Raw genomic sequence first — 272,926 nt, 5'->3', positions numbered from 1 at the left:
ACACACACACACACACCAGCCTCTAGCAAGTTCACAGGAGGTGGAGACAATTGAAGAAAAAACCACATAGAAACCTGAAGCAAGGAGATACACTTTGACGTTAAACATGGATGAAGTGTCTCAGGAGTTGATCATGACGTCTAGGTTCCCCACAGCCTCTCTCTTCCTTCCCCACCTCTGCCTCGCTCCACAGCCCCCAGGGATATCCTCGGCACACAGGGAGAAGAGCAGGCCCTGCAGGTGGCCGGACACAGAGGCCCACATTCTCGCTTCCTCAGCATTGTCTTCAGGACAGGAATCACCTCCTCAGTATGGCGTTCAAGCCCTTATGACCTGACTTTCTTGTGTGCTTCCCTGCACATGTATCCAACAAGCCAACCCAGACCCCCGTCATTCCCATACTCTGGATTTCTCACCTCCACGCCTTGCTCATGCTGGTTCCTCCTCTCAGAAAGCCCCCCAAGCTCTCTTCTCTTTCCCTTCTCTCATCTCTACTCAGCCAGCCTTATCTGTCCATCTGGTTCAGTGTAACCCCTCACCTCCTTTGTACTCCCCTCCCACTCACCACATTTCAAAGCCATGCCTTCCAACCAAGCCCTGATTCCACCTGTGGGGAGTCTAGGAGACATTTCATGCTTAGCGGCTGAGATTCATTTAAGATTGGCTCACTGTCCAAAAACCAGGAGTTCTCGGATTTCAGTGTGAATAAATTCACCTGGGAAGGCATTAAAAATGCAGGCTGCAGAACCATAATCCCAGTGAGTCTGGTTCTGTAAATCTGAATAGGGCCGCAAAGCCTGGATTTTAAACAGATACCTCATTATACACACAAGACGGTCTAGGGAAAACACTTTGAGAAATATTACTGGGTAGTTAACTTACAACAAATCCCCCCAAAATTATACATTTATTTCATTGTCTGAATGCCCACTGGATGCTTGTCCTCAGCAACTGGGGGAGTGAAAAAGAATTAAGGATCAGATCTTGCCCTGAGAGTGTAGCAAAGAGTTAAAAGAGAAACATAAATTACCAAAGAAAACCAAAGCACAAGACAGAAAGTAGCAAATGCCATCAAGTATGGAGATCATGAGCCACAGAAATTCAGAGGAGAGAAAGCAACCAAACAGAAGACAGAGGGTAAGGGAAGGTGAGCATCCTGAATGATCAGCAAGACAAGGTTTTGAGAAAGAGATTCTGGTCATTAAAGTCAAACTCTCTAAAGAGTAGGGGGAATTAGGCTGACAATGGCCTTCGGACTTGGTGAGTAGGAAGCCAAGCAGATCTTAAAGAGCGGAGGGTGAAAATCAGACCGCAAATTCCTAGAGTGAGTGAGTGGGTGGAAGCAGAGGAAGACCACGGAAAAGGGAGCAGAGCAGAGAGCTAAGAATGATTTTCCAAAGGCTGAGAAGGGCTTCCTCTTTTCCTGTAGGCCATGCCTTAGCATTTGTGAGGTGAGCTATGGAGAACCAGTGGGCATGGCCCTGACTACCAGGGTGAGACCCCAGGTTAAGGCAGAGTAGCCCTCATAGGAATGGAGGAAGAGCTCCTACACCAGTGATGAGGAGAGATGCCCACTCTGGGCAGGTTTCAGGATCTATTTATTCCTGGTAAAGAGCTTTCCCCTTATGTTCCTAAAGACGCAACTTGGGTGTGTTTGGGCTGGGGTGGGTAGGGAGGTGATCCTATCCCCTGCTCTCTGGAATACAGACAGAATGGCTGGAGTTCAAGCAGCCATCTTGAGCTTTGAGATGAAAGCCATGTACTAGGGATGGCAGAGCAAAGCAGAGCAAGATTAGAGTTCTTGGGGCCCACAAGACTTTTTGAGACCAGTCTAACTGAGATGACTATCTCCAGACTTTTGGGTGAAATAAACTTCTTTAAGTAAGTCTCTGTTATGTCAGGTTTTCTATGATTTGCAACTAAGCATAACCCTAAGACAAATAAGAATAATGATTTTTAACTTTAAAAAATTCATAGACCTCCATTATAACAGTTATCATGTGTGCTTAGCTGTTCAGTCATGTCTGACTCTTTGCCACCCCATGGCCTGTAGCCCACCAGGCTCCTCTGTCCATGGGACTTTTCAGGCAAGAATACTGGAGGGGGTTGCCTTTTCTTCCTCCAGGGAATCTTCCTGACCCAAGGATTGAAGCTGCATCTCCTGTGTCCCCTGCATTGCAGGTGGATTCTTTACCCACGGAGCCATCGGGGAAGCCCATAAGAGTTATACCTTTTATTTTTGACTGTAAAAAATACCAAAGGACATAGAGCATCTGTGAATTCAGTAAGGCATTTAAATTCAGATACTTTAATTTCACCTTTCATAAGGCATCTATGTACCTTTGAAAAATAATATTTTTGACAAATGACATGGTTTATTCAGCCTGCAAATAATGTTTAGCATCCATGTGAATTTGCTGACCTTCTGAGGTTCCCCTCAAAGAATCTACAGCCCCAGGTTGGGGATCCACTGTCCTTAAACAAGACAGGGAAGCTTGAAGGCTAAGGATTAAGTTACCACATGTACAACAGGGGACAAAGAAAGGGCACTCCAGGCAGAGGGGAACAGCTTATGCAGAGGCATGGAGATGATACTATTAGATCCCACTAGATTATACACTCTCATAGACTACTCTTAAACCTTGGTCTTCTTCATAATAACCAACCAAATACCTTGCATTGGTTAAATGACTAAATCCATGTAAGAATATATGAATCAAAGAAAGTTATCAGCGAGTTCTTGTGAGGTCTAGAGTGACTGTAATCTACAAGACACCCTAAAGTTGAAAAAAAAAAAAGAGTAACAGCAATTATGTACACCATCCCAACTTAAATGTTAAATAAGCTAGACCATATAGTGAGGACCAGGGCTCTTCAGAATGGTAATAAACTAAGACCTTTGGTCACATGACTGAAATACAAGATTTCATTTTATACTCTACTAATTTTTGCACCAAAATAGACAGAAGAACCTACACTGACAGTTTAGATCAGAGCTCCTCACTTTTAATGTTTGACTAAATAGTACTGCATTTAAAGGCTACAGCTTAAGCTACCTCCTAAAGATATATTTACCTGGATGACGTTTTTCTAGTTTGTGTTTATTTTACTTTTGTTGTTCAAACAACTGAAAAGTCTATTACCTACTCTGCAGGAAAATGCAAAGCCTATAGAGAGGGCGTTTATGCTTTTCTTTCCCTTCCTCCTCAAGAAACTGGAAAGACAAGCATGTGACAAATCACAAAGGTTCATAAAAGAATAATTTGGCCTTTGTCACAATCAGAAAGTTGACTCACTACACATAAGCTTACATAAAGTTCAGAAAGTGACCCCTCAGACCCACAGGAAGGAAACTGAATGAAGGAGTCAGAAGGATGTTCAGGGCTTCAGTAGGTAAGAAGCAAACTTAACACAAAGACAAGGTATCTTCACAAGTTAAGAGGGATTTGTAGGGTTTCTGGCCCTATATGTTTTGTTTAACAACAACAAAATAATCATGAAATAAAAACATCACCATAAATGTTCTCTTCTCCAGCACTATCAGAGCACAGAATAAAAAACTAATAATTATAGGATGCTATAGTTACTTGACAGAGAAGACAATGGCCCCCCACTCCAGTACTCTTGCCTGGAAAATCCCATGGACGGAGGAGCCTGGTGGGCTACAGTCCATGGGGTCGGTAAGAGTCAGACACGACTGAGCGACTTCACTTTCACTTTTCACTTTCATGCACTGGAGAAGGAAATGGCAACCCACTCCAGTGTTCTTGCCTGGAGAAAGAATCCCAGGGACGGGGGAGCCTGGTGGGCTGCCGTCTATGGGTCACACAGAGTCAGACACGACTGAAGCGACTTAGCAGCAGCAGCGCAGCATAGTTACTTGAAAGGTCACAGGAATCCTCCAGATAAATTTCTTGGGAAGAGAATAAAATAGAAACAGCTAATAAGAGAGGTAAATATTAAGTACACACCTTAAAGTTGTCTCATGCTTTATTTCCATACACATACTTTCATTTGAAATTCAGTTTCTGCAAACATCAGAGTAATTTTTACTTCTCTTATCTATCAGATAGATTTTAATTTCTCAAATATTTCCTAAACAACTGTTATACAAAGCACTATGCTAGGCACTCTAGAGAACATAAAAAAGAAAATCTAAACTCCTAACAAACCAAGTTGCCTGAACTGTGGCAGGCCAGGAGGAGAGACTTGCTGAACAAATAAATAGAATGAAAGGTTTTTCCCAGAATGCCCTTTTCCTACCTATCCATGTGGCAATATCCTACCTATTCTTTGAGGCCCATTTCAATATTGCTTCCTAGTGAACCTGTCCAGGGAATGGACTGCCCTCCCATCTGTGTTCCTGTTACATTCCATACAAATCCATATGAGGACACTCATCACATTACGGTTTATATATCTGCCCATCCCCACTGGACTGGGGCATCTTGAGGGACCATGATTTACTTATCTTTGATTTCCTGATATCTAGGATAGTGCCTGGCACACAGTAGGGGTTCAGTTAATGTCTGAATTGATTGAATAAGTCAGTTGTTTACAGACTAATAGAGAAGACAATGTATACACTTAAGCAAACAGCTACATTCTATCATCATAAAGGAGCAGCTCAGAGGAAAGTGTGTGTGTGTGTGCACATGTGCCCAGACCTGTGCACACTGAAACTCACTCTGCTCCAGGCACTGTGTGCTAGGCTTAGAGGGAAGAGTCATCAAGGACAGTCTGCTGCTGCTGCTGCTGCTACTGCTGCTGAGTCGCTTCAGTCGTGTCCGACTCTGTGCGACCCCATACACGGCAGCCTACCAGGCTCCCCGGTCCCTGGGATTCTCCAGGCAAGAACACTGGAGTGGGTTGCCATTTCCTTCTCCAATGCATGAAAGTGAAAAGTGAAAGTGAAGCCGCTCAGTCGTGTCCGACTCTTCGCAACCCCATGGACTACAGCCTACCAGGCTCCTCCGTCCATGGGTTTTCCAGGCAAGAGTACTGGAGTGGGGTGCCATTGTCTTCTCCGAAGGACAGTCTAGGAAGTGCAATTCTGAAGGGAAGCACCAATATCCAGAACAAGTCAGCACCTATAAGTACAGACAACCTGATTCCTAGAGGGTAGAGTCTTACCCAGCATCACACAACTAACACCATAGCGAAGCTTAGACCTCATTTCAGTGTTTCTCCCATCAGCTCATTCTGTGGTGTGCACATTCTTGCACTCTCTCTCCCCTCATAGAACCAGTCAACAGCCCTTCAATGACCCCATGATCACAATGCCACAAGAGTCAAAGGTAGCTCCTATTGTAATATCATCTAATTCAGGCCTGTGACAGGGATAAACGGACATCCTGCCAGACTTGGATTTCACAGGAGATTTGAAGTCTCTCTGGGAACTCTGCTCCTGGCTGAACAGTAATCCACAATCTGTCTACACAGGGCATCTCACAGCCAGTCTTACTCTGGCACTTTCTGTACCTGGATGAGAGACAGGAAGCAACAAACAGCAAAGCTTTTACCTGAGGTCTCTGGCAGCTACAAGTTCCACAAACACTAGCCAGCCCTGTTAACTCCATCTAAAGCAGTTTAACCAGTCTCTGCCAAAAAGTTATGCTGCCCATGAAAAGCAGAAAAATTCAGCAAAAACAGCCCAGATGGTCCAAACTGAAGTGGTAGGTTAAATGCTACCTTCTTAAGGGGTACCTCTGTGTAATGTGAGGTATTATTACCATGCATGGTTGAAAGTAGCATTAGTCACCTTTGCCAAGGAATAGCTTTGATGTCAGAGATAAAACTGTCAAAAAAGCAACAGGGAGCCCAAAGGTTAGAAGTTGCAGTCTTTCATTTGAGGAGACAAAAAACAAATAGTTTATTGCAAACTAGATTACATGGGGTATTCAAGAATGTGTGTCCTTGCTAATTTAAAATTTTAAAAAAAGGTTTAGGTACAAAGATGTTCAACATGTTATCACTTGTGCATGCTCTGCCTCTTTAGTCATGTTCAGCTCTGTGCGACCCTATAAACTGCCCATGGGATTCTCCAGGTAAGAATGCTGGAGGCGGTTGCCATTTCCTCCTCAGGGATCTTCCCAACACAGGGACTGAACCCTCATCTCTTAGGTCTCCTGCACGGACAGACAGGTTCTTTACCACCAGCGCCTCCTGGGAGGCAATGTGCTGGTAGGCATTTTAAAAATGCAAACAACCTCGGTGGCCAAATACAAGGGTTCAGGGTCTTCCCAGGTGATCCAGTGGTTAAGAATCCACCTTCCAATGCAGGGGACCGGGGTTCAATCCCTGGTCACGGATCTAAGATCCCACATGCCACCGGACAACTAAGCCCATGCACTGCAACTAGAGAAAGTGCACGCGGCGCAACAAAGACCCAGAGTGCACCCCCCCAAAAAAGTTAGAGGCTAGGTAAATTATAGTATATTCATATGACAGAGGTGATACCATCTTACGCTGAAGATCCAAGGCCTGTTCAAACGGATCCATACAAGCATACAAGCCATTAAAACTCATGTCTCACTTATGATTCCATTTATATAAAATATCCAGAACAGATAAGTCTGTAGAGAGAGAATGCAGACTGGTTGGTTGCTAGAGGCTGGAGGAAATGGGGACAAACTGCTTAATGGTAAGGAATTTTACTTCAGAGGATGGAAATATTTTGAAACTAGATAGTACAACATTGTGAACATACTAAATACTACTGAATTCCCCACTTTAAAATAGTTAATTTTCTATCACATAAGCTTCATAAAAACAAATTATTTTTAAAAATCATGTCTCAAAGCAAAACATCATGTCATAACATACATTCATGGGATATTTTTAAGCCAAAAGGGAAAAGAAAGGGTGTCTGTATATGCATGACCCCAATCTGTGGTGTGAGATAATGTGTGTATATGCTTGAGAAAAGAAAGACTGGTAGTGCATACAGGCAAACAGTCACAAAGAGTGGTTCTCTGGATGGAAAAATAATTAGTGCAATTTCTATTTTTCCCCTCTGTGCTTGTCCTCTGTATTTTCCAGATTTTCTGCAATCAAATATGCATTGTTTCTATAACAATAAAAAGAAATAACTATCCTGCAAGATGTATAGACTTACATATGAAGAGTGTAGACATCAATAAATATTTCTAAATGTCTCCCCAAATCTAGAAGGAACAGTAAGAACTTAAGTGTCATTATCTTGGAGTGGCAGGAACAGGGTAACATTTTCTTATTTGCTAAATCCTTAATCACGCAGCAGAAATAACCAGAGAAAAAAACAGTGAAAAGAAAAAGAATCATGAAGTCTCTCACCCAGAAGAACAAGCAGCGTCCACTGAAGAAAGGACGCGTCAAGGCTGGGGGATGGAGGGAAGCGGATGGGGCCCCCAAACCCCTGCCTGAGCCGAGAGGCTCCCTGTCTTTATACGCAGTGACCTGCCGCCAGGCGTGGCAGCCTTCCTTTCCTGCTTTCAGCCTGGCTTCCCTTCCACCACTGTCGGATGCCTTTCCAGTCCCTCTCCATCCAGTGAAAACTGATGGAATTATTCATAAGCATGACAACTGGAAAGAACATTCGAAGCCCATCTAGTTTGTGCCAGATTACCTCAGGAAACCGAAGAAAACACGTTTGTAAATGTTTAATAAAATTCAGAGAGCCAAGATAACGTGCCTACATGCTTGGGCTATCTTTTTTCCAGGCTCAGCACCCTACAAGGGTGATATCTGAGAGAGATGCCAGGCCAGTAGTTAAATCAAGTTTGAAAAACTGGACCCAGTGGGCCCATAAGTAAGAACATCAGGGCTGAATACCTGGGGTGGTAACAGACCAAAGTAATGAATCTGAACTGGTTCAGTGAAACCGCAGCAGCATTTAAACTACCTGGACTAGAAAGGCTCCTGCAACAAAAGGCCTACTCAATTGAAATCTAATCTGTGTTAATTAACGCCCCCAAGAATGAAAACACTTCTTATCAGTGTGCGGTTCCTGGCTCTGGCTCTCCCATAAAACGTGGCTCCTGGTTGGAGGGAAGCTTGGAAGCCAGAGAGGCAGGAACCTCCACACGGGGCTCACCCAGGCCAAGCCCAGGGGGAGGAGCCCAGGTGACCCAGTGCATTTTTAGAGCTAAAACCTACTGCCCGCAAGAGACCAATCGATGACAAGAAGATGAGTGTCCTGGTTCCTGAGCACCCCATGTCCCAGGCTAATACTCTCTTGCCCAGATCAAGCACGTACACACGCCCTCTCCCCCAACATCCATCCCCCCGCATGGCTCTACTGACCCACAACCCCTGCTGTAAACTGACTCCTCTGTCCACCTTGGGCCACACGTCCTTTCAGTACCCATGGGACCTTCACTCCTGGATGCTGAGTATGGTTTCCCTTCTGTCCAGAATGCAGCCACTGGCAGCCCCTCTAACCCCACTCCTGCAGCCATCACAGCCTCAAGCCCTAGGAGAAAGCTCGCACAACCACCAAGGAGCACCCAGAGCAGAAGGCATTTGCACCCAGGGCCTGAGCTGAGCAGCAAAGAGAGGAAAGAGAGGAGAATCCACTGCAGATCTAGATTCCACACACTAGCCCTCCTTTGCCTGTTTACTGAAGTGTTTGCTGAAACCTGGGAGCCAGGCACCAGGAGCAAGATGATCAGCCAGTCCCTGGAGAGGGGGATGAACAGGAGGAGGCAAGGAGAGGGGAACATGCACACCCCCACTGCAGAAACAAGTGCTGCAGGAGCCCACAAGAGGGGGCAGAGCATCCCTGGGCATTGCAGGAAGGTTCCTCGGCCTCTAGGACTAACCCATGTGAAGCCTGATGCAGTCCAGGTGAGCAGTAGGTGCTAACTACAATCAGGCAATCACAGGGTCCAGAGGAGAAAGCGTTCCCGCAGCCCAGGTGGTACTCCACTCACAGGCCCCGGCTCAGCCACAGGAGAGGTGCTAAATAATAAATAACAACGACTGCATAATAGCTGCACCCCGAGGCTGAGGCCTCCGATGCTCCAGGGGACTTCACCCCCAACACACAGACGGGGACACTGAGGCTCATAGAGGGTGCCCAGGCCAGGAAAGGAGCTCTCACTCCAGCCATCTGTCAACTCCTTGAACCCAACCTTGTCCTCAAACTTCGGCTTCCTTGTACCCCATCAGTCCCTGCCACCCAGGTCTCAGTCTGTCCTGCCCGGAACAGACCCAGCCAGCGCCCCTCTCTACACCCCTGCAGGAAGCTCACTGCCAGCTATGCCTTTGTGGGGAGACGGGTCTCAGGCTGAAGAGTCTGACTTTTTGAATCATATTCCTCCCTGCTTCCTGACTACAGCTTTTTCCAAACCCCAAACACAAAGCCATCAAGTTTTAGAAAAATCAGGTCACCCAGCAAAGTTTTTCCTCAGCAAGGTCTCCAAACCACCCACGGCCCAGGCTGGTTTCCAACACTCACCAGGATGCCCGAGGCTCCTCAAGAGATGACAGAATCTCAGAAGCTCAGCCAGACAAGGCTGCGGGGAGGACCCCAGCTCCTTCAGATGACCCTGATGCCAGGCTCCGCAGCTCACGGGAGGACGAGTCTCAGAGGCAGAAGAGCACCTGCTTCTCACACCTGTCCTGGCCCCTCAAAAGCTCTGACCCTGCCTCGGCTTCCAAGCCAGCAGCCAAAAGTGCCATCCAGGGAGTTTATAGTTACAGATATAGGCAACCGGAGAAGTGGCCCAGAAAAGAGGCCCTAAGCCCTGCACCCACCCCGGCGACACCCAAAGGGGGCATCCTAGCTGTTAGTCTCCCCAGGGCAGGATCTGCAGGACACCCAGGGGAGGCGAGAGGACCCTCCACCCCCACCTCTGTCCCCACTATCTTTCCCAGAAAAGGCATGTGCTGTTTCAACCTTGGCCCTCAGACCTACCCTGGCATCTTCGAAGCCAGAGCCAAGCTTTTTGCAAAGCCACGAGCGTGGACGGTCATGGCAACCCCACCGCACCCTCCTGGAAGAGGGTGGTCACAGATTTTTAAAATTAGATGGTCCTGGAAATCAAACTGAGGTTCTGCCATGAATTAGCTATTTAACTTGGGCAAGTCATTCACCTCCCTGAGCCTCAGCTTTCTGACCTGTAAATGGGAGCAGTAGTACCTAACTGTCACCAGGACTGTTGTGAGAGACTATGAGTAAAGCACGTGACATAGGGCCTGGTACATAGTAGGCGTCTGATAAATATGTCTGTGGTGGGCTCAACCCAATGTAAACTCCAGAAAGCAGGAGCCTGCATGCCTCAGTCAGGCTGACATCACCCTACGCCAGCAGCGGAGCAAACAGGGGAGAGTGGGGCAACTTGTATTCTGTCCTTTTTCCCGAAACAGGAGGCTGTGGCAGGAGCAGCAAAGCCCCGAGTCCTGACCCTGTGTCCCAGGTGAGGAGGCGGCCCTGTGGCTCTGACACAAATGATGACTTACACGTGGCAAGGTGCACAGGCCCTGGAGACAGACTGCATGGGTTCAAACCCCATCTTTACCTCTTGCTGGCTGTGTGGTCCTTAGCCTAAGATTTCTCATCGAACTGGACGTGATCATAGTAGTCACCTCATGGGGTTGGTGAGGTTGTCTGCATAAAGATCCCTGGAGACAGGTCTGAAATACAGTAAGTGCCCAATATCTTTCACCGTTTATTATTGTTATTGTCTCCACGTACATACTCACTTCCTAAAACAACTCTAAGGCCTGCAAACTCAAGTTCTCCCTGTGGGAGCAGGCACCTCGATATGGCCCTTGAACCTGTTTTCCTACGAATGTCTTATGCACCAGGTCTGCCCAGTGCCCAGGACCAACAAAAAATCAAGTGCCCAAGATGTGGCACTTGGCCGCTGGAGCCGTGGGAACAAGGTGGCACCAAGGATGTTTCTGAGTTAAAGGCAGCCGCTTCCCCTCCAGAAGAACCAAAGGCTAAAGGGACATTCTGGGAGGGGGCTAATGAGGAGCAGGGGCAGCCCCTGTGACGCGGGGGCAGTTGCCAAGGCCCCTCTTTGTTTCCACATCCCCACCTGCAGAACAGGCAGCCTCCACCGCCCACCCCAGGGACCATGCATCATGAGAGACAAGGCCTTGTACATGGTCCAGTCCTCTGGGTGACGTTGTCCCCATGCACTGCAGAGCTGGGATGGGGGTGGCAAAAATAGAAAAGCAGAGAGCCAAGCACCTGATCAAGCAGTCATATTTGGTATTTTCCAGATTTCAGCATCTTTTATTTTAAGAGGTACGTGTTCCAGTTTGGTTGAGGTATCTTCAGATTCCATGTACCTTGCTTAATTTAGGACATTGTTTTTCTTTCTTGAGGGGTGGGGTAGTTGTTAAATACAGCTTTTCTCAGCCACCCCTGGGTTCTAAGCCCTAAATTTAACTCCAAAGAAACCTGTCTGTCCTACTTCATGATTCCAGCCCACAGAGAAAAACCATTACCTGCTTCTGAAAATCTGAGAGCTCTGACAATGGAACACCCAGTAAGGTGTGTCCTGGATCGCAGGGTGCTGGGCTATGGCACCGGAGCTTCATCAGGTGACTGGGGATAGGGCAAAGAAGGGGGACAAATGGCCCCGCTTCATGGCCTAAATCTTGATGACCATTCCCCTGGGGGCTGGAGATCTATCTGTACAGCTAGACAGAATGGCCAGGGCACAGCCACAGGTGTCCCATTCGAGCAGGTGTCCCATAAGGCCGGGCACAGGGGCTCACAGAGAAAGGGACAGCCTGGCATCTGATGAGCAGTTGTAACACATTTAGACAAGGGAATTAACTGCCTGTCTCTCTCCTTTCCTTGCTTCCTCTTAAAGTTTTTTTTTTTTTTTTCGTATTATATTTACAGTGTTGCATAACCATCACCATTATTTATTCCTGAAACATTTTCATCACCCCAGTCAAAATTGTTATAATCTTTTGTTAGCAATAACCTCCCATTACCCCTCCACTAACTCCTGGTAACCTCTCAGCTTTCTGCTTCTGTGTATTTGTATGTATCTATCCTAGGTACCGGAGAAGGCAATGGCACCCCACTCCAGTACTCTTGCCTGGAAAATCCATGGATGGAGGAGCCTGGTAGGCTGCAGTCCATGGGGTCACTAAGAGTCGGACACGACTGAGCGACTTCACTTTCACTTTTCACTTTCATGCATTGGAGAAGGAAATGGCAACCTACTCCAGTGTTCTTGCCTGGAGAATCCCAGGGACGGGGGAGCCTGGTGGGCTGCCATCTATGGGGTCGCACAGAGTCAGACTGAAGCAACTTAGTAGTAGTAGTATCCTAGGTACCCTGTATAAGTGGAATCATACAATATTTGTCCATTTGTGTCTCAACAAATGGACAGCAGCATGATGTGTCTGGCAGCATGATGTCTTCGAGGACCTCCCAAATTGTAGCATGTATCAGAATTTCATTTCTTCTTATGGCTGAATTATATTCCTGTGTGTGTGTGTGTGTGTGTGTGTGTGTGTATATCACATTTTATTAATCCAGTCATTGGTTTAGACAGATACTTGGGTTACTTCTATCTTTTGGTTACTGTAAATAATGCTGCAATGAACACTAGTGTACGAATATCTATTTAAATCCCTGCTTTCAATTCATGTGGGTATATGCTTCCCTGGTTCTACCTGCCAACACAGGAGATATAGATGTATCACCAACTTCACCTATCTTAACCTTGACTTTCTCATCTATAAAATGGCAACATAATACTATCATCAATTTCATAAGGTGTCTATGGGGAGTCAGTGAGACAGCTGACATAAAGCACTGTACAATGCCTGCCTGGCATATATAATGGGTCTTCTAATAAAACAAGTAAGAATGAGGACACACAAGAGGCAAAAGAAAGAGCCTGGAGCTGGACGAGTGAGGACAAAGAGGGAGAGGGCGGAGGCAGCACCTGTGTGTGTGTGCCTGTGTGTGCATAGCTTTACGCAACCACCCCACGCACTCCACAAACATCCATCGAGCTACCACTGGGTCGGGCTCCTTGAGGGAGATAGGAACGAGCCAGGCAGAGTCCACTCTCTGAGCTCGTTTCTGTGGGCCACGCTGTTAACCACAAGCCCACCAGGGCACCAGAGAGAGAAAGCAGGGCACAGGGACAGCCGGAGTCACTAGCCAGGGTGTGACTGTAAAATCAGAAGCTTGAGCTAGGGAGGGCCTGCGATCCAGGGCCTCTAACAAAAGGTACCATCTCCTGTGGTAACACACACCACTCAGAATCCAAGAGGAGCCTTTGTTTCAGCTTCCCTAAATTTTCCATTCAGAGATTTTTTCTTAAACCTCTTCTCTTTTCCAAAGCAAACTCCTCAGAAGGACTTTGTCATCTGAGACACTGGACTCCCTTCTTTATCTTTTGGGTCAGCCCCACCCCTGTTCAGCCATGAGGATTTTATCACAGTGGTGTGCCTGGAGCATCTGCCCACATGGTGATTCCCTTTCCTGCCCAGCTACGTTCCCTAGGTTATCCTACCAGAGGCAGAGTTGTCCCAGCTCGGAGGCTTTACACGGTGGTGAGATGGCCTCCTGGTTCATCTACTGATGGGCAGCACAGTAGATTACTTTTCAGGGACAGGGAGCCTGGCATCAGGGCCTCCTGGAAAGGTCACCAATGATAAGAAGGCCATTGAAACCCTCCCAGTCTGCACAAAACCACTTATTCCGACCAAAACACCGAGATCATTCCAGGACATGCATGTTCTCGATGTCTTATTTTTTTTAATTCCCAACCTTGTTTTTTAAATCAGCTGTTAAACTTCAGCTCAACAACTCACCAGGTACATTATTAACTGCAAACCTTTCTATGGCTTTGTTAGTTAAAGTTTAGAAAAGAACATTCCTATTAAAATCTAATTTCTCCAGCAACCCCCAGGAATAGCCTGGAGCACATTTCATCAGGGCAGATCTCAACTAGCACCCCTGCTTCCTCCCACGGATTTCCCCAGGCTGGCTTCTATTCTCCTATAGCAGAGATAAGGGAAAATCTGGACAATTCAAATGGACCCTTGGCTGGGTACCAGAAGTCTGGACAGTGCTGATCAAGGACAAGCACTGGAGACATTGATGCTATGACTCTATCCAGCTGGGGAAGGGGGAGAGAGAAACAGCTCTACTTAATGCCAGGCAGCCCTCCACGCCCGGGGCCCACTCTTCACAATCCATACTGTGAACACAAGGCCCCTCCTGCCAGGAGAGGGGTGGCCAGCTTGCTATCACCTCTGCTCCGGCTCCTCCACTAGATCCCCTTCTCCAATGTACAGATGTTCTCCAAACTAGGCTATTCGGCTGTGACAGGCCAGGAGCCCAGAGTGAGATCCAGACAAGCACGTGTCTTGTGCCCTCCAGATCCCAGTAAACTAGGCATCTGCATTAGACACACAGACTCGCCACTGCCAGCCTGCTGCCTCAGTGCCTCCCCCTCAGCAGTCAATCACAGCATCGGACTCTAGATCATTCTTTGGACCAATTGCGCAGGAAGTGGGGCTCATCTAAATAGGAAGACATTGTTCCCTGTCTAAAACTAACCTAGTCCCAACCTCCCTTGGGGTAAAATGGGGGCTCAGGGCATGCAGGAAAAGGGGAAAGAAGTGATGCAGATAAGGAAGGAGAGAAAGAAAGGGAGAGGGAAAGACAGGCCAAGACAGAGAACAAGCAGACAGAATCCCATTCAGGCCAAGCCAAAATAACCAGTCCAGTGGGAATCTGGTGCAGGCAGAGGAAACGGAACTACTGGGCTCGGCCCAGAGGAATCCACCTGGATGTCAAAAGACAAGCCACCAAAGTATTGAGTGGTCTGACAATCCCACCCTGAGGGGAGCAGGCCTCAGGCACCCCTAACGCTCATCAGCAGACAGATTTGCCTCCTTGTCCTCCTGGACAACCACTGGGGAAGCTGCTCCCAGACTCAGATCTGGACACAAAGACACACAAACTCAGCACACGTGAGGCTCCATCAGGCCCACTGGGCCACATGGGAAAGGCCAGTCTCTGGTCTCATTCCTGCCCAACTCACAGGCGAGCCAGAGCCTAGATCAGGCCTCCTCCCACGTCATCTGTGGTCTCAGGGCCTTCCCAGGCAAGCACCCCTCCAGCCCCCACCATGCCCTCTGCTCCCCAGGGCTCCTCTGAGGCTGCCGTCCAGCTCTGCTTCTGCCAGTCCATCCGGATTGGGGTGGTTCACCCTGTGCTGCTTCGGATGACACACTGCCAGAACCACTGCACGCCCACCCATCCTCTGTCAAGGGCCGCTTTGTGTTTCTCGCTAGCAAGGGAAGAAAACTGTTTTTGCAGCTGAGCAACACAGTTTGGAGTTTTCAATAGAGCAATAGAGGCCAAAAGCCACCCGGCACACCCATGCCACCCCCTAGCTACCAAGAATGCCCACATGCAGAGGCTGGCATGCTGGACCTGTAAGCCCAACAAGGCTCAGAGGGACTTCCAGTCCCCTGCTGGCCACCCCTACAGCCCCGCAGACCTCTCAGGAACCTGCTACCGCCTGACAGCCTCTGGAAACAGACCTACCACTGTCTGCAGAATGCCTTCCCTACTCACCATGACAAGAAGTGATTGACATCTAACCGAGATCCTTCCTCTGTTGCTGTTGTTCAGTTGCTCAGTCCTATCTGACTCTGCGACCCCATGGACTACAGCACGGGAGGCTTCTCTGTCCCTCACCATCTCCCAGAGTTTGCCCAACTTCACGTCCATTGCATCGTGATGCGATCCAACCATCTCATCCTCTGTCGTCCCCTTCTCCTCCTGCCTTAAATCTTTAAATCTCTTCCCCTCCCCCAATCCCACCCCACCCCACCAAATATCTACACTTGACTGTAAAGAGCACTGAGCTGGGAGGGAGACCACTGTGACCCATGACGGAACTGGGGTTAAAAGATCTTAACAGGCTGATCCTCCTGCCTTAAATGAGTTGGCTCTTCACATCAGGTGGCCAAAGTCTTGCTTCGGCATTATTCCACCCAAATGAATATTCAGGGCTGATTTCTTTTAGGATTGACAGGCTTGAACTTCTTGCAGTGCAAGGGACTCTCAAGACTCTCCTCCAGCACCACAGTTCGAAAGCATCTGTTCTTTGGCATTCAGTCTTCTTTCCTTCCTACTTCAACTTAAGTTCATTTGGAGGTCTCAGTAGAAAAGCAGATGCCTGATGCCCCTTCTGGTGACCTCTGACACACTATGAACCGGCAAGACTGACTGTATGGGCCAGGCAAAGGAAACTCTAGAGGTCTGGGGCAGACAGGAGAAGGCAGGAGAAGATTCTGGCCCTTTTGATGCAAGTAATTGCCTAGTGCTATCTCATTCCCTCATCTCTTCCCCTCCCCCCGCCCCACCCCACCCCCCCCCACCCCACCCCCCACCCCACCAAATGTCCGTCACTTGACAGAGCACTGAGCTGGGAGCGAGACCACTGTGACCCATAACAGGCTGATGCTCTGGGCCATATACAGCCATAGGAAATCTACAAGGATAAGCTTCAAGACCTAATATTGAGTCCAAAATCTCCCAGCAGCGGTAGCACAAGAGGGGAGAGACAAGCAGAGCAGTAATCTTTGATGACCCAGTAATATGATTACATAGTAAAAAGGAAACTATTTTGACTTCAGGCTACATTAATAGAAGTATAGTGTCAAGCAAAAGAAAGATGATAATCCTACTCTCCTCTGAACTGGCCAGACACCAGCTGGCACCCAGTTCGACTCTACATACCACAGAACAATAGGCTTGCATTGCTGACACGCACCCCTTCATTAGGGAAAGCCATACCTCCCCATCCTGCTGTGTTATAACAGTCAACCAGCATGCACCACTCCCAGGGGGGCGCCCCTGATCCAAGCAGGGACAACCAGAATCTTCTCTAAGAAGTGATCTATAGACCCTGAAAGAGGGACTCTCTCTCTGACAAGGGAGTTAGCAGAATTGAAAGGAGAGAGAACAAAGCTATCAAAATGCCCTTTGAGCACTGGGGTCCAACAATGCCTCGGCCAGGTCAGATCTACCCTTGAAGTTTCCGATTATTGGAGCCAATATATTTCCTTGTCTGTTTAAGCTGGTTTGAGTTGGGTTTCTGTCACTTCCAACCGGAAGAGCTGACTAACACACACACGATGAAGTGGAATATGCCCAGAGAGCCATCAAAGACAGTAGGCTAGTGGAAAATCAATGTTGTGAAGTGACTGTCCTCCAATTAAAATAAATAAATAAATTGAAAAAAAAAGAACAAGGACAATTTGGAAAAGGGAAAGCTTAGAGCCACATAGGGGCCTCTTCAAATACCAAAAGGAAGAAGACTTGCTCTCCTGGGCCAGAGGGCAGACCCAAAACATCGGCTGAAGTTATGGAAAGTAGAATTTCTAGGAAGTCTGATTAATACAATAAACTGAGAAATCTGAACTTGTTTCCTACTTTATTCCTTCAGTCTCACTGAATTAAAGCAGTTCCCTTTATCATTCCAAAGTAGTTTCTTATCTTGAGCAAACCGCAACTTTTAAAAACCTCAACTTCCAATGTGTACAATGGGGATAATAGTGCCTCCCAGACCAGCTTCAGGGTGCTACTTTAGGGATCAAAGGAGAAAATGTAAATGAAGAGTGCATTACCAGAGGCAGATATCCCAGGACCCACAAACGACCCTTCTAAGAATTTATCCTGAGGACACAATCAGATGTTTGTAAAGACAAGGGTATTTATAGCAGTTATTAACAATAAAGAGAAAAATAGGTAACCACCTAGTGTCCAACAATTCAGAATCACTCGTAAAAGCTAGACACTGGACAGCACTGGAAATCATCAATCACTGACAGGGAGAAGGGTCCGCAACAGATTAGTGAAAGCAGGAATGAAAACCATAGGTACAACATGATCCCAAGTTCACAAAATTTATAATATTTCTGCAATGAGAAGAGAGGAAGAAAAAATAGTAACAATCATTATCCCTCAGGAATTAGAAATATACTTTTCCTTCTCTGGGCATTTCTTTACCTTCCTAATTGTATAATAAACATGTATTTCTGATTTTGTTGTTGTTGTTGAAGTATAGTTGATTTACAATATTGTGTTAGTTTCAGTTATAGGTAAAGTGATTCAGTTAAACATATATATATTATACATATATTCTTTTTTCTCAATTATTTTCCATTATAGGTTATTATAAAATATTGAATCATTTACTATATAGTAAATCCTTGTTTATCTAAATATATATTCTTTTTAAACCCAGGGAAAAGTTATATAAGCTTTAAAGTACTTTACTAACTGTAAAGAACTATAGAATAAAGTAACAGGATTGTCAAACAGGTCTCTCTGCTTCACTTGTCTTTCTTGCTCTAAACATAGCAATCAATGCTTGATTACAGAATATCCTACTCTCTGTTTTTTAAATAATAGAAGCATCTGATGATGATGACAAACACACTGGATTCTTATAAAAGACCCAGATCCAGAATTCTGTGTGGCCTTCAGGCAAGTCAGTTTCCTATCCAGGAACATGAGGTGGGTGACGTTACTGGTTTGTGTGCACATGGATTGAAACATTCACTGACAGCCTCCAGACGCCAGCCTGTTTCATAATTTTCTTTTTATCTATGCAGGCACAGGGAATACTTTCCATATCACTGGTTAATATTTTATAGCACCATTTTAAATAGATGCATGGCAGTTCACTGTATGGCAGTACAGCTAACATGACCAAGGGGTAGTAAGTTTTTTCTTGGTTTGCTTTCTGAACTAGAAAGAGTTATCTCCTCACTAACCCTTTGAGCTTAGGTGTTCCAAGTGTCAGAGTGTGGTGTACACTCAATAAACGTAAGCCATTATTACCACCACAGCTACTGTTACTGCTGCCACTCAGGTTCCAGTCAGAAATGCAAGTTCTGTCAAATATCTTAGGCTGTTGAAAATGTTTCTCTGGAAACCAGGGAAAAAATGCTGTTATGGCTACATTTTAAAATTGCCTCCTTCTTGTTTTCCAAACACTCTGATGAATGGATAGTAACATACCAAAACACATGTGCTGTTACTCAGCAGCTAATTTTCATAAATGCTTGAAAAACTAGAAAACTTCTGGCCAGTAACCATACACTGTGCTATAAAATGGTTTCCCAAAGAGGCATAAACCCAAGGTCTTTAGCAAATCTACAGACCCAGATGGTTCTACCAAAAAAAAAAAAAAAGCAAACTGATAGTCAAAAGAAAGAGGTTTCAACTCTGACTCACTTCTTTGGATCAAAGACCCTCTTGGAACCTCCGTTTCCACAACTATAATATAGGAATAAGACTGTCTGGGCCATCTGCCCTAAGCTGGTTGGGAGGACTGGGTGACCCCATGTCTAAAGGCACCCCATGACCTAAAAGGCACCAGGGATGTGCAGAGAATATCACGGTCTTCCTCCGATACCTCCAGACACTTAGCAGGCCCCAATCTGCTCTCTTCCAGTCCTCATCAGCCCCTCTGACCCCCTGGGTGGCTGAGGGCTTCAGTCACATGAAGCCGTCAACTGCAAGGTTTAAACTAGCAACCATCCCCACACAAGGTAAAGAGGAGATGTGGGGGCCAGAATTCTAGTGAAAGGGTCACCAGCTTGCAGACTCAGCAGAGACCATGGCAGGAAGCCCTCCGATCAGCCACCTTCGTGTCAGCCTCATGCTCGTGGGCAGCAGCATGGAGGCAAAGGGAGAAGTTACTCTTTGTGCCTCCCCTTGGTGCCCTGCCCTGCGCCGAATCCTGGGGTAAGAGAACCAGCGTAGGTGTCCATGGTCTCACCACATGGCTCTCAACCCTGGCTGTATATTAAAACCACTGGGGGCTTACAGAGAACAACGCCAGGGACCCAGCCTCAGAAACTAATTTGTGTATTTATTTTATAACCAGCTACCACAAGGAATGACACTCCCTTATAGAAAACAACACCCCCAAAGTCTCATACATTTACTAGTTGGTAAATCACAATGCCACTATATAAGGAAATACTCAGTGCAGTTCAGTTCAGTTGCCCAGTCATGTCTCTTTGCGACACCATGGACTGCAGCACGCCAGGCTTCCCTGTCCATTACCAAGTCCCGGAGCTTATTCAAACTCATGTCCATCGAGTTGGTGATGCCATCCAACCATCTCATCCTCTGTCGTCCCCTTCTCCTCCTGCCTTCAATCTTTCCCAGCATCAGGGTCTTTTCCAATGAGTCAGTTCTTCACATCAGGTGGCCAAAGTATTGGAGTTTCAGCTTCAGTATCACTCCTTCCAAAGAATATTCAGGACTGATTTTCTTTAGGATGGACTGGTTGGATCTCCTTGCAGTCCAAGGGACTCTCAAGAGTCTTCTCCAACACCACAGTTCAAAAACATCAAAAGGAAATACTGCTAAGGCTCTTCAGTCGTGTCCGACTCTGTGCGACCTCTTAGACGGCAGCCCACCAGGCTCCCCCATCCCTGGGATTCTCCAGGCAAGAACACTGGAGTGGGTTGCCATTTCCTTCTCCAATGCATGAAAGTGAAAAGTGAAAGTGAAGTCGCTCAGTTGTGTCCAACTCTTCGAGACCTCATGGACTGCAGCCCACCAGGCTCCTCTGTCCATGGGATTTTCCAGGCAAGAGTACTGGAGTGGGTTTCCATTGCCTTCTCCTACATAGCCATTAAAACTGATGAGGTAAATGTTAATTAATGATATAGAACATATCATTAAGTAAAAAATGCAAAATAGTTTATAGTATTATCTCAGTTTTCTTAAAACACACACACATATACATAGACTGCTGCTGCTAAATCGTTTCAGTCATGTCCGACTCTGTGTGACCCCATAGACGGCTGCCCACCAGACACATATAGATAAATAACAAAATGATTATCTTTAGGTGACAGGTTTACAAGAAATTTTTATTCTCTTCCTGTTGCTCAAATGCATTGTCTAAACTTCCACAAATGAACAATGGATAACTTTATAACACAAAAAGTAATTTTTTAAATACTTGGAGTAAAGCTCCAATTTTGCCACCATTAAAGCTTCTAATTAAAACTGTGTCCTTCTCCCACTAGCAAAATATGTCAGGTGGGTCTCCATTCACAGGTGAACACAGCTGCTTGTAGGCCGGCCCACCCCACCTCAGGCAGGGGCCGCTCTGCCACCTGCCTCCCTGGGCCCTGGGGTCATTCCTAGCTGGGGCGGGACACAGGTACTTAAGAAGGACCTGAGGCTGCAACCACACCGGGGTCTGTTTGGCCAGAGCCCCAAGGCTCAAGGGAAAGCCTCTGGAATTCTGGCAAGGTATTGGGCCTTCTGAAGTGAATGGCATCTTGGCCTCTACCACCGAGGCCTTCAGAAATAAGCCCTGGAAATGAGCTACTGAACCGTGGCAAATGGGGAAAATCTGAGCCCAGCCGAAGCCTCTGAACTTCTGATCTGGGGCTTCACTGGCCCACAGAGGAAGGGAGGCTGTTTCCCTGGAGCTTGCCCTGTTTGAAATATTTTTCTTGTTCCACTTCGAATGTTCATCCTTTCCTCTTTTTCTTCTCCACCTCCTCTTCCCACCCAAGGGCAGAAAGCAGCCTGGAAAGACTGGCTCAGCCAGAGAAGGGCCAACATGGTTTGGGCAGGAATGCTGGGAAGAAGGACGGACAGGAATGTGCTGTTCAGCTCCAAGGAATTCCCCCAATTTCTGGGAGGCCCCATTGCTCAACTCACCTCTAAGAAAGAAGAGCTGAAGGCTAAAACCCCATCCCTCTGGGCAAGCTCTGGCCAGAATCTTTCTCTATAAGATCTCATTTCTGCAGTGAGAACCAGTGTTTTCATGCTAGTGGAACAACCAGGCCAAAGGGCAAACTGTTTTCTTAGAGTAGCTCAGGGGTTTTTTTCCCTATCATTTTTTTTTTCTCACATGACATATACTTTCAAAGTCAGACCCAAGGAGTGGATCAGGTCTGTTTTGCTCACTACCATATGCCTAGCTTAAGTGACATGGTAGACATTTAATAAATAATTGTTGAATTAATGCACACACTCATGCCAAGCTGAGCACCTGGCAAGGTGTGGCCACACACCCTCCCACCCCCTGGACCAGAGTGCACACAGCTATCTGTTTCCTTCTACTGTTGGGACCATCACACACCCATGTCAAAGCAGATCTGACAGCCCCAGTCGACCCCAGCTGGGGACCCCTACTCCTCCACCACTGCTCTTGCTGGCAGGTAAACATTCTAGAGAGACAGGCAGCTCCTCCTCCCTGCCTCCATCACCCCACATTTCACAGCAGGGCTAGGTGCATCGCCCTAGAACCTCAAGAGCCTTCAGTGGCTCCCTATCACCCAAAGGATCAGGCAATGCTCCTCAGTCCAGCATCTAAGCCTTCCAACCCACCACGCCCCGTGCTTCCCAACCAAGCTCCCACCGACTCCTCACCTCCAAGAAACCTCCACTTCAGCTCAGACCTATCATCTTCACACCATTGCTCACCCCTGCCGCTCTCTCCCCGCCCACTCAGTCCTGCGGCTGCTCCTTTTCAGACTTCCTCCACCTCTTGTTTTCTGTGCTCCTATTTAACCTTCACCACCCCTTGCTGCCTTACAAATAGCTGTGAAAAGCAGAGAAGTGAAAAGCAAAGGAGAAAAGGATAGATATAAGCATCTGAATGCAGAGTTCCAAAGAACAGCAAGAAGAGATAAGAAAGCTTTCCTCAGCGATCAATGCAAAGAAATAGAGGAAAAGAACAGAATGGGAAAGACTAGTGATATCTTCAAGACAATTAAGAGATACCAAGGGAACATTTCATGCAAAGATGGGCTCAATAAAGGACAGAAATCGTATGGACCTAACAGAAGCAGAAGACATTAAGAAGAGGTGGAAAGAATACACAGAAGAACTGTACAGAAAAGATCTTCACGACCCAGATAATCATGATGGTGTGATCACTCACCTAGAGCCAGACATCCTGGAATGTGAAGTCAAGTGGGCCTTAGAAAGTATCACTACAAACAAAGCTAGTGGAGGGGATGGAATTCCAGTTGAGCTGTTTCAAATCCTGAAAGATGATGCTGTGAAAGTGCTGCACTCAATATGCCAGCAAATTTGGAAAACTCAGCAGTGGCCACAGAACTGGAAAAGGTCAGTTTTCATTCCAATCCCAAAGAAAGGCAATGCCAAAGAATGCTCAAACTACCGCACAATTGTACTCATCTCACATGCTAGTAGCTAGTAAAGTAATACTCAAAATTCTCCAAGCCAGGCTTCAGCAATACGTGAACTGTGAACTTCCAGATGTTCGAGCTGGTTTTAGAAAAGGCTGAGGAACCAGAGATCAAATTGCCAACATTTGCTAGATCATGGAAAAAGCAAGAGAGTTCCAGAAAAACATCTATTTCTGCTTTATTGACTATGCCGAAGCCTTTGCCTGTGTGGATCACAATAAACTGTGGAAAATTCTGAAAGAGATGGGAATACCAGACCACCTGACCTGCCTCTTGAGAAACCTATAAGCAGGTAAGGAAGCAACAGTTAGAACTGGACATGGAACAACAGACTGGTTCCAAATAGGAAAAGGAGTATGTCAAGGCTGTATATTGTCACCCTGCTTATTTAACTTATATGCAGAGTATATCATGAGAAACACTGGGCTGGAAGAAGCACAAGCTGGAATCAAGATTGCCAGGAGAAATATCAATAACCTCAGATATGCAGATGACACCACCCTTATGGCAGAAAGTGAAGAGGAACTAAAAAGCCTCTTGATGAAAGTGAAAGGGGAGAGTGAAAAAGTTGGCTTAAAGCTCAACATTCAGAAAACTAAGATCATGGGCATCCAGTCCCATCACTTCATGGCAAATAGATGAGGAAACAGTGGAAACAGTGTCAGACTTTATTTATTTGGGCTCCAAAATGACTGCAGATGGTGACTGCAGCCATGAAATTAAAAGACGCTTACTCCTTAGAAGGAAAGTTATGACCAACCTAGATAGCATATTGAAAAGCAGAGACATTACTTTGCCAACAAAGGTCCATTTAGTCAAGGCTATGGTTTTTCCAGTGGTCATGTATGGATGTGAGAGTTGGACTGTGAAGAAAGCTGAGCGCTGAAGAACTGATGCTTTTGAACTGTGGTGTTGGAGAAGACTCTTGAGAGTCTCTTGGACTGCAAGGAGATCCAACCAATCCATTCTAAAGGAGATCATTCCTGGGTGTTCTTTGGAAGGACTGATGCTAAAGCTGAAACTCCAATACTTTGGCCACCTCATGCGAAGAGTTGTCTCATTGGAAAAAGAGTCTGATGCTGGGAGGGATTGGGGGCAGGAGGTGAAGGGGATGACAGAGGATGCAATGGACATGAGTCTGTGTGAACTCCGGGAGTTGGTGATGGACAGGGAGGCCTGGCGTGCTGCAATTCACAGGGTCGCAAAGAGTCGGACACAACTGAGCGACTGAACTGAACTGAAGGCAAAGCACAGGGGGTCAAGGGCAGATAGACCTGTGGTCAAATCCTGGTTCTGTCAGTTCCTAGCTGGGCAATCTCAGCAAGTTACTCAACTTCTCTGAGCCCTGGTAGCCTTGTCTGCAAAATGAGGGAGAATATTTCCTGGATGAAACAAGGTAACATAATGTGCTAGCGCCCAGTAGATGTAATGTAAAATTTTCCCCTCCCCCTCTGCCACCACCAACAAAAACACACTGGCTCAGATGTTCTGCATGAAAACCGGTTGGACAGCAGGCACACCTCATTCCCCCCTCACCTCCAGTAGGCTCCGGAAGACAGAGGAAACAAAGCCTGAATTTACTCCCACAACCCCCACCCCCGCCCCAATAAAGCAGGGAGGTCTCTGGAAGAGGTCTTTGTTAACACAACTTTAGTTTTAAAGCTTCTTTATGGGCCAGATACTGTTTCTGTTTGTAACAGAGAAGGAGAATCAGCCTACAGCTTAATATCACTTAATGGTGATAACAGGCCCTTTGTTTATATCCCTCAATTAAATTCTGAGTAATTAGCCGCCACCTACTCCTGTTGCTTGAGAGAAACAAGCATGGTCCTTATTCACAGAGACCCAGACAGAAAACAGTTATCAAGTAACATAAGACAGAAAGTCACACACAGGGAAAAAAAGCAAACCCAACCTTGACAGGCATTCAAGTCATGGAGAAAAATGGCAAAAGGGTAGCAAGCTGAATGCTGTGCATATGTTCTTACATTCTTCCATTTGGATATATGTTATGTATCTGCTGTTTCAGAAAAAAAGACCTGCAGCCTCATTTTGGGATTGCATGGCTCCATAATTTAGTTATCTGGTTCCCAGCTGATGGACAGATTGCTTTCAGTCTCCTAGTGTTTCATACAAGGTTGCAATGAATATCCTGGAACATGAACCTCTGCAGTTCTGTCTTCTTACCCTGGAAGGATAGAGCCATAATATGAACTCTTTGCTGGGTGTCTGTACTTTTGATTATCTCGTTAAAAAAAACTATCCTATGTGCATATAGAGGGTTTTAACCTTTCCCAGAACATATAAACATGCACACGTGTACACACACAAACCTTGGTGTCTTCCTCTGTGCCCTGTTCAGGTCTGCATCATTTCTCACTTAGACCATCCCAGGAGTCCCGTAGCAGGTCTCCCTGCCATTGGCTAAGACTCCCCCAACCCATGGACTCCAGAAGGAGACTTGTAAACTACTGACCAAATTCTGCGCTCCACTGCCTCAAGTCACTCTGCCCCCAGGCCAGTACCTTCAGGGCAAAGCTGAGCTCACCTCCAGCCTGGTCCACAGGGTGGCCTCTCCTCCACATGCCCACAGCCACACCTCCACCCCTCAGCACCTTTCTAAAATGCCAAGGTATGTCTGCCTCTACCTGGTGACCCTGCCTTGTACCCCTACCTTTCTTATCTCTGCTTCACTCAAGTGTTACCTGGGAAGCCTCCCCTGACTTCCCAAGAGTTACGTACCAATATACCTTCTGTTGTGATTCTAGCAAAGCACTGGCCTGATTACCATGTTCTTGAAGTCCAACCACTCGCACATCCTTCCACCTTCACCTCCATCTCTGGGCTCCAGGAGGAAAGAGACTATATTCTATCCATCCTTAGATGCCTGGCTCTGGGACATAGGAGCTCTAGCAAAGGCTGGTTGGTTAAATGAATAAACACAAAAACATGTGATCTTTAATTCCTGACAACAATTCTACATGGTTATTCCCATTTTCAATTCAGTTCAGTTCAGTTCAGTCCAGTCGCTCAGTCGTGTCCGACTCTTTGCAACCTCATGAATTGTAGCACGCCAGGCCTCCCTGTTCATTACCAACTCCCGGAGTGTACCCAAACTCATGTCCATCGAGTTGGTGATGCCATCCAGCCATCTCATCCTCTGTTGTCCCCTTCTCCTCCTGCCCCCAATCCCTCCCAGCATCAGGGTCTTTTCCAGTGAGTCAACTCTTCGAATCAGGTGGCCAAAGTATTGGAGCTTCAGCTTTAACATCAGTCCTTCCAATGAACACCCAGGACTGATCTCCTTTAGGATGGACTGGTTGGATCTCCTTGCAGTCCAAGGGACTCTCAAGAGTCTTCTCCAACACCACAGTTCCCATTTTAGAGACAGGAAATTGGAGGCCCAACATGGCTCAAGGTCACAAGATCAGATGACAGAACTGGGATAAAGCCCCAGCTCCCCTGACTACTGAGTCCAACAGAGAACTGAGGGGACACAAACCATGCATTGCCATAGCTCCCTGAAACTAAATCTTCCATTCTTTTCTCTTTCTAAGGCCTTATCATTTTCATTGTTTTCAATGAGAGGTACTCACAAAATACTCAGTCTCTGAGAACTTGGCCCTAATAAATTTATCAAGATGGAAAAAAAATTCATTCTCCCTTTCTTGACCAGAGACTGGTTATGTAGATAATCTCAAATCAGAGCAATTTTTTTGCCTACAGATGATTCTCATTTGGATATCAAGTATCCCATTCACGGGCAGGCAAGTCTATCCATAAGCAGGTTGTATACATGGGGTCTCCGCATCGTGTGAGGCTACCTTGTAAAGTACCCATCTGCCACCACAAGGAGAGGCCACATCAACAAGCTTAGTCAGTGGCTGGAAAGCAAGGGGTCCTGCCGGGGACAGCCTGGAGCAAGGCGGGAAGTGCTGGGCACGGCAAGGAACCCATGCTGAAACCTCCCTGACCCACTGTACCTCTTCCACTCCTGTCACCCCAAAAGAAATCAGTCCAGTGTGGAGCCTAGAAACAGAAAGACTCCAAACAGAAAAACACAGCCTGGGTCCTCGGGGTACGGTAGTTAGGGAATTCCCAAACTCTCCCCTGTGCGCTCTATTCCCCAGGCCCAGAGCTACCACTCACAGGGTGTTTTCTGGTGGAAGGCAGTACAAGTACAAAGGCAGGGAGGATAAAATCAGTGCAACGGCAGGGAAGAAAATTGTCCTCTGGGAGAAGTCCCTGTAACTTTGGCTTGGTATAGGTGGGTAGGCGGGAAAAGACAAGCAAGACAGAGCCAGCTGATGAAGGGTCTTACAGACTTTGGACTTAATCTAAATGAGCAGAGGTGCACCCAGTGCCCAGGACTTAACACACAGTAGGTTTTCAACACATAAAATTTCCTTTCTCCTGTGCAGAAAGATCAATGGGAACTCACTTAGGTTTTCTAAGCCAAGGAGTGACAAAATCAAATTTGCATTTTAGAAAGAATGTTGCTCTGTTCATCTTGTAGTCTCAGATGAAGTCTTGAAGGGTAAATGAAATATTAATGATGATCAGGACATAACATTAAAATGACATAATAACAAATACATTTTGGGGGTGTTCATTATATGCCAGGAATTACCTTTAGCATTTTATATATGTCAAATTCTTTTAATTATCATGGCAAGCCTATGGGTTAGACACTAGTCTTATCCCCATTTTGCAAATGGGGAATCTGAGGCACCAAGTGGGAAATGTTACCACTAGGATTCCAACCCAGCTGGCCTGACTTTATAGCCAGTCCTCCTAAGTCCCAGGCAGCCCTGTCTGAAGGCAAGATGAGCTCTTTAGACATAGCACCTGTGATGACACTCCAGCTGGCTTACAGGGACTTCTCCAGCCACCTCCAGCCCCTCACCCCACACTCCCCTCTCACCATCACCAAGTCAGCCAAGTGCAAACCACATCCCAGGCCGAAAACACCATTTTCCCCCAAGAGGCTGGTAATATTAGAGGGGGGAAAAGGAGCTGCGATAAGTTGGCTCTTGGGCAGCAAAGGGAAAATGAAGGAATGAGGAGGAGTGGGCCACCAGATCCCCTAGATTTCAGGGTAGAAAGTGTTCAATTAAAATGTATTCTGCCCCAGCTCAGCAGCAGCGACGCAACAGAGCCCCCATTGTTCCCGTCTAAGCTGCTGCTGCCCACGGCCCAGCACGCAGCAACGGAACAGGCTGTCGTCATGGAGCCGGAATGCGGGGTCCTGGCCCTCAGACAGCACCAGAAACGCCGTTCTGTTTACCCACGTCGCCCCTATTTAAAACCAAAACAAAAAGCCCCACTCCACCCTCGGCCCTTCAGCATCCAAGGCCCTGGGGAAGGACAGACGGTGGTAGGAGGACACTCCATATGCCGGCAGTGCGAGGCGTGTCTGCCAGAAGGTTCCTAGTGAGCCGGCCAGGCTGGGAGAAACAAGCCTCCCCCAGGAAGCTCGGAAAGTACCTTTGGGAATATATAAAAATCAGACACAAACAGCTATCGGCGTGGGGCATAAACAGCCCTGTGAGGGCCCCAGGCCCCTTCAAAAAATCCTTATGCCCAAAGAATCTGGAATGTTTGGCCAAGGGCTCAGAGTCCAGGCGTTACTCATGTAGGCCCCCTGCATAAAGAGAAACCCTGCAGGGCAGAGACGGGGCTGTGTGTCCAGCCAGCTCTGGGGCAGAGGCAAGCTGAGGCCGGCCGCAGGCCATGGTTACCGTGTCGAGCCTCCACCCCAACCAGGGAAGGGGTGCTCAGAGGCCAGGGCCTGGAGCCAGGCTCACCCAGTGCACTGAGCTCAGAAACATGGTATAAAGGGTGACTGGCACAGTCAAGGTGCTGACTTACCCCTGCTCTGCTCAACAGAGGTCCCAAGGACAGGTTTAATCAGTAACTCCAGAACAGAGCAAGAAGGAGAGTTTGAGGTGCTCAGAAGTCTATTCACCAGTTCTAGGAGAATGTGAAACCTGTGCTACCTAGGCCCCCCAACAAACCCATTTTTAAAACCCATTCTCCTAGGCAGCCCTCTGACCTCAGGTTCATGACCCTTGGCAGGTCACAGGTGTTCCTTCATGCTTTGGCTTACCTTTCCAGCTCCACCTCTCTTACGGTTCCCCCTACACACACACACACATACACGCACACACCACACACACACACCACCCCCACCCACTATTCCTGTGAACCTAGAGTTCCTGGACTCTACATATTATTAGAAGACACTGTCTTACCTTTTGCCTCAAGGCTTTTCTCCCCTTCATCTGGCTGACTCCTCACCCCGAGGACCCCACCCCCGCATCCTGTACTCTACAAACCTCTCCTTGACCTTCCCAGCTAGCTGATCACTCTGAGTAACAAAGCAAGAACTACAGAGAGCCTCCTGGGACACTAGTCAACTTTTTCCTAACTGGGAGGGCTAGGGGATAAAAGGGGTGGGAGAAAACAGAACTAACTCCCTGTACTTCAGAATTAAAAGCAATGAGGGAAGTCAGAGCCTACAAGATTTCAACTCAACCTAGAAGGAAACTTTCTAACAATGAAGATGTGACAGTTACAGGAGGGGCTGCCTTGTTAGGGAGCAAGCTCTCCTGTTAGCCAAAGGAACTCATCAGAAGCAATTTGATCAGCACTACTGCTAAAGGGGTCTATGTATGGATGAGTGGATAAACTACATCAGAGACCACATCAGGGTGCCAAGACTTTTCCATAAAGGTCTGAGATTTTGGGGGTGGAGACAGGGAGGAGAGACACTTATGAATGAATGAAAGCCCCTACGAGATAGGTGTTCTCACTAACCCCTTATTACATATGTGGAAACAGAAGCTCAGAAAAGTTGACTCACTTGTCTAAGGTCAAACAGATAGTAAGGGACAATATGAGATTAAAGACCAGTCCTGTCTGAAGGAAACCTAAATATCTATCAACAGATGTGTGGATAAGAAGATGTGGTGTATGTATATATATACACACAATGGAACACTACTCAGCCATATAAAAGAATTAAATAATTTCATTCACAGCAATATGGGTGAACCTAGAGGTTAACATACTAAAATCAAACAGAGAAAGACATACCATATGATATCACTTATATGTGGAATCTAAATTATAATACCATGAACTCACCTATGAAACAGAAACAGACTCACAGACATACAGAACAAACAGAACAGACAAGACTTGTAGTTGCCAGGGGGAGAAAGAGTTGGGGAGGGATGGAGTGGGAGCTTGGGATTAGCAGATGCACACTATTAAATATAGGATAGATAAACAACAAGGTCTTACTGTATAACACAGGGAACTACACTTAATATCCTGTGATAAATCATGGTGAAAAAGAATATGAACAAGAATCCACATACAACTCAATCACTCTGCTGTATACCAGAAACTAACACATTATAAATCAATGATACTTCAATAAGATAAAACTTTTTTAGAAGTCCTATCTGACATCCTCCTAACTCTGTGGTGGCATCTTCTTTGACCAAAAGAAGAGTCTGGGCATCCTACACCACAAATATCCTGGGTCTACATGTTCCTTAGTCTAGTCTGAGCTTCTCAGCGCAGATGCCTCTGCCCACTCACAGGTTCACAGGCTAACGTGGAGAGAGAGAAACCTTAGTGTAAACTAAGGTGAAAGGCGGCAGGAAAAGATGCTTGGGTGTAAGTTCCACGAGCACAGACAATTTTGCTTCATTCACGGCTGTGCCCCGCAGCCTTCACAACACTGCAGGCCCATAGCAGCTTCTCACGACATACTTGTTGAATAAATGAATGAAAGCACCAATAAAAGGATGTCACAAAGCCTTAGTGAAAGGGGGTCAGGGGAGGTTTCCTACGAGAATGTCCTAAGGATGCATTAGGAACTGCAACAGCAAAGGCACAGAAGGAAGAAAGTGCTAGAAGCACTATGGTGTGGTTGGGTTGTGTTCAAGCCAAAGTGATTGCTGTGATCGGATAGGATGCAGACCACATAGAGAGAACCCCCAAGTTGAGAACCCCTTGGAAGACCCTGATCTGAAGGCATGATATAGTATGAGGTCTTTGGGCCCCTGGGGAGAGAACAGGGCAACCAGTCGGACCAAGTACACTAGCCTGAGTTCAAGTTGGTTCACGGCAGGGCCCTCAGGAGGCACAGGAGCAAGGCACTGTGCAGGAACCTGCACCAACCACAGGTGTCAGACCATGCTGGGGAGGCAGGCGGCCAAAATGAGCCACAAAACATAGTCAGTGAGAGAAGGGCAGCCCAGGAATGCTGCAAAACTGCTTGGGGAGATGGGAGCAGGACCATGTCATACCTTGTACACAATCACCACACCAGGGACCCTGTGACTGGCCAGGAGCAAGGAGGAAGTCAGAGCAGAAAAACCAGAAAAAAAGCCCACCATCTATTTCACTTTCACTTTGAACACGGAACTTGGAAGAAGACGCCCAGGCCCAGGAGTGGAGAAACCTGGCTGGAGTCCCAGTTACCACCAATGACCTGAGTGACCTTGAGCAGGTGATCCTGCCCCGGGGCTCAGCTTCCCCACCCATAGCCCCAGTCCAACCAGCCCCTAACAGCCAGGCTCCAATCAAGTAGGTAGCGGCTCTGCATAGTACTTTATAAAGCACCTACTGTGTGCTTTTCCTTGTTCCAAAGGGGAGGCAGGAAAAGGACAGGCCCTGACTCTGCCCCCCAGGGAAGGTTTTAACCAGGGACCCAAATAGGCAGGGCAGGAATCCAGGGAGAGCATTCTCGGGACATTCTCCAGCCAGTCTGACTGCCCAGCCCAGTCCAGGGAGGGATGAGGAAGTAGAGAGCTGTTTTACCATCCATCAGATTAATTGCCCCAAATGGGAAATTTACAGCCCTCCTACAGCTTCCTGTGTATCCCATAATCCCCCATGGCCCTAATCTCCTGAGAAAGAATGTGTGCGCTGTAATCTTTCCAACCCACTGTTCTCAGGGGCAATGCCTTATAAAACCTCAGTTCCTGCCAGTAGTGGTCATTCCCAACCAAAAGCCCTTTAGCTGGGGGCTGGCCAAGGCCTGACTCCACCCACCAGGAGCCAGCGCAGCTGACCTTGGCCTAAGACATGGGTCTCAGCAAGAAGACCTGCCCAACCAGCCCCTTTGGTAAATACAACTCAGCTCTCTCCTCTTTTACCTTAAGAGGAATAGCCTGCTGAGAGGCAGAACCAGAAAAAATGGAATCTCTGCCCCATGCCGACTCACGCATGGGGCAAGGTGAAAACCTGGGCGAGGTGTCAGGCGTTGGCTCTAATGTCAGCTCACCCTAAACCTGCCAGTAAAGCCTCTTCCCATGTGGGCCTCACCTTCCCCTGAGAAATGAAGGGAATGTAAGACAGCCTCCCCCAAATTTCTCACACTGCCCCTCCCTGACCCACGTTCTGTCAAACTGGAGTCAACCTGCTTCCTTCAACCACCAGACAGCTCTGCGCTCTACTGCCAGGAACAGAAGAGTCCTCCAGCTGGGGGGCAACACCCCACCCAATAAAGACTCCCTGCCCATCCCAGCATCCGAGTCTCTCCCTCATGTCATCTGTGCCTCACACACGCCCTTGACTCCCCCAGGCCTTTGCCACCTTCCCCGCATAATGAAATCTTTGTCTAGGTCCTACTCAAAATGTCACTTCCTCCATGAAGGGTTCCTGGATCCCTCTCTTCTCAACACCTGTCCCAGTCTCTCCTTCTGATTCTTTACTCATGGGCCCTTGAAGGCAGAGGACTCTTCTGCTTATCACTAGTGATGGGAAATTCACTTTGTCACAAAACATTTCAGAGGACTGTGCACAAACCTGGAGCCAGTTCTCCAAAACACTGGCACCTAACAGGCCCTCTACCACCACTGGGCGAAGTTTCCTAGTCACAGGACGCCCAAGCCCCTTGAAGTTGATTATGCTCCTAGTGGTCAGAGCTGCACCCGTAACCAACCAGAATTTGAACCCTCTCTCCTTGACAAAGCATTTTGTCACTTACTACCTGACGAAAGGCCAACAGGTGAGGGGCTGACATGACCCTCTTTACAGAGAGAACAAATGCACTGTCCAAGGTCACACAGTTGTAGGGGGCCGAGCCAAGGCTCAAACCTCGGTCTTCTAATTGCGATTCTAACCCTGTCTTTGCTCTACCAGCCCTGGAGGTACCTGTAACCCTGGAGTCTGCTGAGGAGACCTGGGTTTGGGAAAGAGAAAACCTAAACCCTTCCCTTCTGTACCACCTCCCAGGACCCACACCTAGAACAGCAGAGACACAGCCACAGTCAGGGGCTCTGGAGCAGAGGAATGATAGACAGCATTCACTCCATACTCTCCACTGCTTCCATCCATGCTTGATTACCTCTGGTGACAATATCTCACTATGTCCCGAGATATGTTAGAAGGTTCTGTTAAAAACCTGGAGCCAAGCCTTTCTTTCTGTAGCTTTCCCAGAGAATAAGACTCCTCTACATGACAGTCCTTCAAATATGTGCAGCCAGCCCTCATTTCCCTGGGGGCCCCCTCTTGCTCACATGAAACACTGCAGATGCTCCTGGTTCCTGCTGATGTTCTTCAGGATACAAGGTTTCCTGTGCCCATCACAGCCACCCCCTCGGAAAGGCTTCACCTAGGCACATCCCTCTTATAAGGGTGATCCCAAAAGGGACCCCAATACTCCATGTGTGATCTCCCCTGAGCAGAAAAGCACCACCTGCTCCCATGTCATAAGCGCCACACATCCATCCATGCAGGCTATAACAAAATGAGCATTTTGGCTGGTCACATCATCCTTTGACTCCTATGGAGTCCACGGTCACTCAACCCCTCTGCCCAGTGCTATACCTTCCAGAGGGCCCTGGCCGTGCTGGGTCATGGATGAAACTCATTTTCATCATCTGGATACAACAGAAAGTGCAGGAACTTTGGAGGGAGACCTGGGCTGGAATCCTGATCTGGCCACTTATTTATCTAGTGACCCAGACAACTTACTCACCCTCTCCAAATTTCTACAAAATGGGAGGACATTTTTACCTCGACAAGCTGATCTTAGGAATAAATAAGATAAGGTATGGAACCACCTAGCCCAGAATGAGAGCTTGCCCAAGGTCAAGTATCTGACAGGGTTGGGGGAAGAGTCAAAGCTTTGTGGCCTGAGGCATCACACTCCAGCCTCGCCCTGTTTTCTTTGTCCCACAGCCTCTCCATGCTAAATATCATCTTTGGTCTGTCTGTCTCCCTGTACTGGATGGTAAATTCCTTGACAACATCTTTGTCTTTGTAGCCACAGAATCTGGCATGGTGCCACCTGGTAAAGAGTAGAAGCTAATGAATGCTGATAAACGAATTAGAAGAAATTAATTAAGCTGATGTCTAGAAGACAGGCCCCAATCCCATCACCAGGGACTAGGTAGTAAGAAGGATTCATTTCATAAGGGCTTTGAGGTTCTGAATCATGCCAGCACTACCCAGCCCCGCTAGAACAGGGAAGCCCATTTCACAGCCCCATTCTCTCCTCGGGTTCCTCCCCTACCTATGATGTAATCAAGGTCTGCCTTCCCCAGTCACGAAATCTCCAAGACTGGTGAGGTCCTGGAGCCAGGCTGAGCTGAATGTACTTACATGAGCATTTTGGGGGATGGTCCCTGAGATGCATAGGTCCTATGTGGGGGAAGTTGGTGCCAGGGTTTCTCCACCCCCAGATCACCAGGTCTTTATTAAAACTATCTTCTTCCTATTCTCAAGTAATTAGTAATGGGGAGGGGTGGGGAAAATCTGTTCGTATTCAACAGGCTATCTCAAAACCATCCAAGCCACACTTGAGAGAGACCACTTCTATCTCTCCATCTGTGTTACTGCTTGACGCCACACGGCCCCTGCGACCCAAATACTGACAATTCTCTACAGCCTGCTGTGAGTTCCCTTTTAGAGCCTTGTCTAGTTATTTCCAAGGCTCTAGGGTCAGTGAGAGCCTTGATTACATCACCTCTGAGCATTAATTTCCCCATCACATCACAGGGGCACAATCATCAACCTCAAGGTGAGAGTATGGTTAAGAGTGAAATAAGCATTTCTGCCATGTGCATCACACTACAGATGTTTGTTCACTCAGCCTTGGCTTCTTTCCTTCCAGTCTATTATTTCCTGGGCCCTGAATCACACTGTTGTCCCAGACATGGCTCAGCTCCAGTTCTGCAGAGAGAACCTCAAGAGATGGACGCCATCTCCTCCAGCCACTTCAAGTATTTGCTTGGCTTTGAGAACTCAATGGGTATGCGAATACCACTGGTGGTTAGCTGGGAAGCCCACCCATTTTAATCCCCTGTGGCCAATGTGGACAGGCATGATAGAAAATGTCCATTTTCAGGTAATTCTTCACAAGGGATGACTAGAAGCCAACAGAGAAATGGAGGGACACCATGCCATCCCCACACTAGAAAGGAGATGCTAGGGACGCCCGAGGCCGAGCACCCAAGGCCCAGGCTTCCTGGGGCCAAGCAGGGAGACGGCACTTAGTAGCTGATGGGCTTCTCAGGTCGAGTACCAAGGAAAGACTATCACAGAGTTCACTGAACTGTTGAATAAATTCATTCAACAATTATTTTCTTTCACCACACTCACAGAAAAAGGAACCATGTGAAGCGATGCATGTGTTAACTAGCTTGATTGTGGTGACCATTTCACAATGTGTATATATATCAAAACATCAAGTAGTACATCTTCAGTCAGTCAGTTCAGTCGCTCAGTCGTGTCTGACTCTTTGCGACCCCATGAATCACAGCACGCCAGGCCTCCCTGTCCATCACCAACTCCCGGAGTTCACTCAAACTCACGTCCATCGAGTTGGTGATGCCATCCAGCCATCTCATCCTCTGTTGACCCCTTCACCTGCCCCCAATCCCACCTTGCATCAGACTCTTTTCCAATGAGTCAACTCTTCGCATGAGATGGCCAAAGTACTGGAGTTTCAGCTTTAGCATCAGTCCTTCCAATGAACACCCAGGACTGATCTCCTTCAGAATGGACTGGTTGGATCTCTTTGCAGTCCAAGGGACTCTCAAGAGTCTTCTCCAATAAAAAATAAATAAATATTAAAAAAATTAAAAAAAAAAAGAGTCTTCTCCAACATCACAGTTCAAAAGCATCAGTTCTTCGGCACTCAGCTTTCTTCACAGTCCAACTCTCACATCCATACATGACCACTGGAAAAACCATAGCCTTGACTAAATGGACCTTTGTTGGCAAAGTAATGTCTCTGCTTTTGAATATGCTATCTAAGTTGGTTATAACTTTCCTTCCAAGGAGTAAGCTTCTTTTAATTTCATGGCTGCAGTCACCATCTGCAGTCATTTTGGAGCCCCCCCCAAAAAATAAAGCCTGACACTGTTTCCACTGTTTCCCCATCTATTTGCCATGAAGGGATGGGACCAGATGCCATGATCTTAATTTTCTGAATGTTGAGCTTTAAGCCAACTTTTTCACTCTCCTCTTTCACTTTCATCAAGAGGCTTTTTAGTTCCTCTTCACTTTCTGCCATAAGGGTGGTGTCATCTGCATATCTGAGGTTATTGATATTTCTCCCGGCAATCCTGATTCCAGCTTGTGCTTCTCCCAGCCCAGCGTTTCTCATGATGTACTCTGCATAGAAGTTAAATAAGCAGGGTGACAATATACAGCCTTGACGTACTCCTTTTCCTATTTGGAACCAGTCTGTTGTTCCATGTCCAGTTCTAACTGTTGCTTCCTAACCTGCAGACAGGTTTCTCAAGAGGCAGGTCAGGTGGTCTGGTATTCCCATCTCTTTCAGAATTTTCCACAGTTTATTGTGATCTACAGAGTCAAAGGCTTTGGCATAGTCAATAAAGCAGAAGTAGATGTTTTTCTGGAACTCTCTTGCTTTTTCGATGATCCAGTGGATGTTGGCAATTTGATCTCTGGTTCCTCTGCCTTTTCTAAAACCAGCTTGAACATCTGGAAGATCACGGTTCATGTATTGCTGAAGCCTGGCTTGGAGAATTTTGAGCATTACTTTACTAGTGTGTGAGATGAGTGCAATTATGTGCTAGTTTGAACATTCTTTGGCATTAATATATATAATTGTTATTTGTCAGTCATATCTTGTGCATACATGCTAAGTTGCTTCAGTTGTGTCCAACTCTTTGCGACCCCAAGGACTGTAGCCCGCCAGGCTCCTCTGTCCATGGGATTTTCCAGGCCAGAATACCGGAGCAGGTTGCCATTTCCTTTTCCAGGGAATCTTCCCAACCCAGGGATCAAACCTGTGTCTCTTATGTCTCCTGCATTGGGAGGCAGGTTCTTCACCACTAGCACCACCTGGGAAGCCCCCAATCATACCTCAAACAAGATAAAAAACATTTTCTGAACACCTACTTGATCCAACCACTATTCTAGGCACTAGAGGTACAACCTTGAACAAAGTAGGCACTATTCTGTGTCATCACGGACATTAAATTCTAGTGGGAGACAACAAATTAAAACTGTAATATACCCGTATCGTGTTGACAATTTTTTTTTTTTTTTAATTAAAGTAGGGTTAAGGAAATAGATTGTGCTGGAGGAGAGGACTCAAGACAGGCCACCATGAAGGGTGACACCTGACAAGACCTGAAGAGAATACAGGAGAAGTGGGCCATGGGGATGTATGAAGGAAAACACTCCTGAAAGAGGGACCAGTGAGTGTGAAGGCCCTGTGGCTGGCTGCGCTCTCATGTTTAAGGAACAGCAGGGCTGGAGCACAGCATCAGGGAGAACAGAAGGAAGTGAGGTGACACAAGAGGGAGGAGCCCGCAGCACAGGGCCTCCTACTGTGAGGGCTGTGGAGTCCCTGTGTGAGATGGGAGCCCTTAGGTGGTTTCAGCTGATCCAACTTCCACTGAAGAACAATCTCTGGCTAGGAGATGGCAACCCACTCCAATGTTTTTGCCTGGAGAACTCCATAGACCGAGGAGCCTGGCAGGCTACAGACTACGGGGTCGCAGATACAACTGAGCAACTAAGCACAGCACACTGTAGCAGGGGACGGGGAGAGAGACACAGGGACCAGCTGGAGGGCAACGCGACAGTCCAGGCAACAGATGACAGTGGTGAGAGCCAGGATGGTAAGAGGCCTGGGAATGGTCTGATTCTTGACATATTTCAAAGTAGAGCCATTCCGTTTTTAAAAGTTCCCTGGAAATGTGTCTACTGCCAAGTAGTCCTGGGTTTTACCAGCTGCTTGTACTGGGAAGACCAAAAGACAAACTGAATTTGGTCTACTGAGCCCCAGCCTGGGCAACAAGTATGGAAAGTGCATCAGTGCAGGGCTTCAGGCAGGAAGCCGCGTGACCCTGTGTGAGTGCCACGGGAGCTGGGGACGCTGTCACCTGGCCAGGAGGGGCCTCTCCCGGCAGGACTCACCACTACTCCCACCTCCCTTCAGACTCCACCCCATCCACCCCCAGCCTCTGAAGGTCTGGGTGACTCAAATGCAAACTGCTCCTGGCTTTTCAAGGTGGAAGGAGAAGTCAAGGAAGCCCAGTAAGGCACTTGGGGTCTGGGTCCAAGATCAGCTCCTACCACCACCCCCCAACCCCACCCCACCTCCGCTATGTGACTCTGAGTAAATCATTTACCTCTGGATCTTAGTTCCACATGCATAAATGAGAATCATAATACACTACCCTGTCAGGGGCGGGTGGGGGTCGTTCTTGTGAGGTTTCAGTGAATTATAGGTACCATGCTCTGCAAAAGCTGGCTTAGAATCATAACACACCAGCCATTCCAGCTGTATAACCTTGGACTTAGAGCCTCCCTGGTCCTCTGTGTTCTCATCTATAAAATGGAGGAAAATGACATCATTTAGGGCTACTGTGAGGATCAAAGCAAATAATCCATAAAAAGTGTTGATCACAGAAAAGCATCTCAGTGACTGTCAACCAGCTGTGAGGCACTCCTACAGGCTCAGCGTTCCCAGCAATTTTAAATGTGGCCTCAGGCTCTAGTTCACCAGAAAGAGTCAGCACCCTGGGTCACCTGCGGAGGCGAGGCTCGTGGTCTCTCAGCTCTGAAGGTTCTCCCTGCGGACGACGCCGGCCTCCCAGGGCCATTCGGGTGAGGGGCCAGTGAGCACACAGTAGGTGCTCAGCAAGTGGTCTCCCTGGGGCACCCTCCTGACTCAGGATCGCAGACCCAAAAAACACCGCCCGGGGCCACGGAGAGATGGTTTCAGCTCACATTCCTGCAAACAGCAGCTCCACACAGTTTCCATCACACCCACAGTCTCTGTTAAAGTTTAAAAGTCCTATGCAAGGACCTTCAGCACGTAAATTACTAGGCACGGAAATAAGTCCTGAAGGCCTCAGAGAAATCAGGATGGACCGACGAAGAAAGAGGCAAAGAAAAGTAAAAGCCTTCTCCATTTTTCCTCTTTTCTACTCTCTCTGGGCTGGATTTAGGAAGCTGGGGGGAAGAGGAACCAGGGAGTCTAAGGGTGTTACTGTCTGTCAGATAATTGAGTCTATGAGGAATTATGATACACTGTGGGCCACAAAAGCCTAAATGTAAAGAGTTTTTCCTCCAAGTCTTCTTCACTTGGAGTTACTAAATGCACAGGTTCCATTAACCTGAATCCATTCACCCATTTTTCACCCCCATATTTCTCTTACTCTCAGTTCCTATACCCTCAACCAGCAGCACACAGGCCTGGAAACAAACTTTCTCTGTCAGAGGGGTGGGGCCAGATCCCCAGCGACAGGACTTCTGCACAAGGCCCAGGGCTGAGGAGGGACAAGATAAGGAAGGTAAGGCCACCCTTGGCAACTGCCCCTTGGAAGGCCCTGGCATGTGAACGAAGGTGAGAGTAGTTCTCGCACTTCCAGGGGCTTGGGTTTTAACTAGGTCACCCCTTGGACACTCACACCACCTCTCACTCTTTATCTCCATCTCCTTCTATTTTAAGGCAGGAGCGCTGCCAGGCAGTGGTGTGGGTTTCCCAGCCTCTCCTCCTCTGGAGGCCAAGCCCTCATCTGCCAGGTGATGGCTGGGATGTCTCACAGGCTTCATCACGCTTCCTCCAGCCTCACCTCTTTGGACTCCTGAGCTGGAGTCTGGGAGAACGACCAGCACACCCAGGATATCCCACCTTCCTCCCCCACAACCATGGGGGTGGGGGGAGGCCTTCCACCCCTTCTTAAGCCCAGATCCATGCCACCCTCAGGATGAAGCCCCAACTCCTCACAGCAGCCGCCTTCCTCTCTTGATGTCCTTGAACATGTCATGCTCTTAGCTAGCTCTGCCCACTCTGTTTTCTCTTCCCTGAACATCCAAACTCTGTTATCACCTAGAAATTCCCTGCTTGTTCTTCAAGGTCCAGCTCAGGCTCCCCCATTCCCGCAGCAAGCCTTCCCTGGCCACCCTTCTCTGTGCCTCTCCAGTCCACATGCTTCCCTTACCCAGTCACTTGTAGACTCTCCTCCAGGTGTTGATACATCTGTGTCCCCACCAGAGAACAGGCTTTCAGGCTCCCTGAGGACACCAGTGGCGCTCTGATTCCTCAACTAATGCCTACGATCTTCTGGTATACCAGATACCTGCTGAGAGCCAGTGATACAGCTAGTGAGTACAACAGACAAAATGCCTACCCACATGGAGCCCATATTCTAGCGATAATAATAGCCAACACTCCAGAGTACTTCATACATTCAAGACTATTCTGACTAATCTTAATTCATTTAATCCCCACCACAATTACTAGTATCCCCATTTTACAGAGGAAGAAACTGAGGCTCCATATTAGATAATTTGCTCAGGATACACAGGCTAGTAAATGGGAGGGCTGGGGTTCAAATCCAGGCAGTCTTGTGCTGGACTAAGCTCCCAATCACTGGGCCTTTCTGCCTCTCAAGGCTGTTTTCTCTTTTCTGCTTTACCCATGTTGATATCCCCAGCCTCCAGGCCAGGGCTTGGCACACTGAGAGCTCAGTAAAGGTCTGCTAAATGAAAGGATCTCCTTGAACAGTGGAAGCTGGCTCCCCTGCTGGAGGCACCCGCTCCTCCTCCAGTCCTCACTCAATCCAGCAAATAAGACTCCTCAGCCTTCCCTGACACGTCCACCACTGAACTGCTTTCCCCTGGATGCTCCTCTCCATGTCGTTCCCACACCACTCAGCTGACACTTCATCACACACCACGTGACCATCCTATAGCCTGAATCTGTGTGGACATCTTACTTTGCCAGCTCCCTGAGCTCCCTGATATCCCCCAGAATACAAACAGTATGGTGCCAGGCACACAGCACAAATAGACACAGAAATGCTAAACTGAATCTTGCCTCCCCTCTCCATTTCTTCATTATCACTGAAGCTATTTTTCCCTTTCCCCAGGGGAAGCAAGCCACAGTCTGGTCAGAAACAATCTCCACTGCAACTATATCCATACTGCCTAAATCCATAAGCCAAAGTCATAATTAGGGTGTAGCTTTCCCAGGTAGCTCAGTGGTAAAGAATCATCTGCCTGCCAAGCAAGAGATGTGGGTTCAATCCCTGGGTTGGGAAGATCCCCTGGAGAAGTATTCTTGCCTGAGAAATCCCATGGACAGAGGAGCCTGACAGGTTCATGGGATTGCAAAAGAGTCAGACACAATTTAGCAACTAAACAACAACAAATGGTTAAAATCAGCAAGTAGAGTTGGCCATTTTTAACTGCTTGGGCAAAATGCACATTCAATGCCCTCTATTAGAAAATGCCTGTAACTGAGAATCTGAGCCAGGCAGTATCCACAGGTACCATCTGTGTGGATCAGAAGACAAGAGTCCTTGCAGGATGTAAGTCAAGGAATCACTCAAATGCACTTGGACCAGCACAGCCATTGCAGAAAAAAAGACAATTCCTTGGAAATACTTGCTAAAATTTATCGAAATATACAGTGTTCTGGGGTCTGAGTAATAACATGTATTATTCTCAAGTGACCAGTGCAAAACTCCCAGGAGGCAGATGCCAGCATCGCCCCATTTTATTTAGAGGTTAAATAAAATGACGGGGCCACAAAGCTGCGCTGCCTGGGCGGTCACCCACAACCCCAGGGCTGCCCTATCTGAAGTCCGGAGGGGAACAGCTGAACCGTGTGTGAGAGCTGAGCCCAGATGGAAGCACTCGACACTCAGGGAGGGGGTCCCTCCGCTGACCCCACTTGCTCCCCAGGCAGATACAGCCAAGGCCAGGAGGGGAATGGGCCTGGGCCACAACCAGCTCCAGAAAGGTTCGGAGGGCTGGGGGTGGGGTGCAGTATCAGTCTGCAGGAAAGAGCCGAATTACCAGGCCATCACACAAGCACTCACGGGTTGTGGATCGAGCAGAACCCACACAGATTCCCCTGCTCCTCTGCTTCTGAAGTGAAGTGAAAGTCACTCAGTTGTGTCTGACTCTTTGCAACCCCAGGGACTATACAGTCTGTGGAATTCTCCAGGCCAGAATCCTGGAGTGGGGAGCCTTTCCCTTCTCCAGTGGATCTTCCTGACCCAAGAATTGAACCGGGGTCTCCTGCATTGCAGGCGGATTCTTTACCAACTGGGAAGAGTCAAGGACATTTCTGCTCGCTCCCCCAGGTGGCCAGGGCTTCCATCACCACCTCCCTCATGAAACCCTGAGGCAACTATGGAAAAAGGAAAGCCAGTCACCTCCCTGCTTCAGTCCACAGGCTGTCTCCATTTCCTCCCACCAGGAATGTCCTAGGACAGGGACCCAAGCAATAACCCACAGGCTGCAGGAAAGAACTAGATATGAGGCTTTCACTCTCCTCCAAAGGCCAAACCTTTTCACAATGAAGAGGAGTTGACTTTCAAAATCTTCTTTCCACCTTGGGTGGGACTAGGGGAGGGAAGTGTCCACCCCTAAAAGAAGGCAAGTCCGAAGCAAAGGCTTTTGGTTTAAAGGATCTGTTTCCTCTCCCAGACCCAACCCACTGTGGAGCACAGTGGAGACAGGCCAAACAGATACAAAAGGATGGTGAGGACCCCAGTGAAGAACAGCTGGGGCTGATCCCAGCCCTGTCACCTAACACCCGTGCTGTGCGTTCTGAACCCGCCTTGTCTATAAAATGAGGATAGAAATAGGACCTGCCTCATAGGGCTGGTACGAGGACTATGAGCTCGTGTCTGTTAAGTCCCTAGAGCAGTGCACATTGTCATTCAGTTGCTCAGTTGTGTCCAACTCTTTGCGACCCCATGGACTGCAGCACGCCAGGTTTCCCTGTCCTTCACCATCTCCCAGAGTTTGCTCAAACTCATGTCCATGGAGTCGGTGATGCCATCCAGCACACACAGTGTGCACTAGATAAACATTTATAAAACAAAAAGTAAGTAAGAACTCAACAAAAGCAACTGGCTTCTCAGTGTGACAGTCCTCCTGTCCCAGCATTCAGCTTACTGTACCCCCAAACCAAGAAAAATCCAACAAAGGCCTGAAAGAAAAAAATTCTCAAACCTTTCCATGAACTCAAGGAGGCAATCCTGCATCAACCAGGTCTTCCCTGCCCCAGGGAGCAGCTTCAAAGAGCCCAGCAAGAACATTGCACGACACAATTGTTGCATCTGAAATCACTGTGCTCCTCATTTCAAAATACATGGGGTTTTTGAAATAAAAAGAGTGTGCTTTGGGTTTTAATTTAAATATCCACCTGTTCAGAGACTAGGAAGCCCTCCCCCAAAGTCCTCCTCCAAAGAATTACTATCCCCCCAGCCCGAGTTTTAGAAACCATATAGTACCAAACCCACCAACACATGCATGCATTTTCAGGTGAAGAGGGCTGGAGAGAGTCGAAGCAGAGGCCAATGGAGCTCTCCCCAGCTCCCACCTACACACCAGCGCTAAAAAAGAAATGTAATTATTCAAAGCCTCAGCAAGCGGATGTAATTTCAGGTACTGCCAATTCTGTTTAGAAAAGGATTAATAGGTACAGTGATTACAGATATTTAGCTTCCCAGCATTCATGTGTCTATTTTTTAAAACTCTCCAGGTTAGAATGTGTTGAGAAAAGAAACCTTTCCAAATGCTTTCATGGGCAGGGGAGGGAATCATTTGCCCTCCCTGGGACCCTGACTTTGCATCCCTCCTCACCCCTTTAGTTTACAACCCCAATTTACCCCTAATTCCAGTCAACCCTCTCTCCTTGTGTGCCTGCCAGCGTCGAGAGAGTCAAGCCAAACGTCAAGTCTACAAAGCCACTCTGATTTGGTTGAACACTGACTCAGTGCCTGACACTGTCCCCAGGGAGTTGGTGAGCCATTCACGGGGCTGAGTCACAGTCCTGCCCCCGCCCCATCTTCCCCAAGACCAGCTCAGGAAAGACTGTAACGCCAGACTCCTCTAGGACTCATCAAAACAACTGTCTGCCGGGACACATTTCTTCTCCCACACAGAGGAAGCATCCTCATTTCTCAACTTAACTGCAGCCTGCTTGCCTGCTCTGGCTGGCAATGTCAATCACTCACAACCACCCATCCGCCACTCTGCCCGTCTCCTCCTCCCTCAGGAGGATCTCTGAGTGATCATAGGGTTCTGAGATGTAGAATGGCTAGCCCGTCCACCAGGTAGACACAGTTCCCACTCAATGGTCACCCCAAAAGACCAGCCACCCCGCCATTGCTGCCAACAGCCACCAGCAGCAGCATCTGAGCAGTGGGGAGGAGCGAGAACTCCCAAACTCCAGAGGAAACCAGAGGCCCCAGGGAGCCTGGCCCTCCAGGATCTAAGCAAGGTCACAGGCTGGGCATTATGGAGAGCTGTATCCACTGACTCGCTCAAGGCCTTTTTCATAGCTCCATCGAATGAATCCTGATGGATGTCCTCTCTAAATGAAAAGGCTCACAAGGCCTACAGGCCCATTATGTGCCAAACAGCACGCTAGGAAGCTCAGCTAGGCCATCACGTTTCATTTGCAAGTAACACTCGGAAGGAACGGAGTGCTCCCATCATTGCACAGATGGGGAAGCTGAAGCTCTGAGATGTTTTCATTTCCAGGGTCTATAAGCATCCACAGAGCTTATAATGACACAGATTCCCAGTCCACTCCCTAGAAGTTATGCCTCAGCTTCTACTTTGGGTCGACCCTCCCTGCTCCCTCATCAAGTGCTCTAATACAGATACCAGGGTTACTGCTTCTGAAACAAAGAGTTTAGATGCCCAACCAGGCAGTGCAAACACTAATGCCAATACCTGGGAGCCCTCTCCGTGGCGGTGGTGGCGGATGGGGAGGAAATCAAAACTGTCCATTTGGAAAATGTGTCAAACAAGAAACCCGTTCATCTTCTCTCAGGTTGGACACAGCCACACTGAGCTTTGAGGAATTATTTCTTTGATATTTAGCAACAGCCATTAAAATGCCCTTTCTTTTACAGATAAGAAAGCACAATTCTCCCTCCTGTTAGCCTGATCTCAGGAGATTTTCCCCAAGGGGACAAGATCTATCTGCTGATTGCGCTGATTCATACCACAGGAGGAGGCTCCCTTTACGGGAGGAGCAAGAATGCTAGTTACACAGCATGCACGATCTGCCAGACACCATCTAAGACAGCAGGACCGGCATCTTCCCCATTTTACAGAGGAACAGACATCTGAAGACACAGAGAGCTTTAGGTGACCTGCTCACGCGGGCAGTAGCGCCAAGACTACAACCCAGGCACTCGGATCCCAGAATTTGCGTTCTGTAACTCCCCCACAGCACCACTCCTCAGATACAGAAGTTGGGGGAATCCCAAGGCAAAACCCCCAATTGTCACAATTATGTCACTCTCCTAAAGCCCAGCTACTGGTGAAAGGTGGTATCCAGGCCCAGTTCCTACTAACCTCAGTGCCAGCCTCCTAGGGGCGCAGACAGGCACACACACACCCTCAGCCCCAGCCCCTTCACCTTCCCTCCAAGGGCCTCTCCAGCCTCAGGCTGCCCTCTGCTCTGCTCCACAGTGGTCTGGCCTTCCCACTCGCCCTCTGACGCTCCTGAGGGCTCCCTTCGCAGGCTGCCAGCCTCGTCACCAGTGTCCCTCTCCTCTCCTGGACTGGGCGGTGCTGGGGGGCGGAGACAGGGACCTTCACCTCTCTCCACATCACCCAGTGTGGAGACTGGCGTGCAGTGGATGTTCGTCAGTCTAGATGAATCCTGGGTCAAAAGCCAGCCAGCCTCTGGTTAAATGCTCTTCCAGGAAGGTGCTCTCTGTGGACATGCTCTGAACTCGGTTTGGAGAGGACAGGCTTATTGCAGAGGTTACTATATTAACGTACAACATTGCTCTGCTTCCACGCCTCCGGGGAAGGAGAGTCTCATCTTTTATTTCATCCAAGGGGTGAGAACACAGGAGCCATGCAACCAGGGGCCCAGGCATAAGGCTGAAATGGGATCTCTGCCCGCTCCATACCCCTAGCACGCTGCCCATCTTCCCACCTTCTCCCCACCCCCATCCCGCACTGCAGTGTTCCAGGGAAGCACAGGAGGTGGCCAGCAGCCCCTGGAAGAGCCTGTATCTAACTTCCAGCTGTCAGACCTCACAAGGCTGAGGGCTCTGCCTTGGCAGGAAAAGCCCCTGCAAAACCCTGAGAACCCTGGCTGTGACGTTGGAAATGCTCTTCTGGCAGAAGCTGAAAGAGACAGCCGGGCTCTAAGCAGGCTTAAGAGGCTCATCAGCCCCTAAGCTTCGATCAGCTGACATCTGCAGGGAGGTCAGGGGACCTACTCCCCCAGAGGACCAGGGACCCATCCAACCGCCCTGCCCGGGAACTATCTACCCAGCCCATCACTCTTGTATCCTGCGGGGGACTTTCCGAGGGAGGCCCAAGGAGACTTCTGCCTCAGGGTCCTCAAGGAAGCGAAGGTACAGGGGACGAGTTTTGGGGAACGGCCTGAAAAGAGAGAATTTGGGACGGAGGGAGAGGTGATGGGAGCCAGAAGACACCTCGAACCTTGGTAGAAACAGTACACATATTTGTAGCCAAAAGGACCCTGGTTCAAGTCCCAGCTCCCCAACCAACGCTCTGGCTTTGAAAAGATCTTTTAACCCTTTTCCCACCGTGTGCCTCAGACGCTTGTCTGATCTGTAAAATGAGGACAATAAAATAATAAAAATACCTGCTTCTAAAAGGAATGTGTTTTCAACAATCAAGCACCATGGAGATGATTACTGTCGACGTATGTGGCCCAGGCAGCACCAGTCAATGCCTGTCCTTCAGCAGTCAGAGCTGATAACCAGGCGGCCGCCCAGATTAAGGATCAGACATCTGTGCAGCCCTCTAAATGCCCAGGAGGGAGACAAACCAGGAGCCGTCTTCACACCTCATTACCCAGGGCTCTTGGTCCCCGGGTCCCTACAGCCTGGACGAGGTACCCGTGGCCTCGGGACAGCATAGCTGTTGTTGGACAAGGTTATGTAGTGTTTTTTTTTTTTAATTAACTTTTTATTTGGAAAAATCTCAAACCTACTGAAAATTTGCAAGTCTAGTACAAAGAATGTCCATATACCCCTCACCCTGACTTACCCGCTGTTAACATTTTGCCCCATCTGCTCTCAATAGTGTATTCTACTCCCCTGAATACACAGATGCATATTTTTTGTCAAACACGTTAAAGCAAATACTTTAAGAACATCTTTTTTCCTTACTTTCAAGTTGTATTTTATTGTAAGCAAGTAATTTTTAAAAGAAATTTGCTTCATGAATGGAACACTTCACGAATTTGTGTGTCATCCTTGTGCAGGGGCCATGCTAACCTTCTCCGTATCATTTTAATTTTGGTATATGTGCTGCCGAAGCAACCACATCTTTTTAGTAACCATGATGGTTATACAGTTTTTATTAGTCTAAACCAATTCCTGAGCTGAGTCCTATCATTGGTTTCCAAGCCAGGCAATCCCAGTTCAAGGGCAACAGACTCCAGCAGTAGCAGCTGAATATGATTAGGACTCAGAAATCACATATGTCTCTACCTCACCTGATAGCTGAGTGGAAACCTGGAAGAGAAGCTCACATCTATTGGCACTTACTAAACCCCTTTTATCAATTACTTTACATACTTCTCACATTTATCTCCATTTTACTGGCAAGGAAATGGGGCTTACAGGGAGTAGTAACCTTCCAGGGTTAGGGAGCTGTACATGGAGGACCTGGAATCTGACGACTCAGATTCTAGAGCCCACACACTAAGTCACTGCCTCCTTACACAGGCTACCACCACCTAATAACCACCACGCATTTTTCTGCACGATAAAGTTGCCCACCTGTGCTCTGCTTCAAGAAAAGTTTGATGCTTGATATAAACCAATGCAATACTGTAAAACAAATATCCTTCAGTTAAAAATAAATAAATAAAAAGAAAAACCGACCCTGATGCCAGGCCAGCATCCCAGTGACTGTGAGGAGACCGGATTCAAGAGAGGAAGGTGTCCTGGCACAACTCAATCCAGCCAAAAGAGGACCTGAAGTCCCAAGAGCTTCTGATGTCTTTATGGAGGCCGGCAGGAACAAGTTCATGTTTAGGAAAACACAAAGCCATACGCCAAACACGATGCATCCTGACAAGGAGCTGATCTTAATGGAAGACGAGGGAGGGGATTGTTTTAATAACTTAAATTGAAGATCAAGTCTATTTGAGTTTCTGGACAGAGTCATTTTGAGGATGTTATCCACCACCCGGCCTCCCAGGAGAGGTGGCCTTCACCCTTCTGTCATTGCGCCTCCCAGGTGGCACCAGTGGTAAAGAACCTGCCTGCCAGTGAAGGAGACATAAAAGATATTCAGTCCGTGGGTCAGGAAGATCCCTTGGAAGAAGGAATGGCAACCCACTCCAGTATTCTTGCCTGGAGAATCCCATGGACAGAGGAGCCTGACGAGCTGGTCCGTAGAGTCACAAAGAGTCGAACACGACTGAAGCAACTTAGCAGGCACGCTTCTGACATTAGAGCTGTGGTTGAAGGTCTGAGAAGCCCTGGGCTGAGACAATATGCCCACCAGCTTCTAAGAACCCTGAAAAGGCTGAGTTAATACAGCACCTGACTTTAGGAACTCACTGTATCCCTCTGAGCTCACATCTCTGCACTTAAAAATGCCATCATTGTGAGCCTCCAACCTGATAATATTCATGAAGCACTCCATAAGCATAAATCATTAACCCAAAACACTTCTCAGTGTTTTGGAAATAAATGTTTTGATACTCATTTAAAAACAACAGACAGACAAAACCATATTTTCCCATGTTTTTTCCTCTGCCAATATTTACTTAAGACACCTTGCCAGTTCGGAGAGATGTTGTTCTTTTACATGGAGCAAAAAGACTCAAACCCATGCTCTTTTCTGAAGACACAGAAAACCAGAGTAAGCACCTCACTAAATCACCAAACAGTTCACATCATGAACTGCTTTCTTAAATAAGCTCCTTTTCCCAAAGTCCTCCATTTAGGAAGCCCAAAATTTACTCCCATAAATATCAAGAGAGTGAGATATACACCCACCCTCTTCACACACACACTGCACCGCAAATCATCCACCCGTCCTTTCTCTGAAAATAAGAGCCTTAAAAAGCCACTTGCCACCATTTGTTTTAAAGAGGTTTTGCCAGATCTTTTCTGGGTTGGTTTTGAGACCGTGGCACAAATCACGGCTCTTAATCCTTCCCCAGCTCTCTACACAACAACGCTCTTGTTCCTTTCACACAGAACCTAACATTTCAATCTATGAGCCAGTTTTCACCCTTGATAAAGCAACCAGGAAATGAAACATAAAGTGTGGGATTACGCCAAGGCTTGCAAGCTGGAAGAACCTTTTCTTAACCTTCAACAAGAGGTTTCAGAATTTCCCTTCTAAATAGATGTAAGCTGCTAATTTCCCAGTCATTCTTTGTGGAACTGTTGCTTTCTGGTTTGAAATAAAGAATTGCTGGGATTGCTGTTCCCAGCAATACCTCAATGAGAAAGATGACAAATACCTGAATGAATAGGCTGGCATGGTACAAGACAAATTTCACCACCATGAAGTTCAACATTTGTCTGGGGAGGAATACGTGGCAGACAGGACAGATTTCTTCCTAGGGGTGCCCTGGAAGACTCTCCTTGGCTGATGGCTTAATTACACTTCAAGAGGGCAGTTTCCTGGGCCATCCTGTATTCACAGGCTTCTATACCTAGTGCCTATAGCCAACTGGGGTCCCCACCTGGATGTCCTGTCATCCCTGGTTCAACCTTCACTCCCCAATTCCTCCTCTCTCCCTTTAATTTCAGACTGTGTGTGTAGAATAAAATCACACACTCTAGATATTCAGCATTATTCTAGAGGAGTAATCCTTCTGAAGGAGGCCTGAAGCCTTGGTTCACGCCTGGTGTCCACTCCCTGCCTCCATGCGATGGGTTCTTTACCTGTCCACTCCCAGCCGCCTCAGAACACACAGCTGGGCCCAGCACTGCTACTCCTCACTCCTGTCCAGGGGCTCTGAGCACCAGCACCTTTGCCCTGTGGTATCTAGGAGTGGGGCATGATGGTGGCAATTCAGCCTGTGAGGTCAAAGACCTAATGTCTGCACTGAAAACTTTATATTCCACAATACAGAGAGGAACCACAAGATTTACACCAAGAATTTAAATTTTTTATTTTTCTAAACTTAGAATGGCATTAAATATCAATAGCAAGTAGAAATGCCATGACAAGTGGAGGGAAAGCCTGCAGAAGCAAAGAAAGGATCTTTATACTTTAATACCTTTAATGGCACTTTTTTGCATGGCTTTTAAAACACTCTGATTTTGCACAGGGTACTGTGAATCAGGTTTCCAGTCCTGTCCTGGGATCTGCTGCAGTCCTAAGGGCTGGGAGGAGAAACTGGCCTTAATCCAATGGGCACCCACAAGGAGAATGGCACCTACACAGGACAGCTCTGGAAGGCTCGAAAGCTAAAACTGAGGGCCTTCAAGCTAGAAGAGACCTTGTGGAATCATCCGTTTCCCACCAGGACCCTGAAGCCAAGTTACAGCAGACACTAAAGCATGGTAACCAGGGAGGATGGGAGGCCTGGTCCAAAGACCAACAGACATCTCGCTCCCCAGACACACGGCATGAGGTTATAAGGTGAAGAAGCCAAAGGACGCCAGGTTCCCGCACTGAGTGCTGTTCGTGACAGCAAGCAACAACATCCAAGAAGCCTGAGGTCCAGGCATCAGCCTTGACACGTGTGGTTTCCAACAGCTTTGTTCCTTCAACTTGCCCAGTTTCCCCTACAACCCAAACCTACTTCAATAAATACCAATGCCTACTCTGCCCAGTGCTGTGCTGGGCACGAAAGTCTCAGAGGAGCCAGGACCCCTCCTCTGTGCCATTCATCCTGCTTGTCAACTTAAGATCTATTCAAAGGCTGCTGTAAGGAGAACCCAACTTACAGGGTTCCATGAAACCCTGAAGACCAGCCCACTATAATACTCTAGCTCCCAAAGCCTCTTCTAGAACTTTTCCCTCATGGGTTTCATGTTTGAAAAGGGTGTGTCTGTCAAACTGTTTTCACTAAGTAATAGTTAATGGGGAATTCCCTGGTGGACCAGTGGTTAGGACTCCGCACTGCCACTGCAGGGCACATGGGTTCCATCTCTGGTTGGGGAACTAAGATTCCCAATAGCCAGATAGTGCAGAAAAAAAACAAAATTAATGTCTTCCATTTCTTACTCATCAGAGACATGCACCACCACCACCAGTCAGCACAGGATACCAAGGGCTGCTGCCCATTCAAGGCACCTCAGTCCCCAGTAAAACAAAGAAAGGGTGTGGCCACGTGAGCCCTGGGCAGCCTGACTCAGAGTGATGACACATGACACAAGGCTGCTTCAAGTATCAACAGGAGCTCTCACTGGTGATCTGGGGTAGAAGCCACCACCACCACCATGGTGACTATAAAGACCTCCCAGCTCTAACACTTTAGCCAAGTAACTGCACTTTCATGAACGTGAATTTCATCATCCGTAAAACAGGATAATCCATGATTTGCTGCTTCTAGGGCCTGTTAGAAGGATCAGTAAGAAAAGGTACTGGATGGGGCTTCCCTGGTGGCTCAGTGGTAAAGAATCTGCCTGCCAATACAAGAGACACAGGTTCAATCCCTGGTCCAGGAAGATCCCACATGCCACGCAGCAACTGAAACCATGTGCCACAACTAACTGAGCCTGTGCTCTAGAGTCTGCAAGGCGCAGCTACTGAAACCCAGATGCCCTAGAGCCCGTGCTCTGCAACAAGAGAAGCCACCACAATGAAAAGCCCCTGGTCCCTGAAACTAGAGAAAAGACCACTCTGCAGCACCAACGAAGACCCAGCATAGCCAAAAATAAATAAATAACATTTCAAAAGAGAAAAGGTACCGAAGAACGTCAACTGCCCTTTTCCGCCTGAATACCCAGGATTATACAACATTCCTCGCTGGTAAAATGGAACTAGTAACAGTTCCTACTTCATTAAGTTGTTGTGAGAATTAAATCAGATAGTAGTTACAAAAACAGTTTCTGGGATTTTTCAAGGACTCAAAAAGATGAAGCTATTACATAATTGCTGGAGAAGGAAATGGCATCCCACTCCAGGATTCTTGCCTAGAGAATTCTGTGGACAGAGGAGCCTGGTGGGCTAATGTCCATAGGGTCACACAGAGTTGGCCACGACTGAAGCGACTTAGCATGCATGCATGCATTGGAGGAGGAAACAGCAACCCACTCCAGTATTCTTGCCCAGAGAATCCCAGGGACGGAGGAGCCTGGTGGGCTGCCGTCTATGGGGTCACATAGAGTTGGACACGACTGAAGTGACTTAGCAGCAGCAACATTACATAATTGCTACTACTACCATTTCTATTGCTACTAATGACACTACTATCCCAATTACGATCATAACTTGGTCTCCGGCTAAGAGAAAGTAAAGAAGCATTGGATTACAGGAAGTCTTCCTAGGGAATACCAGCATCATGGAGTCTAGAACCGGGAGAACCAGGAGTAGAGTCCTTGTTTCTGTCCCAAGTTAACCCCAAAACGAACCAAAAGTGCAGAAATCAAACTAAAATCCACCTGCCTTAGCTCAAGGTTTTCTGCTTCAAGAAATTTTTCTCTGGGAAGTATTCAAACATCTGCCAAATCTACTGATGCATCCTAAAAAATTCACATGACTCTCTAGTCTGAGGATCCAGTAGGGAAAACACAAGCAGCTGCACAAGTGCTTCGTCCCTCTAACTGAGCCCTATTGGAAGAGGATCCATAAAAAAGACACCACTCAGAAATGCTCATAGCAAATCCAAGAAATCCACTGAAAGGATATTTTTATGCGGGGAAAAGGAGAGCAGTAACTCGCAAGCCCTTAAGTCTCTCAAGAAATTGTCAGGGGAGGTGGGAAATATAATCGGCCGCCATAGGGTCTCAGCTTCCCCACATAAATCACCTTTGAGCGCAGGGACACTTTCACATACTGCTTTCCCCTAGGCCTGGGAGGACTCAGTCAAGGCCCTAGGAGTTAGACAGCCAGGCAGGGAGTCAGGGTTTGCTGTAAGATGATCACCAGGGACTTGATACCAGTTACTGGAGAAGAGTTAGCCAAAGAATAGAAGGTTGGGAGGCTGTGACTATAGAGTCCTACACACTCTTCAAGTTCCCCAGCCCAAGACTTTGCCTAATACCTCATGGAAAAGACAGAACCTATCAGACAGGAATACCTACCTCTCCTCTCACTGACCCTATCAACCTCCTTATATCAGCTCTGGCACTCAGCCCCTTCCTTTCTGCAAATGGCTGAAAGGCCTGGTTCCTGTCTGAGACCAACGAGACTGAAGTCCTGGATGCCTTCCCTCCCACTATCACTGAAACACTGCTCCAGTAACTGTCCCATCTCTTTCTTGCATCATCTACTTCTCCATCTCTACGGGATCCTTCCCATCCAAACAAAACATGCTCTATAATCTCCCTCTACAACAATGCACCCCCCAAATGCACATCCTCTCCACTTCTCAGTTCCTCAACTCCACTTGGCATCAAAACCACCTGAACGATTCACCTATACTTACTATTTCCTCACCCCAGGTATTCTTTTCTGCTTATTTCACTCAGGATTTGTCCTTTAGACTTGTGGGACCCCTCATTCTCCTGGGCTTTCTCCTACCTTTTCAGTCCTTCTCTTTTGCCGATTTCTAAATGTTACTCTCTCCCAAGACTTAGGTGATCTTTTCTCTAAACTCTTTTTCTGAGTGATTCCATCTAATCTAGGCCTTGAATAACGTTATGATGCCCAAATGTATATCTCCAGTCCTCTCCCTCTCCCGGGCCCAGATTCACACATGTGACTAACTGATATAGTCACATCAAAATGTAACATGGCAAAACAAGATCTCATGCTCTCCCCCACCCCTCAAACCTGCTCCCAGCCTTCCTATCTCAGGGACATGAGCACCATCCACTCAGGTGCTCAAGCCCTTGGGAGTCATCCCTTGTCTTTCTCTCACAGACTGCAACCCAAACACCAAGACTACTTCTCTCCACCTCCAGTGACCACCCTCAGTCAGGCCTTCATTAACTCCTGCCAGGACTACAGCAATAGCCTCCCACCGCTGTCCCTGCACTTGGCCACCTACAGCCCACACCAGAGCAGGCAGAGCGATCATTCTGAAAATGTCTGGCTGTCCAGCGGCTGCCTGGACCCAGGTTCCACCCCTGGTTGGGGAGCTAAGATCCTGCAGCCTCTTCTCCTGTCACTTCCTCCCTTACTGCACCACACTCCAGCCACACTTCCTAGGTCGGGAAGATCCCCTGAAGAAGGAAATGGCAACCCACTCCAGTAGTCTTGCCTGGAGAATCCCATGGAGGGAGGAGCCTGGTAGGCTATAGTCCACAGGGTCGCAAAGAGTCGGACACGACTGAGCTACTTCACTTCCTTCACTTCCTTCCAGCCACACTGGCCTTTCTGCTCCTTGAACTTGAAGCTGTTTTGTGCCTTAAAGCCCTTTCACCGGCAGTTTCTCTCTTCTAGAAATGTTTTACCAGCTCATCAACACAAAGATGGCTCTTTCTGGTCACTGAAATTATACCTTAAATGTCACCTATTCAGAACTCCTACACTAACCTCCAATCTAACCAAACCGCCCAGTTTCTTACCACATCATCTTAGTCTAATTTTCTGCATGCTAGTTACCATTATCTGACATTACTCTTGTCTGTCTTTTTACTTATTTTTCTGCTTTCTCCCCTCCCCTACTCAATTGCAAACTCCCTGAGTACGCGACCAGTGTCTGCCTCATTCACTTTCCTGGTCGCAATGCCTAGAACAATGTGTGGTACACAGGAGAAATCTCATAACATCCATAAATGCAGTTGTGAGCCAGAGAAGGCCACTGACCAAGAAGTTTGAGGCCCCAGTAAGAAACAGAATATTTCCTGCCATATCAGGAAACAAGGATGTCACAGTCATCAGTGACTGCAGCCCTAAGGAAACTCAGGAAGGAGAATACCTGCCATCTAGCAGCCCTCAGACTACAACCACTCCCTACCATAAGCCCTTGAGGAAAGGAAGCTCAGGATGTGAAAACCAGGATCCTAGCTGAGGTGCCTAGGAAAAAAATGATTTCATTGAGTCCAGACTCTTGTATCTTCCCATATACAGAAGACACTAAATTCCTTAACTTGGGATATATGGTTTTCTTCAATTAACAATAATCTTTTGATGTTCAGACAACCTGCCCTTTGTTGCAAAACTGGCTCCTCCCCTCACCTCCTGAGCAGTTCTCTCAGGGTTACTTGACCTGCTGCCTCCCAGGCTTAAGACCTAAAAATTTCCACCGAATAAACCATAACTCTCAACTTTTAGGTTGTGACTATTTTTCAAGTTGACACCAGCCAGCTCCCCAACTTCTCTCTCAAACACAAATGTTAGGTAGAACAGCAAAACAGCTATTGGTCGTTACGAAAAATCTCATCCAACAGAATTTCAACCACCTACCAGAGCCCAAAAACGGAGAGGGAGGCTCTGGGATATTTTAGACCATTCGAGTTTCAAATATATTGCTCCACTACTGACTAGCAATGTTTCAGTTGGTGAAGAAAGGAATTCTGACTCACAGTCGTCCCTTAACATACACCCGCGTCCATCCTTTGGCTAGTTTATTCATTCCGTGAGCAAACATTTACCGAGTACCTACTCCGTGCCAGGCACTGGGGCAAAGGATCAAAAGCAATTTCTGATCTCCGGTGAGCAGGCAGGAGGCTGCAAAAAAACACTGCAACCCAGGTCCACACTCAAGAGTGAGAAAGTAAAGACTATACTGTGTTAGCGTCGGAAGGGCTCCTGAACTCCCTGGGCCTCGATTTCATTCCCCTAGGTCTAGGGGACCTGTCGACTGGGGCTCCCGAGCTTTTGCGGGAAAGCTGATTGACTACCAAAGACAGGAGTGAAAGTCCTGGTAGAACGCTAGCTGAAGATACACAGTCTTCGAGGAAAGTAATTGGCCGACCGTTCCCCTCCCCACTCTCTCTCTCCTCCGCAGGCCCCTGCTTTGGAGCTGTGCGGAGTGCGGTTCCGACTCTCCACCAATCACACGAGAGATCGCGCCCCCGAAGATAAAATCCCCCCAGACGAGACACAGACCGTCTCTCTTCCTCCCTCCCGAACCCCAGCTGCTGGACCCGGATCAGAACTCCTACTTCTGCTCTCTCCAACCCCGGCGCGCGCCAGGTTCCTTGCAGCCGGAGACCCCAGTGAGGGGGTGTGTCCATCCCATCGCAACAGCGTCCGAATCACGCCCAGTCGCGGTGTCCAGGGCGCAGTTTGAAGCCCCCAGCGCCCGCATCGGGCCCTACTCCGGAATCCCCCTGTGTAGATACGGCCTCCACCCTGCCTCCCCACTGGAGCCCGCCACACAAACCAGGCACAAAAAAAACCTCACACGAGTACGGCTCAGTGCGCGCCAACCCGCCGGGACCCGCACGGGGGCAGGGAGCGGGGGTGCGTCGGAAACCTGATCGGACCCTCGAGGCACAGGTGCGGGCGCGGGGCCCCCAACACTCACTCGATGAAGTAGCTGGCGCCCTCCTCCGTAAAGCCCTCCTCCCAGCCACGGGGCAGGTCTGCGGAAACGCGAGAAAAGTCCGATCAAACTTGGGCCACCCAAGCGCACGCCCCCCCCCAAGTGCCCCCACTCCTCCCGCCCCGCGCCCACCTGAGCGGATCATGTGGCCGGAGTTGACGGGCTCCCCAGTGCGCGGGTGCAGCCAGGTCGTGTAGCGGAGCTGATCACTGCGGGGAGAGAGAGGTGCACCTGTTAGCGCCGCCGCCGCTCCGGGGGCGCCCGCCCGGCCCGCACCCCCACCCGCCCGCGCCCCGGCCCGCGCCCTGGCTTTCCCGCGCCGCACTTGATGAAGAAGACGCGGCCGTCCCGGCACACGCCGTAGGACCAGTGCTCAGGTAAAGTGTCCCGCCCGACCGTCGCCGCCGCCATGTTCGCCGCGCGCGGAGCCGCCGCGGGGAGAGGAGGAGGGGGCGGGGGCGGGGGCAGCGCGGGCGGCGGCCGGGCGGGCTCGGCCTGCGCGGGCCCGGGCTGCGCCCCCGGGCGATCCATTGAGGCGCTGGTTCTTAGCGGCGCGGGCGCGCGGCCAGTGCCGGGGCTCGCCGGGTCCCGGCACCGCGGCGGGACCTCGCCGCCGCACCCGCCCTCCGCTGCGCGGTAGCCGCGGCCTTTGTCCCCGCGCCTTCCCCGCCCCCAGCCCGCCGCGTGCCCCTTGGCCCCTGAGGCCGCAGCAGGGCGGGGGCCGCCTTCGGGGCGAGGCGGGCAAACTCCTGAGACGGGCAACTCCCCGAATGCCCCAGTGAAGCCCACCGGACCCCCGCGACACAACTCTCCAGGAACTGTACTTCTTGTCTAAACCTCAACAGGTTACTCCCATATTCCGAGCCCCGGTTTCTTCCATTGTAAAAAGTTAGCAGTAAAGACCACATGGTTTAGGACGGTAGATCAAATAGCAGTGGTGTGAAGTGCTTAAATGGACCCTGGCACCTATATGTGCTCTGCTAATCCCAGGTCAGGCATGATTTCATTTTCCCAAGTTTGCAGCAGGCAGATGAAACAGGAGGGTACGGGTCTTCCTTCCCCAGACACACCAAACACAGAACCCTGAAGATGCGGAGATTACGGGTCTCTACCTTCAATTCTTGTCAAATGATAGGTGCTGAAAGCCATGCTTGTTCTCATCCATCTTTAGAAGCACAGACCCCACCCACCCCCCAGGCAGGGCCTCGATGCCTTCTCCTGTTCAGGTCTTTGCTCTCATCTCATGAGGGTTCTCTCCCCTGACCTGTCTAAAGGAGACCCTTTCCCTCCCCTTACTGTCTACTCCTTTACTTCTGTGCCCTTAGTTGACATTCTTATTTGTTTATTGCCTTTTTGTTGTATATTATCGAACACACCCACCAGTAAAATGTCAGCTGGATAAGAGCAGGTGCTTGTTCTGTCTCACTCACTGCCATATCCCCAGTTCCTGGAATAGTGCCTGACTGATGTATACAATAAATGCAGGTTGAGTGCATGAAACACACTCCATCCTGACTGCCCTACACACTGAGAGTGGACAGAGAGGAAGATGGGCTCTGGGAAGGCTGTAATTGGTGGTATGAAACTCATCTAAAAGTGAAACTGTAGGCTAGATTCAGAAAGGAGCCCCACTAATAAGGACCTTGGTCGTGCTAGTGGTAAAGAACTTGCCTGCCAGTGCAGGTGACATGAGAGACACTGGTTCGATCCCTGAGTCAGGAAGATCCTCTGGAGGAGAGCATAGCAACCCACTGCAGTATTCTTCCCTGGAGAATCCCACAGACAGAGGAGCCTGGAGGGCTACGGTCCATGGGGTTGCAAAGAGTTGGACACAACTGAAGTGACTCAGCAGGCAATAAAAACCTACATTATAGCACAGGGAACTCTACTCAACACTCTGTAATGACCTATATGGGAAAAGAATCTAAAAGAATGTATATATGTATAACTAACTCACTTTGCTATACAGTAGAAGCTAACACAACATTGTAAATCAACTGTACTCTAATAAAAATTATTATTATTTTTTTTTAAAGAGGGAATTCCCTGGTGGTCCAGTGGTTAGGACTCCATGCTTTCACTGCTGCAGGCTCAAATTTGATCCCTGGTCAGGGAACTAAGATCCTACAAGCCACGCACAGTGACGGAAAAGAGAGAAAGAAAGGCATCTCAGGTAGGTGGAATTCAGCTGGACCCTGAAGGACTGGTCAGATTTGACTGAGAAGAGAGCGCAGCTGAGAGGAGGGATGGGAGAGCAAACATAGGATTGTGGGAGGGGTATGAGATATGAGAAAACCATAAAGGTACCCTTCCTTGGGAGCAGGCAGTAGTGTTGGAGACGGAGGCCCATATGAGATAAAAAGAGGCAGTTGTGTGATAGCGGAGGACGTTGAACACCTGTCTTAGGGCCTCCTGCCTTGAAGGAGACTCAAGCAAATCACAAGGGGGAAAGCAGTGTCTTTGTTGTTAAACATTAATTTAAAAGAATGCATTAAATGGCCAAAGAACATGAACACTCAGTTCACAGAAAATACTTTTAAACAAATGAAAAAATATTCAACCACCTCATAGGAGAGGTAAAATGCAGGTTTAAAATAAGGTAAGATTATTTAGTATCAGACTGACAAAAGTGCACATTGTAAAGAAAGACATTCTTGTTTATTGTTGGTGGGACTATAAAATGGTTGTCTTTTTGAAGGCAATTTGGCAACAGCTATTCTAATTTAAATGCATTTTTTTAAATGCATGTATCTTTGCCCTAGCAATTCCACTACTAGAAATTTATCCTACGTTAATGCTCACACAAGGGCATAAAGACATGTGTAATAGCATATTCACTGGAATAGAGTATTCAATAGTTACAAAACCCAAAAACAACCTAAGTGTCTATCCCCCCAAAAATAGGTTTGTATGGTAACAGATGTTAACTAGATATATTGTAGTGATGTTTTACAATATATACAAATATTGAATCATTATGCTGTACACCTGGAACTAATACAATGTTGTATGTCAATTACACCCCAGTTTTTTAAGTGGGTTGAATTATGCCATACTCCTAAAATAGGATGCTATACAGCTATTTAAAAGAATGAGATAGATCTCTATGTACTGGTACAGAATAGTCTCTGAGATATTAAGTGAAATGCAAAATGCAGAACTGTGTATGTGATATGCTACTATTAACATATAGGGTACATCATGGCTGATTATTTGTCTCCCACCTTCAACAACAATATGGCATCCATCCACAGAAAGGGGTGCTTTTATGGGAGCTGTGGGACCCAGCATCATATGCCAAGGGACCCAAGAGGAGTCTTTCCTACATATAGTTCAGTCAATAATATCTTGATCCCAGCTGTGGACCCTTGAGGGGCCTATGAACCAACTGTAGCCCCTCTCAGACAGTCCAGGAGTCATGGAAAACACTGTCTTAGAAAATCACTCACAGACAAGAGGGTCTTCATGGAAGTTCAGGTTTGGTGTGAAGTTCTAAAACACCACTGGAGCAAAAAAATACAAATTTGGATGCATTGAAAAGGGCAGTTAGTAAAAACTAGAGAAGGGAGATGGTCTTTCAAATGCAAAGACTGCAACTCAAAACTTCAAGGAACATGAAAAATCAGTGAAACATGATACCACCAACGAATCACAATAATCCTCTAGTGACCAATGTCAAAAACAGAGAGATATGCAATTTACCCAATAAATAATTCTAAATATCTCTGTTTTAAGGAAACTCAATGAGCTACAAGAAAACTCAGAAGGACAGTTCAGTGAAATCAGGAAAACAATACATGAACAAAATGAGAAGTTTAACCAGATAGAAATAAGAAAAATAACTTAGGTAATCACTTTATAGTCTAATAGCAATCGAATTATAATGCTGTACCAGAAACTTTAAAAAAAAAAAGAAAAAACCACAAAGAAATTCTATAGCTAAAGAATACAATGAAATTTAAAAAAAAATTTAAACAGAGAACATCAACTGCAGAATGGATCAAATACAGGAAAGAATCTGTGAGCTAGGAAATAGGAATTTTCTTAGAAGAACTGAAAAAAAGAAAAATAGGAATTTTGAAATTATCTAGTCAGAGGAGAACAACAACAAAAAGAATGAGAAAGAGTAAAGAAAGCCCACTTCATCTATGGGGTACTATCAGAAGAAATAATTTGTGAATTATTGTAGCTCCAGAGGGAGACAGGGGCAGAAAGCTTTAAAAAAAAAAGGTGGGGGGGAGGGAAATTCCCTGGCAGTCCAGTGGTTAAGACTTAGTCTTGCAATGCAGGGGGTGCAGGTTCAATCCCTGGTCTGGAAGCTAAGATCCTATATATCTGGTGTCCAAAAACCCAAAACATTAAAAAAGAAAAAAGAAGAAACAATATTGTAACAAATTCAACAAAGATTTTAAAAATGGTCCACATCAAAAAAAAAAAAATTGAAAATTTTAAAAAACAATGACTGGTGGAAATTCCCTGGAGGTCCAGTGATTAGGGCTCTACACTCTTAACTGCCGAGGGCTCAGGTCTGATCCCTGGTCAGGAAACTAAGATCCCACAAGCTGTGCAGCTGGGCCAAAAAATAAAACATATTTAACAAATTAAGTCAGAAAGAGAAAGACAAATACCATATGATATCACTTATATGTGGAACCTAAAATACAACACAAATGAACATATTTACAAAACAGAAACAGACTCATAGACATAGAGGATAGACGTAGTTTCCCGGAGAGGGGTAGAAGAAAGGATTGGGAATCTGGGATTAGTAGGTGCAAACTATTATGTATTATGTATAGAATTGATAAACAACAAGGTCCTTCTATATGGTATAAGGAGCTATAGTCAATATCCTGTGATAAACCATAATGGAAAAGAATGTGAAAAAGTGTATGTATATATATTTGTGTATATATGAGTGAGTCACTTTGTTATACAGCTGAAGTCAATACAACATTGTAAATCAAATAAATCAACTACAATAAAATTTAAAAAATCAGTGCAATTGTATGTACTAACAACAAAATGTCTGAGAAAGAAATAAAACACTTCTAGTCACAGTAACATCAAAAGCAATAAAATACATAGGAATAAATTTAACCAGTGTTGTGAAAGATCTGTGCACTGGAAACTATAAGATTTTGACAAAAGAAAACGGAAAACACAAATAAATGGACAGATATCCTGGTCATGGATCAGAAGAATTAATACTGTTAAAATGTCCACAGTACTCAAAATATAGATTCAATGCAATCCCTATCAAAATTCCAATAGCATTTTTTCACAGAAACAGGAAAAAAATCCAAAAATTCATATGGTACCACAAAAGACCCTGAGTAGCTGAAGTAATCCTGTGAAAGAAGAACAAAGCTGGATGGATCACACATTCTGATTTCAAACTATCCTACAAAGCTACAGTGATCAAAACAGTATAGCACTGCCATTAAAATGACACAAAAAACAATGGAACAGAATTGAGAGCCCAGAAATAAACCCTCACATAAACTGTCAACTAATATTTGACAAGGGAGTCAAGAAGACTCAGTGAGTAAAGGACAGTCTCTTCAGTAAATGGGAAACCTGGATAGTCACCCCAGAAGAAAGAAATTGGACCCCTGTCATAAACCACTCACACAAAAGAACTCAAATGGATTAAAGACCTGAAATCATAAAACTAGAAGAGAACATAAGAAAGAAGCTCCTTGACACTGGATTTGGCAATGATTTTTTAGATGACACCAAATGCATATGCAACAAAAGCAAAAATAAACCAGAATACATCAAACTAAAAGCTTCTGCAAAGAAACAATTTCGTGAAAAGGCAACCTACAGAATGGAAGAAAATATTTGCAAATCATATATCTGATAGAAGGTTAATATCCAAAATATGTAAGGAGCTCCTACAACTCGATAGCCAAAAGAAATTAAAAATAGGCAGAAGAACTGAGTAGACATTTTCCGAAGAAGATATGGGCCTCCCTGGTGGCTCAGGCTGTAAAGAATCTGCCTGCAATGCAGAAGACCCAGGTTCGATCCCTGAGTTGGGAAGATCCCCTGGAGAAAGGAATGGCTACCAACTACAGTATTCTTGCTTGGAGAATTCCATGGACAAAGAAGATACACAAGTGGCCGAGATGGTCAACATCACTAATTATCAGGGAAATGTAAATCAACACCACAATGACATAACACTTCACATCTGTTAGGATGGCTAGCATCAAGAAAACAAGAAATAACAAGTGTTGGTAAGGATGTGGACAAAAGGAAACTTTTGTGCACTGGTGGGAATTTAAATTTGTAGTCACTATGGAAAACAGTATGGTGATTCCTTAGAACTATCTTATGATCCACCAATCCCACTTCTGGTATATACTCGAAGGAAATGAATTCAGGATCTCAAAGAGATACCTGCACTCTGATGTTCCTTGTAGTATTATTCACAATAATCAAGATATGCAAACAACTCAAACTGTCCATCTGTGGATGAATGAATAAAAGTTGTGAGATGTATATATTTTAAAATTTTAGTCATGAAAAAGAAGGAAATTCTGCCATTTGTGACAACATGGTTAGATCTTGAAGGTATTATGTAAGTGAAATGTCATACAGAGAAAAACAAATGTGGCATAATATCACTTATATATAGAATCTAAAAAAGCCAAACTCATAGAAACAGTAGAATGGTGGTTGCAAGGGGCTGGAAGGTGGGGGAATTGGGGAGATGTTGGTCAAAGGATACAATTAATTCAGTTATTATGTTAAGATGAATTAGTTCTGGGGATCTAATATACAGCAAGGTGATTAGAATTAACAGTACTGGATTATATACTTGAAAGTTGCTAAGAGACTAGAGTTTAAATATTATCACCACAAAAAAGAATTGGTAAATATGAAAGGTGATGGAGGTATTAACCAACTGAACTGTGGTAATCATTTCACAATATGTAAGTGTATCAGATCAGCACATTGTACTTGTTAAACTTCAGTTCAGTTCAGTTCAGTTGCTCAGTTGTGTCTGACTCTTTGCAACCCCATGAATTGCAGCATGCCAGGCCTCCCTGTCCATCACCAACTCCCAGAGTTCACTCAAACTCACATCCATCGAGTCGGTGATGCCATCCAGCCATCTCATCCTGTGTCATCCCCTTCTCCTCCTGCCCCCAATCCCTCCCAGCATCAGAGTCTTTTCCAATGAGTCAACTCTTTGCATGAGGTGGCCAAAGGACTGGAGTTTCAGCTTTAGCATCATTCCTTCCAAAGAATACCCAGGAATGATCTCCTTTAGAATGGACTGGTTGGATCTCCTTGCAGTCCATGGGACTCTCAAGAGTCTTCTCCAACACCACAGTTCAAAAGCATCAATTCTTCAGTGCTCAGCTTTCTTCACAGTCCAACTCTCACATCCATCCAGGACCACTGGAAAAACCATAGCCTTGACTAGACAGACCTTTGTTGGCAAAGTAATGTCTCTGCTTTTGAATATACTGTCTAGGTTGGTCATAACTTTCCTTCCAAGGAGTAAGCGTCTTTTAATTTCATGCTGCAATCATCATCTGCAGTGATTTTGGAGCCCAAAAAATAAAGTCTGACACTGTTTCCACTCTTTCCCCATCTATTTACTTGTTAAACTTACACAATGTTATAAAACTGGAATATATATATATGTATATATACATATATATAAGTTACAGTCCTTAGATGAAAACACAAGAAAAAGATTAAAGTGATTGTTTTAGTGACAGCAATAGGAAGAGATTTACTTTTTCCTGTGTTCCTTTTTGATTTTTTTACCAATTAAAACCTATTTATAGGGACTTCCCTGATGGTCCAGAGGTTAAGACTCAATGCTTCTACAGGTTCAATCCCTGGTCAAGGAATTAAGATCCCACAAACCATGTAGCCAAAAATAAATAAATAGCTTTTAAAAAATAAAGAAAGAAAACCTATATGTAGAATTGGCAGTGAGCCAACCCTGAAGTGGCTGAGGCCTGCTCGTGGAGTCTTGTTGGAGATAAACAGCCAAATTCCTTCCAATGACTACCTAGTGGTTTTCCTGCATTGATTCCTCCTCGTGAGAGAGTATACCACACAGACTACAATGAGTTGCTCCAATTTCTGCCCCAAATGGTCACACTGAAAAAGCCCCCTGGGCTCAGTTGGGATTTCGCGTCTGAGTAGGAAGGGCCTCTCAGCAAGACATTTTCATCTCCAAGGTGATTCTTGACTCTGATGCACACTGAGCAGGACTTCAGGAAGGGGACCAAGTTCTAGCTGTGAATGATGTGGATTTCCAGAATGCTGAGCACAGCAAGGCTACTGAGATCCTGAAGACAGCTGGCAAAGCCAGCATGCACGTCTGCTTTTTTTTTGTACAATTATCATCATCAGAAAGAAGGGACTGTGCACTAGAGCGTTGCAGCCCACAGCCCTCCACATGAATCTACTATGACAGACTGGCTAGGCCCCTGCACAAACACTGGGGAAACTGTACTCTTAGCTCCTCCCTGACCCAGTGGAGTGAGGGAGATGGGGAGACAGACCATGCACTGAGTCACCCAGCCAACTGCATTGCCCAAACTGGGCTGCACTTTCAGTTGCCTAGTTTTCTAGGTGACCTTCACTCCCTGAAAGGAGAAAGATGATTATGTCCAGGTACAGCATAGCCTGTGGAGAATTCTGCTAGAAAAGGCAGTTGACATATATTGAATACTATGTGTTAAGCCTGGCATGCTGCAGTTCATTGGGGTCATAAAGAGACACAGCTTAGCAACTGAACAACAAATGTAATAGGCACTTACATATGTCATATTTTCATTAGATTATAGAAATCAGTAAAAAAAAAAGAATCTTGGGGGCCTTCCCATCCTATATGACTAGTTTCATACTCTTTGTAAACTCAAGTGGGACCCTGCTTTTTCTCCCTTACTCCCCCAAAAAGTAAAATGCATTGTTGAGAGGGGAAAATATATCTGTATATTTATGGATAAAATCATGCAATTCACCAAGAGATCCAATAAGAGATCCAATGGAATTATGTATGTATACATAACTCAATAAATATCAGAAGATGTATTTGAGAAACCATCACTCATTTTAAAAATTATGTTAGAATCTAAATGAAAAATAGTGACAATATCAAATGCTGGTGAGTGTGCAGAGAAACTGTCTATCTCAAATTGCTAGTGGGAATGTGAAATGGTATAGCCATCCTGGAAGACAGTTTGGCAGTTTCTCAAAAAACTTTACATTCACTTACCGTATGTTCCAGCATTCTCACTCCTGAATATCCCAGAAAAAATGAAACATGTCCACATGAAACCTTGTATGTGATTGTTCATAGCAACTTTTGGTAATAGCCCCAAACTGGAGAGTCCCTTGGACTGCAAGGAGATCAAACCAGTCAATCCTAAAGGAAATCAATCCTGAATATTCATTGGAAGGACTGATGCTGAAGCTGAAGCTCCAATACTTTGGCCACCTGATGCGAAGAGCTAACTCATTGGAAAAGACCCTGATGCTGGGAAAGATTCAAGGCAGGAGAAAGGGACGACAGAGGACAAGATGATTCGATAGCATCACTGACTCAATGGACATGAGTTTGAACAAGCCCTGGAAGAGGGTGAAGGACAGGGAAGCCTGGCATGCGGCAGTCCAGGCAGTCGCAAAGAGTTGGACCCGACTGGGTGACTGAACAACAAACCAAACTGGAAACAGACAAATTATCCTGTAGTAGTTGAATTGTTTTAAAAACTGTGGTACATCTATACCGTGGAATACACTTAGTAAAAAGCAGGAACAAACTGTTGATACATGATGATTTGAATAGATCTCAAGGCATTATTGTGAGTGAAAAAAAAAGCCAATCTGAAAAGATCACATTGTCTGATCCCATGAGGTGAGGTAAGGTGAAGTCACTCAGTCATGTCTGACTCTTTGCGACCCTGTGGACTATAACCTACTAGGTTTCTCTGTCCATGGGATTCTCCAGGCAAGAATACTGGAGTGGATTGCCATTTCCTTCTCCAGGGATCTTCCCGACCCAGGGAACGAACCCGGGTCTCCTGCATTGAAGGCAGACGCTTTAACCTCTGAGCCACCATCGAAGCCCATAACATTCTCAAATTTTTAAACTTACAGAGATGGAGAACTGATGAGTGGTTGCCAGAGGTGAAGGATGGTGACAGGAAGGGGACAGATGTGGATAAAGGAGTGGCATGAAGGAGATCTTTGTAGTGACGAAATGGTTTGTATCTTGATTGCAATGGTGGTGACACAAATCGATAAAATGACAACAGCAAGTTCCCACTGGCTATGTATTTTGGGGCTCTGTGACAGTCTAGAAGGGTGGGATGTGGAGAGAGAAGGAAGGGAGGTTCGGCAGGGAGAGGATATGGGTAACTATGGCTGATTCTTGATGTATGACAGAAAACCACAAAATTCCATAAAGCAAATATCCTTCAATTTAAAAAGTAAGTGGCAATAAAGTAAAATGACAGAATGAAATCGTCTGTATTCTATAGACTATAGAATAATGCACACATTATTGTCCAATGTGCCAACGTGGATTTTCTAATTTTGATATTGTCCCACAGTTACATAAGACGTAAACATTGGTAAACTTGGATGGAGGGTAAATACAGACTTCTTTACTGTCTTTGCAAACTTCTGTTTGCAATCTATAATTATCTCAAAACAAAAAATTTAAGAAATGTGTTAGAAAATTACAAATAACCAAATGTTTCTTTTGAGAGTATTTCTCTCAGACTCACACATTTTTTTTTTCTTTTTGGCCACACTGTGTGGCCCAGGGGATCTTAGTTCCCCAGCCACCAGTGGAAGTATAGAGGCCTAAGCACTGGACCACCAGGGACCACTGTGTATGTATGAGTCCTGGCATACACATTCTTTAACAATGAAACATTTAAAGATATTCTCATTAAAATAAACATTTTTTAAAAAAGAACAAGCATACCTATAGTGATGCTATTATTAATGTTGTTTTAAAAGTTCTTGCCAATATAGTCAGACCTGAAACAGAAATAAAAGATTTAAGTATTGGGAAGGAAATAAAATTATCTTCATTTGCAGGCAATAGGGCATAATGTCTTAAGACATGGAGAACCTCAAACACTTAAAATTACTAAGGAACTCAGGTCCAAGCTAATATCACAAAATTAATAGTTTAATAAGCAGTTGAACTCTTTCCCCCATTATAATAGTAACAAAAATATGAACAATTTAGAAATGAAAGAAAATATATATGCAAAAGAAAAAATATATGCAAAACATATCTGTAAAGATATGTAAATATAAAACCTATATTTACCTATCCATAAAACCTATATGATGAAAACCACAAAGCTTTACTGATAGTGTTATAACAACTTTGTTTTAGATTTAAACTTGTAAGTGTAAAAACAACAATAAAAGCAATACATGTATTCTAATTGTTGTTATAAGATTTAGAAATTCTAGCAATTACTAGTAACATAATCCAATAAATTATTAGGAAAAATGATTATATATTCTAGCTCCGTACTACCTCAAACAATAGCCATTGGCCACTTGAATTGTAGCTAGCCTGCATTGTCTCAATTGATATGTGCTCTGAAGAATAAAATAGGGACTTCCCTGGTAGTCCAGTGGCTAAGAAGACTCCATGCTGCCAGTGCAGGGCCCTGGGTTTGATCCCTGGTCAGGGAACAAGATCCCACATGCTGCAATTAAGACTCGGTTCAGCCAAATAAATAAATCTTTTTAAAAGAATAAAATACACAGCTGATTCTGAAGACTTAGTATAAAAAATGTAAAATACCTCATTCTTCAGTCAGTTCAGTTCAGTTCAGCCGCTCAGTTGTGTCCAACTCTCTGTGACCCCATGAACCACAGCACGCCAGTCCTCCCTGTCCATCACCAACTTCTGGAGTTCACCCAAACTCATGTCCATTGAGCCGGTGATGTCATCCAACCATTTCATCCTCTGTTGTCCCCTTCTCCTGCCTTCCATCTTTCAGTATTGGGGTCTTTTCCAGTGAGTCAGCTCTTTACATCAGGTGGCCAAAGTATTGGAGTTTCAGCTTCAACATCAGTCCTTCCAATGAACACCCAGGACTGATCTCCTTTAGGATGGACTGGTTGGATCTCCTTGCAGTCCAAGGGACTCTCAAGAGTCTTCTCCAACACCACACTTCAAAAGCATCAATTCTTTGGCACTCAGCTTTCTTTATAATCCAACTCTCACATCCATACACGACCACTGGAAAAACCATAGCTTTGACTAGACAGACCTTTGTTGACAAAGTAATGTCTCTACTTTTTAATATGCTGTCTAGGTTGGTCATAACTTTCCTTCCAAGGAGTAAGCATCTTTTAATTTCATGGCTACAATCACCATCTGCAGTGATTTGGGAGCCCAAAAAAATAAAGTCAGCCGCTGTTTCCACTGTTTCCCCATCTATTTGCCATGAAGTGATGGGACCGGATGCCATGATCTTAGTTTTCTGAATGTTGAGCTTTAAGCCAAGTTTTTCACTCTCCTCTTTCACTTTCAAGAGGCTCTTTAGTTCTTAGTTATTTATAATAACTTAGTTATTAGTTATAACTATAGTTATTACTTAGTTCTTAGTTATTTATAACCTCATTCTTATTTCTGTTACATGTTGAAGTAATAATATTTTGGATATGTTGGTTATATAAAATATATTATTAAAGTAGTGGTTATTACAAAAGTTCAAGTTAACATTTTGTGGCCCACATTATATTTCAATTAGACAGTGTCTTCCTAGCTGTCTTGTTTTTTCCAGTTTTATTGAAATATAATTGACATACATCACTGTATAAGTTTAAGGTATACAGCATAATGATTTGACTTAGACATATCATGAGGTGATTACAATACATTTAATAAGCATTCATCTCATACATGAACTTTTAAAAATACAAAAAAGTATTTTTCCTTGTGATGAGAACTTTTAGATTTTACTCTCTTAAGTTTCATATAACAGTATTGTATGTATTTATTATGTTGTATATTACATCCCCTTATTTATCTTATAAATGGAAGTTTGTATCTTCTGAGGGTCTTCATGGAATTCCCCTTCCTCCCACCGCCCGCCTCTGGTAAACACAAATCTAATCTCTTTTCTAGAGTCGTTTGTTTTTGAAGTATAATTGACTGAAAACACTATGTGAGTTCCTGTTATAGAATATGGTGATTCAATATTTTTATACATTTCAAAATGATCACCATAGTAAGTCTAGATACTATCTGTCACCATACAAAGATATTACATAATTATTGACTATTTTCCCCATGCTGCACATTTCAGGCCAGACTCAGCTATTTTGCAACTGCAGATTTGTGCCTCCTAATCTCCCTTACTTCTCTCTCCTCTACTGGGGTTCCCTCCCCTCTGGCAACCACTTTTTTTGTCTTCTATAGCTGTTTCTGTTTTGTTGTCTTTGTTCATTTGTTTTTTAGATTCAACATGTAAGTGAGATCATACAGGATTTGTCTTTCCCTGTCTGACATACTTCATTTAACATAATACCCTCTAGATCCATCCATATCATCAGTAAAGGCAAGGTTTCATTCCTCTTTATGGCTGAGTAGTATTCGATTGTATTTATATACCCCACATCTTCATCCATTCATCTATTGTGAGCACTTAGGCTGCTTCCATATCTTGACTAATGTAAATAATGCCACAGTGAACACAAGGGTAAACGTATCTTTTCCATTTCGTGCGTTCATTTTCTTTGGATAAATACCCTGGAGTGGTATGTACTTATTGCCATTTTGATAATTTGAGGGTTGTTTTTGTAGTTCTTCTGTTCCTCTCTTCTTCTTTTGCTCTCTTCCCCTATGATTTGAAGATTATCTTTAGTGTTATGTTTGGATTCCTTTCTTTTCTGTGTGTATCTGGTGTAGATTTGGGGCTTATGGTTAACATGAGGTTTATATATAGCAATCTTTATATGTATGTTATTATTTTAAGTTGCTGATCTCAAATTTCAATGTATTTTAACAACCCACATTTTTACTCTTCCACACAGTCCCCACCCCCACATTTACTGTTTTTGACATCACTTTTTACATCTTTTTGTTTTGTTTATCCCTTAACTACTTATTGCAGACATAAGTGATGTTATTGCTTTTGTCTTTTAACCTTCCTCTAGCTTTATTCTGATTTATTATCTTCACTGTACCAAAAAATAATAATAATAATGAAAAGAAAAAATCTCATTGGTAAAGGCAAATGTACAGTGAAGATGCTTTGACTATGTGGACCTCTGTCGGCATAGTCAAAGCATTTTCACTGTACATTTGCCTTTACCAATGAGATTTTTTCCCTTTTCATATATTTGGTAGTGACCTTTTCTGCTTAGGGAAGTCCTTTTTAACATTTTTATAGAGCTAGTTTCATGGTTCTAAACTGTTAGCTTTTGCTTGTCTGTCAGACTTAGCGTGATTTTGTACACCCTTTGAGAGTGGAGTGTCTTTCCTACGGCTCTCTGGCTCTTCTGAAAGCAAGCCCTACTGGCCTTCAAAGCCAAATGTTCCAGTGTTGTGTCTTCCTGGTGTAAGACTCCCAGGTTGAGGAGCCCGATGCGGGGCTCAGACCGCTCACTCCTTGAGGAAACCTCTGCAATTGTAGTTACCCTCCTGTTTGAGGGTCGCCCACATGGGGATCTTGACTTTCCTGTGCCTCCACCCCTCCTAGCTATCTTGCTGTGGTTCCTTCTTTACATCTTGAGTTGTAGTAGGCCATTTCTGCTAGATCTCAGGTCTTTCTCATCAACAATGCCCTGCAAGTAGTTGTAATTTTGCTGTGCCCAAGAGAAGAGGTGAGCTCAGGGTCTTCAAACTCTATACCTTAGCCACTCCCCCATTTTAGCTTTCTTGCATCATGCTTTCATGTACCTATGGACCTTACTGCCTGTTAGAATTACTTGGGAACTTCAACAAAAATCCCTGTACCCTACCGCAAGCAATATAATTGGTATTGGACTTCCCTGGTGGTCCAGTGGCTAATTGTCCCTGTCGATGCAGGCACATGGGTTTGACCCCTGGTCTGGGAAGATTCCACATGCCATAGGGCAACTAAGTCCATATGCCTCAACTACTGAGCCCACATACCCTAGAGCCTGTGCTCTTCAGCAAGAAAAGGCATCACAACAAGAAATCCAGGTACCATAACTAGAGTAGCCCCTGCACACCGCAACCAGAAAAAGCTGCAACAAAGACCCAGTGCAGCCAAAAATAAATAAATAAGTCATTATATATATATATATATATATATAAATAATTGGTTTTGGTGTATTGGTATGGCCCTAAAACTCCCCAGGTGATTCTAATGTACACCCAAGATTAATAAGCACCACTACTGACTATTAAGCACCACTACCAAGCTGCTGCTGCTGCTGCTAAGTCGCTTCAGTCGTGTCCGACTGTGCGACCCCATAGATGGCAGCCCACCAGGCTCCCCCGTCCCTGGGATTCTCCAGGCAAGAACACTGGAGTGGGTTGCCATTTCCTTCTCCAATGCATGAAAGTGAAAAGTGAAAGTGAAGTCGCTCAGTAGTGTCTGACTCTTCGTGACCCCATGGACTGCAGCCTACCAGGCTCCTCCATCCATGGGATTTTCCAGGCAAGAGGACTGGAGTGGGGTGCCATTGCCTTCTCTGCACTACCAAGCTATCAGGCCCTAAAGAATTCTTTTCCAAATTGTTCATTTTATATAATTAAGAAAAGGCTCTCTACAAGCTAAGAAGTAACATTTGAATTCAGCGTAAATACATGGTGCCAGTTCCATTCTGTATCGATACCTCCTGTAATTGATCAAAACAAGATGGGAATTTTTCCTAGCCAATCTCCTTAGTCATGGCAAATTTCTCAGTTTATAAAAACAAAGCAATGTTTTTTTTTTAAGTTTTACATGCTCTTTGGCTGAGTACAATTACAAATATTTGAACTGGATGGAATTTAAAACACAGCAGTCTTGTGTGCTTTCTTGCCTTTTCTGATCATAGCATCTCTAGGAGGTGGGCAGGGCAACAGTTTTTAATCCTCATTTTGAGAGGAAGATACAGAGGCCCACAGAGAGCAACTGGGTCTCCTAAGACCGTGTGGCTAGTAATGTGGCCTGGCCTAGACTCCACCAGCACACCTCTCTACATCTGTCCAAGGGCCTTTGCAACCTAATTATCAGGACAAATCACCACCACCCATGATAAAAGCTTTTGTCCAGAGGCTTCCCTGGTGGTTCAGACAGTAAGGAATCTGCCTTCTATGCAGGAGACCCACGTTCGATCCCTGGGTCTGGAAGATCCCCTGGAGAAGTAAATGGCAACCCACTCCAGTATTCTTGCCTTGAGAATTCCATGGACAGAGGAGCCTTCTGGGCTATGTACAATCTGTGGGACTGCAAAGAGTCGGACAAGACTGAGCAACTAACACTTTCACAGTTTCTTTCTCTTGACTGGTCCTAGGGAAGGACTGTATATAAGACAGTTCTGCTGAAATAACATATCACTAAGCCATCAGCTTTTTTAAAAAATATTTTATTTATTTGGCTGCACCAGGTTTTAGTTGTGGCATGCGAAATCTTTTAGTTGCAGCATTTTGAATCTAGTTCCCTAACCAATGATCAAACCTGGGTCCCCTGTATTGGGAGCATGTAGTCTTAACCACTGGACCACTAGGGAAGTCCCTAAAGAGCTTATTATTAGTATATGGCCCAACAAATAGAAGGTGCTCAGTAAGTAAAAATTCCTGTCTTCGACTCAAACATTTACTACCATTTCCCTTTCCTCCCTTGTCCCACCCAACAGTATCTTCATCTGTGCATTTGATCAATACATATTAATTCAATACATATTATAAGCCAGGCACAGGTCTAAGGGTACACCTGTAGGTGATTGCATAAAACAAACACCATCCCTCCTTGGTCTAGTCCCCATCTTCACATCTGGCAATTCTGACCTGTTAATTCCTGCCTCCCTAGCTCTACACAGGCCATCCCTCCACTCAAGCCTAAAGCAGCTTTCCCACTCTATTCCTTCAGAATCTGACCAAAATTCTCCTTGGAGCCTCTGAACCCTCAGAGACATTCTCAGTGGAGGGACTCACTAGAGCCTCAGCCAGCTCTCTGCTGCCCTCTGGTGGGACTCCCTGGGACTCATGGTGCCACGAAATCTCTGGGAACTGGGGCTCACTTGGGCAGGCAGGTCCAAGAGATCTGTGTACGCACAACATACTGGCTTTCCCTGGACCCTGTGGCTCAAGGCTGGGATCTGTGTGACCCTGAGTCTGAGCCAGAAATGTGCCAAAAGCCATTACCATCAGAGAGTCAGTGCTGTAAGGGAGGGCAGTGATACTGGGAGGGGTGTGTGTGTGTGTGTGTGTGTGAGTGTGGGTGTGGGTGTGTGGGTATGGGTGTGTGTGTGTGGGTATGTGTGTGTGGGGTTATGTGTGTGGGGGGGTGTGGGTGGGGGGGGTATGGGTGGGTGTGTGTGAGGGTGTGTGGGTGTGTGTGTGGGTGTGTCTGTGTGTGTGTGTGTGGGTGGGTGGGTGGGTGGGTGGATGTGGGAGTGTGTGTGGGTGTGTGTGTGTGGGTGGGTGTGGGGGTGTGTGGGTATGGGGGGGTGTGTGGGTATGGGTGGGTGGGTGGGTGGGGGTGTGTGGGTATGGGTGGGTAGGTGGGTTGGGGTGTGTGTGTGTGTGTTGGGATGAGGCGGGAGCTTCAGGTGAAATACCTTTAATAGAATTCTTTCATTCTTTTACTGTGTTGTTGTTGTTGTTTAATCTTGCGTTGTGTTGTTCTATTGTTCAGTAGCTTAGTTGTGTCTGACTCTTTGCAAGCCCATGGACTGCAGCACGCCAGGATTCCCTGTCCTTCAATGTCTCCCAGAGTTTGTTCAAACTCATGTCCATTGAGTCAGTGATGCCATCCAACCATCTCATCTTCTGTCACTCCCTTCTCCTTCTGCCTTCAATCTTTCAGCATCAGGGAATTTTCCAGTGAGTCGGCTCTTCACATCAGTTGGCCACATCAGGAGCTTTAGCTTCAGCTCTTCTAATGAATATTCAGGGTTGATTTATTTTAGGATTGACTGGTTTGATGTCCTTGATGTCCAAGGGACTCTCAAGAGTCTTCTCCAACACTACAGTTCAAAAGCATCAATTCTTCAGTGCTCAGCCTTCTTTATGATCCAACTCTCACATCCAGTCATGACTATTGCAAAAACCATAGCTTTGACTATACAGATCTTTGTCAGCAAAAGGATATATCTGCTTTTTAAATATGCTGTCTAGGTTTGCCATAGCTTTTCTTCCAAGGAGTAAGTGTCTTTTAATTTCATGGCTACAGTCACCATCTGCAGTGATTTTGGAGCCCCAAACAGTAAAGTCTATTACTGTTTCCATTTTTTCCCCATCTATTTGCCATGAAGAGATGGGCTTGGATGCCATGATCTTAGTTTTTTGAATGTTGAGTTTTAAGCCAGCTTTTTCACTCTCCTCTTTCACCTTCATCAAGAGGCTCTTTAGTTCCTCTTCACTTTCTTCCATTAGGGTGGTGTTATCTGGATATCTTAGGTTATTGATATTTCTCTCAGTAATTGTGATTGCAGCTTGAGCTTTATCCATCCTGGCATTTCACATGACGAACTCTTCATATAAGTTAAATAAGCAGGGTGACAATATACAGTCTGACGTTACTCCCTTCCCAATTTGGAACCAGTCCATTGTTCCATGTCCAGTTCTAACTGTTGCTTCTTAACCAACATACAGGTTTCTAAGGAGACAGGTAAGGTGGTTTGGTATTGCCATCTCTTTAAGAATTTTCCACAGTTTGTTGTGATACACACTATCAAAGGCTTTAGTTAGTCAATGAAGCAGATGTTTTTCTGGAATTTCCTTGCTTCTTCTATGATCCAACAGATGTTGGCAATTTGATCTCTGGTTCTTCTGCCTTTTCTAAATCCAGCTTGTACATTTGGTCGTTCTCGGTTCACATACTGTTGAAGCCTAGCTAAAAGGATTTTGAGCATTACCTTGCTAGCATGTGAAATGAGCACAAATTTGGAAAACTCAGCAGTGGCCACAGGACTGGAAAAGGTCAGTTTTCATTCCAATCCCAATGAAAGGCAATGCCAAAGAATGTTCAAACTACTGTACATTTGCACTCATTTCATTTTTATCTTGCACCCAAAGCAATTCATACTCTTACATAAACATCAGAAAATTCAAAACATGCAAAAGAGAGATTTAAACAACTCACATAATCCCACCTAGAGACCATTTCCGCTCACACATGGAACAGGAACACAGGGGAAAGGGGCACTAGGCCAGCAGCTGTGTGACCCTGAACAACCCCCTTCTCAGAGCCTCATCCGTACGCAAAGCAGTGGCTCAGACAGTAAAGAATCCACAAACCAAGCACCCCAGTAAAGGGCCTCCTCTGGCTTTCTTCCTCCATGATTCTGAGTCCATTGGCCCAAGTAGTCCCCTCACCAGTGAGACCTTTAGACAGTTACAACTTCCAACTATTTTAAATATTGAAAAGCAGTAAGGTAGGCTAAAGCAAATTACAATTAGGTTAAAAAAATCCTGAAAAAGTTCTGAAAATGGACAAAAATGCTTAAAAATTATCAACAGTTGAAAATTGCCTTAGGAAGCAAAAAAATCACCAACACTATAGGAAAAGAAAAAAAAACAGCAACTGTGGAATACTCATTTTTTATCAGGTCATTGTTTCAACCAAAATGTTGTGTCCACAAAAATGCTTTTAGAAAAACTGCCTTCAGCACAATGCCACGTCTCTGTGTGAGGTGGCCAGGAAGAGCTTCCGTCTAGCATCCCATGTCCTTGGAAGAATTTTGAGATCCCTGCTCCTGGTGAACAAGGACAAAGTTCGAGATCCCCGCTCCTGGTGAAATAAACGTCAGACCAACTGTGGGCTGCAGGTACCAGGCAAGCACTTACTGATTCCCTCATGTCAGGTTCTGTGCTGGACACTGAAGACTCAAGGCAACTGGAAGGTCCTGCTGTCTTCCCTGGGCAGGGCCACAGCCAGTCATATAGGACAGACAGACCGACCCATCCGCACGTGACTCCAGTTCAGGGTGAGATGAAGTGAGTACTGGGAGTCGTGGTAAGTGTAGAATGGCTGGGAACCCGCTGTCCTGTCCCTCTACCAGCCAGGAAGCTGTAGAAACTTGGCCTCCCCAATTTCAGTAAAATGTTCCCGCCTGTTATTTTTGCCGTGAAACACATCATCCCAATACTTAGTACATTAAAACAATCACTGAATTATTCTAAGGATTCTGCAGCCAAGAATTCAGATAGGGGACTCCCCTGGGGGTCCAGTGGTTAAGAATCTGCCTTCCAATGCAGGGAACACAGGTTCTATCCCTGGTCAGGGATCTAAGATCCCAGTTTTGCTGCCAAGAGGCAACTAAAACTGAGCAACACAACTACTGAGGCTGGGCGCCTCAACTAGAGAATCCTGCACCACAATGAAGATCCTGCCTGCCGCAACTAAGACCCAGTGCAGCCAATCAGTTCAGCTCAGTCGCTGAGTCATGTCCTACTCTTTGCGACCCCAGGGACTGCAGCACGCCAGGCCTCCCTGTCCATCACCCAACTCCTGGAGTTTATTCAAACTCATGTCCATTGAGTCGGAGATGCCATCCTATCATCTCATCCTCTGTCATCCCCTTCTCCTCCCACCCTCAATCCTTCCCAGCATCAGGATCTTTGAATCAGCTCTTCGCATCATGTGGCCAAAGTATTGGAGGTTCAGCTCCAACGTCAGTCCTTCCAATGAATATTCAGGACTGATTACCTTTAGGATGGACTGGTTGGATCTCCTTGCAGTCCAAGGGACTCTCAAGAGTCTTCTCCAACACCACAGTTCAAAAGCATCAATTCTTTGGCACTCAGCTTTCTTTGTAGTCCAACTCTCATATCCATACATGACTACTGGAAAAACCATAGCTTTGACTAGATGGACCTTTGTTGGCAAAGTAATGTCTCTGCTTTTTAATATGCTGTCTAGGTTGGTTATAGCTTTTCTTCCAAGGAGCAAGTGTCTTTTAATTTCTTGGCTGCAGTCACCATCTGCAGTGATTTTGGAGCCCCCAAAATACAGTTTCCTACTGTTTCCATTGTTTCCCCATCTATTTGCCATGAAGTGATAGGACCAGATGCCATGATCTTAGTATTTTGAATGTTGAGTTTTAAGCCAACTTTTTCACTCTCCTCTTTTCACTTTCACCAAGAGGTTCTTTAGTTCTTCGCTTTCTGCCATAAGGGTGGTGTCATCTGCATATCTGAGGTTATTGATATTTCTCCTGGCCATCTTGATTACAGTTTGTTCTTCATCCAACCCAGCATTTTTCATGATGTACTCTGCATAGAAGTTAAATAAACAGAGTGACAATATACAGCCCTGATGTACTCCTTTCCCTATTTGGAACCAGTCTGTTGTTCCATGTCCAGTTCTAACTGTTGCTTCCTGACCTGCATACAGATTTCTCAAGAGGCAGGTCAGATGATCTGGTATTCCCATCTCTTTAAGAATTTTCAGTTTGTTTTGATCCACATAGTCAAAGGCTTCGGCATAGTCAATAAAGCAGAAATAGATGTTTTTCTGGAACTCTCTTGCTTTTTCTATGATCCAACGGATGTTGGCAATTTGATCTCTGGTTTCTCTGCCTTTTCTAAATCCAGCTTGAACATCTGGAAATTCACAGTTCACGTACTGTTGAAATGCAGCCAATAATAAATATTAAAAAAAGAATTCGGATAGGCTATGGCAGGACTGGCTCAGGCTGAGAAGGTTGGGTGGCTACAGGAGACTTCAGGGCTGGGCCAGGAGCCACGTGGAGACACCCTCACCCAGGTGCCCAGGCAGTGCTGGCTGGTGTCCGGGCCTCCAGTGTGGCTGGACTCCAGGGCACCTGCACATGGCCTCTGTGTGGCCTCATCCCTCTCCGCTTGGAGGTCTCAGGGTCCACCATCCTACCCCGAACCTGAGTGTCCCAGGTAACAAGACTTTTCTGCCCTAGCTTCAGAAGTTCTGAACTGTCACTCCTTTTGAATTCTATTATTTAGAAGCAAATCACAGTCCTGGCAGACTGATGGGGAGGACGACTAGACCCCAGCTCTTGAGTGGAGAATGAAGAGTGTGGGTCTCCCCTACCCAGCCCGGGGCTGTGGACCTGAGCAGAGAGCAGCTAGACATGGGTGGAGGTAAGATGGGAGAGAAGCTGAACTTGTCTCTCCTTGGGCAGTTTCACTTGACTGTGGCTTCAGTTTCCCTGAAGACTCTACGTCTCTAGTCCAAAGCTTTCTTCTGAGCTTCAGAGCTGTATGTCCAACTACCTGCCTGCTTACTCTTTCTGTGCCCTGGTGTCTTTTGGAAAATTGAGATGCTGATACTCTCTATTAATAGAGTGACCACCAGAATTAAATGAGATAGGACTTCTCTGGTGGTCCAGTGGATAAGAATCAGCCTTCCAATGTGGGGGACACAGGTTCCACCCCTGGTCCAGGAAGATCCCACATGCTGCAAGGCAACCAAGTCCATGCACCACAACTACTGAGCCTGCACTCTGCAACGAGAGAAGCCACCGTAGTGAGCAGCCTGTGCATGGCAGCTAGGGAAAGCCCATGCAGTTAAGAAGAGCTAGCACAGCCAAAAAATAAATTACATATTTTTTTAAAAAGAATTAAATGAGATAATATAATATCTTTCATGAAATGCCTCACACATGTAAGTGCTCAGTGTTACTATTATTTGACCTAGTTGGATATCTTATAGACAGTTCAAACTCAACCTCTCCAAAACTGAACTCAGTGTGCTGTTCACACTTGTGCCCACCCAGAGTTCCCTGTCTTCTTGAACAGACCTCCACCCCTCCTCCTACCCATGCCAGAGACTGGCAGTCATCTTTCATACCTCTGTCTCTTTCACTCCCAACATCCAACCCAACCCCAAGTCTTGACAGGTTTGCTGTCTAGATATTTCTCCAACTTCTCTACTCTTCTCCCTCTCTATACTGACACCTTAGTCCAAGCCCCAGTCATCTCTGCTTCAGACTCCAGCCTCCTCTCTGGTCTCTCAAATACACTAGGTCCACTTCCCCTTCCATTCCCCTTCATCCATTCTTCACCCAGTAGGCAGCCAGAATACCTTAAAAATGTAAAGCTGATGACAGTACTTACCCTGATGAAGACCCTTTATCCTTGCTGCTCTAAAGAAAAGATGTGCGTGACTCTTTGTGGCTCCATGGACTGTAGCCACCCTCCCCCGTGCTCCCGCCACCTCCCAGCTCCTCTGTCCATGGAAATTTCCAGGCAAGAATTCTGGAGCAAGTTGCTGTTTCCTACTCCAGGGGATCTTCCTAATCCAGGGGTTGAAACCACATCTCTGGCATCTCCTGCATTGGCAGGCAGATTCTTTACCACTGCACCACCTGGAGGCCTATTTGTCTATTCATCATGTATTTACGTCCATGTCTGTACCTGCATTTTATAGTCTTGCATATGAGCATGATGCTACTTTTCTGGTCAGATAAGCAGCATGTGTTTGTGCTAAGACATGTTTGACTTTTTGTGACCCATGGACAGTAGCCTGCCAGGCTCCTCTGTCCTTGGGACTCTCCAGGCAAGAATACTGGAGTGGGTTGCATGCCCTCCTCCAGGGGATCGTCTCGACCCAGGGATCCAACCCATGTCTCCTGTGTCTTCTGCATTTACCACTGGGTCACCTGGGAAGCCCAAACAATTCCTTTCAAAGGCGTATGAAGTCCTGTGAATCTGGCCCCTGCCTCCGTCCTTCCCTCCCCGACTCACTGGGCTCTCTCTGCCAAAAGGCCTTTATAAAGGCTATTTCCTGTGCCTAGAATGCCCACTACAATCCCCCTCTTCAGTCCCCCTTACGTCAAATAACAGCTCAAGAGCCACTTCCTCAGAGAAACCTTCTCTGCCCTCTTCGGTGAAATTCACCCATCCCACCACCATCCTCGGGCTTCCCTTGTGGCTTCGCTGGTAAAGAATCCACTTGAAATGGGGGAGATCTGGGTTTGATCCCTGGGTTGGGAAGATCCCCTGGAGAAGGGAAAGACTACACACTCCCATATTCTGGCCTGGAGAATTCCATGGACTGTATATAGTCCATGGGGTTGCAAAGAGTCGGACACGACTGAGCGACTTTCACTTTCACCACCACCCTCAGTTCTTACAGCACCGGGCCCAGCTCCTCTGTAGCACTTGCTACCATTGGCACCTGCATTTGTATGGTGATTCTTTAATATCTCTCCCCTCCAAAACCCTGTAGGCCCCATGACAGCAGGGACCATATTGGTTATGCTCACTGTTACATCTCAAAGCTTAACATAGCAGTTGACACACGGTTCAGTAAATATTTGTTGACTGGAATGATGGATGGATGGATGGATGAGAGAGGAGACGGGCTAGGGCCATTTTAGCATCTCGAAGATGCTGCTGAATGAAGAAATAAAAGGGCAGGTTGGGCAGAGCCCAGGAGATGACTCACAGATACAGCTGATTTTCCAACCCTCAGGCAGGTGCAGGACCAGAAAGGAATCTGTTATGATGTAAGAAAAAGCAATTCAGTCAGGACTGGAAACACATCCTCCCTGCCCCAGGGCCTCTCTTCGAAGGTGCTGGAGACTTGAAGAGTTTCACCTGCTTTAGTTTCAACTCTTCCTGCTTGAAGAGTTTCACCTGCATTAGCATGGCACTGCCAGGGACAGGGCTTGGAAGCTAGCTGGTCCAACCTCCTTCTTTTCTCTAAGGATCAGCCAGGCAGTGAGACTTGCCGGAGTTCACACAGCAGTGTGAGGGACAGTGCAGAGATGGAGAAGGCCGGGCTCAGGCACCAGCAGCCTGGGTTCCACCCCGGCTCTGCTCTGTGCAGACCCCCCGTCCCTGGCTCGTCCCCCTGCAGTACCAGGGACCCGAGTCTCATCACCTAAAGGGCTAACTGACCACAGCCCCAAGCCCCAGTGCAGCTTCCTCAGGGACGCTCCCGCCATACACATTAGGTGACCCCTGACTTCCGTTCCCAGTCCCAACCACTCCTTGTTTTCAAAGGTCAGAGACCTGTCCTGCTCAGACAATAATCCTTCTGCAATGTTGAGTGTGTCATGCCTCAAGCTGCTTAGAAAAAACAGGAAGAAATGAGACTTTCTTTCTAAAATCTAGTGTCCAGTCTTGGTGGGTGGCCTCATGTTGGCCATGTGACCTTGAGCATGGGACTTTGCCTCCATTTTACAAGAAGAAACCGAGGCAAAGAGAAGTTTAATAATTTGTGAGGTACAGGGTTCCCGTAAGGATCCAGTGAGACTATGGAGGCAAAAGTGTGATCGTCAGGGCTCAATCCTAAATTAAGAGGTGGTTAGCGCTTGGGGTAATTTGCATAAACAATAGCACTTTAGTTTGTTTTCTTTGTTTTAGTGTAGGGCTTTACAGTTACAGAAGCAGTTGGGCCCTTTGAATCTTTGTGAATTTGTTAATAAGTAACTGTGTTCCTGTTGACTCTCAAATAATGCATTAGACCCTCTAGGAGATGCATGTGTGCATGCATGCTCAGTCATGTCAGGCTCTTTGTCCCCACAGACTGTAGTCCACCAGGCTCTTCTGTCGATGGAATCTTCCAGGCAAGATTACTGGAGTGAGCTGCCATTTCCTTCTCTAGGGGATCTTTCTGACCCAGGGATCGAACCCATGTCTCTGGCATCTCCTATGTTGGGAGGAGGATTTTTCACTGAGACACCTGGAGATGTATATGCTACTCCAATTATGGGACTTCAGACACTGCAACAGGTTAGCTAGAGAGATTCGGGGCTTTTGGGAACATGCAGGAGTGGGGGATGGGGTGGGTTTCTATCTGAGAGAGCATAGGGTACTCAGTCAGTCTTCCATAAGGACCACTCTTGTCCCAGTCTTTGAGCCAAAAGCTGTGCTGGCAGAGTGTGAGGGCCGGTGCTGATGGCCCCAGCTGAAAGGATCCCAATCAGTCCCAAGTGCCTTCCCTGGACTGGAAGAGTGGAGGCTGGCTGTCGCCCCAGCTGACACAGGAGCATCCCTCACGCCCAGCACTAGATGGTCTCTCTGTCCTCCCTGAATTCCAGGCCCAGCATCGTGGCATCCCACTGGGACACCACAAAGGCAACCCAGAAGGGCCAACCTCTAGCCCGCTGGCCAGGCCTGAGTGAGAAGAGCAGAGCCGCAAGGCAGCCTCTCCCTGCTCGGCTCCCCCAGCCCAGCACCTGCCTCAGGCACGCTGACTGCCAGCAGCAGAGAGGACAGTCACCTTGGAGTGACAGCATGCTTTGTGCTTTCCAGGTTCTTTCTCCTCTTGTATCTCCTTCCCCTGCACCATGGCCTGTGAAGTGGAGCTCCATGTGAGGCCCAGTAGACATGGGGGGAACTGCTACCCAGCAGTAACATCTAAACTTCGAGTGGTGAGCTCCCCGTCCTTGGAAGAGTTCAAGCAGAAACTGAAGGAGATCCCAGCCCAAATGAAACAGGAGGTCGTGTGGACCCCAGTCCTCTGATCTCCCACCTGCTCCTGTTTCTCCAAGTCCTATTTGCACCCACCCAGGCTGTATGAGCATCCCACCACTCCCCTGCCTTCCTGGCCTCACCAACAGCAAATACCTCCATGTCTTCTACAGAATAGTCCAGCAGTATGGCTAGCTCTTTTCCCAGCCTTTTGTCTCCCTACCACTGAGTTCATCAGCCAAACCAGAATACTCACTGGACCCTCACAGTGCACACATTCCCACCTCCAGGCTTTGCGCAGCTGTTCCCTCTGCGGAGGAGGCTCTCTGCCTCCAGTGCACTCCTCCCCACTTTCTCAGCAGCTCCTTCAAGATCCAGTTCACTTGCCGTCTTTGCTGTGAAGCCGTCCCAAATTCTCTGATTTTTCTTTACCACTGCACCTCTGTTCTGAAACTAACTTCAACCTTGCGAGGTTTGCACGCATAGTAACTAATGTGCCCCACCTCACGCTAGTCTAAACGTCTTTGAAGGTGCAGGATCAGGTGTGAGTCATCTAACTAATATTTGGCATAGCACATGTGTGTTGCATGAATTAGTGAATCGAGACCCTAAATCGCTGTTCACCACTACCTAGGAGAAGGCTTGTCACAAAAATGCTCAATAAATATTTGTGGAGTGAATGAACTGTTTGTTACTTTAGACCTTATAAACTTTTAAAATGAATTATGTTGGGCAAACTGGAGAAGGACATGGCATCCCACTCCAGTATTCTTGCCTGGAGAATCCCAGGGACAGAGGAGCCTGGTGGGCTGCCGTCTATGGGGTTGCACAGAGTTGACACGACTGACACGACACAGCAGCAGCAGCAGCATGTTGGGAAAACAAAACATAGAATATAACAAAACCCTTTGCACCTATCACCCAGTTTATGAAATAAATATGACAGACACAGTTGAAACACTCTGTGCAGCCCTGCCCAATCTTGTCCACCTCCTTCCCCCTGGAGGAATCAGTCTTGATTTGGGGGTTTATCATTCTGAATCCACTGTTACACACATCACAGCAACAGGTAGTAGTACACGAAGGAGTGTGACTGCAGGTGAGGCTGGGAACTGGGACCAGCACCAGTTTAGAGCTGAAAGGCCACGCTTATCCTTAGTTTAAGAGAACACTAATTTTTACTCACAGGTGAGAAAATGAGAGGGAGGGAATTCCCTGTGGTCCAGTGGGGTTAGGAATCTGTACTTTCACTGCTGAGGGCACAGGTTCAATCCCTGGTTGGGAAACAAGATCCTGCAAACCACACAGTGTGGCAAAAATAATAATAATAAAGATGAAAACAATATTAAAAAGTACTTAAATTCACAGACTTCTAGAGATTTCAAATTTTGATTTCTCTAATGGATATATTGTCATATATTAGGAATTAGCGAAAATGTTATTAATTTTCAAATATAGAACACAGGTCTTTATTATTTGCACTTCTCTTTTTTAAAAAATGAGAAAATGGATAAGAGGCATGGAGGTGTAGTGATAAGGACCAAACATCCAAAGGGCCTTAGTTTGAGTTACCTTTTTTGAGCCCCAACTTCCTCTTCTTTAAAATGGGGGTAATTTTCTTAACTAAATGAATTTATGCCAAATCTTCTTCCAAAGAAGTCTAGAATAAACTTTTTGGGAAGTTGTGAAAATCAAATAACAAATGTGAGAATGCTTTTAAATTATGAGTAGCTGGCAGTATGGGTAGGTAGTTTCGCCAGCAGACATGCCCCTTGTGGTCAAAAGAGTAACTGCATTTGGACACAACTCACTGGGAAAGACCCTGATGCTGGGGCAGACTGAGGGCAGAAAAAGGAGGTGACAGAGGGTGAGATGGTTGGATAGCCTGACCGACTCAATGTACGGGTGTTTGAGCAAACTCCAGGAGATAGTGAAGGACAGGGAAGCCTGGCATGCTGCAATCCATGGGGTCGCAAGAGAGTCAGACACAACTTAGTGATTGAACAACAATACACTGTACTGCATAGTGGGCACCAACAATTCAGATCCTTACAAGGATTACTAACCATTTGAAGAAAACCTCTAATAGATAAACAAACAAAAAATGAGCTCAGAGAAAACAGACAATATACAGGGACAAAGGTTAAGATTATCATTAGTGTATTCAGAGATAAGATGTATCTCTGAAACTTCTATAAAAAGAAAGTTCAGGGAACAAAGATGAGCTCTGAGCAGTGGTGAGCTGCATCTGGCTCAAAAGAGCTCTCAAGAACCAACTGTTACTTTTTGAGGAATTTTGCAAAACAGTTAGGCACAGGGCATTATCAAAAATTAAATTATATAAACTGAAAGATAAATTATATTCAAACAAACATAAGAAATAATCAAAACTCATCACTTCCCAGTTAGTTTACATCAATTAGTTTATATTGTTTTATTATCATCTATGGCGAAGTCATTTGTTTATTGTTTTTATATAGGCAAAATATATATAGTTGGTATACTACTAAGCAACATTTCCCAGCTCCACACTGACATCCCACTGGTAGCCTGGAGTCAGCCATAGTGGGAGATTTTACATCCCAGAGTTGATAAACGCTATAGATCAGGTTTTCCCCTCCACATCCCCCTGAGAGTTAAACATTTACCAACATACATAAATGTAATATATATATATATATATACACACACACACACAGCCCAACATACATGTAACAATATTTACCAATGTACCACTGGCTCTGGGAAATTAAGAGTATAAAGGTAGAAACGAAAAAACTTAGTAAGATTGAACGATAAAGTTGAAACCTCTCAGAAAGTAGGAAAAGCAACGGTCAACAGTTGGTAAGAGACAAAAAGTTTAGAGGACCAGTCCAGAAATCTAATGTGCAAATAATGAGTTCTAGAAAGAGAACATAGAAAACAGTGTGGAAGAAATATTAAAGGAATAATTCAAGAAAATTTCCCAGAACTGCAAGAAAATTTTGAAACAAATAGCTCACTGAGTACCATGCAGAAAAAGTAAAAAAAGATTAAACCAAGGCATTATTGCAAATCTCAGAACACTAAGCAATAAAGAGATGATCCTAAAAAAAAAATCAGGTCAAGAAAAGAAAGTGGTGTTGGCTACTTTCCTTCTGTCCTCCCACACCCCCTCCACTCTGCTCTGCTGCCTAGGAAGCTGTGTATGGCCTCCATCAACAAGGGTTACAACAAAAGCATGGGGAAAAGAATGACATCTGACTTAAAAACAGTTTTTGTTTTTAGCTAAAAACAATAAGCAGTGCTAAAGCTTATTTCCAGTTAAGAGTCTATTCCCAAATACCATCATGCAACAATGAGAGCTGAAAAACTTTTTCCAAGATCTCAAAAGTTTTTTTCATCCCTTGCATACATTCATTTAACCAATGTTTGAGAACCTGCTATGTGCCAGACATTATTCTCAATTCTAGGGATATAGCAGTGAACAAACAAGGTCCTTGCTCAATGGGGCTTTCTCATAATCTGAAAATATCACACAGCACATCAGGTAGTAATCAGTACTCTGGGGAACAGGGACTCGGGTGGAGTGCTGGTGTGGCAGGGAGCTCTGTTAGATAGGGCCTCTCTGGTTGAGGTTACAGTTAAACAGAGACCTCAACAAAGGAGCAAGCCATGCTGATATCTGGGGGAAGAGCCTTCCAGGCAGATGAACAAGGGCAACGGCCTGGGCAAGTGTGGAAGGAGGCCTATGTGACTGGGAAGAGTGGCAGGAGACGAGTAGAGGCCGGATCACAGCGCCCCTTGTGTTGGCTGCTTTCCTTTTGTCCCCCGACACCCACTCTCCACTCTTCTCTGCTCCCTGGGAAGCTGTTTATGGCCCAGTCAACAAGCTCCCTTGACCTCTGGCTTCCTGTCAGATTTGGCCAATGGGAGGCACCTACAAGAACTCAGAGGGCGGACGTCTTTACTGAGAATCCCACTTCTGTCAGATGACCTTCAGCAGCTTGGACTTGCCCTGTGCACTTCAGGCTGGAAGTGGCGGGTGGTGGGGGGGAGTGTGTGCCTAATACCTCTCCAGGGCTGCCAGCTCCAGGGAATGGCATGCAGTGAGCCTGGTGGCTTCCCTAAACCCCTCACACCTCTGGGAAGAGTTCCTCCAAATCCCGCAATTTGAGTATGATATCCACCTGTTTTCCTGCCAGGATCCTAACACCCCCTTGTAGAGCAAGATAAGGAAACTTTAAATTTTATTCTGAAGATGGGAAACCAGTGGAGATTTTTGAGTATGTGGGACAAAGACCATTCTACATGCTGGGTGTATCAATAGTAAAGACTTTGGTTGGGGTCACAAGTGGTAAAGAGAACAGTTAGGAAAGGGCTTTCACAATAGTAAGGGTTAGAGAAGGTAACTCGGATTGTGGTGCTTGTAGTAGAGGTTATATGTGATCAAACTGGGGGATATATTATTAAGATCAAGCCAATAGGATTTGGTGACCAAGTGGGTATGTGGTATAAGAGAAAAAAAGGCAAGGATGATTTAGGATTTGGGTCTAAAGATGAATCAAGCTGCTATTTGTAAAGATAGATATGTCTTGGAAGAGAGCAGATTTGAGCTGCAAAAATCGAGTTCAGTTTGGGATAAAGGCCGGGTGTGTATTAGAGATCTGACTAGGGATGCTGAATTGGTGGTTGTATATCTAAGACTGGATTTCAGAGAAGGTCTGTGCTGGAAGTAGGAATTTTAGTGTAGGAACAGCAAAGATGGGCTCCCCTTGTGGCTTACCCACCTGCAACACAGGCTGCTGTCCACGTGGTCACTAAGCGTCGAACACAACTGGACACGGCTCAGCACTGCAATGCAGGAGACACAGGTTTGATCCCTGGATCAGGAAGATCTCCTGGAGAAAAACTGACAACCCACTCCAGTATTCTTGCCTGGGAAATCCCATGGATTCCCATGGCAGGCTACAGTCCATGGGGTCACAGTTCAGTTCAGTTCAGTTGCTCAGTCGTGTCCGACTCTTTGCGACCCCACGAATCGCAGCACGCCAGGCCTCCCTGTCCATTACCAACTCCCGGAGTTCACTCAGACTCACATCCATCAAGTCAGTGATGCCATCCAGCCATCTCATCCTCTGTTGTCCCCTTCTCCTCCTGCCCCCAATCCCTCCCAGCATCAGAGTCTTTTCCAATGAGTCAACTCTTCGCTGAGGGGGCCAAAGTACAAGAGTTGGACAAAACTCAGTGACTAAACAACATCAATGAATGCTTTTAAAGCCACAAACTAGATGGAATTTCCTTGGAGTTAGCATAAACAAAGAAATGAGGTCCAAGGATTGAGCCTTCTTCAAGAGCTACTAGAGGATGTTTCACCGAAAAGGAATAAACCAAGAAAAGAGGAAGATACATGATATGGAACTGAGGACTCTTGACACGGGAGGCAGAAAGAATCTCCTACTGATGGCAAAGGAGACTCCAGAACTACAGGTCTCAAGAGTAATCTAGCTGGAGCTAGAGGATGAGTGTCCTGGAAAGGATATCATCAAAACACAAGAACAAATCTGATTGAACATACTGAAATTTAAACTATGGTTCAACATCTGGGGATGAATTAGAGACAGGAACACAGAATGCTAAGCAGATGGAAGAACAAGGTAATTACTAACATTTTAAGTATAAATTATACATATTATATAAAACATTATCTAATTATGAGAATTCCAGATGAAAAGGTATAAACTAAAAATCAAGAAATCATAATAGAGTTCCCTGATGGCCTAGTGATTAGGATTCCGGGCTTTTGCTATTGAGGTCTAGGTTCAGTCCTTTGTCAGGGAACTGAGATCCTACAAGCATTGTGGCATGGCCAAGAAAAAAGAAAAAGAAAGGAAAAGAAATCATAGTATAAGAATGTGACTGGGACTTCCCTAGTGGTCCATTGGCTAAGCCTCTGCACTTCCAATGCGGCAAGGAGGGTCAATCCCTCACCAGGAACTAGATCCCACATGCCGCAACTAACACCAAAACAAAAAAGAAAAATGTTACAGCAATTCCATGTATAGCCAAAAGAATGTTCATAACAGCACTACTTGAAATAGCCAAAAGGTGGAAGCAATCCAAATATTCATCATCTGATGAACACATAAATTATGGTATATACATACCTTATTATTCAGTGGGATATTATTCAGCCATAAAATTAATAACCTAGATAACATGCTACAATGTGAATGAGCTCCCAAAATACCATACTAGGTGAAAACTAGACATTACAGGTCATACATTGTATGATTCCATTTATAGGAAATATTCAGAATAGGTAAACCCTTATGAACAGAGAGCAGACTGGTGGTTGCCAGGAGCTGCAGGGAAAGAATAAAGAGTGCTTTTTGAGTATAGTGATTTTGGGGTGATGAAAATGTTTTGGAACTAGGTAAGGGTGATGGTTGCAGAATGTACTAGGTGCCACACAACTGTTCACTTTTAAATGATGTATTTCATGATGTCAATTTCACCTCAATTTTTAAAAACAATGTTTAGAAATCAGACAGCACATTGCATGTCAGGAAAACTGAAAGGGGCTGTCCTAGGCAGCATACTGCAAAGTGGAAGGGGCTGTTTATAGTGAAGTCCAATAAAATGGTATATGACTTTTAAAACCAGATATATGGATAACTTCAGCTAAAAAATAAGATCAACATCTATCACTTGAAAAAAAATGATTTTTAAATGAAGAGAACAGTTGTTGAAGGAAACCTTAAAATCCTAGGAGCTCATGTATGGGTAGATCTGGAGTTATATCCACATGCTGATTCCAACTCTGTCAAAATAGATACTACAAAGAAAAAGCATATGGGAAACTTTTGAAAAGAAAGAATAAATGTCTAAGTCAGGAAGACAGATGAAGACAGACAATACTGTATTTAACAGAAGGGAGAAACAGAAAAAAACGTATTTAAACAGACTAGTCCACTTAAAAAAGAAAACGATCATTAGGGGAAAACGTCAGAGACAGTCTATCATAAAGCTTCTATAGCAGAAATACCATAAACACAAATCAAAAGGCAGAGAATAAATTGGGGGAAATATTTGTAACAGGAGTAATGTCCGGGAGTATCTAAAGGTAACCACAAGGCAAATTAGAGTACATAACATCTTCTATGGAATAAGAACCCACAACCAGGACATAAGTAAAAAGATTATGGGATATTTGCAGCATGATGCGACGTCCATGTGCAAAGCGTCTCAATAACACGCAGTGATTTGGAGAGACTTAGGATTTTCTCTGCATGACTTAACTGCTTAGTTGCTCAGCTGTGTCTGACCCTGCGACCCCATGGACTGTAGACCGCTAGGCTCCTGTGTCCATGGAGATTCTCTAGGCAAGATACTGGAGTGGGTTGCCATACCCTTCTCCAGCGGATCTTCACGACCTAGGGATGGAAACCAGGTGTCCTGCAGAGCAGGTGGATTCTTTACCATCTGAGCCATCAGAGAAGCCCTGCATGACTGCCACATATCAAAAACTCATGTGATCCTCACAGTAACTTTTCATAAGATTCATGAGATTGGACCTCCCAAACCACATGGCCACAAGTAGCAGGACTGTTTCTGAAAGCCAAATTTGAACTTTCTGCCCAGTCAAAAAGACTGCAGATGGTTTTCTACATTATTTTGAAGGAATTAAAATACCTCCCAACACATTCAGTTCAGTTCAGTCACTCAGTTGTGTCTCTTTGCAACGCCATGAATTGCAGCACCCCAGGCATCCCTGTCCATCACCAACTTCCAGAGTTCACCCAAACCCATGTCCATTGAGTTGGTGATGCCATCCAGCCATCTCATCCTCTGTCGTCCCCTTCTCCTCCTGCCCCCAATCCCTCCCAGCATCCGAGCCTTTTCCAGTGAGTCAGCTCTTCACATGAGGTGGCCAAAGGACTGGAGTTTCAGCTTTAGCATCAGTCCTTCCAATGAACACCCAGGACTGATCTCCTTTAGGATGGACTGGTTGGATCTCCTTGCAGTCCAAGGGACTCTCAAGAGTCTTCCCCAACACCACACTTCAAAAGCATCAATTCTTCCGGCGCTCAGCTTTCTTCACAGTCCAACTCTCACATCCATACGTGACTACTGAAAAAACCATAGCCTTGACTAGACAAACCTTTCTTGGCAAAGTAATGTCTCTACTTTTGAATGTGCTATCTAGGTTGGTCATAACTTTCCTTCCAAGGAGTAAGCGTCTTTTAATTTCATGGCTGCAGTCACCATCTGCAGTGATTCTGGAGCCCCCCAAAATGAAGTCTGACAGTTTCCACTCTTTCCCCATCTATTTCCTATGAACAGTCCTGTTTAATATTTGCAGTAAACTGCTGGCTTGATGGCAAAATCATAAATACGTAAATACTTCATATAATTAAAAGAAAACCTAGAGATGCTTTGATACATCAAATGCTCCACATACTACCAACTAGTTTTTAGTCCAGAGCCATCATCAATACCCAACTTTGCCTACCTTACCTAGAGTTTGCAAAGATCTTGCTAACCTTGCTTAGTTGTTACTCTTGGAAAAGCTTGCCTTACGTTGTTTATTTCTTGGTTTATGACAGTTAGCCACTTTTAAGACATAAACACAGCAGCACAGGGATTAGAAAATTACATCTAACAGTAGGGCTTGAATTGGGTTTGGCAGAAACCAACACAATACTGTAAAGCTTTTATCCTTCAATTAAAAATAAATTTAAAAAGAATTGAGAATTTCCACACGTTTCCCCCTATTTGTGATTCCTCTATTCTCCCCGCTAGGATGTGGGGCTGAGTCAGTTTGCACCCAACAGAGCTGGTAGGCAAGTACATGCAGTGTTCTGAAGAACAAGGCGAAGTGGGTGTCTCTACACCAGAGCCCAGCATCCCACAAGACATCAATGCTACTTATACTAGTCTCTTAAAAACAAAGGGCTTTGCATGACCATGTGATTTTGAACACAACTTTGATTACTGCTTTGGTTAAAGCTTAAGGGATTAAACATTTATTCAACTGATAAACACCAAAAAAGTGATACATACATATGGCTTGAATTTTCTGACTCAAAGGGCTTCCCTTGTGGTTCAGCTGGTAAAGAATCTGCCTGCAATGTGGAAGACCTGGATTTGATCCCCAGGTTGGGAAGATCCCTTGGAGAAGGGAAAGGCTACCCACTCCAGTATTCTGGCCTGGAGAATTCCATGGACTATGGTCCATGGTGTTGCAAAGAGACGGACATGACTGAGCAACTCTCACTATGTTTTAAGAATTAAATATTCTGACAACACCCAACTAAGTAATAAGTTGCCAGCTTCATTGAGCTGAGCTCATCTCACAGTTCTCCCTGTTCCCTGAAGCCCTTCTTCTGTTTGAGCATCACCCATAAGACTGGAATCAACTATTACTACTTCCAAGGTCCCTCCATACTAGAGATGCCCTCCCCTCCAGAGACACTTTCATGTCTATTTCTGACACTACACTATAGATAACATGAGAGATCTACATCAAATGTATCCAAATCACTTAGAGACTTGTGTCAAAATAATATTACCACTTCCTAGTTTCTTCCAGTACCCACCAATCACAGTGAAGTTACAAGCTGCTCAACTAGTTGAGCAGTGAAGGGATGCGATGGATTGATGCTATCTTATTGCTCCCTGTGGAATGACACAATTCTAATGCTAGAACATATGTCCACATTAAAGAGATAAATACACAGACAAATTACAAAACATGGTTCTGTTAAACAATGATTTTATTGCTTTAGTACAATACACACATTTATGCAACCAGGGCAGAGGCTGTGGATGACTCGCTGAAAGAAAAAAAAAAGGGGGTGGGGTGGGGAGAGCTGGGTTAGTAAAAAAAAAAAAAAAGTCCTCTATATTTATACATAATCTGTTAAAAAAAAAAAAACTTCTCCATATTCACACAATCTCTGAAAACAGCTATTTCCTAACAGTTAAAATAAATCTCCAATATATAAAATGCACCAAACAGATCAGTTCCTGAAATCAGTTCATTGTGATCAACCATAATATGAAGATGGTCACTTAGGCCTCCAAGAACTGGCCAGCATGAGGAAAAACTTTTCTGGTGGAAACTGTGAATGCTAGGATATTAATCATCATAGTGAGCTGTCTATTCAAAAATTAAAACAACATAAGCACCTGGGAGCAGAAGAACTTAAATTTTACCCACAATCTGAAAGTGATCCATATAGGCTCAATCTAAAACATTTATGATCAGTCCTTTTACTATAATTACTACTCTATTTAATACTTGGCCAACTCCTATTTTTGTGAACAAAAAGGGTTGATAACTTACTATTTCCAATTGGGGGGTAGGACTCGTTTGGTCTTGTAGTATCGAGCCAACCGGTGAATACGGCTCTCAATCAGAATCAGACGGAATTTAGCATCTTTATCCTAAAAATAAAATTGATAGAATTCAGGAAAACCACTTAAAACTAAACATCATTTTAACAGAAGAATGTATAGACACCATGCACTTTAATGAAAAATTGCTTAGTGTTGTTAACAGAACCAGAGCCTAGGGTTTGTGTGGCTAGATTAGGTCCTTAAGGGAATTTAGGGAATTAACCCCCACCCCCACCCCTGAAATCTCTTCTGGTGAAACTTTTATTTCAAAGCAAACACTGTGATTTGTCTGTGCCCCTTGGATAATTCAAATCATAGGCACTATATTTTACTGATATGAATTTAGTACAAATTCATCCTCTTACCTTTCTGTTCCTCTCAAGATGCTTTCGAACAGCAACAGCTTTCTTAATTAAATGATAGAGATCCTCAGGGAGATCAGGAGCAAGTCCTTTGGACTTAAGAATTCTCAAGATTTTATTGCCTGTCACAAAACGTACTTGTGCAACACCATGAGAGTCTCTCAGGATCACACCTGGAAAGGGAGTAATATAAATTCCCATGCCATACATACAAACTGGAGCATGTGATGTCAAGACTGAGATCAAGTCACTTTCCAAGTTTCCCATCTGTAAAACACAGCTTACTTTTTATACATCAGACACCAACGACAGAATGCACAAGCGAAGCTCACTCAGACATCCAAGGAAGGTTTACCCAACACTAAGGAAACCCTTTCTGGTGGAAACTGCGAATGTTGGAAGACCATCATCATAGTGAGCTTGCTAGATTACAGGCCACCAAAAAAATCAAGGAGTCGTCAAAACAGCACCATCTGACTACCCGACAGTCTCTTCCTCTATATATATACACACACCTCTGATTATGTATAACATCTCCACTAATACGCTCAACAGAAGGCTATGGTGCTTTTTTACAATGACTGTATTCTCAGGATCGGGGATCACACAGCTGGCAAACATTTGCAGAATGAAGCCATTTGCACAAAGTCACACACCGCTGAGGTTCAAACCACACCTGTGAGAAAGCAGCGAGCACTCAGAGCAGCCAGTCCCAGCTTCTCCACTAACAGCTGTGTGATCTGAGGCTTGTTTATATAGCTGCAACGTGCCTCAGTTCCCCCAACTTCAGGAAAACGTCTACTATTTATTTGAAACTATGGCTGTCAGAATTAACTCATGTCATAAAATGGAAAGCGCTTATAACCACCGCACCTAAGAGAGTGCCCAGCCCAAAGAAAATACTCATTAAACTTTGGAGCGCATTTTAATTATTTTACCGTCTTCCAAATAAGAGCTTGAGAGTTTAGCAAAGGAGGGCTAGGCCTCAGTCAACGGTAAAGTCAGGAAAACGAGCAAAAAATTTTCAAACCACATGTGAGACATTTAGCCCCACTGTTTTTCAGCACGTTACACGAGGTCAGGCGGAAGGGGCTACATTAGACTCACTCACCGATCTGTGAGGGAGTCAGGCCCTTCTTGGCCAGTTTGTAGATCTGCTCCTTCACGTCGTCAGAAGTGAGCTTCAGCCACTGTTCGCGGGAGAGAAAGCGGCCTTAAGACGAGAAATCCGGGATGGAACCGAAGCGCAGCGGCCCTCTCCACCCTCAAAACTGCGCTCATGCACACGTGGTCCCCATCTTCCGAGCAACTGATGGCAACCCGCTCTCCCCCTCGCCTCCCGGCCTCTCCTCGGTACCCGCACGGTACTTACGGTGGGGACGCTGCGGCGGTAGGGCAGAGCCGACTGGGACAGGCCCTTCCTGGAGAGAAAAGCAGTATCGGGGTGAGGAAGGGAGCCCCGCCACAGCAACCCCAAACCTTATCCCCTCGACCCGCTGCCTACGCTCCTTCCTCTCCCTCCACCTCTAGACTCAGCCTTGCAACCCGCTCATAAACCATAGCTCACCCGGGAGCGTGCATGCGACCCATGATGGCGGCGGCGTGGTAGGAAAAAGGAGAGAGAGGGTGGGAGAGCCGCAGGAAGCCACCCTCCACGCAGGAAGTGACCTCACACGTCCTGGCTCCCGCTCCTGCAGGAGGCGGAGCTTCGCTGCGCGGTTCCCGGCGTCCGCGTGACTACATGTCCCAGAATGCACTTCGACGTGGACTACACTTCCCGGCAGGCATCGGTGTTTGAGAAGGCACTAGGCCGGAGCGGAAAAAAGGATCCGCCTCCGGTTTGGGCAGTTGAATCCTCATGAGTCTCTGGAGACACTGCTTACCCAGGATACTGTGGATTTTGCTGCTGGACTGGGAATGCGCTTGGAGCACATAGAGCTGCAGGGGTTCCCCGGCTTTGGGCAAGGTGGTTATCTGCATCCCGTGGCTCAGCGAGTTTGGGCGGCAAAGTTCATCCGTACACTATTGCTCATCCACTCAGCTGTGCCCAGGCTTGTCTTGACTCTAGTTACCTCAAGTCTGTCCCTCCCCTTAAAATATTCACAAGGGGGAAATTCCGGGCCGGCTAGTGGTTATGATAATTGCCCTCACTGCCTAAGGCCTCAGTTGGATACCTGGTCAGGGAACCAAGATCCACCAAGCCTGCAGAGCATGGCCAAAATTTAAAAAAAAAAAAAAAAGCTTACAAAAGCGTGGCGATAAGGGCTGCCCATAGCCAACTGGTAACATTTCTTATCTCTAATTGTAATCTTTCAGGGGAGGGGTGCCTGACTACAAGCTGTCTGGTCCTGACCTCTCTGTCATTTCACAGTCATTTTACATTAAAAAAAAAAAAAAAAAAACTCGTACGTAATCCGTCCTCTGCTTTCCCTGTTGGTAACCAAAGTTTGTTTTAGATATGTTAGTCAGTTTCGTAAGTAAGTTCCTTTGTACTATTATTTAGATTCCATATATGTCAATTCAGTCGCTCAGTCGTGTCAGACTCTTTGCGACCCCCAAGGACTGGAGCACACTGGGCTTCCCTGTCTATTACCATCTCTGGGAATTTATTCGAACTCATGTCCATTGAGTTGGTGATGCCGTCCAACTATCTCAGCCTCTGTCAGCCCCTTCTCCCGCCTCCAATCTTTCCCAGCGTCACGGTCTTTTCAAATGAGTCTGTTCTTCACATCAGGTGGCTAAATTATTGAAGCTTCAGCTTCAACATCAGTCCATCCAATGAATGTTCAGGACTGATCCAAAGGACTCTCAAGAGCCTTCTCCAACATCACAGTTCTTCGGTGCAACTCTGACATCCATATATGACTACTGGAAAACCCATAGCTTTGACTAGACGGACCTTTGTTGGCAAAGTAATGTAGTATTTATCTGTCTATAATCTTTAGGTCCATTCGTGTTGCTGAAATGTCATTATTTCATTCTTTTAATGGCTGAGTAATACACACTGGGGCTTCCCTGGTGGCTCAAGCGGTAAAGATTCAGCCTGCAATGTGGGAGACATGAGTTCGATCCCAGGGTTAGGAAGACCCCTTGGAAAAGAGAATGACTACCCACTCCAGTATTCTTGCCTGGAGACTTACATGTACAGAGGAATCTGGCAGGCTATAGTCCACTGGATTGCAAGGTGGAACACCACTGAGCTAGGATGTACACAGCATCTTCTTTATCCATTCATCTGTTGATGGACACTTGGGTTGTGTCCATGTCTTAACTACTGTAAATAGTACCACTCTGGAAAAGGTCAGTTTTCATTCCAATCCCAAAGAAAGGCAATGCCAAAGAATGTTCAAACTACCATACAATTGTGCTCATTTCATGTGCTAGCAAGGTAATGCTCAAAATATTTCAAATTAGGCATCAGCAGTACAGGAACTGAGAGCTTTCAGATGTACAAGCTGGATTTAGAAAAGGCAGAGGAACCAGAGATCAAATTGCCAACATCCCAACTTCCATTGGATCATAGAAAAAGCAAAGGAATTCCAGAAAAACATCTACTTCTGCTTCATTGACTATGCTAAAGTTTTTGACTGTGCGGATCACAACAGGAAAATTCTTAAAGAGATGGGAATACCAGACCACCTTACCTGTCTCTTGAGAAACCTGTATGCAGGTCAAGAAGCAACAGTTAGAGCTGGATGTTAACAATGGACTGGTTCAAAATTGAGAAAGGAATACGTCAAGGGTGTATATTGTCACTCTGTTTATTTAACTTATATGCAGAGTTCATCATGTGAAACGCAGGGCTGAATGAAAGACTGCCTGGAGATATATCAATAACCTCAGGTATGCAGATAGTACCACTCTAGTGCAGAAAGCTAGGAGGAACGAGAGTGAAAAAGAATGAAAAAGCTGGCTTAAAACTCAACATTCAAAAAACTAAGATCATGGCATCCAGTCCTATCACTTCATGGCAAATAGATGGGGAAACAGTGGAAACTGACAGATTTTATTTTCTTGGGCTCCAAAATCACTGCAAACAGTGGCTGCAGCCAGGAAATTCAAAAGACGCTTGTTCCTTGGAAGAAAAGCTCTGACAAACCTAGACAGCGTATTGAAAAGTAAAGACATCTCTTTGCTGACAAAGATTCATATAGTCAAAGCTATAGTTTTTCCAGTGGTCCTGGACAGATACGAGTGGGAACATTAAGAAGGCTGAGCTTCGTTAATTGTGGTGAAGAACTGATGCTTTTTGATTGTGGTGCTCAGAAGAATCTTGAGAGTCCCTTGGACTGCAAGGAGGTCAAACCAGTCCATCCAAAAGGAAATCCATGCTGAATATTCATAGAAAGCACTGATGCTGAAGCTGAAGCTCTGGGACTTAGGTCACCTGATGAGAAGAATGGACTCATTGGAAAAGACCTTGATGCTGGGAAAGATTGAGGGCAGGAGGAGAAGTGGGTGACAGAGAACAAGATGATTGGATGGCATCACCAATTCAATGAACATGAGTTTGAGCGAATTCCGTGAGATAGTGAAGGGCAGGGAAACCTGGCATGCTGCAGTCCATGGGGTCTCAAAGAGTTGGACATGACTTAGAGACTGAACAACAACCGTGAACGTTAGGGTTCATGTACTTTTCAAATTAAAACCTTTGTCTTCTCTGGATATATGCCCAGGGGTGGGGCTGCTGGATCATATGGTGATTTTTTTTTTTTTAGTTTAAGGAAACTCCATACTGTTTTTTATAATGGCTGCAAAAATTTACATTCCCATTAACAGTGTAGGAAGGACCCCTTTTCTCCATACCCTCTCCAGCATTTATTTGTAGGCTTTGATGATGGCTGTATTAAAAAGCAGAGACATTACTTTGCCAACAAAGGTCTGTCTAGTCAAGGCTATGGTTTTTCCAGTGGTCATGTATGGATGTGAGAGTTGGACTGTGAAGAAAGCTGAGCGCTGAAGAATTGATGCTTTTGAACTGTGGTGTTGGAGAAGACTGTTGAGAATTCTTTGGACTGCAAGGAGATCCAACCAGTCCCTCCTAAAGGAGATCAGTCCTGGGTGTTCACTGGAAGGACTGATGCTAAAGCTGAAACTCCAATACTTTGGCCACCTGATGCAAAGAGTTGACTCATTGGAAAAGACGCTGATGCTGGGAGGGATTTGGGGCAGCAGGAGAAGGTAATGACAGAGGATGAGATGGCTGGATGGCATCGCTGACTCGATGGACATGAGTTTGGGTAAACTCCGGGAGTTGGTGACGGACAGAGAGGCCTGGCGAGCTGCGATTCATGGGGTCACAAAGAGTCGGACACGACTGAGCGACTGAACTGAACTGATTCTGACCAGTGTGAGGTGATAACCTCAATGTAGTTTTAATTTTCATTTCTCTAATTATTAGTCAGTTTTCATTCCAATCCCAAAGAAAGGCAATGCCAAAGAATGCTCAAACTACCACACAATTGCACTCATCTCACATGCTATTAAAGTAATGCTCAAAATTCTCCAAGCCAGGCTTCAGCAATATGTGAACCGTGAACTTCAGACGTTCAAGCTGGTTTTAGAAAGGGCAGCGGAACCAGAGATCAAATTGCCAACATCCGCTGGATCATCGAAAAAGCAAGAGTTCCAGAAAAACATCTATTTCTGCTTTATTGACTATGCCAAAGCCTTTGACTGTGTGGATCACAATAAACTGTGGAAAATTCTCAGAGAGATGGGAATACCAGACCACCAGACCTGCCTCTTGAGAAACCTGTATGCAGGTCAGGAAGCAACAGTTAGAACTAGACATGGAAAACACTGGTTCCAAATAGGAAAAGGATTACATCAAAGCTGTATATTGTCACCCTGCTTATTTAACTTCTATGCAGAGTACATCATGAGAAACGCTGGGCTGGAAGAAGCACAAGCTGGAATCAAGACTGCCAGGAGAAACATCAATAACTGGCAGAAAGTGAAGAACTAAAGAGCCTCTTGATGAAAGTAAAAGAGGAGAGTGAAAAAGTTGGTTTAAAGCTCAACATTCAGAAAACTAAAATCATGGCGTCTGGTCCCATCACTTCATGGGAAATAGATGGGGAAACAGTGGAAACAGTGGCTGACTTTATTTGGGGGGCTCCAAAATGACTGCAGATGGTGACTGCAGCCATGAAATTAAAAGACGCTTGCTCCTTGGAAGGAAAGTTGTGACCAGCCTAGACAGCATATTAAAAAGCAGACATTACTTTGTCAACAAATGTCCATCTAGTCAAGGCTATAGTTTTTCCAGTAGTCATGTATGGATGTGAGAGTTGGACTGTGAAGAAAGCTGAGCGCCGAAGAATTGGTGCTTTTGAACTGTGGTGTTGGAGAAGACTCTTGAGAGTCCCTTGGACTGCAAGGAGATCCAACCAGTCCATCCTAAAGGAGATCAGTCCTGGGTGTTTATTGGAAGGACTGATGTTGAAGCTGAAACTCCAATACTTTGGCCGCCTCATGTGAAGAGCTGACTCATTTGAAAAGACCCTGGTGCTGGAAAAGATTGAAGGCAAGAGGAGAAGGGGAAAACAGAGGATGAGACAGTTGGATGGCATCACCAAATCAATGGCATGAGTTTGGGTGGACTCCAGGAGTTGGTGATGGACAGGGAGGCCTGGCGTGCTGCGGTTCGTGGGGTTGCAGAGTCGGATGCGACTGAACTGAACTATTAGTGATGTTGAGCATTTTTTCACATGCCTATTTTGTATTTCCCTAGAGACTGAGATGAAGTGAAAGTCAGTTACTCAGTCATGTCTGACTCTTTGCAACCCCATGGACTATAGCCCGCCAGGCTCCTCTGTTCATGGAATTTCCCAGACAAGAATACTGGAGTGGGTTCCCATTCCCTTCTCCAGGGGATCTTCCCAACCCAGGGATCGAACCCGGGCCTCCTACATTGCAGGTGGATTCTTTACCATCTGTGCCACCAGGGAAGCCCAACTGACTCGAGCATCTCTTCCTGTGATATTTGGCCAAAGAAATGTCTATTCAAAAATTCTTTGCTTTCTCTTGAATTTTAAGAGTGCTTTGTGTATTCAAGATGCCAGGTCCTTATCAGATACATGATCTGTGAATATTCTCTCCCATTCTGTGAGTTGTCCTTTTACTTTATTATGCATATACGTATTTAATTTTGATGAAACCAAATTTATGTTTTTCTTTTGTTGCCTGTCCTTTTTTGTGACATACTTTAAGAAAACCTGTCTAATTCTAGGCTACAAAGATGTACACCTGTGTTTTCTTCTAGGATTTTTAACTTCAGATATGTTTAAGTTTCTGATCCACTTTGAATTAAATTTTACGTTCTAAGAGTCCTACTTTATTTTTTTGCACATGGTTATCTAGTTGTCCTCACACCATTTGTTGAAAAAAAAAAAAAAATACTTTCTTCATTGATCCTGGAAGTCCTTTGTCTTTTGGTTTGTGACTAAAACAAAAAGAAACCCAAACAGATGTGAAAAATATAATAACCAAAATTAAAATCTCAATGGATGGGGGTTAAACAGTTGAAGAGAGAAGTAGTGAATTGGAAAAGAATTCATAATAAATTATTCAGAACTGAAGAAAGTTACTGATCCATATATTTAAGAATCCCAAAGAGAAAAATATTAAAAGGTGTCTACTCATTAATACAGACCAAACAAGATTATCCCTAAGGTAGTAAATGTTGAAAGACTGTGATGGGATTCATTCATGGAGTTCATTAAACTGTTGTCTAACTTTGTATATCTAAAATTTGCATGACAAAATATTTCAAAAAATAAACTGGCTGTAATTAAGTTACTGCTCTTTCATGGTCTCTGGTTCTTTTACATGTTACCTCTAGAATTAGAGAACCACAACATCACTGGTATCATTCCAGGATGGAGGTATGGTATTAAGAATAAGAACTACATTCTCTGTTCTGAAGACATATCCACAGCATGGCTATTACTATACTCTTTAGTATTTAAATAAACTACCAAAGTCAGGGACCATACTAATAGAAGCATTTCACTTCAATGAAATGGTGATGGAACTCTAACAAAGTGGCAATCCAGACCTTCCAAGAACCACACTTAAATGTCAGACACTCTCTGGACACTTTTAAGGGCATATCATAGGCCAGTTCATAAACTCAGCATTACCTGAAGCTAATAAACTCCTGGGTGAGATGCAAAGAGAGCAACAGTGAGCTCATTATCAAAGTTTGAAACCAAAAGTGTTAACATGTTGATGAAGAAAATGACAGCACAGTTCTTTTGTTCCAGAAATATTTTAATACAATCATAGTACAGTTATGAAGTCACATTCAATCCACTGAATATATTTAAGGTATTAATAAAAATATTATACATCTTTATTCACTACCTTAATATAATTAAATTATTTGGTTCTTATAGATGAGACTAATTGCCATATATATTCCTATTTGCACTGCTAGTCAAACAGCATGTAAGTAAATCCATGGACTATGGTAGTGGGGCTTTATCCATTTGTGATCTTAAATCTTAAGTATTAAATTGAATGTTTTCTTTTTTAAATGCCACGTGAATCATAGAAAAAACAGTCAATCAATTTAAGGCAAAATATTGAAAGTTTCATACAACATTAATTTGAAAAGATAAAAGAATATTTTATCAAAGATCATACATGCCTTAACATTGAGATACCTATAGATTCTTATAAAGGCAGTAATAAAAACATCAGTGCAAGTCTTGGATTCCTCAGTACAGAAAATAATAGGTTCTTTGAGAAACCATTATTTTCAAATTCCAAAACACTGCAAGGGGAAAAAATTCTGCTTCAGTTACACTATGATCATTACAAAATGTATTTTTAGCTCCATTATTCTTTACACACAGTCTTACATGTAGCATAACTATTTTTACTCAATAAAGATAGGTGTGAAACATTGTGATTATACATAAAAATTAGTGTCTTAGCTAGTTTGTTTAAACATTTGTTTCAGATTTACTTTAATGCAAGCTTTAAAAAAATGTTTCAAAAAACAACCAATTTAAAGTTTACTGATAGTAACTAGTGCAAAGAGGCGCCTCTGTCAATTTATTTTTGGTAAGGGCTGACGATTAGCGTTCACAAAGCAATAACTTATACTTAGAATACATTTAATATATGTGTTTTTTAATGACTGAAGGCACATAATGAGTTAAATTAAGAGAAACATTACCACTTGTTTGAACTCTGGTTAACTATACAGAGTATATAATATACACTTTTGGATAAGAATCCATATTTCTTATAATTGAAAAGTGACATCCCATTCTCTAGCTCTACTATTGGTAAAAGACACTGCCATAACAAGACTGCAAATAGGCAGTATACACTGAGTCCAAGTAACAGTGACCTTTTACCAAGACAGTACTTTTTTTTTTTTAAACAGTGGCTAAGTGACAATTCATGGAATGGAATTAGGTGTTAAAAACAAGTGAAAATATCTAGTACTTTTTTACATTTGCAAAGCTACTTACACACTTTAAGGAAATGTTAACTGTATATGGAAAAAGCAAATAAATGGTGGTGCTCTGATCTGCATCTTAATTAACTTATTAAATAGACAACACATTTTAATATAAAAAAAGACATTCATATATGGGGTATCCTACAAATGGACCATTAGTGTTAGGCACCAAAAATTCAAGTTTTCTTTTTAACCTGTCCCACTGATACATCTCAACTCTTCTTTGTCTGCTCTGCAGGTATCACCATTTACATTAAATATCTGCACAGTTTATGAAAATTCTGTTCTGGGCAACTGAATCAGAGATTGTCCTTCCTTTCTTGGTATTTTTCATTGCATATTTTATCAGTTATCTCACAGCAACTAGATTGCTACAATCTCTTACTACTTAAAAGTGTCTGAATTCCTATTCTAGCCATGAGAATTAATATTATATATACCTTTTTATCCAAACTAAACAATTTATGTGTGAAGTTGAATGAATAAATAATGAAAATGAAGCCTATTCTTAATGGTTACTATAGAATGATTTCAATCATGTCCTTAATCATTCTAAATATTGTATTAAGGAAAGTAATTCATGCGAATGTAAAATGTTTACATACGTTGAGTAAGTCAGACAAACTGTGCCATACAGGTATATATTAAAATTTAGTGTGGACCCTGGAGTTCTTGTCCTGGGCCTCTTGTGAAGAGTGTGCCCTACTTGTGGAGTTCTTCTACAGAATAGGAATGGACATCTGGGTGCACACATTTTCTCTTGTTTAACGAGAGAGTGGAGTATAGATACATAGGGGTGAAATTACCAAATTTCAATTCACACTCCTGGGAATAAAAGTAGGATTATAATGGAATGATGGAATTTAGTGTACAGTTATGTTCATGAATCTCATTCAGTTACTGGGCAATAAAAACATGTATCAAAAGGCTGAGGTTTAAATAAGTTATACATCTTAAGTATAGAAAATTATCTATCTGTGGGAAAAACATTACTAAGTACATAACTTCTTATTTTAGTAAAAAGTGAGTGAAAACCACTGAACTATTTATCAAGTCAGGAAAAAACTCAGAATGAAGTACCAAAGAAGCATATGAAGTTAAGGCACCATTATTTACAACTTCAGTGACTGGCACTTATTCTGAAAAAGGCTTGAAAGATATGAATAATAAAAAGCAGTGTTATTTTCCCTACTCTATAAACTACTTAGTAGTTCTTAACTATTTATTATTTGTGCTTTGCTTTTCGGCCCTATGAATAGCAGCTGCATTTTATGGTAACATCCTGCACCTTTCCTCTCCTTTGGTGTTTATGAACATCCACAGTGGTAAAGGCTGTCAAAGGTGCAAAAGAGGAAAACAAACATGCTGTGTCTGTGTAAGAAACAATACAAAATAGATGGCTGAACTGACAAAATAGTATCAGACCACACTAAAGCTATGACTCAATTACTCAAGAAAGGATTAACTCCTTCACCAACTCAAAGTCTTTTTTAGGACTTATTATATATTAAGTTTAAGATTTACAGCATTCTATACAATGACTTTAAAATAGCAATGATGTCAACAAATTCATAAAAGTTAGTTAAGTGACTGTTGGTCCACCAGATGTGTTGAAATGCAGCAAGTACATTTACTGTATAATTTCTGTCCAAGTATAAAAATATACAAAGTTCACATGTGTGTGTACACATGTTTATATAACTGTTCTTGCTTCCAAAGCTCAGAAATTCACTAACTTACAAACAGGTTGCTGCAGTCAGTTGATACCATTTAACTGTCTCTTTGCTCAAGTTGAAATCTTTCAAAGGCAGGGTTATTCCACCCAAGAAAAAGTTCTCCCGCAGAGATTCTGCACTTAGTACACTTAGCTGAAGTTCTCTCTGTCTTAGGGATTCTTTGCTATATCCACTGTACACAAGCTATAGCAAAGACAAAAAGAAACAGCAGATTACAAATTATTTGTCTGGTTTTTAGGATTATTTTATGTAAAAATATAAGAAAGATTATTAGAGTGACTTCAATTAATAACACTGATTATGACACATCTGGTAGAATTTGTCTCATACTTTAGATGCACACGTTGTATTTCAGGACTCTTGGATCGTATTGTCATTCCTCCCAGTGTCTGACATTCAAATGCACAAAGCAGAAAGTTACTATTGGCTAAAAATTAAAAACATGGTTTTTCTGAAATGGAGGTATGGGGAAGGGAAATTACAAAGCAGCCTGCCTTAAGATGATTTAATAGATCATCTTTAGAAGAGAAATAGAAGGAAGAGAATGGAAGAAAAAGAGTAGAAGGAAGCAAGTTGGGAAAAAGTAATTGTAATCATTTTATAAAAAGTGAGCGATTACAATCTCCAAAAGGAGATTGTCTTTTTTTCTGGATTTTATATACCATGAGGTGATAATTACTGATTATCCATCATTCAGTGCAAACTTGCCAACTACAAATGCAGTTTATAGCAAATCTGGAGTGTTGTAAAGCTACTGTCTTTCAAACACTGCATTCAGCACAAATTTTTTTTCAAGAACGCTTCACCATAACTTCTGGGCATTATCTCCTTAATCGAGTCCTCTCTGTTTGACTAAGAAAACTGAAAAACTGACCACACTTCAGTTTCGTGAAAGTATATAACACTAACTAGAAAAAGACAATACTACTTTGTGAGAATAATACCAACTATCGTCACCAAACATTTTATATGCTTTTAAACTACTGAAAGGGTATTCCATGGTTTTCATAAATTTACATCCTTGATGAAAATTCAGTATTATTTTACTTTCAAATCCCTATCCGGATATTTTTATGTGGATACTATGTTAACATACATAAATAATGTGATGTTTATGCTCAAACAGTAGTTGACTAAGAGTTAGCAGATTTTAATAGATTTTTAACTTACCATTTCATTGAATGTTGGATTCCTAGTTTTTCGTGAAATTTTGGTTTTACGTTTGGATGTTTTGTGGGTATCTGGAAGTAGGTATGTTTTGACATATGGATTTGGGTCAGCCCCATCTTCAGTAACCTGTAAAGAAACGCATTCCCTTAACAGTACTGCTTCCTACCACAGAATAGGTTTCCTCTACAATCATCATTTGTAATCACTCACAAGATCTTTGATGTGCATCACCATGATGAAAAGAGTACCATTTCGGTAAGAGAGAGATAATTTCACTGCTCCTCCTATTTGGCCTTGAGCAGGACTGAAGGAACCTGCATCTGAAAATACAAAGATGTTCATTTTTATGTAATGTTGCTTTCAGTGGTTCAAGCTGCAACAAAAATTTTTGCTTTAATTCCAGGATCCTCACATGTTGGAGAAAATCTCATTCTCACTGGTTATAGACAGTAACCCCATTGTCACTCCACCACATCCACAGAGAAGTTACAGGCTTGCAGGTCATAGGGGAGCCATGAATTATCAATAAAGAAAATAATCTCACCAGCAGACCTAGCTATTCCTTCAGCTTTCTCATCACGAAGTAAAGGGTGGAAGAAGGTACAAACAAGATCACACTAAAGTGGAAGAGAAGAAAGATTCATTAATTTAAATATTGTGCACCACACAAAAAAGTATGTTATTATTTTTCAGTTAGGATAGTCACCTCTGCTACATCCGTTGAAGCACTCATCAAACTCTGTAAATAATTGTTTAATTCAATTTTTCTCTTGGCTGCTACGTCTTTTACATGTGTTCGCCCTAGAACCATTCTATTAGGAAAGCTACAAAAGACAGACAAAAAGAAGTGGGATTTAAGTAATTTCATTTGGGAGTATTTATAGAATCAATACTCAGAAATACTCTTTTATACACTGAAATAGAAAGTGGAGCCTTAATTCACTATAACTTTTTGATTTCTTTTCTAAGTACTGGAGATGAAACAGTTCAAGTATACATCATCCTTTTATGACCTTGGTACAAAAGGAACGTTGTTTTGTTAATACACTATATTTATTACTTATTTCCTACTTATTTCTTCTCAAGATTAACCATTCACAAGTATGCAGATCTTATCCTCCAAAACAACCATTATTCAATAATCACAGCTATTGTAGATACCAGTAAAATGCCACAGAGCTCAAATCATCTTAACCACTAATTTTGGAGGCAACAGAAAAGTGAGACTGCACATGGAAATAAACTCATACCCACTTTTTTGCCTCCTTATTTTTGAAATCTAGTCTGAGAAGAATGTGAGTAATTCAACACAGGAATTTACTGGTCATTACCTACATTAAAAACTGAAGGTTTCCAAAGGGCATCAAAAACAAACCTAAACACTACCATTTTGATTACTGCAGTGTCTCAATTTCTTATTTTTCAGAGAAGCTCAGTATGACCACAATAATTATTCCTGCAGTGATTTAGAAAGCTAGAAAATCCCATATTTTAAGATCGTGATCATTTATTCATTCAAGAAAAACTTAGTTCCTTATTTATGTCTAGTACATATTAGGCTCTTGGAATACCAAGGAAAATTAGTCAGAAACAGTGCATAGTCATACATAGTCCATTTTACACTAACTTAACACAAAGCTTTTGACCTGTACTTGGTAATAAAGAAACTGTTTCCTATTAAAACAACATTAATGAACAAGAATGAGAACATACCCTGGTAACTTCCAAAGTGGAAAAATAATACTGAGCTTATTGTGAAGTTCCTGAAACTCATCAAATGTTCGGAACACAAATGATGGCTCAAGCTGTCCATCCCTCAAAATTCGGACTACATAAATCTGAAAGGAAACCATATCCCAAACATGTTAAATTTATAATATAACCTTTCTTGATAGAAAATTTTCAGCTTGATCATTATATGTACCAAGGGCTCTTCACTTTGTAATATGTATGTCACAATAGGAAATAACAAATATAAAAATCAACGTATTTAATTACCTTCTAAGAGTATCTTTAACTATTGTCTAAGATAAGAATTGGAACGTGAAAGGTATTCTATTTCTCGGATTAAATAAATGTACTTTCCAAACTTATAAGGGCAGTGCATTTTCAATGAAAATATTAGCAAGTAAATTCATTAAGGAGAGCAAAGGAGAAGGCAAACATAGTGTGACAGGGTGATGGGAAAAACCTGTTTTATTGGATATTTAAACTGCATTATAACATACTTTACAGAGTAAAATACTGGTGCACAAAGTCATTTATATCTACAGACGACCAGAAATAAATTCAGGGATATAAACTCAGTATATTTAAAGAAGGTATTATAAATCACTGGGGGAAACAATGGATTATTCAATTAAATGGTGTCCTAAAATAGTCTGTGAACATATAAAACTTTACTAATAACAGCTGAAAATCAAAATACTAGTAAAGTCACTTTCTAAACTCTATCAATTTGTCAAAAATTTAAAGGCTGACAGTACTATAAAATATTATCCAGCAAAAATATTAGCACAAAAATAATAGCAAAAAGATAGTAATATTATACTATTGAAGGGGGAAAAAAGCACACCGGAAGATTCTGTTTTGTTCAAAAAACAAACTTTATGTGCATATTTTATAATACTTAGTCCCTAGAGAGTAGAATGAGAACTTAGATTTTTAATTTATATACTTCTATACTGGTTGACTTTGTTACACTGCACAAGCTTTACCTTTGAAATTAAGAACAAATTGAACATAAGGAGAAAAGTAAAATAGCGTCACCCTTTCAGTCTTGTCTCTGAAAAGAAGAGTAACATTGGTCCCTCACGGCTTTGGAGCAAATTTACCAAGAAATAAACACCGAAAAACAGTTTAGGGAAGCTCCAAGTACATTTAGGGGTTTTGGACCATCCATGGAAGAAAGAAGTATGAAAAGAACAAATGCTGGAACTTTAGCAGAGTCAGTGAAGGAAGAGGGAGAGAACAAGACTGCATGCATGAGTCTCTACTGATACCAAACAGACTTACATAATGTTTATCTGGGTTGTATTTCTTATGGTAAGTGAAAACAGAAACTTCTTTGATTCGACCGTCTTGTCTAAAGGAGTATGTTTTGGGTGAAAATGACAGGATCGGCTCATCATTGGAAGGAAGACCAGAAAAACGCAACTGAGCAAGGTTATGAATGAAGAAGTTAAACTTTGTGGCAATGCTTCCCAAACTTGATTCAATCAGTCTACAAAATAAAATGTGTTAACACACTGAGAAAACATTCTCATTTATTTAAAATAAACAATTCCATTCCTTTTAAAAATAGTAAGTACATTCTCACTTTGTCAGGATTCCCTTTGCCCCACAGGCCAAAAACCTGTTACAATATATTTCACCCAACAAAAATATTTTAGCACAGGAAAGTTCCATCCCATCCCACTGTCTCTAAGAAATGATGCTTGGATTTCTTAAGCTCTGTGGGGTCCAATACTAATTTTAATAGCTATTAGGGATAGAAGATGGTTGGTATAATGCCAAAAGATGGTTCATTTTATTCACTTTAATAAATATGGAAGGCAGTAACTAAACAGACATACAAGGAAGCAACAAAGTAATCCAAAATTCCAAAACCCCACTCTATCAAACAGTCTGACTAGTAGAATCTGGTATCTTATTCCTTCTTCAGAAAGTTATCATTTCTCTCAGTTGGAAAAAGAAGTTTTGACAAGATGCAGAGTTTGGTGGGGATAAATTTGGAAGTCAAGCCTGAATAAATCATTTTAGACAAGCAAAGGAAAACAGAATAAAGGAATACACAAAGAGGAAACTGTCAAAAGAAACTCTTGTGTGAGGGAAATTCACACAAAAGAGTTTGTCCTTGTTATGGACTGAATGTTTGTGTCCTGTAAAATTCATATGCTAAAGCCCCAACTCCATAGGGCCTTTATGGAGACAGTGTCCTTATTATAATGACTTTCTTCTTTCTTTCTCTTCTCCCTCCTTCATGCGAGGAAACAGTGAGAAGGCAGTCAGTCGTCTTCAAGTTTGAATCCTCAGCAGGAAGCAAACTGGCTAGCACCTTGATCTTGGACTTCCCAGCCTCCAGAACGATGAGAAGATTCATTTCCTTTGTTTAAATCCCCTGTCTATGGTACGTGGTATATTGGTATGGCAGGCCAACTGACTAACACTTACATGCCTGCTTTACAGTTTGGCCCAGGGGAGCCAACAAGTCTCAATAAACAAAACTCATCAATACCTAAATTATCAGCATTCGTCTGGAAGGCTATACAAAAGTCAGCTTCCTTCAATTCAACTCAGTCCAGACTCATGAGACCAGGGTAATCTACTTCTCCACTGAGAGGAATAAGGCAAGATAAAAAGGAAAGAAAAGAACATGAGCCTATGTGCTCCTTCCTCCCTTCTGTGGCATCTAATGAGGTGGTACTACCAGTCTGTGACCAACCTGGTCACCAGACGGGCAGAACATATTTGCCTACAGGAAGATTTTCTTTAAAAGTAATAATTACAAGTTCAAATGCCAGTCACTGAAATATGTGTTTCAAGCACTACATCATGTATTAACAATTTAACAGCAGTGTCCCAGAGTTCACTGTTTTAAGCACTTACGGTATTCATGAAAATTGTTATGGCAGAATCCTAAAAGATATAGTGGTATAGATATCACTTTAGGAAAAATCCTTTTATCTGGCACTGTAGAAAATGTTTTGCAAAAACTGTTCATAAATGGAATGTTTAGAATTAAAATCATATATATTCTAAATATAAGATCATATTTTGAGATAAATAATTTTGGGGGGGCACACTGTATCGGAGAAGGCAATGGCACCCCACTCCAGTACTCTTGCCTGGAAAATCCCACGGATGGAGGAGCTTGGTGGGCTGCAGTCCATGGGGTTGCTAAGAGTCAAACACGACTGAGCGACTTCACTTTCACTTTTCACTTTCAAGCATTGGAGAAGGCAATGGCAACCCACTCCAGTGTTCTTGCCTGGAGAATCCCAGGGACAGCGGAGCCTGGTGGGCTGCCGTCTCTGGGGTCGCACAGAGTTGGACACAACTGAATCGACTTAGCAGCAGCAGCAGCAGCACACTGTATGTCTTGCAAAATCTTAGTTCCTTGAACAGGGATTGAACCTGGGTCACCACTGGGTGACTCAGTGAAAGCACTGAGTCCTAACCACGGGACCACCAGGCAATTTCCAAAACAAATGTATTTTTTAAAGTGCTATTGCCAATCCTTCACATTTATTCAGTAAATAAACTTCTGAAACAAGCTTTTGATAAACCTACTACTTGATAAACCACAGCTAATACTGTGAACCGCAATTTTTTCTTGTTAAGTCAGAATTTTGATATATAGCATTTGTTTAAACTAAGGAAAACAAATCAAAGCTAAACAGGGTGTGTCTTCTCTAATATACTTAAATATACCTTACCTAGTAAAGAAAATTGTAGCTTCTGCATCTGTAGTTTGGGGCTGAAGTGCATCTCTAACATATTTCAAATCCTGAATACTTGAAAGTTCTGGTAACCCTGAAGGAATCATCTATAGAAAGGAAAAAGGGCTTGTGACTCAAATTTTTTACAAGTCTGTTCGCACCACTCCCTAAAAGCTGACCAAGTAATCAGAAAAAAAGCAAATAAACGACTCAGAGTTTTGAGGAGTTTGTTAGTATTTTAGAAAAATACTCAGAAATAAGAAAAATCTTGGCCAAGGAGGTCAACTGTTGGAAGTCACAGTCTAAGGAATAAAAACTGTGAAATCCAAACCTTTTGTGTAGTCTTCCATTTCTATATCAATTTCAGTCACAATAATCATAGGATTTTTTTTGGCTTGTTCTCAATACACATCCAAAAAAACAAAGAAATCTTAAAAGCACAGCTTAATGAATATCCAAAATCTGAACATATACAGGTAAAGACAAAAAGTATTCACCAGCATCCCGTATGACACTCGCAGGGTCCCTTTCAGATACTATTACCACTTATCCCCAGTGTATCCACTTGAGGGTCCTTTTTTTTATTGCATGGACATATAAATGGTGTCTGGCATATTTCACATGGCAACATTTTAAAATATTTCAGTAATAATATACCTGACATTTAAAACCAGAATAAATTTTATTCCAAAAATCACATAATATCTATCTTTAGATACTGAAACATAGAAGAATTAACATAAAATTAATTAAAAGCTTGTAAATAACAGAGTTACCAGTGAAAGGAGGTTAAGAAAGAGGTTTGTTTGCTTTCTTATCAAGTTGTAGGCTTGACAGCAGAGGTCCACAAACAACTGGAAACGAATTGTGGGCTTTTCACCCCCATTAATGACATATGCCATGTCAGAGGTCAGCACAAAAGGAGCCCGATCCCTATTTTAAAAGTTAAAAAAAAAAAAAAAAAAAAGAGGCAAAGAAAGTATATATAAAGTATTATTTACAGAAGATATGCAAATAAGTGCTATTGCTATTACATGGTTATTGAACTAAAGCTACCTGAGCCATAGCAATTTCTAACTGGGTTACTTAATATCAGGAAATTCTGAATTTACATAATTCTAAAAAATTCACATTTCAAGGAAAGCCATCATATAATCTCATTATTTGGGTAGAATTTATATATGATATTTTCCAAGGTGATTATCAGTCTACACGCAACCAGAGATCAAACAGTACATACAAATGAATATAGAGAAAACTTTTCTATTTGTTGCCATTATACAATTGGGAACATTTCTAATAGGTACCCTAACTAGATAAGACAAAAGATACCTTAATTCATTCAACAAAGATTACACACACATATACATTCTTCTCTATTCCACGGTAAACTCATCTTTTAAAGCCTTTTTCATCCCTAGTTATGCTAAAAGGGAGCAACAAGGCAAAGAACAGCAAGAAAATTTTTTTAAAACTGACATTTAGTTGATATAAGATATTATGTTACATGTATAGAATAAAGTGATTCACAATTTTTAAAGATTCTCCATTTATAATTATAAAATATTGGCTGTATTTTGTATGTTGTAGCTTATTTTATATGGTAATAGTTTGGGACATTAATTTGTGAAATAGGAAGTGCCTCTATTTTCTTTAGCAATAATAACAATAGTAGTACCTTTTGAAGCTACCGAACATCTGCGCATGGCCCAAAAACTTTCCAAAGTCAATATGAAACATGTGTCCCGTGCTTCGAAGCATTATATTGTCATTATGTCGGTCACAGATGCCTAGAACATAGGTGGCCACACAGCATCCAGCACAAGAATAGATAAAATTCTCAGAGGCCTATAATAAAGATGAGTTATCTTAGGGAAGAAAAATTATCTTAGGGAGGAAAATAAAGGGAAAATAAAATTATCTTAGGAAAAAGATTATTTTCAGAGGAGGCAGGGTTACAAAGATTAAAGTAATTTATCACTCATTGAAAACACAATTCTATTCTACTTTCTCAATAGTTTGTAAACTGGGTTATAATAACAGATACCAGTTTTTCAAAAGTAAACACCCTTCTAAGAGTTATTGCTCCTTCTGTCTAGCTTTTGTTTCACAGCAGGTAGAGATTCTGCCAGTCTCTACTTAGAGTATAATGTGCCTTTGAACATCTTTTAAGCATCATGTTTCTGGAACCCTGCTCTTCACAGGCTCTGCTCCTTACCACAAACTGTTTAACACTGGGACAAAGATTAATCTAAATAAAGGAATATTTTTTTCCCTTTTTTGGCATGTAGGAATGGCATGTGTAAAGAAAGTAAGCTTATATCTTTAAACATCTAATAATATAATGAGTGTGCTTTGTCATCCATTTAGTGACTATGTGTCATCATCAAGTTTCTCAAAGCTGGAAGAACTTTCATTTTAGCCCTGCCTGTCCTAGGGATTAAATTAATAATATAACATCACATCAGTCAGTCAGTCAGTTCAGTCACTCAGTCGTGTCTGACTCTTTGCGACCCCATGAATCGCAGCATGCCAGGCCTCCCTGTCCATCGCCAACTCCCGGAGTTCACTCAGACTCACATCCATTGAGTCAGTGATGCCATCCAGCCATCTCATCCTCTGTCGTCCCCTTCTCCTCCTGCCCCCAATCCTTCCCAGCATCAGAGTCTTTTCCAATGAATCAACTCTTCTCATGAGGTGGCCAACGTACTGGAGTTTCAGCTTTAGCATCATTCCTTCCAAAAAAATCCCAGGGCTGATCTCCTTCCAAATGGACTGGTTGGATCTCCTTGCAGTCCAAGGGACTCTCAAGAGTCTTCTCCAACACCACAGTTCAAAAGCATCAATTCTTCGGTGCTCAGCCTTCTTCACAGTCCAACTCTCACATCCATACATGATTACTGGAAAAACCATAGCCTTGACTAGACGGACCTTAGTCGGGAAAGTAATGTCTCTGCTTTTGAATGTGCTATCTAGGTTGGTCATAACTTTTCTTCCAAGAAGAAAGCGTCTTTTAATTTCATGGCTGCAGTCACCATCTGCAGTCATTTTGGAGGCCCCAAGAATAAAGTCGTACACTGTTTCCCCATCTATTTCCCATGAAGTGATGGGACCAGATGCCTTGATCTTAGTTTTCTGAATGTTGAGCTTTAAGCCAACTTTTTCACTCTCCTCTTTCACTTTCATCAAGAGGCTTTTTAGTTCCTCTTCACTTTCTGCCATAAGGGTGGTGTCATCTGCATATCTGAGGTTATTGATATTTCTCCTGGCAATCTTGATTCCAGCTTGTGTTTCTTCCAGCCCAGCATTTCTCATGATGTACTCTGCATAGAAGTTAAATAAGCAGGGTGACAATATACAGCCTGATGTACTCCTTTTCCTATTTGGAACCAGTCTGTTGTTCCATGTCCAGTTCTAACTGTTGCTTCCTGACCTGCATACATATTTCTCAAGAGGCAGGTTAGGTGGTCTGGTATTCCCATGTCTCTCAGAATTTTCCACAGTTTATTGTGATCCACACAGTCAAAGGCTTTGGCATAGTCAATAAAGCAGAAATAGATGTTTTTCTGGAACTCTCTTGCTTTTTCGATGATCCAGCGGATGTTGGCAATTTGATCTCTGGTTCTGCTGCCTTTTCGAAAACCAGCTTGAACATCAGGAAGTTCACGTAGAAGGCTACAACTGTATACAATGCATATTTTAATGTAAAGCACACATTGTTGTTCACTCACTTTGCGACCTCACAGAATGCAGCACATCCCACTCCTTTGTCCTCACTATCTCCCAGAGTTTGCTAAAATTCATATCCATTGAGTCAGTGATACTAATCTAACCATTGCATCCTCTGCTGCCCCCTTCTCCTTTTGCCTCCAGTCTTTTCCAGCATCAGGGTCTTTTCCAATGAGTTGGCTCTTCACATCAGGTGGCCAAAGTATTGCAGCTTCAGCTTCAGCATCAGCCCTTCCAATAAATATTCAGGATTGATTTCTTTTAGGATTGACTGGTTTGATCTCTGTGCAGTCCAAGGGACTCTCAAGAATCTTCTCTAGCTTCACAATTTGAAAGCATCAACTCTTTAGCACTCAGACTTCTTTATAGTCCAACTCTCAAATCTATACATGGTTACTGGAAAAACCATAGCTTTGAGTATATGAACATTGGTGGGAAAAGTGATGTGATTAAAAGTGATTAAAAAGCCTTTTAGTATGCTGCCAAGGTTTGTCATAGCTTTCCTTCCAAGGAGCAAGCATCTTTTAATTTGCTGGCTGCAATCACCATCTGAGTGATTTTGGAGCCCAAGAAAATAAAATCTGTCACTGCTTCCACTTTTTTCCCTTCTATTTGCCATGAAGTGATGGGACCAGATATCATGATCTTGGTTTTATTAATGTTGAGTTAAAAGCACATGCATTTATTCTCAAGACACCACATTTCTGAGTGAAAATCATAAGGCACTACATGCTCATGGGATTAATTTTATTCCATAACTCTGTAGAAATTATTAGTGATGATGATGACGATTATAAGAGCATATGTTTACACAGCACTTATCACAAACCAGGCATTGCACTAGTCTCTCTCTACATACACACTCATACTATTTACATTAGTGTAAATAGTATTTACATCATTCTTTTGTTATAAGATTTTAAATAATTCAATATGACATATACACACAAACATACATATAAACTGTGTGTATGTGTGTGTATGTACATATTAAATTCATTTAAAATTTTACAATAGTGATGTAAATACTACTAATATTGCCATTTTACACATAAGGGAAACTGAAGAAAATAGCGATTATCTGCCCAGGATTACATCATTGTTAAGTGGCAGAGTCAAGATTTAAACCCAGGCAATGAGATTCCACTGTGTTATATTCCCTCTTACTAAGCAAAGCACATAAAAGAGCCAAGTGCATAAAATCCACTTAAAATATGGACAGGGGAGTCTGGCATGCTGCAGTCCACAGAGTCGCAAAGAGTCGGACATGACTCAGTGATTGAACAACAACTTGACAATTATTTTGTGTCAACTTATCCAGAATCACAGAGCTAGTATTACTATAAATAAACACTGGGTTCTTGTCCCAAACTACAAGAGAGAGCTCTTAAATAGTGTAAAGACCAAGAGAGGACAAGATTTCTGTACTTTACTTTCACAGGGTCAAGAGGCAGCATTTGTACATATCTATCTGCAAATGTAATGTAAGAACTTCCCTGGTGGCTCAGATGGTAAAGCATCTGCCTACAATGTGGGAGACCCAGGTTCGATCCCTGGGTTGGGAAGACCCTCTGGAGAAGGAAATGGCACCCCACTCCAGTACTCTTGCCTGGAAAATCCCATGGACAGAGGAGCGTTGTAGCTACAGTCCATGGGGTCGTAAAGAGTCGGACACGACTGAGCGACTTCACTTTCACTTTCAGGATCTCATTAAAACTGAGATCTGTATCACCATTGAAAGTGTTCTTGAGTCTTCCTTAGAAGACTCAATTTAGGATTGTTAGAAGCCTTATGTACTAAGAGATTTCCCTTTCCTATTATGTAATTCAAAAGTATACTAAACAAAAACTTGATGCCTCCTACAGGAAGAATATCAATTATAGAATTTATTTTATATAGTGCTTTACATATATTAATTCATTTAATTCTCAAAATTATCTTATACATTATTTTTTATAGTCATAATATATACTATACTGTTTTATAGCAAAGATCATTGAAGCACAAGAGGTTAAGTCAACCGATTTTTATAGTTCGTGAGCGACTTGGGACCTGAATTCAAGCTCAGAGAGCTTGAATCTTCTACTTCTTCACAATCTTCTATTATCATATTTTCATGAAATACAACAGTCTGGGTTATAAAAATACCTCTGGTTTTGCTGGTCTCTAAATATATGTTAGGAATTTTTTTCTTTTTTTGTAATTTAGCATTGGTTTCACTCAGATCCTTGCCATTAAAAGCATTCTGTTTTTCATTCTTTTCTTTACTTGGAGAAAAATGCTGTTTTCACAACTTAAAACTGAATGACTAGTCACAAGAGCTGGAAAATGAAAGCAGTTGAGAATATGGAGACTAGTTAATTACCTTTTCATATTCCTCTTCAGAAGGATTGTATTTCCTCAGCCACTCAGCAAGCGGTTTATCTTTAAAGGATCCAGTCACACCATATTCCACTTGGATTTTCCTGAGGGTATCTGAAGCAGGAACTAGCTCCACCATGCCTTTAGCAACAAAACATTAAGACATGTGAAAATGTATCCCTGCAAATGCACAGCTTTTGATGTTTGACATAAGATACCAGTTAAGAATAATCATTTAAAAAAAAATCAACTCTGGCAGCCCATACTAGAAAGTGTGAACAATCAAAATTATCAATATAAAAATCAATTTTATTTTCAGAAGTACCCAAGATATAAAACTGAATTTGACTATTTGAGACTTTACATCTGTATATCCATGTGCTACCCCCAAAAAGAGTAACAATTTTAATTACAAACTAGGTAAAACTGATTCCACTAATAAAGCTACTTATAAGATACATGCTGTCCCATTTCAGCACAAAAGAACCTTCTCTATAGCATGTATCTAGGCAACGTAAGAGTGTTTCAGCGTATAGGAAGCCCTTTACAAAGGGAAGAACAGATTAAGATGGTCTTTGTGATGTGTCTGAGTCTCAGGTACATGTTTTCTCTTCCTTACTGAAATGTAAATGCTGTACTTATGTAGAAAAATCTCAAAAATATATATGTCTTTAAACACAAATCCACATAGAGAACTGTACCTTTTGCGTTTAAAAGAAAGACTATTATGCATGTTGGAACATACACAAAATAGTCTCAGAAAGAGAATTCCCTAAGTTAGAGAATTCTCTGAGTTAGGACTCAGTTTCACTGCTGGGGTCACAAGTTCAATCGCTAGACAGGGAACTAAGATTCCTGCATGCTGTGTGACATGGCAAAAAAAAATTAAAAATAAAAAAAAAGTAGTCTCAGAAACCTATGTAAATGGTTATATTTTGGGGCCAGGCTGCCAAGAGGTGTGGGTGAAAACTAAGATTCCAATTTATTCTATTACAGGCTATATGGATATTTTACTATCTGTGTATACAGAATAAAAGATACAGATACAGAGACCTGCTTTGAAGAAAGGACTAGGCTAAGGCCTCCAGGCCATTCCAAAAGAAGGCATTCAAAAGAAAGCATTCAGGGCCAGGTTGTAATCCCAGTAGTCTAGTCACACATGGCAGAGTGAATTCACTTGAATCTTTTATGTTGCTTAATTACATCATCTGATTTATAGTTCACAGTGACATCCTTTTTCAATGAATATCTGCATCCCGACTTTATGAGTATGATTAATCAAATTTTTAATATACATACAAATTTCTAATTTCTTTATCAAACACACACACATACAAACTACTATGTACAAAACAGTGGATAAAAGTTCATAATGATACAAAGTACAATTATCCTCTAAGGGAACTTAAAATGAATCCAGCAGAGAAGACACAATGTCTGGTAAGTATTAAAGACAACTGCTGAACCAGGAGAAGGGAGGATTACTATACACTGATTATTTTAGGCTAAGGTGCTTGTTAAAAACTTCAGTTTTTAACCATGTGAATGTGGTTTCTTCATTTGAAAAATAAGGACACAAATAAGATAACACAAATGCAAAGCTTTAGCACAAGGCAAGGCACAAGGTAAGCCTTGTGTTAGAAACAATATAAAAAGGAGGAAGTTCATTGCCTACAAAATACACAGAATTCCATAAGAGAAAAGAGTTCAACTATATAAAATAAGTATGGTGACAGAAAAACTAATCCAAGCAAATGACAGACTCATGTTGAGGAATCTCTCTTGATAAAGTGACTTCCATTTTATAAGACATGCTGTCTTGCAAGATTAGGGCTACTCATTGAGTTATTATAGAATATCAGCAAGAATTCTTAAATTTACTTGATTGCCCATTTTTTGAGGAATTATTCTGACCAGGGATCGAACTTGTGCCCCTTTGTAGAGGAAAGGCAGAGTCTTAACCATTGGACCATGAGGGAAGTCTCTGACCTGATTTCCTTTTGATAAGATAAAGTCTATACATTCTAACCTGAGAAAGCAAAGTGATATGGTTGAGATCACAGACCAGCATCAGGACCATTAGAGCACGAACACTCTGAGCATTATCAAAGGGGGAAAAAAAAAAAAACTACATCTAACAGATTTACCTCGATCTCTGCCAGTTGAGAGACATTTGAAAATTACCATCCTCAGATCTAGTCCTTCTTTAAGCCAGATCTTGTCCATAATCTTTATCATTTGTAAAGCTAACATATCTTGCCGAAGATCTTCACCAACCTTGAAATCAAGGAAGCAAAATGAAACCTGTACATTTCCAAAAGCCTTAATAGATTACATATAAAAAAGGGGGGAGGAGTAGGGAGAAGGGCATAGAGAAAGGAGTAAAGAATAAAATGAACTGAACCATCTTTTTATTCTTCTGCAGCATCCCAGAGAAAGTTACTTAACTTCATGTCTCAATTTCCTGATACGTACACTTAAAAAGACTAGGTTTTACAGTATGAGTATTATATTCAATTTTTTAAAGGGGCAATATGGGGGATCTTTTTGATGATCAAAATATTTCATATCTTGACTGTATCGATGTCAACATCCTAACTGCAATATTATACAAGATAATATCATTGTGTAGAGGGTAGGCAGGATTTCTGTGTAATTTCTTAAAGTGAACTATGAATCTACAATGATCAGTTTACTTTAAAAAAAAGTTAGCTCTTCAAAAATGAATTCCAACTGGAATTACATCAAGTTTTCATTTTCTTCTTAAATTGGATAAAATAAGTTTAAAACACATAATGATAAATACATTTTTGAGATGAGCCAAGAAAATTATGGGGAAAAAAAAAAGAGGTAATTTGCCTTAAAAAAATTACAACATACAAAATTACTGTATTCAAAAAGATGAGACTGTTTTAGGAAAAGGCAAAGACATCAGTAAAATAAAATGGAGTCCAAAACCAGATCTGAGTATATGGGAACTTGCTATATATATCAAAAGTGTGACTAATCAAACTCATTGAATTAACTAAATCTCTACATTCTTTCCTAAAAATAATACTAACTGTGACTGCAACAAAGAAAACTTTGATTGCTAATACATGTATGTGCATGCTCAGTTGAGTCTGACTCTTTGCGATCCAATGGACTGACTGTAGCCTGCCAGGCTCCTCTGTCCATTGAATTTTCCATGCAAGAATACTGAGTGGGTTGCCATTTCCTTCTCTAGGGGATCTTCCTGACCCAGGGATCAAACCATGTCTCTTAAGTCTCCTGCACTGGCAGGAAGATTCTTTACTGCTGCCCCTTTACCATGCACCTGGAAGCTCTGATTGGTAACAGATTCCCACAGGTAACTTACATGTTTTCAAAAACAGTGCCAGTTCATAGTTTTGCAATTTTACTCTGCACATCTCTAAGGTGTACCGTTTACATCATACTCTGGGTGAAAGGCACACCTGGAGCTGTGATATACTTGACTAGCATAAGATGGCCATATGCAGCAGCTCTAGCCCAGAGTTGCACTTGTTCCCAAATCCATTTGGAAACAGTTTATAGCAGTAATAATTTTTCACAGTTATTCAATTTCATTAAACACTAAATAAAATTACTTTTCCAATTCTGAAAAAGGAATTTGAGAAAAGAAATTTTAAATTACAAACAAAGTCACCTTATTCTGCTCACCTTAAACATGACATTAATTTCTTCCCCCATTGGATCAGCATTCACCATTGTGACTTTCAAGGGCACAGCATTAGAACTGAAGAAGGAACATGACTAGAAATACAATACGTTAAGCATTAAAATGATAACACTGAAATGAAAATAAACTGAACAAACTCATTAACAGACATCAAATTTAAATTAAACTGGTTAAAAAACTAATTTAAGACTGTGAGAGTAATTTAAAGAAAACAACAAACAAAATCCAAAGGGAAAATGTAATCCCCACTACCCCCACCTTCAGTGACATAATTATACAACCCAGTCACCCCTGTTATAGTCCAATGAAGAGTAGCCATGTCAACTTAAAAAAAAATTAAATCTGAGACTCCTTTCAAAATAACAGACTCTAATGGATGAATTAACTGGTTGCTTTTGCTGAACTCATGTTAGAGAAAAATCCATTATTTGTATTATTATTAGCCCAATTAAAAATACAATTACTCAACTTTGATATTACAACTACTTTTTAATGACTCTAAAAAGTGTTATAAACCTTTGAAGAGTCCACATGGCCATTCACAAGTAAGGTAAAAAACTGCCTACCTGTGACTGGGGAGTTTTACCACTGGAATTATAACATATGCAACTATTATACCATAGCAAAAAATAATTTATTTCAAGTCAATAAATAATTTCATTCTGCTTTTTTGTTCAGGAATGGTAATTAGATAAGCATATACTGAGATGAAAACAGATCTTACACAAACACACAACCAGAAGTACTTATAACCAACCTATGCACTTATAACCAACGTACATACTGCATTTGCCTTAAGCATACCTGCCCACCTGCCTTTTTATTACACAATATTTGAAAATGTAATATGAACTAAAGTATTTTATGTCACCTTAATATTTAATTCTTTTGCCACAAGACTTGGATTTAGAGGAAGACGGCATTTACTTTTTAGAAAAAAGGACTGTACTCGTTCCATACTCCTTTGGAGGACAACCTAGTTAAAGAAATTGATATTGTAAGTACATAATGAAAATGAAGACCTATTTTTCAGACAACAAAAGCATGATGTGGACCCAATTTTTTAAATGTCCAACTGTCATGTGGTCAAAAACAGCCGTTGCTAAAGAAAGTTAATTTTACTATAAAAATAAAATTTACAGCAAAGACTATAAACATAAGGGGGAAGTACATATGCTCATATTTAACATATTTGTTAATACTAACAGTCAAATAAACAAATAGAGATTAAATAATAACAAGATACCAATTTTTATCTAACAGATGAAAAATTTAAGATAACATCCAGTGCTGGGAACAGGGTCGGAAATAGATACTTTCATAATCTATTGGTGGGGAGTGGAGTCTTCACTGGTTAAGTTTTGTTTTTGATATTGTAATTTAATATAAACTATTATAACTGAAAATGAATTAGCTCTTGACTGAATTATTTCATCTGTAGGATTATCCTATAAAGGAATACTAGCAAAGGGGCAAACACTTACACATTCAAGTTCATCACAGAACTGTTCAGGAAAAGAAAAATGTATAAACAACCTGCATAGATGTAATGGTTCATAATTTATGCTACCATACCTTGTAATACTATGTTCTCATTAAGAAAGAAAAAGTATAATTATATGTACTGACATGAATTCTCCAAGTCAAAAAAAAAAAAGCAATTTACAAATTTAAAAAGCATCATTGCTAAAAGAAATTAAAGATCAAAGACATCCCACGTTCATGAACTAAAAGACTTATTAATTACTAAGATGGTGATATTTCCCAAATACTGATCTACAAATTCAACACATCTTTATTAAAACTCCAACTGCTCTTTTTGCAGAAATGGGAAGGCTGATACTAAAATTCATACAGTATTGTAAGGGACTTCCAAACAGCCAAACAATCTTGAAAAAGAAAAAGTTGGAGGACTCACACTTTCTGATTTCAAAACCTGCTACAAAGCTATGTAATGAAAAAAGTACAGTGTGAAGACAGAGATATAGATCAATGGAACAGAACTGAGAGTCCAGAAATAAACCCATACAACTATGGTCAACAGATTCTCAACTATTGAGTTTATTCAATAGGAAAGAACAGTTCCTTCAGCAGATGGTGCAGCAACACCTGGATAACCACATGTAAAAGAATGAAGTTGGGACTCTCGGCTCATAGAACAAAGCAAACAAACAACAACAAAAATAACCTCAAAATGGATCAAAGACTTTTTAAAAGTGAACCTATAAAACTCCTAGAAAACATAAGTGTACATCATTGTGACCTTGGATTTGACAATGAATTCTTAGATAGGAGAGTAAAAGAACGAGAAACAAACAAACAAAAAGTTAGATTTCATAAAATTAAAATCTTCTGTGCATCAAAGTACATTATGAAGGAAAATAAAAATACACAAAATGGGAGAACATATTTACAAACAGTGTATCTGATAGTGTCCAGAATACATAAAGAACTCTAACAATTCAACAACAAAAAGACAAATCAATTAAAAAGGACTTAGAAATTTCTCCACAGAAGATATACAAATGGCCAACAAACAAATGAAAATAAGCTCCAAATCATTAGCCATTAGGCAAATGCAAATCAAAACCACCATGAGATACCACTTCACATCCACTAGGATGACTATAGTTTAAAAAAACTAAAAATAAATTTTGGTGAGGATATGGAGAAAATGAAAACCTCATTTGTTTTTTTGTTATTGTCACTAAGTCATGTTCGACTCTTTGGGAAGCCATGGACTGTAGCCTGCCAGGCTCTTCTGTCCACGGGGTTTTCCAGGGGAGAATACTGAAGTAGGTAGCCATTTCCTTCTCCAGGGGATCTTCCCGACCCAGGGACTGAAGCCATATGTCTCCTGAATCTCCTACATTAGCAGGCGGTGTCTTTACCACTGAACCCTCATACCTTACAAGTATTATACCAGAATTATAAAATGGTGAAGCTACTTTAGGAAACAGTTCAGTGGTTCCTCAAAAAACATATGATATAGTAATTCTACTCCTTGGCAAAGTGAAAACAGATGTTCAAACAAAAAACTTACACACAAATATTCACGGCAGCACTATTCAGTAATAGTCACATAATAGAAACAAGCTTGATGTCCATCAATAGATGAATGGATAAAGAAAATATGCTATTATTTACACAATGGAACACTATTAAATACACCTGCTAGAATATAAATGAATCTTTAAAACATCAGGCTAAGAAATTAGACACAAAAGGCCACATGTTGCATGATTACATTTATATGAAATGTCCAAAATAGGTAAATCCATAGAGATAGAAAACATATTAGTTCTTAACAGGACCTGGGAGGAGAGGGAGTAAGGAGTGAGGGGGTTCGTGGTATATATAGGCTCTCTTTCTGTTGTGATGAAAATATTCTGGAATAGATAGTGGTGGTAATTACAATACACTATAAATGTACTAACAATCAATGAACTGTATACTTTGGTTAAAATAGTGAATTTTGGCTAAAAAAAAAAAAACCCATATGTATATATATATGTTTCTATAATTTTTTAACTCCAAAAACTTGTATATACACTTAAGTGTATATATGTGTAAAGCCATATAAAATGACCAAGCAGGATATAAACTATGAAGAAGATACCCACAGGGAAAAACCAAAACTGGAAACGTCCTAACTTTTTACTCTGTAAGCTTGTAAGCTTATTCATTTGAACTTCTTCAACGGTAGCATCAATTCATACTTTTATTACTTTTATAATCACAAAAAAGTGAGAAAGCAAAACAATAAGAAAGAAACTCAAGAGAACAATTTTGATCGGAAAGAAATTAATAAGCATGGAAATGAACGCTATCTTTTCCAATAGATTTTAAGCAACCTTTGGATTAATCTGCTTAAGACAGCATAGGTAAGTTCTGTTGGATGTCTACTGAAAAAGAATAAAAGCTTAACTTGTCAGCACTGCAGAGAGTCTTTAATATCAAAACATTTATGTTCCCTCTGTGGGTACATACCTGTCTGGCTGATCCACTAGCCTGTCTTACTTTTTCTGCTACTCCTCCTAAAAGCTGTACAAGCTTTGTCTGCTTCAAAAGTTCTTCTCTGAGTCCTTTTCCTCCTACTGAGAGGAGAGCCCCCAGAACATGTTCATATCGGGCACCAAACTGCGCATCATGCAGAGCATCCCTGAGGAGCCTAATGCAGCAAAATATTTACGTCAGCCACTGCTAAGAGCCAGATTCATGTCTCTCAAAAATCAGCTTAAAGACTTTGATTTGGGGTGTCTAGGAATTAATTTTAAGCTATACAAGCAAGAAAAACGCTTTCAATATTACCGAGCTCTAACATGCCAAGTAATTCTGCAATAGAGGGTTCTGTTACTTCTGGTGTTATTTCTAAATACATAAAAACTTAGCTTCTTTACAACAGTCACTTCAATAAAACATCTGGTATCAACAGCAAATAGTCTGAGCATACTGTTTAATAGACTTTGAGTGTCATTTGTACAAATAATAGGAACAGAAATAAAGTACTTAAGAAAATTTAAATCTTACCAATATAAATGGTGTGCTATCTGTATATTTCCCAACGCTCTGGACAGAAGGAAGTGCACTAATGAACTATTCAAGTAAATTTCATATTTCAAAGCCTACATGCAAAGAAAATTAAGAATCAGTAGTTGTCAAACCCATACTACATTGTTAGGATAAAATTTTCAAAATATAAACTATATAAATCAAGGATTACTCTTGTTGAGGAAAGATGAAAAATGAAACAGATTAATTAATTTAGGTGAAATTAATGAAATCAAGCAGAAAAGTACACTGACTTGGGAATAACATTCATTAGCTATGTGTAAGTGGCCAATTTAAAAAAAAGAAAGAAAGAAAACCTCAAGTCTGATTTATTCTGATAATTAAAATTCTAGGTACATATATATATATATATATATATATAGTATTCAAGCAAGGCAGCCGACAATCGTAGAAAAAATTTCACACTAAATTCAAATGCAATGCACTTTAACATCCCCACTGAACAAAAGTATTTAATACTTTTAATCAAAACAGAAATGAGATCCCTTAGCAAGATCCCTCCCTACTCATAAAAACTGGAGAGAGCATAAGAAGGGTAGATAACCTAGTAAAAAACTTACCTGCACAAACTGTGGAAGAAGATCTGTAAGCTCATCATCACTAATAGCCTCAATCCAGGTCACAGCTAGGGACCTCACTTCCTGATCAGCAAATCTAGAAGCATACCACAAAATCAAGATTTGACGATGATTTCTAATGAACCTGTTTTCCCTGAAGACACAATCTCAATTCATTCCTGACAAAGAAAGCTCAAATAGCTATTGAAAAGCAATGTGTTTCATCTTTTTTCTTAGGAAAAAATCATATTGTCCTATGCACAAATCCAATTTTGTGACTGTTTAGAAACCTTTAAGATCATGAAAATAAATTCTGACCCACATCATCATAATAAAACAAATTATTCAAAATTTACAACTTCTCTAGATTAGTTTTCAATGATATGACATCCCTTTTTAATAACCTGAACATAAAAGATGTGTATAGAAATATGCATTTACACATTTATATTATACTGCTTTCACATTAAAACAAAGGGAACTAATCCTATAAACAATATCTTGCCAGAAAAATTGACAACAATAAAACAGAACAAATAAATTCAACCACAGTTAACTTACTTTGAATCAAGCAGCTCCAAGGCAGTCAGTGGATGCAATGGAGGCCACTGCTGAAGCAATGAATAAGTTTTGGCAAGATTAACCCATTTCCAGTTTGGGGCACTTGCAAGTACTTTAGGAAGACAATTTGGGTGTTTGAGGCAATAATAACGTTTCTCCCACAAAAAGGCTTTATCTTCTTTAGAAAGTCTAAATACATAATACAATTAAATTACTTCTCAGTGATACCATAATGACAGTTATAATCTCAGTGATTAAAAATACAAAGAAGAAATTCATTTCTTTTAGGACAGCCACTTCTTGGTAGAATCATTAATACTAATTTGGGATAGAAAAACGCAATGTACATCAAACACCACTAATCTACCCTAATTTGGGGGATAGAAAGAAATCATTCTACTTTGAGAGAAGAGTCTTAGTTAAGAAACTGAAGGATAATTTGGCATAATAAAATTTATTGAGCTCTAACCAGATGCCAGGCACTAGAAATTAGAGTTGAATAAGGAGAACCTACTCTAAAAGCAAGGATTTCATCATTTATACAAGTAAAATCAAAAGTCATGTCAAAATCAAATACTACTACAAAATTTTAGACAACGAATATAGAACTCATCTGAGGAATATTCAAAATAAAAACCTGTTTTGGAGATTCCAATTGACTCTTAACGACAAATGTTTATGTGAATGAAATATTTCACTATTTCACTACCCATCTATCTACCTTTGTGTTTATAATCCACGCAGTGAACTGAAATGTATTCATTTCATGTGGAATATGAAGAAAAAAATTAAAATATTGCAAAAAGGCACACAATTAGGTTTCTCTCCCTCCAGTTCCTCTCCCAGTGGCAACTGCCTCACCTAGTATATTCTTTCAGAGTTAGTCTATTTTTACAGAAGCATATACAAAGGTATATATATCAAATTCTCTTTCTCTCCTTTATGTTAATGATAACATGAAATTAAAAGATGCTAACTCCTTGGAAGGAAAGTTATGACCAACCTAGATAGCATATTCAAAACCAGAGACATTACTTTGCCAACAAAGGTCCGTCTAGTAAAAGCTATGGTTCTTCCAATAGTCATGTATGGATGTGAGAGTTGGACTACAAAGAAAGCTGAGCACCGAAGAATTGATGCTTTTGAACTGCGGTGTTGGAGAAGACTCTTGAGAGTCCCTTGGACTGCAAGGAGATCCAACCAGTCAATCCTAAAAGAGAGCAGTCCTGAGTATTCATCGGAAGGACTGATGTTGAAGCTGAAACTCCAATACTTTGGCCACCTAATGAGAAGAACTGACTCACTGAAAAAGACCCTGATGCTGGGAAAGATAGAAGGCATGAGCAGAAGGGGACGACAGAGAATGAGACGGTGGATGGGATCACTGACTCAATAGACATGAGTTTGGGTGGACTCCAGGAGTTGGTGATGGACAGGGAGGCCTGGCGTGCTGCAGTCCATGGGACTGCAAAGAGTTGGACACAACTGAGTGACTGAACTGAACACACTGTACATACTATCCTACTTGCTTTCTTCATTTAATATCTTCTATATTAATAACAGCCATAACTTCATTCTTAATAGTTACATAGTGATGTTAGATAAATGTACCATAATTTAATCCATTAATGAACATGTATATCCATTTTACAACAACCCAAATAAATACTGCAAGGAATATTCTTGTCTCCACAAGCAAATATAAAAGGGTTTTCTTTAAAATAATACTATATCTGGAAATGGAATTGTTAGGTCACAGATTATGGACACTGTGACCTTAACAGACTTTGCCAAATTGCTCTCCCAAAGCTTTTAGAGTTCTGCCCACAGTTTAATTCCTATTTTTCCATATTCTATCAATACCTCATATAATGAGACATTTTAATTTTCAACAATCTGACGTGTGAAATGGTAGCCTGAATTAATTTAAAACTCTTTGATTACTGAGAGGCCGAACATTTTTTTCAGACATTTAAAAGGGTTGTATTTCTTTTCCAAAGAAAAACCTAGTCATATTCTGTCTACCACTGTGTTGTCGGTTTTTCTACTTACATAAAAAGGTTCTTCATATATTAAGGAAATAGGTTATAGTCCTCAATCTGTTATTTGCATTTGATTATGTAGAAATTTTGATTTACACAAATTTCTAAATTTTATGCAGTTATATAGTCTTTTTATACAACTAAAAACAAAAAAAGAAAACTTTCCATATCAGGAACACTGCTAAATGATGAAGTAAATCAGGACATTTAATAAACCATTAACTTGAACTTTACATTGTAAGAGATAATCAGGCAAGAGAATTAAAGGAGCATACCCAAGTGATGAGTCTCTGTGAAGAATATCAAGAAGTCTCCCCTTCACATCATTCTCCAACGTTTCTAAGTTGTGTTGTTGTATAATGCTTCTGTCCACTTGAGGAGCGGTATAAATGATATCAAATGTAGGAGAAGGAAAATCAACCTTAAAAATCAATAGAAATTGATCAAATTATAGCTGAAAAGTCCACATATTTGCTACATTTACTTATTTTTGATTTGTCTTAGCCATAAAGGTGAAAATATCAAATATTAAATTAATGCTTCTGTCCTTTTATTAAGCGTGATTACCGTTATTAGTACTTCTCAATAGCACATATATTTGTGGGACTGGTATAAGTGCATCTTTTACTATTTCTCAGAAATAGGAAATGGCTTATTAACACTTAAATATAGATCCTAAGATCTAAACAAGATCAATTAGACTTCTTTAGTAACAAATGAGACCATGGTATGCATATATTCTTTATAAAGAAATTCAAACTTAAACGTCTCCATGTGTCAGGAAGTATCATTACCTGTAACACTATTCTTTCCATCACATATCCTTTTTTTGGGACTGTTCCAGGAATAAGATTTGTATGTGATGAAGTCCAAAGATACAGAAGCTTAGTTCCACATGTTAAAAACCTTCATGAATGTAAACAGAAGAATACTGTGGTTTTCATTTTAATAATTAATTAAAAACTCATAACACATGATAATGTATTTGAAATGTTAATAATCAAATATTTATTAAGCATCCTCTATATAGAAAGAACATATTAGAAAGAGTCACTCTCTATAGTGTATTTTCACTTTAGGCAAATGTACTAAAGTACAGAAGTTAGAACAAAAGAAGGGAAGATGAAATGGGGCTCGGGACAGAAGAAAAGATGGGTAAAGTTTCAGAGTCATCCAAAACAACTTCTACAAATAGGACAGTGTTTGAACATCATCTACAGAGAAACATATCTCAAGGTGGTGGTTTGGATTTTGTAACCGCTCCTTGAATTCTACCCTAAGAATAAAAACATATGTCAAGGAAACTTGTATCTACTTTGTGTCAAAGTACTGACTGTTCGACATGAGAAGTTTAATCTGTTTGTGACCAAGGGTCAGCAACCTTTTGCTATAACAGGCCAGACAAGAAATATTTGGGGTCTTCTGTGGAGAAGGAAATGGCAACCACTCCAGTGTTCTTGCCTGGAGAATCCCAGGGACAGGGATCCTGATGGGCTGCCGTCTATGGGGTAGCACAGAGTTGGACACGACTGAAGCGACCTAGCAGCAGTAGCAGCTGGGCTATATAATCTCTGTCAGACTCAACTCTCCTATTACAGGGCCAAAAGAAGCCATGAATAATACATTTTAAAACTGTGTGCTGTGTTCTAACAAAACAAAAAACAGGCAGTGAGCTGGAGTACGCTGACACTTGCCCTAAACTACCAATTTAGAATCTACTGAAATTAGAAACATTTACCAATAAAAATACTGATATATCTTTCCACAGATGAAATTTCTGAAAAATAACATGATATATAAAAGTAGGAAACTATAAACTTCATTAAACTTTGTTCATTTTATTCAAATAGTAAATATCCTTTCCAAAACTAGACTCCAGTTTACGTTTTCTCTAGCAGGTTAACAGCTTTAAAATTTTTGGCACAGGAATTCCCTGATGGCTAGGAGACTGTGCTTCCACCGCAGGGGACCCAGGTTCGAGCCTTGGTGGGGGAACCAAGACCCTGCAAACTATGTAGGGAGCCCAAAAAAAGATCTTCAGACATTATATTCCATCTATTCTAGAGCCACCCTCACCCTCAGCTAGATTATCTGAAGGCAAATTCTGATTATATTATTTTATATGTATATACTTTTATGAGTCTCTAAATGATAAATACTGTTATTTAAACGTAATTACAACAAAATAATTAAAAATAACTACTTGTAAGTTATCAGCTAGGGACTTCCCTGGTGGTCTAATGGTTAAGAATCCGCCTGCCCATGCAGGGAGAACAGGGGTTTGATCCCTATTCTGGGAAGATTATACATGCTATGGGGCATCTAAGCCCAGGCTCAGCAACTACTGAAGCCCATACAACTAGAGCCTGTGCTCTGCAACAGAAGCCACTGCTATGAGAAGCCCGTGCACCACAAGAGTAGCTCCTGCTCACCACAATTAGAGAAAGCCTGTGCACAGCAATGAAGACCCACTACAGCCAAATAATTAATAATGTACATTAAAAAAGGTATCAGCTATACAGTCAGCATTCAAATTTCTTTGATTGCCTCTAAAAAAATTTTTTAATAGCTGGTTTGAATTAGGATACAAGCAGGCCCAACATGTCTGTTGACGTCTTTTTAAGTATCTTTTAAGTCAAAGGTCAAACTCCAGACTGTCACGTGCTTTTGTAAGTTAACCTGTATTAGAACAAAGCCACATTCGCTCACTGACATGTTGCCTATCACTGCTTTTGTTGTTGCGACAGAGACTACATGACCTACAAAGTCTCAACTACTTCTGTCTAGTTCTCTTTACAGAAAGCTTAACAACTCTTGTTTTAACCTATACATTGTTCCTTTTTATCGCGTTACTTGTTAAATAATCCAAGTCTTTTGTTGTGAAAACATTTCTGTATCCTTTACTGACCGCATTCCTCTGGTATCATTTTAGCATGTCCCTTTATCTCCTATGTTTCCTGTAATATTTAGATCTAAAGAACTGAGCTGATTCACGGTTAGTAATATGGCAAGAATATGTAATGTTTTACAGCTGGAATTGTATACTACTAGTTCCTGATGCATCAAATAAAGCATGCATTGTTTGGTGTATCTCTCCTTCTGTGATGTTAAGATAATTAAATTTGTTCAAGTGTTATCAGTCTAAACCATTTATTATAAAGTTCCAGAAAAGTTAATCACAATGGTTCCTAAACAGGCATTAATAAATCATTACTTAAATCATGAGGCGACGGACAGCGCAGAAGCACAGCAGAGAGGAGTTACCCCACGCCCAAGGTCAGGGGCAGCGGCCAAGAGCGCCAGACTGTGATGACACAGGAGCGGCCGAGAGGAGCTACCCCATGTCCGAGGTCAGGAGTGGCAGCCGAGAGGAGCAACTCCACATCCAAGGAGCAGCAGCTGCACCAGCGCAGGAGGACCGAGAGGAGCTACTCGACGTTCAAGGTCAGGAGGGGCGGCTGTGAGGAGATACGCCTCATCCAAGGTAAGGAGCAGCAGCTGCACTTTACTGGAGCAGCCGTGAAGAAATACCCCACATTCAAGGTAAGAGAAACCCAAGTAAGACGGTAGGTATTGCGAGAGGGCATCAGAGGGCAGACACACTGAAACCATAATCACAGAAAACTATTCAATCTAATCACACAGACCACAGCCTTGTCTAACTCAATGAAACTAAGCCATGCCGTGTGGGGCCACCCAAGACAGACGGGTCATGGTGGAGAGGTCTGACAGAATGTGGTCCACTGGAGAAGGGAAAGGCAAACCACTTCAGTATTCTTGCCTTTAGAACCCCATGAACAGCATGAAAAGGTAAAATGATAGGATAATGAAAGAGGAACTCCCCAGGTTGGAAGGTGCTCAATATACTACTGGAGATCAGTGGAGAAACAACTCCAGAAAGAATGAAGGGATGGAGCCAAAGCAAAAACAATACCCAGTCGTGGATGTGACTGGTGATAGAAGCAAGGTCCAATGCTGTAAAGAACAATACTGCATAGGAACCTGGAATGTCAGGTCCATGAATCAAGACAAATTGGAAGTGGTCAAACAGGAGATGGCAAGAGTGAACGTCGACATTCTAGGAATCAGTGAACTAAAATAAACTAAAATGGGTGAATTTAACTCAGATGACCATTATATCTACTACTGTGGGCAGTAATCCCTTAGAAGAAATGGAGAAGCCATCATGGTCAACAAGAGAGTCCAAAATGCAGTACTTGGATGCAATCTCAAAAACGACAGAATGATCTTTGTTCGTTTCCAAGGCAAACCATTCAGTATCACGGTAATCCAAGCCTATGCCCCAACCAGTAATGCTGAAGAAGCTGAAGTTGAATGGTTCTACGAAGACCTACAAGACCTTTTAGAACTAATATCCCCAAAAGATGTCCTTTTCATTATAGGGGACTGGAATGCAAAAGTAGGAAGTCAAGAAACACCTGGAGTAACAGGCAAATTTGGCCTTGGAATGAGGAATGAAGCAGGGCAAAGGCTAATAGAGTTTTGCCAAGAGCACACTGGTCATAGCAAACACTCTCTTACAACAACACAAGAGAAGACTCTACACATGGACATCACCAGATGGTCAACACCAAAATCAGACTGATTATATTCTCTGCAGCCAAAGATGGAGAAACTCTATACAGTCAGCAAAAACAAGACCGGGAGCTGACTGTGGCTTAGATCATGAACTCCTTATTGCCAAATTCAGACTCAAATTGAAGAAAGTGGGGAAAACCACTAGACCATTCAGGTATGACCTAAAGCAAATCCCTTCTGATTATACAGTGGAAGTGATAAATAGATTTAAGGGACTAGATCTGATAGATAGAGTGCCTGATGAACTATAGAATGAGGTTCATGACATTGTACAGGAGACAGGGATCAAGACCATAGCCATAGAAAAGAAATGCAAAAAAGCAAAATGCCTGTCTGAGGAGGCCTTACAAACAGCTGTGAAAAGAAGAGAAGCAAAAAGGAAAGCAGAAAAGGAAAGATATTCCCATTTGAATGCAGAGTTCCAAAGAATAGCAAGGAGAGATAAGAAAGCCTTCCTCAGCGATCAATGGATGGGCTCGATAAAGGACAAGAAATCGTATGGTCCTAACAGAAGCAGAAGATATTAAGAAGAGGTGGCAAGAATACACAGAACTGTACAAAGAAGATCTTCATGACCCAGATAATCATGATGGTGTGATCACTCATCTAGAGACAGACATCTTGGAATATGAAGTCAAGTGGCCCTTAGAAAGCATCACTATGAACAAAGCTAGTGGAGGGGATGGAATTCCAGTTGAGCTATTTCAAATCCTGAAAGATGATGTTGTGAAAGTGCTGCACTTAATATGCCAGCAAATTTGGAAAACTCAGCAGTGGCCACAGGACTGGAAAAGGTCAGTTTTCATTCCATTTCCAAAGAAAGGCAATGCCAAAGGATGCTCAAACTACCACACAATTGCACTCATCTCACATGCTAGTAAAGTAATGTTCAAAATTCTCCAAGCCAGGCTTCAGCAATACGTGAACCGTGAACTCCCTGATGTTCAAGCTGGTTTTAGGAAAGGCAGAGGAACCAGAGATCAAATGGCCAACATCCGCTGGATCATCGAAAAAGCAAGAGAGTTTCAGAAAAACATCTATTTCTGCTTTAATGACTATGCTAAAGCCTTTGACTGTGTGGATCACTATAAACTGTGGAAAATTCTGAAAGAGATGGGAATACCAGACCACCTGACCTGCTTCTTGAGAAACCTGTATGCAGGTCACGAAGCAACAGTTAGAACTGGACATGGAACAACAGACTGGTTCCAAATAGGAAAGGGAGTACGTCAAGTCTGTATATTGTCACTGTGCTTATTTAACTTCTATGCAGAGTACATCATGAGAAATGCTGGGCTGGAAGAAACACAAGCTGGAATCAAGATTGCTGGCAGAAATATCAATAACCTCAGATATGCAGATGACACCACCCTTATGGCAGAAAGTGAAGAGGAACTCAAAAGCCTCTTGTTAACGTGAAAGAGAGTGAAGAAGTTGGCCTAAAGCTCAACATTCAGAAAACGAAGATCATGGCATCCAGTCCCATCACTTCACCGCAAATAGACGGGGAAACAGAGGAAAGTGTCAGATTTTATTTATTTGGGCTCCAAAATCACTGCAGATGGTGACTGCAGCCATGAAATTAAAAGACGCTTACTCCTTGGAAGGAAAGTTATAACCAACCTAGATAGCATATTCAAAAGCAGAGACATTACTTTGCCAACAAAGGTCCGTCTAGTCAAGGCTATGGTTTTTCCAGTGGTCATGTGTGGATGTCAGAGTTGGACTGTGAAGAAAGCTGAGTGCTGAAGAATTGATGCTTTTGAACTGTGGTGTTGGAGAAGACTCTTGAGAGTCCCTTGGACTGAAAGGAGATCCAACCAGTCCATTCTGAAGATCAGCCCTGGGTGTTCACTGGAAGGACTGATGCTGAAGCTGAATACTTTGGCCACTTCATGCAAAGAGTTGACTCATTGGAAAAGACCCTGATGCTGGAAGGTGTCGACAGAGGATGAGAATGGGACGACAGAGGATGAGATGGCTGGATGGCATCACCGACTTGACGGACATGAGTTTGGGTGAACTCCAGGAGTTGGTTATGGACAGGGAGGCCTAGCATGCTGCGGTTCATGGGGTCATGGAGGGTTGGACACAACTGGGCGACTGAACTGAACTGACTTAAATCAGTGTCAACCAAGAATACTTTTGATTCCACTAGATATTTGGCAATGTCTCGAGACTTTCTGGTTGGCAACTAGGGAGTACCACTGGCATTTAGTGGGCAGATGTCAAAGGTGCTGCCAAAAATCCTACAATGCACAGGACATTCTCCCACAGCAAAGAATCATCTGGCTCAAAATGTCAACAGTGCAAAGACTGAGATTTCCTGGCCTAAATTTATTATTTCAGTAGGGATTGTAACCTCAGATATGCAGACGACACCACCCTTATGGCAAAAAGTGAAGACGAACTGAAGAGCCTCTTGATGAAGGTGAAAGAGGAGAGTGAAAAAGCTGGCTTAAAACTCAACATTCAAAAACTAAGATCATGGCATCCACTCCCAACACTTTATGGCAAGAAGATGGGCAAACAATGCAAACAGTGACAGACTGTATTTTCTTGGGCTCCAGAATCACTGCAGATGGTGACTGCAGCCACGAAATTTTTTAAAAGACACTTGCTCCTTGGAAGAAAACCTATAACAAACCTAAACAGTGTACTAAAAAGCAGAGATATTACTTTGCCGGCAAAAGTCCATCTAGTCAAAGCTATGGTTTTTCCAGTAGTCATGTATGGATGTGAGAGTTGGACCATAAAGGTTGAGCTCCGAAGAATCGATGCCTTCAAACTGTAGTGTTGGAGAAGACTCTTGAGAATCCCTTGGACAGCAAGGAAATCAAGCCTGAATATTCACTGGAAGGACCAATTCTGAAGCTGAAGCTCCAGTACTTCTGGACCACCTCATGCGAAGAGCAAATTCAATTAGAAAAGACCCTGATGCTGGCAAAGATTGAAGGCAGGAGGAGAAGGAGATGACAGAGTATGAGATGGTTAGATGGCATCACTGACTCAATGGACATGAGTCTGAACAAGCTCCAGGAGATGGCGAAGGACAGGGAAGCCCGGCATGCTACAGTCCATAGGGTCGCAGAGAGTTGAACACAACTGAGTGACTGAATAACAACGGAAATTGCAAAATTCTGATATTCTGTCATTCTTTCTGCATCTATTAGCTGAAATTTTTCTACAAAGAACCTTCTCACACCAATTATTTGGTAATCCTGAGATTCAACTATAAATGAACAGCAGGTTAAACGCTTGGTTCCATTTAATAAAAATGAGTTAAGAACTCATTTGTTGCTCAGGTTGACTGAAATGCCTGTAAATCATTTGACTCTTATAACAACTTCATCGGGCTGTATGCAGGTTGTAGCTTAAACATAATTAATTTTAAAAGAATTTGAAGACCAAGATTTCTGATCATTATACTACAGCACACGAGCACAACTAAATCATTAACACAGTTTCTCTCTATGTATTTATATATAAAGTCATCTTCCTTCTTAATTTCTGAGCACTTTTTGAATGTTAAATCCTAACATTATCTAGACTGACTACACACCTTGGCAAACTCTCAAGCTTAATGACATCAGTTCATTCTTTTAAACCGCTGAGCACTGGATACATGCAAACTATTTAACTGTCTAATAAAAGTCAACTGCCCTTCCCTTTACTCTTTTGAATCTTAAAAGAAGGTCATTTATTCAATAAAAACACTTATTAATAAGCAAATAAAATGGCAAAAAGTGATAATACTCCTTAAATGAAGCAGACGCTTGTTGCTTTCAAGTGCATAAGGTTTTCAAAACTGACTCATTTATAAAAATTGATAGACACAATTATATTTAATTTTCTCACATTAACTATTACCTGACACTTATTTATCAAAGACAGTTGAGAACACAATCCCCCTCCTTTATGTGGCCAATATTCTGTTTTAGAGTAGTTGTGGACTATATTTAGCAAAGAGTTCTAAATATGTGTCATTAATAGCAATCTCTTTAACTGCTCTTCTCTAGTGTTTGTCAGTTCAGAATTATGTCAGGTGTCAAATAAAACTGGAGCCCAACGAAAGGTATATAATTAAAAAATCTTATATGGCCTTCTCAAATATAGGGGGAGAGACAAAAGAAAAAAATATATATGAAAAAATGCTATATTTAAGTACATGGGGAAAGAATATTTTTTAATCATTTTATTGTAGGTTGAAGTGAAAGTCACTCAGTTGTGTCCGACTCTTTGTGACCCCATGGGGTATAGAGTCCATGGAACTCTCCAGGCCAGAATACTGGAGTGGGTAGCCTTTCCTTTTTTCCAGAGGATCTTCCCAACCCCGGGATCAAGCCCAGGTCTCCCTCCTGCACTACAGGCGGATTCTTTACCAACTGAGCCACAGGGGAAGCCCAAGAAAACTGGAGTGGGTAGCCTATCCCTTCTCCAGTGGATCTTCCAGCAGCTCTTATAAGTTAAATAGATCAATTATTAATTCATTTCCCAAAATGGTTTCAAAGACGGATTTTAAATCAAAACAAGTATCATGGAATCAAATAAATCTGAGAATAGCAATATAGGTTAATGTTGAGAATGCAGACCCTCAGGCCAGATTCCCTAGATTCAAACTCAGTTCTACCATTTATTAACTAAGTGCCCAAGGGCAAACCACTTTGATTTCCCCCCTGTAAAAAGGGATAATAATACCTACCTTCATAGGGTTGTTCTGAGGTATTTAAGGCTATGTATACAGCATTCAGACTAATAGCTTGCATAGAGTGCATGCTATGTGTTTGTTATTACAGTAATATTATTATTAAACACAGGAGCTTGATTGCAGAACTTAGATACTCTAATATGATAATGTCCATTATCACTCTCCAAAATGTTATCATGTTCTATATCAAGCATCCCAAACTTAGTCAATGATTTTTCTTTTCATTTTAGAAGACACTTCATGGTCTCAAGGAACATATTATTACTTAAAACATAATCAAAACAGTCAGCTGAAAAGCCAGGTAGATTATACTATCCCAAAGGCTATTAGTAGACACAAAGCTGAAAAGGAATTTCTTTTACCCTAACAATCAGCAAGTTTTGCATACATGTGGGACTTCTGAACATTAAAGGCCAGGGGCCCATAACAGTAAGGGGAGATCAGTCAGGTAAAGAGAAGGGAATAATATGCAGCTGTACACTCAAAAAGGAGGAGGATGGGGAAAGGATGAGAAGATGGAAAATGAGATTTGTTGTTTTAATCAAAGGAACATCTAAGACCATGAATATTATGTCAATAATATAATGCTTTTCATAAATGACAATTAAAGAATGAATTGAAAAAAAAAAAAGAATGAATTGGCTGCTGCTTTTTTTCTGGAACAGTGAGCAGTGAACAATCCTTTGAAAACCCATATAGATATGTTCAAATGACAGCAGAACAACTTTGGTTTTCTCTGTATCTTTGAAATGACCTCTTTTAATCACACTGGGAAATGGTGACAACTCATTATCTCATCATGAATGTCAGTTTTCCCCATTCCATTCTCTAGCCAATACTGATACTGCAGGGGTGTTCACAGTAACTCACCATTACAACTCAGTAACACTTACCGTTTAAAGTCAAAAAGAGGTAAAGAAACTTTGCCCAAAGCTTCTGGCCCTTTTCTCTGCTTATTAGAATCAGGAGAACTTCCACTGCTCTGATTTAAAATTCCAAAAAGAGTAAGGTGAAGAAGTGATTCTAACGGCAATTGTGATATCTGGATGGGAAAAATGATTCTATGGGGGGGAAATGTATTAATAGAAAAAACAAATTAGATTGAATATGAAGTTTAACCCTTAAATGAAACTGACAATTTTAGGTATTTTATTTGATTCTTCAAATAATCTTTAATTCTGAGTAAACTTTATGTAAGTAAGTAGCAAGCTTGGCTAACAAATACTAAAAAAATCTTAAATAAATTTCATTAAAATTTCAAACATATAACATTTCTCTCTTCAAAAATTTGTTAATCCTTTTATTTAAGACTTGCAATGTCAATTTTTAGGCAAGATAACCATCATCTTTATTTCTTTTAGGAAAAGCTAGATGAATGTTCATGAGTGTTTCTGACTCTAGATGTTTGTGTGCACATACATGCACAGACAGACATATATGTTTACTGGTGCTTTTTTTAAAATAAGATCTGAAAGGACACATGAGGTCAAGAGTGGTCACTCCAAGGAGTCATGAGATGGTTAAGTGCTGGAAGTAAAATGACATTTTTCACCCTATATGCATTTTTATATTATTTTCACAAACATGTGCTACTTTTGTAATTAAAAAAAAGAAAAATAGAAAACTATTTAATAAATGCAGAATAAAGTTTTGCAATTGCCTATCTGCCTAAATAATGAAAGCATTCCCTTAAAGATAATATTTTTAAAATATTAAGTTCAAAATATCATCTTGTACATGGATTGAAGATAATTTTTAAAATCTGTTAACCAAGAACCAGGCTTCCTAAATACATTGTTACAGAATAAATACTAAACTAAAGCAATATTATAAAACACCAGAATTACACATGACTTTAACTCAACAAAGGCTAGGAAGAATTGATGACATGGTTCTGTAATTTAACAATATGAATATTCAAGAGTATTTCATATTTTGAATGAGACCTTCAGTCCATTCTATAAAATTGTATCTAGAAGAATCTAAGGTTATCAGTAAGAATTTAATTAATTTTAATGGAAATTGTAATTAAAAATGAAAGCTGGAAGCATATATGGAAAAAGGTAAAGAACAGGACATACTGAAAGAATAAAAAGCCAAAATCTCACTTACAGTTCATCCCATTTAATAAGATAGAAGAAATTCTTGTAGGTGCCAACCTTCTTTGATTGAATAGGTTTAAAAAGATCCTTTCCATTGTAAGTCAGGGAACATACCAAGTAATATTTTTCATAACTGAGAAAATAAAAGCATTTAATTTAATTTTTATTTGACAACACAAATGAGTTAACTAACCAAATATATATATATATCCTTAGCCATTCTTCCCTAAGTGACTATTATCTGAAATAATTTGGTTACTGTATCAGCGAATTTTGGGAAAAACATCTAAAATTTAACTATTGCAAATCCTACAAAAACAGAGGCAGAGCAGAGGGAATACAGAAGGGAACATATATTCCCAGGTGTCAGTCTAAAGGAGCTATATTGATACCAACTGGAGAATTTATCTCAATTTGGTAGTAGTTAGTTACCAGCATTAAATTTTAGTTAAATGACACTGAATAATTCCTCATTTCTAGGTATATTCATTCTAGAAAGTAACAATATAAGCATTTATGTTCCCTAGGTGCCATTTTCCTTTGGTGAGCCACTGAAGTAAAGTCAGTTTATGATATTAATGGTGCATGGGCCTGAGCTGCACTGAGCTGATCTTCCTGATTAGGAGGGTTCCATCCATGTGGAGAAGGAAATGGCAACCCACTCCAGTATTCTTGCCTGGAGAATCCCAGGGACAGAGAAGCCTGGTGGGCTGCCGTCTGTGGGGTCGCACAGAGCTGGACAACTGACGCGACTTAGCTGCAGCAGCACCATCCATGGGGACAGATGCTACTGTAATCTTTCATGGAAAGCAATGATTTAGTCCCTAACTGCCACAATTACTGAGCTGGGTAATATACAGTCAGGCAATCTTGTAGGGAGTTTCGGGTTGAATAAAACTGTATTCTACTAGTATTCTAACTTACTTACTGCTAGTATTCTAACTTAAACATTTTGTTCGTCCATTTTGTTCATACAATCTGTTTATCATTCAAAATATATTTCAAATCTAATCTCACTAGTTCACGTAGCTATTTGATTGCTTTTTTCAACCTCTTTTAAAATCAGCATTGTATTGGGAGTTCCCTGGTGGCCTAGTAGTTTCAAATACAGGCTTTCATTACTACTGCCTGGGTTCAATCCCTGGTCTGGGAACTGAGATCCCAAAAGCTGTACAGCACAGGGGGAAAAAAACATTCATTTTAATTATCACTGCATTGTCTTCTGCTGAGTATTTGTTCTCATTAGTGTCCCTAAATTTGTGTATATACATTTTTTTGTATGAAGAATATGGATAATATTATCCCTGTAACTATTTAAAAGAATGAAATACCTTAAGATAGCAATAGTACCCATCAAAATGCAAGTTCCAAGAGGGCAAAGATTTTTTGCTGCCTTTTTAACTGCTGAGTCCCTAGTACTAAGAACACTGCCCACAGATGGTGTTCAGTATTTACTGAATGAATTAATATACCACTTTCAAGTCATTATATTATATAGTATCTAATGTTCAGTTTATGTTCTAAAGCAGAATTTACATTTGGTATCTCATAACTAGGCTGGTAGTAGTTAGCAGTAGTAGTCATGTATGGATGTGAGAATTGGACCATAAAGGCTAAGTGCTGAAGAATTGATGCCTTTGAATTGTGGTGCCAGAGAAGACTCTTGAGGGTCCCTTGGACAGCAAGGAGATCAAACCAGTCAATCCTAAAGGAAATTAACCCTGAATATTCATTGGAAGGACTGATGTTGAAGCTGAAGCTCCAATATTTTGGCTACCGGGTGCAAAGAACTGACTCACTGGAAAAAACCCTGATGTTGGCAAAGACTGAAGGCAAAAGGAGAAGAGAGCAGCAGAGGATGAGATGGTTAGATAGTGTCATTGACTCAATGGACATGAATCTAAGAAAACTCCAGGAGATACTGAAGGATAGGAAGCCTAACATGCTGCAGTCCATGCGGTCGAAAAGAGTCAGAGATGACTTAGCAACTGAACAACAGCAACAACTTGGCTTTATTTTACAGCATTAAACTATTATAAAAATTATTTCATTAAATATATTCAATTTGGACTTTTCAGTTTATACTAGTCATTTCCAGATAAGCTGAAGGTGGCAAACTTTTTGTTATTGACAAAAAAAAAACAAAAAAACAACCACATATTAAAAATTCAGCAAAAGAAATATGCCCTTGTAGACTTCAAAGTCTAACAAGAATAAACTGTAAAAACTACTAAAGAGGAAAAATAAATGTGCTAAAAAAGTCTAGTCCCACTACCCTGGTTCTAAAGGCAAACCAGAAACAGCAGTCATAAATTAACTAATTTATTAATATTTGCCCTTGTTAATTTAAACATATTTTCCTGCTTTTTCTGCATGTAGTGGGAGTGATAGTAATATTTACTAACAGCATCAAACATCTCTGTAATTCTTAGGAAAAACACACAGGTATTTGGTGGATCGAGTATCCATTTAAAGACCAAGGTAACAGTGGATACTGATGTTTTACAAGGTTATATTAGCCTCCAGGTAAAGTTGTACACATCTTCTTCTAAATAGCTACTTACTTTGATACCCAGTTACTTGGAATACCATGTGCAGCAAAAATTGTAAACTGGAGCTGTTCTGTTGTAGTCCATGCTTCCTTAATGTTCCTGTTACTTTGGGCACAATCTACAGAACCTCTACCAGAATTTGCATGGAGTCTGAGAAGATCATAAATTGCTGCAGTTAACTGGTCCATGCTTACTTGAAAAGGATTTTCAGGATTCAGTGAGCCTAGATTTAAAGAAATTGTTAATATAATTCTCTGCAAAAGCAATAATTACTCCTAAAATTTAAGGAACTTAAATACATACCCCTACTTGAACTCCTGTTAATGTCTCCTCCTCCAGACAGTGAAGTCGCCTGCTTACACACATACAAATTAGTCAGAAAATCACCCGTGATGGAATATAAAATGTTTACTTTTAATTTCAATACACTTATTAAACTCTATACCAAAGAAATCCTTCACTGGAGAAACTTCCCAAGTGTCTGAAGAATTAATAAAACAATAAAAAAGAATGCAAAAAGAAAGTGAATGCCCCAAACCAAATAAAAAGATACTTTCAATATCAAGAAAATCATGCAATAAATGAAAAGTACTGCAAAATAAACTCAGCAAAATCTGCCTCATCAAACCAATTTTTTGGTAATTAATATTTGAAACTCAAATGTGGTAAATATATTAATACAGTATTTTATTTTCATTACTTGCTCTACGATTAGTGTAAGTATATCCTTAAAGAAACTGGAAATATTACCATTTAGTGTCTCAAAAAAGCTCTTATAATTATTTGAACTGAGTTTGTCTCCTATTCTCTGCTCATTTACCCAGCAAATGAATATAATGAATAGAAGCCTCAGACAGCATTAGGACCATGGCATTTTATCACCTCCAAATGATTCCAGATGTTTTTTTACTTTCTAAAAGACAAGCACATAATAAGAACAAACTAACAAAACACGAGAGACTCATATTTCTGTATACCATATGGATAGGGTCTTTGAGACAATAAATGGATTGAGCTATTTCCCAGACATTTGTTGAAGAACATACCATCAACATAACTTTTCCTTTCTTGAAATTTCTCATGTCTTGTGATCCTTCTTTCATCCTTCCAATCAGAGCTATGAACATCCCTCTGAACAGTTAATTAAATCCCCGTGGAAAATACCACACGGAGGACTTTTACTAAATGCAACAGTATGATATCAAGTGAGGGCTCCTAATCTGGTTGCTTCTGAGGCTATTTAAGTCACTATTACTGAGACTTCTGGGTATTTCCAATAGGAAGGAGGTTTACTCCAAAGCAGAACATCTCCATTGACAACCATGGACATTTTCATCCAGAGGGAGAAATGTTAGCTATTAATATCCAGCTCCTTCAAGGGCAGTATTAACTTAAAATCTTTGACCAACTCATTTTTGCCAGAGTTTCTCCTCTACACACAAAAAGTTCAGCTGGATATCCATTTATTCAATGTCAACTCTCACAAAGTTCTTCAAGGCTGTCCATCTCCTCTTGGAAATTCCCTCACCTTACCAAATAAGTGACCAAATCAGCTCGAAAGGAAAAGCTAGAGGTAAAATGGTAACATTCTGTCTAGCAGAAGCAGAAATCTCCCAGTTTCAATGGCAGACGCTCACTTATGTACATATCTGCATGTGATAAAATGCTAACTGCTAAAAATACTCACTTCAGCACTTCTACTCCTTGGAAGACTTACTGCTCTCTTCAGCTTCTTTACCGACTCCGTAATGGCAAGAGTCTCCACACCATCTAAAGCACCACAAATTTTTCTTACAGCTTTAATTACTTGATCTACTGCTCTGTGCTGATTCTTTAAAAATAAAAAGTAAAATAAACATAAGTATGTGGAATTTTAAGGATCAATTTTAGGGATGAGGGAAAAAGCAAACATTTTAGATGTGCCTAAGAACAGGTATCCTTTACGTTTTTATGATGAAAAAGAAAAGAAACAAGATAGCTTTTCAATTACATAATTAACTTTGTTTTCACCACCTGCCCCCACCAGGGATCCCACACCCTTGCAGTGGAAGCACTGAGTCTTAACCACTGAACTGTCAGGGAAGTGGCAATTACATATTTTACTTTGAAGTAGGAAAAAGCAGGCCTGGTTAATTTTCACTTTGCTTGATACAATTGTTCACATGTAAATCCCTTTTAATTTCTCATTAGGATCAGAAGTGAAAGCAATAAATTACTAACAAATTCTGAAATCATTAAAAAACTTGAGTCATCTTTTTAATTTTCATTTGGGAATAATTTCCACACTAAAAACAGTTCTCACTCTCCTGCGAAATTTTGGTATCAAAAACCAGAGACCAAAAAAAAAAAAAAAACCCCACACAGAGACCAATTAATTTGTGGCCAATCTCTAATGAGATTAGAGTTACTAAAAGTTACTAAAAGATCACAGTTACTAAAAGTGAGTCAACTTTTCAGCAACATTTAAATCTATACAACATTCACTTTCTAAGTTTTATCTGATGAAAACACTTGTGAGCACAATCCTTCCTTACTATTCAACCACAGTCCATTTTACCGTGAATCAAAAGTACTATTATACATGTACAAATATATTATAAAATAATTTACATGATGAGGATGATTTAAAAATCCTTCTCCACTACCCCATCATTGTTTTAGAGTATATCTCATTAAGAAACATTTTTATATAATGAATTAATTCATAAAATATTTATGCCAAACTTAAATGCCAAGTACTGCTAGAAAGGACTGAAACTCAGTACTGTACAATCCCTTAAAAATTTAAAATTTTCCAGCTTCGGGGTTTGGCTACACCAAATGTTCTCTTTGTGTGCATGCTTAAATGAAACCGCCTCATTTTCTCAAATACCTAATTACCTTGCAGTCCTCAGATCCTGAAGGCTTCCGTGTGTTTCTGCTTTCTTTTATTCTTCCACTTTCATGCAAAAACCTCTGAGGCTCATGTCATTCTCTTATACTATTCTCCATCATTTTTATGTGGCAGTTATCAATTTATTGTGCACCAATTCCAAATCTACCCTTTGCTCTACTTTGTAATTCTAGAACTAGACCTTATAAACAATCCTTACCAGCCAGCACAATGTTAGGTGTTATGACTAGAGAGCAGTGAAAGGACACTCAAAGGCAAGAGCAGCAGGAAGATATTTTCATCAGGGTTCCAGTCCTCCATTTTAAAATTCAGTATGGAAGCCCAGTGGTCCTCAAAGATCAGCTCCAGCTGCACCCTCAGGCCACACTCTTCCCATCTGAGGCACTAACAAGCTTCTTTGCCATAGGCAACACAGCCATACCCACTTCAAAGAGGCTGAATTTCAGCCTGGGGTTGGGGAAGAGGCTCTATCATAAATCCTCAAAGTTCCTTCACTATCCACTGTTTCTCAACCTGTACTTGATGACTGCTTCATTGCATCTGGCACCTGTTACTTCTGGACCTCTTAGAGCAAGGCTGGCACTGTTTTAAGACCTGAGAGCAAATGTTTTAGGTTTTGTAGGCCAAACAGTCTGTCACAATTCAACTCTGCATGAAAACAGACATAGGTAATATATAAATTGAGGCTGTGGTGGCTCAGACTGTAAAACATCTGCCTATAATACGGGAGACCTGGGTTCAATCCCTGGGTCGGAAAGATCTCCTGGAGAAGGAAATGGCAACTCACTCCAGTATTCTTGCCTGGAAAATCCCATGGACTCCTCAGTCCATGGGGTTGCAAAGAGTCGGACACAACTGAGCAACTTCACTTTCACTTTCTAATATATAAATTAATGAGCATGGCTGTGTTCCAATAAAACTTTATTTACAAAACTGGGTTAATGGCCAGATTTGGCATTAATATGCAACTCCTGCTTTAGCCCTCTTTTATCCCTTATAGTAAATAACTACCTTTTATTAATTAACAATTCTTTAAGTTTCCCTTTTCAAAAACCTACTATAGTTTCTGTTGCCTGACTTAGCCCATGACTGACTGATCTGCCTTGCTACTGGCATGTAGTTATTTCCTCTACTATCTGCCTTATTTTTGCTCTGGACATTTATCTGACTTTCTATCCTGTACCCTAAAAGAAGCCTCAGTTAACTGTCCATGTGGCAAATTCACAACATTTTCAACCCTCAAACTGTATGCCCTATCAGAATCTTAACAATAGTATCATATTCTGATCACAGTCTTCTTTGCTTCCAGCCCACACACTCTCATTCTGACTAAATCTATTCTCCGAGCTCAGAGACTTCTCTACTTTTTCTACCAGGCAGCATCTACATCTACAGAATAGCTCACAAACCTAAAGATCCAATTATCTTAGATTTCAGCAGGCATCTGCATGCCACTTAACATTCCTTTTACAAGCCCTTGATCAGCTTTATTTCCTATTTCCCTTAGAGTATGAAGCTAAACCATTATTCCTTACCTCAAAACATTTAGCTTCATTTTAGTGAACTAAATTAACATCTTATCCCTAGAAAACTAAGACCAGGAGGAATCAAAACTTTTGCAACTTCCTGATCTCTTCCATAAGCCTGCCTAAAGAGAAATTAAAACATACATCTACACAGACTTACACATGAATGTTTATAGCAGCATTATTCATAATAATCAAAAACTGCAAATAGGGGCTTCCCTGGTAGTACAGTGGATAAGAATCTGCCTGCCAATGCAGGGTACACGGGTTCATCTGCCTGGTCCAGGAAGACTCCATATGCCGCAGAGCAACTAAGCCAGTGTGCCACAGCTACTGAAGCCGATGTGCTTCGATCCTGTACCCAGAACAAGAGCAGCCACTGCAGTGAGAGGCCCAAGCACCAGAACTAGACAGTAGCCCCCACTCACCACAACTAGAGAAAGCCCAAGCAAAGCAGCCAAAAATTAAACAGTTTTAAAAAATAAAAGCAAAAAGTAGTTAAAAATGTCAGTTACTGGGTGACTAGATAAATAAAACATGGTATAGCCAAACAACAGAAGGATTCAGCAATAAAACAAAACAAAACAAAACAATGGATACACATTACACAAACAAAGCTTAAGACAGTATGGTAGATATAAAACAGTTAGCTAGTGGGAAGCTGCTGTATAACACAGGGAGTTTGGCTCAGTGCTCCGTGATGACCTAGATGGGTAGGATAGAAAGGGGAAGGAGGCTCCTGAGGAAGAGGATACATGTACACTTTCAGCTGATTGACACTGTTGTACAGCAGAAACTAACACAACATTATAAAGCAATTATCCTCCAATTTAAAAAAAGCACTATGATATGTAAAAGAAATCAGATATAAAGGATTACACAGGGTATGATTCCATTTACAGGAAATCTCCATTAAAGGCAAATCTATTGAGATAGGAACCAGATTAGTAGTTGTCTCGGGCTGAGGATGGGAATGGGAGAAATGAGTGGAAAGTAGCACATGAAAACTTATGTTCTAAAACTCCACTGTAATGACAATTATACAACTCTATCTTGAGAGTCCCTCGGACTGCAAGGAGGTCCAACCAGTCCATCCTAAAGGAGATCAGTCCTGGGTGTTCATTGGAAGGACTGATGCTAAAGCTGAAACCCCAATATTTGGCCACCTCATGTGAAGAGTTAACTCATTGGAAAAGACCCTGATGCTTGGAGGGATTGGGGGGAGGAGGTGAAGGGGACGACAGAGGATGAGATGGTTGGATGGCATCACCAACTCGATGGACGTGAGTTTGAGTGAACTCCGGCAGTTGGTGATGCAGGGAGGCCTGGCGTGCTGCGATTCGTGGGGTTGCAAAGAGTCGGACACAACTGAGCGACTGAACTGAACTGAACTGATTCATCTGCTAAAATAATCATTGAATTGTACACATTAAATGGATAAATTTTATGATCCATAAATTGTATCTCAATAAAGCAATATAAAATATGGGGAATAGATATGATAGAGAGTTGCTATTTCCAATTAGATGGTGAGTGAAGAGCTCTCTGATTAGACATCAGAGCACAGACCCAAAGGAACTGAAAAAATAAGTTAACCAAGTATCTGGAGAAATAGTATTAAAAGAAGAAGGAACAAGTACAAAGGTCCCAGTTGGGAAGCATACCTGCAGGTCAACTAGAACAAAGGAAGAAAGGGGGTAGAAGGGACTTTCCCGGTGGTCCAGCGGCTAAGACATCATGCTCCAAAGCAGGGATGCATGGGGTGTAGGTTCACTTCCTGCTAGGGAACTAGATCCTGCTTGCCTCAACTAAAAAACATGCAATATGCTGCAACTAAGATCTGGTGCTGCCAAATAAATAAAATATATTAAAAAAAAAAAAAAAAACACTATTTAGGGTATTCCCCAGGTGATGCAGGTTTGATCCCTCGGTTGGGAAGATCCCCTGGAGGAGGAAATGGCAACCCTACTCCAGTTTAAAAAAGAAAAAGGAAAAGAAAACACACACACACATTTAAAGAAAGGGGTAGGAAGCCATCAGAGAGCTCAGAACGTGTGAAGTGAAGTGAAGTGAAGTGAAGTGAAGTCACTCAGTCGTGTCCAACTCTTTGCGACCCCATGGACTGTAGCCTACCAGGCTCCTCTGTCCCTGGGAGTCTCCAGGCAGGAATACTGGAGTGGGTTGCCATTTCCTTCTCCAGGAGATCTTCCCAACCCAGGGATCGAACCTGGGTCTTTACCATCTGAGCCACCCTGAAATCATAATTAAGATTTAAATTTCACTGAGATGGTAAACAGGATATTAAACAAAATAGTGGCATGATTTAATATTCTTAAGGGTTTATAAATTTGATTAATCTTTTCAAACAACCATTTTTTGGCTTTGATTTTCTCTCATTTTACATTTGCTTTCTGTGCTTATATTCATTTTTAAAAATAATTTTTTTATTTTGGAACAATTTTAGATTTACAAGAATAGTAGAGAGAGTTCTCATTCAACATTAAAGGAAACTGGTTAAGTAACTTCTTATATAACCATGTTAAATTTGTCAAAAGGAAGACATTAACACTCACTACATTATTATTACCTAAACTGCAGACTTTATTCAGATTTTACCAATGTTTCCAAATGTATTTCTCCTCTTCCATGATACAATCCAGGATACCACACTGCATTTAGTGATTTGTTTTTAAAATATAATTTTGATTGCCTATTGAAGACAGGCTACAGAAGGACAGGCAGAAGTTGGAAGACCAGCAGGCAATGGCTGTTAACTCTTGTGGTTGACTAGGAGTATAGCTCTGGTAGTGGAGAGCTGTCACATTCTAAATGTATTTCTGAGGTAAAGTTGACAGAAATGGAACTGTGAGATGTGAGTGAGATGTGAAATATCTTTTTCTTGGGAAATCAAAAATGACTCCAAAGTTTTGGCGTGAGCAAATGGAAGGACAGAGTGGCCATTTTATTAAGAAGGGGAAGACTGATGAATAGATATAAAGGGTAGCATAAAAACATGGTTTTATACATCTTAAAGTTGAGATGTTAGACATTTATATAAAAAGTTAAGTATCAGACATCTGAATCGGAAGTGATGATCAACCTAGGTAGGGTGTTTAAGTGTTAGTTGCTCAGTTGTGTCCGACTCTTTGCGACCCCGTGGACTGTAGCCCACCAGGCCCCTCTGTCCATGGGATTCTCCAGCCGAGAGTACTGGAGAGGGTAGACGGTCCTTCCTCCAGGGGATCTTCCCAACCCAGGGATCAAGCCCAGGTCTCCTGCATTCTCGGTGGATTCTTTACATCTGAGCCACTAGGGAAGCTCCTAGGGTAATCCTGAAAGATGATGTTATGAGAGTGCTGCACTCAATATGCCAGCAAATTTGGAAAACTCAGCAGTGGCCACAGGACTGGAAAAGGTCAGTTTTCATTCCAATCCCAAAGAAAGGCAATGCCAAAGAATGCTCAAACTACTGCACAATTGCACTCATCTCACATGCTAGTAAAGTAATGCTCAAAATTCTCCAAGCCAGGCATCCGTAATACGTGACCCATGAACTTCCACATATTTAAGCTGGTTTTAGAAAAGGCAGAGGAACTAGAGATCAAATTGCTAACATCCACTGGATCACAGAAAAAGCAAGAGAGTTCCAGAAAAACATCTATTTCTGCTTTACTGACTATGCTAAAGCCTTTGACTGTGTGGATCACAATAAACTGTGGAAAATTCTCAAAGAGATGGGAATACTAGACCACCTGACCTGCCTCTTGAGAAACCTATATGCAGGTCAGGAAGCAACAGTTAGAACTGGACATGGAACAACAGACTGGTTCCAAATAGGAAAAGGAGTATGTCAAGTCTGTATATTGTCACCCTGCTTATTTAACTTGCATACAGACTACATCATGAGAAACACTGGGCTGGAAGAAGCACAAGCTGGAATCAAGATTGCCGGGAGAAATATCAATAACCTCAGATATGCAGATGACACCACCCTTATGGCAGAAAGTGAAGAGGAACTAAAAAGCCTCTTGATGAAAGTGAAACAGGAGAGTAGAAAAGTTGGCTTAAAGCTCAACATTCAGAAAACTAAGATCATGGCATCTAGTCCCATCACTTCCTGGGAAACAGATAAGGAAACAGTGGAAACAGTGTCAGACTTTATTTTGGGGCTCCAAAATCACTGCAGATGGTGACTGCAGCCATGAAATTAAAAGACGCTTACTCCTTGGAAGAAAAGTTATGACCAACCTAGATAGCATATTCAACAAAGGTCCATCAAGACTATGGTTTTTCCAGTAGTCATGTATGGATGTGAGAGTTGGACTGTGAAGAAAGCTGAGTGCTGAAGAATTGATGCTTTTGAACTGTGGTGTTGGAGAAGACTCTTGAGAGTCCCTTGGACTGCAAGGAGGTCCAACCAGTCCATCCTAAAGGAGATCAGTTCTGGGTGTTCACTGGAAGGACTGATGCTAAAGCTGAAACTTCAATACTTTGGCCACCTCATGTGAAGAGTTGACTCATTAGAAAAGACTCTGATGCTGGGAGGGATTGGGGGCAGGAGGAGAAGGGGAGGACAGAGGATGAGATGGCTGGATGGCATCACCGACTCAATGAACATGAGTTTGGGTAAACTCTGGGAGTTGGTTATGGACAGGGAGGCCTGGCATGCAGCAATTCATGGGGTGGCAAAGAGTCAGACATGACTGAGGGACTGAACTGACAGAACTGAGGTGGATTCTTTCTGTCTGAGCCACCAGGGAAGCCTAAAAAGATCACCTACAGATTAAAAAATATCACCTACAGTGGGAATACAGAGAGAAGAAAAGAGGTCCTAGAACTGAGAGCCCCAGGCATTCTAATGATTAGAGGTCAGGAAGATAAGGAGATCACAAAGCCACAAGTATGAGTGAAAACAGAGCAGACACTGGAAGTAGGAGAACCAAGAATGTGATATCCCAGAAGCCATATGAGTATTTCAAGAAGGAAGAAACAATCAACTCTATACTATAGAAAAGTAGAGAAAAAGACAGATTAGGAACTCATTACTGGAACCGTGACCCTTGAAGTCCTTGATGATCTTAAGTGCAGTTTCAGAGAACTGTTGAGAATGAAAGCTTGATTGGAGTGGGTACACAAGAAAATGAGAAGAGAGGAAGTGTAAGGAGAAAAAACAGATTAACTTTCAAGAAGTTTGCTAAGTTGAGTGACTGCTACAGAGGAATATGGACTTCTTGTTTTCTTCTAAGATGGAAGATACACCCATGGCTCTGTCCTTAAACTTCTTTTGCTCTACCCGCAATGGTTTTCTTGGTGATCTTATCCAGTTTTCAGTTCAGTTCAGTCGCTCAGTCGTGTCCAACTCTTTGCGATCCCATGAATCACAGCACGCCAGGCCTCCCTGTTCATCATCATCTCCTGGAGTTCACTCAAACTCACGTCCATCGAGTCAGTGATGCCATCCAGCCGTCTCATCCTCTGTCGTCCCCTTTTCCTCCTGTCCCCAATCCCTCCCAGCATCCAGTTTTAGGGCTGCAAAATATTTATATTCTGATGATTCCCCAGTTTATTATCGCCAGCCTGGATCTCCTACATTAAATTCCAGATTCATAGCCATCTATCTATTCAATATCACTATTTGGATGAATAACAGTCATCTCAAACACAGTGTCCAAACCGAGTTCAGATCTTCCCCATAAACCTGCTCTCTCAGTTTTCTACCTCTCACTAAAGGCAACTCCAAACTTCCAAAATGCCCAGGTAGAAAATACTGAAGTTATGCATCTGTCTCTCTCATGTTCTACATCCAATCTATTTGTAAATCTTCTAAGCATTAACTTTTCATCACTTTTACTACTATCACTCTGGTCTAAGCCATCATTCTCTCTCCTCACTGATTTGGTTCTACTCTTGCTCCTCTGCTCATTCTAGTCTAGCCTGGCAGACCTTCTATATACCAGGCATACCCCTTCCCCAGATAACCAGGTAGCTTCTTCCTCTCTTCTCTGGTAATTTACTCAAATTCGTTTTCTCAATGAGCCCTTCTCTGATTATCTTATTTGAAATTGCAACATTACCCTCCCCCTTTATCTTTCTCTAACAGCACTTACCACCTGATATATACCTTGCCAGTTTATTACTAAACTTTTGTTTCCTCTAACTAGAATGTAAATTCTCTAAAGGGCAAGGATTACAGTTTCTTTTGTCCACTGTTATATGCTCAACACCTACAACAGTGACTTGAGAGAGAATTCAGTAAATATCTATTAAATAAATTGACCTAATTATATACTGATAAAAAATATTTACTAGTAGCTAGAAATCTGGAAGTCATCCTACACTATTTCTTCTTCACTTATATCTCATTACCTATCAAAATCTAACCAATTTTATCTCCTAAATATCGTTAATCAGTCCCTTCTCTTTACTGTCACCATACTCATTATATATTACCTGCTGTTGTTGTTTAGTCACTAAGTCATGTCCAACTCTTTCATGACCCCATGGACTACAGCCTACCGGGCTCCTCTGTCCATAGGATGTCTCAAGCAAGAATACTAGAGTGGGTTGCCATTTCCTTCTCCACCGGATCTTCCTGACCCAGGGACTGAATCGACATCTCCTGCATTGGCAGGTGGACTCTTTACCACTGAGCCACCAGGGAAGCCTGTCTTTTACCTAGATCTATAAAAAGTCTTGCCTAAGTAGTCTCCCTGAGACCAATCCTGGCAACCCTAAATTTAACTTCGTTTAGGCAGAGGGATTTCAAAGTTCAAGATTACACAAGTCAACCACTCTACCCTACTCCACTTCCTACCCTCAGCTTACAACACCTTAAATAACACCTTAAATGATTACAGAAGGGGTCAGCAAACATCTCCTATAAAATGAAAATAGTAACTTGTTTAGGCTTTGCAGGGCATATGGTCTCTGTCCCAACTACTCAACTTTAGTATTAGAGCACAGATGCAGTCATAGAAAACATGTAAACAAATGGATGTGGCTGTGCCCCGCCAAATTTTTCTTTACAAGAATTGGAAGTAGACTGTACACAGCCCCCTGATCTGGAGAATAAAGTAAAACATAATATGGATTACAGGGTGGTAATTTATATTGGCCTATCGCCAATGTCATCTTTCAATCTTCACTTCATACTCTGTATTAGATAAGTGCTTATACTTCCCCGTATGTTTCACACCTATATACTTTTGTTCACATGCCTTTTCCAACTATCTTCTAGCTAACTCATACCATTTAAGACTTGGCAACATCCTTTCTTAGAGGCCTCTTCCTTGAACTCTCAAGTTGACTGGAAAAGTGCCCTTGTTTGATCTCTCAAAAAACCTCAATGCATACCCCTATTCTACATTTACTATACTGAAATTCTATTTAAGTCTCTGTTTAAGTTCCTGGTAGGTGGGGCTCAGGTCATTCATTTTCATAACCCCAGCATCTAGCAAGCGTTCAATAAATGCTTTTTGAATTGAACTGAAGGTTCCTCCTAGTAATAAAGCTGAAGTAACCCAAGTACTAAATTTCTATTAATATGTTGGATCAGAAAACAAGTTCTCAAATAGCAACATCAAGAAAATAGTTTAAATAGTCCTTCTAAAATATTTAATCCAATTTCAACACTAGTATTTAAGAGAATACAGAGAAAAGAATCTTTAAACCATCATGCCAAAATATGAATTAGAACTTACTTCAATTTGAAAAGCCAACTCCACTTGATTGTGATACAAATCTAAAAGTTCTTCAACAGGATGTCTAAAATGAAGAACAGTTATTGTGGCTGAAAGATACTATATACAAGAATGATTGTTTTATTTACCAAAATAAATGCATTCACATCCAAAAGTAAAGTTTGAAAATATGAAATTAATGTTTTAGATGCCACACCTCGTCATGACTTCTTTATAAGGTTTTTCTATTTGATGCAGGTGTTTGTTTAAATCCACAGGTGTTTCATCATCTTCTGCCTAAATAACACATACAAACATTTATCAAATAATGAAATCCATTAGTCTTTCTGTTGCCAAGTTAAACAGGATTAAGCATATGATAAACTCTTGAAAAGAAAGTGATTTTTCAGAACTGAGGCTTTAAATATTTATAACTGACTCAAAAAAGTGACTGTCTTCTAAAAAACCTGTTTTTTAAGTGGAAAAAACATAAATACTTTGAAGTCTAGTTTCTGATATGTAAATTTTTTCAAAGGAAAACCACTTCTGTTCTATAGATAGAGAATGGAGAGCTAAAAACACTTTTAAAGATGGCTGACAGCCAAATGAAGGTGAGGTGGGAACCAGATGAGAAGAGATCATCTAAATTTCTGCATTATATTTTCTAATGATAATCAAATTTCCTTCTACCTCACCCTCAATAAGTGAGGTTCTAGTCTTTTCAACCATAACCCTTACTATGCAAAGTACTGAAGAACATCGCTCCTTAGGAAACTGAAAAAAAAGTTACTAATGATATGATAAAATGTACTGAATTTTGTGAAACAGTTTTCACCCAAGTGAAATAAACTCTACCTAGCATAGGAGCAAAACCAAGGAAAATAAAGAAAAGAGATAGCAGAAATGACAGATATTTTTCTTCCCCAAAGTCTACCAAATGAAGAAAGATTATCTCTCTCTACATATTAAAATTCATCAAGAAATAAAATGGCCTAAATTCTTATATTCTGTTTTGCTTTAACCTCAAAATAAAGTACTATACTTTTAGAACAGAGGATTAGTTTTCATGTGGTGAAAAATAATATATTTTCCTCAGTTTGGTGCAAATGTCAATATGTATCTTTTTCTCCCCCCAATCCATATTTAGCATTCAAAATTTTTTTTCCTCAGTTCTCCTTGACTGATGCTGATGTTTTCATTGTGCAACTTGTATAAAACTATTACAAGTCAAACTCTTATAAAACTTTGATTTTCACACATGCCTCCAGCTCTGAGTATTATGCTACCTAAACCTCCATGATTAAAAGTTGCCCCCCAGCTGCTATAAAGACTTCCGTAGGAAGTAAATACAGAGTTCCTCACTTGCAGTCAAACCCAAATCTCTTAAAGAAGGTACAAACTGCAGACTGGCTGATTAACAAAGTTATTCAGATTCAACCAAATGCAATTCAGTATAGAGTATACACTTACTGTTCGGGCCAGATTTTGACACATTGCACTGAAGGTCAAAAGTTGTAGTTTAATCTCTGTGTCCCATTTTCGACAGTTTTGAATATGTTCATGACTTCCAAGACAATGATTACTGTTAAAATATATTAGTTATTCATCAACATTATTCTCCTCAAATTAGAAATAATAAGAGAGTAAATATAAATTGTTTATGCATCAGAAATTGAAGAGGATGACAAAATAAAGATTTTTAAATCAAATAAGAGCATTTAAATAGAGGAATAATTCTACATGAGAAGAGTTAAAGCAAAGAAGAAAGAAGATGAAGACAAAGAAGGGGAAAAAACAGGGACAGAGAATTCCTGGTAGGTTCAGAAAAAGATTCATATAATATTTTCAGGCAACTAAAAGGAAATCACAGCGAAACATTGTAGCTAAAGAAATACTACATGCCACAAAAGGAAAATGGAGTTCATAATGAAGTAACTATTGCCTCTGCAGAAAGAAAAAAATTAAATTCATCTGTCAACCAATTACCCACCATTCTTCCCATCTAAGACTATCAGCTTCTTAAGGGCAAGATCATGTCAGATACTGCATATCTCAATATAAGTTAATTGACCCAACAAATCAATTCACTGGAACCCAATGTGGCTTTAGATTATAAATTTAACTTGAAAAAATTTTTTAATCTAACCCATTAAAATGAAATTTCCAAAAATATTGCTCAGTAATTAAATGAAAAAACTTACTTCTGTAGCACTTCTTCTTGACCACAAACTTTCAGAACATAGCTGCCAACATCTACTTGATTCAAGTCATCGTGTACCCAACAAAGGGCTTGCATTATAATGATTTCTACAGTAGAACTCACTGTAAAAGAGTTAGTCATTATTTTCATTTTACTCATTTAACTCTGAAGTATATACCTATTCAGACTATTTCTCACAGTCTAAAACAGTACTGTATAAGAGAAATATAATGCAGGTCACATATATAATTAAAAGTTTTCTAGTAGTCACATTGAAGAAAGTAAAAAGAAACAGAAGAAGCTAATTTCAATAATATGTTTTATTTAAACTAATATATTTAAAATGTCATTTCAATATATAGCAACTGGTATTTAAAATTTACTAATAGGATATCTTACATTCTCTTTTCAAACTAAGTCTTTGAAATCCAGTGTGTATTTTACACTTATAGAACATCTCAATTTATATTAGTCATATTTCAAGTAATCCCACATATGGCTAGTGGTTATTGTATTAGACAGGGCAAATCTAAGCTAAGAAACACACCTCTGTTTTACAGACTCCTCCAAAGAGGATAACATTTAGCAGTACCTAGCAAGCAATTATTTAAACCAAATTATAAGGAAAAAGAATCACCATTTTAAATAGCTGACATTTGCCTGGTAAATTTTCCAATAAAGAATAAAAATATAGCAAGTAGGACCTATTATTTAATTACCATACTCTGCAATAGCTGGATACCAAGATAATAAACCATTACAAGTAACCTATTTCTATACTTAGAGCTCTTATTTTAGAAGACAATGACTATATTCAAAATTCATGAAAATCAATAGCTTGACAGAAAAGGCCATAAAACCTCTATCTATCTAATACAAGAGCTACATTTCTGAACACATAACAGTTATCATTTAAACACACAAAGCACTTCTACCATAATATGGTTACATTTCTTAACACAGATGTACATTATAAAAGTGCACATTTATAGAGCCAAACAATAGGCATTTGATATATTTTTAAAATGAATCAAATCTTGATATATCAAGTAAAACTTTGATACAAATTAAAACACTTGCTATCAAGGCTTATCAATGCTTATTTCAATCAAGAAGTTATGGACCATTATTTCCTTCAATTTTAGTACTAATTCTTACTGAATACTTTAATGATTCCCTAAATCAAAATTTAAGGGATGTTTAAAAAGAATAAGTCTTCTTTTAGAATATAAGGAATAAGAACATAATTAACCTTTCTAGCTAATGCTTTCAGGTTTTGGCCAAGAGCCACTGATTAACGAAGATACTCAACACTTTTCAAAGAAATATGTAGTTATAAAGGTAAATTTTCTCACTAATCCATACCAACAAACTACCCATATGAACGCCAATTTCTGGAAAAGGATAACTAATGCATATTTTACCACACACACACAAACCTAATGACAAAAGAGTCACTTTATTAAAAGAATAACACTAACATATTAAACATTTTCTTCCTAATAAGAGCAAAACAAGATGGTTTGGGAATTATGAACCTACCATCACATGTAAAGGTAACTGGTAGCTGAAATCCTTCAATTTCAATGGAGACCTTCACGCTAGCATTTTCTCCACATATGTTTCTTTGCACTGTGACTGGACTTAACAAATAGCCCCGATTTGTGCAATGATTGGTATATGGAAAGTTGGTCTTCAATCTAGTAACAAAAAAGAAGAAATTAAATTCTCTTTTGAAAGCTGCATTTGAGAGCCCTGAATAAGGCTTTGCATGCTTACAGCCATTCAGTTCTGTGTTTTTGTCCAATTCTAGAGCAGCTCAGGAGAAAAGCAATGAATGGACTCCTGTCTGCCTTTTAAATGAAAGGAATCCAAGAAAAGAGATTAAGTACTTCAACATAATGCTATCAACATTAACCAAGCACACACTGGATACACAACATTAAATGAGTTTCTGTTTCTGATTTTTTGTTAAGCAGTGTAATTTCACAAAATGATACATTTTTAATGAACCATGATATAGGTGATAGCCCTAAACTGTAACTGCCAGAAGGATAGAAAATTTGTTGTCTTTTAAAAATCTTTTCTTCTAACGTCCTTTCTCTTACATATTGATTTTGGTTGTTTAGCATGATAGAAAAACATAGGCAATGGGTTTTTACTGTGCTATGAGGGCTTTATTCCCTCAGAGTGAATAGGGAATGGCAAAAAATTGTCTGTGAAGTATTCTTGGTATTCACAGTAGCAAAACAGTTTAAATATATGAGCCAGGTGTACAGCTCATCTCCAGATAGCCCTTCTATTATCTGAAGACAAAGGAGGATTTGATGCCTCTTTAAACTTGTGGACTTCCTTTAACTGACTTTCTTCTGGAAGTTAGAGGACAAGTTCCAATCCTCACATCTTCTTTTCAGAGGGCTGTAAATGGAATGAATGCTGTAAGTTTTATCTATTCACTACCATGTAGAGATTAAAATAATCAAGTGATTGGAACAGAATAAAACAGTCTGAGTTGACAATAAGAAAGGTTCTGAAGAGGCAACAAGTGTAAGTTGCACAGCTTCTATAGTCATGCACAGTTTCTATAGTCAGTCTACTCAACTTGAAATCCTGATTTTACTACTTACTAGCTGTATAATCTTAAGTTACAAATCACCTTGTTGCTTCAGTTTCCTCTTCTATAAACTGGGGATAATACTAACTTCATGGGTTTGTTGTGAGAATTATGTAAATTAAGTTTTTAAGGACATTCAGAATAGTGTCTAGTACATGGTCAGTGCTATAAAAATCTTGTTGAATGAATGAATGAGTGAATGAATAAATCAGGTTTCTGCACTGTGATCTTAAGTGCCACAAAGGATCCAATATTAAAAAGAAATATAATTGAAAAAAGGTAACAAAGTAATAAACTTAAATTGATACTGGAAATGCACCTTTAGATGTGGACACTTTATCTTCAAATATTTGCTTGTTGTCAAGCAACACGTGCCCCTGCAACACGACAAAACCTTCATAGGATCTAGCCTAAGATTTTTATTTTTTCTCACATATTTGGTATTCTCATTTCCTACAGTATGAAATAAGATACTCACAGCAAATCCATAGCTAACTAATATGCTACTAAGTCGCTTCAGTTGTGTCCAACTCTGTGCAACCCCATAGACAGCAGCCCACCAGGCTCCACCGTCCCTGGGATTCTCCAGGCAAGAACACTGGAGTAGGTTGCCATTTCCTTCTCCAATACATGAAAGTGAAAAGTGAAAGTGAAATCTTTTAGTCGAGTCCAACTCTTAGCAACCCTGCGAACTGCAGCCTACCAGGCTCCTCCATCCATGGGATTTTCCAGGCAAGAGTACTGGAGTGGGGTGCCATTGCCTTCTCCCTCTAACTTATATATGTAATGGTTAAAACAAAACAAAACAAAACAAAAAACCCCACAAACTTTATATCCAAGGAAGGATACCATTTTCAGAAACCATTAAGGATGATAAAAGAAAAATCAGAAATTCCTGATAACTCAGAAAATGAGAATTTCCTGAACAAAAATTATAGTGATAAAAGTTACACTTGGGGCTTTCCTGGTGGCCCAGAGGTAAAGAATCCACCTGCCAATGCAGAAGACATGGGTTTAACCCCTGAACTGGGAAGATCCCACATGCTTCAGAGCAACTAAACTCATGTGCCACAACTACTGAGCCTGTGCTCTAGAGCCCATGTGCTCCAACTGTGGAAGCCTGAAGCCTGCACACCCTAGAGCCTGTGCTCCACAAGAGAAGCCACTACAATGAGAAGTCTACACACACACCGCAACAAAGAGTAGCCTCCACCTGAAACTAGAGAAAGCCCAAGTGCAGCAATGAGGACCCAGAAATAAACAAATAAACCTTAAAAAAAGGAAAAGAACTGAGAAGAAACTAAGATGGTAACAGACTGCTTCAAGTTGTGGCTTCTTTTGTTCTGTTTGTAACTGAACTTTTAAATATACAAAAGAAGATTACTAATTATCAATTAGTAAACTGATAATTGCTGAGTAAATTTTCACTTTATATATAATAGACTAGATAAAGTATTTTATGAATACTCTAAACCACACATTGTAGTTTGATGTTCTTAAGTACCTACAAAGAGCATTTTTTAATACTAATTTTCATTTTCTTTAAACCATCCATTTCCCTGGTTCAGTCGCTAAATTGTGTCCAACTCTTTGCAACCCCATGGACTGCAGCACACCAGGCTTTCCTGTTCTTCACTATCTCCTGGAGTTTACTCAAACTCATGGCCACTGAGTCGGTGATGCCATCCAACCATCTCATCCTCTGCTGCCCCCTTCTCCTCCTGCCCTCATCTTTCCCAGCATCAGGGTCTTTTCCAATGAAACAGCTGTTTGCATCAGGTGGTCAACATATTGGAGCTTTAATATCAGTCCTTCCAATGAATATTCAGGGTCCATTTCCCTATCATCACCAAAGCAATGGCTTTGTTTGCTTAATGTGGCTCTATAGCTCAGGAAATTCATTATCTTTATGCAAATACCAAAATCCTTTATGGTTTATTTCATACTATGTGCTATCAAGTTAAGGTTACATATAGACAGAACCAAACCAGAAAGACAGAAGACATAAAAATGAGGGTTTTAAAAGGTAAATATAAAAGTGAGGGTTTTCAATTAAATTGATATTACTTTATAAGAAAGTTGAGTCAGCATTATTTAGAATAAAATAAACTAAATGCAGAGGTAAAGTCCTTGATTCCTCGGGTTCAAGACACTTTTTAGATTATAAATATCAGATAGGAACCATAAATAAAGAAAGGGAACTAAAGGCTACTCAGAATGACAAATGTAAAGTATAGTACTCATCTTGTCCTAGAAGACCAGAAATGAAGCAGCAAAAATTTCCACTGGTATCTAACATTCCTCTCAGTACTTTCTCTGGAGACCTAAGTAACTGGTAGACACAGCAAGCTCTGTTAATTATGATGAGTGTGAAAGTCAAGAAAACAAGAAATAAAAATTTTAAAAATGCAATGTCCTGAATCAAAGTATTTCACAGAACTTTAAACTGAAAGCTACCCTGGAGGTCACTAATCCAATTCCCTAATTTCACAGGAGCAAAAAAACAAGGTCTAGAACTGGCACTAAATTCTATTTATAGTAGGCTTAACTATAAACAAATACCATAATGACAATTTCACACTAATATCACAGTTGAACTAAAATAATCATTTTAGGAGATTTCAAAAAAATAAGGAGTTAACTAAGAGTATAAATACTTGTTTTTAAAATCTGCATACTGGAAAAAATAGAAAGTGCCATTAATTTCTTCAAGTGATATCTGACTCCAATCTCCAAGGTCAAGAGGGGAACAGAGAATTTTCTAGAACATAACTTCAAAACACCTCTGCCTTTTCTGGGAAATATTTGTTACAATCCCACTCTAACTAACAGAAATAACATTCTAATTCATCTGAGGTTTTAATATTCATAAGCCATCTGTGTGTGTGTGTGTGTGTGCATATGCATATAAATAAAAAAGATCAGCTTAGTGGCAGAGTTTATGTAAATAACAATAAGGTTCAAATGCAGGAAAAAAAGGCAGATCACAGAAAGCCTAATTTCTCAACATGCAAAATTTAAATGCAATAGTCACTCAACACAGTCTAATAGGGCTTGTGTGGAGAGAAAAGTAAAGGAACTGGATGAACATTTATCAGATTAATTTCAAACCATTAAAAGATTATTTCCAAATTCTTAACCACACACACATAATGGTATGCATATGTGGCATAAAGGCATAGGTAATTTCTGATACATGCAATTTGCATTCTAAGTCGCTGAATGTCTATTTTAAATGTCTACTGAAAAATGTGAGTTTAAAAAATCCAGTTAAGAGTAACCTTTGCACAGGAAAGAAACAGTGACTCTACTGATATTCTTCTTTCTCCCTTAAGGTATTCTGAAGAAAAAAGAATGCTGGTTAGAAAGTGATACACAGGAAAGACAGAACTGTAATCAAACATTACCAAAGATCTAGAAAGTCTAGTTTAATATTAATAAGCCCCTTATAATAAAAATGATGAATACACTCAAAAATGATCTAGGAATTCCAAATTCTGCTTTGCTTAAACCACAATGGGAAAATACTGGATTCAAAATAAATCGCTCAGAAGCAATCTAAATGTCCATCAGAGGAATGGCTAAAGAAGATATGGTACATATATACAATGGAATATTACTCAGCCATTAATAAGAATGAAATAACACCATCTGCAGCAACATGGATGGACTTAGCGTTATTCTGACTGAAGTAAGTTAAAGGAGAAATATATGACATCCGTTGTATGTGGAACGTAAAAAGAAACAATACAAATGAACTTACGTACAAAACAGAAACAGACTTACAGACTGAGAACGAGCTTACAGTTACTAGAAGGGAAGGTTGAGAGGACAGGATAGACTTTGGCATGGATATGTACACAGTGCTATATTTAAAATGGATGACCAACAAGGACCTACTGTAGAGCCCATGAACTCTGCTCAACGTTATGTGGCATCCTGAATGGGAGGGGAGCTTGGGGGAGAATGTATATATATGGCAGAGTCCCTTTGTTGTTCATTGGAAACTATCACAACATTGTTAATTGGCTATACTCCAATACAAAATAAATTTAAAAATAAAATAAAATAAATCTTCCAGGAGTGATCTACTTTTCCTTCTTCTGATAACAGATCTCACCCTGTTGGCTGCAATGTCTGTTGTCCACTCTTTCCTTCCGTGGGATTTTTCTATCTGGTGCTGGCTGAAAGGACTCTTTCCTTTCTGCCAGCAAGACCACTGGAATACCAAGTCTAAGCTATCAGTGGCTTCAAAACCCCATCTGTAAATAGAAGTAAACAAGCATGGTGAAAGGGCAGGGGGAGAAAAGGGAGGAAGCAAAGTCCAAAGAGAGGAGGCATCAACTACAGTGTGTGAATTCCTGGATCTTGCTGTCACTGAGCTCTGCCCCATCCCCTTTCTACTATATGGGTTCATGAATCAATACATAACCTTTCTTGATTTATGCTAGTTTAAGGTGGGTTTCTTGCACTGACTAATATAGTAATATAACGGAAAGAAAACACACTGAACCGGAGGATGGAGACCTGGCTCTGTTACGACTAGCTGAGTAACGTGAACTTTAGCAGGTAACTTCTCCAAGTCTCAGTTTCTTCATATACTAAGGACACTGGACACATTTAAGATTAAAAGAACATTTCAGAAAGGCAATTTTATAACCTTCAGAGAATAAGTTTGCTTCTCTAATCTTGCTTATTATAGCATCTTTTACATCTAAATAGGACAGTATTTTGAATGCTAGAAAGTTGACAGCAAAATTAAGTCTCCTTATAACAACAAAAAAAAAAACATTTTCTAATTCTAAAGAAACTTCTACATTTAAGCCATATTTTCCCTCAGCAATATAGTATCAGAAGTCTACTGACTGACCTTAATTTTTCCTTCTAAATACTCAGAAACTTAACAGGTTCAAGTGTAGTTTGTGTTAACGTACCAATTAACTGTCTTGATGTTTTAGCGACAGAGAGAAAATATTTTAAAATTTTAGAATTTTTAGCACTAAGCTGGTTTTGAAGTTAAATTTTTAAAACTTATTTAATAAGAATAACCTTTAATTTATAAAGAAAAATGTCTTACTTTGTAATGGATTGACAAAAAGCTGCTACTTCCTCATTCTGTACTTCAATTTCTTGTAGAAGAGAACTTTCAGTTGGCAAAGTACTGGTCCCATTTGGGTCTTTCTGTAATGAAAAAAAAAGTGTTTTATTTTAAAATAAAGATCCCCAAAATGCTAAATAGCAATATAGCACAAACACATTTTTATGAAAATATGTACAAAAATATGGAGGTTAAATAAACCATATCAGTAACAAAATTTTAAAGTATGGATTTCCATCCCTATAAAAGCAACGCCAACTAAGCCTTATTTTAAAGTTCATTGATTTTACTTGTTCAAAAGCAGAAATAGGCTGTACTTAGTATTGGTCAGTAAGAATGGAATGCTAAATACATTTCTATTCAAAATCTTTCAGAAATGAATACTTCAGAAAGTCAACAGCTAAATGAAATTAAAAGACTACACTCTGTCTTATGAAAAGGAAGAGATCAAGCCCATTTGGAACTGAGATTCCTCTAATAAAGAATGAGTTTTAGGAGTGAGTAGGTATTTTCTATGTTAATAAACTTGTACAAACATCCTGACAGTTTCAAAAGTTAAATTTATGTCTGACCAAAATTTCTGTGATCAAACTTCTGATCAAAAACATTTAAGGACAAAAATTCACTACCCAAGCATAGTCAAACAGCACAGTCCATTTAGAGGTGTTTTGACTTACTACATAAAAATACTTGATTTAGCACAAACTTCAAACGTAAATTTCCCTTAAAATTAGAATGGGAACATTCTCAACTTGAAATTGAGTGAAGGAGAACACCATGTATAAATTTCAAGAGTTGTGGTGGATTTCAGTAACCACAGCACACAAGGCTTTGTCAGATAATTAAACTGAAAATTCAGGGCAACAATTCCTTTATTAATTTACTGCTTTTAAAACATGGCAGAGCCTTTTCTGCTATAATATGATATACACATGGTGAAGTGACCAGCCTGGAGTTCTAGAAAAGCTGCTACTACAAATAACAGAGTTCATGGATAAAAATAAAGGCAGACTACTCAAAGTCAGTGTAATCAAAGTCCTACCTAAAACAATGAGAAGTCCTTAAAAAAATACTAGCACAAAAAAAAAAAAAAATACTAGCACAGTTATATCTCTACTTAAATTTACCCCTAGAATCATGATCTTCTACTCTTTGAGGCCTCTTTAAATCCTGGAGCTCCTGCTTCCTACTGTGTTATATGCACTCTGAAGAGCAGAATTTCAATGAAGTTAAAAATACAATCCAGGATGTAGACTTCTTCACCAAAGTTCTTAATGCAAAAAGAAATGTCTTTACAGCTTCTGTCTACACTCACTGCTTCACCAGAATGCTTAACCCTGTGGCATGTGGAACTGTTCTTGAAGCCACCATTTTTTACTTCTGTGGAACTTTCAGTGTTTTTCGAGTATTTTCTTGAATTACTAAGGCTTTCCCTTTAACTATGAGAGAGTTTGTTCTTGACTGCTTTGAAGTATTAATATGCTGGGAAAGATGATTTTAAAACAAATGCTACTTCCCCATTATTCTGACATCAATCCCATAGGTACCAGTTACAGAAGTTAATTTGTGTTACAAAAAAAAGTATTATAGCAAATAGACCATACTATTCTAAGAACGGATTTTTATATTTCTAGACTTTTAATACTCTATTACCGAGGAACAATATGGTTTAAATGTCGGGCTTCCTTGGTGGCTCAGTAGTAAAGAATTCACCTCGATCCCTGGTCCAGGAAGATCCCACATGCCTGAGAGCAAATAAGCCCATGCACCACAACTATTGAGCCTGTGCTCAAGAGCCCAGCAGCCACAATTACTGAAGCCCGCACACCCTAGAGCCCATGCTCCAGAGAAGCCGCTGCAATGAGAAGTCTGTGCACTGCAACTAGAGGGGAGCCCCCACTCCCTGCAATTAGAGAAAAGTCCAAAGAGCACCGAAGACCCAGCACGGCCAAAAATAAATAAATAAATGTTTGTTGTTTTAAAGAAAATTGTCTTTTTTTGTTGTTATACAGAGACTTAATTTTCTTTCTAGCATTCAAAATACTATCCTACTTAGATGTAAGAGATGATATAACAAGCAAGATTAGAGAACAAATATATAAATATTTTCTGCAGCTTAGAAAAATGCATTTCTAAACAAAGCCTCTGGTTTGCCACTCCAAGTCTGCCACAATCTAATCCAGTTGTATTTCCCAGAACTTCCCAAATGAATATTATATCCAAGTGAACCTGAATCATATCCTGTTCCTATAAAGTACAAACTGAATTATCTTGCCTCTAAATCCTTGCTGTTTGTCTTCAAAGCCTCCTCCTAACTTTCCCTCACAGTACAAGTCCAAGATCCAGTAATTTTTTAAGGCCCAGTGGAATGCCACTTCATCTACACTGTCTTTTATGAGAATTTAGTATGGAGCATTTCTTCCCTCTTAACATTTCTAAGTACTTAGTCTGAATCAAATACCATATCATTACATCCTGTTTTATATTTGTCCTAACATGAAAGCTCCTTAAATACAAGAATCAAATTCAATTTGAATTTCGTATTTTTTTAAAACTTTATATCCAATTCAAAAGGCACTTAACCATTGGTTTGTTAAATGTTTTGTTCCCACTAAAAACAAGTTGAAAGTTACTTTCATATAACCAGTGAATTTGCCATAGTGATCATAAAACACTGAAAAATTATAAGGCACTAGGTAGCAGTAATGATTTCCTAAAATAGCAGTAATTTTCATAAGTAATGTATTCTATAAAATAAGTCTTATAATTATTATAATACCTAAAATACACTGAGATGCCACACACAAAAATATCTAGCAATTACTGAGCATTTCTTACATGCCAGGTTCTGCTGTGAGAAACTTAAGTCATTTATGTACATATGTATGTATTATTTATTTTTCACAAAGTTCTAGTAGATGTGTAACATGACTATTATCCCCATTTTACACATTAAAAAATGAGGCACAGAGAAGTTAAAGAGGCAACAAGGTCACAGGACTAAAAAAATGTTAATATTTCAACCTAGGCAACCTAGTTTAATCACTACCTAGCTTTATCACCTCACTACCTAGCTTAATCACCTCACTACCTAGCTTAACCACCTCACAACAAAGTCTCCTAAAAAAAAAAAAAAACCCTCTAAAACATGAGAGAGGGACTTCCCAGTGGCTAAGACTCTGTGTTCCCAATGCAGGGGGCCTAGTCAGGGAGCTAGATCCCACATGCTGCAACTAGAGATCCCGAGTGCCACATCTTAGACCCAGTACAGCCAAATAAATAAATAAATATTTTAAACAAAAAAATGAGAGAAAGACAGCATTGAGACCTTAGTACAGCAATGCTATTTTTTTTAAAGGTATTTTTGTTGACCTATAACTATCTTTTCTTACCTCTGTTTTTCATGTTCCACCTATTAACAGATTTTGAATCTCCTTAATGGCATTCCTAGATGCATTTTTTTTCAGAAAAGGCAATGGCACCCCACTCCAGTACTCTTGCCTGGAAAATCCCACGGACGGAGGAGCCTGCTGCAGTCCATGGGGTCGCTAGGAGTCCGATACGACTGAGCGACTTCACTTTCACTTTTCACTTTCATGCATTGGAGAAGGAAATGGCAACCCACTCCAGTGTTCTAGCCTGGAGAATCCCAGGGACGGGGGAGCCTGGTGGGCTGCCGTCTATGGGGTTGCACAGAGTCGGACACGACTGAAGTGACTTAGCAGCAGCAGATGCTTTTTTTAATCAAAAAATACTTTTTACAGTGCCTTTCCTGTATTAGTTCTTTCCTTTCAAGTAGGTTATGAGTTTCAATTGACAGTTGCAAAAACAGATTATAATAATCAATTATTTAGTCATACATTAAGGTAATAATAGATCTGGAAAATTTAATGTTCTGTTCACAAAGTAAAAAACAGCTGGGCTCCTAATGATTTCATCTGTACACCAATGTCATCATTTTCTTGTTTTTCTCCACTTTTTCTGAAACCAAAAAATTTTTTTTTCAATTTCACACCTACTCCCTCAACTCTTGCTCCCAATCCCTTCCTCAAACTGCAAACAACTTAAGCATCAATCATCTCTTTTCTTCTATGGTCTTGCACAAACTTTTATGCAGCATTCAAGGCTTTCCTACTCCACTTACATACATACATCTTGTCTCCCCTTCTAACCCAAGTTCTTTAAGGATGAGATCTAAGAATGGTCATTATTTGTAACCCACACATTTTGTCCTTAAGTGTTTTTCTATGAATGAAAGAGGCAAATGATAGTAAGAAAAATGGCTCGTGTCATTACCCAATATATGAAACAAAGAAAGGTTTGTGGGGGAAGATACTGAGTTCTCTAGTAAATATTTTGGGTTTGGAAATCCATATGGATGTTTGGTCATCATCTAGAAATATTATATTACAAATTTCTATTCCAGAGTTAAACATATTGAATTGAGAATCATCCAATTTCTGCAATTTTCTACAAGGAAATTTCTCTCTGCTAATTGCTGTCAGCAACCATCAGGATCACCAAGGCAAACCAAAGGATTTTGGGTTCAATTTCCACCAATAGGAGACAGTTTCTTTAGGAGGCTGAGGGATACATAAGCGATTATACTTACTGGGCATCAAGATGGGACATCTCTTTATACATATAAGAATCGAGAAAGAGAGATTTATTATAAGAAATTAGCTCATGTGATTATAAAGGCTGCCAAGTGATCTGGACTAGTAGCTTTCAAACTCTGTATCTATCTCAGAGCCTCAAGAATAAAGTACTGACTAAAAGAGAACAAATAAGATATATTAAAGACAGCCAAGAACAAAACCTTGGGGGAATACCAATGTTTAGAAGCTAGACAAGTAAAAGAAGTCAAAGATTATACGAAGAAAACTAGTAAGTAGATTTAACCAGGGCAATGGAAGAAGTTTCAAGAAAAAAATATGGTACATTGTTGCAAATGAGACAACAAGGCTGGACAGTAAGTATGGTCACTGTATTGAAAATTAGTATTCATACTCCTAGGAACAACTTTCTGCAATGACAGGAACAAGAGAGGATGGTGAAGAACTGGAAAAACAGTAAGTACAAATTCCTCTTTAAAGAATAATGGTAGAAAAATACTTTGGGGAGACAAGAACAAGAAAAGAGAGATGAGTTACATTTGAGAAAAGAGAAGGAATCTCTATCTCTTCCCTCCAAACCGGAAAGAAGAGGCAAATAAATCTGAGGTGGACAAGTGCATACTAAGAATAACCTTGACCTCACTATATAAAAAAGAAAAAAGGAAAAAAAAAAAAAAAACCCAAGTAACTGGAAGTCCTAGCCACAACAATCAGACAAGAAAAAGAAAAGAAATCCAATTTGGAAAGGAAGAAGTAAAAGTGTCACTGTTTGCAGATGACATGATATGAAAAATTCCTAAAGATGTCATCAGAAAACTACTGGAACTAATAAATGATTTCAGTAGGATACAAATGAATTTTGCAGGATATAAAATTAATAATATAGAAGTCTGTTGTCTTTCTATACACAAAAACTAACAGAATGAGAAATTAATAAAACAAGCCCATTTACAACTGCATCAAAAATAACAAAATACCGAGGAACAAATTTAACTGATACAGGTATAAGACCTGTATTTAGAAAACTGTAAGACACTGATGAAGGAAAGTGAAGACAACACAAATGGAAAGATATACTGTGCTCATGGACTAAAGAATTAATATTGTTAAAATGACCTTATTACCCAAAGTAATCTATAGATTCAACACAATCCTTACCCAAATACCAATGGTAGGACTTCTCCTGTGGTTAAGACTCCACACTACCACTGCAGGGAGAATGGGTTCAATCCCTGGTCGGGGAACTAAGATCCCATATGCCATGCAGCCCAAAATAACCCACAAACAAACAATAGCATTCTTCACAGAACTAAAACAAACAATTCTAAAATGTGTATGGAAACACAAAAAACCTTGCAACAGTCAAAACAATTTTGAGAAAGAACAAAGCTGGAGGTATCATGCTCCCTGCTTTCAAACCACCCAACAAAGCTACAGGAACCAAAACAGTATGGTACTAGCACAAAGACAGACACATCAATTAATGGACCAGAAAAGACAGCCCAGAAATAAACCCACACTTACACAGTGAATTAATCCATGACAAAGGAGGCAAGGACATACAATAGGGAAAAGATAGACTCTTCAATAAACTGTGCTGAGAAAACTGGACAGCTACAGGAAAAAAAGAATCAAACTGGACTTTCTCATACCATATAGAAAAATAAATTCAAAATGAATTAAAGACTTAAATGCAAGACGTGAAACCATAAAATTCCGGGAAGAAAACAGGCAGTATGCTCTCTGACATTAATCTTAGCAATATTTTTTGTATAGCAAAGGAAATGTCAACAAAACGAACAGGTGGTCTACTGAATGGGAGAAGATATTTGTAAATGATTTATCCAATAAGGGGCTAATACTCAAAATATGCAGAGAACTCATACAACTCTATCCAAAAACAAACAACTTGATTTTAAAAATGAGCATTTTTTGAAAGATGATATACAGTGGCCAATAGACACATGAAAAGATGCTCAACATCACTAACCATCGGGAAATGCAAATCAAAGCCACAATGAGGTATCGTGTCATACCTGTAAGAATGGCTATTGTCAAAAAATAACAAGTAACAAGTGTTGGTGATGATGTGGAGAAAAGGGCACTCTACTGGACTATTGGTAGGAATGTAAATTGGTAGTCCCTATGGAAAACAATATGGAAAGTGAAGTCACTCAGTCATGTCCAACTCTTTGCAACTCCACGGACTGGAGGGAGCCTGTCAGACTCCTCCATTCATGGGATTTTCCAGGCAAGAATACTGGAGTGAGTTGCTGTTTCCTCCTCCCCGGGATCGTCCCAAAACAGGGATCAAACCTGGGTCTCCCGCAAGGCAGGCAGACTCTTTACAGTCTGAGCCACCAGAGAGGTTCCTCAAAAAATTAAAAATAGAATCACCCTATGACTCAACAATTCCACTTTGGGGTATTTTTCTGAAGAAACCCAAAAACAGTAATTTGATAAGTTATACGCACCCCTATGTTCGTTTCAGCATTATTTACAACAGCCAAGATATGGAAGCAACTGAAATGTCCACTAACAGAAGACTGGATAAAGAAGGCACAGGATACACACACATAATGGACTGTCACTCAACCATAAAATATATCTCGCCATTTGGGACAACATGAGTGGACAAGAAGGTATTATACTAAGTGAAATAAGTCAGAAAAATACCATATAATTTCACTTATATGTGAAATATAAGAACATATGAACAAATGAATACAACAGACAGATATAAAGAACAGATGGGGCACAGGGAGTGAGACAGGTGAAGGAAATTAAGAGGTACAAACTTCTAGTTACTAAATGAGTCATGGGGATGAATGGACAGCATTAGGAATACTATCAATAATACTATAATAACTTTATTTAGTGACAGATGGTAACTAGGCTTATTATGGTGATCATTTTGTAATGTATAGAAATACCAAATCACTATACTATATTGTGTATCTGGAATTAACAGTGTTATAGATCAACTATAATTCAATTTTCTTAAAAGGTAATGGAAAAGGTAAATTAAGAGTTTAAGGAAAGTGATACAGGTTTGAAATAATTCATGAAAACTTACCAATACATACTTTATAAAGTAGTTATAAGAATAAGGGAAAGCTTTACATCTAAACAAGTTCCAGATTCATGCCATCTTCTCCCAGAAATTAGATGGAACACCAAGTTTTCAATAAACATTTTAAGCATTAAATATAAACGTATCAGTTGCTATTCAGAACAAAGTCGGTTATTTCCTTAACTGAATTTCTTTAAATGTTTGTAGACTTCACTAATCTATTCAAATACTGTATTATATACAACTAGACAATGGAAAACCACATTTTATTCAACTTTACATCATCTTCAAAATTACTGTTAGACATTGTGTTAATTAGGATATAAATGTTTATAATATTAATATAATCAATTTTTAGTTAATGCCCACAGAACTTTGCAAAACCATTTCTTAACATAATTTGATTCATTACTAAAATCTTTGAAATCTACTCAAAGTAGCTAAATTTACAGCTGTTAACTAAAAATGTGATTTAAATTTAAATTGCCAGAAGACAGTTTTAAGTACTATGTCTTTTCCTTTATGAAACAAAAATTTGAACTAAAGTATTTAGATTATTATGAACAAAAGACACTAGAAGGAAATAGGAAGTAAGACTGCTGAGTGAGAAGAAAAACACCGTTCAGAGTTTTTACCACAAAGCATAAAATTCTTACAGGAAATGAATACTTACGTACATAAAGTAATTATAAAGAACAGGCACTGTAATCTTACTTCACAGTAAAAAACAGGAATCTCAGGGAAAATTTTATTGAATAGAAATGAATGGTGTGTGAAAATTAAAAGTTCCATGCCAATGTTTGTGCCACGGACTTCCAAAGCCAGCTTACTATTAGTATTCTGTTTACCCTTTTGGCCTAAATTAAACCAAACTTAATCTTCATGTACACAAACAAAATGATGAAATCTTAAGAGTTAACAAAATCCCTTTTATAGCATTTGTAACAAATTCACACTAAACCTCTGACTGCAGACCTCCAATAACTATACACTGACCCCCTGAGAGTAACCACTACCAAATAAATGGCTATTTATAAATTTTGTTATTGATATTTAACTATATAACCTGCTTCCTTGAGTTTTCTTCCCCATTGGTCCTTGTTCTACTTTTTGGAACAATGAATTTTAAAACTAAACTAAATTGAATTTCTCAATTCACAGAAAAAAATACAAACAAATAGGATTTGTATAATTTTAAGCTTTCTATAAAAGGTATTTTAACTTTCAGCACCTGCTACCACTTATCTATTAAAATCTAGCACAAAGAGCTATTTAATTTGTACAATGCAACACAATAAATTGGAAAATTTAGTACATAACTATTTTATCTTTTTTACAAGAATACCATGATTCTCAGATAGTCTATTTCCTGAACTGTTTTGAGAACATATGTCCAAAATGTAAAACTTTAAAAGACAAAAAGTTTCAACTTCCTCTTTTACATGGTAACTTTCTAAACTTGAAATATTATTCCTGAAAGGATCTCAGAAACCATCTAGTCCAACCAGGTTTATATCAAAGATGAAGAAACTCAGATTCAGAGTGTGAATTATCTCCAATTAATATTCTCTTCTTCAGGCAAAATATGCCCAATCTTTTCAACAATTCTTTAAATAGCACAGCTTCTAGATCCTGAACATTGTAATTTTTTCTTTTCAAGACACATTCTCACTGGTCCCTCTTAGAATGTGGTGGTCAAACGTTAAGTATTAACAGAGTAGAATATAACAGAATGATCAACAACTATATAACACCTCACAATGCCACAGTTAGACTCCTTTAAGAAGCCTGATGCTGCTACTGCTAAGTCGCTTTAGTCATGTCCGACTCTGTGCGACCCCACAGATGGCAGCCCACCAGGCTCCACCATCCCTGGGATTCTTCAGGCAAGAACACTGGAGTGGGTTGCCATTTCCTTCTCCAATGCATTAAAGTGAAAAGTAAAAGTGAAGTCGCTCAGTAAGTGTCCGACTCTTCATGACCCCATGGACTACAGCCTACCAGGCTCCTCCGTCCATGGGATTTTCCAGGCAAGAGTACTGGAGTGGGGTGCCACTGCCTTCTCCTTAAGAAGCCTAAGCCACCTCAATTCAGATACTGTGTCATTTAGTAAAGTTCTGATGTAAACTGTAATAATCTAGCTCCCATCTCTGACTGATCAGCTGATCAAGTCATGGTATTTTTGCTTACCTGGCTTTGACTCATGCCTCTCGCAACCAATCTGCTTACTCCTTGATCCTTTCCCCTATACTTTAAAGAATCTAAGAATATGTTTCTGCTAAAACTTGCCCAGAAACCTAGTTAATTCCTAGAGTCTGAGTGACTAGTAATTCTCTGCACTCCCATATGATCTGAACTCACAGATCTTGCTGGGGGAAACCTATCTTTAGAAAACTACCTGTCCTCATCAGTCCTGCAAGATGATTTCTGAAAGCACCCCAAATTGGGAAATATCAATATGATACTGTGACAAATATTAAAAATGAGTAGGAAAAGATGTATGAAGAGAGAAAATGATAGGAACATAAATGAGTATCACAGCCCTGAAAGGGTGGAGAAAACATCAGTTGAACCAGAAAAGACCAGTCTAAACCATAGATAGCAACAGGGAAAGGAAGGTGTGCTTTGCAGCAAAAGCACTGTCAATCTATGCTATGGGTTTTGAGTCACGAAGAAACTGAAAAAGAAAATAATGACATTAACTGGAGATAAGTCATTCTCTGGATCTAAGTTTCTGGATCCATGAAATGAAGCTGGTTAGACTAGATGACTATGGCTATCATCTTACACATCTCTAAAATGAGTTCATTTAACTAATTACAATACTGTTATTACATGAAAAAATTAATAATTACTTAACTTCTTTACATTTCAGTTTCCTCAACAATGAAATAGGCATGATCACTCTGATCTCACAGAATTCTAAGGAAGTCTCTACTGTCTCAGTGATTGTAAAAAAGAAATAAACCAAAGTCATTTATAAATATTTTATTAAATTCAAGATAACCTATTATTCTGTGGCTACAATGCATATACTGTAGAGGTGCAAACACATACATATGAAGTGTGATGCAAGAAGCAGGAACATTATTTGAAAATGACCTGGACGCTCACTCTGGGTTGCCTGGACTATCGGGGGTTCTGCCTTCCACCAATGGGAGGCCTGAGTCTAAACTCAGCTCCACAGAGGACCAGAGGAGACTCTCTCCCTGATAGCAGAGACTGCAACTTCCCACAGGTCATGAGATCTCCAGGTTCTAGGCAGCTAAACAGCTGATATCCCTAATCCAGCCTACCCGGTGTCAAACACATGCCATCACGGTTATGTCCATAAAAACAAGATCCACAGTTGGAGAGGGATCTCTCTACTGGAACACTGACCCAAATATGAATCAAGCAGGAACGTGGCCGAAGCACAACAGGAGGATCGGGGGACCAGTGTCTTTCTTTAAAAAAAAAACAAAACCTAAGGTAAAAATTCATAGAACATAAAATCTGCCATATTAACCAATTAAAAATGTACAATTTGTTGGCTCTCAATACATTCATAATAGAGCGTGAACCACCACTAATATGATAAGAACACTGCAATGTTCTAATTTCAGAACATTTTCATCACTTGCCCCCCAAATCCCTGTACCCATTAGGCAATCATTTCTCATTTCCTCTTTCTCTCAATCCCTCAGCAAACAATAATCTGCTTTCTTCCTCTATGGATTTGTGTTTTCTGGACATATCATATAAATTGAATCTACATGTTTTTTTGTGTCTGGCTTCTTTCATTTACAATGTTTTCAAGGTTCATCTATGCTGTTTCCTTTGTTTGGGTGAATAATATTCCATTGTATGGACACATTTTTGCTTGCCCATTCATCAGCTGATGGACATTGGGTTGTCTCACCTTCTGGCTCTTCTGAATAAAGCTGCTATGAACAATCCGATTTTTATTTATTTTTTTTAACCCGATTTTTTAAATGGACAAATGATTTAAACATACATTTCTTCAAAAAACATGAATAAACTGCAAACAAGCATATGAAAAGATATTCAACATCGCTAGTTATCAGGCAGTTCAGTTCAGTCGCTCAGTCGTGTCTGACTCTTTGCGACCCCATGAATCGCAGCATGCCAGGCCTCCCTGTCCATCACCATCTCCCGGAGTTCAGTCAAACTCACGTCCATTGAGTCAGTGATGCCATCCAGCCATCTCATCCTCGGTCGTCCCCTTCTCCTCCTGCCCCCAATCCTTCCCAGCATCAGAGTCTTTTCCAAAGAGTCAACTCTTCGCATGAGGTGGCCAAAGTATTGGAGTTTCAGCTTTAGCATCATTCCTTCCAAAGAAATCCCAGGGCTCATCTCCTTCAGAACGGATTGGATGGATCGCCTTGGAGTTCAAGGGACTCTCAAGAGTCTTCTCCAACACCACAGTTCAAAAGCATCAATTCTTTGGCGCTCAGCCTTCTTCACAATCCAACTCTCACATCCATACATGACCACAGGAAAAACCATAGCCTTGACTAGACGGACCTTAGTCGGGAAAGTAATGTCTCTGCTTTTGAATATGCTATCTAGGTTGGTCATAACTTTCCTTCCAAGGAGTAAGTGTCTTTTAATTTCATGGCTGCAATCACCATCTACAGTGATTCTGGAGCCCCCAAAAATAAAGTCTGACACTGTTTCCCCTGTTTCCCCATCTATTTCCCATGAAGTGATGGGACCAGATGCCATGATCTTCGTTTTCTGAATGTTGAGCTTTAATCCCACTTTTTCACTCTCCCCTTTCACTTTCATCAAGAGGCTTTTTAGTTCCTCTTCATTTTCTGCCATAAGGGTGGTGTCATCTGCATATCTGAGGTTATTGCTATTTCTCCCGGTAATCTGGATTCCAGCTTGTGTTTCTTCCAGTCCAGTGTTTCTCATGATGTACTCTGCATAGAAGTTAAATAAGCAGGGTGACAATCAATATACAGCCTTGACGTACTCCTTTTCCTATTTGGAACCAGTCTGTTGTTCCATGTCCAGTTCTAACTGTTGCTTCCTGACCTGCATACAAATTTCTCAAGAGGCAGGTCAGGTGGTCTGGTATTCCCATCTCTTTCAGAATTTTTCACAGTTTATTGTGATCCACACAGTCAAAGGCTTTGGCATAGTCAATAAAGCAGAAACAGATGTTTTTCTGGAACTCTCTTGCTTTTTCCATGATCCAGCAGATGTTGGCAATTTGATCTCTGGTTCCTCTGCATTTTCTAAAACCAGCTTGAACATCTGGAAGTTCACGGTTCACGTATTGCTGAAGCCTGGCTTGGAGAATTTTGAGCATTACTTTACTAGAGTGTGAGATGAGTGCAATTGTGCGGTAGTTTGAGCATTTTTTGGCATTGCTTTTCTTTTGGATTGGAATGAAAACTGACCTTTTCCAGTCCTGTGGCCACTGCTGAGTTTTCCAAATTTGCTGGCATACTGAGTGCAGCACTTTCACAGCATCATCTTTCAGGATTTGAAATAGCTCAACTGGAATTCCATCCCCTCCACTAGCTTTGTTCGTAGTGATGCTTCCTAAGGCCCACTTGACTTCACATTCCAGGATGTCTGGCTCTAGATGAGTGATCACACCATCGTGATTATCTGGGTCGTGAAGCTCTTTTTTGTACAGTTCTCTGTATTCTTGCCACCTCTTCTTCATATCTTCTGCTTCTGTTAGGTCCATACCATTTCTGTCCTTTATCCAGCCCATCTTTGTGTGAAATGTTCCCTTGGTAAAATTACAGTAAGATACCACTTCACACTTCCCATCCATTAGGAAGGTTACAACCCCAAAAATGGAAAATAACAAGTGTTGACAAGGATGTAAAGAAACTAGAATTCTCATACACTGTGGGGGTTGGAAAGGGAATGATGTAGCCACTGTGGAAAACAGTTTGCTGGTCCTCAAAAAGTTAAACACAAACTAGCCAGCAATTCCACTCCTAGGTATACGCTCCCTTCCCAACATTTTTTGATTTGGCTTAGTCTTCCCTTCTCCTTACAAATATTTTAGGAAATGACAGACGCTTTGTAAAAACAAAAACCAAGACAAGACAACAGAGAATATTAAGAAAAAATAATCTGATATTATACTTATGATTCCAATTTAAAATGTTAAATTAACCTGTAACTTTTAAATTGAAAGGTGTTAAGAAATTATGTTACTAAATGTGCAAGTAGTATTGAAAAGCTGAAGAGAACTTAAGAACATGTATCTCTCAGTGTGAGCTGCAGTCAAAATCTATTTGGAAAACACTGCACTGGTTAAGATTTTTCTGGATTCTGATCATGTTATCCAAAAACATCCTCATTTTCTTAACCCTTAATATCTACTGTTTTCTCCTCAGACATCTAAAATGGCTTTTAAAAATCAATAATTCAACATAAACCCATCCAAATCACGCAAAATTTGCTTCTCCTTCCCGAAATCCTAGTTGATTCTCACTGCCTAAATGGTAGTTAATTGTGATCTAATTAACTGAATATGATTCATATTAAGTTAAGAATGAAGCTTAAACATTCCTAGCATCCACAGATGATATAAAAGCAAAATAAAAATCTTCAGTGGTGTACTATATATGGAAAGGAAAAGTCTAAACCTTACTGCCCCCTCCTGTAAGAGAAGACATTCTGCTCCATGCACCCTTATCTAATTCTTCCAGACAGTAAGACTATATGAACTCAGCAAATATACTATATAGATTATAGTTCTATTCTTCACTTGCATCAATATAAGTGTTTAAAGAGAGTCCTTTAAATGGCTTTTCTCCCATCTCTCTGAGGCCTCCCTTCCTTTCTTCCTTTTTCACCTCCCTTCCTCCCTCCTGTTCTTCTATTCCTTCATGGTTAAAAACAATAAAACAATATACATTAGAATTTCTATAATGGGGTTAAAAAACAAAATTCCTCATCTACTCTGAAAAATCAAGGTGCTAAAGCAAAGAAAGTAGGACCACATATAATGAATGGAGAGGGAGAGACAGATAAAAATTATCCTAAACGCCTATAAGCAACAGCCAGATCCTTAGGTTTTCAAAACTCACAATCCTAGAAAAATATATTAATAGCAATTAATTTTTCAGTTGGCCTAAACACATTTAATCCTTTATCACACAATCTAAGACGAACAGTGTACTTAAGAATAACAGAAAACAAAACTCAAAAAAATATTTCTTTCACCTAATAAATTATGTACACAAACATGTTTCTGTGTTATACTAAGTTTGAGAAGTTTGTAAGAAAAGACTATACCTGATATATTTGGCTCTGGACTTTTGTAGGCTGAGTTGTTCGAATATTTAAAGACTGGCTTCTTGTTACTGTTGCTCCAGAGAGAGATTTTCCATTCACCTTTCTGTCAAGGTGACACCTTGCTGGTGATCTCTCCTCAAGAAGAACAGCATCCCAAGGATCGTCTGCCAGCAAATCTGGTACATTTTTCTCTTCTTCATGGTCCTCCACCTCTACATTGTCCACCTTAGGCTTACTTAGAGGATCCAAGTCTAACCAATCAAATTTACTGATATCTTCAGACTTTGGAGATACCTGCAGATTGCTGATTGTAGTTTTTGAATTTATCTCCAAATCAGTCCTTGCTTTTCCATTTTTTAAAAATTCTGATGTGCTAGCTATTTTGTCAAACAGCTTTGCCATGTCAGGACTGACAACTGGGCGATAGATAGGTAAGCTTCCTTGTGGATGAAAGGGTGTGGCAGATGTCAAAGGATATGAAAAATATGGAGACTGTCCCGGAAGTCTTAAATATATAGGTTCTGTGGATGCAAAAGTAGGCATTCTTGGGTTGAAGCCATTTTGGAATGCAGTCTGTTTAGTACTGTAAGTTGACTGATAAATAGAAGGTAAAGTGTAACTGGAAGGTCCAGATAATCCAGGTGGCCACTGTCCTCTCTGAACAGCAGGTCTAAGATAGAGTTGTGCTGATAATGAAGGGTTCAGAACAGGAGTAACTGGCAATATAGGTGTATTCCTAGTCTCAAAACTGTCATCCAGCAATAGTTTCTCAAGTTCAGCTTGGGTAAGCTTTTCTACATCAATATCTACTGCTCTTTTTTGGGTATCTGATTCAGGAAACACCATGAGATCATAATCCTGTTTATTATAAACCTGTGCTTTTTGTCCGGTGCTGCTAGACAACTCAAAGCCTCTCTGATTATCAGTCACCTGCCTGTCCTTTTGCAGTTTTGCTAAAGCCTCTGCTTCCATCTGTAATGCTTCTTCTTTGTCTACATCTTTTGTTCTTGTTGATTCCGGAGGGGAAGATGAGCATTTCTTAAATCCATTGCTGCTGGATATCTGAGCCATGTCCACTTACAAATCCAAACCTCCCCAATCTAGTTTTCTCTTGTAGTTTCCAAAATAGCAAGACCTGTACATAAAAATAAATATAACACTCAATTAGATTTTTAAAACACAAATTTGTTTAGTTTGTAACCCAGCACGTATGATTTAGGGCTTCCCTCGTGGCTCAGCTGGTAAAGAATCCTCCTGCAAGGCAGGAGACCTGGGTTCAATGCCTGGGTTGGGAAGATCCCTTGGAGAAGGAAACAGCTAACCACTCCAGTATTCTGGCCTGGAGAATTCCATGGATTATATAGACTATGGGGCCGCAAGGAGTCAGACACAACTGAGCGACTTTCACTTTCACATATGATTTAGGATGTCACGTCATTTACACCATGAAATAAAATGAAATGAAATGAAATAGAGAAAATCTGGGTTAAAGAACACTTTTAAAACATCTCATACACTGTTAAGACAGATGTTTAGACATACATGACTTTACCCCATTCCCTGACCATCAGGAAAGCTAACACAGTAAATGAACTCAAGCTTTCACTTCCGTTGTCACACTGAGTGTCATTAACCAGTTGCATTTCTGGCAGAATTCTTGGCTTGAAATGGCTTAAGTGCTAGTCACATATTTTCAAGAGTTCTGACAGGGTTTACTGGAATGCAAAGAGCAAGTCAAAATGATTCCAATCTTTTGCTATTTGTAAAAAGGTTCAAAAGCCAATTAGCAATAAAAGTATTCAACACCTAGTAAATAAACTAAGTAACTATTATTTTATCAAATCATCATATGAAAAACTAAGGACTTATAATATTCTAGAAATTTTCTAAATGTACACGGTAACATAGATTAGAATAACAAGGGAAGTGTTAAGGTTGTAAGAAGCTCTAATACTCCACTCAAAGGTTAAATTACAGCTGAATTTGCCACAATTCTGATCACTCTTCTATTCTGATTATCTGAAGTTAAATCAATAGTTATAATACTAAAATTTCTCCTTTTCCTACTGCTAAACTATTCATAAACTAGAAAATAGTTTATTAAAACTTTTTCATGCATGCATGAATGCTTAGTCACTCAGCTGTATTCAAGGTAGCTCAGTGGTAAAGAATCCACCTGCCAATGCAGCAGATGAAGGTTCAATCCTTGGGTTGAGAAGATCCCCTGGAGTAGGAAATGGCAACCCACTCCAGTATTCTTGCCTGGAAAATTCCAGGGACAGAGGAGCCTGGTGGGCTCAGTACCAGGGGTTGCAAAGAGTCAGACACGACTGAGAAGGTACGCACTGTTACTCTAACCTGATTTGAGATACACATAGTTTGAATACCTATAAAGCAAGAGAGCGCCTGTTTATATCCTTATAACTGTTTAGTGAAAGGAGGTGGAGAACCATCCAAAGTGAATTCAAATAAAGGAGAAATTTTAGTATTGTAACACAGATGCAAATCCTAAGTGTTGAGATACATTAAATGAAAAAATTATTAGCAATAAGGATATGAAGAAAGGTATTCAAGAAAGATATCTTTTGCAATTCTTCTATACAACTATAGTTGAATTTGAGTCATTTCACTGAAAAGCTATCCCAAATTTTCCCCTTCTCTGCCAGGCTACAAAACTAGGTGTGACATACACTTAATGTCTGTGCACTTCGTTGTATGTAAATGTCTCTTATCAAAAGAAGAAACTGAATATTGACTTGCTAAATACACGCAGCAGGTACTTAAGAGAAAAGAACTAGTATCTACAATTTATTTCGAAATGCATCAAAAAATAAGATAAACTGATAAAAGAATGATAGATGGATAAATATATAATAAAGCAGGTATAGTAAAATGTTAACAGTAGAATCTAGGGGGTAGATATGTGGATATTCACTTTGAAATTCTTTCAACTTGGCTTCATGACTGAAATTTTTCACAATAAAATGCTGGGGGAGGGATAGGCAGAAATTCCTCCCGTTCCATATACACAGCTGTTTTGCAATGCAACTTTATTACTCTTCCCATAAAGAGGTGGGGTCTATTTCTCTACTTGATCTGACCTGGCCTTGTGACTTGCTTCAACCAACAGAGTGTGAAAGAAGTGACACTGTGGGAGTTCCAAGTCCATCGTACGTCTTTCGTATCTAGGCAGACTGCTTCAGCTCTTTCTTCCGAGTGCAGCCACTGCCATGTGAATGCTCATGAGGATGAGAAAGCACAGAGAGAGGTCCAGGTAACAGCCAGCATCAACCAACAAGTGTGTGCATGCAGCCACCATCACAGACCATATCCACAGCTGAGATGACCACAATCACGAGGGACCTAGGGCCAGCAGAAGAAACTACCCAGTCTGAGTTCAAGTCAAATTGCTAATGCACAAGATCATTTTGGAATGGTCTGTTACCTAACAATAGGTAACTGGTAAACCTTTTCTTACTTTTAGAAAACAAAACTGAAGCCATTTACATATTTAATAACAAATTTCTGTTTTAACTTCTGTAGTCACCATTACTACTTTTCTTTACATGTCCTCAGAGAATAAACAATCCCTTTTCCTTTCTAAGGAGGCCCCCCTCCACTTACCTTCTTGATCCTACTGAATTTCCCTTCTTTATCAATGACTGCCTCCTTGGCACTGTTAATTTCTCCTTTACCTGCTTCTGCTCCTCTACCATAAAAATGTTCAAATTTTCTCCATACTGAGGGGGGAAATATCTGAACATTCCCTTTACACTCTAGTAGCTTTCATTTTTTCTCCTTTCACTGCCAAGCTTCTCGAATGAGTGACCTAGAAAGTCCTTTCTTTACTGTGCCTTAAAAAAATTCTACTTGCCCTTCAGAGCCCAATTCAAAATACAGTCTCCTATCTGAAGCTTTACTTAAGCACCTTCTATCAGAATTTATCTTTTTATTATAGCTCAACTAAAAATTTTTATCTTTACTTTTTATGCTGCTCTTGCCTGCTCAGCATCCTTCCTTCTGGTAGCAGAATTTGTAAGTTCCTTTTTGGAAACTATTTGTCTTTGTTTCATCTACTTTGAATTGAGCTAGACCATCCTCACTCCACCCCCCCATCCCCCATCCCCACCCCATGGTACCCCGACTCCAAAAGATTCAAGTGTGGCCAAAGCAGACTTATGCCAGAATTTCTGGAACTATTTGGAAAGGAAGCTTATAATTGAGGTTGCTAAGCTGACAGGATGTAAGCCTGGCATTGTTTGGGCCATCTTTGCCACCACTTGAGGAGATACTGCCTGAGAATGAATCCAAGTCACAAGAAATTAGAGCTAAGATAATGAGATAAATTCTACATGTTACATTAAATATCTGGATCTAACCCATGTCCAAGGCCAATCTTTCATATATATAAGCCCATAAATCCCTCTCCTTGCTTAAGCTGGTTTAAAATTACTTTTTGCCATGATAACCAAAAGTATCTTAACACAGAATCTGTAGCCTGTATGTCTACCCAAACAGATTAGAATAAGCTTGTGAGGAGGCCTAGTTTGCTTATTTTCCCTCCACGCTACATTTAAACGCACTTTGCTTAATAAATATGGAACTTAATGTAATGAACATGTGTTTAACAGGAAGGAATGAAAGCTATTAAAAAGTCTTAAAGAAGGGATTTCAGATGGCACAAAAATATGGATATATGATGAGAAAAATGAGTCGAATTTAACTACCTGTTATCCAACACAACACACTGCCTATTTTTCACAAAGCTAGGTGGATTAGAACAAAACAACATTTTGGAAGATAAAGATTTAGTTTGGTTTGGTTTAGTCACTAAGTCGTGTCTGACTCTTGTGACCCCATGGACTATAGCCCACCAGGCTCCTCTGTCCATGGGATTTTCCAGGCAAGAATACTGGAGTGGGTTGCCATTCCCTTCTCCAGGGGATCTTCCTGACCCAGGGATGGAACCCAGGTCTCCTGCACTGCAGGCAGACTCTTTACCGACTGAGCTACGAGGGAATTCAATTCATCTTCCACAAACATAATGCTGATTTGTTATTTAAAGTATTCTTCTGGCTACCCTATTTGCTAATGATAGGACTTGTTCTCAAAGAGGGAATCTGGATTTTGTTTAAAGTACATTTGAGATACAGTTAATTCAATGGATTGCACACTTATTCCAATTATTTCAAATTAATGTCATCTTTCATTTACTGATAAAGGTATAAAACTAATACTTTAAAATATATTTTAACAATGAACGTGGTATTTTCTCACATTATCAATTCATTTGCTTGCTCTATCCCTAGTTCCAACCCAGAAAGTAAATACAATTCTAAGTAGTCATTAACAGCTGTCTGTTAGCAGCTAAATATCATATTTTAAAGTTTTTGGTCTTAAAAAAATAACATATTTTAGTTTCCCGGAAGACTATTAAGCATGTATACCCAAATGATAATAAGGAACTTTAAAGGTTGTCCAAGAGTAACCCTGTGCCTCAGCTATTTTTCTAAGGCTGCTGCACTGATATGCTCCATTAATTTTTTAAAATAAAACTTCACTTGATGACAAACATTTAGCAGGAAATAATTTCCAACATGCTCATTCAAAATGAAAAGTTCAATGCTAATGTTCCACTAATTCAAGCTGGGAAAGACAATGTAACTTGTTTTTGAATGATGACTGTATAACATCTGCCAAAAATTTCCCAACATAAAGTAACTCAGTGCAGATCACAAGGCTGTAGCTACTTTGAAATTCTTTAAAAGAGGGCAATTAAACTATTCAGTTAAACTTTTGGAAACCATTCACAGACCCAAAGGAATTAATTTAAAAGCTGTTGGCTTCTACTGACATTCATTTACAATTTAAATTTAAATCTCAGACAAAAATAAAACAAGTCAGTCCTGCTATCCATCTAAATGGTTTCTGATCTTAAAATTCAAAATACATAAGAAAATGGAAAAACAATGATTTGAATTCAACAATACAAATATTCTCCTTGAAAATGAAAATGAATATCAAAGACAAATAAGTTATGGTACCTTCATGGATTGAATTTATGCCACTACTAAAAATAAAATTATGGAGACTACAGTTAAATTTTTTTTTTTTTTAATTCTAGAAAATATCTATAGAGCTCCACCTACCCAGAGACCTAGATTACCCTGGTGGCTCAGTGGTAAAGAATCCACCTGCCGCCGCAGAAGACACAGGTTCGATTCCTGGGCTGGGAAGATCTTTTGGAGAAGGAAATTGCAACCCACTTCAGTATTCTTGCCTGGGAAATTCCATGGAGAGAAGAGACTGGTGGGCTACAGTTCATGGGATCACAAAAGAGTTGGACATAACTTAGTGACTGCTGCTGCTGCTAAATCGCTTCAGTCGTGTCCGACACTGTGTGACTCCATAGATGGCAGCCCACCAGGCTCCCCCGTATCTGGGATTCTCAAGGCAAGAACACTGGAGTGGGCTGCCATTTCCTTCTCCAAAGCATGAAAGTGAAAAGTGAAAGTGAAGTCGCTCAGTCGTGTCCGACTCTTAGTGACTAAACAACAAATACATAGACCTGTGATTGGAGATATACAGATACTATATGTCAAGCACTGCTTTAAGCAATATATTAACTAATTTAACCTTCACAAATTCTATTCAGTAGGTGCTACTACTATCCCTAGTATACAAATGTTATATTAATATAAGGTGCCCAAGCCCATAGCAGCTAGGCAAGTGGTGAAATTAGGACTCAAATTCAGATGGTGTTTTTATGTTAACAGTTATATGGAATCAGTAAGTGTCCAGACATATCTTATCCTTTAAAAATATCAATTTTCTTTCTCAATCCTAGGGATATTTCTGTCTGCATTAATAAATTGTTTCTTTTAATTCTATCATGAAGTAGTTAGTATCGCTTTTTAGCTGTAACATACATCACGGATTCAGTGGACACGAATTTGAGCAAGCTCTGGGAACTGGTGATGGACAGAGAAGCCTGGCATGCTATACAGTCCATGGGGTCGCAAAGAACAGAACACGACTGAGTAACTGAACTGAACTGATGCATCAATTTATCAGCTAATTTATCATCACCAGATGACTAGCAAAGGTATAATTTCATTGAATTCCTATCTTATTTACCCTCTACTCTCAAACTTAAGCTACAGTTGCTGAATGAATGCATAATGCATCAACGATTAGAGAACCTAAGACACCATATCTTTTATCAGAAAAACTGCACTCTGAAACAAATAAATAAAACAGACTAAAGGAACTAATTTATTAATAATTCAGCTGAAATGGAAAAATCACATGGTTGAGCTCAGAATTAAAAAAATGGTAGGAGAAAAATTATCTTGAAAACTAAAAGGGAAAGAGACAGCAATAGAAAAGTAAACATAGGAGAAAGGAACTCCATCTGTGCTTAAAAACAAACTGCATTAGAAAAGAATACTCTCCTCCTTTTGGTTCAAGATGGCGGAGTAGAAGAACGTGTGCTCACCTCCTCCTGTGAGAGCACCAAACTCACAACCAGCTGTTGAACAACCATCGACAGGAGGACACTAGAACCCACCAAAAAAAGAAAATCCACGGCCAAAGACAAAGAAGAAGCCACAGCAAGACAGCAGGAGGGACACAGTCACAGTAAAATCATATCCCATACCTGCTGGGAGGTGACCCAAAAACTGAAGAACAACAATACCAACAAGTTCTCCCACTGTTGTGAAGGTTCTGACCCCAAATCAGGCTTCCTAACCTGGGAATCCCCAGGGAATGTGACCTTGAAGGCCAGCAAGATTTGACTGTAGGACTTCCACAGGACAGGGGGAAACAAAGCCTCCAGCCTTGGAAGGCCCAAACAAAATCTGACATGCACCAAGACCCAGAGGAAAGGAGCAGTGACCTCACAGGATAGTGCTGAAGGGTCTCCTGTGGAGACACGGGCGGCAGGGGCTCACCACAGGGATGAGGGACTGACAGCAGGAGTTCTGGAAGGCCCCGCTGGCCCAAGCCGTCTTGTGCACTGTGATTATTGCTCAGTCATGTCCGACTTTCTGCAACCTCATTGACTATAACCCGCCAGACTTCTCTGTCCATGGGGATTCTCTAGGCAAAAACACTGGAGTGGGTTGTCATGCCGTCCTCCAGGGGATCTTCCCAACTTACGGATCGAATCCAGGTCTCCCACTTTGTAGACGGATTCTTTACTGTCTGAGTCATCAGGGAAGCCCTCTTTGAGGTCCCCATTAACCCTACCATAGAGGCCAGTAGACCCCAGGGTTGGGTCACCTCAGGCCAAACAACTTACAAGGAGGGAGCACAATCCCATCCATCAGCAGATAATTTGATTAAAGCTTTACTGAGCAAGGCCTTGCACACCAGATCAAAACCCAGTTTTTCCCACTGCCAGTCCCTCCCATCAGGAAGCTTACAAAGCCTCTTAGCTTCCTCTGTGGAGGGCAGACAGAGGAAGCAAGAACCACTATCTTACGGCTAGAACAAAAACAACATTAGAAAGTTAATCAGGATGGAAAAGCAAAAAGTTATTTCCCAGATGAAGGGACAAGATAAAATCCCAGAAAAACAACTAAATGGAAGTGGAGACAGGAAAACTTTCAGAAAAAAATTCAGAATAATGACAGTGAAGATGACTCAGGGTCTAGGGAAAGCAATGGAGAAGACACAAATGTTTACCTAAGACTTACAAGAACTAAAGAACAAACAAACAGAGATGAATAATACACGAGAAGGAATCAACAGCAGAATAACTGAGGGAGAAGAACATATAAATGACCTGAAGGACAGAATGGTGGAAATCACTGCCACAGAACAGAATATAGAAAACAAAGAGTTTAAAAAAACGAAGACACCCTAAGATACCTCTGGGACAACATTAAACACACCAACATTTGCATTATAAGGGTCTCAGAAGGAGAAGAGAGAGAAAAAGGACCTGAAAAAGTATTTGAAGAGATAATAGCTGAAAATGTTCCTAACACAAGAAAGGAAAGTCAACCAAGTTCAGGAAGCACAGAGAGTCCCAAGCAGGGTAAACCCAAGGAGGAACACATCAAGACACAGTAATCAAACTGACAAAAATTAAAGACAAACATAAAACATTAAAGGCAACAAGAGAAAAATGACAAATAACATAAAAGGGAACTCCCATAAGGTTCAGGTGATTTTCAACAGAAACTCTGCAAGCCAGAAGGGAATGGCATGATGTACTTAAAGTAATGAAAAGGAAGAACCTACAACCAAGAATACTCTACCAGTTAAGACTCTCATTCAGATTTTATTAAAAGCCTTCCAGACAAGCAAAAGTTAAGAGAATTCCGCACTACCAAACCAACTTTACAATGCTAAAGGAACTTCTCAAGGTAGGAAATACAAGACAAGGAAAAAACCTACAGAAAATAAACCCCAAACAGTAGAAAAAATGGTAACAAGAGCATACATATCGATAATTACCTTAAATGTAAATGGATTAAATGCACCAACCAAAGGACACAGACTGGCTGGGTGGATGAAAATATGTGCATGCATGCACCTCCACTTACCACATCACTCTGCTCGATCCCCGCCCCAAATTGCATGTAATTATTCTATATTGTTAGGTTAATCAAGCCCCCATTATGGCTTGCAATTGTAATTACCTTTTTATTTTTTGTCTGACTATTGATTGTGAAAACTGATAAACACCTTTTACTATTGTGAGTATGCAACTATTACTCAATACCATTGAATAACGATTGGTCAACAGAAAAATAACAGAATTCTATATCACCAAAACTACCATTTAATAGAAAAAAACTGTAATCACTTTTTAAAATCCAGATGTATCAGAATTACCTTGGAATTTTTTTGAAAAATACAAATGTCCAGATACCGCTTTTTTATTTTTCTCCAAAGCTCCAGATATCTTTCTAATGAATAGCCATGTTTAAAAAGAATTGGGCTATATGATGATCTTTTACTTTTATCTAGTTTGTTTCATTTTCTTTTTCATGTTCAGTGCTCCCATTTCATTTAGTTTATGTTTTCCAATTTTTCGATCTCTTTTTTTAAATGTTCTTTCTCAAGCCTTTATCAAGTGTAGTAAAGGTTTTATATACATACATATAAACAATATGTATAACATATACCTCAGAAAACTTGCAAATTTTTGCCTAACTAAAAAATCTGACATTTTGACTCCACTTCACTTAGTATAAATAGAATTCTAGATTTCTAATTTAAAAAAAAAGATATGCAACAAGCAACAATGGTTTACTGCATAGCACAGGGAACTATAGTCACTATCTTGTAATAATCTATAATGAAAAATAATTCCAAAAATAATACATATGCATATGTATAACCAAATCACCTTGCTGAAATACTGCAAGTGAACTGATCTTCAATAACATTTATAGTATGAAAGAAAAGAATACTCTATCTAATTGATTCATGGAGGGGGAAAAAGTCTCCTACTAAAAAAAAAAAAAAAACAAATAATTTGGTAATAGGCAATAAAAAAATCTTTAAAAAACCAAAAAAAAAAAAAAAAACACAACACAGTGTTCAGGGATATGGTTGGTTGGAGTACCACAGTTCAACAGAAATAGAATGCAAGTCACATATGGAATTTAAATTTTTCTTTTAATTAAAAGAAAGATGAAATTAATTTTAATAAACTTTAATCCATTATATCCAGAATATTATTATTTCAATAGATAATCAATATGAAAAATATAAATGGGATGTTTTACTAAGGACTATCTTATCATCCTTTGCAACTTTTCTATTTTTAAAGTATATAATTTCCAATTAGCCTTTTACAATTAGAAAACTTAACATTTCATAGAGAAACATGTTCACAACTGATCACACAGGATAAATTACAAAAAGATTAAATATTTAACTGTTTTATAAAAAAAAAAAAAAACAGAATCATAGGGGGCTCCCCTGGTAGTCCAGTGGTTAAGAATCAGCTTTGCAACACAAGGGACACTGGTTTGATCCCTGATTCGGGAAGATCCCACATACCATGGAGCAAGTAAGCCTGTGTGCCACCACTACTGAGCCCACATGCTTCAGCAGCTGAAGCACGAGTGCCTAGAGTCTAGCTCTGCCACAAGAGACGCCACTGCAATGAGAAGCTCACACACAGCAAGGAAGAGCAGCCTCCGCTTGCCACAACTAGAGAAAGCCTGCATGCTGCAAAAAGACCCACAACAGCCAAAAAAAATAAAAATAAATAAATCTTTAAAAAAAAACTTAAAACGTAGAATCATAAGACTGAAGAAACACCAAACTCCTACATAACATCAACATAAGACAGGGTGCTGTTAGTAATATGATTCAAAAACCTAGAAGTCATGAGAGAATATTCAAATACGTATTTTTAAAAATAACTTTTGTCATTCAAGCACCACTGAATTTATTCATCTTTTCAATAAATATTCACTAGGTGTATGTTATGCACCAGGCACTGTTCTAGGTGCTGAACAGTTACATAAAAATAACGTAACAATTAAGAATGTCAAGAACAAACTGGGAAAAAATATTTGCTACTTATATCGCACAGAAAGACCTATTTTCATAACATAAAGCCCATAAAGAAAAACAACCTTATAGGAAAATGGACAGAAAGTATGAATAGGCTGGTTACAAAAAAGTAAAGACACTTACCCTTACTCATGCTGAGGTAATAGCAATTTTATACTAAACCTAATTTTATATCAAACTGATAACAAACACACAGAGGGGAAAAAAATTCATCATACCAAAACTTGTTAGATACATATAACAGCAGATAAAGGAAAAATTATTGTTTTAAAAGTAGAAAAGTAGAAAGGTGAAAACTTAATGTACAACTGAACTGAACTGAGACAGCACAAAAAGGCAAGAAAAAGAAACACAACAGGATCAAAGAGGAAGAAACAAAATACTGTTTTCTGATAAATCAACAAATCCAAAGAATATGCAGGTAACTAATAGAATTACATGTCAGAGCTTAGCAAGGTTGCTGGAAATGATATTGAAATTAATTATATTTCCATATACCCACAAGGAATGGCTAGAAAAGGCAATTTTCAAAAAAGCAGTATTTATACTAATAAGTTCACACACATGAAACCCACTAATAATATATGTAATTCACAAGTTATAGGGAAAATTATAAAAGTTTACTGATAAATATTGACTGTTTCAAAATTTCAAAATATTTTCTCATGTTTACAGATTTGAAGACAATTTTATAAACATGCCACTTCTCCTGAAACAGATTTACAGGTTCAATGCAGTCCCAATCAAAATATAGTCTGTTAATATAAAATTTGACAAGATGATTCTGAAATTTATACAGTAACCAAAAGGGTTAAAACAACCAAGACTTTCTTGAAAAAGAACAAAGTGAAAGGACTTGCGCTATCCATTAAAGACTTACTACAAAGCTCATTTCACTAAAGATAGTATGGTATTTATGCAGGAAGAGATAACTCTAAATATCATGTTAAGAGCCCAGAAACAGACACATACACAGATGCCTGATTTAAAAAAAAAAAAAAAAAAAAAGAGGCATTTCAGAGCACTAGAAAGAACTGTCTTTTCAATAAATGGTGCTAGAAGAAATGCAGGAAAAATGAAATGGACTCCTAAACTCCTTAAGCAAAAAATCAACTCAAGGGAAGCCAAATACCAAACTTTGAAAGCAAAAACTGTAAAGTTTTTAAAATCAGAGAAAGGAAAAACTTCTTAAGTAAGATATAGAAAGAACAAACCACAAGGAAAAAAGTAATAAATTTGACTATAGTAAAATCCAGGACTTTCATCCATCAAGACACCAAGGAGATCTGTACACCTGAAACTAACACAACATTATAAATCAACTGTATTTCAAAAAAAAAAAAGAGAGAGAGACAGAATGATAAAAACAAGCCACAGAAAGGAAAATATTTTTAACATGCAACCAAAGGATTCAACGGAATAGGAAATGGCAACCCACTCCAGTATTCTTGCCTGGAAAATTCCAGGGACAGAGGCGCCTGGCCGGCTATATAGCCCATGGGGTGGCAGACAGTAGCACAACGACTGAGTGACTGAGCACCCAAGGACTCAAATCCTGGATTAAATAACTCTGACAAATTAAAAAGAAAAACAGATGATCTAAAAGAAAAACAGGCAAAGACAAAAACTTCATGAAAAAGAAATCCAATAGCCAATAAATATATGAAAAAAAGGTTAGATCTCAGGAGTAAACAGGGAAATGCATATTAAAACCTCAGTAAGATACCATACATAAGCCTGGGGGAAAAGTTTAAATCTTATAATACTAAAGTGATAACAAGAATGAGAAACAATGGGAAATCAGACACTTTGCTAGGATGAATGTAAATTGGTACAGTTGTTTTACAAAACATGGATCATATAGAAAAGTTGAAGATACCCTTACTCTAAGGCCCAGCAATTACATTCCAGTGTATGTATTTTAGAGTAACTCACACATATGTGCACAAAATATATGCATAAGAACTTTAAAATAACATGGTCCATAATAGCCCCAAACAGGAAAAAACCACCCTAATTTTCACCAATCCAAACATGGATGAAAGAGAATATGTTCATGGTCTGTTTCTACTCACAGCACTCTGAACACCAAATATGTGGGGTTTTTTTTCCCACTCTGAAGAGTTCTCCAACTCTCCATACACCAACCGGCTGTTCTACAATTCAATTCAGACACCACCTACCCAGAGTTAATGTCAGAATCCACAGGTTTACAGGCACAGTAGTTCCACAATGATTGCTCTCACTGCAGAAATCAGTTTCAAGTACTGGATTCCGAGGTTACCCACATTATTATTCAACCTAGGTTCAAATCAGGGGTTCGCAGGATCCCACCTCAGGTTTGATAAATTGCTAGTAAGGTTCACAGAACACAGGAAAACAGCTTACTTATTACCATTACCAGTTTATTACAGAGTAAACTATTCAGGAACAGCCAATGGAAGAAACGTATAGGACAAAGTTGGGGGTAGGGAAGTGCTTGAAGGTTCCATGGCTTCTCTGGAGGTACCATGCCCTGAGCACCTCAGTGTGCTCATTAACCTGGAAGCTCCCTGAACCCCATCATTTTAAGAGCTTCTTAATTCAGTGCAAGTCACTCAGTCGTGTCCAACTCCCCGCGACCCCATGGACTGCAGCACACCAGGCTTCCCTATCCCACACCAACTCCCAGAGCTTGCTCAAATTCATGGCCATCGAGTTGGTGATGCCATCCAACATCTGATCCTTTGTCATCCCCTTCTCCAATCTTTTCCAGCATCAGGGTCTTTTCCAATGAGTCAGTTCTTTGCATCAGGTGGCCAAAGTATTAGAGTTTCAGTTTCAGCATCAGTCCTTTCAATGAATATTCAGGACTGATTTCCTTTAGGATGGACTGGTTGGATCTCCTTGCAGTCCAAGAGTCCAAGGGACTTTCAGGAGTCTTCTCCAACACCACCGTTCAAAAGCATCAATTCTTCTGCTCTCAGCTTTCTTCACAGTCCAACGCTCACATCCATACATGACTACTGGAAAAACCATAGCTTTGACTAGACGGACCTTTGTTGGCAAAGTAATGTCTCTGCTTTTTAATATGCTGTCTAGGTTTGTCATAGCTTTTCCTCAAAGGAGCAAGCATCTGTTAATTTCATGGCTGCAGTCACCATCTGCAGTTATTTTGGAGCCCAAGAAAACAGTCTCTCACTGTTTCCATTGTTTCCCCATCTATTTGCCATGAAGTGATGGGACTGGATGCCGTGATCTTAGTTTTTTGAATGTTGAGTTTTAAGCCAGCTTTTTCACTCTCCTCTTCTCACTTTCATCAAGAGGCTCTTTAGTTCCTCTTCACTTTCTGCCATAAGGGTGGTGTCATCTGCATATCTGAAGTTATTGATATTTCTCCCAGCAATCTTGATTTCAGCTTGTGCTTCATCCAGCCCAGCATTCTGCATGATGAACTCTGCATATAAGTTAAATAATCAGGGTGACAATATACAGCCTTGATGTACTCCTTTCCCAATCTGGAACCTGTCTGCTGTTCCATGTCTGGTTCTAACTGTTGCTTCTTGACCTGGATACAGATTTCTCAGGAGGCAGGTAAGGTGGTCTGGTATTCCCATTTCTTTAAGAATTTTCCACAGTTTGTTGTGATCCACACAGTCAAAGGCTTTGACATAGTCAATAAAACAGAAGATGTTTCTCTGGAACTCTCTTGCTTTTTCAGTGATTCAAAGGATGTTGGCAATTGATCTCTGGTTCCTCTGCCTTTTCTAAAACCAGCTTGAACATCTGGAAGTTCATGGTTCACATACTGTTGAAGCCTGGCTTGGAGAATTTTGAGCATTACTTTGCTAGTATATGAGATGAGTGCAATTGTGTGGTAGTTTGAACATTCTTTGGCATTGCCTTTCTTTGGGATTGGAATGAAAACTGACCTTTTCCAGTCCTGTGGCCACTGCTGAATTTTCCAAAGTTGCTAGCATGTTGAGTGCAGCACTTTCATAGCATTACCTTTTAAGATTTGAAACAGCTCAGCTGGAATTCTATCACCTCCACTAGCTTTAGTCATAGTGATGCCTCCCAAGGCCCACTTGACTTTGAACTCCAGGTGTCTGGCTCTGGGTAAGTGATCACACCATCATGGTTATCTGGGTCATAAAGATCTTTTTTGTATAGTTCTGTGTATTTTTGCCACCTCTTCTTAATATCTTCTGCTTCTGTTAGGTCCATACCATTCTGTCCTTTATTGTGCCCATCTTTGCATGAAGTGTTCCCTTGGTATCTCTAATTTTCTTGAAGAGATCTCTAGTCTTTCCTATTCTATGGTTTTCCTCTAATTCTTTGCACTGATCATTTAGGAAGGCTTTCTTATCTCTCCTTGCTATCCTTTGGAACTCTGCATTCAGATGGGTATTTCTTTTTCTCCTTTTCCTTTAGCTTCTCTTCTTTTCTCAGCTATTTGTAAGGCCTCTTTAGTCAACCATTTTGCCTTTGTGCATTTATTTTTCTTGGGGATAGTCTTGATCACTGCCTCCTGTACAATGTCATGAATTTCCATCCATAGTTCTTCGGGCACTCGATCAGATCTAATCCCTTGAATCTATTTGTCACTTCCACTGTATAATTGTAAGGGATTTGATTTAGGTCATACCTGAATGGTCTAGTGTTTCCCCCTACTTTCTTCAATTTAAGTCTGAATTTTGCAATAAGGAGTTCATGATCTGAGCCACAGTCAGCTCCTGGTCTTGTTTTTGCTGACTGTATAGAGCTTTTACAGAGATTTTATTACATAGGCATGGTTGATTAAATCACTGGCTGTTGATTAGTTCAGTTTCCAGCTGTGGAGAGTCCCTTCCCCAGAGGTCAGGGGGTGAAGCTGGAAGTTCCAACCCAGCAGTCACACCTTGGTCTTCCTGGCAACTAGCCCTCATTCAGAAACTATCCAGGGATCCCAGACAATAGTCATCTTATTAGTATACAAAAGAAAATCGTCTGGAGATTCCAAGAGTTTTAGGAGTTGCATGACAGGAACTAAGGACAAAGACCAAATATTTACTTTTCTTTATATTGTAACTCATTCAATGGAATTCTGTACATCAGTGCCAAAGAATGAATTAGAACTATTTAAAAAATGGGTAAGGGCTTCTGTGGTGGCTCAGAATCAGTTGGTAAAGAATCTGCCTGTAAAGCAGGAGGTTACCTATAATGTAGGAGATCTGGGTTCGATCCCTAGGTAGGGAAGATTCCCTTGAAAAGGAAATGGCAATCCACTCCAGTACTCTAGCCTGGAAAATTCCATTAAGAGCAGAGCCTGGTGGGCTACAGTTCATGGGATTGTAAGAGTTGGACAGGATTAGCGACTTCACCACCACCATTGCTAGGCATTGTACAAGGTGCAATGGACATAATATGAAGAGGCACATGAGAAATACAGTCCCTGTCTTCAAGGACCAACAGAATTAAACCCAAGGCCGGTGTAGCCAGTGTCACAAGAGTCTATAAAAAGTGTGAGGGAAGGAGTTCTGTGAGAGTGACAGTATAGCTGACCTCAGAACAAACTCTTAAAAAAAAAAAAAAAAAAGATAAACCCAGGCAAGAATGCTGGAGTGCGTTGCCATTCCCTTCTCCAGGGGATCTTCCCGACCCAGGGATTGAACCCAGGTCTCCTGCACTACAGGCAGATTGTTTACCATCTGAGCCACCAAAGAGGCAAAGGGAGAGACAAAAGTACAAAAATTTCATCCATATGAAGTTCAAACACATGAAAAACTGTACTGTCTAGTGTTTAAGAATGCTTACGTAACAGTGAAACCTCAAAGAAGAGGAAAAGACTATCAAAAGTTAGAACAGTGGTTACTCGTGGAGGGAGGGAGACATTTATAAGGGAGAAGAACACTGGGGACTTCCAGAATACCAGCAGTATTTTAGTCTGTAAAGTCACAACTGGTTACACAAGAGTTCGTTTTACAATTACTATTTGTTAAACAATTGTAGACGATTTGTGAACTTTTTTCTGTTATTTCACAATAAAAAGGAATCCACTTCCCACATATTTAAAATACTGAACTTTCTTTTCTACATTATACATGGTATGTGAAAAATAAAGAACATCTGCATTATGAATTGCATGTGAGTTTTTTTCCTTACCCCCACACGGCAAATTGTGTGAACACAAGAAGTTCACCATTTTAGTGATGCCATAAAAAAAAAAATACAAGTAACAGCTATATTATCCTTTTTCATTGCCAATCTATTAGGCTAAATTAATGATACTGCTCTAAGTCATTAAGGGATATGGGGAAAGTGTTAAGGCATAAAAGAAAACAACAAACTATAAAATATGGTTTCTCAAATTTTCATCATCCATGAATCACTTCATAGGCACCGCACACATAATGTGATCAAGGCACTTAAAAAATATTAACTGTATTTAAAAACACATAGTAAGATACTCCTATCAGTGAGAGGGATGACAGTATACCCTCGCCATTGTATGCATGTCCAGTATATTTATTTTGCTTCTTACTTGAGTTAAACTACAAAATCTTAATTCAATTATAGCATGTCAGGAAGGCAGTAATGTTTGGTGGTGGCTCTATGAAATAGTTATGGATATGTGTATAAAATCTTAGAGGCTCTACTTTCAAGTATTTCTGAATTTAGGCATTTCTTCACTGTGTTCTTGCTACCATCCTAGACCAACCATCATCTCTTGCCTGCATTAGAGAAACAGCCTCCCAATCTGTCTCCATCACCCTTCGATCCTACCCCTTCACACTATTCTCAACACAGCACCTAGAATGATACTGAAAAAGGTCATCTCACCCCTATGCTGAGAACTTGCAGTTGTTCCTATCTCACTCAGAAAAAAGATAAAATCTTTGTAAAAGTCCAATAGGCACTCTAAAATTTAGTTACCCTATTTCTTCTCTCCTAAAACTCACCTCTCTGCTACTGTCACACTGGTCCCCTCGTTCCTCAAATACATATGCCTCTCACTCAGAGCATTTGCTCTTTTGCTTCCTCTGACTGGACTGTTTTCCCCTGGAGAGCTGAATGGCTCCTTCTTAACCTCCTTCAAGTCTTCCATAGAGAAGGTAACATATGATTAAAGTCTTCCCTGATAACCTAGTTATAATCACAATGTTCTCTAACTCAACTGCCTATGCAGTTTACTTATTTTTTTCTTAGCACATAGTACCATCCAATATACTGCATATTTTACTTATTTTATTATCTATGTTTCCCCACTAGACTCCAAATTTCATGAAGCTGGAATTTAACTGCTGGATTCACATTCGTATCCCTAAGCACCTAGAACAGTCTTGGAACAAGCAGGAAGCAGTTCTTCAATGGGGATTGTCTTCGAGTATTCTGTAACATACTCAAGAGTACACAAAAATATACTCAAAACAAACATTTTATATCCACTCTTGTTGCATTTGTTTTCATTTAAAGTACTTAGAAATCATCTCAAATGTGCCAAATAACAACCATAAATTTCTTTCTCTGAGGGAAGAAAATCATGTGTACACATTTTCAGAACTGTTCTTCAGAGCCACATGCTTTTCAGACAGACTGAAACACATTATTATTTTAAGTACATGTGGGATATACCATTCATGTCTGCTTGCCGACTTAAAATACTGGCCTTGGGCTCAACAGAGCAATTTAGAGATGACCTTTAGTTGTTATCTATGTAAAACTAAAGGCCTGAAGTCATGAAAGTAATTGAGACTGCACGGAGATAATGTACAGGGTGAAGAGAGAAAAAGAGAAATCATGAGGGCCACAAATACTTAAACAGAAAACAAAAGGTCTGAAGAAAATAACAGATAGATGTAAAGACTGGTAACAGAAAAACAAGGGAACAGGATATCCTAAAATGGAGCAGCTACAGAGACCGATACAGGATGAGGACTGGAAAAACTCTAGATTTAAGACCTCATTTGGGATTATCTTAACAACTTTACTGATATGTAATTGACTTATAAAATTCATCCACTTAAAGCATACAGTTATTTTTGATATATTCAGAGTTGTGTGACCATCACCACTATCAGATGTCAGAACATTCTCATCACCCCTCAGTGTAACTCTTACCCATTAGCAGTCACTCATTTCCCACTCTCAGACTCTCATTAGTGATTTACACAGGTATGAAAACTGAAAAAGTAAGGAATTACACGTAAAAAGGTCATATTCTTTGACAGTAAAGGGAACTAGGTAGATAGGAGGAGGTGTCAGGAACGGCTGTTGAAACTGGGAAGCAATTTCAACATCTGGTGGGTTGAAGAGGATTCAGGGCACAAAGACTGAAAGGCACAAGAGATAGAAGATAAATATTAATACTAGCTCAGACACTGGGTGCAGATGAATAAGAGAATCAGAAGCATAGATGCATGGGTCTGACTTGCAAAGGAAGAGTTATCTTAGCAGACTGAGGTGACAGAGGTAAGGAATTACTAAGTGAATACCTAAAAATGGAGGGTTGGGAAGAGCCAATGACAGAAAGTAGACTCCGATGGTAAAGAACCTGCCTGCGGCAACCCAACCCAGTATTCTTGCCTGGTGGGCTACAGTTCATGGGGTCATAAAGAGTCAGAGGGGATGAGTGACTAACACTTTCACTTTCATCTAAACCTTGGTAGAGTTTTAGATATTTCAAGCTTTACTATTTTAGAATGAATGTCATAAATATGTAATATCAATTTTCTCTTACTAGAATATACAAAGTGGCAAGAGACTGTCACTCTCACCCCAACAATGAAAAACAAGCCAAAAATGCTTTAAAAAAATAGCTTTAAGACATCAGAGTAGAGAACATTAAAAAACCAAATGAATTAAATTCCGGAAAGTGATAAACCCTTCAAACCAGGCCCATCAGCTACTCTCAACCCTAACACAGCAGGAAAAGAAGGAATTAACTGTAGACAGGATTAAAGTGAAATAAGCCAGACTTCTAACAATCACATGGAGGCTAGAATGACAGGTTAGAATTCAGAGGCGTGATAGAGGCAAGGCAGAGTGGTCTCAAGTACTAGATAAAGAATTACAAGAAACCCCAGACATGGAACAAGTCTATACCCACTCATCAACTCTTTCCCATGGGGCTTTACTAAATGCATAGGTAGCACACTGAAAGCTGGGAGCAGGACAGAAAAGGTGAAAGAGATCCCCTGGTGAGGTGTGTGGGCCTCCTTGAGGGACAAGGCAGCCACTTGCCAAAAAGGACTGGGGAGGTGAGCAGGGAGAAACCCATCAGAGTTCTCCAAGTTTCCAGCTACCGATGGCTCTGGACATGGCAGAGAGCTAAGAAAAAGCCCTCCAAGGCATCCCAGACTTTGACATACTCTAAGACAGCTGCCCTCCAGAAGCTGGGATAATGAAAACAAAGCAGAGATCCAATGAAACACAGAAAGCAGGACTAGAAAACAGAGACTCCCAGCAACCTAATCAGCTGACAAGTCAATGCTCAGATCTCAAATGCTACTCAAGAGAAAGCTATGATTCTGCCCCAAACTATTTCAATGCAGTGGTGAACCAAATCAAATTAAAAGCTGCAACAAAGCACAGACCCCTCTGACTTTTAAATCAGACTATCAATTTAGTGGCCTGACAGAATAAAGAGTATTTTGAAGGTAAATATTAAGTAAGTAATAAATTTCAGGATCCAAATTTAGATAAGCTGTCTGGCATATAATCAAAGATTACAAGACAAGAAAATGTGGCCCATGGACGAGGCAGTCAAAATAAGCAGACACAGATAGGCCCAAAAGTTGAAATTGTCAAATGGGAACTTTTAAAGTAATCTGGATGAAAATGCTGGCAGAAAAGGTAGATGATACACACGAAGCAGGGGAGAATTTCAGTGGAATAATACAAATCATTTTTTTTTAAAAAAGGAAGAACCAAAAAAATATATTAGCAAAGAAAAATGTATCAGAAATGAAGAATTACATGGACTTAACAACAAAGATGGAGGAGCCTGGTAGGCTGCACTCCATAAGGTTGCTAAGAGTAGGACACGACTGAGCGACTTCACTTTCACTTTTCACTTTCATGCACTGGAGAAGGAAATGGCAACCCACTCCAGTTTCTTGCCTGGAGAATCCCAGGGACGGGGGAGCCTGGTAGGAGGCCGTCTATGGGGTCACACAGAGTCAGACACAACTGAAGCGACTTAGCAGCAGCAACAACACAGAAGACTGGTAAACTCAAAGACAAATCAATAGAAAATATTCCAACTAAAAGAGAAAAAAAGAGGAGAAGTAAAATAGCATGCCTGAATTCTACAGTACAACTTCAAATGGTCTAACATATTGACTCTTTGCGACCCCATGGACTGTAGCCTACCAGGCTCCTCCATCCATGGGATTCTCTAGGCAAGAGTACTGGAGTGGGTTGCCATTTCCTTCTCCAGGGGATCTTCCCGACCCAAGGATCGAACCCGGGTCTCCCGCAGTCCAGGTGGATGCTTTAACCTCTGAGCCACCAGGGAAGCCCTAACATACATGTAATTGGGGGCTTCCCTGGTACCTCAGCTAGTGAAGAATCTGCCTGCAATGCAGGAGACCTGGGTTCGATCCCTGGGTTGGGAAGATCCCCTGGAGACAGGAATGGCTAACCACTCCAGTATTCTTAGGTTTTCCTGGTAGCTCAGATGGTAAAGAATCCCCCTGCAATGCAGGAGACCTGGGTTCGATCCCTGGGTTGGGAAGATCCCCTGGAGAAGGGAATGGCTACCCAGTTCTCTTCTCCAGTATTCTTGCCTGGAGAATTCCATGGACAGGTGAGCCTGGCAGACTACAGTCCCTGGAGTCTCAAAGAGTTGGACACAACTGAGCAACTTTCACTTCACATGTAATTGGAGTCTCAGGCAAGGAGAGACTGAACAGAACAAATATTTGAAGAGAAAATGACCAAGAACTTTCTATAAGTGAAGCAGGTCACCAGTCAAATTTAAGCTGAGTGACGCCCAAACAGGATAAAAATATACCAGAGAATTAACCTAATGGGGTTGCAGAGTAATGTAGATTAAACTACTTGAAAGAAATGGCTTCAGTTTTTACTAACATTGGTGGGGTTTAGGTCAACTCAATATAGTTATCTACAGAGCCTGTTCCTAAAGAAACCAGGGAGGTTTCAATAATAATTTCCCTTGTACAGTTTAATCATTTTTCTCCAAATTTAGATATGTTAAATGTGTAGAGTTATATTTCTAGGTTTAGGGTATGCAACAATCAAACTTCTTCATTTCAACCTAACTTAATTTTACTCTGTAGATTTTTAGTGAAATGTTTTTTGATAAAAATTAAGAATAAGTTAAACCATCAAGCTCAATTCCTCTCCACCTAAAAATCTTCTCTAAAACAAACAAAAAAAAACTAAAATTTCCATCTACCAATACAAACTTTTATAGTTAAACTTAATATGCCTCCAAGGAGGGGAAAACCAGCATACTCAATTATTAGATTAAGAAGCTGAAGGTGTATTTTATGCAGAGACATTCATGTGATCTGATTTGCACTGTTCAAAGATCTCTATTTGCTCTGCAAAAAACAGATGTAAGAAAAATAAAAACAGAAACCAGGAAACCAATTAACAAACAACTGAACCGGCATTGGAAATAAGTGGCTTCATTTAAACAAATGAAAATAAGTTTAGATAGTAAATAAAGTGGGGGGAAAAAGTAGTGTGATAGAGAGTGATTTAGATAGGGGATAATATTTTTACTAGTGGAATGAGGGAAAAGATGAAACTGGAGCCATAACTTGGACATAAGAAAACAGTGAAGTCATGAGAAAAAGCTAACAGTCTTTCCAAGGTTCTCCACAAGTTTAAAGATGTATGGCCTTAGCCTGGATCTTGTATTCTTTAACCTCTATACCACACTTACAATTATCCTTTGCCCTAAGATTATAAGCAACTAATAAAGGGCTTAATTCTTCCATTTTGACAAAAAGCAACAGCTACATTGGAGTCTAATAAGCACTAGCAGTCATTATATCACCTTCAGCCCTTAGCAGCATTCTACACATAAGAGATTCACAATCAGAGCATTCACCCAGAGCAACTTTCTTTATCTGCATATGTGTGTCACTGTATGTGTTTGGGAGGGGGACAGAGAGGGAAATACCGTTAATAGCAAGAGGTCCTGTACAAAGACATTTTGTTGACAAAGCAGTTTTCAATCTAACCCAAGATCCCAACAGTAGTACTGCTTTGTGAAGATAATTAGTGAACTCTGGACTACTTTATTGTTCATTCATTTAACATGAATCATTAAATATACTGTGACATTACCCCAATTCCAACATGGCAAATAACAGTAAGCTTTTTGTGTTGTTATGGTATATGCTTCCATTTCCAACATGGTTTAAGGTAGGAAAAAATACAACTGAGAACCCCCAAATAAGGAATAATAATAATGAAAATTACATGAATACTTCTGAAATTTTTCTCCCAAACTGTCAATTTCTATGGCTAACAAAAACTTGTTTTCACATGACATCAAATGCATGAAAATTACTAGTTTTGTAAAACAAAAGTGATAACGAAGAAGAAAAAATGAAGTAGCATTTTTTTTTGAGTAGACCCAAGCTCAAATATCATACTTCCTTCTTATTAACTGTGTATTCCTACATAATTTACTTAATCTACCCTTTTCTTCGTTTTCTCATATGTAAAGCACAGATACAGTGTTGTCAGGATCAAATAAAATAATATACATATAATAATATTGTATACATATATAATGTATATAACAGGCATTTAAAAAATACATTACATCTGTTCAAATATTAGAACAAAGGTAGCTTAGTTCAGCTACCTCAAAGGTAGCTTGGGAACTTCCCTGGTGGTCCAGTGGTTAAGATTCAAAAAAAAAAAGGCTGCTTATTGCCAATAAGCACATGAAAAGATGCTCAGTATCACTACTCATTCAGTTCAGTTGCTCAGTTGTGTCTGACTCTTTGTGACCCCATGAATCGCAGCACGCCAGGCCTCTCTGTCCATCACCAACTCCTGGAGTTTACCCAAATGCAAATCAAAACCACAATGAGATACCATTTCACACCTACTAGAATGACTATAATTTTTAAAAAGGATAGATAATCAACCAAGACCTACTTATATAGCACAAAGAACTACACTTAATATTTTTTAATAACCTATAAGGGAAGAAAACCTGAAGAACATACATATGTGTGTGTGTATAACTGTACATTGTTATTTAGTCGCTAAGTCATGTTTGACTCTTTGCAACCCTATGGACTGCAGCCCACCAGGATTCTCTGTTTATGAGATTTTTCCAGGCAAGAATACTGGAGTGGGTAGCCATTTCCTTCTCCAGAGATGTTCCCCAACCAGGGATCAAATACACGTCTCCTGTGTGGGCAGGCAGACTCTTTACTGCTGAGCCACCAGGGAAGATAACCACATAACACCTGAAATTAACACAAGATTGTAAATCAACTATCGTTCAATATAAATAAAGAAATAAAGGAAAAGAAGCATTGACAAGGATATAGAGAAACTGAAACCCTCACAATTTGCCAACAGGAATATAAAATGTTGCAGCCACATTTTAACACTTTTTAAAAAAATTGAAGTATAGTTGATGTATGATATTATGTAAGTTACAGATATACAATATAGTGATTCACAATTTGTTTTTTTCCTAATTTCTTGACCCCAAAATCCGTGTGGTCTGTAGAATCTTAGTTCCCTGACCAGGGATTGAACCCGCGCCCTCAGCAGTGACAATACAGAGTGCAAACCACTGGACCACCAGAGAAGTCCCCACAATTTTTAAAGGTTATACTCTATTTATAGTTATTATAGAATATTGGCTATATTCCCTGTATCATGCAGTACATCCTCACAGCTTATTTTATACATAACAGTTTGTACCACTCAATCCTCTACCCTCATGTTGCCCTTCACCACTTATTTGTTCTCTGTATCTGTGAGTCTGTTTCTTTTTTTGTTGTATTCAATAGTTTGTTGTATTTTTAGATTCTACATTTAAGTGATATATATGTGTCTTTCTCTATCTGATTTATTTCACTTAACATAATATCTGCCAAGTCTATCTATGGTGTTACAAATGGCAAAATTTCCTTCAAGTCCAAGTAGTATTCCATGGTGTGTGTACACACCCACACAGACGCACACACGCACAGATGCACGCATGCGCACACACACACACACACACACACAGAGTATCTTTATCCATTCATCTGTTGACTGGCAGTTGAGGTTGCCTCCATATCCTGGCAATTAAGTAAAGTCAAAGAGACAGAAAAGTAGATTAGCAATTACCAGGAGCTAGAAGAAGGGGCAGAGAAGGCAACGGCAACCCACTCCAGTACTCTTGCCTGGCAAATCCCATGGACGGAGGAGCCTGGAAGGCTGCAGTCCATGGGGTCGCTGAGGGTCATACACAACTGAGCGACTTCACTTTCACTTTTCACTTTCATGCACTGGAGAAGGAAATGGCAACCCACTCCAGTGTTCCTGCCTGGAGAATCCCAGGGCAGGGGAGCCTGGTGGGCTGCCGTCTATGGGGTCACACAGAGTCGGACACGACTGAAGTGACTTAGCAGCAGCAGCAGCAGCAGGAAGAAAGGGACTAGGTAGTTACTGCTTAACAGTACAGAGTATCTGTTTGGGGTGATGATAAACTTTGGAAATAGAAAGTGGTGATGGCTGCATTAACATCGTAAATATAATGTCACTGAAATATACACTTAAAAACGATTAATTGACAAATTTTGGTATATATAATTTACAATAAAAAGTTATTAGTTACCTTGACAGAAACCTTCACACATCTTCCACACAAAAAACTTAATTCTAGAATCTTGTTCTTGACAGCAAATATAGTTTACATACATAAAAAGTAATAGGGGAAACCAGGTCCAGAGTTTGTTGGGATTCTCTGTACTATCTTAACAATTTTTCTGTAGTATAAAACTGTTATAAAAATTTGGCTTTTTGTTGAAAGGGTATACTGAATCTCAAAACATGCTAAGTGAAAAGAAGCCAGATTCAGAAGGCTATAGGTTTAGGATGATGTCAATTTTATATGCCATTCTTGGAATGCAAAACTATAGAAATGAAAAAGAAAAATCAGTTGCTGCCAGAGACTGGAAGGTGAGTGGGAGGGACCAATTTACAAAGGGCATAAGGACACTTTCTAAAGTGATGCAATTATTTTAATTGTGGTAGAGGCAGTTACATAGTGTCACTATTTCTTATAATTTATAGCGTTGTACACCCAAAACAGACGCATTTTACTATAAGTAAATTATATATTAGTAACTATCTTAAAAAAAAAAACCTGAACAGCTACAATCTCATGTCATGTATTTTAATATAGGCAGAATTCTAGTCTGATAAATATCGTGTAATCTAGTCAGATGGAAAGCAGGCTACATTCTCAAGCCAAAGAGTGCTTTGCTCAATCCATGTACACACTAAACAAAAAAGAAAAGTCAGAACAGTTATAAATTACATTATGAACACATATAAAGTGATTTAATAAATCAATCTGGTTATGGCTACTCACAGCACTGTGGTTTTGATTACAGGTAACTCCTTCAGAGTTTATGGGGGCTGGGGTGGGGTGTATACCTGCTTTGCATGATTTCCAAAACTGCAAATAAAATATTTGAAAAAGTATTCTCCCATTCCCTAATTAGACAGGTATTCATGCTTTGTGCTTAGTCGCGCAGTCGTGTCCGACTCTTGCGATCCCGCAGACTGTAGCCTGCCAGGCTCCTCTGTCCATGGGATTCTCCAGGCAAGAATACCAGAGTGGGTTGCCATTTCCCTCTCCAGGGAATCTTCGAAACCCAGGGATGGAACCCAGGTCTCCTGCATTGCATTCAGACTCTATACCAACTGAGCTACAAGGGAAGCCCAATGGGATGTATCTCTCCCATCAACATCCAAGTTCTTTTCCCACCTCACCAGAAGGTAAGTATCGCTTATCTTTGACTTCCTTCTATTGTCTCTTCTCATTTTCCCCACCCTTTTATCTGGAAAGACTGCTTTTTCCTCTCACTCCACAATAGAACTTTAATAATACTTAACATCTTCCTGTTTCTCTGAGCATTTTCTGAAAGTAAATTGTCAATTTCAATTTTTTTAATAGGAAAATACTTCTTAAAATTACCTGTTTCAATTAGAATTTCCCATACTGCAAATTTTTAAACCAATTCTCCTTTATGAACACTGCCTATTCTTTTCTCATAGTAAAATTCTTATCATATCCCTATTGATTTCACAATAGGAACTCAAATTACTCTGCTGCTCATTAGTCAACAACCTCACTTTCCACTTAGCCATGTCTTCCACACTACTCAAGCCACAACAAGTTTAGAGCACGTGCCAAGATTTCCTGAATCTTCCAAATAATATAAAAATTCTGACCACTGGCCTCTAAATATTTATTGCAGATGTCTATTTATTCTTATCTCCTACTTCACCTGTGTTGTTTTTATCTTTTTAAATGAGCCATGCAAATCCTTCCTTAAAGCTAAATTTCTTCTCTTATCTAAGTTTTCCCCAAGTTGTTCCCTGAACACTGAAATAGCTCTCTCCTTGACACTTCATCACTTTCTTCCTACAATAAATAGTTTAAAATCTAAGTCACAGCTTCACTGGGCTCATTTTCCTCTTCAAGAAAATGAAGAAAAATACCTGCCCTATTTACTTCACAGAGAATAAGGCTGGTGGAGGGGGAGAATTACAGGCTCTATAATCGTCAATCAACAGAAATGTAAGGACGTTATTTACTTTATCATTGTTAGTCATAGTTATCATGACTAAAATAAGCCTTTCTTTAAAAAAAAAAACAAATTCAGTGCACAACAAATTAAATGAATCAGCGTTGTACATCATTTATTCATCAATAATGTAACTTTTGTATTATAAGACTAATGAAAGCTATGTGTTTAACAATAGAGTTGTCAATTTTATAGTATATTAATTCATTCTCAAGGGGAAAAGATAGATACTCTTCTAGATAATTGCCTTCAAATCTATTAAAATCAAGAGTGTTTAAACACCCCGTTCACTTTTGTACCCAAATAGCTGAATTTTAAAATTTAAGAAATTCTGGGCTTCCCTGGTGGCTGCTTAGTGGAAAAGAATCTGCCTGCCAATGCAGGAGACACAGGTTCAATCCCTGGTCCAGTTAGACTCCACATGCTGCAGAACAACTATGCCCGTGCGCCACTACTGAGCCTATGCTCTAGACCCCAGAGCTGCAACTACTGAGCCCATGTTCTGCAACTACGTAAGCCTATGTACCCGAGAGCCCATGCTTAGCAACAAGAGGCCACCGCAATGAGGAGCCCTTGCACTGTGAAACTAGAGAGTAGCTCCCACTTGCCGCAAATAGAGAAAAGCCCGCACAGCGACAAAGACCCAGTACAGCCAAAAATAAATAAATAAAAATATTTTTTTAATGTTTTTAAGAAATCCAAAAAGTTGTTTAAAATTATACAAATCTCCATTTTAACTGCCTAAAATGTCCATGTGCATTCTCTCATTGTGTTTTGAATCCAACACTTGTTATAAAGAACAGACTACAGAGACCAAGAGAGATACAAAGTATACACAAAAGCACAAAATAAAGGTATTTCAAAATGTGACTGCACCAGACTCAGGGAAAACAGTCCCAACAAAAACTCTATGAACAACCAGAATGATATCCTACAGCAAATCATTTTCAAGTATAATTCCAATCAAAAGGCATGTATGAATACTATCAAAAGGAGTAGAAATTATAAAGACTACATTTATACAATTCTTATAGGAGTTGTTTTTCCTTTTCAAGCAAGAATCTGAGATAGAAAAGCAGAATTTTCATACTCTTGAACTGTATTGTCCAGTATGGTATATGCTAAACACAAACAGGGCTTCCCAGATGGCTCAGTGGTAAAGAATCCACCTGCCAATGCAGGAGACGCGGGTTCAATCCCTGAATAGGGACGATCCCCTGGGGAAGGAAATGGCAACCCACTCCAGTATTCTTGCCTGGGAAATCCCATGGACAGAGGAGTCTGGCGGGCTACAGTCCACGGGATCCCAAAAGAGTCTGGGGCAAGACTCATCAATTAAACAATAAACACACACACAAAAAAACAAAAAACAATAAACACAACAGCTAGTGAGAGCTTGACAAGTAGTTAGTCCAAAGTAAGATGTGTTCTACGTGTAAAGTGAACACCAGATTTCAAAGATTAACCAAGAAAATGTAAAGTATCTTACATATGTGGCTCTCATTTAATATTTCTACTAAACAGCAGTGATTTAGACGTAGTCCAACTCTCACATGAAAGAAACAAGATACCAGAGGTATTAAACAGCTTGGTAGTATCTCAGCAAGGTCTGAAAGCTGATAAAGTCTTAACTTTCCCTCATTAATAAAAAGAATTCATCCTTTAAGACTCAATTTGAGCACCTCCATCCTCATCAGATGCACTCATTCTCTCTCCAACTCTCAAGCCAGGTGATCACATCATTCTTAGTATTTTGGATCCACCATCCTTACATGCCATTATAACCATACTGCTATAATTTGTGTTTGTCTCCCCAGATGGACTAGAGAACTTATTGTGGACTACAAGGAGATCCAACCTGTCCATTCTGAAGGAGATCAACCCTGGGATTTCTTTGAAAGGAATGATGCTAAAGCTGAAACTCCAGTACTGTGGCCACCTCATGCGAAGAGTTGACTCATTGGAAAAGACTCTGATGCTGGGAGGGATTGGGGGCAGGAGGAAAAGGGGATGACAGAGGATGAGATGGCTGGATGGCATCACGGACTCGACGGACATGAGTTTGAGTGAACTCCGGGAGTTGGTGATGGACAGGGAGGCCTGGCGTGCTGCAATTCATGGGGTCGCAAAGAGGAGGCCATGAGTGAGCGACTAAACTGAACTGAAGGTCCTAGTGGCTTTGTGACAACTGAACTGAACTGCACTGACTATCTCATTCATTTTTCTATTTCTGGAACCACTGCTGTACCAGGCACCCTGTAGGCCCCCTGGATACAACAAGATCTTCCACAGGATGGACTTTTAGCCTTAGTCAGGTACAACAAATCAAGTAAATGAACTGTACTGAAACATTCACCTTTATAATTTATATGCCTTAAATTATTTTTGGAATATGGCAAATACAATAAAATGGGTAATTTATACTATGAAAGAAACACAAGTTACACAGCATAAAAAAATTGCTTCACCCTGTTGCTCTGAAAAATTTGGTCAGATGCTCTGATAAGAACTCTGAACTCTTGGGAAATTCAACATTCTTGGTTAGGTGTAAGTTCATTTACTGAATGTGCTTACTAAGTGCAAAAACACTGGGCTAGATTAAAGAACAATTCCTGGACATGGGAACTGATGTAGCAATCTTCAATTAATTGAAAATTTTAGAATCATTTACAGGAGAAGGAAGAAACAATGAATCATATGCTTAATATACAACTAATTATTACATAAAGTTATAGTTTCTAGAATTCCTAAATGCAAGCATGCCAACTTTTATATCCCATGAAACAGAAAAAACTGTAAAACCTATGGATGAAAACAATGTACATATATTGCTTGCCAAGAAAAACTGCAAGTGACATGCATACAAAACACAATCACAACAGAGACTTTCATAAGAAAAAACTGGTTTGTAATCTATTAATTTGGGCAAAATTAGGCAAGCTCTATATGTGCTTTGTACCTATGTAAAATCACTCTTGAAATAGGTTTGAGTTAAATAATCCAGTCAAGTGCTTTTCAGTACTTAAAGACTATCATAATATTAAACAAGCAGTTATCTTCAACAGTACAGACCTCAACTAAAGCACTTCAGTCTAATTCGCTCCTCTGAATAAGAGCATCAGCCCCAGCCCTGGCTGAGTTGCTGAGAGGCGTCTTATGTGGAAACTTAACCACAAGCCAAGGAGGCAAAGGTACAAAGTCTAGCCTGGAATCAGTGTTCCTGGATCTCCCTATAGCCTTCCTTCTTTTCATAATAAGTCTCCACCACTCTTCTAAGAATAGCTTTCTTTTTTCTGAATCTCTTCTAATCTGTGGCTTTGCTGCTCCAATGTTACACAATTTTTCCAACCGCATCTTTCTGCCTGACACCCACCTGCAAAGATTTTGGGGTACTGCTTTAATAAATAATCTTGTTCAAAGACAAAGGTCTCCTTTACACTCAATTCAACACCCACTGTTCAAAAGAAAAATATAATTACAACCTGAACTTCCATCAGACAAAGAGAAGAACTAGCACAGGCTCCCTCTTCCACGTTCCTTATCTCCAGACTTTACTCCTTACTTTTCTCTTTTTTCATTTCCCTCCTCAATGCCTGCTCCACCCGCCCCCCCAAAAAACTCCAAAGCTGCAGAATCTCGTTTTTAAAGCCAAACCATCTAACGAGGAAAATAAGCATGCGCTTTTTCCCTTCAATTATTTATTGTTCCTCCGTCATTCAGGAAGAGGCAAATATTTTTAATCTGACCGCCCTCCCAGAAAGATGATGCGCTAAATACACACAGAAATAATACTGTCTTCCTGAAGCAAGTGGATTCGCGGCAAAAAAAAAAAAAAAGTAACCGGGGAGGGGGGCGTGGGTGGAGAAGAAAAAGGATCGGTAGCCCCCAAAGCCGGAGATGGGACAAGGAGGCGAAAAGAAGCGGGGAGGGGGCGGCGGACGGTTCACAACTGAGAAGTGCAACACACGCACTCGGCAGAATTCAACAATTCGACCCGCCACCGCGGCTCCAGCCCGGTCCCGAGAACAAGGGGGTGGCTTCCCCTTGCCCTTGCGGACAATACTAACTCCCAGGAGCCCCCAACCCACCACCCCCGACAAGAGGGTCCTGGTGGGATGCGGGCACCTTCGGAGGGGAAGCTGGCAACGGCCGGGATGGAAGCAAGGCCCAGGGAGAGGTGAGTCGGACTGGGGCAGCGCCAAGTGTACGGGATGGAGGGTCAGAAGCGGACACCCGGGGGACTTGGGGCCGCGGCAAGAGACTCTCCCATCCAAGACCCAGGGGCCCTTCAGCGCCTTTAGAGAGCAGGGTCCCCGGTTCCGGCCCCCGCCGCACCTACTATTCCTCACCTCACGCTGTCTGAGCCTCTGCCTCCACCACAACCCAAGGCGCCACAGCCGCAAAAATCCGAGCCATTTTCCACTCAGTCGCCTCAGCCGCTGCCGAAAGCTTCGGCGGACTCCGCGGCCAGCCAAGCATAGACGTCACTTCCGGTCGGGAAAGCCCCGCCTTCCGCACCCAGGCTTCTTTCGGATTGGCTGATGCAGAGGGCCTACCTGAGGTAGTGGGCGGGGCTTGGGTGAGTCGCGTGAGGCTCTAACTCGGGTGACTGCGGATGGGTCCGGCTCCCGGGGTGTAGTGCCCAGCCGGATTGGGACGTCTCTCTGTGCAGCCCCAGACCAGAAGAGAGGGACTCCGGGGACCCCAGTCGGCCACCTCTCAAGCCCAGCGTCCAAAGCGCCTCCCAACCACCGAACTACTTTACTGTTCCCGTGCACTCTTCTGGGACTCTGCGCTCGCCTCCATGCAGACTGCAGCTCCCAGATTCGTGGTTTTGGCCCCGGGCCTGCGGAGATTAGCTTGTGATTGGAGGATTGAAAGGAACTGGGAAGATATAAAATCGTTCACTCCAACCAGCGTCTACCGTTTCCTCACAGTGGATCAGGTGCTGCGGGGTGTGTAATTAGTAGTCCGCCCATCACGTGGAGTGTTTAAAGTGCTTTCGCATCACATTTAATCCTCACAACAGCCAGGTGAGAAGGTGGCCCAATGATAAATTTTCTACATCACAAAATATCTTTACATGCAATCTCCATAATAATACCTTCCTCATGAGAATTGAATGAGTTTATGCTCATAAAATATTTCGTCTTCAAGTGTTACATTAAAAAGAAAATTACGTGACCATGTTTAACAGATAGGAAAATTACCCCTGTTTTACAGACGGTGAAGCTGGCGGCATGATTCAAACTTAGTCCTAGCTCTAATCCATAGTATTTTTATCTTTTAAACAGACCTCCTTCCAGAGATTCACAATCTTAATGTGATAGACTAGTTTGCAATTCACAGTAAAAACAAGAACAAAAAAGTCACCTCCAACAAACGGTGAAAAATAAATCTGATTTTTTCTTTCTTCCTTTTTTTTTTTTTTTTTTTGAGGGAGGATGTTAATTAGATGAAGCCCTTTAATCATTGTAATATACATGCCTAGGCCTCCCAGGAAATAATACTGACTGGAGTTGCTCCTCTATGGAGTCTAGAAGCTACTGTATGATTATTCCTTCTCGCTGTGACTATCATCTCTAGTCTACCCACCCCTCCGTTTCCACCAACTCCCCTTCTCCCTCCTTGTATACACACTTCCAGGCAGGCTTTACACACCCTTGAAAAATGTCCCTTAGGAATCCGCTTAGTGCTACAGCATTGTTCTGCTTTATCTTCTGATCAAAGGAGGAATTTCTAGAATTGGCAGCTCTCTCTCAAGGGATTAAAAGGGGAAGGGAAAACCAATTGTCTCAGGCTGGTTTCCTAGCTTCTGCTCCAGAACTGAGTGTGCCTTCTAAAAGAAGGAAGGGGACTTTAGAGAACACTGTGTTTTGAGGGAAGATTATCTGACGTTTTTGTATCTTTCTTATATGTTTTGAGGGAAGGTTATCTGTTTGACTTTTTTGTATCTTTCTTATATTTTTTCTTATGAGAAATATTTTCTCTGGGTCCCAGCACCAGAGGGCCCTTGCTTGAGTGAGCTCCTTGTTGCAATTCAGACTTCATTATTTTACTACTATTTTATTATGGCTCTTGAATAGCCAGTACTTCCTTCATAGGCCCTGATCAATCAGAAGAAGAAAGGCAGCTTGATGGTTCTCTTCACACTTGGCAGCATTCACAAACTGCCAAGTGTCAAGAATCTGAAATGGTAGCCCTCTCTTTGTTTATCTCATCTCTGACAATGGGCATATGAAGATGCGTGTGTGACAATAGAAACAAACTTCTAGGAGAAAGTGCAAACAGATGCTGCTATCTTTGGAACCAAATAGGACATAGCTGGCACCATTTCTCCTCTTTCCCTTCTCCCACTGGCTTCAATATTAAGATTTAAAGGTAGAGGAAAGAATTGATGAGGAGGCATTATATTTTTAAGTGTTCCAATCCTAACCTCCTTAACCTTCCAATCCTAACCTTCCAATCCTAACCGAGAACGTCACAGCACCATAAATATCCCTAGACTTCTTTCAGTACTAAATGAGAAATGGGCAACCCTGTTTTGCCACAGGTAAAAATCCTGATGTTCAAGCTGGTTTTAGAAAAGGCAGAGGAAACAGAGATCAAATTGCCAACATCCGCTGGATCATGGAAAAAGCAAGAGAGTTCCAGAAAAACATCTATTTCTGCTTTATTGACTATGCCAAAGCCTTTGACTGTGTGGATCACAATAAACTGTGGAAAATTCTTCAAGAGATGGGGATACCAGACCACCTAACCTGCCTCTTGAGGAATCTGTATGCAGGTTAGGAAGCAACAGTTAGAACTGGACATGGAACAACAGACTGGTTCCAAATAGGAAAAGGAGTACGTCAAGGCTGTATATTGTCACCCTGCTTATTTAACTTCTATGCAGAGTACATCATGAGAAACACTGGACTGGAAGAAACACAAGCTGGAATCAAGATTGCTGGGAGAAATATCAATAACCTCAGATATGCAGATGACACCACCCTTATGGCAGAAAGTGAAGAGGAGCTAAAAAGCCTCTCGATGAAAGTGAAAGTGGAGAGTGAAAAAGTTGGCTTAAAGCTCAACATTCAGAAAACGAAGATCATGGCATCTGGTCCCATCACTTCATGGGAAATAGATGGGGGAAGAGTAGAAACAGTGTCAGACTTTATTTTGGGGGGCTCCAAAATCACTGCAGATGGTGACTGCAGCCATGAAATTAAAAGACGCTTACTCCTTGGAAGAAAAGTTATGACCAGCCTAGATAGTATATTCAAAAGCAGAGACATTACTTTGCCGACTAAGGTCCGTCTAGTCAAGGCTATGGTTTTTCCGGTGGTCATGTATGGATATGAGAGTTGGACTGTGAAGAAAGCTGAGTGCCGAAAAATTGATGCATTTGAACTGTGGTGTTGGAGAAGATTCTTGAGGGTCCCTTGGACTGCAAGGAGATCCAACCAGTCCATTCTGAAGGAGATCAACCCTGGGATTTCTTTGGAAGGAATGATGCTAAAGCTGAAGATCCAGTACTTTGGCCACCTCATGCAAAGAGTTGACTCATTGGAAAAGACTCTGATGCTGGGAGAGATTGGGGGCAGGAGGAGAAGGGGATGACAGAGGATGAGATGGCTGGATGGCATCACGGACTCGATGGACGTGAGTCTGAGTAAACTCCGGGAGATGGTGATGGACAGGGAGGCCTGGCGTGCTGCGATTCATGGGGTCGCAAAGAGTTGGACACGACTGAGCGACTGAACTGAAATGAACTGAAAAATACTGACTGACATTTATTGAGCATTTTTGAAGGCCAGCCCCTGTTCTTAGTGCTTTATAATTCATGGAGAGGAAATTACAAGAATCCCTCCAACAAGCTTATAAAATGGTACCATTATGATATCCTTATTTTATAGCTGAGGAATTTGAGAAACAGAGGACATAAATAATTTGTCCAGGGTTACACAGTTACTCAATAGTCTGTTGTTTAGTCGCTAAGTCATGTCCAACTCCTTGTGACCCCGTGGACTTTAGCAAGCCAGGCTACCCAGTCCTTCACTGTCTACTGGAGTTTGCTCAAACTCAAGTCCATTAAGTCAGTGATGCTGTAACAGGAGAGAAAGGGGCAGGGCACAACTTTTGAAAGAATGACATAGCCCGAGGACACAACATAAACCAATTAGAATCAAATGGGACCAAGATGGCAGAGGACTAGACCTTGATCCTCAGTCACTAAGTGAAGTGGCACACCCAGAGGTGCCATGACAGTTCCAGTTCAGTTCAGTTCAGTTGCTCAGTTGTGTCTGACTCTTTGCAACTCCATGGACTGCAGCATGCCAGGCCTCCCTGTCCATCACCAACTCCCATCACAAACTCCCTGTCCATCACAAACTCATGTCCATTGAGTCAGTGATGCCATCCAACCATCTCATCGTCTGTCATCCCTTTCTCCTCCCTCCTTCAATCTTTCCCACGATCAGGGTCTTTTCCAGTGAGTCAGTTCTTCACATCAGGTCACCAAAGTATTGGAGTTTCAGCTTCAGCATCAGTTCTTCCAGTGAATATTCAGGACTGATTTCCTTTAGGATTGACTGGTTGGATCTCCTTGCAATCCAAGGGACTCTCAAGAGTCTTCTCCAAAACCACCATTCAAAAGCATCAGTTCTTCAGCGCTCAGCTTTCTTTATAGTCCAACTCTCACATCCATACATGACTACTGGAAAAACCACAGCCTTGACTAGATGGACCTTTATTGGCAAAGTAATGTCTCTGCTTTTTAATATGTTGTCTAGGTTAGTCATCACTTTTCTTTCAAGGAGCAAGCATCTTTTAATTTCATGGCTTCATTCACCATCTGCTGTGATTTTGGAGCTCAAAAGAATAAAATCTGTCACTGTTTCCACTTTTTCCGCATCTATTTGCCATGCAGTGATGAGACCAGATGCCATGATCTTAGTTCTTTGAATGTTGCGTTTTAAGCCCCTTTTTCACTCTCCTCTTTCACTCTCATCAAGAGGCTCTTTAGTTCCTCTTCCCTTTCTGCCATTAGAGTGAAATTATCTGCATATCTTAGGGTGTTGATATTTCTCCTAGAAATCTTGATTCCAGCTTGTGTTTCATCCAGCTGGGCATTTCGTATGATGTACTCTGAATAGAAGTTAAGTAAGCAGGGTGACAATATACAGCCTTTCCCAATTTTGAACAAGTCCATTGTTCCATGTCCAGTTCTAACTGTTGCTTCTTGACCTGCATACAGGTTTTTCAGAAGGCAGGTAAGGTGCCCTGTTATTCCCATCTCTTTGAGAATTTTCCACAGTTTGTTGTGATCCACACAGTTAAAGGCTTTAGCATAGTAAGTTAAGCAGAAGTAGATGTTTTTCTGCAATTCCCTTTTTCTATTATCCAGTAGATGTTGGCAATTTAATCTGATTCCTCTGCCTTTTCTAAATCCACCTTGAGCATCTGGAAATTCTTGGTTTATGAACTGTTGAAGCCTAGCTTGAAGGATTTTGAGCAATACCTTGCTAGCATGTGAAATGAGTGCAATTGTACAGTAGTGTAGGTTAAGAAGCAACGGTTAGAACTGGACTTGGAACAATTCTCCAAGTGAGGCTTCAACAGTATGTGAACCATGAATTTCCAGATGTTCAAGCTGGATTTAGAAAAGGCAGAGGAACCAGAGATCAAATTGCCAACATCTGTTGGATTATCAAAAAAGCAAGAGAGTTCCAGAAAAACATCTACTTCTGCTTTATTGGCTATGCCAAAGCCTTTGACTGTGTGGATCACAATAAAAGAGATGGGAATACCAGACCACCTTACCTGCCTCCTGAGAAATCTGTATGCAGGTCAAGAAGCAACGGTTAGAACTGAACATGGAACAACGGACTTGTTCCATATCAGAAAAGGAGTACATCAAGGATGTATATTGTCATCCTGCTTATTTAAGTTATATGCACAGTACATCATGCAAAATGCCAGGCTGGATGAAGCACAAGCTGGAATCAAGATTGCTGGGAGAAATATCAATAACCTCAGATATGCAGATGACACCACCCTTATGGCAGAAAGTGAATAAAAACTAAAGAGCCCCTTGATGAAAGTGAAAGAGGTGAGTGAAAAAGTTGGCTTAAAACTGAACATTCAGAAAATGAAGATCATGGCATCCAGTCCCATCACTTTATGGCAAATAGATGGGGAAACAATGGAAACAGTGAAAGACTTTATTATCTTGGGCTCCAAAATAACTGCAAATGGTGACTGCAGCCATGAAATTAAAAGACGCTTACTCCTTGAAAGAAAAGGTATGACCAACCCAGACAACATATTAAAAAGCAGAGACATTACTTTGCCAACAAAGGTCCATCCAGTTAATGCTATGGTTTTTCCAGTGGTCATGTATGGATGTGAGAGTTGGACTGTGAAAAAAGCTGAGCACCAAAGAATAGATGCTTTTGAACTGTGGTGTTGGAGAAGACTCTTGAGAGTCCCTTGGATTGCAAGGAGATCCAACCAGTCCATTCTAAAGGAAATCAGTCCTGAATATTCATTGCAAGGACTGATGCTGAAGTTGAAACTCCAATACTTTGGTGACCTGATGTGAAGAACTGACTCATTGCATAAATCCCTGATGGTGGGAAAGATTGAAGGCAGGAAGAGAAGAAGATGACAGAGGATGAGATGGTTGGATGGCATCACTTATTCGATGGACATGAGTTTGAGCAGGCTTCAGGAGTTGGTGATGGATAAGAAAGCCTGGCGTGCTGCAGGCCTTGGGATCTCAAAGAGTTGGACACAAATGAGTGACTGAACTGAACTGTTCAGTAGTTTGAATGTTCTTTGGCTTTGCCTTTCTTTGGGACTGGAATGGCAACTGACCTTTTCCACTCCTGTGGCCACTGCTGAGTTTTCCAAATTTGCTGACATACTGGGTGCAGCACTTTCACAGTATCATCTTTTAGGATTTGAAATAGCTCAGCTGGAATTTCATCACCTCCATTAGCTTTGTTCGTAGTAAAACTTCCTAAGGCTCAGTTGACTTCACACTCCAGGATGTCTGGCTTTAGGTGAGAGACCACACCATCGTGGTTATCTGGGTCATTAAGACCTTTTTTGTATAGTTCTTCTGTGTATTCTTACCACCTTTTCTTAATGTTTTCTACTCTGTTCAGTCCTTGCCATTTCTGTCCTTTATTGTGCCCCAAAAATGGCAACCCACTCCAGTATTCTTGCCTGGAGAATCCCATGGACTGAGGAGCCTGGTGGGCTACAGTCCACAGGGTCGCAAAGAGTTGGAAACGACTGAGCGACTTCACTTTGCATGAAATGTTCCCTTGGTATTTAGAGATCTCTAGACTTTTCCATTCTTTTGTTTTCCTCTATTTGTTTGCATAGAGGGATGACACTCAAAAGATTAAATGTGTAGATGATGAAAAGATTTCTAGTTGTGTAAAGAATAGGAAGTATTTGTTCTATGTTTCATTCAGCAAAAAAGTATGGGGAAAAAATTACCAAGCCCTTATTTTCAATAGGTCAGACACCATGGTCTGTGCTGGGGATACAGTAGTGAACAAGACAAGGTGTCCCTGCCCTCATAGAACTCAGAGTCCAACACAGAAGACAAATATTAAACATTTAATTAAAGTCATTTAATCTCAATTGTGAAAAGTGATATGGAGGAAAACTACAGGGTTCTTTGCTTTAGAAGGGAAGGCAGAAAGGTATTGAGCTCAGATTTAAAGAATGAGTAGAAATTGAGGAGGAGGGGGGAAAAGCATCCCAGACAGAGGGAACAGTGTGAGCAAAGATAGCAAGGGAGGAAGAAGCATGATTCAACTGAGGAACTGAAAGACCAGTGTTGCTGTTGTGCTGGGAAAAATGCGGAAGTGGCTTTGGATGTGGTGGTGAGGCAGGTAGACCCTGCCAGGCCTGGGGGGCTGTATTACATATTTAGGTCCTTATCCTAAGAATTAGGAGAAGGATTTTAAGCTCTCAGATAACCCAAATTGCATTTTAAAAAGGTTCTTAGTGCTGGGTAGTGAATGGATTTGACAGAGGCTAGAGGGGATTTGGACAGCTCAGTTTGGAGGTTATTGCAACAGTCTAGGGAAGTGATGATGGTAGCTTGAACTTTGTGTAAGACACAGTAAATATAAAGCTAACTGAGCCAGGATTCCTGTCCTTGGAGTTAGGCAATTAGGGGGAAAATATTTCAAAACAAATACGTTGTAGTGTGCTAAGAGGATTACTGGAAATACGTCTAAGGAACTTGGGGAAAAGACAGGAGGATGGAAAGTAGACTATTTATTTACTGCTGCTTATCAAATTATCCCAAAGCTTAGCAGTTCATAGCAACAAAGATTTGCTATCTCATAATTTCTTTGGTCAGGAATCCAGGTATGACTTAGGTGGGACTTTTGCCTCAAGGCTTTTCTCATGAGGTTGTAGTCAAGCTGTCTGTGTCCAATTTCATCTAAAGGCTTGAATGAGAGGAGAGATCCACTTCCATTTTCACTCATGTGTTTATTAAAGGGATTTGATCTTTTGAAACAAGAACATTTCCACAAAGCTGCTTCCTCACAGTATGACATCAGGCTCCCCTCAGTGTTAGTGACCAAGAAAGAGGAAGAGAGAACAAGCCTGTGTAAGAGCAATTACCTCTGGACAGAAGCCAAGGTCTTTTTGTAATCTAATTGATGTCCTATCACTTCTGCCGTACTCTATTCATTAAAAGTGAGGCAGTAAGTCCAGTCCACAATAAAGAGAAGGGCAATACACAAAGATGGGGAATACACAAAGGCTTGACTACTAGGAGGTGGAAATCATAGGGTGCCATCTCAGAGGCTGATTAAAGGTCTCACAGAGGAGGCAGCACTTGAAGTGACTGTATTGAGGAAGGGCATTCTAGGCAAAGGATATGTGCAAAGACACAGAGGTATGAAAGAACTTCATGTGTTCAAGGGTCTGCTGTTGGCCATTCCATGAGCAGGTGAGGTGGACTTAGGGGATATCACTGATTCAGTTAAAGAAATTGACCAGGAGATAAAATGCCATGATTAAAAGATGATAAATTTGCTTCTATAAATACATGTACAAAGATATTCATCAAAGCATCATTGTAATTAGTTTGCCAGGGCTGCCACAACAAAGTACTACAAACTGAGTGGTTTAAACAATAAATTTATTGTCTCACAGTCCTAGAGGCCAGAAGTCTGAGATCGAGGTGCTGTCAGGGTTGGTTCCATCTGATAACTGTGAGGGAAGGATATGTTCTAGGTCTCCTTGGCTTGTAGATGACTATCTTCTTCCTGTGGCTTTAGATCTCTTCCTTCCTAAGTGTCTCCATCCAAATTTCCTCTTCTTATAAGGACATCAGTCATATTGGATTAGGACCCTCCCTAATGACCTCATTCTAACTTCACTATAATGACTCTATCTCCAAATAAGGTCACATACTGAGATACTAAGTGTTAGAACTTCAACATATGAATTTTGGGGGTAGCACAAGTTAATCTATAATAATCATATAGTAGGAAAAGAGTGAGATCCACCTAAATTTCCATCAATAGGGAATGGGTCAAATAGATTCGATAAGTCATAAAATGGGAGCTAGGATACTATGGAGCTGTTGAAAATATGTACTAGTAAGGAAATATCTCCAATATGGAATAATCTCCAGTACATTCTGTTAAAGGAAAATGCTAGGTTACAAATAATCTGTGCAATGCTAGCACTTATGTTTTAAAAAATGGAGTGTGTTGTAATAGCATAGTGTACCTCTGGAAGGATACACAAGAAATTTGTAGTAGTGGCTGTCTCTATGAAGAGGACCTGGCAGGCTGTGGATCAGCAAACAGGATGGAGCCTTCCTTCTTACTGTATATTCCTTTCATATGGATTAGCTTTGTTGCTATGAGCATTTATTCCTTTCAAATTAGGGGAGAAAAAAATATGAGAGCTTAGCAACTTTGCAACTTTAACAACATGAAGTATAGTTAGACTGCACTAGATGTTAATACATTTTGATTAGAAGTTGAATAATAAAAGATTAGGATTTTTGAAAAAATTTATTGGGAAGTGATATAAAACAGCTCAAGAAGTGTGTGGAGTTGTGCAGACTCAGAGGGACTGATGAAGGATGGGGTACTGAATGGTTCTCATGCTATAAACCTATTATAACATTATTTGGGATGAAGTTAGTTATTGGTCCTTCAGGGACTTGTGTCCAGGATATTCCACCCTAGTCCTAATATTAAATTCAGTTGGTTTCAATAGACATTGATTGAGACCAGCCAGAAGTTGGGCTGGGTGCAAGGGAAACAAGGGTGAATACAATCTTGACACTGCCCTTGGAAAGCTTGCTGTCAAGTAAACCTCAAAGCAACAGAAAAAAAACACAACAGGTACACAAATACAACATGTCAATACACTGGTACAAGCTATGGTAAAATTGCGCACAAGGTCCCAACACAGGACCTCCCAGCCCTGCTGGAGGGGAGGACAGGGCAAGGGAGGCTTCCCAGGGGATGTAGCCCTGAGGAGCAGAAGTCAGAAAGGTAAAGGTGGGGAATGGGGTTTCAGGCAGAGGACAAAGCATGAGCACAGGTGCAGGGGCCTCAAAAAGCCTCAGAGTATTTGGGGGATACATGAACTTTAAATATTTCCAATAAAGGCAATTAAGTAGGTGGCTGAAAATGTTCTAAGTCTGTAGAGCTTTGCAAATTTGTACACATACATATAGTAACAGATTTTTTTTAAGCCACTATCATATGATAGATTCTGATTTTTCATTGGAGAATTCCATCATTGTGGCTGACAATAATCTCTCCATTTTCTGGAATCCTAACACTTAATTACTTATCCAGTTTAATCCTTAATTACCTCGTGTCTTAGAGTGTTTTCAAATTGTTTTATAATTATAGCTTCCTCTCATCTATTGAATTCTTACTGTTAGGCATCATGTTTAGCGTTAATGGACACTGTTGTATTTAATCCAAAGCTATCCTTTGACCTTTTGACCAATGCTATCTTCAACTTCTCCCAGATAAGATCATAAACTCCCTGAGGGCAGAAAATAAAGTTTAGATATATGTTTTCCCTTTTCACAACTTCTCTACCCAGCCCTCCTCATGTAATCCCCTTGTACACATAACTTTCCTCTCTCCCTTGATCATACACCAACTCCAGCTTCCGCCTGATTTCAGCGCCTCAAAAGAACTATCTATATTTGCTGACTTTTATTTTCTCATCCCACTGGACTTTCATCCCCTCCATATACTGAAACATCTACCAAGTCACCATTGGCATACATCTGGCCAAAAACGGAACCACTCAGCATTTCCTGACCGTAGTTATCACTCCCTCCTGGAAAGCACTTTGTTCTCAAAGCTTCCATGATGCCAGGTTCCTCTTGTTTTCCTTCTGTCTTTTTGCTTATTTCTTAGTCTTTTATCAGCTCCTTTCCCTTTATCAAAGTTAGGAGTGCCCCTAGACACTTCAACTCTTTTGTTTTTAAGCCTCTGCCTTATCCCCCGAACTTTAAACTTGTGTTTACTGTATATTTGATATCTCCATTTGGATACTTGATAGGCAACTCAAAATTAAAATGAGCACAAAATGAGAGATTGCAACTCATTACATCACATTTGTTCTCACTTCCTCATCCTCTCATCCTCCCGGGATTTATCCACCTCTATTTGGCACCATCAATACAGTTATATAGGCTAAAAGCTCAGGAGTTATCCTTGATTCCTCTCATTTCTTCACATCCCAATCAGTAAATACTCCTGGCATTACCTCCAAAATATACTCTAATGGATAAGCTGACTCTCTTTGCCATCTCTCTGCTGTAATCCTGGTCTAAACCACCATCTAACCAGCCTTCCCATATCTAGTTTTGCTGCACTAAATCCATTCCTCATGAGTAACTGGGAGTCTATTTTATTTATTTTCCAACCCTCCTTCCCTATCTCAGAGTGATTTAAACTGGCACATCAGATCACCTTGCCTCTGACTAAAACTCTGCAGTAGCTTCCCATTGCACTGAAAATAAACCTTGCCTTTACTTGCAAAACCTCACACTATCTGATCTATTTACCTCTCCTGAATGGCTCCACCCCTTGCACACTTATTGTTCCAGCAACATGCTTGTGTGTTCAGTCATGTCCAACTCTTTGCGACCCCATGAACTGTAGCCTGTCAGGCTCCTTTCTCCATGGGATTCTCCAGGCAAGAATACTGAAGTGGGTTACCATTTCCTCCTCCAGGGGATCTTGCCGATCCAGGCATTGAACCTATGTCTTTTATGTCTCCTGCACTGGCAGGTGGGTTCTTTACCCCTAGCACCACCTGGGAAGCAATATCAGCCTTCTCTATATTCCTAAAGAGATAAGAATAGGTAACCCCAGCCCTGCTCCAGTGAATTTGCACTATTGCCTTTGCCTGGAATGCTGTCTCCTTGCTGGCTAGCTCTGTTTTGTTCTTCAGAGCTCTGCTTAACACCTCATTAAGGAGAATATCCCTGACTGCGCAGACTAAAATCACCGCCTGGTTCTTTTGCATATAACATCACTTTATTTTAATGCTCTGTGAAGCACTGATCACCTCTTAATACTTTTCACTGTCCACACTAGAATGTAAGCTCAATGACAGTGGGGACTTTGTATCACTAATTCCTTAGCGTTTAGAGCAGTGTCTGGCACACAGCAGGAATGTAATAATTGTTAGATCCATAAATGAATGAATCTACTTCCATTTATTTTTAGTATCTTCTTTCCAATTAAAATGACATAGCCGATATTCACCTCTTAAAGGGCTTAGAAATGAGCATGAATTTTGAAAGACTAACATTAGGTTGGTGCAAATGTAATTGTGGTTTTGAACCATGAATTTTAAATCATAATGAGGCTCAAACAGATCTTTATTAATCAAAATAGGAACCATTTCAAGCACCACATGTTTGCCAATGAGAAATAAGTTGTTTTATTCCTGTAGTGGAAAAATCTGTGCCTCAGGAATTGGAGGAACTCTTGGAAAGCATTTTCTGCCTCCTGCTGGTTGTGGAAGCATTTTCCCTGCAAAAAGTTGCTTGAAGAAGTGGTAGTCAGTTGTTGAGAGGTCAGGTGAATATGGTGGATGAGATAAAACTTCGTAGCCCGGTTCGTTCAACTTGTGAAGCCTTTTGGCTGTCATGTGGTCAGGCGTTGTCATGGAGAAGAATTGGGCCTCTTCTGTTGCCCGACGCTGGCTGTAGGCTTTGCGCTTTTCAGTGCATCTCATCGATCTGTTGAGCATACATCTCAGATATAATGGTTTCACCAGGATTCAGAAAGCTGGGATGGATCAGACCACCAAACAGTGACCATAACATTTTTTTGGTGCAAGTTTGGCTTTGGGAAGTGATTTGGAGCTTCTTCTTGGTCCAGCCACTGAGCTGGTTATCAGAATTTGCCAAATAAAGTCCAGTTTTCATTGCACATCACAATTCAATTGAGAAACAGTTCATTGTTGTTGCGTAGAATAAGAGAAGACAACACTTCAAAACGATTTTTTTTTTTTTTGGTCAGCTCATGAGGCACCCACTTACTGAGCTTACCTATTTGCTTCAAATGCCAAACGACCTTAGAATGCTTGAGCTTGAGTTCTTTAGCAATTTCTCGTGTAGTCCTAAGAGGGTCAGCTTAGATGATGCTCTCAGTTGGTTGTTGTCGACTTCCAATAGCTGGCCACTGTTCTCCTCATCTGCAAACCTCTCGTCTCCTTTGCAAAACTTCTTGAACCACCACTGCACTGTACATTCATCAGCAGTTCTTGGGCCAAATGGATTGTTGGTGTTGTGAGTTGTCACTGCTACTTTACAACCCATTTTGAATTCAAATAAGAAAATTGCTTGAATTTGCTTTTTGTCTAACATCATTTCCATAGTCTAAAATGAATATAAAATACACAGCAAGTAATGTCATTAGCAAAAAAATAAATAAATAAAGCAAGAAATGTACATTAATATGATGCATAACATAGCCACATTTGTTTAAGAATGTATTCCAATATCAAATAGCAACGTTCAACAATGCAAAACCACAATTACTTTTGTACCAACCTTAATATTGTCTAAATATAAGCCCGGCTTTGTAAATCAAAGGCAGGGAGCATTTGTACTGCCTCTGAAGCATTAAAAAGATTCAGTTGGAAAAAAAAGAATTCAGTTGGGAGTAACTATATAGAATATAAAATTAAACTGGAAACTTTTCAAGGAAGAACTATCAACAGTTTCCTTCGTGTGCTTTAAAAAAGATCAATTTTGTGCATCATACACATTATTTTATGTGTAGGCTATGACTCACAAGAGGAATGGCTAACCTATTCTTTTCTCTCCTCTTCTCCTTTCCCTAAAAATATCATAAAGAAACAGCTGTGACAGGCACTTGAAAGAGCAGCTAACATTTTCTGAGAGCTTACTATGTGATAGACTCTAAGAGACTTAGTGGATCAACTCATTTACTCTTCACAATAACCCTATGAGGAGGAAGCAATTATAATTCCCATTTTGTAGACATAAGGCACAGAGAGGTTGAGTAACTTGCCCTGGGTCACACAGTTAATAAATGCTGGAGCAGAACAAGTTGACTCAAGTGCCCAAACTCAGTCACCTACCACGCTATCCTAGGGCATGACATTTCAATGTGTCTGAGTGTCTGTTACCAGCACAGTCCTCTTTGAGACTAGAGGAGAGTGAGTAAGGAAAAAGGCATGGGGCAACATGGATGGATCTAGAGATTGTCATACTAAGTCAGAGGTGAAATATTATATGATGATTGCTTATATGAGGAATCTAAAAAGAAATAATACAAATGAATCCATTTATAGAACAGAAACAGACACACAGACTTAGAGAACCAATTTGTAGTTGCCAGGGGGTGAGGAATGAGGGGAAGGGATAGTTAGGAAGTTTGGAATCAACATGTACACATTGAGCTATATTTAAAATGGATAACCAACAAGGTCCTCCTGTATAGCACAGGGAACTCTGCTCAAAGTTATGTGGCAGCCTGGACTGGAGGAGAGTTTAGGGGAGAATGGATATATGTTTATGTATGAGTCCCTTTATTGTTCACTTGAAACATTGTAGCACTGTTAATTGGCTACCTCAATACAAAAAAAAAAAAGTAAAAAAAAAAAAGACATGGGAGTGTGGAGTTAAAATTCTTTTTTGTACTGTAGACACTTTTGGCAGTCACGTGAAGTCTATAGATTCCTTTCCCAGAATAATGTTTTTACATACAAACATCTGGAAGCCAATTAAATTAAAATATAGTTCTCAGAATATTAACCAGCCCTTGCTATAATAATATACATCCTTATTGACATATGAAATAAGACAATGGGAGGACAGTGGCAACTCTAGTGACTACTGTAATTTCATAGTAGTGTGAGCATAAGTGATCTTTCAAAATACTTCTAACTGCTATAATATGACATAGAAGTATCTATTGGTATAGCTATTGGTGATAAAGTCACAGATACTGCTAATTATACTATAACGTTGCCTTCATTAGTGATGAAAGGAATTGCTAAATTTCTATTAGAGATTAGTAAAAGTTAAATCGTGATTTTTTTTTTCTCATCCAAGATCACAGGCCTCCTGATTTCTGTCCATGGATATCCTGGGGATTATTTCAGCTGGGTAGGGAGGTCTGTGGGCCTCAGGTTAAAAATTCCTGTGAGCCAAACCTAAAAGCAGTTTCTGGGTATACTGTGTTGACCTACTGTATGGACAAGAAGTGGGTTAAAAAGAGGCCCTGGCAACTGACTGAGAATTCATGGATTCGGTGGTGTGGGCTGAATGATTGACATTGATTGACAATGGAAAATTAAATAAACTAAAACTTGTTCTGTGATATTTGCGAAGAACTCCTTAAATGTGCTCCTGACATTTCCTGAAATGCAGTATGTTATTCCACAGAGTTTACAAATTAAAGAAAATTTATTTTTTTATTTTTTTTAAATAAGATCAAATTTTTATTTATTTTTTAAAATTTTACTTTACAATTCTGTATTTGTTTTGCCATACATTGACATGAATCCACCTCGGGTGTACATGCGTTCCCAAACATGAACCCCCCCTCCCACCCAAGAAAATTTAATAACATTTTAAAAAAGAAACAAATGGATGGGAGTCTGTTTTGGCATTTTGAGAATTTACAGCTTTGGGACAAATGAGAGGCAGTGCCTTCCGCAGGATCACCACACAATGACAGCAAGCCTTCCTCATTCTGTCACCCCTCCTTGCCAGTAACTTCAACAGTGGTTAGCAGACAACAAAATGGAGATCAGAGGAGAATGATTTCAGAGCATATATAGGACAGCCCAAGGGGACCAAGAAATGTACTGAAACCCTGCAGTGATGGGGGCATAGATCAGCACAGTGCAGATGGTATCATAAACGTGACATCATTTGTTACAACAATCTGAATGGTCAAAGGAAATCTGAGTTATATGGAACTTGCATTTTAATAGTACCAGGAAAATTTGTAATAATAATAACCATAATAGTTAACATGAATTGAATGTTTACTATGTGCTAGACACAGTTTGAAACATTAACGTGCATTAACATATTCAATTGTTGGATCGAATTTAATAGGTAAATGCTATTAATATCTCCATTTTACAGTCAAGGAAACTGAGGTACAGAGAGGTAGCAGCATATTCATGATTTGATTTAAATGCCGCATTGACTATACACTAGCTGCTGTTAACAGTCAACTTTGAAATCTTGGTGGCTTGACACAATATAAAGTTCTTTCTTTCTCACATAAGCTCAATAAGGGCTTGGGTGTTAGGTGACTCAGACTGACGGAAAGGTCTGTTATCTTTGATACACTGCATCCAAAGTCACTCTGAGGTTTCTTGCATCATCCTGAAGGTGAAATACATCCAGTTCAACTGGCCAGAATTCTCTTGCCTAAACTTAACTTCAAGGGATGCTGGGAAATTTAGCTGAACTAAGGGCTTCCCAGGTGGTGCTAATGGTGAAGAACTCGCCTGCCATTGCAGGAGAGGTAAGGGACGGGGGTTTGATCCCGGGTCCAGAGGATCCCCTGGAGGAGGGCATGGCAATCAACTCCAGTCCAATAGTCTTGGCTGGAGAATGTCATAGACAGGGGAGCCTGGTGGGCTACAGCAACAAGCTAGACAGTCTCTGTCAAGCCAACAGATCAGATAACTAGTGGTTCAAGCAGAAAGTTTCCCTTTTTTCTTTAAAAATGTGCTCATTAAGAACTAAAACCACTTTTGTGTGTGTGTGTGTCATGTTGAATGGCATGCAGGATCTTAGTTCCTGGACCAGGGATGGAACCTGTACCCCACCTCCCCACCCGCCCCAAACATAGTCTTCACCACTGACCCTTCAGAGAAGCTCCTCCCTCCTCTAAAACCATTTTTAAATGAGCTTAGTGCATGGCTTTTTTTTTTTAAAGAAAGGAAAGATAATTATTCACCTTTAAGCTGAAGATACTGTATTTTTACCACTAAGCAGGCTCTGATTTTTTCTATATAATTACTGTCAGAAAGCATGGCTTGAGATCAGCTCTTCTTACAATTGAATATTGTTTTTGGTAGCTATCTTCCAACATTTAATTGATTTATTGCCAAAAAATTTATCAGCACATAAACTATGCAGCTATCTGGAAAGTAAAATTTCTTAACTAATTTACTAAGGTTTTCTCTTGACTAACGGAGGCTAAGATGATCTTGACCACATGTGAGTGGAAGAACTCTGGAGCCTGAGGCATTATCTGTCCATGTGATTGCATGCACGCTAAGTTGCTTCAGTTGTGTCTGACTCTTTTCGACCCTATGGACTGTAGCCCACCAGGCTCCTCTGTCCATGGGATTCTCCAGACAATAATACTGGCGTGGGTTCCCATCCCCTTCTCCATCCATGTGATTATGTGGGTCCAGATCTATTTTTGAGGAACACGTTAGGTCCATTTCCAAATGGCAAGAGGATGGCATTTTTTCAAGCTATCGCACGCACTGTTAGACCCATTACTTCTCTGAAAAAATGTTAGTCAGCTCCACTGATTTTCAACACAATTACTAATTAGCAGCAAGATCATTTCCATTCTTCTAGTTTCTTGCCAGAGAAATGACTTCAAATTCTCTACCACACATTGTTCATCAAAAGTTCAGGTAAAAGAAGTAATATTCATTGAGGATAACTTGAAAGATAAGTAATCCATCCATTTCTCTAGACATTCTGAATGTTATCCCTGAGTCGCAGCAGCTGCTATAAGCTGTGTAGTTGGATTGTCTCTGGTCTCCTATAGACATGCTTTTACTTAGTTGTTCTTTGGTGTTATGTACTGAAGCTAGTTCTGAGAAATGGCCCTAAGAATCTTGCTGTTGTGTTTATTGTGGAGCTTTTTCAAGGACTTTGACCATTATGTCATAGAGTGACTCATGATGAAGGAACATTTCTCTCAGATACTAATACCAGGAAGTTATAATTCTCTTAAGAACTACTTCATTTTTTATTTTTATTACCAGCACACTGAATTTCATAATTGTTCATATTTCCCTATTGCTTTGTTCCTGGAAGCTCTGAATCAAATATACAGCCCAGAGCTAGCCACTGTTTAGAATTGCATAATATGCACTTTTGTCTGTCAGTTCTAACAATTGACTTTATTTTTCTTCTCCTGTTTGTCTTTACTTTTTACCCTCATCCTAATTTCTGTATAATTTCCTGTTATATTTCTATAAGTTTCTTCAAATTGTTTTGGGAGCATATGAACTATTGGCATGCTCAAATATCTGCAATAACAAACAAAAGATTTTGAACTAGATATTTGCTTACATACAAGTTTTTCTTAGAATTCATGTTTGTTTCTTTTCTTATACTTGACTGCTTCTAATATCTGTCTAATTTAAGCTTTCAATCCCTCCCACCCTTGCTTTTTCTCAAGCTTCATTTTTTTTTTAAAACTGTAGACCATTTTTAAAGCCTCTATTGAATTTGTTACAATATTGCTTCCGTTTTATGTTTTGGTTTTTTGGCCAGGAGGCATGTGGGCTCTCAGCTCCCTGACCAAGGATCGAACCCGCACATGCTGCACTGGAGGCAAAGTCTCAACCACTGGACCACCCACCTGGGAAGTCCTTTAAGCTCCTTCTTGATGGCTCCTCAGAGAGGCTTTCTGATCCCTGTTCTTTCTAAGCTGATGTTTGTCCCCTACCTACCTCACCTCATTTTTTTTTTCCTCCCAGCATGCCGCCTTTTTCTTCATAGCACCACCTTTTAAGTTCATTTTATTAATTCTCCTGCTAGTTAACTCTCTCCTCCACCAGAGAGTGAACGTGTGAGAGGACGTACCGTGTTGTTTGCTTCATCTAGGTCTTAAGATGAATGAATAAACGTTTCAGCACCAAAACTGCAGAAAATCTCTTCTCACACTTTTATACTTAAGGATAGTTTCATTTTCCGGACTCCTGAATTTACTCCTCTCTGACCACAGTCACTCATCACATTTAAGAGCTTTGATTCCTCTTTGTTTCATGTTTCAGAATGAATTTCCTCAATTACATTGTGAGTTTTAAATTATTTGGCTAATGGATTAGAGGAACACTGGAGGTATAGCCAGTAGTATCTAGATTTTAGCAAGGGCTCTAAACAGTCTCTTGTGATATTCATGAGAGCAATGATGACAGAAAGGCAAGAAGAGGAGGTAGAAAGAGAGCTTACATTTATTGAGAACTATTTAGATTAGGGAAGATAAGAACTAGTGAAGGCAAGTGACAGGGAGGCAGATTTCAGCTCATTTCTTTAATAATGAGGGTAAGCCAAAAATAGAATGAGTTTCCCTGGAAAATCATTCACTCCACAAAATGTACTGAGCACATTTCATGTGCCAGCCATTGTCCTGGTACTAGGAATGCCGCGTGAATAAGACCCAGTTCCTGTTCTCGTGGCGTTGATAATCTACTCAATCTAAACAATCTAGATGGGCGGAATCCATCCCAAAAAATGTTCTATCGGGCCTGGAATCAGGGATCTAGCTCTGAGCAGAAGCCAGATTTAAGGGTGGAAGAAGGAAGTGAATGTATGTTTCTCGAGGACTTGCTGTATGTCAGACACCTTTCGAAGCACCATACAGAGCCTCCGCGTTCCCTTAGGACACACAGATCCTTGAGGGGAGAACACTGAACTGCTCTTGCATTCCTCAGGGCCCTGAGTGTTGCCGTGCCGAGACATCTTGTATTCAATTGACGACTGATATCATACAAGTGCTTCAATGGTAACAAGACGATACTAGCATTCTTATGCCCATCACTCAGACAGTAAAATAAAAATTAACAGTGCAATTAAAAAAAAAAACAAGCTAAATTATTTGCCAGAGGCCACTTTTTGCAATTGTTGTCAAAGCAGGATATACACTCAGGACTTCCTGCCCTGCAGTCCTGGGCTTAGATTTCAAAGCCACACCTCTTGCCCTAGTTACATGAGGTTATATATATATATGAGTTATATATATATATATATATATGAGTTATATAGCCAGTCATTATGAGAATGCTGGAATGTCATAGCTACAACTATGTCATCTGTAATAAGAACCTTGATGAAAGCTCTAGATACTACTTTAAATATGCTACAAGTTTTGTTTCCTTTGCCTTCATTTACGTAAATGAATTGATTTTTTAAATTGAAGTACAGTTGATGTACTTCCCTGGTGCTTCCCTGGTGGGTGTCCCTGGTGACTCAGAGGTTAAAGCATCTGCCTGCAATGTGGGAGACCCGGGTTTGATCCCTGGGTCAGGAAAATCCCCTGGAGCAGGAAATGGCAGCCCACTCCAGTATTCTTGCCTGGAGAATCCCATGGACAGAGGAGCCTGGTAGGCTACAGTTCACGGGGTCACAAAGAGTCAGACACAACTGAGCGACTTCACTTCACAGTTGATGTACAATATCACACAAGTTTCAGGTATACAACATAGTGATTTACAATTTTTAAAAGATTATATGCTTCATTTATAGTTATTATAAAATATTGGCTATATTCTCTGTGCTGTACAATATATCCTTGTAATTTACTTATTTGATACATAGTAGTTTGTATCTCTTAATCCTCAGCCCTATTTTGCCCTTCCCTCTTCCCTTGTTATCTATATCTGTGACTTTATTTACTTTTTTGCTATATTCACTAGTTTATTTTTTAGATTCTATGTGTAAGTGATATCATACAGCATTTGTCTGACATTTCACCAATACTCTCCAAGTCCATTCATATTTTACTTTAAATCCAGCAGGGGGAGCCAGGTCCATGCTGATCAAAGGCAAAAAACAAACCAGAACCTGCCCCAAGCCCCCCGAAAAAGTCACCTAAAAAAGTACCTTCTAGTGGGAGAGGGAGAGGGTGGGATGATTTGGGAGAATGGCATTGAAACATGTATACTATCATGTAAGAAACGAATTGCTAGTCTAGGTTCGATACAGGATACAAGATGCTTGGGGCTGGTGCACTGGGATGACCCAGAGAGATGATGTTGGGAGGGTGGTGGGAGGGGGGTTCAGGGTTGGGAACTCATGTACACCTGTGGTGGATTCATGTCAATGTATGGCAAAACCAATACAGTAAAGTAAAAAATCAAATTAAAAAAATGAATAAATAAAAAAGAAAGGAAAAAAAAAAAAAGTACCTTCTAGTTTCCAAAGTATTCTATTTCTACTTTTCTTTAAACGTCCCTGAACAGCTCTTTCTTTTTTCTCAGTCAGAGACTTTGGGGCATAATAATGAAGTTGATATGTGTCACAACAGAAAACTTTCACCTTTTTGAGTTCCTTTGAAAATGTCAGTATTCCATTTACCCATTTATCCCCACTGGCATGAATTGTTGCCTGCTCTGCCTGCTGGTCTGGGGCAGGAGGTGATTCAGCCAACTGGGAAACGTCAGACTAGAGATCTGTGATGGGGCATTTCATAGGAGAGACCCACCACCTTCAGGGAGGAAAAGACCTTTGAACTGGATTTTGAAGGAAAGGTTAGCATTCTTCAGTAAGTCATGGTTGGAAATGGCATTCCAGAATCAGAATATGAGCAAGTAACAGATGCAGTGTATTTGTAGAATTATAGTTAGGAGAGGAGCAAGGTTGAGTGTAGGTAAGATAATTCTGAAAAGTAACCTAAGAAGGGTTTAATCCAACAATGATGGATAATAGCTAATCGTAATAACTAATATTTGTGTTAAATAAATATTTAATACTCAACAAATACTACGTAGTACTTAATATATTCCAAGTACAGTTGTAAGTACTTTATAAGTATTATCTAATTTAATCTTCACACAATCTGATTATTATCCCCATTTGCAAATGAAGAAACTGAGAAAAAGTGGGGCTGAGTAACTTGCCCAAGGTCATGCAACATAGGAGGAGTGAAGCTGGCATTTAAGCCCTGAAGTTTGGCTCCAGAGTCTCTGCCACTGATCTAATATTTGACCCCCGTGATCAACTTTAATTCTCACAACAACTCTTTGAAATAAGTGCTATCATTATACCTATTTTGTAGATGTGGAAAGAAAAATAAAGTTAAGTAATTTGCTTAAGGTCACACACAACTGGTAAGTGATGGAGAAATGTTTAAACTAGGCAGTCTGACACGAGAGCCCATGTTTTTGTGGTTGGTTTGCTGGTTGTTGTTGTTTAAATTCTTTTTTTTCCCCGTTAGCCATGGATTTTATTGTTTGAATATTTGCAACTATTATTCTATACACAAATTTTAATTTCTTACAAAACTATATTCCATATTGCTAGGTCCCTTTGCTCTCCATTTTATGCCACATTTCCATCAAGAACCATTTCCCCAAATCACAATCTGCCTGATTCTGTGTTGTTGTTGTTCAGTTGCTAAATTGTGTCTGACTCTTTGAGATGCCATGGACTGTAGCCTGCCAGGCTCCTTTGTCCATGAGATTTCCCAGGCAAAAATATTAGAGTGGTTTGCCACTTCCTTCTCCAAAAATTTATTTGTTTACTTGGCTGTGCTGGGTCTTAGCTGTGGCATATGGTATCTTTAGTTGAGGCATGCAGGATATAGCTCCCTAACCAGGGATCAAACCCTGCATTGGGAGTGTGGAGTCTTAGCCACTGGACCATCAAAGAGGTCTCTTAAATTCTGATTTACATTCAAAATGATTCAAAAGGTGTAATAGTCTTTCCATTATTGTTGCCAGCTACCTAGTTCTCTCCCAGAAAACCACTGCTATTAGTTTCTTATGTATCTTTCTATATCCAAACAGAAAATACATGTTATTTCCTCTGTATTATCACACAAACTGTGTATATGGTACATACAGTTTCATATTTGCTTTTGAAACATAATGATAGGATTTCCCTTGTGGTCCAGTGGTTAATTGCCTACCAAGGCAGGGGACACTGGTTCAGTCCCTGGTCTGGGAAGATTCCACATGCTCAGGGCAACTAAGCCCGTGGACCACAACACTGAGCCCACCCGCCCTATGGCCCATGGTCCACAGCTTACAGAGTAGCGCCTGATCACCATAATTAGAGAAGGCCCGTGCAGCAACAAAGATCCAGTGCAGCCAAAAATTAAAAATCAGCTAAAAAACGTATCTTCGGAATGGCTGTGCAGTATTTCTGTGTATGGATGTATTATATTTGCATTTTACCAGTCCCTAACTGTTAAATTTTTTCCAACCTTTTGCTATCATAAACAATAAATGGCAAGGAAAGACTCGTGTATATGTCATCTTCTTTCCCAGGTATGGCCTATATGCGGGATAAATTCCTAGAATGTATTTACTGGTCAAAGATACCTGAATCTGTAATTTTGATTGAAGGTGTGAAATTGCTCTAAGTAGAGGCAGTGGTTACCAGTATATATGCCTTCCTACCATAGGCGTATCTGTTTCCCCATTTCTTTACCATCACAGTGTGTTAAGTGAAAAATTATTATCTCAGGGCAGGTTTAATTTGCATCACTTTTATGAGATTAAATATCATTCCATGTATTTAAGAATTATTTAACTTTTTTTTTTTTTTAAGGCTTCCTGGTGGCTCAGAGGTTAAAGCATTTGCCTGTGTCTGCCTGCAGTGTGGGAGATCTGGGTTCGATTCCTGGGTCGGGAAGATCTTCTGGAGAAGGAAATGGTAACCCACTCCAGTATTCTTGCCTGGAGAATCCCATGGACAGAGGAGTCTGGTGGGCTGCAGTCCACAGGGTCACAAAGAGTCGGACACGACTGAGCAACTTCACTTTCACTTTCTAACTTTTTTTCGTGTGTGTGGACCATTTGATAATAATCTTTGTCCAGTTTTTTATTGGGTCATAGAGAGAAAGAAAGATATACTAATATTCCAGCTCTTGGCCAAAAACTTGTGTGTAATTTTTTTTTTCCAGTCCTAGCTGTAGGCAATTACAAAGGCCTTACTTGGCAAGCCTTGAGGGGAATACTGCCCCCTACTAGACTTGCACAGGCAGGACACTGCAGCCTCTGAAGGGAGTTTTAGTCAAGGACGAGCTGTCCATGGTTTTACATATCTGCATTTCTAGACAAGGAGCCATCCCTTGGAGGTCTTTTTCGCTAAGATTTTCCTTGCGCCTTTGCTTAGGTTTCCTAATTGGTGAGAGAAGTGGCAGGGAGAGGTGGTGAAGAGACTTTCTCCTGTCTGACTCAGTACTAGTAGTTGCCCACTATGACTCAGTACTTCTCCACTCCTCAGTTCAGTTCAGTTCAGTCGCTCAGTCATGTCCGACTCTTTGCGACCCCATGAATCGCAGCATGCCAGGCCTCCCTGTCCATCACCATCTCCCGGAGTTCACTCAAACTCACGTCCATCGAGTCCGTGATGCCATCCAGCCATCTCATCCTCGGTTGTCCCTTTCTCCTCCTGCCCCTAATCCCTCCCAGCATCAGAGTCTTTTCCAATGAGTCAACTCTTCACATGAGGTGGCCAAAGTACTGGAGTTTCATCTTTAGCCTCATTCCTTCCAAAGAAATCCCAGGGTTGATCTCCTTCAGAATGGACTGGTTGGATCTCCTTGCAGTCCAAGGGACTCTCAAGAGTCTTCTCCAACACCACAGTTCAAAAGCATCAATTCTTCGGTGCTCAGCCTTCTTCACAGTCCAACTCTCACATCCATACATGACCACTGGAAAAACCATAGCCTTGACTAGATGGACCTTAGTCGGCAAAGTAATGTCTCTGCTTTTGAATATGCTGTCTAGGTTGGTCATCACTTTTCTTCCAAGGAGTGAGCGTCTTTTAATTTCCACTCCTAGCCATCCTATAAACCCCCTCACTCCTCACTCCCCGTATCTGTGCCGATCTCCCTGACCTGTCATGTTCCACTGGGGAAAATGCAAGGAGAGGGAGTCAGAACTTCGGTTTTAGTCTCTTGCTTATAATATCACAGTAAGTGATGAAAAGCTTGACTCTTATTTTTATTTTATTAATAGCTTCTTGCTTTAACTGAGCACTCTGAACATCTGGCAGCTCAGTTCTCTCTTGCTCTGCTGAGCCCTTGACTTTATATAAATACACACACATACACACACACACACACACAAGATCAAGACAGATGATAAGAAGAGAAAACTGAGTTAGGATGACCAACTTCAGGACTAAGGGGTTCCCAGAACATGGGACTTCATTTGGCTGAAAGTGAGTTTGCCAAGTACTTTCTCAGTTTTAAAGCTGAGTCATGACCTGAGAACCAGTTCAGTTCTGGGGCAAAATGGAACAATTAGTTTGTTTCTGCGAGATTAGACACTTGCAGTGAACACATCAATCCCTGATCCCTGCAACTCAGGGGCAATACGAAAAGGAGATTCAAAACTATAAAGCACAAAAGTGTGAAAACATCCAGCTATGGGGATTAAGGAGGAGCTGTGGTGGGAATTGGTGATGGACAGGGAGGCCTGGCATGCTGCGATTCATGGGGTTGCAAAGAGTCGGATGTGACTGAACTGAACTGAACTGAGCTGTGGTGGGATTACAAAGAAAAGTTATTGAAGCAGAAACTGTCAACCTGAAAATCAGAAAGGCATTAAGGTAAATGTGGTTCGAAAGATGGGGCATACTTAGATATGTGTTCTTCAGTAGTAGATAAATCCTTTATATGTTGACTGGAAAAAATATTATAGACATTCAGGATGCTTATTGCATAAAAGTGATTGGCTTATAGTTTGATAGCTAATGAAGTGTAAGTCCATGTACATCATGGAGTGTAACTTAGTGGAGATAATGTGTATAAAGCTGGCAGAGTGCTTGGTACCCATAGGCACTCTGACCTTGCTCTTCCTGACTTAAACTCTCTTTCTTAAGTTGGCTCATGAATTACAAGATAGTTTCAGTGTCCAGCACAGTGCCTGGCACATCGTCAGTGGTCAAGTAACATTTGTTGAATGAATATTGAACGTGTCCGTCAATTAATTTGACACTGATGTTAGCTTGATGTCAAGCTAGTTTCCAGGTATTAGTTAGGATGACTAAAACTACTTCCTTTTACATTCCAAATTTGGTCAGATGTTGCAAGCTTGCTTGTTCAACTTATGTGCAGAGTTCATCGTGCAAAATGCTGGGCTGGATGAAGCACAAGCCAGAGTTAAGATTGCTGGGAGAAATATCAATAACTTCAGATACGCAGATGACACCACCCTTATGGCAGAAAGAGAAGAGGAATTAAAGAGCCTCCTAATGGAAGTGAAAGAGGAGAGTGAAAAAGCTGCCTTAAAATTCAACATCCAAAAAACTAAGATCATGGCTCTGGTCCCATCACTTCATGGCAAATAGATGGGAAACAATGGAAATCATGATAGACTTTATTTTCTTGGGCTCCAAAATAACTGCAGATGGTACTGCAGCCATGAAATTCAAAGATGCTTGCTGTTTCGAAGAAAAGCTATGACAAACCTAGACAGCATATTAAAAAACAGAGACATTACTTTGCTGACAAAGGTCCGTCTAGTCAAAGCTATGGTTTTTCCAGTAGTCACGTATGGATGTGAGAGCTGGACCATAAAGAAAGCTGAGAACCAAAGAATTGATGCTTTTGAAGTGTGGTGTTGGAGAAGACTCTTGAGAGTCCCTTGGACAGCAATGAGACCAAACCAGTCCATCATAAAGGAAATCAGTCCTGAATATTCATTGGAAGGACTGATGTTGAAGCTGAAACTCCAATATTTTGGCCACCTGATGTGAAGAACTGACTCATTGGAAAAGACCCTGATGCTGGGAAAGATTGAAGGCAGGAGGAGAAGGGGACAACAGAGGATGAGGCGGTTAGATAGCATCATCAACTCAATGGACATGAGTTTGAGCAAGCTCTGGGAGCTGGTGACGGACAGGGAAGCCTGGAGTGCTGCAGCCCATGGGGTCACAAACAGTCCTACATGACTGAGCAACTGAACTGACTCTAAGCCTATTCATCATTTAAAAGGACAATATATTGCATGCTCTTGGGTTATGTTTATAATTTCTTATTGTCTTAATATGTGCAGTTGCATTCCAGAGCTCAGCTAAAGATTATTACACTCCACAGGAGAGTATAACAGCAGAGCACATGTCTTAATCCTGTGCAGTGTGAATTCCAACTACTTTGGTTAATTAAAAAAAAATTTAATTGCAGCTAAATACACATAACATGTCATTTACTATTTTAACCATTTTAAAGTATATATTTCATGGCATTAAGTATGTTCACACTGTTGTACAATCAATCTCCAGAGCTCTTTTCATCTTGCAAAGCTGAAATTTACCCTCGCTAAACAACAACTAACCATTCCCCTTCCTTTCAGCTCCTGTCAACCACCTTTCTGCTTTCTGTCTCTATGAATTTGATTATGCTGGGAACCTCATATAAGTGTAATGATACAGAAGTGTTTATCTTTTTGTGACTGGCTTATTTCACTTGGTATGTCATCAGGATTCATCCATGTTGTAACATGTGTCAGAATTTCTTTGCCTTTTAAGGCTGAATAACATACAATTGTATGTATATAGCACATTTTATTTACCCATTTATGGACACTTGGGTTGCTTCCCCCATTTGGCTGTTGTGAATACTGCTGCTGTGAACATGCATATACAAATATCTCTTTGAGACCTTGGTTTAAATTCTTTTGGGTTATATATCCAGAAGCAGAATTTCTGGATCATATGGTAATTCTATTTTTAATTTTTTTGAGGAACTGCCATACTGTTTTCCATAGTGGCTGCTCCATGTTACATTCCTACCAACAGTGTACAACAGGGCACAAGGATTGTTATTTCTCCACATCTTCAGCTACACTTGTTATTTTCTAATTGCTTTTGTTCATTTTATAGTAGCCATCTCAATAAGTATGAGGTAATATCTCATTGTGGTTCTGTGGTTAATTAAAAAAATAAAAATAAAACCATTTTTAATGGCTGTATGAAGTTAAAAAGTCAAATAATGTGATTCTAAAAGGGTTTAATGTCCTCATTCCTATCCCATCCCTTTCTGCCCCAATCCTGCTCATTAGACCAACTTTTTTTCCCGTCTATTTCAGTTGGTCTTCTGGTCCTCAACTCCATAGTCCTAAATAATATGTTATTTCTTGATTTATCTGTTTCACTTATTATTATTATTACATTAGTTTGCAATTGCAACAGGCAGAGATTTAGCATTCTTCAACTATTCTCTTCTTCCACTCCTCCCATTGTTCCAATATAATTATGTAGACAAGTTTAGTTAATCCAATATGACTAAGTATAATTGATTATTGAAGCATGAATTAAACATAAATTATGTTTCTTTTCTGATACATATTTATTTTTTCCAGATTTAATAATTATCTTTTTTTATTTGCTCAATTTTCTCTATATCAATTGTTAATTCTTGCCATATACTACAACAGCTTCTTACTATAGGACTTTATAGAACCAAACATATCAGACACCTCATGATCTCCACGTTTTCCTGGAGATACTCCTCCTGGAGCATCCTGTTCTTGTACACTTCCAATCTAGATGTATTGTTTTATAGGCCTGCTACATATTTATTATCTAGACTTCCCTTCTAACTCCTTTTGGGAGTTGGAATTACAGTAACTTAAAAAATTCTAAGCAAAGTAAAATCTCATGCGAAAAACAACATCTGACATTAGTTAGCTTTGGATGCATCCTACTTGAGTTCTTAGGATGGTGAGTTGTAGCCTCAATATCTTTAGTATTGTACTCGCTCCTCCACAGTACAACTCCTTGAGGGTGCTGTTGCTCAGGGCTCTAAGAGTTATGTAAGGATAATAAAAAATAGATGAAGAAACAGCAAGAGGAAAATATAGTGTGCTCATCACAAAAAAGTTGCAAAAATACCAAAATGTGGAAAGAATGAGGGACATAATCTCAGCCCTCCTGGTGGCTCAGTAGTAAAGAATCTGCCTGCAATGCAAGAGACTGTTTGCAATGCCTAAGACACTGGTTCGATCCCTGGGTCAGGAAAATCCCCTGGGGAAGAAAATGGCAACCCCCTCCAGTATTCTTGCCTGGGAAATCCCATGGACAGAGGAGTCCAGCAGGCTACAGTTCATAGGGTTGTTCCCCCTGTGTTGGGAGCGCAGAGTCTTAGTCACTGGACTACCAGAGAAGTCCCTACTTTCTGCATTTTAAATAACAATTTTATATAAGCATTTTTCTAGGGGCTTATAAATTATTCAGAAATAAAACTTTAAAAGATGGCTGCATAATAACCCATGCAGTTGAAGTACCCTAATTAATAAATCTTCTACTATTGTATCTTTAGATTGTTACCAATGTTCCACCATTATAAATAATGTTTGGTAAATATTTTGTCATAAAAGTGTTTGCATAGTTGTAATTCTTTCCTTCAGATTTATTTTTATTAAGTCAAAAGATATAAATATTTTTAAGGCTGAAAGAAAGTTTTTTTGTGTGGGCTTGATGAATTTTCTTCAAAGATGTATCTGACACTCATACTTAAATGGTCTTGATGTATTTTGTACTTTTTAATGGCTACATTTGAAGGCAGCTACTATTAGAGAATTGGATGGTCAGTTATCCAGATTTATTTATTTATTTTTAATTAATTAATTAATTTTAATTGGAGGCTAACTACTTTACAATATTGTAGCAGTTTTTGCCATACATTACCATGAATCAGCCATGGGTTGTACATGTGTTCCCCATCCTGAACCCCCCTCCCACTTCCCTCCCCACCCCATCCCTCAGGGTTATCCCAGTGCACCAGTCCTGAGCACCCTGTCTCATGCATCAAACCTGGACTGGCAATCTATTTCACATAAGATAATATACATGTTGCAATGCTCTTCTCTCAAATCATCCAACCCTCACCTTCTCCTACCAAGTCCAAAAGTCTGTTCTTTACATCTGTGTCTCTTTTGCTGTCTCACATATAGGGTCATTGTTATAATCTTTCTAAATTCCACATATATGCATTAATATACTGTATTGGTGTTTTTCTTTCTGACTTACTTCACTCTGTATAATAGGCTCCAGTTTCATCCACCTCATTAGAACTGATTCAAATGCATTTTTTTAATAGCTGAGTAATATTCTACTGTGTATATGTACCAGAGCTTTCTTATCCATTCATCTAAATGGATGGCAGAAATAGATGTTTTAGATGGACATCCAATAGATATCCATTGGATAAGATGGACATCTAGGTTGCTTCCATGTCCTGGCTATTGTAAACAGTGCTGCAATGAACATTGGGGTACACGTGTCTCTTTCAATTCCGGTTTCCTCAGTGTGTATGCCCAGCAGTGGGATTGCTGGGTCGTAGGTCATCCAGATTTAATTATGTACAGTTCAGGACAAAAAAGAAAAAGATCAAATCTTAGAAGATGCTTAAGATAAAGTGGTTCAGAAAAGTTACAGGTAGGATCAGATACAAGTTTATCTCCAGCTCAGAAGTGCTCTGCCTCCTAGCACATCACAAAGAAAATCCATCTCTGGGCTTGTGTTTATTGTCTCCCTCCCTCCTTTCTCCTCCTCCTCTCCTCTTTTCTTTCCTCCCTCGCTCTCTCTCTTTCTTTTAACAACATATTATTATTACAACAGCCTGCGTGTGTGCTCAGTCTTGTCTGACTCTGAGACCCCATGGACCCCAGGGTTCCTCTGTTTACGGGATTTTTTTTCAGGCGAGAATACTCGAATGGGTTGCGACTTCATCCTCCGGGGACCTGCGTCTCCTGCATCTCCTGCGTGGAGAGATGGATTCTTTACCACTGAGCCGCCTGGGAAACCCCACTTAAAATAGCATATAATGTAAATTCTAGTAGCTATTGGAACTGGAGTTATGCTAAACTGTTATTAATCAGAATACTGATGTTTATACGGTGCACCTAAAATGAATAGGAATTGGACATTCTTTGGCATTGCCTTTCTTAGGGACTGGAATGAAAACTGACCTTTTCCAGTCCTGTGGCCACTGCTGAGTTTTCCAAATTTGCTGGCATATTGAGTGCAACACTTTCACAGCATCGCCTTTTAGGATTTGAAATAGCTCAACTGGAATTCCATCACTTCCACTAGCTTTGCTCGTAGTGAAGCTTCCTAAGACCAGCTTGACTTTGCATTCCAGGATGTCTGGCTCTAGGTGAGTGATCACACCATTGTGATTATCTGGGTCATGAAGAGTTTTTTTGTACAGTTCTGTGTATTCTTGCCACCTCTTCTTAATATCTTCTGCTTCTGTTAGGTCCATACCATTTCTGTCCTTTATTGTGCCCATCTTTTCATGAAATGTTCCCTTGGCATCTCTCATTTTCTTGAAGAGATCTTTAGTCTTCCTTATTCTATTGTTTTCCTCTACTTCTTTGCACTGATCACTGAGGAAGACTTCCTTATCTCTCCTTGCTATTCTTTGGAATTCTGCATTCAAATGCGTATATCTTTCCTTTTCTCCTTTGCTTTTCACTTCTCTTCTTTTCAGAGCTACTTGTAAGACCTCCCCAGACAGGCATTTTGCTTTTTTGCATTTCTTTTTCTTGGGGATGGTCTTGATCCCTGTCTTCTGTACAATATCATGAACCTCCGTCCATAGTTCATCAGGCACTCTATCAGATCTTAATCCCTTGAATCTATTTGTCACTTCCACTGCATAATCATAAGGGATTTGATTTAGGTCATACCTGAATGGTCTAGTGTTTCCCCCTATTTTCTTCAATTTAAGTCTGAATTTTGCAATAAGGAGTTCATGATCATCTCACACGCTAGTAAAGTAATGCTCAAAATTCTCCAAGCCAGGCTTCAACAATATGTGAACCGTGAATTTCCAGATATTCAAGCTGGTTTTAGAAAAGGCAGAGGAAACAGATCAAATTGCCAACATTCGCTGGATCATTGAAAAAGCAAGAGAGTTCCAGAAAAACATCTACTTCTGCCTATTAACTATGCCAAAGCCTTTGACTGTGTGGATCACAATAAACTGTGGAAAATTCTGAAAGAGATGGGAATACCAGAGCACCTGCCTGCTTCTTGAGAAACCTGTATGCAGGCCAGGAAGCAACAGTTAGAACTGGACATGGAACAACAGACTGGTTCCAAATAGGAAAAGGAGTACATCAAGGCTGTATATTGTCACTGTGCTTATTTAACTTATATGCAGAGTACATCATGAGAAATGCTGGACTGGATGATGCACAAGCTGGAATCAAGACTGCCGGGGGAAATATCAATAACCTCAGAGACGCAGATGACACCACCCTTATGGCAGAAAGTGAAGAAGAACTAAAGAGCCTCTTGATGAAAGTGAAAGAGGAGAGTGAAAAAGTTGGCTTAAAGCTCAACATTCAGAAAATGAAGATCATGGCATCTGGTCCCATCACTTCATGGCAAATAAATGGGAAAACAGTAGTGGAAACAGTGGCAGACTTTGTTTTGGGGGGTTTCAAAAATCACTGCAGATGGTGACTGCAGCCATGAAATTAAAAGACACTTACTCCTTGGAAGAAAAGTTATGACCAACCTAGACAACATATTCAAAAGCAGAGACATTACTTTGCCAACAAATGTCCATCAAGACTATGGTTTTTCCAGTGGTCCTGTATGGATGTGAGAATTGGACTGTGAAGAAAGCTGAGTGCCAAAGTATTGATGTTTTTGAACTGTGGTGTTGGAGAAGACTCTTGAGAGTCCCTTGGACTGCAAGGAGATCCAACCAATCCATCCTAAAGGAGATCAGTCCTGGGTGTTCTTTGGAAGGACTGATGTTGCAGCTGAAACTCCAGTATGATGCAAAACTCCACCTGATGCGAAGAGCTGACTCATTTGAAAAGACCCTGATGCTGGGAAATATTGAAGGCAGGAGAAGGGGACGACAGAGGATGAGATGGTTGGATCCCATCACCGACTCAATGGACATGAGTTTGGGAGTTGGTGATGGACAGGGAGCCCTGGCGTGTTGCAGCCCATGAGGTCACAAAGAGTCAGACACGACTGAGCAACTGAACTGAACTGAAAATGAATAAGTGTTATATATCAATTATATCTCAGTAAAACTGAAAGAACAAAAACAAATCCTGCATCCATCATTTCCCTGAGTGGTAAACTCTTCACCTTTCAGATTGCATTGATGGCTCTGACAAAGGGCTGAGTTTTCCTTGTGTAATGAAGTTTCTCTCCTCATTGCTGGCAAGAGCACAGGCACTCAATAAACAGAGTATCATATGGCAGGATGAAATCTAACAGACTCTCATTAGACAGTATTTGTTTTTATATCCTAGACCAGGAGTTAACAACTTATCTGACCTATGAAGTCTACTTCTGTGGTTGTTGTTCAGCCACTAAGTATGTGGAGACAGATGATTTTTTTTTTTTTGAGTATATACTATATCCATGTAACATGTTAGACTCTTTACAAACATTATCTTGTTTAATTCTCAACCCTATATAGTCAGTATCCTCGGTTTACAGTGGAAGTAACTGAAGTATGAGAGGTCAAGCTACTTGTGTGAAAATGAGTAGTCAGAGGCACAGATGGAATCTGAGAAAGTAGGTCTGTCCTGCAGCTCATCAAGCTGACAGGCAAGGTGGGGGTTGAGAGGACAGACACAGATAAAGCTTGCTGCAAAGTTGGCAAGAACCATAGTTTCTCCCAAGAACACGCTGTAACTACAAAGTGTTATAATGATCCTGTTCTGGAGTGACCACTGTTTTCTTACTGAAAAACCTTGTTTTCTAACCTCATAGAGTATCCAAAATGTCGTTGTTTGAAATTATATCAGTGAAAAAGAAATACCCTACTTTGCCTAGAGGTTCAGGCAGGAGGAGAAGGGGCAACAGAGGATGAGATGGTTGGATGGCATCACTGACTCAGTGCACATGAGTTTGAGCAAGCTCCTGGAGATGGTGATGGAGAGGGAAGCCTAGAGTGCTGCAGTCCATGGGGTCGCAAAGAGTCAGACATGACTGAGCGATTGAACAACAACAGCAGCATCCATTAGCCAGGCTAGGAGGATGTGTGGCGTTTTATGGCTTGGGTAGTGTTCATGTTTTGTTTGTGTTCAGACTTGGTTATGGAGAGGTCCTGTTTTTGTATTAATCCATCATGGTCATAGAGTGGCCTTGTCTGATGTTGATGTTCTATGAAATAGTTCATGTCTAACAGGAGAACATTAAGACCTACCTGTGAATGTCAGCCCAGCTCATAGTATTACTAACTCCAAGGTCCAGCAGCTGGTAGTACCAGGTCAGTTCCTGGATGTCAAAGGATGTTTTTTTCTTTTCTAAACCTATATATGTATGCATGTGTGTATGTACAGGTGTGCATAGGTATACATGCATATGTCTGTGAAAATCATCCAAAATTCCAACTATACAATTCAAACAAAAACTGATATTTGAGATGTTTTCCACTTTATTAGGGGTGGCATATATATTTACGGCTTGGGCATGGGCTATGTGTATGTTTTTTCTGAGTCTGTGCTTATATATTTACTTTATTGCATATTAAGTATATTCACATGATTTAAAAAAATACAGAGAAGTCTTCTTTCTGTCTCTCCCTTATCTGTTCAATCCCCACACTTTCCCAATAGGTAACTACTATTATTAATTGCATATCTTTCCAGAGATATTCTTTATGTTGATAATATATAGGCATGTGAATGTATCTCCTAGTGTTTCGTTTTTCAACTTAAAACAGATAACCACTCAGTTTTGCCTCTTCCTTTTCTATTAATCCATTTAGGAAATATTTCTGTTTTAGTACCTAAAAAGCTTCTGCTTTCCTAGGGAAGTCTTATTTGAATTTTATTTAATGATGAACACGTTATCTCTTTTCAATCTTTGCCACCACGAAAATCATTGCGATGGATACATTTGTCCATCGTCATTTCACACATGGAGGAGCAGAGCCTTAGAGTAAGTTCCCCGAAATGAAACTGTTGTGTCAAAGGGTTCACGCACTTGTAATTTTGAGAGTTATTGCCAGGCTGTCCTCTTGAACTCCGGGAGTTGGTGATGGACAGAGAGGCCTGGTGTGCTGCGATTCATGGGGTCGCAAAGGGTTGGACACGACTGAGCGACTGAACTGAACTGAACTGTCCTCCACTGGGGTTATAGAAATTGATAGTCTTATCAGTGGAGTAAGCAAGTGTCTGTTTTCCCCCAGACTCACCAACAGCGTGTTATCAGACTTTCCGGTTTTTGCTAATCAGATGGTAGGAGATAACATTTCATTGATTCTAATTTGATATCTATTATGAGTCTGGATGAGTTCTTTTTTTAAATAGCCATTTCTTTTTTAGAACACTTCTAGGTTCACAGTAAAAGTGAACACAAGATACAGAGTTCCATTATATCCATTATACACTATATCACCTGCCCCCACACAGGCATAGCCTCCTGCACTATCATCATCTCCCACGAGAGTGATACGTTGGTTACAACTGATACATGCTGACACATCATCGTCACCTAAATTCCACAGTTTACATTCTAGTTCACTCTTGTCCATTCTTTGAATCTGGACAAATTTATGATGACATGTATCTACCATTATAGTATCCTACAGAGTAGTTTCACTGCCCGAAAGATACTCTGCGCTCTGCTAATTCATCCCTTCCACCCTCCTAACCTCTGACAACCACTGATCTCTTCACTCTGTCCATAGTCTTGCCTTTTTCAGAATGTCACATAGTTGGAACCACACTGTATGCAGCCTTTTCAGATTAGCTTTTTTTCTGCAAACTGATATGCTTTTAAGATATCTCTTTATTTTTTCATGGCTTGATAGATCATTTCTTTTTAGTGCTGAATAACATTTCACTGTCTGGATGTACCACAGTTTATTTATTCATGTATTTATTGAAAGATATCTTGGTTGCTGCCAAGTTTTGCCAATGATGAATAAAATTATGATATTGCTAGAAATGTCTGCATATAGGGTTTTGTACAAACGTAAGTTTTCAACTCATTTTGATAAGGAGTTCAATTGCTGGATCATATGATGAGTACATTTATTTTTCTAACGGTCTTCCCAAAAGTGACTTAACATTTTGCATTTCCACCACAATAAATGAGAGTTCCTATTGCTCCACATCCTTTTCAGAACTTGGTGTTATTAGTGTTTTGGATTTTGGCTGTTCTAACAGGTGTACATATAGTATCCTACTGATGTTATAACTTGCAATTCCCTATGGCTCAGCTGGTAAAGAACCCCCTGCAATGTGGGAGACCTGGGTTCAATCTCTGGGTTAGGAAGATTCCCTGAAGAAGGGAAAGGCTACCCACTCCAGTATTCTTGCCTGGAGAATTCCATGGACTGTATAGTCCATGGGGTTGCAAACAGTAGGGCACAACTGAGCGACTTTCACTTCACAATGACGTGTGATGCTGAGCATCTTTTCACATGCTTATTTGCCATCTATGTATCTTCTCTGGTGAGCTGTCAGGTCTTTTGCTCATTTTTAAATTAGATTGTTTGTTTTCTCACTGTTGAGTTTAAAGAGTTCTTTGTATATTGTGAGTAACATTCCTATATTAGATATGTCTCTTCCAAATATTTTCTTCCAGTCTGTGGCTTGTCTTCTCATTCTCTTGAAAGATGAATCTTTTTATTATGCGATGAAGGGCCTTTCTAGTTCTTTTCTATGAACTTCCTATTTAGATCTCTTGATGGGCTGTATTTTAGAGCCATTTGGTTGTTAGATTCTAGCAGAAATTACCTTTTTCTAAAGTCATTCATGTCTCTACTCACAAATTCCTCCAAATTGAAGTTTCAGATCAACACATACATTTGTATTTATACCTGGGAAACTAATTCTTAATTTTAAAAATCTGGTGATAAAACTGTCTTCTCAGCAAAAGAGACACAGATGTATAGAACAGTCTTTTGGACTCTGTGGGAGAGGGAGAGGGTGGGATGATTTGGGAAAGTGGCATTGAAACATGTATAATGTCATATAAGAAACTAAGAAACTAATCTCCAGTCCAGGTTTGATGCAGGATACAGGATGCTTAGGGCTGGTGCACTGGGATGACCCAGAGGGATGGTACGGGGAGGGAGGTGGGAGGGGGGTTCAGGATGGGGAACACATGTACACCCGTGGTGGATTCATGTTGTTGTATGGCAAAACCAATACAATATTGTAAAGTAAAAAAAACACACACACACATGGTGATTATAGCTTATAATATTGCATTGTATATTTGAAAGTTACTAAATTTTAAAAGTTCTCATAAAGAAATTGTAACTGTGTGCAGTGACAGATGTCTACTAAATTGTGGTGATCATTTTGCAGTACATACAGCAAATCACTGATGCACCTGAAAGCTATATAATGTTAAATGTCAATTATATCACAATAAAAATATCAAATATTTATAATTAAAAAAACTGTCTTCTGCAAATTCCTAATTTTTAGGCCAATAATTTTTGCTGGCAATAACCACTTACCTTTCACTATTACTTAACTGATAGAGAGCAAACTTTTGGCCTTTAGTGTTATGTCAGAACGGTTCTATATTAATAACAGTTCAAGAGAGCCAGCTGTTCAATTTTCAGGAATTTTGTGAGCCAGCTGTTAAACAATGCATTATTAAAAATTAACATATACAATTACAATTAAATAATTACATCAAGAACAAAGACCAAAAAGTAATCAAAACTCACCACTTCCTTATTCTGCTACATATTGCCATAACCTACATTCTTGAAATTATTTATATCAGCTGATTTTATAGGGTAAAAGTCCTATACAACAGTGTGTAATAACTGCATATCTCTCCCCAGTTCTTCACTCAATGACTTTGCAAACATGCCCCTACTAGGAGTATTATCCCAGCAAATGCTACAGCTCAGGCCTTTTCTCTCTCCATCTTTCAGAAAATCAGCTGTTAACCATGAACTAGCACTCTATCCATTACTAATGTGTTGGCTAGGGAGCAGACCAAACATGCCACTCACTTATTAAAAAAGAGTTTAGAGTTCTTAGTCCCCCTGGCTCTAAATTTGCCTCAGTTTATTAATTTAGAGAAAATGCAACAGAAACTGAAGCCAATTCCTTTATTCAAAACTGGCTTTGGAGCAGCAGTGGTGGCTATGTATCTTAAACTCACTGAACCCAGTGGTATGCAAATCAATTAGAAGATTTCAAAGGACTTGCTGTTTTCACAGCTTGAATAATTAAGATTTCCATCTCCTGGCTTGGATTTCTTCTGCAGCTTTGGTGGGAGAATGTGTCACAGGTGATCACAGATGTGCTGAGGCTCAGAGCCTGGGCTGTCTAAGACTGAGGCAGCTCCCCAGGGGACCTCCTTCCTCTCAATCATTCCAATCTGCCTATCGTTCTGACTCAAACTTTGCTAAGAATAAAGATTCCAATAGTACAGTGAACTCTCTTTTCATTTTCTTTTTTTCACATTCAAATCTCAAGTGACTACCCTTTGATTGCTTTCCTGAAATACACAGTTTCTTTTTTACTCACTTAAAGAAATCTTGCTTTCATCCTGATGCATTACTGTTTGATCAATTTAGGACTTCATATTTTCTATCCTGATAAGATCAAGCCTTCTTTTGATTTTTGCTTTTGAGTTGAAAACAAAATAATATTTGAAATAATTTTAAAGAAAAAAAAAAGAATTAATGAAAGAATGAAAAAGAGCCCCAGATTTTAAACTCCACTCTCACATAGCTGTTATATTCTTAGATATTTCTTTTTCTCTGTTTCTCTGCCAGTAATTGTCCATAGGCATAGTATTATTTCAATGTTTGAAATAATGGTATATTCTCATTTTCATAGTCTGTTCTTTTTGTGTGATTTTATATCATAAATCTTTTCTTTGTGCTACAGTATTATTTTCAGACTTAAAAGCCTGACTTTTATGCAAACGTGTTGTGATATAGCTTCTAAAATGACCCCGATGATTTCTGCCTCTTACTTGTCATGACCTTGTATAGTCCCCTCACCTTGAGCTTAGCTGCTCTTATTGACTGGCTTCTAAGTGTCAGAAAGGAAAAACTTTTTCTCCATTCCCTTAGATTTAGTGATTGGGAGCCTATGAATTAAACTGATAAAAGACATATTAACAGGAGAAAAGACAAATTCTAAATCACATATATTTGCAGGGGCACACAGGAAAATGTGACTCAAGGAGGCAGTTAGAATTTGGAGCTTATATACCATCTTAATAGGGGAAGCAGGGAATTCCCTGGCGGTCCAGTGGTTAGTACTCCGTGCTTCCACTGCAGGGGGCTCGGGTTCCATCCCTGGTTGGGAAGCTAAGATACTGCAAGCTGCACAGCATGGCCAATTAAAAAAAAAAAATGCAACCCATTCTGGTATTTTTGTTTGAAAAATCCCACAGACAGAGGAGCTTGGTGGGCTATAGTCCATGCAGTCTCAAAGAGTCAGACATGACTGAGCAACTAAGCACAACAACACAACTAAGTTTGTCATAGCTTTCCTTCCAAGGAACAAGCATTTTTAAATTTCATGGCTGTAGTCACCATCTACAGTGATTTTGGAGTCCAAGAAAATAAAATCTATCAAATGTCTGTTTAGGTAATCTCTTATCCTGGTGCTGTCAGCCCTCTCTGGTGATAGGGTCAACCTTCCCTGGTTAGTCTCCTTTCTTGGAAGAGGATGTATGACAGCTGAGCTTCTATTGGGAGGTTCTGCTTTTAGGCAGACAAAGGGATTTTAGGGAGAAAAAAACCTCTTCTTGTATCTGTTTATTATCAAATATCTTCAGCTCGAAACAAATTTTAGCTGGAAGCCTCATAGGAATAGAATATGACAGAAATGACGATGTCACATCAGGTTATAAAAAGACTGTGGCTTTCACATGGTGTGTTCTCTGTGTGTGTGTCTGTCTTGGATTCCTCAGTTCCGAGAGGAGCCAGCTGCCATATCATGAGACAGCACTGTGAAGGTGCTCACGTGAGCGAGTTTAGAAGTAGATCTTCTGGGACCTGTCAAAAACTGCATGAATGAGCTTGGAATTGGATCCTTTCTCAGTCAAGCCTTGAGAAGACTGAAGTCTCATGAGATACCCTGACCCACACCCAACTAAGTTACTTGCAGATTCTTAGCTCACAGAGATTCAGTTCAGTTCAGTTCATTCGCTCCGTCATGTCCGACCCTGCGACCCCATGCACTGCAGCACGCCAGGCCTCCCTGTCCATCACCAACTCCTGGAGCTTACTCAAACTCATGCCCATTGAGCCGGTGATGCCATCCAACTATCTTATCCTCTGTTATCCCCTTCTCCTGCCTTCAGCCTTTCCCAGCACCAGGGTCTTTTCAAATGAGTCAGTTCTTCACATCAGGCGGCCAAAATATTGGAGTTTCAGCTTCAACATCAGTCCTTCCAATGAATATTCAGGACTGATTTCCTTTAGGATGGACTGGTTTGGTCTCATTGCAGTCCAAGGGACTCTCAAGAGTCTTCTCCAACACCACACTTCAAAAGCATCAATTCTTTGGCGCTCAGCTTTCTTTATGGTCCAGCTCTCACATCCATACATGACTACTGGAAAAACCATAGCTTTGACTAAATGGGCCTTTGTTGGCAAAGTAATGTCTCTGCTTTTCAATATACTATCTAGGTGGTCATAGCTTTTCTTCCAAGGAACAAGCATTTTTTAATTTCATGGCTGCAGTCACCATCTGCAGTTATTTTGGAGCCCCAAAATATAAAGTCTCTCACTGTTTCCATCGGTTCCCCCATCTATTTGCCATGAAGTGATGGGACTGGATGCCATGATCTTAGTTTTCTGAATGTTGAGTTTTAAGCCAACTTTTTCACCCTCCTCTTTCACTTTCTTCAAGAGACTCTTTAGTTCTTCTTCGCTTTCTGCCATAACGATGAAGTCATCTGCATATTTGAGGTTATTGATATTTTTCCCGGCAATCTTGATTCCAGCTTGTGCTTCATAGAAATTATGACATAACAAATGTCTGCTTTTTAGCCACTGGGCTTCCCAGGTGATGCTAGTGGTAAAGAATCCACCTGCCAATGCAGGAGAAATGAGACACAGGTTCAATCCCTGGGTCGGGAAAATCCCCTGGAGGAGGGCATGGCTACCACTCCAATATTCTTTCCTGGAGGATTCCTGAGACAGAGGAGCCTGATGGGCTACAGTTCACTGGGTCACAAAGAGTCGGACAAGACTGAAACAAATTAGCACACACCACTTATTGCCACTAAGTTTGGGGGTTATTTGTTATGAAGTAATAAATAACTAACACAGATGCTAAGGATTTTTCACCTAGTTAATCAACATGATCAGTAAGATATTAAGACCAATTCAGAGAAGAATTTGAAGAGTAGATAAACAGAGGCAATTAGGAATGCTGGAATAAATTTGCTAAGAGATGCAAATCTGATTAATATCTTATAGGGCAATATAATGTTTTGGGTCATCTGATTACAGAGTGGAAATTAATTATATTTCTATCAACAAAATTCATGTGCATTTTTGTGAACAAAGATCTTTTGCATCACTATCAGTTTTCTATAATTTAACTTCCCAAAGAACTATAAAATGGCCTAGTTAGAAGAAAGACAATCGGAAGTGCCCATCCCTATAGAATCTATTTATCCTCAGCTGATTCACTAGATAATGCCTAGCATTCCACAGAAAGCACGCCAGTAATCTCTTCTACCTATTTTAAAATCTTGGCCAATTTTTCTAGACACTTACTTATGCAAAGGATTTAGAATTACTGTGTTCAATGGCTAAACATTACTCTAGCAATTTGAAGCACCCTAATTTTTAATATCTTTGCATTATCAAAATTTAGATTGTTTCCAGTTTTTTCTTAGTTACAGTATTAGATTGTATTGTGATACTATCTTATATAGGTATTTTAGTGTTGTAAATAATGATTATATGAATTTTTTCTTAAGATAAATTCCCAGGGGTGGGATCCAAGTGTAAGAACAGTGGGCTCTCCAGTGTCCTCTTTGCCTGGTTACCTCTCTGCCCTTCTGGTCTGATTTCCTATTTCCTTACAAGCACTAAGTGATCCAGCAGATGGTTCCCCTCACCTTCCTGTAACTAATAGTACTGTGACCTCTGCCTGGAATAGTCTCTCCTCGCTTACCTAGGCAAGGGATTCATAGATGGCTTTCAGGGAATTCACAAGCTTCCTGATATGGAATGCAAATTTCATGTGTATATGTATATGTGTGCTTTCTCTGGGGGAGAAAGCCCAGAGATTTCTCAGCTTCTCAAAGTGGGTCTGTGGGATGCTGAAGCTCCAAGTCCAAAAGGGTTTTTTCCTACTTCTTCAAGCCTTACTGACCTTTTCCTCTCTGAGAAATATAATATTCTTGATCAATACTCCTGAATTGTTAACTAATGATGTCAAGGAAATTATTTTGTTTCTCCACTGTTTAGGACAGATACTATTAAACAGTGGGCATAAGGAAGAAAAGGGAAAAAGTGAAAAAGTCAGAGATAATGTCGAGGAGGCATTTAGATGGAACACAAAAAATGGCAGCTCTAATCGGTTATTACCTAAATGCTCATCAGATGAGAGGCAATGGAGCATGGGCTCTGGAGGTCAGCTAAGGTTTGAATCTGATTTTGGTACTTATTAGCTATGTGACTTTGGGTGATTTGCTTAGATTCTATGTCTTTTTTCCTCATCTCTAAGATGCAGATAATAACAATTACCTAATTCATGCAACTGTTCTGATACTTAAATGAAATAATGTACATAAAGTGTTCTGTGGCTTAAGGCACACAATAAGTGCTTGAAAATGGTATTATTCCAAACTACAGCACTTTCACATATGTTTTCTAATATTCTTGGGACCTATGAGGATTTTATTTTCATTCTTTAACTGAAAAATTTCAGATATACCAAAGTAGAGAAAATAGTATAATGAATCCCTAGGTACTCATCACCTAGCTTCAACAATTATCTACACATTAGCCAGTTTTGTTTCACTTGTACACCCACCCAACTTTTCCCCTACATTTGGATTGTTGTTGTTGTTTATTAGTTGCTGAGTTGTGGGTGACTCTTCTGGGACCCCATGGACTGTAGCCCACCAGGCTCCTCTCTCCATGGGATTTCCCAGGTGAGAATACTGGAGTGGGTTACCATTTCCTTTTCCAGGGGATCTTCCCGGCCCAGGGATTGAACCCGCATCTCTTGCTTTGCAGAGGGATTCTTTACCACTAAACCACCTAGGAAGCTACTATACTTCAGTTAAAAAAAGAGAGAGAATAAAAATAAAATAAAATGTCTTCAGTTCAGTTTAGTCGCTCAGTCGTGTCCGACTCTTTGGGACTCCATGAATTGCAGCACGCCAGGCCTCCCTGTCCATCACCAACTCCCAGAGTTCACAAACTCCGGTCCATCGAGTCAGTGATGCCATCCAGCCATGTCATCCTCTGTCGTCCCTTTCTCCTCCTGCCCCCAATCCCTCCCAGCATCAGAGTCTTTTCTAATGAGTCAACTCTTCGCATGAGGTGGCTAAAGTATTGGAGTTTCAGCTTTAGCATCAGTCCTTCCAAAGAACACACAAGACTGATCTCCTTTAGAATGGACAGGTTGGATCTCCTTGCAGTCCAAGGGACTCTTAAGAGTCTTCTCCAACACCACAGTTCAAAAGCATCAATATTTTGGTGCTCAGCTTTCTTCACAGTCCAACTCTCACATCCATACATGACCACAGGAAAAACCATAGCCTTGACTAGACGGACCTTTGTTGGCAAAGTAATGTCTCTGCTTTTGAATATGCTATCTAGGTTGGTCATAACTTTCCTTCCAAGGAGTAAGCGTCTTTTAATTTCATGGCTGCAATCACCATCTGCAGTGATTTTGGAGCCCCCCAAAAATAAAGTCTGACACTGTTTCCACTGTTTCCCCATCTATTTGCCATGAAGTGATGGGACCAGATGTCTTAATCTTCATTTTCTGAATGTTGAGCTTTAAGCCAACTTTTTCACTCTCTTCTTTCACTTTCATCAAGAGGCTTTTTAGTTCCTCTTCACTGTCTGCTATAAGGGTGGTGTTATCTGCATATCTGAGGTTATTGATATTTCTCCTGGCAATCTTGATTCTAGCTTGTGCTTCTTCCAGCCCAGGGTTTCTCATGATGTACTCTGCATACAAGTTAAATAAGCAGGGTGACAATATACAGCCTTGACATACTCCTTTTCCTATTTGGAACCTGTCTGTTGTTCCATGTCCAGTTGTAACTGTTGCTTCCTGATCTGCATACAGATTTCTCAAGAGGCAGGTCAGGTGGTCTGGTATTCCCATCTCTTTCAGAATTTTCCACAGTCCTAGGGAAAAAAAATTAAAGATAAATACAGCCCAGGCAACTCTACCCAATACATTTCACATGTAAGTCAATATTTATAATGGCCTATATGTGAAAAGAATCTAAAACAGACTGAACACATGTAGAATGTGCTTGCAAATGCAGGAGCTACAGGAGATACAGCTTCGATCCCTGGGTTGGGAAGATCTCCTGGAAAAGGAAATGACAACCCACTCCAGTATTCTTGCCTGGAAAATCCAATGGACAGAGGAGCCTGGCAGGCTACACGCCATGGGGCCACAGAGAGTTGGACACAACTTCACAACACATAAGTGTGTGTATAATTCACTTTGCTGTATACCTGAAAATAACACAACATTGGAAATCAACTATACGCCAATAAAAATAAAAAAAGAAATCAGAACAGAATAAAAGCATATGAGTTTGACATTGAACAGTGATAAACCACAGACTAAGCTCCTATGGATTTATTTTTCCTCTGGTTGAAAGGATTTATCTTGATCTTTGAAGTCATCAAACATGAAATGTGAAAGCAGGTATCAATTGCTCAGATTTTGTACACAGTGAATAACTCAGAAAATGTCTTTTTTTCCTCCAGTTTCCAGCACTAAAACAGGTGCCTCGGCATCTGCATGCTTTGTCACACTTTCAAAAGAAAATATTCCTAGCAATGTGGTTACTTAAAAGGAAGTGTGTACAGGTAGAGACTGCAGACAGGGAATTAAAAGTATAGTGCCCAGCACCACAACAGCTTTCAACTAATGTTAATTGATGATGATGCCAATGATAGCAATCATAATGAAGAGGTTGACACGTGACATATGAACCACACGAAGGATCAGGAAAACAAGTCGTATGTCTGTAAATAACAGCTTGCAAAGCAGCTTTGGAGCTTGTCTGAGGAAAAGGCTAAAGAGGTGGTTGTGTATGTTGCAGGTGCTAAAACCACTGACTTTGTCGTCAGCTAGGATTCTGATGTGTGACCTTGAACCTGTTGCTTAACATCTCTGAGCCTCAGTTTCTGCATTTGTGAAATAGGGATAATAGTACCTATTGAATATTTGGCTGTTATAAGGATTTAATGAGGTTGTGTAACTGACTTATAAGTATCAAAATTATTTGGGAGTTACTCAGAGAAAATGAGAAAATGAGGCAAAGTACAACTGTTTTTCACAAGTGAAAGAAGGAGACTGAAAGGTTCTCAGGTTGGAAATAATGTATTTGGAGGAACACTGAATAATTTAGGAGGGGAGAGTAAATATCCCAGGTTCTCCCAGTAACTTGATGAGGATCTAGCTGTCTGGGTTAAGTTTGCCAATAGGGAGAAATGAGCAGGCACTCAGCCTTCAAGTAGGTAAGCCCTATGGCAGTGAGTCTCTCTGTGGATGACTAGATTAGCACTTGACTCTGGTACATGTTGAGGTGCCCAAGTCTGTCTCTCAACCCTGGACATTCTGAGGCCTTTCATAGTAAAGGTCAGATGGAGCCAGACTCACCTTAGACAGTGTGCATACCAATCACCTTGAGGTTTTAATAAAATGCAGATGTGGGTTCGGAAGACCTGGGGTGGGGCCTGAGATGCTCCTGGGTGATGCTGATTCTACTGGTTCCTCGATCACACTGAGTAACAAAGCTGCTGAAAACACATCCCCACTTCCAGTGCACTTCTGCTTTCTACAAGAATTCAGGAACAGTATTTATCATCTTCCTTTCTTTTGGGGGTTGTACGTTTCCAACCCGGAATCTAATGCTTGCTGCCCAAATACTCTACATCTAGGGCCTGGAGAAAGCCTTTGTTGTTGTTGTCTTCAAATGTTTTTATCCATCTGGCTGCACCAGGTCTCGGGCAGCATGAGGAGTCTTTAGCTGTGGCATGCAAACTCTTAATTGTGGCATGTGGGATCTAGTTACCTGATCAGGGATTGGACCCAGGCTTCCTGCATTGGGAACATGGAGTCTTAGCCACTGGACCACCAGGGAAGTCCCTGGAGCAAGTTTTTGACTTGCCTCCTCTTCTTGTTTCCTCATAGAGTTATGGGTATACCTTGCCTCATACATTGGGCAATAATAGGTGTCTAAATCTCCCTCTCTCTAATCCAGGGCAGGGCACTAGCTCAGGCTGCTTTAGCCAGGTATCCTGCCTGAGGTGGACTGAAGCTGAGAGAGAGAAAAAGGTGCTTGCACAGGGGTCCCGCAGGAAGCCCAAAGGCAATCCAGGGGAAGCTGAAGTAAAATTATTTGAGGGAATGGGAAGAGAACCTGAGAAAGGGTTAAAAAGATGGTGGTAGGTGATTGCTTAGGAGTTAGGATATCTCAGCTTATCTGGCAAATCCTGAACTTGCAGGCTGCATGATGAAATCATCACTCCTATAACAGGCAAGGCTAAATTTGAATCAAGTCATATCCAGGCGTGAGTTTGTTAAAGTAAGAAACAGGCAATGCAGGGCTTTTGAGAGTATCTTGCTTTTGAAATTTTTGATTTGCTTATCTGAAAACTAAGAGAAATAAAATAAACAGGTTATGGATAAACCATAAAGGAATAGAATATAATAAAGAATGTATATATATATATATGTCTGAGTCAGTTTGCTGTACAGCAGAAATTAGCACAACATCGTAAATCAACTATACTTCAATAAAAAATTAAAAAGCAGTTATATAAAACTTAAGTATAGACAAGATTAAAACTCATGTATACTCTTTAGATGAATGTTATTATACAAGAATAAATTGCAAGAAATCAGAGGAAAATTAATTACCACTGTGTTAACTATCAAAAAACCTTCAAGTCTTTAAAACTTGTCCCTATGTTTTTTTCTCTCACAAGGGAAATCCTGTTATAATTCTTATATCCAAATAAAGATACTTTAATGTTCTCTTTTTTCTGCAGGCTAAGCATTTTGTTGAGTTACAAAATTAAACATTTTTCATCTTAAAGAAACTTTATTTTTAATTTTTCTGTATCCCACAAATAATGTTTAAAGCTATTTAAAGTTTTAATTATTACAATCAACAACATAAGATAAAAGCTGTAATCCTTCAAAGTACACCACAGTGAATGCAAGGACTTTATTTCCTTCAAAGGAAACTGTCTAGATAAAAGAAGAAAACTGTTTTAATCTAAGCATATTCTTGTCTGCTACATAATAACCAGTAGGCACACAATGGCTTGAGGTCTAGCAAAGAACAAAACACAGTTCTTCATCACACAGTCTTGTCTTTGATCTTAGCTAGATGTCTGACCTTGGTAAGCCACTTTATCAAGTATCAAGCCTCAGTTTAATCCTCTGTTAAATGAGAGATTAGACTAGTTGGTATCCAGTCCCAGTGCTTCACTGATACAGAAGAAGCTTGATTTTGTAAGAGCATCAAAAAACATCTGCTGTTTTCTTTACCACTGAATGTTTCAGTAAGCGGGGACCTGAAAATGTGAAGCAACTCACTCCTGGTGCTAAAAGGGGAGAACAAGGATTATAATTCAAAATGCCTGACTTCCAGCTCAGGACATTTTCTACAAAGTCAAGTGACTTAAAATTCTTTTCAGAGGTGAACTTCTTTCTCAGCAATTAAAATAAAAATGCACTGGGCAAAAAAAAAAAAAACACAGAAGACGTTGGTCTAACATAATTTCCTCTAAGGAAGTGGGTGTTTTTCTGGGTAAGTTAATGTAAGTCATAACTGACTGATTATGGTTAGAGGTGTGGATGTAAATTATGCTAGAGAACCACATGAAAGCAAATTAAGTTCTCATATTCTACCAAAATGGCTAGTTTCAAGACTTCACAGTACTGATCCTCTTGGTCTGTGAGTGACCGGAAGGTCAAGGCCATGTCTGGTGCATCTGTGTGGTTAGCCAGGCAGGCATTCTGCATCTAGGAGATTCTCTCCCTAGTTCAGGGGCACAGGGAGCAGGGCTGGGGCAAAGGAGCAGGTCTGCAGCATTAGGGAGAGGAACTGAAAGGAAGGTTACTTTCAGGAGGACAAAGCAGGCTATGGAAGATCTTGCAATGGAACTGAACAAGTTCTCTGCACAGATATGTGAGCAGGGATGTCCTCTGCACAGATATGTGAGCAGGGATGTCAGGTGTTCTCAACAAAAATTACTCACAACCAGGGAATAGGGGAGGGGTAGTGGTGGAAAAAAAACCCATTAGGACTCCCCTGGAGGTTCAGTGGTTAAGACTCCATGCTCCCATTGCAGGAGGCCTGGGCTTGATCCCTGGTGAGAAAACTAGATCCCGTATGCCACAACTAAAGATTCTGTATACCGCAACGAAGATCCAAAGACACTGAGTGCTTAAACTAAGATCCAGCCCAGCCAAATAAAAAAATAATCTTTAAAAATACCCATCCACTTTTTTGTAGATATACCTTGTCCCTCCCCACTCCTTTTCCTTTGAGAAAGTTTTAACATTCTCATAATAATTAGCACCAGGCCTTCCCTGGTGACTCAGGTGGTAAAGAATCTGCCTGCAATGCAGGAGACTTGGGTTCAATCCCTGGGTCGGGAAGATCCCCTGAAGAAGGGAATGGCAACCCACTCCAGTATTCTTGCCTGGAGAATCCCATGGACAGAGGACCCTGGCAAGCTACAGTCCATGGGGTCACAGAGAGTCGGATATGACTGAGCGACTAACACTTTCACTTCACTTTATACTTAGCATTAGTGTACCTAAACATATTACTTGAAAATGGATTAACTAGGTAGCAAAATTATTCACGTATCTTTATATAATATTTATATAACACTTAATATGTGCTAAATATTGTTTTAAGTACTTTCCAAATAAATATTAAGTCATCTAATCCTTGTAACAACTCTATGAGATATCATCACTGCTGTTATCCCCATTTTATAGATGAGGAAACTGGAGGACAGAAAAGATAAATAACTTGCCCAAGATCACACAGCTAGTAAGTGGCAGAGTCCATGTAGTCTTCTCCCAAGTCCATGCTTTGCTTTCTCCTTAAGAAAGGACTATAAAGCAAGTGCTGAGAGGGGACATTTGTTCTTTTGGCTACACCCACTTCTTATGCTAGAGAAGTACTGGCAAGTCTAACCCATGGAAGGCGATGGGATGCTGGACACACTACCGCAAAATATGGGACCTTAGCATCCTGAATACTTTAAATTGAAGGAGTTTGGAGAAAATGACAGAAGTAGGAAGGTCACTCTGACCCTCCCCTCATCCTTTCCCCCTGAAATGTCATAAAACACTCATGTGAGAGTTACCTTCCTTATATTCTGAAGGAAGGAGCATCCTTACCTGAAGACAAAGGGATGCCGAGAAGCATCCTAACAAACAGGCCTTGCTAAGTTTTTCCTAGTTTACTATACTTACCTCATACTCCTTAATCTATCACATTCCTCCATGACGGTCCTTGCTCCATCAAACCTAGCATAAAATACTCAGCTCTGTTTCCTTAAACCTTCATTTCTTTATGCAGGCTCCTGTGACACAAAAATATCAAATAAGTTAGTTTGCTTTTCTCCTATTAGTCTGCCTTTTTCAGTTTAATTTTCAGACCCAGCCAGGGACCCTAGGAAAGTTTTTCTTCCCCTACAAAGGCGGTGCTTTCCCCACTGGCCAATGCACACCATGCTGCAGCCCTAACAAGGGCTCCATGGGGCATTTCTCAAGGCAAGTCTCAGTACAACGTGGACGTCCATGTTTGCTCTTAGTCTGTCTCTTTCTTTGCCAGATGAGTGTGGTGAACACTGGAGATAGTACGAATAACACAAAAGAGGTTGAGTGAGGTGCTGGGCACTGCAGATAAACAAATCTGCTCAACTCAAGCAAATCACTGGAGAATCTCTCTGTTTAGGTAACAGAATGCAGGCTAGGAAACAGGAGAAAGGTAAGGGAAGGAAGAAGAATGCCCTATTAAGGAAGCCAGTGGAGGAGAGAATGCCAAGAGGGGACTGTCCAAAAGCATCAAATGCTGCCAAGAGGCCAAGAAGACTAAGAATTGCATGAAGGCTGGACTTGATAAGGTGAGAAATTACCAAGAGGAATACAGAGGAGGGCTTTGGGATGAGTCAATCAAGGATGACTTCCTGTAAAGGATTAATTTTGAAATCCCTTAAAAACTCTAAAGAACATGCATTGAAAGAAGAGTGGAGAGAATCTTGGGCAAAATGATACATTTAAGGAAAGGGAAGAAAGCATGAGCAAGCTTGGCAGGTAAGTGTAAGTGCAAGACTTTACTGCGGAGGAAGGTGCCTGGCACAGGAAGCAGAACAGAGAAGCTGGTGAGACTCAGAAGCGAGGTGGCAACTATTAGAAAATCTTCAAGGCTTTGGTAAAGAGTTTGCTTTGGTGTATAGGTATTTTTTGTAACTTAATTTACTTGGCTGTGATGGGTCTTTGTTGCTGCTCGGGGTTTTCTCTAGTTGTGGCAAGTGGGGGCTACTCTCTAGCTGCAGTGCACGGGCTTCTCACTGTGGTGGCTTCTCTTGCTGTGGAGCACAGGCTCCAGGGTGCGAGGACTTCAGCAAGCGTGGTACGTGGGCTTCAGCAGCTGAGGCTCCCGGGCTCTGGAGTGCTGGGTCACTAGTTGGCATGTGAGCTTAGTTGTTCCGCAACATGTGGATCTTCCTGGACAAGGGGTTGAACCCATGTCTCCTGCATTAGCAGGTGCATTCTTTACCACTGGGCCATCAGGGAAGCCCTGGTGCATAGGTGTTCTTTTTAATATAGATTTTTAAATTTTTATTTATTTATTAATTTGGCTGCACAAGGTCTTAGTTGCTGCATGTGGGATTGTTGACCTTTGTTGTTTTGTTCATTAATTTTGTTGGGTAGAGGTTCACTCAATTTCCCTGCTCCACTGTGGAGGGAGTCAGTTTTGCATTTACTAAATGAGTCTTTTCAGTATTCCTGATGGCTTTTATATGTGCATTTCACATGGGGCTCCCCATATACCACCAATACAATCTGTGGTAAGACAAGTAGAGCTTATTGCATAAAGGAGATCACCACCCCAAAAAGCTTTGACAGTATTTTGAAGGGAAGAAAGCACGGAAAGCCTTTATGGAGAATTGGAGATTTGATTTAGGGTGAGTCTTTCAAAATAAGTGCTTAATTACAATTAGGTAAGGATCATGATATAACAGTCGAGGAATGGTAGAAACAGCCAAGAGGAGAATTTTGAGGGGAGGAATTCAAAGAATCTTAAGGGGCAAACTATTGATGCTTTCCATCAAAGTATTGATGGTTCTTTCAAGAAGTTACTATAATCAACAATCAAGCCATCTGTCTGGATGGGAGACTCCTGGAAATTAAGTGATGCTAATGAACACAGTACTCTTGCCTGGAAAATCCCATGGATGGAGGAGCCTGGTGGGCTGCAGTCCATGGGGTCACTAAGAGTAGGACACGACTGAGCAACTTCACTTTCACTTTTCACTTTCATGCATTGGAGAAGGAAATGGCAACCCACTCCAGTATTCTTGCCTGGAGAATCCCAGGGACGGGGGAGCCTGGCAGGCTGCCGTCTACAGGGTTGCACAGAATCGGACACGACTGAAGCGACTTAGCAGCAATGAACACAGAAGAATAACAAAATCAAGCTAATGAAGACAGGAATAGCACAAAGTCATATTATTGTAGACAGTAAGATATGCTTCCCTTCCTCAGGGTCTGACTAAGAAATAAAGTATATCATATATGGTATATGATAAATATGGTAATATCACATACAAATTTTTTTGGGGGGGATGGGGCAAGCTATATTTTTTCCAGTAGTCACGTATGGATGTGAGAGTTGGACTATAAAGAAAGCTAAGCGCCAAAGAATTGATGCTTTTGAACTGTGGTGTTGGAGAAGACTCTTGAGAGTCCCTTGGATTGCAAGGAGATCAAACCAGTCCATCCTAAAGGAAGTCAGTCCTGAATATTCATTGGAAGAACTGATGCTGAAGCTGAAGCTCCAATACTTTGTCCACCTGATGCGAAGAACTGACTCATTGGAAAAGACACTGATGCTGGGAAAGATTAAAGGCAGGAGGAGAAGAGAATGACAGAGGATGAGATGGTTGGATGGCATCACTGACTCAATGGATATGAGTTTGAGCAAGCTCCAGGAGTTGGTGATGGACAGGGAAGCCTGGTGTGCTGCAGTCCATGCGGTTGGAGAGTTGGACACGACTGAGCAACTGAACTGAACTGAACTGGCATGCTACTTGGCTTGCAAGATCTTACTTCCTCAACCAGGGATTTGAACCTGTGCCACAGGCTATGGAGGTTATCCACCATGATGTCCAGTGCATTAACATCAAAGGGCCAGGTGTATTACATTTCTGGAGAAGGAACCTCATGGGTGTTTTAAACTCAGACACTTATTTTTTTTGTTTCTAGAGATGAATGCCAAGTGGCAAAAGAACATTAATTTTACTGCCACTATGCAGAACTGATACGGACACTATGGAGCTCTCCCAGGTACAAATCCTTTCTGTGTCCCCATTTCTTGTTTTTAAGAGGCTTCAGCCTCTTAGATCTTCCCTGAGTACCAAAGGGCAGATTCAAAGAGTTGCTTATCAGGGAAGGGAGGGAGTGAAGAAACAAATGAGGAGCAGTCAAGAAACAATAGTGTAATAAAAAAGCATCATCCTGGTTCTTCCTCAAGGAATATATATGACAATATATTTGGCTTCTTCAGCAGGACCTAAGGCTCCCACCTAGTGAGTACACTTCATCTGAGTACAAGATTCCTGGGGCACTGCCCTGTTACCTCACCACTAACCAGCCAGAAAACAAATCTGCACATAGTGGACAATAAAAGACTCTGACCCCTCCCTAAATGATTAACTGTGATTAAATCCCCCTTTATCTCTTTAAAAATGTTCATGGTCAAGCAGAATCTTGAGAGTTGGTTCTTGGATATGAGTCCGCCTTCTTCCCAGGTTGCTGGCCTCCTGAATAAAGCAATCTTTCTTTTCCAACTAACATCTGTCTCTTCAGAATTGGTTTTTGAGTGGCAAGCAGCCAAACTTGAGTTAGGTAACACATGTTTCTCTAGTATCTTGTAGCCACTATTAGTTCTGTGATTTATTTTTGTTTCTGGATTGCTTATGGCTAAGTTATTCCCCAAATTTTGTTAGTCATATTTGTTTATCTATTTGTCCATCTTAAAACCATATAAACTAGGAAGGAGAACAACCTTTGACCAGGAGGGGAAACAGCTTTTTGACATCCAAACTAGGAAGTTTTTTGGTTTCTGTTTTTACTCTTGACTTGCAGCTGAAATTGTAGATTTAAATCTATAGGTTAAGAATCGCCTGCCAATGCAGGCTGGCTTGGCACTCACAGCTAGGTCTTAATGTGCTCCTGGTGGACATGAATAATTTCTCAGAACATCAACAACAGACAAGACCACCCTGTGACCAGGATGGATTAGTACAATAACAAGCCCATTCCAATAATGTCTGAACACAGACAAAACAAGAATATTGTCCAAGCTGTAAAATACCAAATATCTCCCTGTACCAGCTAGTATGAGTAACTGATACTGCTTTACCAATGATAGCTCTAGGCTTAGTGTGCCCTCCCTAGGAATAAGAGGTATTGAGATAATCCTAGTTTGTCCCCATTTTCACCTAGAGTAAACCCTCTTTACCTGTACCTTCTCCAAAATCACCCAACCAAATCTCTAGTACTGTAAGTCCTTTCTTACACTCTTTTACTGAGTTGCCCCACAGTTCCCTATGGTATATATTCTCTTCTGCTTTAGTGAGTTATAAGCCAGACTTGCTCAACTACAGGAGTGTTCCTGATGGTCTTTGCCTGAAGGGCATAAACGATATTTAAGACTGTGAAATGTAAATTTGTAATCAAATAAATTGAATCATCACACCGACAACATTTTCATTTCAATAGTAATTACATTTTGCAGTATGTATGTCTGGTAGTAACCTGAAGCTAATGTTTAAGTTCTTTTTAGCTTAAAACATTGGACTGGGAATTCCAGTGGTCAGGACTCCAGAGTGCTTCCTCTGCAGAGAGCACAGGTTTGTTCCCTGGTCAGGGAACTAAGACCCCGAAAGCCATGAGATGCAGCCCAAGACAAAACACACACAAAAAGCAAACAAACAAAAACATTGGACTGGTATTAGATAAATTAATAGACAATCACTGAATACCTAGATAACTTCTCAGTAATGTAGAATACTGGATTGTTGATTATTACTAAGCATAGTTTTAAGTATACACAGTTTTGCTTATTTTTATGTGCTGTAGAGAGGTTATAACTTGGGTCATGATAATAAACATGTTCACTTTGCCACTTTAAGAAGCTGAAAAGGGATGTATGTGGTTGTAGAAAGTTGTATTATATGTGCTCAGATGAGCTTTGCTCATCTGCTAAAATGCTCCTGTACAAGAAGCAGTTCTTATTTACCCATCCCCTGGTTTTATCTGTACAACAGAAATTAGTTGCTGTGGTTAAAGGTAGTCAACATAAATGGTTGGGACTAAAATGGCAACCCACTCCAGTGTTCTTGCCTGGAGAATCCCAGGGACGGTGGAGCCTGGTGGGCTGCCGTCTATGGGGTCACACAGAGTCAGACATGACTGAGGCGACTTAGCAGTAGCAGCATTCTATGACCAATAGTAATAGCGAAATAAAACTGTGAATGTTTTATTGTTTTTCAAGAGGGAAAAATAAAAAGCTTTTGTCCTAAAGTAGAAGTCCTCTGGTTTTTTGGTCTCCAGGTTTCTGAACACTTAGCACGTTGGAAGTGGAACCAAAGGAAGTTTAAAGACCTTTTCATTGATTGACTGATTTAGCAATGATGACTCCATGGATGATAATGTAAATAACATCACAGTATTACCATAAAATAGCTTTGATCTCATGGATTCAAGACAGAACAACTGTACTAAACATTATTAGAGTGTCAGTTACTTCCAGAATATTAAAGGGCATAATGCAGGACAAAACTTAAAAATTAATTTTATTTGCCTGTGCACCCAGGCTGTTTTAACAAAATACTACAGACTAGGCAGCTTACGAACAATAGAAATTTATTGCTCACAGTTCTAGAGGCTGGAAAGTCCAAGATCAAGTGCCAACAAGGTCACTTTCTGGTGAGGGCCCTGTTCCTGATTCACTAGCAGGCACCTTCTCCCTATGTCCTCACATGGTGGAAGGGGCCAGGGATCCCTGTGGAGTCCCTTTCATAAGGCACTCATTCCACCCTAAGCACTTCTCAACGTTTCCAGCTCTGAAAATATTATCATCTTTGGGTGTTAGGTTTTTAACATATAAATTCTGGGGGTGGGGGAAGGGCACGATATATCATTCAGACCACAGCACTTTGATTTATGCTACCTGAGTTTGAAAAGAAGCTGTGAAATGGATGAGGGCTTTAGTGAAGTTCACCCTGTCTTGAACTGCTTGCTTTTATGACATTATTCCTCCAAGAGACCAGTCAGCCATTGTGGGGCAAGTTGAGTGTATCAGGCCTCTTCTATCACCTTGAGCACCTCCTGGAATCCTTTTGCTCCATTATAACTATGAATGGTTACATGTAGCAACCTGGACTGAGAGGGGTATGATTATCAATGGGTTCAGGACCCTCAGACATAGAAGTTTGAGTTGCAGGATCAGGAAAGCCATGCAGACCTGCTGAGGTGGTAGCTGAGGGTGAGGGGAATTTAGAACTCAAAATGGAGGAAGGAGAGGATGAGTACTAGTTGAGGCCTTGAGATCAAATGCAGGAATAGATGCTGTAGTTCTTCCAACACACTTCCCACAGGAAGGAAGTTTCCTCAAGAAGAGAGATCCATGGGCAGCATGGAGGAGGCGACCCTGAACCTGAATAGACAAGTGGGTCTGCATGGTACAATGGGTGGACTATGGCAACGGTGAGAAAGCGCCTCCTGGGTCTCTCACTACAGGGAGCATAGTTGACTGTAGACCTCCGCTGCGGGCCTTGGCAATTCACAAGTCCATGATTCCCTAGCTAGTGACTGAGCATAGCGAGGATAATAAGGTAGGCCCTTTCGTGAGAGACTTGTTCCTTTTCTTTTTTATTTTCTTTTAAAAATTTTAATTAATTAATTTACTTTACTTGTTTCTTTTCTTATGGAGATTTCAGCTGGAAAACTACTTGATGGCATGACAAGCTTTTCTTTTCTTTTCTTTTTTTAACTTTTTTCTTTATATTGGGGTAGAGCTGATTAATGGGCTTCCTTTGCGGCTCAGCTGGTAAAGAATCCTCCTGTAATGTGGGAGACCTGGGTTTGATCCCTGGGTTAAGAGGATCCCCTGGAGAAGGGAAAGGCTACCCACTACAGTATTCTGGCCTGGAGAATTCCATGAACTCTATAGTAGGTGGGGTTGCAAAGAGTCGGACAGGACTGAGTGACTTTCACTTTCACTTTCATAGCTGATTAATGGGCTATTCTGGTAGCTCAGCTGGTAAAGAATCCGCCTGCAATGCAAGAGACCCCAATTCGATTCCTGGCTTGGGAAGAGCCCCTGGAGAAGGGATGGGCTACCTACTCTAGTATTCTTGGGCTTCCCTGGTGGCTCAGATGGTAAAGTATCCACTTGCAATGCAGGAGACCTGGGTTCCATCCCTGGGTTGGGAAGATCCCCTGGAGAAGGGAAAGGCTACCCACTCCAGTATTCTGGCCTGGAGAATCCCCATGGACAAAGGAGCCTGGAGAACTACCGTCCATGTGTTAAGCACAGCACAGCACATAGCTGATTAACAAAAAACAATGTTGTGATAGTTTCAGTGAACAGCAAAGGGACTCAGCCATACATATACATGTATCCATTCTTCCCCAAACTCCCCTCCCATCCAGGCTGCCACAAAACATTGAACAGAGTTCCATGTGCTATACCGTAGGTCCTTATTGGTTATCCATTTTAAATATAGCAGTGTATACATCTGACAAACTTTTCTTACAGTTGCTTGTTTATGCACTCCACTCTGCCTTCCTTCCTTTCTTCTGTCCTTCTTTTCTTCCCTCCTCCTTTTTTCCCTCCTCCTCACATCCAGGATTAGACCTGCTGACCAATCCTAGCATATCAGTTCAGAAACTAGTTTACAACCCACTCAGAATCACAGTTGGTACCATCTTAATATAATGTAGTACCCAGAGTTGTGTTGACATAGATAGACCACCATGTCCTCAGCGAAGAGATCAGCTCAGCTCAAAACACAGTTATATGCCAGTCCAGCTTGACACAGAAACCAAACCACCCTTGACTAACCCAGGTTATCAATAGAACAAACGTCTGATTTATGATGACCCAGAGTCCAGAATATGGTAGATCATTCCCAGAGCATTCACAGATTAATTTATTCAACAAGTATTTATTGCAGGCTTACTAGGCTCCAGGCACTATGTAAGTGTTAATGCTTATCTGGGCATGGCAGGATTCCAGAGAGGCTTGCATCAGCTCCTCTTCCTGTTGTAGTCAACGTTTCCAGACTATTGTCAACAGATAAATTCTCACAGATTTTTTTCTCATGATGTCATATTCTGCTTCATCCCCTTATGGCAAATTTTTATTACTTAATAGCATGTCACATTATGGCCTCATCCCATAACACTTGACCTAGTAGATTTCTATACCTGCTTATGACCATTCATTCAACACATATTTATTAAATGTCTTTAGATTGCTAGGTTCTGGAGACACTAAAATACTGCTTTTAAGTAACTCAGTCTTTAATTCTACCCCCAAAGATTAATACATTAAAAAAAAATGACTGAAATTCTAAAGAAAGGGTATAAGTTCTTTAATAAAGATATCTTCAAAATTCTATGAGAGTGAGCTTCCCTGGTGGCTCCATGGTAGAGAATCTGCCTGCCAATGCAGGAGTTTGGTGCAGTTCAGTTGATAAGTCGTGTCCGACTCTTTCCGACCCCATGGACTGCAGCATGCTGGGCCTCCCTGTCCATCACCAACTCCCAGAGTTTACCCAAACTTATGTCCATTGAGTCAGTGATGTCATCTAACCATCTCATCCTCTGTCGTCCCCTTCTCCTCCTGCCCTCAATCTTTCCCAGCATCAGGGTCTTTTCAAATGAGTCAGCTCTTTGCATCAGGTGGACAAAGTACTAGAGCTTCAGCTTCAACATCAGTCCTTCCAATGAACACTCAGGACTGATCTCCTTTAGGACAGACCAGTTGGATCTCCTTGCAGTCCAAGGGACTCTCAAGAGTCTTCTCCAACACCATACTTCAAATTCTTCAGCACTCAGCTTTCTTTATAGTCCAACTCTCATATCTATATATGACTACTGGAAAAGCCATAGCCTTGACGTGACAGACCTCCATTGGCAAAGTAATGTCTCTTCTTTTTAATATGTTGTCTAGGTTGGTCATAACTTTTCTTCCAAGGAGTAAGCGTCTTTTAATTTCATGGCTGCGGTCACCATCTGCAGTGATTTTGGAGGCCTCAAGAATAAAGTCAGCCACTGTCTCCACTGTTTCCCCATCTATTTGCCATGAAGTGATGGGACTGGATGCCATGATCTTAGTTTTCTGAATGTTGAGCTTTAAGCCAACTTTTTCACTCTCCTCTTTCACTTTCATCAAGAGGCTCTTTAGTTCTTCACTTTCTGCCATAAGGGTGGTATCATCTGTATCTCTGAGGTTATTGATATTCCTCCCAGCAATCTTGATTCCAGCCTGTGCTTCTTCCAGCTCAGCATTTCTCATGATGTACTCTGCATAGAAGTTAAATAAGCAAGGTGACAGTATACAGCCTTGATGTACTCATTTTCCTATTTGGAACCAGTCTATTGTTCCATGTCCAGTTCTAACTGTTGCTTCCTGACCTGCATATAGGTTTCTCAAGAGGTAGATCAGGTGGTCTGATATTTCCATCTCTTTCAGAATTTTCCACAGTTTATTGTGATCCACAAAGTCAAAGGCTTTGGCATAATCAATAAAGCAGAAGTAGATGTTTTTCTGGAACTCTCTTGCTTTTTTGATGATCCAGCAGATGTTGGCAATTTGATCTCTGGTTCCTCTGCCTTTTCTAAAAGCATCTTGA

At 40.9% G+C, this 272,926-nt stretch overlaps 3 protein-coding genes and 2 non-coding genes across 7 annotated transcripts in view; all 5 read right to left on the bottom strand.

Moving 5' to 3' along the window:
- The window catches only part of PLEKHA7 (pleckstrin homology domain containing A7), a 219,866-nt gene extending 162,177 nt beyond the window's left edge, over nucleotides 1-57,689 (bottom strand). For 2 of the 3 annotated variants that reach the window (XM_040258262.1, XM_040258263.1), the window contains exons 1-3: nucleotides 57,576-57,689; nucleotides 57,383-57,459; nucleotides 57,233-57,290 (exon numbers count right to left, since the gene is read on the bottom strand). In XM_040258262.1, the coding sequence (XP_040114196.1) occupies nucleotides 57,233-57,290; nucleotides 57,383-57,459; nucleotides 57,576-57,661 (221 nt within the window). In that variant the 5' untranslated portion in view covers nucleotides 57,662-57,689. Of the gene's footprint in view, nucleotides 1-57,232; nucleotides 57,291-57,382; nucleotides 57,460-57,575 lie in introns of those variants that run through there. The other variant, XM_040258265.1, reaches the window with a different exon arrangement.
- Nucleotides 47,891-47,997, bottom strand: LOC120877156. The gene has a single exon (XR_005724281.1). It is a non-coding gene; the product is annotated as a U6 spliceosomal RNA (small nuclear RNA).
- Nucleotides 57,690-93,529: 35,840 nt separating the features above from the next.
- RPS13 (ribosomal protein S13) lies at nucleotides 93,530-96,245 on the bottom strand. Its single transcript, XM_040258295.1, has 6 exons — nucleotides 96,102-96,245; nucleotides 95,907-95,955; nucleotides 95,646-95,724; nucleotides 94,538-94,707; nucleotides 94,120-94,220; nucleotides 93,530-93,607 (listed from the first exon to the last, which is right to left on the bottom strand). The coding sequence occupies exons 1-6, from the start codon at nucleotides 96,122-96,124 to the stop codon at nucleotides 93,574-93,576; spliced, it is 456 nt and encodes a 151-aa protein (XP_040114229.1). The 5' UTR covers nucleotides 96,125-96,245; the 3' UTR covers nucleotides 93,530-93,573.
- On the bottom strand, nucleotides 94,863-94,952 carry LOC120877143. Its single transcript, XR_005724269.1, has one exon. It is a non-coding gene; the product is annotated as a small nucleolar RNA SNORD14 (small nucleolar RNA).
- Nucleotides 96,246-105,389: 9,144 nt separating the features above from the next.
- Nucleotides 105,390-213,630, bottom strand: PIK3C2A (phosphatidylinositol-4-phosphate 3-kinase catalytic subunit type 2 alpha). The gene is made up of 33 exons (XM_040258259.1): nucleotides 213,488-213,630; nucleotides 180,820-181,954; nucleotides 165,835-165,938; nucleotides 159,686-159,843; nucleotides 158,145-158,265; nucleotides 157,414-157,525; nucleotides 156,161-156,240; nucleotides 155,965-156,028; nucleotides 145,533-145,676; nucleotides 144,149-144,197; nucleotides 143,858-144,068; nucleotides 141,304-141,426; nucleotides 140,085-140,252; nucleotides 130,679-130,790; nucleotides 130,160-130,305; nucleotides 127,843-128,031; nucleotides 127,285-127,378; nucleotides 126,683-126,777; nucleotides 126,143-126,323; nucleotides 123,024-123,128; nucleotides 122,134-122,226; nucleotides 120,600-120,729; nucleotides 118,457-118,593; nucleotides 114,041-114,210; nucleotides 113,139-113,295; nucleotides 112,360-112,469; nucleotides 109,937-110,144; nucleotides 108,635-108,759; nucleotides 107,628-107,745; nucleotides 107,466-107,538; nucleotides 107,132-107,241; nucleotides 106,922-107,047; nucleotides 105,390-105,934 (listed from the first exon to the last, which is right to left on the bottom strand). Exons 2-33 carry the CDS (start codon nucleotides 181,888-181,890, stop codon nucleotides 105,752-105,754), a joined length of 5,067 nt encoding a protein of 1,688 aa, XP_040114193.1. The 5' UTR covers nucleotides 181,891-181,954; nucleotides 213,488-213,630; the 3' UTR covers nucleotides 105,390-105,751.
- Between the last annotated feature and the right edge of the window lie 59,296 nt (nucleotides 213,631-272,926).

Source organism: Oryx dammah, unplaced genomic scaffold (genome assembly GCF_014754425.2).
Source record: "Oryx dammah isolate SB20612 unplaced genomic scaffold, SCBI_Odam_1.1 HiC_scaffold_17, whole genome shotgun sequence".
Lineage (NCBI taxonomy): Eukaryota > Metazoa > Chordata > Mammalia > Artiodactyla > Bovidae > Oryx > Oryx dammah.
This window is presented reverse-complemented; position numbering and strand designations above follow the sequence as displayed.

Coding starts and splice junctions, on each gene's coding strand:
- RPS13 (XM_040258295.1), bottom strand. CDS start 96,124: ATGGGTCGCATGCACGCTCCCGG. Junction 94,708..95,645: donor CCTGACTCCCTCACAGATCG/GTGAGTGAGTCT, acceptor CTCCCTTTCCAG/GTGTGATCCTGAGAGACTCT. Junction 93,608..94,119: donor CTACCCCCCAATTGGAAATA/GTAAGTTATCAA, acceptor TTTTTCTTTCAG/CGAGTCATCCACAGCCTCTG.
- PIK3C2A (XM_040258259.1), bottom strand. CDS start 181,890: ATGGCTCAGATATCCAGCAGCAATGGATTTAAGAAATGCTCATCTTCC. Junction 127,379..127,842: donor TTGGAGCTGCTTGATTCAAA/GTAAGTTAACTG, acceptor GTATGCTTCTAG/ATTTGCTGATCAGGAAGTGA. Junction 126,324..126,682: donor ATAGCACACCATTTATATTG/GTAAGATTTAAA, acceptor TTGCTGCATTAG/GCTCCTCAGGGATGCTCTGC.